The 219,011-nt window shown below is 40.6% G+C and overlaps 9 protein-coding genes across 18 annotated transcripts in view; 3 read left to right on the top strand and 6 right to left on the bottom strand.

The window, feature by feature from the left end:
* Nucleotides 1-41,409: 41,409 nt before the first annotated feature.
* znf217 (zinc finger protein 217) lies at nucleotides 41,410-49,441 on the bottom strand. 5 transcript variants are annotated; one of them, XM_084365634.1, is made up of 6 exons: nucleotides 49,221-49,441; nucleotides 44,912-46,273; nucleotides 44,617-44,724; nucleotides 43,142-44,530; nucleotides 42,900-43,024; nucleotides 41,410-42,767 (listed from the first exon to the last, which is right to left on the bottom strand). In XM_084365634.1, exons 2-5 carry the CDS (start codon nucleotides 46,233-46,235, stop codon nucleotides 42,912-42,914), a joined length of 2,934 nt encoding a protein of 977 aa, XP_084221760.1. In that variant the 5' UTR covers nucleotides 46,236-46,273; nucleotides 49,221-49,441; the 3' UTR covers nucleotides 41,410-42,767; nucleotides 42,900-42,911. The 5 variants fall into 5 exon arrangements, with proteins under 5 accessions (XP_084221760.1, XP_084221758.1, XP_084221759.1 ...); XM_084365632.1 differs by lacking the exon at nucleotides 49,221-49,441 and adding an exon at nucleotides 48,953-49,046; XM_084365633.1 differs by lacking the exon at nucleotides 49,221-49,441 and adding an exon at nucleotides 48,723-48,942.
* A 6,292-nt stretch (nucleotides 49,442-55,733) lies between these two features.
* On the bottom strand, nucleotides 55,734-74,329 carry bcas1 (brain enriched myelin associated protein 1). Of its 2 annotated transcripts, XM_084365636.1 has the most exons (17): nucleotides 74,227-74,329; nucleotides 72,212-72,630; nucleotides 72,014-72,099; nucleotides 71,463-71,547; nucleotides 70,457-70,761; nucleotides 62,941-63,120; nucleotides 61,912-61,971; nucleotides 61,488-61,523; nucleotides 61,021-61,236; nucleotides 60,026-60,070; nucleotides 59,828-59,869; nucleotides 59,621-59,677; nucleotides 59,295-59,333; nucleotides 58,416-58,538; nucleotides 58,227-58,307; nucleotides 57,675-57,893; nucleotides 55,734-57,326 (listed from the first exon to the last, which is right to left on the bottom strand). In XM_084365636.1, the coding sequence occupies exons 3-17, from the start codon at nucleotides 72,050-72,052 to the stop codon at nucleotides 57,246-57,248; spliced, it is 1,608 nt and encodes a 535-aa protein (XP_084221762.1). In that variant the 5' UTR covers nucleotides 72,053-72,099; nucleotides 72,212-72,630; nucleotides 74,227-74,329; the 3' UTR covers nucleotides 55,734-57,245. The 2 variants fall into 2 exon arrangements, with proteins under 2 accessions (XP_084221762.1, XP_084221763.1); XM_084365637.1 differs by lacking the exon at nucleotides 58,227-58,307.
* A 10-nt stretch (nucleotides 74,330-74,339) lies between these two features.
* Nucleotides 74,340-77,935, top strand: pfdn4 (prefoldin subunit 4). Its single transcript, XM_084365638.1, has 4 exons — nucleotides 74,340-74,445; nucleotides 74,880-74,987; nucleotides 76,225-76,365; nucleotides 77,546-77,935. Exons 1-4 carry the CDS (start codon nucleotides 74,419-74,421, stop codon nucleotides 77,675-77,677), a joined length of 408 nt encoding a protein of 135 aa, XP_084221764.1. The 5' UTR covers nucleotides 74,340-74,418; the 3' UTR covers nucleotides 77,678-77,935.
* A 2,751-nt stretch (nucleotides 77,936-80,686) lies between these two features.
* On the top strand, nucleotides 80,687-139,332 carry LOC311265823 (putative N-acetyltransferase camello). Of its 5 annotated transcripts, XR_014623629.1 has the most exons (4): nucleotides 81,028-81,118; nucleotides 127,434-127,498; nucleotides 128,549-128,683; nucleotides 139,242-139,332. XR_014623629.1 is itself a non-coding variant. In XM_084367845.1 (3 exons), the coding sequence occupies exons 1-3, from the start codon at nucleotides 81,053-81,055 to the stop codon at nucleotides 106,565-106,567; spliced, it is 894 nt and encodes a 297-aa protein (XP_084223971.1). In that variant the 5' UTR covers nucleotides 80,687-81,052; the 3' UTR covers nucleotides 106,568-106,753. The 5 variants fall into 5 exon arrangements, 4 of the variants coding, with proteins under 4 accessions (XP_084223971.1, XP_084223972.1, XP_084223974.1 ...); XM_084367845.1 differs by lacking the exons at nucleotides 127,434-127,498; nucleotides 128,549-128,683; nucleotides 139,242-139,332 and adding exons at nucleotides 105,212-105,294; nucleotides 105,816-106,753 and having other exon boundaries at nucleotides 80,687-81,111; XM_084367846.1 differs by lacking the exons at nucleotides 127,434-127,498; nucleotides 128,549-128,683; nucleotides 139,242-139,332 and adding exons at nucleotides 105,212-105,294; nucleotides 105,816-106,753 and having other exon boundaries at nucleotides 80,687-81,118.
* On the bottom strand, nucleotides 139,236-142,954 carry cbln4 (cerebellin 4 precursor; the record flags this gene model as incomplete). Its single annotated transcript, XM_084367849.1, has 3 exons — nucleotides 142,253-142,954; nucleotides 140,900-141,016; nucleotides 139,236-139,433 (listed from the first exon to the last, which is right to left on the bottom strand). Exons 1-3 carry the CDS (start codon nucleotides 142,517-142,519, stop codon nucleotides 139,236-139,238), a joined length of 582 nt encoding a protein of 193 aa, XP_084223975.1. The 5' UTR covers nucleotides 142,520-142,954.
* An 8,688-nt stretch (nucleotides 142,955-151,642) lies between these two features.
* LOC311264718 (uncharacterized protein) lies at nucleotides 151,643-191,295 on the bottom strand. The gene is made up of 17 exons (XM_084365809.1): nucleotides 191,025-191,295; nucleotides 189,723-189,851; nucleotides 188,147-188,221; nucleotides 187,199-187,372; nucleotides 186,817-186,974; nucleotides 186,224-186,412; nucleotides 185,459-186,062; nucleotides 185,006-185,171; nucleotides 177,814-177,925; nucleotides 174,518-174,608; nucleotides 171,787-171,873; nucleotides 167,040-167,192; nucleotides 163,534-163,663; nucleotides 163,389-163,421; nucleotides 162,922-163,019; nucleotides 160,943-161,026; nucleotides 151,643-152,354 (listed from the first exon to the last, which is right to left on the bottom strand). Exons 1-17 carry the CDS (start codon nucleotides 191,097-191,099, stop codon nucleotides 152,253-152,255), a joined length of 2,460 nt encoding a protein of 819 aa, XP_084221935.1. The 5' UTR covers nucleotides 191,100-191,295; the 3' UTR covers nucleotides 151,643-152,252.
* cd40 (CD40 molecule, TNF receptor superfamily member 5) lies at nucleotides 166,896-201,809 on the top strand. The gene is made up of 10 exons (XM_084367844.1): nucleotides 166,896-166,972; nucleotides 195,102-195,287; nucleotides 195,846-195,924; nucleotides 197,991-198,113; nucleotides 198,212-198,358; nucleotides 198,481-198,577; nucleotides 199,614-199,672; nucleotides 200,171-200,263; nucleotides 200,360-200,379; nucleotides 201,151-201,809. Exons 2-10 carry the CDS (start codon nucleotides 195,207-195,209, stop codon nucleotides 201,445-201,447), a joined length of 996 nt encoding a protein of 331 aa, XP_084223970.1. The 5' UTR covers nucleotides 166,896-166,972; nucleotides 195,102-195,206; the 3' UTR covers nucleotides 201,448-201,809.
* A 2,116-nt stretch (nucleotides 201,810-203,925) lies between these two features.
* irx7 (iroquois homeobox 7) lies at nucleotides 203,926-205,469 on the bottom strand. The gene is made up of 2 exons (XM_084365906.1): nucleotides 205,244-205,469; nucleotides 203,926-204,919 (listed from the first exon to the last, which is right to left on the bottom strand). Exons 1-2 carry the CDS (start codon nucleotides 205,466-205,468, stop codon nucleotides 204,170-204,172), a joined length of 975 nt encoding a protein of 324 aa, XP_084222032.1. The 5' UTR covers nucleotide 205,469; the 3' UTR covers nucleotides 203,926-204,169.
* Nucleotides 205,470-215,949: 10,480 nt separating this feature from the next.
* The window catches only part of LOC311264717 (uncharacterized protein), a 21,470-nt gene continuing 18,408 nt past the window's right edge, over nucleotides 215,950-219,011 (bottom strand). The window contains exons 6-9 of the mRNA XM_084365808.1: nucleotides 218,810-218,896; nucleotides 217,036-217,108; nucleotides 216,702-216,797; nucleotides 215,950-216,433 (exon numbers count right to left, since the gene is read on the bottom strand). Coding sequence (XP_084221934.1) covers nucleotides 216,261-216,433; nucleotides 216,702-216,797; nucleotides 217,036-217,108; nucleotides 218,810-218,896 — 429 coding nt within the window. The 3' untranslated portion in view covers nucleotides 215,950-216,260. The remainder of the gene's footprint in view (nucleotides 216,434-216,701; nucleotides 216,798-217,035; nucleotides 217,109-218,809; nucleotides 218,897-219,011) is intronic.

Raw genomic sequence — 219,011 nt, 5'->3', positions numbered from 1 at the left:
TTAAAAACTAAATATTGATATTGTGTTGATAAAACACGTACGATAATACTGTGTGAAAAATCGAGCGAAGATGTTCGGCCTTGTGCATCTTTGTTTATGAGTATCTGGTTGCCTTTTCACCAGTAACTGAGTTTATTTGTTCTTTCTGTACCCTATTAAAGTTATAGTTAACGAGTCTCTCTCCACCTCCCGACACCTGTATTGTGAGGGTTATTTACTCGCCAAAAAAAGAGACAAAACACACAGTAAACAAAGTAAAAGGTAGATTTGATTGCTCACTTGTTTGTTTTCACATTTCTATAGATATTGTTCATTTGTTTGGCCACGATAATCGTGGATAATCTTGTGACAGCCCTAATTCATAGTTAATTAAACATCAGTTAATAGTTACTTGACTGGAAACAAACAGTGAAATTGTTAATAAACCATTTATTAAGCCATTGTAAAGGTTTACAAACATCAGTTGCAACTTTATAAAATCCATCCAAATACTGTTTATAGAGGAACGACACAGTATTTATGAACCATTTTCAAAATCTTATAAACATTAGTTTCCACCTTACAATAAACAGTTGCTTAATAAATGGTTTACGAAGCATATAATTGTTTGAAATAATTCTTAGCTCACGTTTAATTAACTATAAATTAAGTGTTACCATGTTTTCCCTATAATTAAAACCAAATTATGTTGTTGTTTCCAGGAAATTATTGACCCATAAAGAAAAGTGTTACCCTGAAGTATCTCATTTAAATTCCTCCCTCATCTATTTTAAGTTTTTTCTTTTTAATCTTTAAAGATCTCCAGCGTGACAAAGGACAACATCCTCATCCTGAACAGTACACTGCATTCTCTTTTGTACCTTATGACTTTTAGATACACCTCACAGATACGCCTGCGTGTCAGACTTTATTGCTTTCCTGTGAACGCCGCTGCTATTGCTGCAAGATGGTATCATAACAATTAAACATATTTCCTCCAGCTCTATTATTTCAAGGCTATTAAAAATAATTGCCTTCTAAATTCATAAACATTTTATGCAATTCATCTCTTTTCAAGCAATCAAGTCCTCAATTACCTCCACCCATCAAATCTCTATTTTATAACGGCCAACTGACATTTGATGGTAAATGGGAAAAAGCACATGGGCACTGTGGTGATTTGAATGCTGTGACACCGACTTGCCCCCTATTGTTGGAAATGAGCAGGCAATCACGTTGTTCATCAGATGACTCCTAATGCAGTTAAAGTATTCAGCTATAATTTCTGCCTGCATTTATAATTACTGTCAAAGACCACACACCTCAGTGAGCAGATTAAAGCTATAAATTATTTAGTGCCTTTTCTTCGCCGATGGATCTCTGATTTGTCTGTAGGGCCATTATGTTTTAGAGGAGCAACTTATTCTAAATTGAAGCAAGCATTGTCCTTAAGATGCAGCAGGGGAAGAGGAATATTTCTGGTTGTGTTTATTAAATGAAAGTGGGACTCTTTGTGTTGTGCGAACAAAAGGGCAACGCATAATTCTTTTAATTTTTATTGAAAATGGATTTTGTTTTGACTTCATGTTCCCTACAAGTGGATACACAATCATTATTCAGTGCATTTATAGGCTACAAGTACATTTTGAGGATTCAGCACAACCTAGTCGAGATTCACCCCGAAGGCTAATCAAGGAAAATCAGTGCAATCGCAGAAGGAAATTAGTCGTCTTTGACCATAATTTGTTCCAATAAGTCAAAGTCAACCTGGGATTTATTGTTACTACAAAAAATTTGCTATACATTAAGGCTGTAAACTCAATTTAAACTTCACCAGGGTTAACATGCAATCATTCGAAGGTGCACGAACTGTAATGGGAGGAAAATCAAACGACGCATCAGCTGCTTCTGTTTCTCAAATAAACACAACGCTCTCTAACGGGAACACCTGACTTATTAAATACTGATATACTTCAGGTGGCACATCACAGGTAATTAAGTGAAATAAACCCATAATTCTTTTGATGCTTTATATTAATTCATTTTGGATGTTTGCATATTAACACAGTTAATCACACTGTATATCTAACATGTCGTGGTTAATTACAGAACACAGTCAGCTTTCTGCAATTACACACACACACACACACACACACACACACACACGGTCTTGGTTTTTAAACTGATTGATTATGATAGATATTAAGCACAGTAACGTTTTCATACATGGACACACACAGTTTATACCGAGAAAGTAAACACATATTTATTTTTTTGTTGCATTAGCCAGAGCAGTGGGCAGATGACAGTGATAAAGCTGGGCTGTATTATCCCTTTGTTATGGTTCCTCTCATTAAAAAATAAAATAATTATAAGAGAAAATGTAGTTTATAGGAGAAGTAACCTTATTCTTGTGAAAGATCTTGAAAGTTAAAACGGTCAGTACCAGCAGAAGCTGCTCTCTCCCACAGAAAACACTGCTCCTGAAACGCCTCGTCAGTAGTCCCGCCTTTAATTCAGTGACTTTGTGACATCACACTACGTCACTGAGTCACAGATGTGCATAATTAGTGCCCCCCGGCAAGAATTGATTTAGCTCAGCTGCTCTGCTGTTGTTCGCTGTGCTGGCTAGGGCGTATGTGAGCTGACCAATCAGAGGAGACCAGGTATTCAGGAGGAAGGACCTTAAAGAGACAGGAGCTAAAAAAAAAAATACTGTTTTGTAGTAACCCAAAATAAAATTATGAGCCTGGAAATGAGCATGATATGTCTCATTTATAATGAATCTATTCAGATTCAGACAACTTTATTCATCCCATCAGAGGCAATTAGCCTTTAGCACACATACTTAAACATAAAGTAACATGTAGACACAAAAATAGATGAGTTATAAGTAAAATAAGAATATGCCAAGAAGTTCAGTGGAATAAAGGAATCCATAATAAATCCAGACACATCTCAGACCTTTTCTCTCAAAGAAATCACTCTGAATACAGAGAAGCCAGTCAAAACCTTCAGCTAACACATGACCAATTTAAAATTTTCTCTATTAGTATCCTTGATTTTACCAAATGTTAATGTCTTCAAGCTTTTGGAGACGTCTCTCTGCCGGACTCAAAACATCACAAGCGCTCACATTTCTCCCAGCTTGGAGTTACTTTCTGAAACACTTCTAATAGCCTAGATGAAAAATCAAATTATGCACATAAGTACACTTGCATTGCAGACGCAGTGAAACCCGACCTTAGCGAAATTGACGCCAGTCCGCATTTGCAAATCCTTTGTCAATCTGTCATTAAACATGCTATCAAATAATGATAAGTGTACGCTCCTTGCTTGCACTAGCGTGCGTCTCCCTGATGCTGATGTGCTGTAATAGGGCAAATGTGCATCAGAATTTGCCTGCTTGGGTACACACAAAACATTTACACTGTGCCTGACTTTGCTTTGCCCTGTGTGCCAGACAAGCATGGATTCTCTGCATCATCTGGCCTGTAAACCAGAGGAGGAGGAGGGGGGAAGTAGGGTTCAAAATGTTCATCACACAGCAGCAGGGTAATGACTAGCTCATGTGTTTAATGAAGGGCTTTAGAACTTATAGCTATAATGACCCACATCCTAACTCCCTTTTCTCCCATTTATTCTCCCCAAAGTCCTCAGGTTATTACGTCCCTCTGAGAAATATCCTAGAAAGAGCATTACGTCCCTCCATTCCTTTTCACAGAGATATCAGAACATTTGTCCTTTTACCTGCTTTGTGCTACTGCGGATATACTGACACGGTATTATATTTAAAAAATGTGGAGGAGCAAATACTCGGAACATAAAGGCAGTGAGAAATGATCTACCTAAATGCTGCACCTCTTCTTCTTCTTCTTCTTCTTCTTTTTTTTTCTGGTAAATAATAATCTGTAAAATATGCTTCATAATGAATTCTGTCTCCTGAGAACATGAGCGCTACAAGACAAAGAAGAATGCATGTATGTCTGCTCTCCAACATACATCATATCTTCCAAATAGCCCATAGTCCTCCGCTGTTAATGGTGTTGCTTCAAATATGCTAATTAAGCAAAAAATAAGTGATGAATGGAATACATTTGATCAATCAAGTAGGCCTAAGCCCCTGGTGCTGCATATTCATTGTACATCATGAATATGAAACCAAAGTCATTTATCAAATATCAGTTGCACATTTGTATCTTATTAATCATACATGCTGAAACTTCTGTCTTGTCAAAAAAGCTGAAGGTTGATGAAGCACTTGCAAAAAGGATTAAACTCAGAGAACTCGGGGTAGTGCTTCAGTTATAATGCATGAGGTATTTTCAAACTTCCAGAATCTTAAACAGTCAGTCAATCCGAACCCGCTCCCTATAACATCCACATGATCTCGACCCGCTCCACGTTTTGGATTTTTAATAGTTTCTCCTCCTTCTCTCCGTCTTTTAGATTATTCACTTGTAATGACTGCTTATAATTACAAATATTCACGACTGCCTCAATTTGAAAAAGGTAATTATTGATTAATTTTACAACTTTTGAGTTGTATACACTATAAATAACTGAAATCTGATCAATATAGCAGCGATTAAATAATGGGTTAGATTGAACAACACATCGTCATACCTAGACGACTGAAAAGGTCGACTGCAAGTCACTCCCAAAACAACTTTTATCACCTTGTACTGAAACAACTGGACCGATGCAACGGTAAGGTTTAGGAAAACATTGTGGTTTAAGTAAAAATAGCTGTATGTAACTAAAAGAAGTCACCGTGTACGTCACCGTGGACACAAACAGCGTTCAACCGGGGTGAAAGTCCAGTGCTTGTTTGACCCAACCATCCAACCTCGACCTCAAACCCTATGTGGACTTGCTCTTTATACTCCCTCCCCTGGCTTACTTACTCCTTTTATTTACTGCTGTATTAATGACGGCCACTAGAGGTCGCCTCCTCTCATACGGTCGTTTTTCTTTAAGAACCGTTTACTAAACATTAGTTGCAACTTTACAATAAACAGTTGCTCAATAAACGGTTTGCTTGAAATAATATGAACTTATGTTTAATTAACTATAAATGTGATATTTATTAATGATGGTCGTTATAAAGTGTTTTCCCTATAATTAAAACCAAATTACAAAGTTATTTCCAGTAACCCTCTGAGGAAATTATCAGGGAAATAGTCAGAAATTATTGACCCATAAAGAAAAGCATCACCCTAATGTATCTCGTATTTACATTTCTTCCTCTGTAGCCTGGCCTGGCTCGCTGGAAAAACCTCAAAAGCTGTCAAATTAATCAATAATAACCTTTTGCAAATAGTTTGGTTAGGTTTAGACAAGAAAACAAATCGTTAAGGTTTAGGAAAACATGTGTGACTTACTTCTTAACTGCTGTATTAATAACGGCCACTAGAAGTCGCCTGACAAAAAACCCCTGAAAATATGGGTCGTAATAAACCGCTTTTAAAGTCGACCTATGTGGTCGTTTTTCTGGTGAGGATGAGCTGGAATAAATGTTGGCGATATTTTGTCACAATGCTGTGATTAAACGCTGGTTGGGTTCAGGAAAAGATCAAGTTTCACCACAGACTTGAAGGAGATGCCCTGACTTCCTGTCAAAAATATTTTTTTGATCACCACAAACTCAGATGGAAATTTTCCCGAGGTCTTCTTAAAAAATATCCAGAGGTGTGACGCCTACAAATATTGAAACGCACTGGCTTTTGACTTAAAAATGTTGAAACACAGTCTTGAACTGCGGTCACTGGCTTGGCAGGCTTCTCCCTGTAACATCCCCCACCATCTCAAGACATTAAAATCAGGTAATAAAATGTAATGTGAGCGTGATATGATAATAAAATATAGTATATTGCAAACTCTTATAATCTGCTGAGCTTGTTGCATGAGCACTGGGTTCATAACAACCACATTAAGTTTTGGCAAATGACCAAACAGTAATATAAAATAAATAACAATCACACTAAATTTGGGCCAAAACAACCAATTTGAAGGGTTAAATGAATCCAGTAGTGCGTCTGCGCCATATTAACCCAAACTACAATTTCCACCCAGTGATTTTTAGTGTGTAATATGGGATTTTGATGGCTGCTTTCCCAAGCAACATGTGAATAATTTAATTTTTATTTACTTTTCATTCATACAAATCAATGGCTCCTGAAAAGACATTTATGGTGCCAGTTAAAATTAAATTAAAAACCAGAAGAGCCCTTTTTGCGTGGTGCATTTTTGGGGGGAAGCATCATATTTTTTCAGTATCAGTAGAAAAATTGAGCTGAAACATGAATGAATAATTGATGCCTAACAAGTGAACAAAAGATGCTTAAATAAATCAGATTGCCTTCTTTTTAAAACTGATTTATGATATATAAAAATGGATACCATTAGCTGTGGCCAAACCCCTGTAAAACAATGTGTGGAGGTTTTCATTGCCATCATATAGTGGATGAGAGAACTAACACTTGATTGCCAGCAGTTCATCAGTGCATCCTTCATATTTGTCACACAGCCTGCCTCAAGGCAGCGTGCTAGCTCAAATTGAAGCTGACATCTTCCAAATATGAAAGCAACAAATCACACATTTTTATTGGGCTTAATCTCCAGCCTAGCCCCTTGCAGACGTCAGCACAATCACGGACGCTGCTCTAATTCTTGCCGACTGGCTGCTTGTGCCTCCCGAGCATCTCTGGACTCACGGGGGCAGACGCAAAACGGCTAGACACAAGAGACAGGGGTGACACCTACGCTTATTAGGAGGCTTTAATACGGTGGTACGAACATATGCAACTCATGTAACAAGACTGTTGCTTTGAGTAATCCATGAATGAGCTGAGAATAGAGATTATATCTGGGAACAGGCGGAAACACAATGGGCCTCTGAGAGATAAAAAGCAGATGTTTATTTGACTCGCAGGCTTATTCAGATGTTTGAGTTGTTCATTCACATTTGATATCTTTAATATTTTGCATTTGACCTTGTAGCAGGAAGTTGCATGTATTGTGTCTGGAATCTTATAAAAGCACGGCAAGGACAGAACTGGAGAAGAAAGGTAAAATATTCTGGCAAAAAACGAATTTGAGTTTAATATTTCTAAAACAGTTTTATTCTATTCTTCGTCCAAGTAAAGGTCCAATTAAAAGTAATAGTAAAATGTATTTTTTTTTAAAATGTATTGATGCCTTAAATGAATCCGTATTCCTTCATGGAAGAACCTTGGCCAGCAGGGGGCAACTCCACTGGTTGCATTACTAAGTCAGATTGTATGTAAGCTTATGAGAAAATGACCCTACTTCACACTTGATTTATAAATATTTGCCTCAGTTTCCTGATGAGTTCATGCTCTCAGTTGCTAGTTTCAAGTCTTCCTCAATACAGCTCATTTAGTGAATCATGGTCCCATGAAACAGACGATTAAGCAGCCAGTGCCAAAAAACAGCCAGTGCCAAAAAACCAAGATGGCGACGGCCATAATGCCAAACTCTGGGCTTCAGAACAGAAGTCCACAAACCAGTGGGTGACGTCGCATTGGGTTTACACTTGCTACCACTGCACATGTGATAAAAGTTGTTTAAAGTATTTTTGGGCTTCAAAGGGAGCTGTGATAGATATGATAATTCATCTGAAGTGATGTCACCTGAGTCAGTGATGCAGTGATCTGGAGACTAAAAGTTTGAAATTGAAAAAAATCTGAGGGGGTGGAGTAAGAAAGAGGCGAGCTCTCTAGACCGCTGCAGATTGAGGCTACGTTCGCAGCTACTGGCATAATACACCTCAATCTCTGACCGAGCTGTCAGTAGTCAAGTTGCACTGTGGGTACGGACATCTTTGAAGGGAAGTTGGAATCTTTAATGTACCCTAACCGAGTGGTTTTTGTGCCTAAACCTAACCATAACATAAGGACAGCATTGTTGCAACAATAAAATTGGAAATTGAACCTAAAAAGATGAAAAATGCAATGTGAAGAAATGCGATTTGCAACATTTGTTCTGGTGCCTGGGTTGGTGGTTAATGTAGGCTTCAGGTTTTGACAAGAAGAAGAAGAATAATCTGTGAAACACAATCTCTGGTTCTGTTGAATCGAATTCAATCCTTTTTCTTTTAACTGTCCATCATTCAAGTCCAACAATCTTATCAGAGTGCGATGCTAGACTGGTGGTGGAGAACTTCTTTGAAATCATTCAGATGCCATAAGTGATTATGTAGATAAGACTATGATTCAGATGGTCCAGAAATGTCTACTTCCTCTTCGGTAGGATGTCTGGACAACAGAGACGCAAAGCTCTCAAGGACAAAACGTATCCTAGCAGGAACCAGAAAGAGTTACTGCTGGGAGCAAACAGAAACCCAGTCACTTTTTGTCAGATTCTAGCCAACAGAAACCCATTTTTCATGTGGCTCTGATACCAGCGAGTGCCAGTGTGTGTGACAAGGGGGCTTTAAATGTTCTTCAAAGATAAACTGAACTCAACAGCCAGTGCCAAAAGAAACAAGATAGCAATTGACTGCAGCTTACTGTAGGATCAGGTGCCCAATGGATGTATTGTTGGTGTAATTTCCAGCTTGACATTAGTCTGACTCACCAGATGTAGTCTGAGGGTATAAGCCTGATATTGGCCGAATACTTCAGTTGGCATTCTGCTCCTCGTCTGATATCCGAGCCTCCAAGCAACCTACGGGTTCAAAATGGTACGGTACGCTAACCCTAACTTGTTCGCCAGTGGTGCAAAAGTTAACAAGCTAGCAGCTTTTAGCTTTTATTTGCAGGGATTTAGACATTTCAATGCCAGGGCTCGCCTCCCCATGTGTTCCATCAAAACAAGTCCTCCCATTACATTTTTTTCTCCTATAGCAGAGAGAAAATGGGTGCAGCCAGACCTTACTCCAGCACTGGATGTAAGAGACTAGCTTGACATTGGCCACAGTGGAAATGAGGTTGTTATTTTACACATTTGTAGACCCCGGCCCAGTGGCGAGAATACAATTTGGTAGTTTACGTTTCTGCAAACCACTAAAACGTTCACATTTGTACGTGTCACATGTGCCATATTCACATTTTCTGCAATATTTTACATATCTGGTTCACATTACATGTTTATGACCTGATTTTTATATAAGAAGATAGAGGGGAGTCTGCCAAGCCAGCGACCTCAGTTCAAGATTGTGTTTCAACATGGATTAGGAGAACTTGCCTCTCCTAAAAAGCTAATATTTTTGACAGGAAGTTGGTACATTTCCAGCCATCTGGTGACCAAAACAGATATTTTTTTGCCAAATCATGATCTTCTCCTAACCCTGACCAACTTGTTTGTGTGCCTTAACCTAACCATCATCATCATAAGCACAATGTTCTCACAACATAAAAATTTAAATTGAACCTAAAGAAAAGTAAGAAATGTAAAGTTTTCACATATTCATTTGCATATATAGATACATACATACATAGATATATTATTCTGTTGATTAGGTTGCAGACCCAGACAAACATGAGGATTACTTTTAAGACGTGTTTCTGGACACCTAATGAGTTTAAGTCCAATATTCACTTTCCTTTTCACTCTGTTTTGGTCTCCACCAACAATAATGCTTGGTTATGTCTAACTTCTGTTTGTCTGCAGGTTGTAGGTAGAGTGCAGTTTGTCTATCAGAGCTTTTTTCACTGAAAACAACTTTTCCGTTGTTGGCTCATTTGCAGGCCATGAAACCAAATCAATGAGCTTAAAGACAGTGAAAAACTCTCAGTGATCCTGTCAACATTATGCACAGTCACTTTGTCCATTGCTCATAAAGAAATATTGATTACAGCAGCTTTAATAAATAGTGGTTTTATTCGAGATTAATGGAATAGTCATTAAAAAAAAAAGTTGTGGAGCATTTGTTCAACCAAATAATGCAATGACTTTGAAATATTGAGTTTCTGGTCTATTAAAGGAGTGACAGTATTTACTGACTTGTTGAATATTCTGGTGAAACTCACAGCTGTGTTTTTAGATTTTACAGACTTACACAGATGAGCCCCGAAGAGGAGCTGTGCAACATCTGTTTGCTCATTTATGTGTCAAACACAAAACATCAGACATGACTGATCTCACTTTGACGAAACTTGGAAAATGATGCATCTCACCACTGCTGTCTGGCATTTAGAACTGCACTGATTGGTCCGAGGGGAAATTACATTTCAAAATTAAGTGACACATTTGTTGCTGATTGGCCCAGATGGGGACATTTTGGGGACAACTTTGTCTGACAGTGTGAATTTCAGACATTAGAGATTATAGAATATTGAAATTTTAAATCATTTGGTTTCACGGACATTCAGCTGCAAGTGTTTATATACTCTTTGTTAACTTCCCAGCACAGTGAGATATACGAAATATAAAAAAAAACCCACGGAAAGAGCTCTGGAAAGAATTTGACTGTCAGCTCTGTGCAAGGTCGTCCTCGCTGTAAACTAACAACCGGAATTGGATTGGATTGGACTTGGACCCCTCAGATACTGTCAGGAGAATTCAGGGTTTGTTGGCTCTGGTGTAGCCAGCAGTCAACAAGGGCACATGAATGCTTTCTTTTTTGCCACTATAAATTTGTAGGCTAGCTGAAGCATTTCCCTGCCCTCTCTATACTGTTCACACCTTCCTATTATTAGATCACTTCCTGACTTGCAGCCGCGTCGACCCTAATGCCAGAAACACTTATCCCTCACTTTTATAGGGCCAGAAAGTAATTACAGCTGATACAGCCACGTAACAAAAGAATGACCTTTTTGATTGGCAAGTTTTTTGCAATCTACTACTTTGCACACAAAACAGATACAGCCTGTTCTAACTCCCGATGCATCAAATACAGCAGCTAAGTTTGACACCGTCGTGACCCCTATAGCATCGCTACTGGAAGCTCCCCTGTAGCGCAGCAGGATAAGGAGCAGGAGAAGTGTCCCAGTGTCAACAATGACTTGTTGTAAGTTATGTTGCGTGAGTAAGTCAACTTAAGAAAGCTGCATGATGTAAGTGACCTGACGGAAGAAGGCAGGATGTTTTCCTAAACCTTACCAAGTGAAGTTAACCCTTCACATGCAAAACTGACGCTGGAGGGGAAGGTAGAGCGTCATAGTTTGCAGAGCCTGTCCTCCTCAGGAAAACGGCCATATAGGTCAAAAATAGAAGAAGGTCACAGAGTGCAGAAGTCATGCCACTTCCAGTTTCCCTCATGGGACCTTATTTTGGAAAAACTTTGCATGGTAGTGAATGAAGAGAGACAAATAATCGCACATATGATGTTTGTCAATTTAGAAGATAATTTCCCAAGTCAATAAAGTCGCAGTTTGTCATAAATCAAGTTAAATACCATCTAGTTTTGTGTTAAACGCTCTGTGAACTACATTGTCTCGCTCAACACAGTCATCATCATCAACATGGCTGCCGCCTTGGCACAGAAACGATATTAAAAATGATGAAAATAACAATATATCCGTCCATATTGACAGTTGCGTTCTCACAGTTATGTGAAAGGGTAGTTCTTCAGTTCTGCGAGCTACAAAAATCCAGGACCGGCTCTACAAGGTTTAAGTTACAGGTTTCGGTGACTGTTCAACAAGACAACGTCACTAATGCGACTGTTGGCTGTGCAGTCAATGTTATTACGTATTTTCACAGTCTCATATTTCATTAGTTTTAAGACAAACTGCAACTTTCTCGACTTGGAAAATTATCTTTTAAATTGATAAACATCATATGTGTAGTTCGTGGCACAATTCAGGCAGGAATTGCCTCTCTCCATTCACTACCACACATATTTTTTCCAAAATAAGGTCCCATAGGGCAAACTGGAAGGGGCGTGACTTTGGCTCTTTACTATGACCCATATTTACGTGTGTTGTTTGGCGGCGCCCACAACCGACTGTAGTAGTTATTACAGATTAAACGGTGGACGGATAAATAAACTTTCATTCAGGAGACTGCTGTTCGTATCCAGTGTGAAACGAGAAGTAAACATTTATGTAAGATATGTAACGTACAGAAGTTAGTAATGGAAGTTACAGAAGTACCCAAACAAAGTAGTTATCTTGCCTAAACCTAACCAAATAATGAGCATACGAGGATGGTCTGGTACGTGTTTTGCTTTTACGGTGTGACGGACATGTGGTCATGTTGTTTTGGGAGACGTTGACAATCGACCTATTCAGTCGTTCAGGTATGAGGATAGGTTGAGTTTGAAGCTTTAGGGCCCACTCGCACAAAATCAGGCATTGTGGCGAAAACACCGGTCCTCCTTTTTCATTTGACTGAGGGCAGCGAACAAGACAGGAACATAAAAAACAGAACAGAAAGAAACAGAAAAAGACGACAAACAGAATCAACTTTTGGAGAAACACAACCAGACGTCTGAGCCGATCGCCACGACGCCTGATTCTGTATGAATGGAGCCTAAAGCGACTGACCGTGCTGCTGTATTTGACGAGCCGGGAGTGAGAAGTGTTGAACAAATATCACTTGACCTTAATTTGTAGCCTAATCCAAACCACATGCCACATAGTTACAGTAGCAGTAAGGCTTAAAAAGAAGTAAAACACTGAGTCTGTAGCATGTGACACTATTCTGACAGAGCTGTATTATTTTAACAACTGAATGTTCTCATTTTCCCCTGTCTATCAGTCAGCCTGAGTGGATGGTGGCCAGGAGGGGGATGGGGTTGATGGATGGATGGAGGGATGGAGGGGGGTTGAGTACAGAGCTCTCCACCTCTTGCCCTCCTCTGCTGTCATCTGTTGCCCCACAGCAGGCCAGAGGTTGTTGGCGTTTTGCTCACTTGTAATCCGTCTCACTGTCTGGCTGCCGGCTCTCGGGTCACCTGTCACTCAGTTTGACATGAATCAGCATTGACGCCAGCAGATTTAAGCTATTTCACTCAGTCTGTAAACACAGCCTGGGTCCACGGGCCTCTAGCAAAACAAAACAACAAAAAAAAAACCCTCCCAAAACTACTGGATGTTGTCTAATGACCCATAAGAGCTGGAATATGCTTAGACATGTTTTGTTTTTTGTGTGATATAACTCCAATTAAATGTGGAATAGTAATCAGGTTGTGTTAATGTGACATGACATTCTGCTGCAACTCACTTTTCCAGCCCCACATGAGGACACAGTTTCAGACTGAGAAAACACAGGGCTCTGGCAGTAAATCTCCAGTCAGTTTGACACACAGTGTTTTGATGATTTAAGGCTGAATTACCAGGAGGTCCATCAGAAAATGAAATTCCTGTTCCTGAAGTATGTATCCTCAAGATACAGTGAGTTCCCACCAGTCTGAGAAGTTCCAAGAAATGGAGGCGAAAACACGAGACCAGAGCGAGAGGAAGTTAGCTCAGAGTCTGTAGTCGGTGGTGCTGCTCCACCAGGACCTGCTGTCATTCTTTATCACTTGATTGGTAATTTAAAGCCAAAAACTGTTTAATTTTATTTTCATTTGCTTGCAGATATCATGAACATGAAATTAAATGTGCCCTGGGAGGTTTCCTTGTAAACAAGCAAAATTAATGTTTACTTTCAGTATTTCTCACCAAAACATCGTGTCAAATCATGTCACGTCAAATGTGTTGAATGTTTTTTCTCTCCTCACAAAAACATTTACAAAGCAGATTTTTAAAATGCATAAAATCCTGCATTGTTAACGCTGCTCTACAGCGCCACTAGTGGACAAAAAAACACAAGTTCTCTTGCGTTCGCTCGTTTTGTAAATATATGGTATAAGAAAAAATACTTCAGGTACTATAATTGAAGGATTAGCATTTAAGAAGGCCTAGAAATAAATGACACTGTGGTGGATTGTAATTAATTATGTTTAATCAAGTGTTTTACCGAAGTACAATTTTGAGGAACGCGTCCTCAAACCTACACAACTGAACAGGTTGAGTGTCAATGATTCCCACACAAATGACTAAGTAAGTTAGTTAGTTAATAAGTTAAGTCTGCAGAAAGTCACTTGAGGCCCCTTGTGGACTTGAATGAATCGTGGACTCCCAAGGAACGCGTCCATAACGTCTTCGAGTCTGCAAGTCCGTTGAAGTCAGGGCCTCTGACGTTGAAGCCTTATGCTACATCACCTGACTTCCTCCTTTTCACTCATCATAATTACTACGACCACTAGAGGTCAGCTCCTAACGATAAATGTAAATACGGGTCGTAATAAGCTGTTTGCACAGATGAACAAAACAGCAGTTTTTCTTTATTTCTTCTGCTAAATTAAAATATATACATTAGTAGTTAATAGTTTTTTCGTTACAGTAATCTCAACAAATTTGAATTGTACATAAAAATCTAGGTTACTTACAAATATCAAAGGATCTGGAGAGATGAATAAGAGGTAGGAATATTCACAATAATGTAATATTTCCCCCCATTTTTTATTATTATTTATCTTTAGCCACAAATAATAATTAATACACCAGTAGTTGTCCAATATGTCAGAGGGATGCAAGTTGTGAGTGTACCTTTTCCCTGTAAAGACCACTTTCAAGTATATGGATTACACATGTAAATGTACATCAAGCAAACCACAAGTCTTACTTTATCTTTTAACTAAACTCAAACAAATGACCCATTTTGAGAACATTATCAATCCTCTGCATGTTTGAAATATGCCTCCTGCCCAGCCTCATGTGTGAACTAATGCCACAAAGTCATAACAGTTCCTGGATTTATGAAAAGGCTACCTCTCCAAGCGTGAATAACAGCTCCGGTGTAAACAAAATTACACTGGTGAAAGTAGATGTACAGTACGTCTTGTGCACAGAGCGTGCCGTGACATATAGAAAACATCTCAGGTGTCTGCAGATAAATAACCCTATAAGAAAAAGGGCATCAGATGTCCCACAGAACACTGCAGTGTTTTCTTTATTTTGTTTATATGCAGGACGTGTATCGCTACGAGAGAAGCTACATTGATTTAATGATGCAAATGTGAGCAACAGCGATGGCGTATGAGCTGCAGAGACAGTTGTCACCGTGGTCAAGATGCAGACATGGACATGTGCAGTCTTAAAAACCCAGCCACTGTGCAGACAGGGAAATCAATACAGCATTTTGTTATCTATCTCTATCTTACAACTTAAAAGAGAAGGATTATATGTCATAGAGTGAGCCCAGGCAGACTTAGGCATAGATCTATCATTGTAGAGAGTCACAGGCCTTTTCCTGTGTAAATCATATGTCACATGGGCAGCAAGTTCATTCTCCGGCCATGGAATACATTTAGGCCTTGGACAGAGACTTCCATTTTTCACTTTTGATCGAGTGCTTCCCTGCAGTGCTGGACCTGTAAGTAGATTATTTTCCAACATGACACCTTCATTGTTCGTTTTGTTATTGCTGTCCATATCAGATCAAACGCAGGAAAAATAGCTTCACGGGCCTAAAACAAGTGATTGATACATTTTAATTACTCCACTTCTCTTAGGAGTGCGACTGTCACGGCTGCTGAGGTATTAATGTGACAAACGCTTGACAGAGAAACAAGAAAGGCAAATGACACACCTGTGGCGAAAGTTGTGAAGGTGTGCTGGATTTCTCCCATCTGAGCAGTCAGTCCTGCACATGTCACGAGGCTTCAGATCCCCAAACCCATAAACCAAAACCCCAAACGGAGCGGAGACAGTGAATGATCCGGCTTCATCGTTTACAGGACCCTCATCCTTGTGGATGTTTCTGAACCATCTCTCATGTGGAACGTAATGCTGACCGTGCGAGGTGGATAAAGTGAAAAGTAGCCACAGAAAATATGAACTGTCACACTCTGTAATACATCCTTTCAGGCCAAGATAAAGGGGCTCTGCAGAGGATGCTGTATGTGTTAAAGTCCTTGATAAAAAAAAAAAAAAAAAGAGGAAATCTTGTTATTAAAAATGTAATATCCAAGCAGTGATTGATTTTACATTAATGACGGTTATACAGCAAACCATAAAGACATAAAGAAATTGATCCCCAGCTTCAGTCTCACCTCCTTAACCCTCTTGTGGCCGGCATAAGAAGGCAATCTGGTGGTGTAGCTCTATTCTACAGGTACTGTATATTCTAAGTTATGGGTACAAAGACACACCAGCAGGTAGTCACTCATTCAAGACATCTATATTACATCTGTGAGATGGGGTCTTCCAGAGACAATCATTCCTACGATTCACTTTCAGCACACAAGAATCATCTTGTGTCATGAAAGTATGTGAGCGCTGAAATTGTCAGACAGCTCCCACTCCTAGCTTTCATCATCTCTTCCCAAAGCATTTCGATTTAATTTAAGTGTGCCGGAGAAGTGCTTTCATTTTGTTTTAATGAAGTTTTAAAAGTTGGCTGATCTGCAATGTAAGCCGCCGCTGCACTCCAACTTTCACTTACCTATCATCTGTTCTCCGTGTGATTGCCACAGAATACAATATGATGACCTGTCAACCGTTACACCGTGTGGGGGATGTTCCCGAGTTCACTCAGAAGTTAATCACTAGTGCAGAGAAATAAGTCCGTCCTGCAGTTTCTCTACTGTGATGAAGAGCCATACACATATGGAACTGTGAGTATCTATCTATCTATCTATCTATCTATCTATCTATCTATCTATCTATCTACTGTATCTATCTATCTATCTATCTCACCAAGGGTCTGTGTTATAATTGTTGTTATAAATGATCTAGATTGCTTTATTTTCTGTGTTAATACATGATTGTATCTAAGTTTAGCTGCCCAGTTTACAAAATAACATCACATTTTACTCATTGACCTACATGTATTGAATAAAACATGACGTGTACTAAAAAACAAGGACAAGGACACTAAAACTGGAGGAAAACAGGAAGTCTAAACTGAGTTAAAATAAAGGCTGTGTTACTGTAGTTTCACATTAAAACAGGAAGTTTCAGCAATAGTGGGTGCTCCTGTAGTTAAGGGGTTAAAATGCCAACCATAAAGCACAATTTCCCCTTTTCTCTACGGTCTACGGTTAAAAATTACATTAATATGACCTACAAATCATTTACAAAAACAAAACTGTAGGCAGGGTATAGAATAAGTGGAGGCCCAAACACGACCCTGTCTCTTATATGTTACATTTATACAGTTTATAACAACAAAGAGCACATTAAAAATATCACCAATATATTGTGGATGTTATTAATTTACATATCTGGCAAGTTGTACAACATTGACGCCACTACTGCTGATTATCTATCTATCTGTCTATCTCACTCTTCTATCAAAATAACAACACTAACAATCTAAAGCTACAACTGAAAATTATAACAGTTTCTGTCAACATGATGTGAAAAAGGCCACCCTGAATATCCCGATGTGAGCGCGCAGTGTGGGAATCTGCCTCCTCAAGTCTCGCATGGCTCAAAGTGACCCGAAGATTATGTGAAACAAAGACACAGTAAATGCCGTCATCTACACAAAGACAATGAGATGTTACGTCCAATGTCGTGGCATTATGTCGGAGAATTTAAACAAAGAATTGAACCATAGACAATATCTGCTTGGAAATGGAGAAGGGGTCTGAGCTGCCACATCAAAACGGAGAAAAAAGGCATAGCATTTGAAAGCCTAAAGGCTTAAACTAATACAAAAAAGTCTAATCAGACTAGCAATCCCTGATGTTAATGAAGGTGTCACACATTGCACAAAGAAAGTTGTGCCTGGCAATCTTCCATTTTTCGGCTGCCTACACCAGTGACATTTCATCTCACATTCAAAGAGCGCTGAGGCCCCTTAATGAAATGCATAATTAACATATTCTAATTGTGCTGAGCACAGTGATGGTTTTGACAGAGCTCACTTTCCATGTCTAATTCAATGCTAATTTAATCTGTTCTTTTCCCGCCGACATGACCTTTCTTGATTGAGTTTCACCGCAAAGAATTTTTTGATGGATTGATTTATCAACCTCTTGGAATGCAACAAAAGTGCCAGTTTTAGACAGACGAGAGGGGAAAATGACGCAGACGGTGGCAGGCGAAAATCAGGTGACTGTGGAGGAAAACAATTTGATATTTTAAAATTAAATGAAGCCAGGCGAGCTATATAGAATTATGTCCGATGATGCATTGTGGTATTAAAACACTCCTGCACAAAAACACAGCATCTCGAATCCTGCGGGTCTAATGGCATCATTTCTCAGTCACAAGCAGAACATTGCTTAAGCCATTCGCCTGGCGCACCTTTAACACGGGGATTAAGAGGAATCTAAAGGCGTCTTTTATGACAGAAAGAGCAAAAGATACCGGCACTATTCATGGATCTTCTTAATCTGAGTATTTACCAAAGGTTGATGCTGAGTAGGCAGCTAAGAGTATCTCTCGGCCCACTCAGCTGTTGAAATTCCCATTCTTTTATAATGGGAAGGAGAAAATGATATTCAACGGGAGGCAAAGACACTGACACAGCCTGTATAGGAGACTTTGTTTTTGCTTTGAGCTCTGGGTCACAAATTGTAAAGAAATTTGTTGTAAGCAATAATTTACCCTCTGAATACACATGACTTTTCCTTTTGCAGTCCTTCAGATGCCAGATAATGTGGGTTTTTTTTTTTTGCACTTGTCTAAATGGAAATGGAAATGACAGAAAATTCCCTCCAATGTCTGATTCTATGTCCCAGTATGAGGCGAAACCAAGGTAGCGAAATTAGGGGGAGAAAGCTGGGGATGAGGAGGAATGTGGAGCTGTCAGTCAGTCAGTCAGTGGGAAGGGGGATTATGCAGAGCTCAGAGCGGTAATTGAACACCGTCGGGCCCGCCCTCATTTACATCTCTCCCTTCTGCTGGCTTTGATTGGCAGCTGTACATGAAATGCCACATCAGTTGAAAGTATGTTGTGAGCTGGCACTAACAATCCTGTGGCTCCGGGGAGACCTGCCATATTGTAATTTGGTTATCAGGCATGAAGGAAATAATTCTAAGTGCCAGGAAATGTGAGGCAGAATAAATGCTTCATTGCTGCAAGTTGCCCAGGGTGACAGTTCTTATTTAATGTACAAGAGCGTCCCGTTGCCTGTAGATTTGGGGGAGCGGGGAGACGGAGGAAGGGAGATGTAAACTAGGAGGTGGAGGATTTCTTGCACAAAGAAGATGGGTAAACGGTGGCCCGCAGAGAGCGCAGAAAGAAAAATACAGATAATCAATAAAAAAATCATTATGCATAATTTTGGGGTCAAGTTTATAAAAGCAACAACAAATGCATAATGGAGCATATTTGTATTCAACCCCCCTATTTTTAGCCTCATAGATGGAGCATCCAGTCAAAAAGGCATAAGCACAGAAGTAATGCAGATTTGTGCGTGCCGTTGCATCATTTGGTTGACATGTAGCGAAAATGGGTCCTGAACGCAGCCACTTCTCTTAAGTGGCTCGGGCCTTATTTGTTTTGATGCACTGTTTTTGCATGGGGAGTCTTTTCTCTTGAGATGGAGCTGTCACATTGTAAAAAAGAAGCCCCTGATGCTGGCAGCAGCCCCCGGGCAAAATGAAAACAAGTAAGTGGCATAGATAAATCATGCCAGCCAACGTCTTGTTGATGAATCAGATAAGACCAGAGCATCTCAGGAACACTGGGCTTAATGGAGGTCCCAGTGGCAGCTGTGGGTGGGTTTATAATGACTGTAGAGAGTTTCTTTTGTTTACTCGCAATTATAACACAGACCCTGTGTGAGATAGATAGATAGATAGATAGATAGATAGATAGATAGATAGATAGATAATATCACTGCTGTATCAATGTGTCCGTCTCATTTTACTGCTGCAGATGTTTAAGTTTATGTTTGGGTAATTTAATCTACAGCAGTACATAATATTCTCTGAGATCATCTTACATTTGTAGCCTCGCTGTCTTCTGAGAAAAAGTCACGTTGCCATGAGCTCAGAAAACTGAAAACTGCCAGCAGCTAATCTCAGAGGATTTTAAATAGTTAATTCAGCTTAAAAAATAATAATAGTAATTCAATCGCCAAATTTGGAGACACATGATTTCAACTGGTCGGATAAAAAATGTGAAAATATAAGTAAAAACAAATGTAGTGTCCCTGAGATGTAGTGGAATAGAAGTACAAGTACCTCAAGTACAGTACTGTAGTAATTTTACTTACAGATTTGTCATCAGTTTTCACCAGATCTGTTCTGCAGTGCGGTATGAAGCGTGACAGATGTTGCACAGCTGTTATTTTTACCTCATGATCTCAGACTGAAGCTGCTACTTTGGTGACTCGACAGTAAAGAATAAAGAGTTGAAGTTAGGGACCGTCTCCAAAACGCAACATGCCCAAAGGGAGTTTTGCTTTTGTCACAGGCTTTTCAGATTAACTATTATACCCTATTGTTTTATTTACTGGCACATTTTTGTTTGTTAAAGGAAAAGAGCAACATTGTTGTTGTGCAGACAGGTGCACACAATGTGAGACCTCTTATGTCTTGTTAGGTTTAGGCACCAACAGCACTTTGGTTAACATAACGGAGAGAAAGTGATTACAGTTAAATGTTAATGACGTAAACATGTCATGTGTTATTCTTAAACAAAACATTTCCACATTATATTGATAACAAAATGTAATATGTGCGTCATTACAGTTCCTGTTTGTTGTTAAACGTAACATGCAGGAGACGGGGTTGCATTTGGGCCTCCACTTATTCTTTACACTAATTCTAGTTTCTTTGTGTTGTAACTCTACGTTTCTTTAGCTTCAGTTTTCCAATGCTGTGCTCATGCTCTGGTCAGGTTTAGGCACAAAAACCACTTGCTTAGAGTTCGGAAAACATTACTGTTTGGCTGAAAATACCTGTTCTGATCGGCACAAACACGGCTGGACATGACCCTGTCTCCTGTCAAAAATAAGAGTTTTTCGTTGCCACAACCACAGCTAGAAATTGTCCCGAGGTGTCCTTAAAACTATCCATTTGTGTCACACTGAGGTTCTCAATTATGAATTGTGAAATGCCGTCTCGAACTGCGGTTGCCGGTTTGGTGGCCTCCACCATCCCATCACCCTTCCAACATGAAAGTCAGGTAATAAACATGTATGTTAGCGTCATATGACACTTTTGTACAAATGGTACATGGTCTATCACACGTATATATGGACATATCTTCGATTTGCAGAAACATTAACTGCTAACATTTCATCCTGGCGACTGCGCTGGCTAAACTCTATGTACAAATGCGTTTTTACACAAACAAATGAAGCAACCTAGGTCATTTCGAGCTTATGTATCTGAATACAGATTCATAGATGGATGGCTGGATGGATGGATGTGGATACGATATGATCCCATTAAGGATTGTGACACTATTTGTTCCTGCAGGGCTAATTATTCATAAACCAATAGGGTTACGAGAAAGTGGCCTCTGCCGTCATCCCTCATGCGAGCAGACTGACTGAGAGACGTGATGGCTGACATTCCCTGGCAGAGTGCGGATCATTTGTCCGCAGGAACAGGGGCAGCTCAGTTCCAAATGCCATGGTGTGGGGTGCCCAGACAATGGGCTCTATGCTGGGCTATTATCCCCTGTGTCAGCAGGGATTGGCCTCCCATTTGAAGAGGTCCACTCGTCTGCATCCATGCCACTTTGAGGAGCATCATTAGGTGGGCCTGTCAATTTCCAAACCTAGTGTTATCTGGATGCTATAAATACTGTGCATCATTCCTGCTTATATTTGCCTTCATGCCATCCATCCAGCTGCCTGCAGTCCTGCGGAAGATGGTCTGTCGCTGCCAAATGATTCCTGGTTTTTTTTTTGCTTTTTTAATCAAAATGCACCAAATAGCCACGAAAACAGCCAAATTATCACACACTTGTATTGTTTTTGAGTCGTCTTCTACGTAAAATTCAGCATTATCACACATGAGCACGCATCTTCGCTTCCAGACACATTCAGCGCTCTTTCTGACCATCTCGTAACGCATATTCCAGCCCGTGACAAGCTGATGCACAATCAGTTTAAATAGCACTTATGTTGATCACCTGCCAAACCCCACGATGGGATTCAAGCAGGTAAATACTGCTGAATGTATAGTGAACTTCATGTCACACTGGATTTCTACTGTACCTGATCAAACAGGCCTGTGAGGGGCCAAGACAGGCTTAGACCATCATTAGTCCATAGTGAGGTTGCAGACTACTAGTAGCTACCTCAGCTCATGGCCAAATTGGCTGGATGTCAGTCTGTCTGTGTCTTGTGAGGTGTTAAGAAGCCTAATGATGTCTGGTCTTGGCTGCTCCCATTGTTTGGATGTTGATCTTCCTCTGCAAGGTGAGGCAAGCGGCTGAATGTTACTGAACTATAATCCAACAAGAATATCAGTGATGAGATTTTTTTCTTTTTTTTTCTTTAATTCATGTTATATGACGTGCCCATGTGCTCCAGCGGATGCGTTTTATAACGCGAGAAAGAAATCACCGGTGAAGCTTTGGAAATTCCCATCAGTGTTTTAAATTGTGCGATTAAGAGAAATGAGGCAGAGCAGGAGGGAGAAGGTGAAAGAGGATTTGGTTTTTGTAATGTTTTGTTTGCACAGATTTATATATGCTGCTGTTTTCAGACACGTCTCTTACTCACGCTTTTGGCTCGTCTTTTAAACCTCCCTTTGGCATTGCCAGACTAAGTTATGTGGATTGCCTGTGAAGACGTGATATCTTGGAAGCACTCAGACTGCCCCCAGAGAATTGGCCTGTAAACCATCATTAGCGAGCGGAGAAGTGTAAGTCTTTAAAATGTTAGATCCAGCTGACGTGCCATATAACCCCTTTTATTCCCAGTGACAAACCAAACCATCTAAAATCATGTATAATTATGGCGAGGCAAATCCAATTTACCCCGTCTGTATGTAAGGTTTTCTAAATAAATGAAATTATAGATTTAGAAACATAAAGCAACGGCAGTATTTCACAAAGAAACATCTCCGGTCGTGGTTCCCAATTTAACTTGTGACAGATTTTAAGTGATAATGTGATTTTGTTTGGATGACTTTAGATGGGAGAGATTCAGCCCAATAGACTTGCGGTGAGAGATTTTTTATTTTTTTTTAACCGTCTCTCAGATCTTATGGACTTGAAAAAAAAAATGAAAAAAAAGAAAAATGCCCCGACTTTTGATGCAGTCAGGGCAAGACAGAATTTCATATTTAGCTTTGACATCTCTGACAATTGGGGGAGAGAGAGAGGCAACCTTCACAACTTTCAAGCGCACATAAAACTTCAGATCAGCTGTATTTTTTAAAGGTGCGAAAAGGGAAGTCACCACACTCAACTGAATCAACATTTCAAAGTCTTCACGGAGCCCTTGACTTTTGTGGCAGATCACAGAGGAGTGGATTGGCAAGACTCATTTACATTGTTCAGAAATGGCTGGCTGGTCTCACTTGAAAAAGAGAGATACCCTTTACAAGGCTTAAATATGACCTTTTGTCTCCTATTCCACTGAGGGAAAAACACTCAGGAACATTAAAAAAAATAGTCATAAATGAATCCTTACATACGTGCATCTAATTAGAAGAATTTGACATAAAGACCTTGATTTTTTTTTTCATATTAATGTTCCTAAAAAAAACTGTGCTTAAAATGAATAAGAAAAGAAAAGAAGTTTGAGTGACTCCTTGAGCAAGCCAGATCTGTGGACCTGTCAGTTGATTAGTCCTCTTGATTACCATTTATAAGAGGCCCCAGCGCTCTATTATTTGCATTCCTATTTAGCCATGATTTTGCAGAGGGCACACCGTGATTAAACTTGTCAAGAGGCCTGATTGACAGGGTCAAATCTTCACATTCCGTTCGGCTGAAATGAGAAAAAAGAGAAAGTAAAATAGACACTGGATGTGTCAGCTTCCCTTCCCTTTTTCCTTTTTCCTCTCCCCAGCAAGCTGGAGCTTCAGCAGACTCCCCCCCGCCCCTCTCTCTCCCTCCTTTCTCTCTCCCTCCTTCCCTCCCTCTCATTCCCTCTTACAATCTCAGTCAGGAATGTTTTAATTTTAGGGATAGATTCTGCCTGTCAAGCGGGGCTGGATGGCCTGTAGTTCAGACGATGAGATGTGATGGGTGTAAAACAATAAAAAAAAAAAGAGCAGGAGATGGGAGAGAACAAAGAGGAAAAGAGCTCACTTTATTGGACAGATTTAATTACACTGAATAGAGATTAAGGCAGGCAATCCAGTGAGGTGTGAAATTAACCCTTGATTACTGATGAAGCTCTGAACAGAGGCTGAAAACAACAGTTAAAAAAAAGAAAGATTGACCACTTGGAAGTGGTAATTATTTCACATATCACTTCTTTTCTTTCCAAATCTGGATAGGTAATGTTAGCACGCATAAATGAACCGGGATAGGTAACTACATTATTAACCAGGCTGAAAACGCTAACACAGAAAGACTTGACATGATTTGAAATCTAGCAGCTTGCTTGCATCAGAGATTACTAACCTTTCTGTTAGACTGGGCTCTTTCCCTGGAGGGGAATGAGGCCATGGAGGAAGAAGAGGAGAGAGAAAAAAACAATTAAAAATGCAGAAATTAGTTGATGCAATCTGCTCGGTCTAAATGATGCTGCGGACTTAATCTCGTGAAATCTCACTGTACGGACTGTATTTAGAAAAAAATGGACAGTTGTGAGATGCAGATACCTGAAAGACATCAAGAAAGGCATCTTATACTTTCAAAATAAAAGATTTGAAGCGGCTCGAAATGCTCGGTTCAGTCACGTATCCAAATATCTTACTTCTTCGTGAATGAATAATAATAAACATGCTTTAAAAGTTAGTAAAAAGTGGTTTACAAAAACAGGAAAAAGAACAAAAAAAAATACAAAATAAAAGGACAAAACGTAAAACCATCATCAGGTTACGTTAGTTATTAGTCATTAGTTAAGACGCGTGATGTTTATTCATCTTACCATTGCGACACGTTATCATCCGGGGGGGAAATCAGACCTGATGTTCACGACTCACAGACAGCCCGAATGCACTGCCCCGACAAGGCTAGCTGTTCGTATAATTAGCAGTAATTAATGAACAGAAAGCGAAGACTCGTTTGTATTTTAAATGATCTTAAATGATCCCATTAGCACTTGTCATAGCCCTGTACACTAAACAGCGTGGGTTCAATTAGATTTTTGTCATATTAAAGTGGTTTCACGATGCCACATTTGAAGTCTTCCAGTTGTGCTTTTTTTTTTTTTTTTTAGAAATTATCTGCAAGATGGCTCCAATAAATCTCCCAATGAGGTTTCGGGGGCCTGTGCGGTGGGATATCTCTATTTTGCGACTGAAACACTTCGCGCCGCCTCTTATAAAAAAAAAAAGTGTCTTATCTTCGGCAGCTAGGCTAAAACCCACCACTGTCTACCTCTTATTCCTAACTGTGCGTGCATGACAGCATGCATACAATAAAATATGTACCCTGTCTTGTACATTTCATTCCCGGTGCTGAACGGACAAGGGAGGAGGACAGAGAGGAGAAATAAAGTGCCATAATGAATCTAAAGGGCATAATTCATTCTGATCAAACGCACTCAGGGATGAGTCATGCTCCGGTGAACCCTTCTGACCACTGATGGGTCTACAGCCGAGAAGAGGATGAGGCGGGATTGACGAGCACACATAAATTCTAATTATTCCCAATGTATGCGATCCTGCAAATGGCGTCCTCACAGTGGTGGCCGTCGACGGTTTCCTCTAACAAACCTCCCCCCCCCACCTTCTGAAAATGTCCCCTCAGACTTTTTTTTATGAAGAGCTCTGGCTGTAAACGTGGGACAGGAGCTATAGAGCAGAAGGAATGAAAGCAGCGGGTCGTGTAGTTGGTACAGAAGGGAGGAAAAACGCACCAGCTCCAGAGCTCTGGTGCTGGGAAAAGAAAAGGTACGATGATCAATTAATCCAGGCAGTAATTGGATGAGTGTGTATGTAAAGCGGTAATGCTGTAATGAAAGTCATCCATTGTGCACATTCTCTCCCTGGCCGGTGAACCATCCCCCTCATCATCCTCTGGATCTCAGGTGCTTAGCCATGCAAATCTGTCTGACAGCCCAGTACATCTCTGTCTGCCTAATTGGACAGTATAGAGTTGTTTATGGATATTGCAGACATTTAGGACTCAGTTGGGGGCTGCTCAAAAATCATTAGCAAACGGCCCCTGTTACCGGACTGTCAGCTCCACTTCACCGACGTCAAAGCACCGCGATAAAAAAATGTTTATCTCTGTCAACAACAGCGAGAGGCTCCTTTTAAATGGAACAGTATACTTGCTGAACATTCAAACATGCTATGAAATGAGAGGATCTGGATCCGAAGCAGCTTGTTATATCACTCCCGCCGCTACTTTTTGATGTGCAAGCGAGGTGGTGTTTTTGTTAATTAGAAAAAACACTCCATCTGTAGAATTTGCAGCGGCGGATATTTACACATACCTCAGATGAAAGGTGTAAGAAACATACTGTAAGACGATCTTCACAATATTGAGCTTTTCAGCCTCGCACTCCCTGAGAATCCATGTGTTGGTGGTCTGAAGATTTAAAGCTGCCGTAATCAATATTTTTTATATTATCAGTGGATCAAATGGCCGAGTTTATATGAGAGAGCTCGCTTGTAGAGACAAACACGAAAACAGTTATCAGCTTTACAGAGTCTCATCTTCATCTCTCAGCTTATTGTTTTGTTTTTCCAGCCCATAGATTTACTCCCATCAGTCTCATCAGCGTCATTTCCAGATGCAAAAAAAAAAGAAAAAGACACAGCAAGCAACTAGCTGGTGAAAATAATCATGCATTTAGGAGCTGCAAAGGCCGATATTTCCCTCAGGAGATGGTGGAGACCAAAAACGGAGCTAAAAGAGAGTGAATACTGAACACAAACATTGACCAGACACCAAGGTTACATCTTGAAAGGAGATGCTAGAAACTGTTTGGAAAAGGGCAGGCACTTTCAAAAAATACTTGAAAGTGATTGGGTGAACCTTGTGTGTATGACCGTCGACCACAGGCTAACTTAACTAATCAGATCAATAGTAAGAGAGCGCTACCACCAGAGGAGCCAGTTGGTAAATCAGCCTCTTGCGGAGGTCAGTCCTGAAAAGAGCAAAAACATCTCTTCCATCTAGAAAAGCAATTTAGTGTTGCCCTTTCAAGAAGTGTGAGTGAAGCTATGCTGGATCATTTCCCATAATGCAACTCAAGTGCTTCTTTTCATTAGAATGTATCGGCCTGTTAAATGACATCATCAGGGTTAATTTCTCAGGCACATAGACGACACTTGGCTGTTTTCATAAGCTCATTAGTATTCTCCATGACAGATAAACAAATAGTTGTGTTAACAATTAAAGTTTCAGTCATTTATGATGCAAAAACAACAAACGTTTACTGGTTCCAGCTTCTAAAATGTGAATGTTTGACGCTTTTTTCCAGTTTTATACGATTGTAAATGAAACATGATTGAATTTTGGATAAAACAAGGAAAATATTGCAGGTTGTGATGGATAATATTTCTATTTTGTGACATTTGATCGACAAATAATCAGTTAATTTTTAAAAAAAGCCAGATTAATTGAACAGAATACAAATTTGTTCCAGCCCTAATTGGTTTTGCTTAACATCCACACAATTAAAACATAAAAAAAATATATTTAAACATAAAATTGCTAACATTTCACATTTGGTTTGGTGCAGTACAACCCTCCACCCACCTGGGCATCACTTTTTGTCCTTTCACCAAAATGTAAAAGTCACCGATTCTTCACCAGGCTGCACTGTGCCCCCTCTGAGCTCCCACCGGCTCCAAACACAAGCTGCAGGTTCGGCTTATGAATGTTCAAAATTGAAGGCACTCTGATTTGCATGGCTGAACATGGTGAGGCAGGGGAACAGGTCAGAGGGACTCCAGACACAAGCTTTTAGAGGGATGAGGCTGTGCCAAGCTGCACCGAGGTGATGTGCTCATTGCACTGATGTGACCTCACACACAGCGTGAACAAAAGAGGAGCTCGAGGGCTCTGCTAAGATCACACGGCGAACAGCTAGCTGGACGTACAGTACTGTAAACATTACAGAACGCACGGTGACGACTAAGATTAATCATTAAAGTTATTTATTAGCGTTCATTAACACCAAGCCATTTCAAAGACAAACCTTCAGCCAACGGTAATGGCCGTGTCATCAAGCGGTCTTCCATTTTTTGCAGAGGATCTGTTTCATCATTGCACTTATCTCTGTCAGGATGCAAATGTAGCGGACGATTGATCGGAGTGACCACAGAAGACGACTTTACGCAATGCACAAAAACTGGTGACAAGACAAGGGTAAATTCAGAAGGTGCTGCTCTTTTTTCTCCCTCTCATTCTGTCTCCCCCTCTTTCCCTCTCCGCCTCTTTAAACCATTCCATCTTTATAGCTGAGCCAATCAATGGCAAACCAGTGTCTATTGTCTGTTCTGTGCTCAGGCCACTGCCCTCCTCCAGCACCCCCCATTACAGAAATGTTTCTTCCCATCAGTGCCTTTACTTATCACTTCCCGGGTGACATTGAACTTCCTATGCCCCGGCCGCCGAGACACATCTCTGAACTCACACAATTACTCTTCATCCCCACTAACAATTTAGTAATGAAGTATTGATTTCCAGATTCCTCTCTTATGGATGATATTAGATTTTGTTTGATAAACTGTGCCTGGGCCTCTAATCTGCACTGTCCCTTTTCCCACTGTCTGTAAAACAAAGTGCCACTGGAGAGATAATGACCAGGGAACATCGATGAACTCATTTCATCAATTTGTAACACTTGACAATGAAAAAGGGCAGGCATTTTTCAAGCAGCAATGTCAAAGTTTATTGCTCTGGGTACGGTCTTATTGGAAGCCAGACATCTTGAGCAGCGTTCAGCTCTAATTTATGGGCCCCAATGTGCCAGTTACTTTTAAAGGAAATGTTTGGATACTGGGAGGATATTAGTGTTGCACCTGGGTTGTCTGATTTCCAGGGCCACCCGGGATTCATGTGTCATGTTAGAAAATACAAAAACAGCAGAGGAGAGGCTGAGACTCTGGCTATTTGCAATGCACGAAAAAGCTGTTTAGGATATAGATCACGCTGAAAATGTTACATGCAAGTCACACATGGAGGGACGCAAGAGCCGCATAAATGCTTGAATTCTAATGTTTTCTGGCTAAACGGCGTTCTCGGAGCATTAAATGCAACATTACTTACATAGAAAAAAGAGGTGCAGCTTAGAATTTAGTCTCTATTTATTGAACCGTGCATTTTTTAGGTGATGTTGTGATTTTTTTTTTACTGGAAATTGGAATAATTGGACTTGTTTCCTTGCCAAGTGTTCAACTGTTGTATTGTGAACATGAGCCAATTTGCAGTACAGGTCTAATATATCACATTCTGACATGGGCTATACTTATCGTGTAGGCTGACGTAAGAATTCTGCATTAAAATGTCTAAAAACGACTAGATATTAGATATTTTGTTGAGTTGTTTGCAACAATGTTAAACTTAAGTTTACTCAAAGTAACAGTGATTTCATTTGGTTGCCTGTTGCTATAACATCAGGACAGAATGAGGAAGGAAGTTCATAAATGCGACTAAACATAACGTGATAAATACACTTTAAAAAATTACCTCAACTGTGTACACTTGTACCTGAATCACGTCTGATGAATCAACTAGATTTCAGACATCAGCAGTGGTGACTGTTTAATGCTGTGTTACACCCAACAATGGAGGTCACCTCTGTTGACAACTGCTGCAGTCAGGTTGATTAACAGGAGTGAAGATGAATTCACATTTTAATTCCAAAATTTAAAAAGCTCTGAGCTCTCTCAATCCATCTGAGTGCAGGTGTTTGTTCCTCCAGAAGGTCTGGCTCCGCACTGACTATCTCCTCCAGAGCTTGTACTAACCCAGTAGCAAAATCCAATTGGAAAGAAACTTAATTTTCCAGAAAGGGATTATTTTTGTTGCTATGAATTAGATTATCTGTTTTTTTTACTTAGAAGTTTTTGGTCACTTGAGGGCAGCACAACTCACACATATTTATTTTGAGTTGTATGGTTAATTTGTTAGCAAATGGCTGCTGATATATGCATCCAGGCACCCAGAGCAACATTAGCATTTATTTGGAGTCATTTTTCTGGTCATGGTCTCTCTTTGAGCTTTGGTCTCTACCAACTCCTTAAGGAAACATCTGTCTCTTTAGACAGTAATTGTTCCCTTATGTTTATCAGCTAGTTGCCAACTCAGTTAGCTAAAGACTAGAGACATTCCCATCAGGTTCACCTGTACTGTCTTTAGCGCTAACTAGCTAATGTATGCATGCTCACACCCTAAACTAAAATGGTGATATTAGACTTGCAAAACATCAGCATGTCAGCATTGTCAGTAGGAGCATGGTGCAATGTGAATGTTAGCATTTAGCTGAAGCTGCAGTGTGTCTAACTACAGCCTCACAGTGCTGCTAATGGGAACTTGAATTCTTGTCATCAGCTCTGGGTTCTTCATGGAACCGATAAACCCTGGTTCTGTTCTGTTTGATTAATTTAAGACAGACTTTTCTCAACCCTTGCTTCCCTGAGTCACCTTTATGAAACTTCATGTTAGTCTTTGTTTTTTAATAAAGGCCCAATCTGCTACAGTTTATTATTTTGTAGTTGATGCTGCTCCCCTTTTGCAAAAAAACCCCAAAAAGTTACAAATCTAACCCGTGTTTGGGTGATGAGAGAAGAAACACTGCAGAATTGTGGCCTCTAGATTAGTTTATCTTCCTAAATATCAGAGCAGCAACTTCACAAGAAACATCCTATTTTATGTTGTATTTTTTTTTTTTTTTAAACTTCTATTTTTGCATTAAATGTATATATGTGGTGCGTCTCTGTACGCACAACAACCCCAGCAGTGTTTTCTTTATGTGTGCTCCCGTGCAGACAATTTATCTGGTGCAAAGTCAAATCATTTATTTCCCCTCATTCATCCTGATAGAATAAGAGACCCGAGGAACAACAGCCAATTTAGCCTGAAAATCCCAGTTCAGCTCAGGGTAATCTGATTTCTCTGCTCCCCAGAAATCTACATGTATAGTGCTTATCAACTGGATTACTGGCAGGTAGGAAGAATAACCCAATTTGAGGTTACTTGTTTCTCTGTGTGTAGTATTCAGTGTCACATTGCATTAGAAGAGGAGGCCTATTGCTTTGTGGAATGGATGCGTAACTTCCTTGTTCCTCCTTTCCCAGCCGCTCATTCATGCGCATGTTGGGGTTTTTTTTGCATTACACCACAACATAGAATAACAAAGTGCTCAAATGTAAATGTACTGCAATCAGATAATGGCTTGAAGGGATGCATTTAAAGGGGAAATACAGGCCTGAGCATTCCCACGTCTTACTTCCTTCATTTTTCTTTATAAAGTGGATGCTCTATGGCTCAATCCGATTCCAATTTGTACCCCTACCCCTCGTTTTCGAGTGCTCCCTTTACCCTCAGAACAGAGTTACGAGGGATAGTGGTTAAAATCTCCCCCAATGAAATGAGACAACCCTTCAACACCCTCATATGTCATCAGTGGTATTTTTGTAAATAGATGCAACTGGACATTTCTAATATGCCGTCTTCAGGTGTGGTGATTTTTCTTGTGTTATTATCACAATGCCATTTGAAAAGAGACAGAAAAGCATAGAGGCTCACGATTTAGGCATTTAGCGTCATAGGCTACTATAGCAACCAATGCTCCAGCTGTGCCTGTCCGCACTGTAAGAAGAAGAAGTGGTACCAAGTGCAGCAACTTCACTGCTGGACTTCGTAACACGTATAAATGCAGGACTGTCATGCACAAATCAGAATCAACAATGTAACATTAGCTAGCTTGCCATGGTACCTTGGGCGAAATCTGTCACTTAAGAACCAGCGTTTTCCATGGCAACTGGACGGTAATCCTTTTTCTAAGAATGACTGATACGGCTGTTAAGGTTTGGCAAACAGAGGTGAAGAAATGCAGACACAACAGATGCAAGCAGGTTGAAAAACAAAAGACGAGCTTTGTTACAGAAGCTGTAATCCAAAGAACAGAACTAACAGACTGCAAAAAATGAAGAAGTATGCAGGGGCAAATCTGAGAACTAATCGAAATCTAAATGAATTACAAACCAATGAAGGACTGAAAATACAAGCAGGAACTCAGAGGGAACAAATGGAGCAAAACAGGACCGGAGAACAGGGAAAGATGCAGGATTGACGTGGGGAAATGGACAAAGACAGGAAGTGGAAAGTCCTGACAAGACACATGAGGATGAATCTACAAAATAAAACAGGAAATGACTAACAAAAAACCCAAAACATGACAACAACGTATCATTCATGAAGATCTAGGTTAGCAACTTTATCAAGTGAATTCTACTAACACTGTCATTATTGCTTAGCCTGCTAACAGTTAGCTAAGTGCCGAGCACCAAAGGCATCAACCATAATCGTTTCCCAGATGACCTCCCCAGGACACACGTGGATTGGGATTGGGCTTTTGTCTTCCTTCTGACCAGGCATGTGCTGGAAGTGACAGATCTGAGATGGCTTCACTGGAGTGGTGACAGTCCAGGAGGGGACCTGCCTGCTGCCCCAGTAGAGGCTATAAGGGGACTCCTCTGAGACTCCTCATCGGGGGATATTATAGGGTCGAGTATGGGTTGTGGTAACGGCTGACCACCGTGAACACACCCTCATCACCGCAGAGGTCAATCTCCTTCGAACAAGAGCAGCACCCCCTCCAAGGTGATTATTGATAAAGGATGACAACGTGGACAAGGGACAAATTATACTCTAGGGCCAATGATGGCTCCTCTCTTGTTTCTAGAGAGGGAGACCTTGCTTAATGTATAAATACTGAGGTGGGACACTATTCCCATACCTATTGAGTGACTATAAAAGAAACGGAGTGGAAACCATCAGGGATGCAGGGAGCCATGTCAGTTTCCTTTAGACACAGACCTCCTAATATCTTTTAAAGGAAACAATCATCTTTCCTGATGAACCAAAATGTCCTACAGCAGCCAAGGTCAAGTACACCGAGCCCACACACATACACACACACACACACACACACACAAGTAGACACACCGACACAGTAAATGCATCATGTGTTCAACTGTGCATTATGTCCTCTCATTTCCCCCCTTTAGTCCACAACTGGGTACGTTTCGATCTCAAGGTGCTGAAAGGCAGATGCTTTCACACAAAAGCGGAGGCTCAAAATAACACATTAACATCACTTAATATAGCCCACAGGCAGTTCTGCTTAAACCTGGAACCAGACTGTTTGTCTTTGTAATCACATCTATGGTCTGGAGAGTAAATTAACTCCCTCTATTTAGAATTTATTGGCTGTATGCGCACAATTAATGGTTTGTAGCACACTGTAATGTAGTTGTAAAACAAATATAAGGACATTTTGTTGTGTGTATGTGTTTATTAATGTATTTGCTCTTTGCTGCAGCTCAATATACATTTATCACTGGTTGATTACAGTTAATTATGTTTGATAACACAGTATACTTGTTATCATATCTAAATGTATGTTTAAGCCACTTTAAAAGTTGCCTTTAAGTGATTTGCACATGAAGCTTTTACAACATAATATACAATAATTATGAATCAATACATACATATCATCAAAATTGGTTATTCATGGATTTCTTTTAGAAATATGGTTTAATTCAAGCCCCATTATCATAGTAATAAATACTTAATGAGTATGTTTACATAATATTAAAAAGTATTGACTGATAATGTTCTTACATGATCAAATAGAAATGTTTCCATCGTAAACCATCAAGTTCTGTGTAAAATCCGACATTCATGCAAGAAGAACAGCTATGCTGTCAAGGTAACAATTTCACACAAGTGCTCAAGTTTAGGGAGTAAATGGTTGACAACCTCTTCAACACAACATTACTTACTGGATTATGTGGATGATTTAATTAAGTCCTGCACAGAACGGGCCCTTTTAGATGAGTCCATGTTGGAGTTTTGTCGAGAGTTTCCAGGTTTCACTGAGCGAAGTTATTCAGAAGTCAATCTGCTTCTTGGTCCAGGCTCAGATTTTAACAGCACACAGATATGATCCATATAAATTAGATGCTGACTTTGTTGTTTAAATAATCAACATCCAACAGCTTCAAATGTAATTCATAGTTACAGTAGGCATTTCTAAATAAAGATGGATAGATGGGTACACGTGTTAATAAGGGTTTTAATTGTTCATAAATATTGATTTTCAAAATAAAGATGTACTTAGAATAGCTTACAACAAGTTCATGGTAATTATTAAAAATGTGTTTAACTATTATGCACACGCACAAAGCCTTTGTAGGTTAGATTATAAACTATTTTAAATGATTACATTTGAAATTGTTTATAATTTCTGACTTTGGTTTAAAGTTTTCATAAATTCATGAATCTGGATTATAATATATGTTATAATTATATCTGCTCATAAACTGTTTATAAATCTACATAAAGATATATGACAATATGTTTTATGACTGTATATGATTACAATAAACACATTTATAAAGACGTCCTCATAGCTATTAACAACTGATTTTGTGTTTTTCATTGTTTATATACTTCTTATAGATGAAACAGAGTGCAGCAAAAACAGTATATATGTTTATATTTCTTAAAGCAAAGGTAACACTTTAGAATAACGACTGTGACTAAATGGTAAATGTATGGTTAGTTTAACTTTACTTAATAGTTATTTAACCGTTAACAAACAATGAAATGCTTTATAAACCGTTTATTAAGCAATTGTTTGTAGTGAAGTTTCAACTGATCTTTGTAAATCTTTACAACAGCTTAATAAATGGTTTATTTGTATTTAATCAAACTAAAGAGAACAAAGAATTATGTTTTATAAACCATTTATTAAGCAATTTGTAAAGGTTTATAAACATCAGTTGCAGCTCTATAATTTCCATCCAGATAATGTTTATAGATGAACTACACATGATTTATTATCCATTTACAAAGTATTGTAATAATCAGCTGCAACTTACTTACTTACGTCATCCGTTTCTATGTACTAACGTTTAATTAACAGTAAATTAACCATTAGTGTAACTAAAGCCAAACTACTGTCTACAAATATGTCCTGAAAAGCATCTTATCATAAGTAATAAATAAACTGTTTTCCACATCTGATCTAAGCAGCAAAAAAAGGAAGTAGATAATTAGGTGACACTGAACGTAACATGTGCTGCACTGTATCTTGTTGATGAGAACTGTAAGACGGGGAAAGTCAGGAAAAAACAGTTGCTTAGGAGGTGCCATGTCCTACCAATCACTCTCCCCTTCTAAAGGGGCTCCAATGGCACCTGAGGGGGAATCTCATGGCTGTCATCCCAGAAAGCCTGCCGCACTGATGCCTGCTTACCATCTGCTCCCCATATGAGCAAAAACAGGCAATTGTCTCGGAGAAGGCACCTCAATCACACTGTCATTGAACTAATATACTTTAACATGTTTTTCTGGTATGTTTGGACCACATCTCGGTAGGATCTGCAATGCTGGAAGTCCCTATTTGGCTCTTGTAGATAAGAGTAAATGATTGTGTGTGCATGCGGTGTACGTCGAGCGCGTTTGAAATGTATATCACAGCCCTGCCCCATCTCAGCGTGGACTTGGCATCTGACAGTGAAAAAAGCAGAACAGTGGGACCCTGTCAGTGTTACACTTCCTGTAAATAACCCCTCCATGCCTTTGGTTTTATCGTTCTCTGCAAATGATTCCAGGCCCCTCCAGAGTCGACAAGAAATAGCATTATTTTATGGCATGGAAAAAAAGAGGAGATAAAAAGAGGAGCCAGGGAGAGAAAAAGGGAGATGGGGCTAAAAAAGGTCCTTCAGGGAACATGGTGTAAATGAAGTTCCAGGAATGACACAGGCGAGCAATGAGGCGTGGATGGAAAATATACGCTGCACATCATCGGATAGAGATGCCAGTGAAAATGGCTTCATTGAAGTGTCAGCCCTCATCCATCAATCAATCATCCGCAAGAAACAATAACGCTGCGGCGATGGGGCAGCTTTTATGGGGCTTACTCATGGGTATCGGAAACAGCACTTAAGTGTAGTTCTGACACTGGGAGAAAAACAGAGGTGAGGTGCTCGGCTTATTCCACATGCAGGTAGAGCAGATAGGAGGGGGGAGGGACTAAGTATACAGTGCCCCCCTGACTGGAGCGCTCCGGACAGATGAGTTTTTATGTCAACAGCAGCAGTGGATTTCACATTCTGTAACATGCACTGAGTCCTGGATACCTGATGTTGATGTTTTGGGTTTATTTATCTTTCTGTATGATTTTTTACATATATTAAAGTCTACAGCCATGCTAATAGTTCGTGAGGCTGTACTCAGGCCTAGCAGCGCTTTCAGCTAAATGCTAATCTAATGGCAATCCATGCAATAGTTGTTATTCGTTATTAGGATCACCAAAGTTGTTAGGATTCATCCTCTGGGGATCATGAATGTATGATGGCCTCACAGTGCTGTCATGCTAACATCAGCATGCTAACATGCTCACAATGACAATGCTATCATATCGTGATGTTTAGCAGATATGTTCGCCATCTTATTTAAACATGTTAGCATGCTAATGTTTGCTAATTGGCACTGAACTCAAATTACAGCTGAGGCTGATGTGGGTGTGAGTTATTAAGATTCATCCTGGAGGGAACATGAATGTTTACCAAATTTAATCCATGCAATAGTTGTTATTTGTTTATTTGATTTAAAAGCACAAAAAAAGTCTGGACCACGTTACGTTACGTTTCTTTATGTTCAATTTTGAATTTTATCTTGCGGCTGTTGCTCTGATTAGGTTTAGGCCCAAAAAACACATGGCTAGGATTACAAAAGGATCATGTTTTGGATTAAAATACTTCATTTGATCGCCACGAACACAGCTGGATGTCTGGATTTCCATTAAAAACACCTGTGTTCGTTGCCACAAACAGAGCTGGAAATTGTCCCGAGGTCTCCTTAAAAATATCCAGTGATGTCACGCTTACAAATGTTGAAACCGAGTCTCGAACAGTGGTCACTGGCTTGGCAGTCTTCTCGCTTAATTCCACCACCCTCCACCTCCCAATATGAAAGTCAGGTCATAAACATGTAATTTGAACGTGATATTACACATATTGTATAAATGTCAATTCAGTACGATGACACGGACAGTGTGAAAGTATCAGTGAATTACAGAAATGTTAAGTGCAAACATTTTATTGCAGCAACTCTGCTGCCTTTGCTCCCGTCATGATTATTAGTGATCGCCGCCTAATCGTCAATATGTGTCTTAATAAGCTCCTTGCATGAAGGATTTTTCTGGTGAAGACTGGCTGAAATGCTTCTTTTCAGAAACACGTTGTTATGCTGTTAAATCTGTCTGCTATGATCTCATGTTTTAGCCTTTAACAGCCGACCAGAATCATCATCTGTTTACTTCCAAATAACCTCCGCAGACCAAAGGCACTGAAAATAGAACAACACATTCTTCAAGGCTATATCGATGTTCAGCACTCACCCGACACAAAAATAAACAAAAAATGCTAAATGGTCCAACAGTCGCTTTTGCTGTATGTGAGCCTTTTGATTTCCCCAAACCAAGTCTCTTGATGGCTTCTCAGCAACATGAAACATGACACGTCATCCATTATTCTGTACATGTGCCTTGCTATCTCAGCCCGCTCCATATGGCCCCTGTTGTCTCCAGACACCCAAATCCCTTTCCTAAGGCCAGGGGCTGTTTTTGTGGGAACCATTACATTGCTCCTCTTCCTCAGAGGAATGGGGTGACGATGATGAGCAATCACAGCCAGAGCAGACTTTCTGCCTCAAATTCTGACAGGATATTCAACAATTGACCGTATCCGCTTTGTTGGCCCAATTGCTAATTCATGCAAGTTGACAATCTGGAGGCAACAATTATGAGTGATGAAAGGACTGAAAATAAGAGGAGAGAGCACTTAAGGGGATGGAGAAAAACATGAAGTTTACTTTACAAGGAGGGAGGGGAGGTAGGAGATTTGATCGTCATACTACTGGAGAGAAAGAGGAAGGGGTGGAATTGCTAAGCACATCTTCAGTCACAGATAAATGTTTCAGCTAAACATAACCTCTTCTAAAGCCAAACACTCTGAGCAGATGAATGGATGGCAATGCAAGCATAAAATGCCATTTGTGTACTGAATTGTGCGCTAAAATGGCTGCTGAGCGAATCCTTATCACACGAAACCTAATGAGATGAAAGAAACTCGATAAGGAGCCGTGACGACCTCAGGTGTTTCATGCCAAAGCATTTTGACAAAAATAAGAAATCCCATGTGAATATGCATGAGACATGAACAATTTCTTGGGTTGTCCTTGTTTAAGTCTCTGTGCATGACTGACGATGAAGCACGGTATGCAAGATGTGGTCAAATAAATGAAGTTCGAATTATAATTAAAAAAGGGAAAATTCTTGAGAGATGCATCTTTTCTTCCACCATGTAACTGTATCAAATCACACATTATTTTAGGCGTCTGTGTGCCCTGCAATGATGCAGTTTAATGAAAGGGAGGCCTGCAGTGCCATTCATCTGCAAGGAATAAAGACATAGGTAAGTGTCAGGACACATTTCTGGCAGAAATGCACAAGATTTAGCACTTCTCGAGGCCTTCAAATTACAGAGGAAAAACATACAGAACGGGGAAATAAACAGAGAAGAAAATTCAAAGTGTATCTTTGCCTATCACGGGGACGTTTGACACGAAAACCCTCGCAGCATTCTGGACACGGGGATTGAGAGTAACGGGATGCATGTCATAAGCTGTTGTCGACTTGGCGCTCTCTGCCACGCGCTTGCACTAAGTTTGCCACAGTGTGGGGGAATATGAGGGTGATGCTAAGTGAAATGCTCATTTTGCGTTTGTGATTACCAAGGCCCATGGGCGATATGCACTAATGTGAGCTAATGCAATAGATTACACAGTGCTGGCCCAGGGGAACAGACAGCAAACAGATGTGGTCTACTCAAAAAGGGAGGAGGAAGGGGGGAGGGGGGGGAGAATCAAAGTTTAAAGTGTTCAATGTGCTGAAGATTGTCCCCTGCAATTTGTTGTTTACAGAATGCACCGTTGTGATGGGTTTTGTCAGTCTGCTCCGTGTGTGTGTGGATATGGAGAAATTCAACAATGGTGCGCTCATGTCTTGCAGATGTAGAAGCTATTACCAAACTTCTCTCAGGAAGCTTTTTCAAGGCGTAAAATGCTCAAGGAATCACAAAGCAGCACGGCTCTGTTTGAAACTTTCAACCGCACCGCTGATGTCATACCAGGTGTGTTGCCTTTGACAGCTGATAGGCAACACCTGTGTGACATGACCAATTAGGGTGTGACCACAGGCACAGCATAATCATTAGTGTGAGTGTTAAAAACAAAGAGAGCAGTACAAGCTTTTTTCAAATACAGTTTCTAATTGGCTCAAGGCTAATAAACACTCCTGTTTTTTGCACTGTAGGTCTGTAATTTCATTCGCGACCTGTCCACCATATATAGATGCATCATAACTAACTGAACTACATAGGTCTGCTATTCAGATTGAACATGCATGGCTTTGAAACCATAATCCGACAAGGCTTTAATTTAGACTTTGTAAATACTGCCATCTAGTGGCCAATCTGAGTCATTGACGAGGAAAGGGACTATACACCACGTTTGTTAGTAGTCCAAATCTAAATCTACTTACATATTTTTACATATGGTACATTTTCATGCCAAAAAACATGTTGTTCAGTATTTCTTTTAGCAAAAAAAAATCATTCTCGTTGTAATGAAGGTGAGTCTCATGTAGCCTCAATCGTTTCTTGTTAGGGACTGAGGATGCTGGTGGGAGCATTAGTCTGAAATTACTACTATTACTATAATCACGGGACTGCGATAGCATACATATGAACAGTCCAGTAATGATATAACTGAAATGGAAAAGGTGAATTATTACCTGCTCCAGGGACGAGAAGGTTACGTTTTCAGCCGTGTCAGTTTGTTGGTAGCTGGTTGGTTTGTCAGCAGGATTACACAAAAACTATAGAACGGATTCAAACAAAACCTCCATCCAGCATAGACGCCATTAAATTTTAAGTGCAGATACTGATTAATGGACGGATCCAGGAATTTCTTCTCACTTGATATTGGATTAGGTCTGATCGAATTAAAGGGGACTGTTGGGCCTTGGCGGAGATATTTACTTAACTGTGTGCCATTCTAGTTTTGTTCCTGTGTTTTCATATTTCTCTCATAATTACTTTTTATAATTGTTAATGTATAGATCGTGCCCCGTGTATATTTGTGTGCTAACAGACACCGTGAAGACTAATAACCACTTCAGCAGAAGCTAATGAGAATCCTCATCAATAATAAACAAAGAGATTTGTAGAATGCAGTCTGTAGTTTTTCAGCTACACGGATGAGATCTATACCTGGCAGATGTTTAAATGATAGACAGGTTTGTCTCACTAGTACCAGTCTCTGCCCGTTTGAATGCATGCGGTAATGGATGTACATTTACTTAAGTACTGTACTGTACAATTTGGAGGTACTTTTACTTTAATCAAGTATTCTACTTTTTACTCCACTCTAGCTACTTTGAAGATTACATGCCGCTCAAGAGCCAAAGTGACGTTTTTAAATCAATTTTCTCAGCAATCAGATAAAAAAAAGAAAAAGGTTCTGATTATCAGAAAAATGCTTATTATTGGATCTGGGGAAGAAATTGTAATCAATTTTTATGCCCAAACTAAATAAACAAACTCTTTATTTTCATGAATGAAGAAACAAACTGACTTTAAAGGATGACACAATTTTATACTGTTTTACTTTGTTTATATGTGGCGGACCCTGCCACCTTTCTAGCTTCAAACTGTGTTCTGGGACCTTGTTTTCCTCTGAGAATAGTCATGGGAAAAAAAAAAAAATTCTGAATTGTATTATTACCTTATTAATATTGTAAATATTACAATTCTGAGTTGTAGTCTGATGGTGGCCTCTTGTTGCCAGAAGATACTTATTAGAACTTTATATCTCTACTTTTAATAAACACTGAATGCATATAAGGGCCTTAAGCAACTAAATGTAACTTCCCGGGGAAAGATAATTGATTGTTGAGCGTCTTCCCTCTGTCATGGTGCTTTTTGTTGGCGTCCTGCCAGAGGTGCCAACCCAAAGCGTCAGTATCGGACAATCGGAGGACGACACTAAACAATCACCTATGTTTCCCCAGGAAGTTACATTTTGTTGCTTTGAACTGCAGCTAAATCTGCATTCTGTGCTCGGTAGACTGTTGGTGGTCAGCTGCCAACACAATGGAGTAACAAAAAATGCCAAAGAGCTTTTTCGCCTCTCACTTTATTATTGAAATGTGTCATACAGATCTCAAACAATATTTTCATTTTTACACAAGTAAACGTTAATGTGAATATCAAACAACAACAACAAAAGAAATAACTTAACCCAAGCCTTTCAATGTGGCAAAAATACTCAATTACACAACAGATGAGTTAACCTGAGACTTCTTGTTCACAGTGTGTAATTAATTAATCGAGCCATTATTAACATAGCTGCTTTTGTACTTTTTTCTAACCACAGTCATACCACATCTAAAATAGTTGCTTGATGACTAGCTGGGACACTTTCAAGACTCTGCATTATAAAAACAAACTCCTGAATAGTGGTCAAAATGCGTACTCCAAATAATCCAGCATAACCTTTTAATACACAAATATAACTCTGAAATTTGGTACATTTTCCAGCTTGTGGAGGCACCACTGAAGCAGATGATAGACTCAAGGACAAAAAAAATAACCACAAAATCTGTTCTGTGTTTAAAACTCGGCTTGTAAATACAAAGTGTATCAAAGAAATCCACAACCCATATTGTGTTACAGTCAATCATGCGCCATAGGGTCGATATGGCCTCAGCAGTTCTGTCACCAGATGAGCTTCAATGTGGTGCCTGACCAACACATGTCCATCTAGTTATACTCTAACTCAACGCATCTGTCTCTCGCTGATAGACGGCTGGGTGTAGAGAGTCAGCTGACATGATAGCTGTAGCAGCTTTAAACAAACGTAACAGTCTAGAGCACAAAATGAGGTAGACCAATTCAAAAATACACAGGACTTGTAACTGTGGCCTGTTTGTAAACCACTGGGCCGAAGCCGTCAAGATATTCACAGACAAAACACCCACACCCTTCAGTGCCTTGGAAAAGGAAAAAAAAACAAGAATAGTGCTTAATTACAGCCTGGACACCAGCAGTTAATTGACCAGAGCAGCAATTTCTCACACAAATTAGATTTCTTACGTTTTTGCTTAATACAATTTTTATGTACTGAAAGCTTACAGATATATATTTTTGTAATCCCCACATACACATTTTACTGTTATGTCATAGACACTTACAGATATCTGAAGGTTAGTGTGGGTCAAATATGGATGAGCAACAGTTTCAAGTGGAAAATATATCAGAGTGCACACCAGTGGAATATCTTCAGAAAGAGGTGATCTGCACTTTTCCATTCAAACAAGAAAACAAATGTACACCAAAGGTCTCTGAATTGTAAATAAATGTTCGTCTAATGAAATGCTATTAAATTAGGGGGATCTTTTGAGCACGAACCATCTGTACAATTAAACAAACTTTTTCAAGACGTTGTCCAAAATAAGGTAGCAGCACAGTTCAAATCTAGAGAGAAGGAAAAGAAATACTTTTTATGTACATGGTACAACTTTTCAAAAGATCCCTGTCGGGGTTTGAAAGTAAAAAAAAAAGGAAGCTCTGTTTTTATGTACTTCAAAATAGTGTGCAGCCTTTTACCTTGGTGCCACATTAGGTACTTTTGTCAGTGGTCCCATAGCGATGGTTAGGGAAAAGGCCTGAGGGGTCTCTCCTCTGCAGGTTGGGCAGACTGGGTAAGTGTTGGTACAGCACAGTTCTGCCCCCTGAGAAAACATCTTTATTGTTAACTTTACAAACTGCTAGATTATGCAGATATATAATAGCCTAGTTTGAATAAAAAACTGTTCTACTATATAAACCTCTCCTAACCTAATACATACCTGCTCTTGGGTTGGCCAGTCCTCCATGACAGGGGTTGGTTGGTGTGCTGTGATACAGAGAAGCCAGGTCACTGGGCGTGTAGGAGCGCAGGAGGTTCATCATGCCCCACTCAGTGTCCAAACTTCCTCCAATAGCTGTAGATGTAGTCTTCAAAGGTCCCAAGTTCTCAGACACTGTGGATGGACCCGACCCTTGTGATGTGGTTTTAACACTTCTACCTGAGATAAGCAGCCTGCTGGATCCATCCCCTGCTGGTCCTCTAAAGCCAGGCTTCTCACCGGTGTCAGTTTCCCTGCCTGGAGGTACCGAATACTTTAATCTCTTGCTGGAAGGTTCACCAAAGTCCATCTGGGGGAGGCTCCCAAATCGGCTCGACAGGCACAACCTGGCAGCGTCCGAGTGCCAAATGACACCACTTCTGGCCGGGTAACTCCTCTCACCAATACCCACTCTGTCTTGGGGGGCTGGTCGGTCCAAGACGTACTTGCTTCCCGTGTTGGATTTCCTCAGGAGCTCTGTATACCTGGAGAATTCCTGACTGGGAAGTGGATCAACATTAGGTCTCTGACGCTGGGTCTCCTGGACAACATCATGTTGGGGTGCATGGATAGGGGACCGTTTAGGAGCAGGAGGTGGGTTAACAGGAGTCTTTTCTTGTGGTTTTGCCTGTTGACGAGGCGGGGACTTGGTCCGGCGAGGGTGGCGACGGTCAAACATCGGAAGTGGGGCGACATCTTTCCCATCAAGCGCAGGGGGACAACCTGTGAAACGTTTCTGTTTCAAAAGGCTTCCAAGTCCATTCTTTTTTGTACTGTCTGACTTGTCTTTATGGGTCAGCTTTTTGTGCATCATCAGAACCTCTGGGTACATGGTTTTATATGCACAAAACGAACAGGCAATTGGAATTAAAGCATGTCTGGGTTCTGCACTGGCAGGGATGGAGATAGACACTTTTAGGGACAGATTTAATGGGGCCTCACAGTTCTCGCTTTTTATCTCCTCCTTTTCAATCTTCAGATTAACAGGTACGGGGCACTTTACGACATCATCAATCGGGGAGTAAGCAGACTTGGCAATTAATTTCTCACACTCAGCATTCACCTGGACGATTGGTTTGCTCAGCTTGCTCCCTATGCCATCAAATCCGTCCTCTGGTGTTCCACTGGTGCAGGATCTTGCTCCAGAAGCCCAAAGTGTGGGTCTATTTGGAGCAGGATTTTCACTGTCATGTCCATGTTTTCCATCACTAAGAGAGGGCATTAAAGGCACGGGTCGGCTGGGAATGTCTACATAAGGTTTGTCCTTGTGACGCCGATCCAGGTGATATTTCAGTGAAGTCTTCTGAGCTGCAGCGTAGTCACAGTAGGCACACTTAAACGGTTTTTCACCTGAAACAGTCAAAAGCAAACAGAAATTAGACCTGCTGCACGAGCTGCATAAGCATTATCATTCAAGCCGATTGTGTTTAATATACCTGTGTGGGTCCTCAGATGAACTGTGAGGTAATAGCTTGATCGGAATGATTTGCCACAGTAACTGCATTCTTTTGATCTGACTTTTGATCGATCAAAACCATCTTCACCTTTGAAAACAGACAAATGCATACATAAATACATAGAAAGGAAAAAGGACCAAATAAAAATCACAAAAACATGGTGTAATTATCCCTCCAATCAGCAGAGGGAGCACTTGGTAACAAAGATTATTGTACAAAACAATTCCTAAATCACAATTATGACTGTATGAGTTTAATTGGCTCTTAAATTTACCTGCACCCAGGTTTTCTGCCAATGCTGCTTCGTCGAAGCCCTCCTCCAACCCTTCTTCTGCATGCTCAAATGAGCCTGCTCTTGACAGCTTCCCATCAACAGAGGTTGGACTCTCTCCTCCACCTCTCTCCCGTTTATGGACCCGGGAGTGGAGAACTAACTGGTGGTAGGTCCTGAAGGTTCTCTGACATTCCTCACAAGTGGTCGGCCTTTCTTTGTCCTTATCTTTCTGCATTAGAGACCTCCGCTGTGGTGCTGGGTTTTCATTAACAGTCTGCTGCTGAGACCGGAGCTCTCTCCCAAGGACCTCTTTTGTAGCTTTGTCTCCTTGTCCTTCAGACCAAATATTACTCAACTCTTCCTTATCAGAGCCACATTCCTCATTGTCTGTACTGGCTTCCTGACCGATATCTTTAGTAGTATTTGGACCGACTGCTATCTTGCCCTTTGTAGCAAGTTGCCAGGCCTGATATGTGTTAAAGGGATCTAGCTGGGGAATCCATTTTGATGATCTCTCACGTTGCAAACTATTTCCTGTAGAGCGAGGCTGAAGTTTTAGACCGTGAAGAAATGTTTCCTGATTGGTAAGGGATTCAGTAGTGCCATCAATGTTCTCCTTGTCTTTATCTTTGCCAGGCTCCACCTCTCGATTATGTACTTTGCTATGTTCTACCAAACTGTCATGGTCTGGAAAGAAAAACCCACAAACCATGCACATTTTGTAAAGTGTGACAACAGGTTCTGGATTAGTGTCTTGGACGATGCCGTTGACTGTGGCTGGGGTCTCCAGGTCTTGCTGGGCCTTGCTTTTTGGTCCTGGTTTAACGTGCATCTTCATGTGATTCTTAAGGAACCAGGGCTCTCTGAACCGCCGTCCACACACGTTGCAGCAGTAAGTAAAGTAGTCCTTGTGTTTCCTCATGTGAGTCTCCAGCTCACTGGCATCTTGTGAAACCTGACCGCACACAATACAGCTGTGAACCTCCTCTTTTTCCACAGGGAGGCTGCTTGATTTGGGCCGGGGTCTCTCTCCCGGGATCCTGAATTCTGCTTCAACTCGAAGCACAGCCGGTTCAAAGAAAGTGGTGGGGTGCTGTGCTAATACGTGGGGTCCCAGCTCATCCTGATGCGTGAAGGTCTGATCACAGAACATACAAGATAATGGTACACTTCCTCCGGGTTGCAACACAGCCTTTTCTGAGTAGGTGGTGTGTGGTGTCATGCTAGAGACAGGCCCGGGGATGCTAGCATTGTTACTAATAAGAATATCTTGGGCAAGTCCATCTGGGCTCTCCACACACGGCAGCAACGAGTGAGTCGGCATTGTCCTCTGCTGCTCACACTGCTCAGATGACTACCAACCTGTAAACAATGGGAAAAGTGTCTTTAGGCATTGCTGAATACAGAACAGAGTCAGGTAGCTACAACCTTACCAGAGATCAAATCAGTTTAAAATAAACCACATAGAGAGAGTTGCTTTCCCTTACACTGAAACAGGAAATGTATCTTTTTAGCAATCAACTGCAGAGACAACTCATTTCCTCTGGCCACTGATAAAACATATTTATACCTTAGTATATATGTTAAGTTCAGTCCGTGAGAAATCAGCTACTACATTTGGCAGACTTCATATATAGTAACTTAATGTATAAGTTCATACTGTCATTCCAGCTCACATTTTTGATAAAAACAACAATAAGTTTGTAAACTACATTGCTTCAAAATGACAAATAATTAAAGGGCTGCACAATTAATTGTACTATCATCAAAATACCAATATGGATAAGTGCAATATCCAAATCACAAGACGCTACAATTATGTGATAAAAAGGTAAAATGTGTAACAAAACAGCATGATAGTGAAACACTGTAGTGTGCGGAGATCCCCTGGACTACAAATCTTGTCCTCCATTTGTGTTTGTCATATAATTAGTTTTTCTTTCAGTGAAAATTTAAATTGCGATGCAAAAATGCATTTCCACTAATTCTGAATCATATCGAAATCCCAATATCTGTCAAAAATAATCGCAATTTGATTTTTTTCCATACCGTGCAGCCCTAAATGATCAGACACTATTAATAATAAAACAAGAAACTGAAGTTGAATATAAATGTATTGAAATATTATTACATTAAACCATTAAAAGTAACATTAAGCATTTTTCTGGTCATCTTTAACTTCTCATGTTACAACTATCTTCGCTTGCTGAACCCAAAAATGAAACTTGAGAAATGTCATATTCACTAAAAACAATAAACAACCTCATGGGTTCCTGACTAACTTCTTACACTGGTTGCACCCATGTTTTTCCATTAAGGTGCACCCAATAATACATTTTAATTTAATTTCTTACCACGTTATTTGAATGACTCTGAACAGGAATAAGGGTGCGAGCACGTTTCCCACGTTTTTCTGTCTAGAAATGGCAATAACCGCAATTGTTGAAAACAACAACAAAAACAGAATACTAAATTTTTGGCGCACCAGTGCGACCAAGGGAAATGTTAAGTTGTAAGTTACAGTAGCCGACAATCCTTCGGCTGCCTCGTTGACTCACACATTGCACCTTTACAGTGGCTGGCTCCAGGTGTGAGTTTTGTTTTGCTTTTGTTTCGTGACCACTGGAATTACCTCCTTCTCCTTTTGTCACAGTTGCTCTTTCAGCATGTATCGTGAACTTCTTGGAAAGACATTCAAATGACACTCAACTTGACAGACAAGAGTGGAGTGACTGGATCTGCAGGTTTTAAAGGCTCTGTGCCAACAGTGAAAACACACAGCAGCCTGATGTAGCATCTCGGTGTTTATACACGTTTTCACTGCTCAAATTCAGTTAGGGGTATTGGGACGTGGCTGCACATATGCAATAAAAGTAAAATGACACGTGTCGCATTATTTTCAGGGGCCAAAAATATTCACAAAACACAAAATGAAAAACTGATATGTCACAGAGGTATCAGTGGAAAAACTCAAGCATCCCAACATCCCTAACTAATTTTGAGTGGTGTAATCTAATCAATCCACATTACATCATCAACATAATGGCACAACTGGTGGATGTGGTTGATAAAAAGGGGAAATCCCAACTGTTTAAGCGAGTCATTTTCCAGTAAATCACCCCAACTCTCCTCATTAATACAACTTTTAAGTTGTCTTCACATACTACCCTATTACCCATGTCCTGTTTAGCTTGTTTTGGGTGTAGGCAAACACACACACACACACGCTTTCAGAGGCACATTTAAAACCCACTAATGTTACAAAAAAAAAAAAAGCAGCTCACGAAAGCTAATTAACTCAAGAGTCGATGGACAGGCTTATTACATTTCTATACGTGCATAACAAGCAGAACACGAGGAGGGCTTCGCTTTCTCTTCTCTGCAGCGACAACAAATCAACAGCCCTTCAATCAGGATAGTTAGCTGACAAGAACCCAGCTAGCTAACATCAAGTCAACAACGGTCACTTCTCGATGGAGGGGTGTGGAGGCTGGGGAGGGTGGTGGGGGGGAGTTAACGTTACTTTTCTCTGCTCGGTGTAAATCTTGTGTACTCACGTTGCTGGCTTATTGATTTTGTTTTGTTTCGTTCGGAGCTTTAACAGCCACGATGAGCAAACTTCACTTCTTCACTTCACGACAGGCTAACGTCGCCGAAGTTCTGCTGCTGCTGCTGCTGCTGAGCCCGTGGACTCCCCGACGACGACGTTAACGTTAGCGAGAAAAACAAACAAACTACAAACCGTCCTGTTGTGTCGACTTTTTTTTTTTCTTTTCTCGGACTGTTAGGAACTCACCCGAACAATACCTACCAACTGAGAGTTTCCGGATTAATAATGACACACGGGGTTGGTGGTGGTGGAGAAGGGGGGGGGGGATACTACAAAAGCGACCTGGACCTCAAGTGTTTCTGTTCTGGGAGTCGCTTCTTCTTTTTTTTTTTTTTTTTTTAAATTCACGACAGCGAACGCGTTGGTGGTGGTACCGGTGCTGGTGGAGCTGCTGGTGCTGGTGCTGCTGCTGCTGGTGGTGGTCAGCTCACCTATTCAATTTGTTTGAATGTTGAACCCATACTCTCGTCCTCACTGTGCAGCTGTTGAGCTCCGAGGCGCGCGCTCTCCCAACGCTTCTCAAAGGGAAGATGGAGCGCGTGCACGGCACCCCTCAAAAACCCCATAGGGCGGTCACGTGGTCGCGAATAACCCGACATGGATTGAGCACATAACTATGAGTATACCTCTAAAAAAAACACATGCTAGTAAGTTAGTTAGTTAGTGTGCATTTTTTTAAAAGGCATCCCGGCTACTCACCTGCGTGGACAGGTATGTTCTGACGCTCTTCGGTCACTGTCATGTTGGCTTTGCTCCTGGTGTGTCTCCCACACAGTGAAATCTAATATTAACTTCTTCTTTTTTCCTTTTTTTCCCCTACTGTTTAGTTCACTTACTTCGACTTTACCTGTCTAAATAACGTATATCTATATGAAATGAAATGGGCTCAGCTCCGGTTCTGATTGGTGCCACATGCCCCACACTCAACATCAGTTTTGATTCACTGCACTGAACCTACTTGAGGTGTAGCCCTTTTATTCCACGTTCTCACGTCACGCATCAGCCACCATGTGGAGATGGGGGAGGGGTGCCTCAAACTTTTTTTTTTTTTTTTTTTTTTTTCACAGTAACATGAGGGTGTTTGCAGAAGCAGGTTGGTTGAGTCATGAGAGATTTCAGCCTTCTTCCTATTTCACGACGTTGAAAGCATGGACACTTTTTTATGTCCCATTATTCGATTAACTGTCATCTTAACTCACATTTGATTAAAACATGTACTTAAAGGTGCACTAGGTAGTTTTGGGGAAGAAGATGAAATGTCTTCACTGACTAAACAAACTGAATAAACAAACTCTCTTTGTTTTCATTTCATTGAATTGTTTTACTTACTGTGTTTATATTTGGCGGACCCTGCCACCTTTTCCAGCTTTCTTCTCTGAGAAAAGCGTGTTTATTCAGTTATGAAAAAAATAAATATTTCTGAGTTCGTACTCATTATCACCTCATTACTATTGTAAATATAAATAAATAAGAGTTTGAATGTCTTCTCCAAAACTACATAATGCCCCTTTAAATAGAAGGGAAGGCTTTCTTCTGCCTATTACAACGTATGTCAGGCTATATAATAATGCTAAATTATGACAATGACAATGTGTTCACTATACACTCAAAAAACCCTGTAACAATATAGAGTACTGCTGATGTTTCCTTTAGATAGAGACCATCACCTACAGTAGCACCCACAGGCTGTGTGAAGTCAATAACAGCCCCTCCTCCACCCTTCTGAAGAGACAACAGGCAGCGGGTTGTAGTATAAAGCTATACATCCGCAATCAATGAAGATATTCAGTAGATTTCAGCGTACACTGCATTGAGTCACACACACACACACACACCCTTTCTCCTGAATGGCAGCAATGCCTCATAGAAAGAAAAAAAACAAACTTTTATCAGAAACCACTCCCAGTGAAAGAACAGTGAACAAAGACTGAAGGAAGACACCCATTGCCAAAACCCAAATCTCTAACATCAGGCTGGGTTGTTGCCTCACCCTGCCTGTTGCACAGGCTATTAGACTGCTGTCATATTAATAGTTGTTTTGAGATTATTACTGCCACCAAACAGGTCAACACAATGCACAAGCAGAAGTGCAGGTTTGGCAGGCAGACTTCACCAGTAAAGAATGTGTTTACAAGCATGATACAAATAACGAGATCACATGCCTGTCATTTTCTATCCTGAAATGTTTATTTCGTCAGTTCACATCTTGTCCAACTGCGCGTTAAACAAAGTGTCCTCTGAGTGCAAATGAAGACATCCCGTGTGTGTTTTGCATTAGCGAGGCTCAATCACTTCGCGTGTGCTGCCAGCGAAATTAAAACATTTTTTATACCCCCTGCAAACACTCTGATTCAGTTTTTGGTATTCTCGCCTCACCCCGAGATCCTGTTACACAAACAAGTCTAGTATGTTAATCAAAGGCACCACATGTGACACATTGAGGCCTCCCGCTCATTTCCTATTGTTCTGTGACCACAAAGGCTCTGTGAAAGGCGATCAATCTGGAGGAGCAGTATGATGCCTCGAGATGATGAAACTGCAGAGAGATCATAAATAGCACACTCTGTGCAGTGGGAGTACTTGTGTCTTTAATCTAAATACTCTGTTACAAGTAAAAGTACAACAAAATGCACATAAAGTATTAATGTATTTGGGCGGGATGGTCTCTTTCTGTGAGTTATATTATTATAGTCTATCATTGAAATATTATTCCTGATGCAGTCTCATATTTTACATGATTATCTGTAAACTACATCCAGCTGTTAGATGGGAAGTACTTCAAAATTATAAGAAGTGTACTTGAGTAAATGTACTTTGTTACTTTCTACCAGCAGCTTATGTTTAACAAGACAAATATTTATCTTTAATCATACATTATATTGCAGTAATTTCATTGGTATTCCTGCTCTGTTGTGGTAATGACAGCAACAAGTGGGCAAACATTGTTTACTTCTGACTGATTTAATTAACTTGGTCCCATTGTTTGACTTCATGCTAATGTGATTTCTCTTCCAAAAATCCTGCAAACTCGTCGTCCCAGATCTTGCGAGAAGAAGAATAAATGTATCCATCCAATAAAATCTAATTAAAGACAAAGTAGCATACTTTGAAAAAAAAAAAAACCAGAATGCGTGAATGAATGATTATGTATTCAGCAGACAGACAAGCCTGATAGGAACTGGATCAGCGAATAGGAGAAGGCTGTGGTGGCTTCTTTTTGTCTTGACGTGTCAGGAGCAGCTGACTGCATTGTTCTCCTCCAGATTCACAGCCCGGCTTCTTTCATAATCCCGGTGTCGCTCCTGAAAGACACTGATAATATATAATCTCCTTTCTCACCCCCAAGCCAGTCATGTTTATTCAGCGCAACCAGCTGTTGTGTTGTTGATCGTCAGAGAAATTTTTATCAGTCGGCAAAAGAATTCCCTTTTCTGAGTTCTGCACATGTTTGACATATTTGTGGTTCCCCGGTGAGGACAAATAGAAAAGATGGGGAGTCTCTTTGTTCTGCTGCTGGTGCAGCAGTGTCTGTATGGCCCCTATTTGAGTTTAATACTTAAAGGGGCGCTTTGTGTTTTGGAGAATAAATTCAAACTCAAAGAATTTTAATATTTACAATATCAATGAGGTAATAATACAAACTCAGGAATATTTATTTTTCCCATAACTGAATAAACAAGCTGCTCTCAGGGGAAAATAAGGTCCCAGAACACTGTTAGAAAGGTGGCAGGGTCCGCCACATATAAACAAAGTCAAACAGTGTGAGATTGTGTTGTTCTTTAAGGTCAGTTTGTTTATTCAGTTTATTCAGCTGTGAAAACAAAGACAGTTTGTTTATTTAGCATTTGCTCAGCAGTTATGGGGAAATAAAATAAAAAATAAAATGATAAATAAGTGAAAAACATGAGAAAATAAAATTGCTATAGTCAAATTCAATTGTTACTTTTTTGAGATTGGTTAACTCTTCTCTGATCATCAAATTAATGAAAAATTAATTTCCCTATAATGACTCTCCTGACCTTAATCCTCTGTCAGACATAAACTACACCGTCTAAGAACATAATCACATAAATATGTAATGTTTGAAAGTGGCAGATTAGGATTACCACACATCAATTTGGACAGATTTGCTCTGTATACGGACACAAAATAAATCTAAATAGTCTTACAGAGGGTGATCATGGACTTCATCATGCCAGTCCTAAAGATAAGTATCAATGAGTCTGAGGTTTGCCTAATATTATATGTTTTCTGGATTCATGACTAACTCATGCTCTACAAGAACATTTTTTAAAAAAAAACATTGTGACTCACATTTTCCATTGTCATTGTGTTTCTGTCGCAGCACAGTGCATGTTATCTTTGTCACGACAGCGAACTCTAACCTCTCTACTGTAACTTGTAAACAAACTTTTCAGGAAGCAACCCAACTACAGAAAAGGAAATGGAAGCATTAAACTGAACAGTTGCCTCAACCAGTTGTACACATTACAGTGTGTTTACAGGGGGAGGACTACTGCTACTACTTGAGGAAGCTGAATGTAATCTGATAAATTGCCTCCAGTAGTGTCACCCAGGGGCTACATTACCCTACATTGCATTGTGGGTAATGTAGGCAGAAAGAAAAAAAAGGTGGCGGCTCTGATTTTGCTGCCAAAAACTGTCCATAATGAGTCCAACAGTGTTTTAGGAGTTTAACGTTAGATCAGTTGACTGCTTTTCAAAACTTGACGCCTACATTAACCACAAAGCAACATAACTGCTAAGTGATGTCACGTGGTGGCAATTTATCAGATTACATGCAGCTTCCTCTGGAGCCACAAAAGGCTTTATGTTACTTTTTTCACATATGCAGTGGTGACTCACGAAACCTGTAAACACACTGTAGTGTGTAAAATATCTGGAGTAACCCTTTAAACATCTTAATTTACTAACAATAATAACTTAATTTAATAGCTTGTTTTCCTGTAACTGAGGTCAAAACGTGATCACATCTTTGATTTGAGTATCAAGCAGATATTTTATCACATAACTTTAATGTTTCAGTGTTTTGAATAGCATCAAACTAGCCCGAGTCATTTGTAGAATGTCTGGTATCCGACTGCTAATGCCTTTTGTCCCTCCAGCAGGATGTAACACTCCCCACACAAACCAACCTTAAATATCACTCGAGAGCATCTGCATCAGAATGCCTCCCTCACACACATGTGGCGCCTGCAGGACCTGCTGATTCACCCTCTGTTAACGTGAATGAGACTGTCCTGCAGAGGCAAGCTTGCCACCAATGCTTTTGCTATCAGATCGGAATCGGTGCTAACCGTCCTCTCACTGGTCCCCGGAGCTGTTTCACCCTGATGTTTCCCCACAGAACGGACCTGTTACTGGCGAGCAGTGCCGTGATGCACATTAGTGCTGACAGCAGGCCTCCTGTCAGGCCTCCCTACCCACTGTTCCCTTGTTCCACCCCCTCTGAGCTCAGAGCATTCACACAGTCACATTCATTGTCCTGGGATGAACTGCTGCAACGTGGTGGTCAAGCAGATCATGTGCAGTGTACAGTCGTTTTGCACTGTTAAATTCTGTTTTTATTTTAATAAGCCACCTCATTTTGGTCTGTTATTCTGCAGGAGGTGTTGACCAGCCCTCATGAAATTTGATTGCTTTCATAATTACGCACAAAAAGCCTTTCTTTAATCGCCTCCAATTCTGTCGCCCTGCATGTAGGGACATGCAGCTGTTATCTCTGCCTGCACCGTCTCTTTTTCGCGCCCAGATGCATAAAAGCCTGAGTGAATTTCTTCATAACGGCATCAGGAACTGGCGGTGGGGAGGTTCAGTGAGGGTAATATAAAGTTTTCATTTTAAAATAATGTTAAGTGTTTCTCATGATTTAATGTTTGGTAATGAACACGAAGCTCTTCGCACATACCAGCAATACACTTGGCAAAAAACCTCACACTGCATCTTAATTTGAAACAACCCTCAGGGGGAAGCGACAGACAATGGACCTCGTGTCTCATACGGTGCAAGAACTACCTCACTTTTTCTCCTTCAGTGCCACGGCAATTACTTTGATGCACAATTTAAAATGATCACACCTATTATGGAGGGTAATGCAAGAGGAGTGTGTCTCATTGATAACAAAGGAGCAGTGTGAGTTATGCCTCTGGGGGCCGCGACTCATCACTTAATGGTGGGTGAATGGTGGGTCTCAGACATTACTATCTAAAACACATCCTTCCAAAGACTTCACAGTCTGCTATCCATCATAGAAATTACATCATAAAAAGGTAAAAGAAGATTTGAGGGCTTCCTCTACCTGAAATATACAATTCCTTAGATCTTGTCTTACATCTTTTATCTCTAAGGTGTCTCGTGGAATCTAAAAAATGTCTAAATTAGTATTCATTGGTGATGTCCAGCAGTCATCTGTGTCTGTCAGCTACGAATGATGGCCTGCACCGCAACCAGGTCTGTCAGATAACTGTCTGTCACTTGTCTGTCAGCCACACAAGTAAATACTGTGAGGAGTGAGAGTCATGAGGCACAGAGGTGTATTTGCTTCTACACCCAACATTGCAAGTTATGACTCATGGGTCACACCTACATTGTGCTAACTAGCTCACAGGGTTGGTGCTTTAACTTGTGTGTATTAACATGATTTGGATGTCAATGGTGGAAATATTTCATGATGACTCTCTGCCTCTGGGTGTTTATTCTGTATATATTGCCAAACTATTGTCATTATTTTTACTTACACCTGCAGTTTGTTAATACTGAACACATCTCCAGGTGTTCATATTGTTTAGTTCAAGTGCCAGAACTGAAGCTTTATGGCGTGCCAAGGGCAATAGCTAGCACCCATCGTTAAAATGCAAAATGGTACCAGGATCCCTTAAAGTATAAGTTCATCCAAAAATGAAAATTCAGTAATTATCTAATGACGCCCATGCTACTTCAGTTGTTTTTGGAGAAGGCTGCAACGCTGTGTTGCTGTCAGGATTTTTTTGTGGACTCGGAAACTCCCCCTAACTTTCCATCAGCACAGGGTTGAGTGGATATTTCTGAATTTTCATTTATATGTGTACTGTTTCTTTAATTGGCTGAGTGTGATTCAGCCTGTCATGCTCAGATCATGAAAAACAATTAATTAGACAGATCTTTTGGATTACTTTAAATCTAAACGTGCAAATAAAGACAGGAGAAAACAAGTATCAGGAACATGACTTTTGTTTATTGTGTATTTGGTTTCACTGAAGACAGAGTGATGTCGTGTGAGACTCGTGAAGTAACAGACTAGTGCGTCATTCTTTATTTTAAAATTATGATCCTGTGAGTAATCCCCTTTTCTACTGAATGTATCTATAATCTAATTACATCTTTCCTGTAACTTTACCAGAATACAGTTACCTTTTGTTTGTATCCTGATTACATAATCTGGTTACATGCCTCATGGTGGGCCAGCGTTGGCCTGTGGGGCCCCAGTTTGTGCAGCCCTGGTTTAGTCTATATACATGCACATCACTCTGCACTTAACTGCTTTTTGCACCTCTGATTAGAGGCTAAATGTATTTTCTTTTCTCAGTACTCTGCACAATAACAACTGAATCTAATCTAATCTAGTCATATTTACTTCTTCTTGCTGAGTCACATATTCTTGCAGTTGCCCTTGATTACATTTCCCAACATCCTTGTAGTCCACGCTGATGAAGAACAAACAAATGTTGAAATATTTATTGTCTTCGAGATAGCCGAAGTTACACGCATACATACATATAGGCGAACAAAAAGCACGGTATTAATTGCACATATGCCAAACGACTAACACCATAAGACGTCCATTAAGTGACAGAACACAAAGTGCTGAAATCAAATTAAAAGCTCATCGACTGTGATTTATGACCACGGCAAAACGTACCTCAAGGACACATTTGCACAACGACACCATTCTGTCACCTCGGATGCGTTTTGTTAACACGAACATTTTTTACAATCAGCTCCCCACAGAACAGTAAAGATTGTGATTTTCCCCTTATGGCCCCAATACATGACTCTTAGTATATGTGCTTTAGTCTACATAGAGCTTACATAAAGTTAAAAAAATCTATAAGTGCCATTAGTTATATGGGCGTGCTCCTTTTATCACCGCTTTGAGGAGCCGTTATTTTGAATGTAAAATAAATTTAAGTATTATCATTTTCATATTAACCTTTGCATTGCTACAACTGCATGATTCCTCTGGTATGAACGGTAAAAAATAGAACCTATATGACGACGTGTTTTAACTGTTTTTGACAAATGAATTGCTAAAAGCGAAGCGTCGTACTGTCTGTAGCAGAAGCCCGGTGTGTTAGGTTGCAAGAAAAGAGAGAAGTCACATTAAATGTCTGTAGAAAAGTTTTCACACTTACATTGCTATACTTGTCAAGACATTTAAATGACCAAAAATATATATATATATATGTCTCAATAACCTCATGTTTAACCATCTCAAGTCACCACTTAGTCAACTTCCTGCCCTCTTTTCATTCTGTCGCACTTGCTGTTATCCTCTGAGTCACTTTTCCTTGGTATTTAAGCCGTAACAAAAACGAGAAATGCAGTTATTCATCGGGAGTTGAAATGGAGATGAGAAAAGAGAGAGACAGATAAAGATTGAGTAAGAGCACGGAAGAGAGAGAGAGGGGGAGTCTGTACAGGGAAATGTGAGTGTTGCTTTTGGTTTCATTTGGCCTTCTCAGCTGCTGGAGTCACAGTGACTGGCTCCGTCTGGACCCCGGCCTCTGAAGAGTTACGTCTCTGACCCTGAAATGAAAAGGGAATAAATAAAAAATCATAAATGTTTGTTCATTACAGCATCTGTTGCATTAGTCTTTTCATTAAAAAAGCCACGTAATCTCATGGAAGCCTCGTTTTTACAATGCTAATTGTGTGGAACAGTTTCTAACCTAAAAGTACCACCTAACTGTAAGTTTAACTGCAAAACCTTTCTCAGGATGTGTAACATGATGTGCACTGCACTGTGAATTAGGCCCCCACACCTTTAGTTACTCGCTGAGTATCTGCTGCCATCTAGTGGAGGTGAAGCTGCAACAATATTTACCAGGCAGGGCTGTTCACAATGAGAAGCAGGGAAAGAGATCCTCTCCTTACCAGACTTTTAAAGAACAAGTGAATGGAGTTCCTCTTCTCCAGTTTCTTGGGCACACTGGCTGCATCATCTCCAGCTTGGGGGGCCGCTGCAGCTGGTTTGTTATCGGCGGCCGCCTCTGACGACTTGGCCGCTGCTTTTGGTTCCTCCTTGGCTTTGGCTGCCTGACCTGCCTCTGCTGCTGCAGCTGGGGCGGGGGTCGCCTTTTTGGGATCAGCAGCCTGAAAGTGTTGTGACGCATAGTGGAAAACTGAATTATTTCAGTCCTACGGCAGCTGCACTGTTTTCTGTAATATCTCATGTGCTCAGATGGACTTTGAGATGACATCAGATGTCAAAGTGACATTAAAGTGACTGGTTGTTAGCATCCAGCGTGTCTTAGTGAAGGCAACATTATGTGAAATGACCACAGAAGCACTGATGTATTTTGTTATGATTCTAACAAATGGACAAAAAAAAATAATACTTAGAGCAGGTTTTAATTCCAGATGTAATTGATGAAATTACTCTGGTTAATGATGTCTCATCTCAAGAGGTCATTTTTCTGTATTTACCACTCCAGCTGTCCTCCTGAGGAGCCGAACTCCACTTGTGGAGGCCGCCTGGACTTTTGTAGTCATGTGGTCTAACAGTTCCTCAAATTCACACGAATCTGTTACTTTCTGTTCGCTACTTTCACCACAATTCACGCTAATGTATGATATTCTAAAGACCCATATAAGCGTAGGTGAAGAGGTCCTTACTTTAGGCTTGAAGAGAGTCAGGAAGGATGATTTTGAGGCTGGTTTCTTTTCTTCCTGAACAGCGGGTGGCGGCTCTGGCTTTGCAGCAGCCTCCAAGGTGCCTGCTTTTGAGGGATCCGCCTTCTTTAATCAAAAAAAAAGAAAGCAGAGCAGAGAATACATATCATGAGCTATTTATGCATTAAATGCATGACCATCATTGAAGCTGACAGGGTGTAGGAAGGAGCTGCTGTGAAGTAAAAGAAGAGGTAAAGGGAAGGGAAATATCCAGCGTCAGAGCAGAAAAGGAGGCAGACAAGTCTGATAAGAAGCGGCCCCTGTAAGAATAAAGAAGCCCACACCGTCATGCACGAAAAGTAAAGAAAGTTTTTGTCTGTAAAAGGAAAAGAAAGAAAGATAATAGGGAAGGAAATGTATCTCCATTGAAGATGAGACTCTTTTCCTGAAGAGGAATAGTTTGACACGTTGGGAAATGTGCTTATCTGAGAAGATCTGAGAAGGTTGATACCTGTTAAATATGATGCAGGAGATGGTTAGCCTATAAAGAATGGAAACGGGGGGTGGAAAACTAGCTTGGCTTTGTCCAAAAGTATTTAAATTCATAATATATTTTGTTATTTCAATCAATACAAAGTCATAATGGAAAGTTAAGGGGAAAAAAGCAGTGGTTTTATGGAATGTAATGTGTTTATTGGTGAGCTTTAGAGGTGCTGGTAGGCGGGTTTTGCTACCCAGGCTAGCTGTTTCCCCTTGATTCCATTCTTTATGCTAAGCTAGGCTAACCGGCTTTATACTTAACAGGCAAGATATGAGGGTGATTTGGATTTTCTAATCTAGTGTAACTCTCGGTAGATTTCCCAACGTGTCCTTTTAATTTACCTCATCTTCTACTACTGGCTGTGGTGCCTCTTCAACCATCTGCAGGAGAGGAAACATACGTGTTTTCCCATCGATTCAAATGTGATAAATCATCGGCTGACTCAAACAAACAGAAATAGCTGATACAATGTAAAATTAATCAAAACATGAAAAAAAAAAATCTTTTGTTTTAAAACAGCAAATGCCAAATTTCATGTGTGTTAATTGAAATGAATGAAAGGTCATATTTGGTGCAGCATAATAATTGGTACATCTGTTCTAACATCATGTCAGAGGCGCCTGCAGAGTGAAGAATTAATATCCTCGAGCGCTTCCTGCTCATTTACCTGCTCTTGCTTCACCACCTCCTCGGCTGTCTCATGAGCTTCAACACTTTTTTCACTCTGAGCAGATGCAAATGAATCAGAACATGTAAAAATAAAACTATGTAGCTGAGAGCGTGGAGATGTGATTCACTGTAATAAAGATCAAATGATTATTCCACTCCCTGAAAAAGAAAAACACCCAAGAGTGAGACCTCTCCTTTGATTTACCTGGACTTCTACAACTGGTTCTGGCACCTCCACTGGTGTCTCCTGCAGAGCAAAACTACTTTTTTTATTCTGAGATGCAAATTAGGATGGACATTTGAAAAAGCTGTAGTGAACTGTCTGTTATGAACATCCTTAAAAGACATTAGAATACATTTGTACAACATTTCCTGAGAGGAATGAGCGTACTCTCTGGTTTACCTGTACTTCTACTTCGACTGCAGGCTTTGGTGTGTCCTTGATTGTCTGCAGGACAGTGAAGGGGTTTTTGTTGTTAGTTGAAGCCAGCAAGACAGAAAGAACAAGCAGAGGAAAAGCTTTAATTATGAAGAGTTTAACATGTTAGCACGGTGAAGAATGCTGACTAATATAAACTGGTTAAAGGAATAGTTAGACATCTTGATGAGGGTTAGACGAGAAGATCAATACCACTCTCGTCTGTATGGAGCCAAAGTCAGGAAGTGATTAGCTTAGCTTAGCTTAGCTTAGCATAAAGACTGAAAGCAGGGGGAAACTATGAGCTTAACTCATGAATAATTGTTGTTAACATTGAGAAGAATTAACTGACAGCATAGATTAAACAAACTGTTAAGTTATAGGGGCTGCCTCTTTTCTAGTCTTTATGCTAAGCTAAGCTAATCGCCTCCGGACTTATGCTCCAAACTTTGCTCACAGTTACAAGAGTGGTATGGATCTTCTCATCATACTCCAGGCAAGTAAGCAAGCAGGCAGTGTTTTTCCCCGAATGTTGAAGTATTTTGATTAAATGAATCACTAATGAAATTTAAATGTTGGTAATATAATGTATCATGGAGAAATGGACAGTGGTAGAAACACTGGCGGTAATATGAGACTTTTTTCCAGTTTAAATACGACTTTACACAATTGCAGTTCCAATTTTTAAATGGCATTTTGTTCAGTTTCTTCCACCTCCAGACAAATCAGCTCTCGTTCGGTTAGTAACAGAATGAGCCGTGGTTAGTTTGAGGATACGATAATCTACTGTACCGCTGCTGCAGTCTTGGCTCCGCTTGCTGAAGCGCCCTTGCCTTTGGATGCCGTGAAGCCTAGCAGTACCTCGAATTCACATACAGTATGTTTCACTCTATAGTAGGTATATCTTAAGCACTGTGGAAGATGCACTCGCTGAGAGTCTACATAAATAACCATCCCACCCATGTTTGCAGTTTATTTACCTTTGGGCGGAAGAATTTGCTCAGAGCATCTTTGGTTGATTTTCCTTTTGAGGACTCGGGATCCTTCGCAGCGGCCTTTGGTTCTTCTTTCGGTGTGGGTTTTACAGGTTTGGCAGCTGCCTCTCCTTTGATTTCCATTTTCGGCGGCTCCGGAGGAGGTGGTGGTGGGATTGACATTCCTTTGGGTGCTGCAGGCGGCTCCGACACTTGTGCAACCTTTTCAAGAGAACATGTGTTAAAATAACGCTTTGCTGTGGAAAACCAACTGTCCACACAGACTCCTCTAACAGCAAATACTCTTTAAGATACACAAAGGAAATTTGAGGTGAGGTATGATCAGATAAATGCAAAGCAGTGATCATGTTTTCGTCTTTATAAATTATTTAAACTGAATTAATATTTAAAATGCAACATTAGCAAACAAATATCGCTACTGTTTCACAAATTTAAACACTTAATGTGCTCACAGTAGTAGTTGCCGCTGGTTGGGCCTCCTTCTGGGACTATGTGGCAGCAGAAAGAGGAAGCAGTTAGAGATGAAGTTAAACTGAAGCAAACAAATATCTACAAAAAGCAATCTTAAAAAATGAAATGGAGCCTCAGTTCAAGCAGAAACAGAAATTAACAGGAATGGATGCCAGCTTGCAACCTGCAAAAACTAAATTTCCCAAAAGAAATGGGAATATATAATTATGACTATATAATAAATATATTATCGGCTAGTTAAAAAATCAACCTGTAACATTACCGAGATCTCTCATAAAGCTTTGTAAACCAAAATAAGCACGATAGTAATCAAACAAGAACATGACAACCATTTGAAATAAACCCACAATGATTAATTAATCATGTTTTATATGTCATGTAATGCTTCATGATCATATGTTCAACCTGGTCTTTTGTGGCATCTGGAGTAGCTGCTTCCTTTTTGGTTGTTTTAGTGGGAGTCACCTGTGCAACAAGGGAAGGAGAAATGACCGTTCTCAATTAACTTTCATTCATGCAGCACAGAAAACAAGATTAAGAACAACCAAGCTTATCCTCCACATGTTAAATCTGTATGTATTATGTTAAGTTATATGACTGCAGTGTAAAACCTTGGGAATCATCAGCATATATAGCTGATGCAACAGGAACAGAAACTAAATTATTTAGATAAAACAGAAGCCTTTCATGAATGCAGACATAGGCCTTTATGATAAGCTAACCGAGGCACAGAGTGCACACTGAGGTCCCTGACAGAGCACATACAGTACATGCGCTGTCATTGTGACAGCCATTGTGCTCCGGAGATGGCGTAGGCCTGCCCTCGCTCTATCTTCACAAATCTCAACTTCCAACTGCACAGGCCTCCCTTGTGAGCTCACACTATGGGTTGAACAATAGGCCACCACATTCCCGCATGTTCAAAGACTTGATTAGCATGGGGCTAGGGCAATGGTAACTCTTTAAAACAGCATGAGTCCAAAAGACAGCACGATGATGAGGGAATACAATAGCTAGCTTGTCGTAGGTTTTCCATCAGGCTCTGTCATAATGGCAGATTTAGTTATGGATGCTTCCATTAAACTCACATTCCTCAACGCAGAATAAGAGGAATCGCACAAAATCAAATTTAGACACAGCGTCGTCACTGAATTTATCATCAGTGATCTCAACTTTATCAGGCAAATTACCGCCTTTCTTCAGTGAAGCTTACAGTAAAAATTAGAACACACATTAACTTAATTTTTGTTGTTTAATCAGCTGTTTTCCTTCAGTTATAGTTGAAGATAACAAGGGTTGATTTGTTTTTGCACTTCTTAATCACAGCAATTCCCCAGTTAATTTCACCCAAGCAATCTGATTTTACAAGAGAAGCAATTAGAAATATCAAGTCCACACGAAGCGCACTTAATTTCTAAAAATCGTGTCACTTACTAGTGTTTTGAAGAAGTTCATAACTGGATTCTCTTCTGGGTTACTGTCCTCTTGGTCGTCCGCAGGATCACTGTTTCCGTCTTCAGTTTCAGGAGCTTTTTCTTCCTCTGGACCCTGGCCTGGAGTCACACTTTCCGGCTCCGGTAATGACTCTGCTTCTTGCTTTAGGTTAGCTGTCTCCTATAACACCATCACAAAGAATCAGCCTTTGAGAATTATGTTAGAGCAGCGGCGCTGATACGCAAGCAGTGAGTGTCTTAATCGCAGCATTGAGATGGGAGCACAATTCCAACCATGCCTCTGCCTACTCGGGGCATTGTCAACAATCACCCTTTTATTAATGTGTGTGTCCCACCCCTCACTCATTGATATTCAACAATGTGTGAGAGTTATGCCCTGAGAAATGTCAGGAAACTCAAATACCTTGCTGTGTCCTGATGGTAAATATCTTTAAACTGAGCAAACCTGACTTTAGGATCATTTTTACTGAATCTGTTTACTGCAGTTTTCAGAAGAACACTTTAGATTGTGGGACACATATTAACCATTTACTACTGGATTACTAGCATGCATAGTAGTAGTATATTGACTCATTATTAGTCATTATAAAGCACTTATTAATGCCTTATTCTACAACTCCTAGGACTTTAAGGAGGACTTTTTCTTAAATAAGGAAGGAAGTTGTTAGACCTTGCATGGGCCTTATAAGGTGGCAGTACCACAAGAATAGCTACTCTCCTTTAAGGGAGCACTATGTAGTTTTTAGGGAATCATTAGAGAAAAGATCTTCATTGACTGATTTTTATGCCCACACAAACTAAACAAGCAAACTCTTTGTTTTCATGACTGAATAAACTGAACAAACAGACTGACCTTAGAGGACAACACAGTTTCATACTTCATACCTGCTTCGGGGACCTTATTTTCCTCTGAGAACAGCTCATGGAAATAACTAATATTTCAGAGTTTGTATTATTACCTCATCAATATTGTAAATATTAAAACTATGCGTTTTAACCTCTTCTCCAAAACGACATAGTTCCCCTTTAATAGCACCTAATAAATATTGTCCATTGTTACGCAATGAAACACAAAACTACCAAGGTTAACAGTGTCTATATAACTCTAAATAACTCAATAATATAACTGGGTTGTGGTTCATGCGCAACAACCTCCCACATTACTATCAGTAAGTGGTAGTCAGGAGGTTATTGAGGGGCAACTCTTAGGTAATGGCCTAGTAGTTAGAGAATATGTTTATGCAGAATAAGGCATGACTAAGCACTTTATAATGCCTAATACAGAGCTTATATGTGATTTCTATGCAGTCTTATAAGCAACTTGTAAATAGTTAAAGGGTAACTCTACAGTGTGTTAACAGGTCTTGTGGAGAACTACTGCATCTGTTAAAAACGTAGTATAAAGCCTTTTGTGGCTCCAGAGGAAGCTGCATGCAATCTGATAAATTGCTTCCAGTGATGTCACTCAGTAGCCAAATTGCATTGTGGGTAATGTAGGCTAGAGGGTTTGAAAAGTAAGAAGAATGTGTTGAATAACAAAGATGATATCACTTGATTTGTTTTTAAACTGTCCAGCAATGTCCAACAGTGTTTCAGAGTGTAATTCTGTCTACATTACCCACAATGCAACTTTTTGACTGACATCACTGGACAGTATTTAACAGATTACATGCAGCTTCCTCTGGAGCCACAAAAAGCTTTATACTGCTTTTTTACATTTTTTTAATTTACTACATATACAATAGTACCCTCTAAGACATGAAAACACACTTTAATTTTAGAATTAAAGTGTGAGCTACCCTTTAATATTGTTCCCTAACATAAATTGTTACCCAGTTTTCAAGTGTGGCCTTACTAAAATGTCATATTCCTTTTTAAAGTCACTACTATTTCCTACTAAAAACTGACACAAAGAATGTGAATAAATCATGTAAAAAAAAAAAATTTCAGTGTTTTCATTTGTCATTTTATTGGAAAATGTTTAAATACTTTAAGGTTTTTCTGTTGATGATATATATATAAAAAGAGGCACTCTGCAGTATTATAAAACAAAAATCATTTCACAATCCATATCAATTAAACACATGATATCCTAAAGAGGTAGACCAATATTTTTCTAAACACAAACTATGTCAGACAATACCTTCAACATTTCACTGCTGTTCTTCCTTTGGGGCTACTTGAATGGTAAAAGTAATACTGCATCCTAGGAAAGACATCTTTAAACCATCAAGCCTATATGGTGATTCTTCAACAATGGACGTACACGCTGACTGCAACCTGACAAGTAAAGTTTCCATGTCTGTACTTGTGATGGGCGTATCGTCAGTCATCTGTACCCTTCGTGTTGAACCTGTCGAGTTCACGCCTGAAATATTGTCCACCTTCTCTTCAGTGTCTCCTTCTGTGATGATCTTTGGTGCTACCTCGCCTGAAATCACAAACTGAGCTGCAACATCTTCTGTAATGATTTCCTCTACGATGGTCTCAAGAACTGCATCAAAACACTCCGCTACAGACTCATTTGAAGTGGCATTTTGAGAATCTTCAGCGTTCTTGTCAACAGCAGCTAAAATGTCACGATAATTAAATGATTCTTGGATTGTCTCCTCTGTTAGTTCTTCATCGGTTGTCTCAATGATTACCACTAGCAGTTGTGGCTCAAGAAGGCTCACACTCTCTTCCACAGGCTCCTCAGAAAATACATGACTGGTAGCAGTTGGTTCTTCTACAGCAACCAAAGATGGGGTGACGTTCTCCTCCAAGACTTCTTGAAGTGAAGCACGAGGCTCAGACTCTCCGATGGCGTCCGCTTGTGGCATATCTGCAGGTTCCTCAACTATGTTCTCTGAAAACACTTCAACAACTGATTCTAGTATGTTTTTGAACACCTCGGTGGTTGCATCTTCTTCACAGGGGCTTGGATTCTCTTCTACAGGTTCCTCTGAGATTGCAGGGATTTGTTTGGGTCTTTCAGCTTGTGTCAAACCATCTGCAGATACTTCAGTTTTTTCATCAACTGGTTCATCAGACCTGACATCCCTGATGACTCCTCCTTCAGTAGATGATTCTTGACCAGTTGTATCTTCCTCAACTCTTTCTGACTCTGTTGTAATTTCATTTGATAAAACTTTGGTTGATTCTTCATCCATCTTCTCAGCAATTGACTCACTTGGCTCCTCTGGAATAGAAAAGTTTGATTCTTGTTCTCCAGAAAGGGGCATGAAGGGTGTTGAAGCAAGGACCTCTTCTTTCAGGCAAATTGCATTATCTAGAGCATACTCCTGAGGAGTGATGGCACCCTCTGTAATGATTTCTTCTACAATGGTCTGAAGAACAGCTTCAAGACACTCTGCTACGGCCTCATCTGAGGTGGCAATATGGGAATCTTCAGTTTTCTCATCAGCGACAGCTAAAAGGTCACCAGAGTTATCTGATTCACAAACTTTACCTCCTTGTTTCTGGATTACAACCAGCACTCGGTGCTCAAGAAGGCTCACATTCTCCAAAATGGGCTCCCCAGAAATGACGGGACTGGAATCAGTTTGTTCTTTGAGAACAACAAGACCTTGGGTAACTTTCTCTTCTACAAGTTCTCCTCGGACTGGAAAGCGAGGTTTAGACTCTCCTGTGGCGTCCATCTGTGACACATCTGTGGGTTTCTCAACCTTGTTTTCAGTGACTACAAGCTTCTCTGAATTCACTTCACTAACTGATTCTACTATGTTCTCCATCACCTCAGTGGTTACATCTTCTCCACAGGGGCTTGGATTCTCTTCCGCAGGTTCCTCTGAGATTACAGGAATTTGTTTGGGTGGTTCAGCTTGTGCCACAACATATTCAGATACTTCAGTTTTTTCTTCAACATGTTCAGTAGAACTAGCAATCTGGGTAACTTCTTCTTCACTGGATGATGTTTGAACAGTTGTGTCCTCCTCAACACTTTCTGGCTCTGTTGCTTCTTCCTTCATCACCTCCTCAGTTGTCTCTCTTGACTCCTCTGGAATGATAGGGTTTGCTTCTCGTTCTCCAGAGAGGGGCACGAAAGGTCTTGCAGCAATGACCTCGTCTTCCAGGGTAATGCCATTATCTACTGCAGGCTTCTGAGGAGCGATGGCATCTTCTGTAATGATTTCCTCTATGATGGTCTCAAGAACAGCCTCAACACACTCTGCTACAGTCTCATCTGAAGTGGCAATTTGAGAATCTTCAGAGTTCTCATCAATGGCTGCTACAACATCACCAGAATCATCTGATTCATGGATTAGCTCCACTGTAACTTCATCTTCAATTGTCTTCAGGATTACCACTCGCACTTGTGGTTCAAGAGGGCTCACACTCTCCTCCAAAGGCTCCTCAGAAATAACATGACTGGAATCAGTTGGTTCTTCAACAGGAGCCAAAGATGGGGCAACATTCTCCTCTACAAGTCCTTCTTGGAGTGAAACGCAAGGCTCAGACTCTCCAGTAGCGTCCGTCTGTGGCACATCTGCAGATGCCTCATTGATGTTTTCAGTGACCACAAGCCTCTCTGAAATCGCTTCAACAACTGATTCTAGTATGTTCACCAACACCTCAGTGGTTGCATCTTCTTCACATGGGCTTGGATTCTCTTTTGCAGGTTCCTCTGAGATTACAGCTTCTTCATTCATCTCCTTAGCCGCTGTCTCAACTGGCTCCTCTGGAATGGAAACATTTGCTTGTCGTTCTCCAGAAAGGGGCACAAAAGTTGATGCAGCGATGACCTCTTCTTCCAACAGGGAGCCATTATCCACTGCAGGCTCCTGATGAGTGATGGCACAAAGGTCGAGATCTTGAGAGAGGGCATCAATTGCTGCTTCTGGTATCATCTCAGCATCTTCTTTGACAATGACAGACCTTGGTTCTGCTTCTTCAACTGTTTCTGGTCCCTCATCAGCTGTCACACCTTTGCAAACCTCAGTTTTCTCATCTGAAATAACAACTTCTGGAGAGGACTCAGGCTCGACCTCATCAACAGGAGTATTTAAAGCATCTTGGGGAAGTTCCTCAGTGGTGATAAGCTCATTGGAAGGAGCCTCCACAATGATTACTCCTTCACACATTCCTGATACATCCTCGACCACAACAGCCTCATCAGTGGTGACTCCTTTATGGGAAGATTTCTCGATAATTATAATTTTAGGCACAAGAGGGACAGAAAGTTCTCTTTCAGGCATCTCTTTGTGTGCAGCTGGAGGATTTGGCTCCTCACAAACAACCTCTGAGGTTATTTCCATCACCGTAGTCACTTCGTCCAGGGAGGGAACACCATTTGCTTTCTCGGCCTCAGGAGTGACAGCATTGGTTTTTGGTTCAGTGGTTTCAATCAGCACTGCATCAGCTGATATGTCTCTGGCTCCTTCACTATTGCCTTCGGTAATTACTTCATCCACACCTGGCTCCAACGTGTTTACAGCAGCAAAGTCAGTGGATTCAGAAAAAGCAGCGAAAACCGCCTCAACACAATCTGCCACCACTTTCGGAAGGCTGGAGATCTCCATTGTCACAGTTTCCTCAAAAATGTCAACAGTTTCACCCTCTTTAATGGATTCTGGCTCTGCAGCAACTTCCGGCTCGGTTTCTTGAACTCTCTCTTCCTCAGGATTGTAGTTATGGATGTGAGTGATTTCAAAATTGTCGGTAACTTCCACCCGCTCCGCTCTGAACACTATATTCTCATATATATTGTTCTCCATGACGACCTCTTCAATGGTGATCCCAGCTGTCCGGGTCTCTCGGGGTTCCTCATCAGCAGTCTCTTCAACCGCTTCTTCAGCAATGACAACAGATTCATTTAGTTGATCTTCTTCAGTTGCTGCGACAACCTCTTCCACTGGGCCCTCGGTATTAGTGGTTGCATCATCATCACCGTCTTCACCAGTTTGCGTTGAAATATTTGCTTCGGCCTTTCTGTCCGTTTGCGTTGACATTTCAGCTTTGTGACACGGACATTCACAGTCCTCCCTGTGCTCAGCAACGATCATGGCGGCAGCTTCGTCTCCACTTGAGCCCGACTCCTTTATCATAAAAATCAACATTCATGTTTAGTTCAAATATAGTTGCACAGCAATTCGGGATTCCTATGACAACCATGTGCTTGATCACACTGTGACTGAGTCAGATAAAAAAACAAACAAACAAACAAACAAACAAACAGACAAACAAAAAAACCTCTACATTGTAATGCCTACAGTGAGTACCTAATTTAAACCAGTTTTTAAGTTGTGTCACAGAGGTTTTAATTATATAACTCTGTAACTGGTTGTGTTGTTGTATTGGATTGCTTTATTTTTTAATGTATTTTCTGCTCCATATATTTACAGTAACACTTTTCAATCATCCTGACCAATACTAAACACAAAAAAGCTGAAACTAATATTAAAATCTGACGCTTCAGAACCACTTTAAGTCACATCTGAAGTCTTTGAGCTAACAATGACTAAATATTTTTAAGTCAGGTGTGTTGCAGTGCATTATGGGATGTGAGGATGTTTCGATGGGGGTTTGTTTCTCAGTTATGTCATCGTTTCATGTTTACAGAAAGTTTTTATTTCTCTTTTTTGCTATATGTTCATGGAAGGGTTTATATACAGCTATGAAAATCGAATCTAAATTCAAGTGACTTCAGAAAAGTGGCAGGAAGATTGTTTTAGAGATTATTATTATTATACTATTAGTAAAAACACAAAGGATAAAACTGGTATTTTTCTATGTCAACAAATCCCATCAAAAGACAAAAACCAACAAGGATTTCTGACTTCCCTTCCCTCCTGTCTTTAGCACTTAGCCTGAAGATATACATTTTTTTAAATGGCTCAAAAATATTGTTTTTTATTTATTTTTTGTTTTTTTAAAAGGCTAAATCTTTTTAAAAAAAAAAAACAGCTGCATGTGTTGGAGACACATTCAAACCTCGGTAACACTTCAGTGTACAGGTCTGGACATTTCCAGACTAACTACCAAGCGACATACTTGAAATTTCTTTGAAATAACCTCAATTTATCACAATAATTACCTAAAATTTTACTGGAAATTATCCTAGTATTGTTTGATTATAACATTCAGATATAATCCAATAAGCACTTAATAAGTATCTGAAATTTCTTCTTAACTTCTGCTGATCATGCCATTTTTGGGGCAAAAGAATTGGTTATTAATAAATAATACTGGGGTAATTTCCATTACAATATGAGTCAATTTAATTTCACAGACATTTCAAATATGTTACTTGGTAATGTCCACCTGCTTACCATGTGAAGGGAGTGTGACCTGAGTGTCTTATCTAATGGATTTTTCTGGCAACAGGACAGAACAAGAACAATGAAGCTCTGAGGCACAGAGGTGATCTCTATCAGGATTTTGCAGGCAGCATCTGTTAGAATCGATTAATTGTTGTTTGCTTGAAAAAAAAATTAGAGCATAGTTCATATTAATGTGTGATTAAAAAATCAGCATACAGTAAAGAGTGCACTCACCGGCTGTGGATCAGCAGCAGGAGGACTTGCATCCATCTGATCTTCACCTGACTTCTCTTTTTCTTGAACACTCTTGACATCAGCTGCTTTCTTTTTGAACATCTTGCCGAAAAGACGACCTTTTTCCTCTTTACTTTTCTTGACCTCCTCCTTCTGGATGGTGGGTTCAGGGATTTCAGAAATGACCACAGCCTCGACATGTTGACACTGTGTTTCGACTACAACATAATCAGGCTCGGTTGATTCAGTGAAATGGTTTAAGGAGGGGGTCCCGCCATTCTGCTGGATTACTGTCTCACCTTTAACTGCAAAAAAGAAGAGCCCCTTTTTGAAATGTGAACAGAATAGTTGCACTTATTCTCAGTATTCTCACGTAGGAGATCTGTTATCACAAAACCTGAATTGCTAGTTTTCATTTATAGGTCAGATTACACTGTGTAAATATTCTTCATATCACCAAATGTAACTGACAAACTGAAGTCCAAAGACGTTCACAGTTGTCACTTTGCATGCGACACTAAACTCGTGCATGGTTGTGCAATGCATCATCCAGTAAATATGGGCCAGTCGACGTGAGAAAGTGACATTATCTTTATCTCCAGCGTCAACATTAGCTGTTAGACAAACTCGAGCGGCAGCGGGAATCCTTGTCACTGCAGAGGCACACCGTGACAGGATAAACAGTTGCTTCTATCAATGTCTTAGACTACGCCTATAGTTTACATTGGAAGACTCCAGACATTGTCCAGCTGGGAGTCACTGTGTTTACAGAGCATTACAGGAGTCCAAAGGACTGAGCCAACATGGACATAGAAAGATCTGACATGCGATATTTTCCCATCAGACAGGACACGACAAAATAAAAGAACAGTTAAAATAAGTCAGATCTGCACTTATCGTTAGGTTCAGGCTCAGAATGAAAGAATTTGACAGTGACGCTGTTTGGATTTATATGTCACACATTAACACCAAATGATTTTACAGTTAACATGATCGTGTGACTCACCATCGATCTCTAATCCGTTGGATGTGACGTTTGCAGAGAGGACGTTCACGGATCCGTTTTCATGCTTCTCAGGAATCGTCCCATTCTATAAAACATAGTTTAACAACTAGTGTTGTCAAAAGTACTGAAATATCAATACATATCAATACTTTTTTTTTTTTTTTACTTTTTTGGAGTATCAATACTTTAGTTTACGCTCTCCTTAGTCTCACCTTGTCAGAAAGTAAATTAACTAAGATGCTGTTGCTCTTAACACACTTTAAACAAGACTTAATATGTTTTCCCCCCAAAGTCGTGTCAATCTTCTCCTGTGGTGTCAAAAATGATATTGAACATTTATATATTCAAGGTATAGTGTAAAGGTTAGAAACGTCAGTATCATGACAATGCTAATGATAATAATGCTCCATGTTGGCTACATTTGAATAGAGATAGCCCTGAACAATCCAAACCTTTAGTCCAAGACAGACTTTGCGACGTGCGTCTCGCTCCTGCTTCAGAAGCAACGTGTATGGCATTACAGGTGTGTTGTGTAACTCCTATCATGTTACCTGAGTAGCCTCTTTGTTCTTGGAGTTCTCATTTCCCATTTTTCCCAGTTGAGCCCTACAGACACAGGCGTTCAGCTCCGGTTCAACTGAAAGAAATTAAACAGAAAAAAAACCAAAACAGAAACATACTTTTGTTTAGCTGTAGTTTAAAAGCAGAGATACTCTGTCTTAACTTCACGTATCATTCAAATATCTTACCTTGTCACACTTCTCTGCAGGTTAAGAGAGTGATATCCTCCTTAAGAAAAAAAATATGTCTGTCACTCTGTCAGTGAGATGGATTTGCTGCTCCTGCCCAACTGTGTATATAGCCTATTGTTAACAGGCTACTTTATGTGTGCTTTAAAAATGGGTGGGACTGTTTTCAGGTAATCATTGGATTTCCTCCAGTGCACAGCCCGCCGTCCGCCCAACACAGTGTCAGTGCCCTTTAGCAAAGGCACATGATTAGCTCATGGTAATCTCTCTTGTCTGAAAATGCCCCGACGACATCAGAATGAAGTTACACTCCACTCAGTCACACTATGATAAGGCGGTGCAGCGCAGTGTTTGTTGACAGATGTAGCTGGGATGTAGCAGGATGTGCATTAAGGATATTGGCCTGGCACGCCTTCACACTGTCAAAACAAAAATAATTATGTTAGCACTTAGTAACCTGGTTATTTTGGTTTTTGAAGGGAAAACTTTCAAAGCATATCAAAGCATGTTGATCAAGGATTTTTTTAAAGGAGCACTATGTAGTTTTTTTTATGCCTAAACAAACTATATAAACAAACTCTCTGTGTTTTCATGACTGAATAAACTGAATAAACAAACTGACTTTAAAGAACAACACAATTTCATGCTGTTCTACTTTGTTTATATGTGGCGAACCCTGCCACTGTTCTAGCTTCAAACAGTGTTCTGGGACCTTATTTCCTTGTTTATTCAGCTATGGAAAAAATAAATATTTCTTATTTGTATTATTACCTCCTTGATATTATAAATATTAAAATTCTCAGATTGAATTTCACCATAACTACATAGTGTCCCTTTAAAGATTCAGATTCAGAGTTTATTGATAATAATGACTTATAATATCAGCTGTTTTGCTTTGATATTATCTCATTTAAGAAGCGTTTTTTGTGTTGCAAAGAATGAGTATCTGCTTCATTATCACAGTTAATCAGGACAAACAAAGAGCTCTGTAATTGAATCATCTGTCTTTAAAGGCTCCCACTGAGTCGTGTCAATTCGGCTGTCTTTAAACACTTCCACACTGTCTTTGAGGGGGCGCGTCAATGCATCAGTACAAATGGGCGCCATTTAAGAGACGTTCAGGGATCAAAGGCAAGCTAACTTTAGTTCATCAGCTGATCTCTTCCTTCTTTTGTTTCTCACATCTTTACTGATAATTTGTTCCTTTTGTAAGCTGACAAAAAGCTCCTTAACACTCATTTAGTTTTATTCTTCAGAGCCTCTAAGAATTTAAGCTTATTCGTGCAAATCGAAGCACAAACTGATCCGATTGCGTTTCACCGTAAACAACAGCAGATAAAAGATTGTGTTTATAAATGTGCAGCGCTTATCGGATGCATTATGACAGGGCTTGGAATCCACAAGCACAATGTCCCGATTGTAGCCTATAGCCTGCACATTGAGGTGGGAGTTGGATTCCCCCTGGTTGGGACTGTGCACTTCTGACTTCATGCAAAAGGGCCTGCAGCTGAGAGACCTCAAGCAAACTCTTTATGATGTACCAACGCGTGGCAGCCCACTAGCTTTAATAGTGACAAAAACACAAAAAGGCCACGAGTTGGAGGGAATAACAGATCAGACAGTTAAACTGAGGTCAGAATGATCTCTCAAGGTTATATCCAGCTGCACAACATCACATACCCCTTTCTGTGTTGTGGCATTAGACCCATTTATAGCTTCTGCAGCCGCTCTGAATCAGATTAAACTTGCTCCAGCTTTGCAGATGAATTTATGCAAATATTTGATCTTGGGTGCAGTACTGTTTGCTGGAGAAATATTTACAGAGCAGCAGTTCCGGTTTAATATAATAACTAGTTTGACATATTGTGAGCAGTGCTGCACATTTTGTCTTGAGATGAATAATTACACAGGATGAATTCTCACTTATGGAGAAAAAGGATAAAAACATGTTGGCTGAGTGTGTGAAGCAGACTCATGTTCAGGGTCATACTGTATTTGAGGCCATGATACATTACCTGATTTGTTTTTAAAGCATGTGTTGGATCGATCGACGCCCAAAGTGTGCTATTAAATGGAGAAAAACTGACTAAATTAAGTTTAATACTTGTATTTAAGGTGAAACTCGAGGCTTTCCTGCCCGCTAGGTGGCAGTGTGGTCCTATCGTCGTGTTGCGTCCCTCTGTCTTTGTGCAGTCGAGGAAGCCAAGATGGCCGCCACCATGAAGGGACCTGTAGTAAGTTAAAAATCACAAGAAATTATATTTTGTCTTCGAGCCACCTCGTTGCTGTTTCGTGTGGGGGTGCAGTTGAAACCAGTTGAGATATATGTGTGGGGAGAAAAACACTCACAGTTGCTTCTTGTACTAGTGAGATTTAACGGTTAAAGTCGTGGTCACACCCTCGTGCAGCTCATGTTAGTGATAGCAGCAAGCTACCGCTACATGCTAGCTAGCTAACGCGCTAGCTAGCCAGATTTATCCGGACACCAGATGACAGAGAGACCCGAGACTGCAGCAGATGATGGGGATCTTAACTAGTAATACGAGGGGCTGTGATGTTTGACAGACACTACTCTAGCTTCCTAGCTCATGTTAGCTAGTCAGAAGGCTTGTTCGGTTCAACTGACGTTAGCTACATGCCATTTTAATCTATTTCCTCCTGTTTGCAGGCAGTTGAAGATGTGAATGTGACGTTTGAGGACCAGCAGAAGATCAATAAATTCGCCAGGAACACGAATCGGGTGACAGAGCTGAAGAATGAAATAGAGTCAAAGAAAGTAAGCAGTCACATCACACACACACACACACACACACACACACACACACACTCTCAGGGTTCACTGTGTGGTCAGCTGTAGTCAAGAACTGTCATGGTCAATCATGGTGGATGGGAGCAATAACTGTGTTCACATCTGACACTCCAGCTGTGATACTGTGTTTACTAACTGACTGACGTGAGATAATATTGCTAGCAGTCTGTCACAACAGTCTGACTGTCATGAGGATTCAAATGATCTTCTATTGAATGGTTTCAAAGAAGTGTTTGAGGTTTTGGAGGATCCACAGTGGATCTCAACAGGGTCGAACATATGGCAAGAGTTCAGCTGGCAAAATAATGTGAGATTTGTTTTTGTCACACCCATCCAGAAGCGACATCAGGGTGGTGGTGATGCTTGTTTGAGACTTTGTGGGACTAATGGAGTCAGTCACATTTTCTGGAGTTGCCAGGTTATTAGAGCTTACTGGGAAGAGATCCATAAACATACAAATAACATATTAAGAGTAAACATTCCTTTCAAATGTGAAACTACGTACATGGGCAATAAATTGTTCGAAAATTCAAATGACAAAAAATGACTTGGTATACTACTGGCAGCTTGTAAAAAAAAAACATGAGAAAATGGTTAAAAGTAGATCCACCCACCACTGAGGAATGGTTTGATATTGTACATGAGATCTACATTATGGAAAAGTTATCATTTTCCCTCAGAGTGCAAAAAGAAAAGTATTATCAGATCTGGACTAAATGGACTGAGAATGTAAAACCACTGAGATCGGATTTTATTTGATCCTGTTTGTAATATGTGACCGCCTGCCCTCCATCTATCTACATCTGGATGATCATAAGAAGTAGGCTCCCCAGTGCTGTTGTTCATGTGTTGTTGTAAATGAATGACTTAAAAGATGAAAATTGAAAGACATTGAGTCTTTCTGCAACCACCTTTCCTAATTCCTAGTGAAAAGGGAGTTAAACAATGGACAAATTACTTAAAGTGGATCAAGGAAAGTCTGTTATGTTGTAAAGATTATATGCAGTGGAAATGGTGATAAATCATCAGAGCCACAATTCACTACCTTTGAAAATTGTGCGGTAAAGTTGAATCGACACTGAAACCTAATTTGTTCAGACGAGTCGTAGTTAAATGTTGTGTAAAGGCCACCGCAGCTGCCAAATTATCAAAACTATTTACCCTGGTTGCGACTTTTTAATGGTCTGCCTATGTCTCCATACAGAAATCGCTGCAGAACTTACAGGATGCCAGCGACGACCTAATGATGTTAGACGACGACGCTCTATTGATCCCCTATCAAATCGGCAACGTCTTTGTCAGCCACTCGCAGGAAGAAACACAAGAGATGCTGGAGGCTGCAAAGGTAGGTTTTCTGAAATACCATCATATACTCTTCAGACTTGTAATCGTCAGTGAGAGAACCCCACTTGGTTTAAAAAGCACTGTTGAGGAGAATTTAACATATAATGATCAACGCAAAGCTCAAGTTTGTTCCAATCATGGTCCAACATTTTGGGAAATATGCTTATTTGCTTTCTTGCTAAGAGTTAGATGAGAAGGTTGATACCCCTCTTATGTCTGTACAGTACTTATAAAGCTACAGCCTGTTAGCCTAGCTACAGCTAGCTTGGCTTTGTCTAAAGGTAACTAAATCAGCCTACCAGTGCGCTTAAAGCTCCTTAACATGTTTTATCTTGTTTAATTTGTATAAAAAGTGTAAAAATGACAAGTGGTTTTACACAGTGTTAGATGTTGGACTATCTCGATCAGACGCAGTGACTTCATGGAGTCTCCACTGGTTGCCTGCCAACCTCAGTGTGACAACAACACGACTCTGAGCGTGCTATCGATCTTCTCCTCAAACTCTCAGCAAATGTAGAACTATGACTTTAAGTTAACGTGCAGTGATAGTTGTTCCAGAGCTCTGTAAAAGGGAGAAACTTTCCAAAGCAGTGCATCGGGATTGTACAGAAAGGCAACAGCACCACTCCCCCCCCCAGGCTGGTTCAAGCTCAGGCCTCTGAGTCTGATGGCATTGTTTGGCCAGATGGCAGGTGACACAAAAAGGGCGGGTGAGATCCTCCTTGGTGCACCTTTGGGAAACGAGCCAGGTAGAATCAGGGCTTTATTTATTTTTCTAAAACATAGCGAGGGCAGACACTGACCACGAGGGACTTCAGATTAGATCTTGTCCCTCCCGTCTGTCACTTCAGGATCTTCCTATTTGTCCTTGTGTTTGCTGCTGTTTCATCACCCAACAAAGCACCCTGCGCAGGCTGGTACTGATTGATGTGGCGCAGTCTGCTACACACACTGAATGACAAATATGTGGAGAACGGCTCACTTTCCAACCCATAAATAACTGCTGATTATAATTAAGTACAGACAGATATGCATACTGATTTAACTTGCCATTAAAGTGTGAGTTTCTGAGTCTTCTAGTAGGAGCAGTGTATTAAAACCTGTTTAAGGAAATGTCCTGCTACATGTGTAGATATTGTAGTGGTTGATATGTAATCTGAGTTTCCATGTTCTGTGATCAGGAAGCACTGGAGCAGGAGGTCAAAGGCCTTGAGGACCGAGTGACAGCAATACAGCAAGTGCTGGGTGATCTGAAGGTCCAGCTCTACGCCAAGTTTGGTAACAACATAAACCTGGAGGCAGACGAAAGCTGAGCAGTGAAAAGGACATTGACAGCTGCTCCGACGTGGACTTTTTTTCTTTCTGCTCTCGTGTCGGATCCACAGAGCGTTTGCCAAACAAAACATCAAGTAGGACGAACGGCATGAACGGCTTAGATTTGCAGCTTTTGGCTTCTGTTTACACTCACGTGATGTATCTGTCTTCAGTTTAGACTCGGCAAACAAACAAATTCACAAGGACGACAAAGGTAAAGATGTGGAGATTAAATAAATGCACATAATCCTAACATATTTCAATTGGTCTGTTATTTAATGTTTTTCTCCCTCTGTTGATCAAACTGAAGTAAAAACAATGAGGAACAAAACGACTGTAGTATTTTACAAGAAGTTGTCTCATCTCTGAAATCTCTCTGTTTGACTACCGTTCAGGTAGGATGAAATGTAGTAAATGTCTCTCTTTGGCACATCAGTGTACTGTGCTGTCTTTGCATGAAGTCTTTCCAAGTATTCAATGACCTTAATTCAGACTTTTGTGGTTACCCTTTCAAGGACTGTGACAATATTTTTATCATTTTAAGATCATTTTCTGCCACTGATATAATAATATAATGGCATAGTACCTTAAAGAGCAGTGGACTTTTAATTATTCAGTGTATTCAGACATGAAAGACAAGAAACAAACATAATGTGCTAACAAAATATAACATGACAACCACACAACATAAACAATGGATAAAATGCGAGGTCGAGGTCATGTCCATATATATCAATAAGTCAGTAACGTATGCATAGTACATCCATATCTTCATTATTGCTGCAGACTTAACCACATCAAACCATGTTGGTTAAATAAGTACCATCTGTTCCTGATCAATATGTTTACAAACTGCAAAAAAACAAACATAATGAAAAAGAGAAAGAAAATGAATCCTTGATTAGAGATGGAGCGACTGAGCTACATGTGTAAGATTTTCAGAGTGTTTACGTGTCGTCTTCTTAATCTGTGGAAATATTGTTTCAGCCATGCCTCAGCGTAAAGGTATTATAATTAGGAAAGCTGAAAAGAAACAAAAACTGTGACAGACTGAGACAAACAAGTCTGGGCTTTTGTTTGGAGCGAAGATTTTAATTCAAACTGAAAGTTCAGCATGTTGTTTTTATTCCTTTTAGAACACAGACAGGACACTTTCAATTGAGATTTCAACCACTACACTGATTTTACCAGCGGTGGAAGAAGTATTGAAATCCTTTCTACCAATAATAAAAATGAAAGTGCTGTATTTAAAAGGCTACACTACAAAAGTGCAAGTCATAACAAAAGGTATTTGTTCTATAGAACAATGAGCATTGACTGACATATTAGATAAATGAATAAGTTGTCAATACTTATTTATCAAGTTACTTAACACACCATCAGGTGGTTTAGCTCAGTGGATCTCAACCTTGGGGTCAGGCCCCTCCAAAGGGTCACAAAATAAATCGGATGGGCTGTGAAATTGTGAGCATTTGTTTATTTATTTTCACCCAAAAAGCACCACAAATATGTGGAAAAATAGTGTTATAATTTTACCTCTTTGGGTCTAGGACAGCTGAAATAATCTGTGTAGCTGTATCTTTGCTGGAACTACTAACATCATCATTTTAAACCTGACATGGGGCCTCAACTAGACACAACCTGTTGTATTTTATAACCCCATTATGTGTGTTTAAACTATGAAACTCAAACGTAGATTGTAACTGTAGCTGTCAAAAACATGTCAATAATAACCTCTGAACTATAGTGAAGAACCTCACAATTATACTTAAGTCAAGTTAAAATCATTCTGACATGTATTTGATTGTACTGTTTCTAACAAATGCCATTTAAGCCCTCCCAAATGTTTTGTTTTTTTTAACTAAACAAATTAGTTCACTTCCCACACAGTTATTTTTGTAACTGATTATTCAGCAAGCTAACAAAACCTCACATGGCTCAGATAAACTGATGAGTAGAGGAGTTGGCAGATCAAAAGCTTGTGAGCAAAGGGAGGAAAACGACTTCCTGTGCACAAATTAGACTCAGGACTTGTGATTCTTTACAAAATGTTAAAACGTGTAGTACATGATTAATTGTGAATTTGTCTTAGCACAGGTATAACAGAACACAAAGCAACAGATTAATGGAGAAAAAGAGTGTGCTGCTGAGATTTTAAATATTATGGAGAATAATAGACCAATAAGTACTCAAAAAAAGTAAATATATGGAGTGTTTTTCACATTTATGTGCGAATTACTGCTTACAGGAATACAATGTATACGCTAGAATAGACACAAGCAGAGAAAAGGTAATCGTGTACAGATTTCAAGTAGTTGTAGGCCTAAACTTAAAGGGTAACGCCACTAATTTCACACATTAAAGTGTGTTTACAGTTCTTGAGGAGTACTACTGCACATGTGAAAATGTAGTGTAAAGCCTTTTGTGGCTCCGGAGGAAGCTGCAGGTAATCTGACAAATTCCCGCCAGTGATGTCACTCAGTGGCTGTGTTTGGGTAATGTAGGCGTCCGCTGGTCCAACATACAGTCATACTTACTGTGACGTGTTCACGCTCATCACCTCAAGTCTGCAAGTGTGTGCGGCAAACATAGGCCGCTGATTGACGGTCTGTAAGACTACAAAAATTAAATCAGTTTGCTGACCTTCACTTCTACATATTTCTGTATCATGATGTGTCTGCAGAAAGTCCTCTTAAGGGCCTTTGTGGACTGGATGAAATGTGAATTTGGACTTCCCCTGAAGTTTTATTTCACTCATTATTCTTCCTTTTCAAATCCGGTGCCTACATTACCCACAATGCAACTTAGCTCTGCAGGTCCTTGAATGTCCACTTGAGGCAGGCTCCAAAAGTGAGTCAATGTTAACATGACCATCTTTACAACAGACAGTTTTGGCCTCTATAATTAATCCCCCCCTTCATGACAGCTGTACAGGGTTTAATTTTAATATAAGGCACTGTTTTATATATTAAGGTTTAACGTTATGCATAATTAGGGGCGTGGCTGCGTTGAGTGACAGGTGTCTGCTCGCTTCTCATTACAGCCACTGAACTTGATCCCTCGGACTTATTTGTGGTGTTGATGCCGTTTGGGGAATTGTTAATGCAAATATCGGACAAATAATGTGGCTGAGTGTGTGATTAACTGGACTAACACACCGGAGGTGAGACAGACAGGTGTTATGGGTCAACGAGCGACTCTGTTAACGAGCTTTAACCGGCAGACAGTCGCGGGCAGAGCGCGGAGCTCCTGGAGGAAAACACCAGGAGGCGAAGAGCAAACAGAGAGTTTGTTTTTTAAACTTTTACGATTAAAAAGTGGATTTATAATTGCTGAAAGTGACTACTGAATGGAGGGGAAATGTACTTTACGTAATGACTGTACAGAGGAGAGATGGAGAAGAAGACACTGCAGGACAGCAGAGAGAAACAGAGTATGTGGTGAGTGCTAACTTTGCTCGCTAGCTTGCGGCTAATGTTCAGTTAAGGTTGAGTATTGTGGCTGTTTGGGGCAAATTGACCCGCAGTCAAACTCATGAGGTGAAATTTGCTTCTCTTTATGTGTGAACACTCAGTAAACTTGTGAAAGTTGCTTCAGCTCCACCTCCTCACCTGGTTTCGATTAGCCTGGAGTTAGCATCAAGCCCCCGGGAGGAGCGGCAGGCTTTGAAGCCAGTTTTTGTAGTGGCCAAACTGTGTAATTACACCACCAGGTGACACACTGGGCCCAAAAACACTTTTTCCCATAAGCTTACATTGTGAAAGAAGCGTCTATAAAATGGTGGATAATTTTTTTTGAGCTAGAAGTCTAGAAGAGCCGCATGATTAAATTATTTTAACCCCATTCAAATTAGCTGTTAGAGCTAAACCGGAAGCTAGTGGTGCGCATTGCTCTTTGGGACGTGTTATTTTTTTACAGCCTGGAATCAAACTTTTTCGGCTTCAAAAGTCCACTGAGCAGCTTTCGTAGGAGTGAATGGGGCTGCAACACTGTTTCCAGATTTAACCTAACGTCCTTGCTTAGCATAGATAGCCAAGATGGCGCTGGCTGGTACCCCACTTTGAGCTTTTGATGCCTTCCAAGTCAGAAGTCGGGAGCTGGTATTCCTGACATCCAATCTAAAAGCGTCCCAGTGCATCTGCTCAGAAAAAAACAAATAAATAGGTGTTTGAATGGCAAGTCTGTGAACTTCACAAAGCAAATACAACAGCTGATTTAACAGTTGAGGGCACTTAAAACAAGACAGGAGGAGTTGGCTCCTAACACACACTGGCAAGGATTTCTAGTGAGCCAAGATCAACTGAATTAAAGTGAAAATGACAACTACAGAGTCGTAATAAAGTCTTTTCACAGCGGACATTTTGACTTTTGATGATGGCTTTATTCCATTTAGTTGAGCTTGTTTCTGTTGTATTCAGTATCATGCATGCTCACTTACTGGGACACTTAAAGGAATGGAGCCATCGTTAACATTATTGATCACACCTGTGCTTTTCCTGCTTTGACATTGAAAACATCTGCTCTGATAAAGGTCTATCACTGCACGTTTTGCAAAACAAACATTGGATTTTGGATTATTGCCAAAAATAAGATCCATGGTAAACAGAAGCTTGTGATACCTAAATGTTGTATTCAGCAAGATAAACTTCACAGATGCGTAAATTAAATCGCTAGAAGTAAAATCTTTTAAATTGATGAACATCGTATGTGTAGTTCATGGCACAATTCAAACAGGATCGGAAAATGATTTGTCTCCTCATTCACTACCCTACGTATTATTTCCCATGCTGGTCCATTGGAAGGGGCGTGGCTTTGGCTCTTTATTCTGGCTCTCCAGAAACCTACTGGTGGTGTCATGGTGGCTCTGTCCACTATTTTATACAGTCAATGGTGATATCACTGGAGGAAATGTATCAGATTACATGCAGCTTCCTCTGGAGCCACAAATGCGGTAAACTACTTTTTTCACATATGCAGTAGTACTCCGCAAGACCTGCAAACACTCTTGAATGTGTAAAGTTGGCGGAGTTACCCTTTAAAGTTTGAGCTAGTGGCAGGCTGTTGCACTATGATGTTGCCTATATCATTAACAGGATCTTTGTATCTGATACAAATGACACAGTCAAAATCTTGAAAGCTGCAAATCATTTCCACCTCTGATGTTACATGCTTTGAATACTGAGTGTGTAGATAAACAATGTCGGTGCCAGATAGATTAAAATATGTGTATTTTATTAGCATACATACTGTTGCAGCAGTTCGGCAAATGAATCCATGAATCTAAAACTGTGCCCTTAAAGCACACGATTAATGAATTCAGGTAAAAAGATCTAGATTTTGTTCTGTGAATATCTTTGCTTCCCATTTTCCTGATAATTCTCTATATATGCTGGCTGGTTGGTGGCTCTCACAAATATCAACAATGCACAAACCTCATTAAACTGTGCCCTCGAGTGTGGCCTGCATGAGCTAATAAAATATCGGGGAAAAAAAGAAAAAGAAATGGAGAGCTTGAAGTTATAGCAGACACCTCTGGAGGATCAAGATCTCAATTAACAAGTTCCTCCTCCCGGTTGGTTTCCTGCTGAACATTCATAGCTATGATTAAGAGGGACTCCACCCACACAGGCTTGTCTTTATGCACAGCTTGTTAAACCTCAGCTCAGAGGAGCGCACATGGAAATGACTGGCCTTATTTCCCAGATGGCCTTGTTTACTCTCTGCCCCCTCTCTCTCTTTCTCTGTCTCTTTATCTGTTCGTTCCTATCTGTCCTCTCACTCCCCTGCTTCTTCTCTGATGACACAGATGTTGATATTTATCAACGGTGCAGTTGTATTGAACATTATTAACTCTTTTGAAATTGGCACGATTTACACTGAAGCAGCCAGTGTTGCCAAATTGTAACAGCGGGATGCAGTCTGCCAGAGTCTGATGATTTATTGATTAGTGTTTGACTTCAATACCTGCTGATAAACTGTCCAAATTAGGCTAAAAAAATGACAGGAACACAATCTGAATTTGTCAGAAAATAATGTACATTTGTATGTGATGTTCTTGATTGTTGTAAGCCAGTAGCAGCAGAAACGCACCAGAGGGTGTCTCTGTCTCCCCAGCAATTTCACAGTGAAATCAAACAGCTTTAACCAGCATCAAGATGAGCTCTTATAGTTGATTGGATATAGCTGCACATTGTAAATATACGAGAAATACGTCAAACATGTTGGAATCAAGGCTCCGGAAGAATAATTATGAATGAGATATAGGGGAAATTACAGAAATATGCAGATGCATGACTGGAGGATGCTGTGAAACAAAGTGTCACACTTAACTTAGAGATAATGATTTGGGCTCTGGGTTTAAAGTGCGATATGCCAAGACCAACTTCTGATCACGTCCGCCTTCACTTTCTCAATAAAGTACAAGTGTAGTAGACAGGATCCGCTGGTATCCGACGTCTCCACCAAAGAGTTTGTGCACACTTCATCATTTTTCTGCACTGGGGCTACAGTGAAAAATTGTGTTTGCTCACTGTCTCTGCACGTTAGCTTAAATGTCAGGAGAGTCAACCCAGACGGTTTGAAAAATCCATAGTAGCTACAGCCATTCTTCATCACTTACAGCTGTTCTGTCTGCGGCCAGCTTTCAGACGTTACAAGTGAGGAGGGATCTCACTGCTCGACAAAAGCACAATGCAACACGTCACCTGTCACAGGCCACGCAGTCAAATTGTGGCTGTTCATTTTTGTATTTGCAAAACAAAAAAACCTTGCAGACAGCATATTGTTCTTCTGTCTTCAGCATGAAGGTTTTTTCCCCCCCACACTTTCATCTTTTAGGAAGCTAGAATACTTTTTTTTTTTTAGGTTTATGTGTAACACTTAATAATAACCATCATTAAAGGGGAGCTCCACCAATTTTACACATTAAAGAGTGTTTACAGGTCTTGTGGAGTATTACTAAATATGTGAAAAAGCAGTATAAAGCTATGTGAAAACTATTTCTATGTTAAAAACAATAAACTACTTTGCAAACCATTTATTAAGCAATTTAAAGATTTATAAACATCTGTTGCAACTTAATGATCGCCAATCAGAATCATTTTTATGCATTTACACAAGCATTATAAACATTAATTGCTTAATAAATAACTTCTAAAGCATTTCATTGTTTGTTAGCAGTGAAATAACTATTAAGTTAAGTTTAATTCCCTACAAATTTACCATTCATTAATGATGGATATTAAACAGTGTTCCCATATTTCTATCTTCATTGAACAGCTCGGAGTAAAGACTTGTCAGATTTGAACAGCGATTTATGTGGTGTGTGTCTTTCGATAGTGATTAAACTATTTAGCAACTAATTAATCAGCAGAGACTTATAAACAGCACCTATTCTGATAATAAATTGCAGATTATCTCTCTTGAAATTGAAAAAATTAATATCTTTTGGTTTTGCACTGTTGGCAAGACTAAACATTTGTTGACATGAAGTTGTCGTGGTATTTATGAGTATTTAAAAAAACAAACAAATGGATTATTGAACAGTTTATCAGCAGATAGATCAATGGTGATATTAGTTGTTTGTGTAGTCTGAGACCAGAGGACTGCCTGTAAGCCCTTGTCAACTGCACTTGAAAATCCTCCTGACTATCTGAGTGATGCGACAGGATATGAGGATCTTTAGCCCTGACAGATGTAGTGAAACACATTATAGGAGAATGTCAAGTAGCTGTATCATGGGGGCTAAGAAGAGACGCCTAAAAAGCACAAAGCAAGATTGAGTGCAGTGAAAAGAGCATGTGTCAGGGGCTGTGAGTGGCACAGCGCAGCAGTGCACCTGTGCAAATGTGGATCATTTAGAGAAGCGACGAAAGGGCTCAAAAACTGCAGACGTACCAAAAACTGATCTCTCAAGACTAATGAATTTGTTGGTAATGAATTTCACTCCCTCACTTCTTGCGGACAGGGACTCTGAATCTGTGGAGGCTGAGCAGTATGAAGGGATATCGTCTGTCATTCATTTCATTACTGTCTGTCAAGTTGATCAGCCAAGACAATAAAGGCAGTATTCCACTGCGGCAGCGTATGAATCATCTGAATGATGAAGACACATCTTTGTGTGGACCAATCCCTCAGCGAGCATCTGTGTGCGTGTGTATGTATATGTGTGTGTGTGTGTGTGTGTGTGTGTGCAGCATCACTGCAGCAATCAGGACTTCTAAGTGCTTTCAAAACAAATTGGTGTCCCAGAGCCAACATCCGCTGGTTTATTTAAAGATTTGTTTATCTTTCATTTATGATTTGCTGAATTGGAAATTAAAACCTTCACTCATGTATCATCAAGACTGCGTCTTAAATTCCCCAAAAATGCGGGGGAGTCTCGGCTTGTAAGTTTCCATCACTTATCTGCTTTAATCAGTGGTCTCTAATATGCAGAGAATATTACTTCAGAAATGCATTTCCATATCCACCTTGGAACAATAGACCACATAACTTACCATATGAAAGATGGCAGAATGCGTCCAAATATTTCAATGAATATCATTACCAAAGCCTAAATTTATGTGGGTTACATCGCAAAGACCTTGAAGAAACTGACACATCCACGCTGCTGGGAGACAGTTTGAATCAATTGCTCTTGAGAAGTGATGGACAGCTAAAGCTCACCAAATATTTGTCTCTGATTAGTGCTCATATATGGATCTTATGTGACCTTTACACTTCAAACTTTCGTTTTTTCTGAACCATATTAGCCACAATAGATGTGCAGTCAAAAGGTCTTGTGTCTAGGATTTTTTAGAGGGATCTAATGGAAACTAATATTCATAATTACATTTTCATTTGTGTATAATCGCATGAAACTAATAATCGTTGTGTTTTTGTTACCTTAGAATCAGCCTTTTATAGCTACATAAAGAGTGGGTCCATGTTGCTGCTATGTTGCCCCGCCATGTTTCTACAGTAGCCCAGAACAGACAAACCAAACAGTGGCTCTTGGGAGGGCATTTTTAGCAGCCACCCTAGGTTCTGCTTCACCAGAGCTGCCCAAAGTAGGAAATGCGGGCCAAAGTTGACCTGTCATAGAGTTCGATTTGGCTCAACAGATGTTTTTAGTTTTTTTCTAATCTGAGCATGGTGGGCAGAGTGACACTTTGAGCCTAGGACCATTTTGTATCTTAACAATAAAATACAATGGGTGTTTTCTTTTGGCCTGTGTCCCACCACGTTTTAAGTTTTAGTTTTGGTCTTCTAGGGAAAAAGTTTGGGCACCCCCAGTCTTGCTTACCAGATGTGGACTGTTGGTATGAAGCCCATCATTGGGCACGTGTTTCCCCTTTCCTTCCACTTCCTGTGATTACTGTTCCAAAATAATCATCGCTAGCAAGACAAGTTACTCTAAAGTAAAGTCAATGCCAGGACTTGTTTCCCCACATCGAAAACAAGTTTAGTGCTGCCCAAGACGGTTGTGATTAGTTTAAAGACATCCGAACAAGCCTGAGCATTTCCCCCTATACCAGTAAGAGAATTGGTGCAGCCAGAGCTGTGCAAGGCAAGGGCGCCCTTATTCTGCACACTTGGAAGGGGAGGGTGAGTAAAGGGGCGTTCATGTGGTTGCATTCTGCAATCTAAACGCTTGACAGGACCGCCAACAGAGGAGAAACAGCAGGTCAATTGTCCCGGGCCCTGGGTAATGACGGCCCAAAAGAGCTAAAGAATGAGTTGTCATGTGATTTTGTACAAACATTCATGTTCCCAGGAGGATTAAGCCCAATGATGTTAGTGATCCTCTGACTTTTCCTCTCATGACATTTTTAGTTTTTACTGAAATGTCTCAACAACTCTTGGATGGATTACCAAGACATTAGGTGCAGACATTCACGATCCCAACAGTGAATCGCAGTCACTTTGGTGATCCCTTGACTTTTCCTCAATGAAGGGGACATTTTTTGTCCTTGAATTAAATGTCTGGACAACTGTTCGATCAAGTGCCATGACGTTTTGTCCAGACATTCATGCCCCCCTCAGGATAACTGTAATTACTTTGGTTATCCAGTGATTTCAGTCAGCAGTTTAGGTTATTACATTTATTCGTCAGAGACCATGTACAAAAATGTTTTTTAATCTCGAGGAATGGATATGCTTTGTCCTTGATTTATCTAGTAGCTAATTTCCATCTGCAGTCCCTGGGCAGGTGGACACAAAAGTAAATGTCACAATTTTACAACTAGAAGGACACTTAGAAGGACCCAGACCTCCACCAAGGCCAGTATCCACTCTACAATGAAAATTCCCGAGCACAACCACTTTAAATGTCTGAATATATTTCCAAAGCTATTGGAATTATTTCAAAATATGGCTGTGCTTAGCTGCAGTCAACATGGATTTGATGGATAGATGAATCTTCACAGACACTTCAAATTGTATAGTTACATCTTAGGTTAGCTAATGTTAGCAAAACGCTACTTAACTCGCGAGCTAACGTTACATCAAGAGGACTTCATCATTTGGAAAAAGACAGATCTATCCTTTGATAGGTTGTTGCTGACATACTTTTAAGATGACATGACAGCGGTAATTATAACATTTAAATTTGTCAGAACCTTCCAAATTAATGACACTACCATCAGCCGTACATGTTGCTAAATAACAAACATCGGCACGCAAACCTGCACTAACATATGGACACTGGCAAACATTATACCTGCTAAAAAGCATTCTGAAGAATAAAACCTAACATCACCTTTGTGCCTCAGTACAGCCTCACAGAGCTGCTAGTAGACTCTTCGTCTTGTTGCTAATAAGGTGTTAGAGTCAAATTTCAATTTACCTCAGTAAGGGAGTCTTGTTTGTAAGCACACACACCACAGGGCACCGCAGCCTCTGTGGTCCAGTCCCACTACATGCGCTGAGCTTCAGCAGACCAATCTAAAGTTTTGTGTATTGCACAACGAAGTTACTCTGATGGCATTTACTGAAGAAGGATGAATGCTTCACATTAACTGCGGCAGGATTTTCCCCAAGTAGATGTTTAAACCAATGATCCTTCAGCCATATTAGTGTTGCACCGACTCAGCGCCACTGTCACCCAATTAGCTTCAATTTATGGTCTAACAACAGCAAATAACAGCACGAAAGATGGTTTCCTAGAGTCGTCATTTAAGGTGACATTGTTCTGTGTTTCAGTGCAATACCAGGCTGTTCAGCGATTTCTTGAATCACCTTGGCATTCATGTTCTCCCCCCCTTCTTTAAAACATACTCTTAGCTTAATTAATGGTGGGAAATAGGAAGGAGGAAAACAAGAATGAATTATGACTTGTCTGTTTTCCACCTAATTAAATCTATCTGGTCAACAGCCGTCCAAATCTGAGCACAAACACAATGAGCATCTGCACTGTGGATGAGCAGTGAAAGGTTCATCAAATCATAGCGAATACATTCATCTGTGATACTGAATCCGTTTAAATCCTCATTCATGTGGTTTATGAATTCCTTTATAAAACCTGACACTGTGATGTCTGTGGGTGTTGTTCACCTTGATCCTGCTGCTCAATCTCTTCTATTAACACCTCAGTGAGTGCCGAGCTGTTTTCACTTTGGTTTTGGTTTCAACGCATCGCGCGGCTCCAACTGGCAAATGTAACTTTGACGTGAGCCAGTAGGCAGGTGTCATCCTGCCAACAAATTGTCTATTGAATACTTTCAATTAGGCCACTCGACCAGCTCAGAGGAGAATAGCATCAAAAAGCGATGGGGAGGAAAACACAATATTGCAGCACAATTAAGTCTAGCCGGATTGTAAGTGGTTTGATTAGATGAAGCTCAGGAAAACAAAAGCAAACCCTGATTGTCATTTAACCACACAAAAGTGTCCTGCATGTATCTGCCACTTGTGGCTGAAGATGGCTGTAGGAGAGTTGTGAAATCTTGTGTAATCAACAGAGTCAGCAAAACAAAACAAATCAATTTTATTTATATAGCCCAAAATCTCAATCACATTGCCTCAGCAACATCATGTATAAACAAATCTCTTTACTTAAAGGATAAGTTCGCCCAAAAATGAAGTCCCAAGATCCCAAATTGATTTGAAAAGATGCTATTTACACACTTTTTAAAGCTGAAGTATTCACTGTAGCTGCTAAGCTGAAAGTGTTTGCGTGCAGCCCGTCCAAAGTGGTTGCACAAGCTTGACAGTGCATCGAGGGTGTAAATAACATCTTATATAATTTATATTTTTGATTTATTTGCCATCTGCAACATTAAAGTCAAGTACACTCTAATGCATCAATAATTATAAACCATGGGTGTTTCTTGAATCTTGAATAATCTAATTGCATAATTCTGAAATGGGCGATTCTGCATAATTTTTATGGTAATACTTTATTAGCAGTGCTCCTTAAATAAAAGATCTGAGTACTTCTTTTGCCATTGATTGGTGCATGGAGGTTCATGACATCACCTTCTTCCAAATAATCCCCGCCAACCTGGTTACACTTGTGAGAACGTGAAAAACCATGGCAGAAATTTGTTTGGTCATGTTCGACCCTTAAATAAATAAACATAACGATCTGGCAGGCTTTTATACGATACATGCACATTCTATTAGCAGATACTTTAGTTGTAAAATGCATAACATTTGGCCTAAAGGGCTATTTCTGTGACACTTCTGTGAACTGTCTGGCAGGTGAATCTTTTTATAAATAGAAAAGCAAATCCTGGCTTGAATGACCAACACAAGAGGACTTTCTGGGTTGAGACTGGGAAAGTTAAGCTAAAGCTCTTTTGTGGGCTTAAAGAATGAGCCAGTGCAAGATTTAAATATGATCCTAACTTCATTAAATGAAACAAGAGTACTGCGAGAGCTGATTTGACTGCCAGAAAAGTGGTGCAAAGTGAAACTTCCTGAGAATTTTGGAAAGAGGTCAGAATTATGAATTAACAGCACTGATGGTGTTGAATTTCACTGATGGCGTGATAGTGACACTAATGAAGTATCTAAAGCTGTAACTGTCATGTAGCTTTAAGCTTCATGGAAATTATATTATAAAGGAATGTGGAACTGATCACTTCATCTAATCCAAATTATGCTTTTTTTAAATGTCATCTTGTTTTACTCTCTCGGTCCACCCGCCTCTCTCCTGCTGTGCCCTTTTATTTCTGTCATGGTATTAGACATGATTGTATCTACCTTCTAGTGTAACTACACAAATGTTCTTCTAGGTCAGTTCAAAATTAATTATTGCATGTATGCAGCTTTGTTTAAATTTTCAGTGCTGGTCTTCAGCAGCTGTTTACACTCCCAAACGGTTCAGATCTGATGCCCAGAATAGTAAAGTAATGATTATTGACTCTTCGCCAAGCGTTGCCTTCGTTAGTAACAGATGGTGGTTGCCAATTTATTACTAGAAGTTTGTTAGTAATTAGGTTAGTGTCAAGGTTTTTGGTACGCAAGAAGACACAAAAGTAAATAAAAGCAGACTTCAAATTCAAGCTAACAAATGGCTAAATTGAGGACTGTTGCTAGCAGACTTAATCAAATGTAGCTGGCTAGCCTTAGCTAATTAGCTAATGGTAACTCTTTATAATGTGAGACTTGATTTAATGTGAGATCCCAGTCTTCAACAAAATCAACAAATTTTTGGTCTAATTAGCACTTTCTTAATTTCAGTGATGCTGCCAAAGCGGAGTGTTTCTGGGTACTGGGCCTCACAGATTATTGGCCATGAACATAACCTTATATCCTCTCTGAAAAACAAAAAACTTTTTGACTTTATTCACTTATTTGTCTGAAGTTGGATCATATTTTATTGAGAAAATACTTTCTAGTTAACCCTCAACTTTGGATGGATATGTTAAGCCCACTTGTGGCTTGAAGTAGCTGCTAACTACCGCTGACCAGCAGCCTACCAATGAACTCCTCCGACCACAGAAGACAGGAACGAAGGAGACAATGATTTATGGACTTTTCTGATGGACAGATATTGGTAGCTTTATTGCCAAAGTAATCTCTGCCTGCTGCCAAATGTAGCTGCCATTAGGTGGTTCGCTTGGCTAGCAGTACGGTTAAGCTAGGTGCCAAGAGCCAAACCTGATAAGAAGGGGGCTGTGTTGTGCCGTCCCAGTTCGACCAAGTTCACTGGAAGCTGCCAGTCCGGGCAGTGCCTGTAGACTGCTAACTGCATGGTGGGCAGCGCAACGCACATTCAGCGCTATTGGCTATAACGCCAATCAATATCCTGAACAAGTTCATTCCCTAGCTGCCTGTTTTCACAGGAAACTGTGCCAAAGCAAATAGCACTCCACTAGCTGTTTCATGGGTCACACAGTATTTAACTTCACGCTACAAGACTGAGGCTAAAGTTGCATGTTCAGGCAGAAAGTCAGCATCGTCTGATGATCCATGCAGACGACACAGGAATAAGCAGCAGATTTGTTCACATATAGCAGGGTAGAGTCTGTTAGGTCTTGTGATGCAAATTGAAATGTTATTCACTGTAAAACAACCCTGTTTGGATGTGTCCTATAGGGAAACATACTTGGATTTAGCACATATATCGCTCTTATGAGAACCCATACAGAACTCACTTTAGCTTGTAGAGAAAATGGCTCGACAGACTCTGGTGTGCCTGGTTATGGATGCTGAGCTCTCAGCCTTCTGAATAATCACTTGATTGAAGTATGGCTGTTCTGGTGAGAGGTTTAGTGAATGGGCAATTAGATGTCAAAATTGTAGAAATTTTGTATTTCCTGGAAAAGTGGTGCAGTGAGGTCAATCAATGTCGGTCACCATTTATAGACGATTCATGGAAATTCAAAAATCATGCACTCAACAACACACTTATTTTTTTACACGTAAATTCAAAATGTGCTCAATGGTTCAGACATTTCTGTAGCCCCTCATCTTTGGTATAAAATGAGCAGTGTGCAGAGATGTTTACAGTTGCTTACAATGACGCTGTGAGGATGTTATTCTGTATGACAAGATGTATAATGAAAGTCATTTATCAACAAAAATGCACCCACAGGTAAGACACTGATAAGGAACCTTATGTATAAATGTATGTGTAGATTGGATAAGGTGGAGAACAGCATAATTGATGCGCTGGTTAATCTGACCAAAAGTTGCAACTGTTGCAGTAAACTTTTGCATTACAGCTCCGGCGCAGGACTCTGTTTGATGTGTGTTTTTAGGTTTACTCGATGGCTGCTTTCGTATGTTTTAAACTGTACTTTAGACATGACACTGATCACCCACAGCATTAAAACAACCTACGTTTCATTGTGCAGATTCCCCTTGTGCAGCCAAAACAGCTCTGACCTGTTAAGGTATTGTCGTGAGACCTCTGGGGGTGTCCTGTGGTGTCTGGCACCGGGATCCTCAGGTCCTGTATGTTGGGGGGTGCGGCCTCCATGGATTGGATTTGTTCTAGCATGTCCAACATGCTTGATCGGATTGGGATCCGGGGAAATTTGGAGGCCAGGGCTTGGGCTCTTTTTTGTGTTCCTCAAGCTGTTCCTGAGCAGTTTTTATAGTGTGTCAGGGCGCATTGTCCTGCTGGGGGGCCAGTGCCATCGGAGAGTGCTGTTGCCATGAGGGGGTGTACTTGGTCCACAGCTGTGTTTGGATGGGTGATGTGTGTCAAGTGGCACCCACATGAAGACCAGGGCCCAAGGTTTCCCAGCAGAACATTGAATTGTAACAAGATCAATGTTATTCACATCACCTGTCAGTGGTTTCAACGTTGTGGCTGATCGGTGTATGAAGTAAATACATTGAATTCAGGTAATTGAAGAAAGACCTAAGTAAGCGTCATCAGAAACTGCATTATGATTTGCAACAATAAATATTATTTCAACTGATTACTCACAGATCTAAATATGTTCTTCATGCAATATCACACTGTCAGCTCCTTTATTTAAAGCTCCTCAGACAGTTCTCATTACCAACAGGAAGCTCAGCACAACAGTGATCCTCACATCCAAAATGCTGTTATGCAACCAAAACACTTCCGAAACATCTCAGAAGCAACTCTTGTAGCACACTGACAACACTTGTCTCCCAACAGTAAAACTTTGTCACTCATTACACGATGACCTAAAAACACTAACAACAGGAAGCATGCGTTGTACCAGCGTTGTCTTTGAAGTAGCTAAAATAATTTAATGTTTTTGCAACAGAAATTCTGTTTCAACAAAGAATCTCACCTGTCTATTAGGCAAGTATTTGTCACAGATATGAATCAGAAATGCTGCAATATACGGCAGTCGGCTTTTATTTTCTGAAGCTAAGGTAATTCCAGTATTGCCAAACAAAGCTCATTATACGCACACTGATGTATAGATTCCCTGTCTATAGGGCAGCTACAGATATAGATATATAGTATAGCAATCCTATTGTCTGCATTTGGCCACACATCATGTCTCATCTCACTTTCTCGACTGCAATAAACCAAGGCAAGAATCTTTTAGCATGCGTGATCATTCACAATCTTCTGCACCCATCCAGCATTCATTACATCCAAGATAGATATCTGATCGTGTGGACAGTGGGTCGTAAACTTTCCACCTCCATAAGGAAAACAATTCCTCTGTGGGATTGAGTGCACTCTGTGGAGTCAGCTTTTTCCATGTTTGCTGAGAATAACTCATTCCATAGATTTGTACTTTTTTACAGTATTAAATGGGGTGAAATTGAAAAGCATACTTGCATCAACTAGACTAGGTGCTCCACTGAAATAAAAGTCAGCCGTGGTTGGTCTACTCAACTTTTATATTTTTTTAGATGAAATTAGAGCAACATGCAGTAGTTGAAGGAGTAGTCAGATCCTTTGATTCAGAGTCAAAGTTTTACAAGTCAGTGTTTTAATAACATTTGTAGGTGAATGTTACATTGACGTGCTTGTGGTATTTTATGGCTGTAGAGGTTTAAGTTTGAGCAACCAAAACAGGAAGAGGCCTTGTTTTCCCTGGTCGTCATTCCCAGGTTACGATGGAACAACCAAAATAACTATGGAAGAGGGACAGTGATAGAAACCAAGGTAAAACAAAATGAGAAGACGGGCATTTCATTTTAGGACGGTCGTTGGAGACCACTTAGGTGTTGCTTCAACATCCGGTCCTTCGCCTTTTTTCAACTAGATCAGTAAGAACCTGGCTACTTGTTAATATATTGGGTTCTGAACATTTAACAGTTTTTTCAATAGTGTAATAATTTGCAAAGTGGTCATTCAATTCATTTTGTGTCAAAGCAATGAAAAATGATCTACAGTTTAGTCCACATTACCTTCTGCTGTGCCAATTGTGTGAAAAGTTTTAAAAAAGTGAACGCTGGGTTTAGAAATGGGCGTTGCCAATGGTGGAGAAAATTGAACAGACTGGCCTCATTTGAGGATATGGGTTAGAGCGTTTCCTGCCTACAGAGGCCAGTACAAAAGGATGAGAAACCATTGCATCCTGGGAATTCCAACCTCCTTCATCATGACACATATCTTCATCTTTCAGTCATTGCGTTTGTAAACCGCACTGTGTGATCTAACTTTGAATCTCTTTGAACTGGCAGTACGACTAGATCCCTGTGGGGCAGATTGGATGTTGGATGAAAAGAATTGTTGTCAATTCATATTTTAATAAGTGTTTACATGCTTGGAGAAAAATGAAACAAATATTCTTGGATTTAGGATCATGGATCGGGAGAAACTGCATGAGATCAGTGTTAAGTCACGAGTGTTTGTTCACAGTGTATGAATCAAACACGTTCCATCACAAGACAGCTGTGACTTACCTAAAAAAACATTAATGTGCATCTGATACTGTCACATACATGTTTGTCAAAACAATGCATTTCCTAATTAGTTCTCACTGTTGAGGTGGGGAGTGGCGGTTAACCTCATTTGCTTTCACTGCGCCTGCCTCTGTCTGTGTATTAGTAAGTGTGATGCTTTCAAAGTCTTTGAAGAACAACCTAGATTTTTTTTTTTACTCGCACTTTCTGAAAAGGCAGATTTATACGTTGCCAACATTACAGAGAAAGCTACCCTGATTTAAGCAGTCCAGTCACTTCAATCTGTGTGAAAATGGCACGATTTTAGACTTTGAAATTGCATGCAGTACATATGCCAAAATCTAATTTTGCATGCAGGTGACGCACCAATCCTTTTCATTAACGTCTGTGGAGAGCAGATGTGTGCAAATACCACACATGAACAGTTTCAAGTGACTGAGTAAAGAGCAAGAAATAGGGTTGAGGTTGGGGTTGATGGATGGCCAAACAGAACTTTCAACCAGGAGACCGGTGCTGGTGTGCCATGTGAAACCAAAAGACACCATTGACTTGTTTTAACTTAAGTCATCAAGTTAACAGATGGAGCGTGTACACTTAAAACTGACATACGTAGTGTCATCTTTTCCTGAGCCTGAACAAGAAGTTTAGTTGCTCTCCTCAGAAGTTCATTTGAAAGATTGCCATATCACCTATCAATGTTGGACTTCAAGCTATGACACTTGACAGGAGGACCGTGTTCTGAGCCGACAGAGAGCAGAACTACAGCAGGACGAGAAGAAGTTGATGGACTGTTTACCAGATGTCGGACTTTTAATATGAAGATGTAGATATAATCACCATCTTGTTGCTGCTGTTTACATTAACCCCCAATGCATATTCAGCATATAACTTTATATAACCATATATGTGTTCTGTGTTGGCATTGCATGAGAAAGTTTACAAACTTTCATTTCGTTACACAAGCCTGCATTGTTGAATGAGAAATAAATCACCTTGAACCTTTACTGAACTTGAACTTGGGTAATATGATTAGAGGTTTAGAGCTCACGAAGTGCTTTGGAGAGAGCCACGTTAGCCATTTCCCCCTGATTACATTCATGCTGTGTCCAAATATAACGTCAGATTGAACTTACAGTATATACTGTATTAAAATCATCTCCTTACTGACTAACTACAACATCAAAATGCTGCATAGACACAGTAAAAGAAGTTAATTAATAGGTATTATTATCCTCGTACCTCAATGACTGAATAGGTCAATTGCCAGTGACTCACAAAGCGACATGACTATTGCAGCATACCTGCGTCAGGTGAACCATATGCTCACACTTTGGCTGGGTTTTGGCAAGAAGACTACTTGGGTAGGTTGAGGAAAACAAAGTGGTTTGATTTAAAATAACGACTTAATTGAATTTCTCAGTATAACCACGCGGGGTGGGGCAGAGGTCACTTGGAGAATCTTTACCGTACAGCCGTGATGAGTAGCAGGATGCTTTAGTTTTGTTTACTGTTTAGAATATCTGCCTTTTACCGGAGCCTCACCCAAACATCTATGGTTAATAATATTCTCAAATATGCAGCAAATTGATGGAGTAAATAGCCTTTTTTTTTTTATTCATCCTTTCAATCGCAGAGTTTAATTTGCATTCTCAAACAGTGCTCTCACCTTGTCAAAAGACAAAAGAGCCGTGCTTTTATGCACAGTGCATTATGGGATCTGCATTTGTAATATGTTATATCAAAGCAAATGTTTTGATGCATAGAAACATTTTATGCTTCAATCCTAACTTCATCTAATCCAATTTTGGGATACAGTTTGGCAGATCCCATTAAAAAATCCTCTCAGTCGAATAGGAGGCTGTTTACTTTTAAATGAACTCGGAGCACTACCAGGTCATGGAAAAATAAATAGCTGAAAGTGCCAATAATAGGCTCCACTTCTCTGCTGGCACGGCTGTGTAAAATTAAGACCTACATTAAACAGGACATTCCATCAGATTGTCGTGCATTAACATCAGAAATAAAAATGACAATAGTTAACTTTATGGGTAGAAAGAACACATGAATAATAATGAGATTAAATGGGTGAATGGTTGAAACTCTCACAAACAGAGTTTCAGAGGAGAGGCATGCGATGAGTAGAGAGCTGAGAGCAGAGCTGAAGTCAGTAAGTCTGAAGGGACAGTTCACCCCAAAATTAAAAAAAACATGTTTTTCCTCTCACCTGCAGTGCCATTTATCCATTTAGAATGATTTAGTGTGAGTAACTGAGTTTTGGAGATAACAGCCGTAGAGGTGTCTGCCTTTTCCTGAACACAATGGTGCTAGATTGCACTCAGCTTGTGGTGTTCAAAGATCCAAAAAAGTGTGTCTGTTTCCTGACCTGGTAACTCAAGATAATCCACATACTTTGTTGTGAGCTGTTTCATGTCAGATGTATTTTCTTTCCACCGAACGCAGAAGAAAGTGTGCCTTTACTCATGGACTCGTGCTCCCGACAGTGGGATGCAAACATTAATGGCGTCCTGCTAAAATGAGTGGCATCGTCCCTACTTTAAAGCAATTTGCACGGTCATAGAAAAGAGTTCCTGCATTAATGTGGGCCTTTTCTTATCCCACAAATTCTTCTTCCTTTTCAGAACCTGGAGCATACATTACCCACAATGCAACTTAGCCACGGAGTGATATCATTGGAGGCAATATATCAGATTACATGCAGCTCCCTCTGGAGCCCCAAAGGGCTTTATACTACTTTTTCACATAAGCAGTAGTATTCCCCAAGACCTGTGAACGTTCTTTAATGTGTAAAGTGGTTTTCTTTTTACATAGCATTTTTACCTCACAAAAATTATTTGTGATTGTATTGTCATTATTTTTTTTTGTTTTTTTTTAATTGCTAGAAACACAAACTGCCGGGCCAGAACAAATCTTATCGTGAGGCCCTGATCTAGATGAATAAATAGCACGGGAAGAGGAAAAATATGTGGTGAACTGTCCCTTTTGAAATGGTTGTCAAAGTAATCCACTACAGTCAAAATATGTCAAAAATACCTGTATTGCGTATCTTATTTTTATTCAGAATGTGTCCCCCTATTATAATTTATTCACGCAGAAGCGTATCTGTGTTGATTTCTTAGAAGCTGTTACCAAAAGAGAAAAGATGAAAAGATGTTGCGAAGCGTTTAATTCCTCTCGCTTCTACCTTTGCCAGTTTTTCAGTCTTGTCAAGCAATTAATGTATTAATTAACTTAGCATTATCAAGGTCATATCGTAAAAGTGTAGTAGTAGTTGTGCCCATCTCTGTGCTCATTCTACCACATCACAGTGACTGCAATTCAGTGAATAAAATAGAGTATTTATCTTAATTACCTCCTTATTGTCATGTTTTGTCTACTAGACTGCATATTTTGTTTAATCAGGGTTTCCTTAAGATGCTGCTCCTCCAGATGTGCCTTGTCTGAAACAAATCAGTTGTTTAATAAAGCCCACAGGCATGCAGGGACTTAAATTCTTCCAAGCCATGTCCCCAAGTCAATAATTAACCTTAAACAGAACCAGCTTCCCCTAATGAAAAACAAGCCAATGTTTATTTACAGCTTTATCTTCCTGCAAAATCCTTCTATAATCCAGCAACATCTCCTGGCATATTGGTGGCGAGGTGCAGGTGGGCAGCTTTTTAAGTGTGATAGATGAAGTTTAGTTTCAGGCTGCTGCTGCTGCTGCAGCTTCCTTGTCTGACCCAGCTCTCCCCAGAGAGCCTGGGATGAGCCTGAGCCACAATATAGTTCTGCTGAAAAGCCTTTTGTTGTCGTTCACTCTGTATTCAGGAGGAGAGAGCAAACGGACCACCTTTACTGGTGGGTCTTTTTTAATTTGTTGGCTTTGTGAAGTTTATTTAGACTTAATTAACAAGAATTTTACAACGGGGCAGATATCCAAGATCAATAGTTCATCTCAGAAAGATGCCTTTAAATATAAACCCTTTCTGTGTTGCTCATGCAATTTCAAATGATACTGAAGCAAAGTAATTTCAAGGATAAAGGTATTTTGATGCTGGCTCCCACTGAACACTCCCGAGATCAGACCAATAAACCATCATGTGGCTTGTATTGTAAATCTTTCAGACCAGGTAAAAAAATACAAGTTTGAAAATGCACCCAGAACTACAACTAGAAACCAGACAGTCTAGACCAGAAAATACTTTAGTGCTGTCACATACAGGACCTCAAAATTACAGCCCAGTCATCAGGATAAAATGTTGGCAGTAAACACTTATGCAAACCACTGATACCTTCACATTTGTAAATGTTTATCCCGTATAGATATTTGTAAGAAATGTGTCATGTCACGTTCACATTACATGTTTATGACCTTTCATATCAGGAGATGGAGGGGATGGTGGTGGAGGTAGTGACCACAGTTTGAGACAGTGTTTCAACATTTGTGTGACACCACAGGATATTTTTAAGGAGACATTAGGACAATTTCCAAACCGTGTTTGTGGTGACCATAAAACAAAATTTCTAACAATACGTTGTAACGTCTCCAGCTGTGTTTGTTGCTTATTTTAAGTCAAAACATGGTATTTTCCTAACCAAGTAGTTTTTGTGCCTAAACTTAAAAACTATTATGAACTCTATTTTGCTGGATTTGAAATCTCATTGGCTACACGATGCATCAATCATCCAGAGGCTGGCGTGTAAGTGACTCAGGAGAAAGAGGAGAGAGTTGGTCGCTTGTCTACACGATCACTCTTTGGCTGTGTTAAGCTCTAGGGCGGGCATAGAAGCTCTTATCTAATCAAATGAGCTGCCAATCAAACAGCTGCCATCTCAGGATGTCTGGTGAAGATGGATCATGGCATCTGCTTTGAAATGAGAGCAATCTCTTTTATAATATTTTGTCACCATTTAATCATGGATTAATGTATTTTGGACTAAATATGTTACTTAAATGTATCTAGTGTACATCTGGAAATAAGAGACGACCGTTTTTGTCAGAGTTTGATGTACCGCTGAAACACTCAGACACTTAATTGGTGATTTGGCGAAACGGTGTACATGCTAATTTGTTAGCTTGTTTGTTTTTTGATAGTACCTTGCTCAAGTTTTATCTTGAAATTGTTTGCATGAATAGAATCACAAGAATCCAAGCTTTCTAATTATGTATTGCATGACTACACACGTAAACTGAGACGTTAGCCTATTTGCTTAGTTTTGTTTGTATTGTTTGGCGAACTCGCCGGATGCTGAGCTCAGCTGTCAAGTGCTGTCACAAGAAATAAATGAAGCTAGAGAAATGTAGTTTCAACGTGTTGGTGGTTTGCAGAAATGTGCACTGCCAACAGTTGCTTATTATTTATTTATTAGACTAAAACATTTAAGAGAGCTTGTGAAACGCAGTGAACTCACCACCCCATGATATCAGAAAAAAACATAGAAAAACCAAGAGTGATCACTGATCTGCCACAATAACCTTTCTTGTCAAAACACCCTAGATGCCATTAGAATCTCTTCTAAACACTTTCATATTCACCAGAGGATAAATCGTTTTTATCAAGGTAACAGCACAGACTTTTCTCTGGCACCACTCCAAGGCCAAACTTTAATATGTTTTCCTCAGAGATGGCTAAGAAAGATTTACCACTTGTTTATTCATCCAACTGTCTTGTGTATGTATATAAAGACAGTCTCACTGGGCTATTGTGATTATTATAAAGCTTTTGTTATAGTTGAAAATCCTCATATGTTGCATATAAAGCCTTGAAATGTCTTGAGCTTTAGAATGAAGCTCAGTAACGTCGAGTACTTAGCATCCCTCATTCGCACATTGTTTGCAGCTGACCCGATTATCTCTCTCCCATACAATATGTGTCAAGACCGTTGGTTTTGTTATTCTGTCGAAATCAAAATACAGTGAACCGCAGCATCTTACGGGAGTGTTGCCTCTCTGAAATCCGGTTATTTCCAATATGAAAACTACCTTGGATTCTCACTTTCAGGTGAGACAATCACTTTTTTATGCTTACAGTGGGTGAAGTGTCTGAGCGGTTCCAGAGAAGGAGGCGTGACTTGGGTTGGGATAAAGTAAGATTATCATAAAATAAGCTTTGAAAGAAGACAACCTGGCACTGCTCCTGGGTTTGTTGTGAATTCATACTTTCATTATGATTTCTTATCTCTCGTAATCTAAAACAGTGTAACAAGATAACCAAAGCATGCTGTGCTCCTTGGATTCTCAGTGCAATTACTTTACAATCTGTGACTAAAAGGGCAAAACACAAACTGTGAGAATTTGCAATTGAGGCAGGTGTAAACTTCTCAGTGCCATCTTCTTATTTTGTTGTACAGATTTTCTCTGATTGTTCTGCAAAAACAAAGTCAGCTTCTTAAATTTGCATTAAGACTGAAAACAAGGAATTCAAACAACAGCACCTGTAAAGCTTCGTGTTTGTTTAATCCAAATAAAAATAACCAGTGTTAAGTTTTACATGGGATTTGTGCTGCTGCTGGTATCATTGGGAGCAATGCTAGCCTTTTTCAATCGAGGGTCGAAGGACAGGATGTCGTTCACTGAACAGATTGTAAAGCCCACTGAGGCAGTGTGATTATGATTTTAGGCTTTATAAAAATAATAAATGTGATTTTAATTCCTAAGAAAGGATGTTAAGATAGACATAATAATCTACACAGACATCTTCCTCCCATAGATCAGACTATGTAATTCTTACTGAGATTATTCATGTTTTGTACATTCAGTTTTATGTAGTTTTCACCTTTTTACTGGAGACACATTAATCTGGAAAGCTCTCATCTGATGTTTTTGTACAGTCAGAGTGAGACATTAATCATGTAAAAGTGAATGCGGTCTCTCCAAACACAGAACCTAAGTGAATCTCCATCAAGAGTCGTGTTTCTTTTGTGTTTGCCAGATATACTGTATGCCCATGCACAGGGAGAAAGTGCCATTACTGATGCACAGGACTGGATAAGCTTCCGCTTTCATGTACTGCATTGGAGAAAATCACAGGTCCAACTCAATAACCATGTTTTACTTTGGCAGGGGCACTTTCCGACATTACCACGTCATAAAAACTGAAGCATTTCCGAACATATAGTCTATAGAAGAGCAAATGCATTACTATAAAAATGAAAGATGACTGGAACTAAATGGAAATCTCCGAGGAGTGTTTTTAGCTCTCTATAAAGGCACTTTTACAACACAAGAAGCCACAAGGAAAGTCAGATTTAATTCAGAGTTTCTGGAGAAGCAGTGGGTTTGAAATAAAGTTGTATGAGGTGTGTTCGAATGATGACTAGCCACTGGATTTGAGGGGGAAAACTCAATGATGTTATGGTTTAATCCCTTAATGTGGTGGCTCTTTGACAAGCATACCAAAGAGGCTTGTTCTCTTACAATCCTTGCCCAAGTCCATGTCCATGAATAAAAATGCAACTCATCGGGCATTCATGTTCCCTTAAGAAGTGGAGCATGTAGTTTGTGTTTAGTTTCCAGGGAAACGTTTAACTTTTCTTCCGGTAACTTTTGTGCAATCAACTCTGAAGTACTCTTGGCTAATTTTAATCATGTGAAATTGTTGTTATTGCCTGTGGTGATGAAGTGCCTGAACTGGACTGTACTGAAGAGATTTATACCGTGAAACATACATTAATGATGTTTTCAAAAATGACTCTTTAATTAATGTAATTGTAATTGTACTCTTTAAGTAATGGTCATGACTTTTAGTTAGGGTTGGTTCCCGTTCACATTTGAACCAATACTGGTACCTTGAATTCAGTACCGGGACCCAACAGCACCTTTGTTCGGTACTTTACTCTCTCCGTAATAACAATGATGTAATTCAGTTCTAACCATGGGAAAACTGCATTATTGTTATACTGCATATAAAAGTGGCAAATAAAACACAAGTAATCTGCTAGCTGTTCCTGCTCATCAAGGTATGCTGTGACACTAAATACAGTAGAAAAGATAGACTGTATATGTGTTACCCTGTCCTGGCACGCAACGTCTCGCTCTCTCTCTTTCTCTGGTTACTCTAAAGATGCACTCTCAGGTACCAAAGTTTGATTTTACAACAGATGGTTTTAACAGTAGTACCATCGTAACCCTTAAAAGTACAGAGTTCGGTACCCAACCTTACTTTTGGTCATCGTGACAGATGGTTAAAGTTTAACTATTGTACCAGACGATATCAAATACAGCAGCCTGGTTAGTGGCCCTACACTTTCAAGTTTGATGCTTCACAGTAGGTACCCCTCTAGCGTCACTTCTTGAAGCGCCCCTGCGGTAGTATATATGTATGTATGCATACGTAGCTTACGTAACTTACATTACAAGACTGAATATAGTTACTTTTACCCAAAGTACGACCTGTGCCTAAACCTGAAACCTTGTTCATAGTCGGGTGTTTCCCTCTTTCAGTTGTCAGTCCTGTGTTTTCTCCTTGTGTCTCAGTGTTCTGGCTTTTATTCCCTGTGCCTTTCTTTGTTTGTTCTCGGTCAAGATTTTGTATTTCTCTTTAGTTTTTTGGATTTGCCCCAGCCTGCTTGTTCTGTTTTTATTGACTGTCAGTTTTGGTTGCCTGTCTAAACCGTATTTATAAACTGACGTGATATGACAAAAGGCCTTTGACCCGACTGTATTACCTCAGTGTTTCCAGACATTTATTGTTTGTTGCACTGATTAATAATGAGATGACTTGCATGAGAAATGTATTTTATTGATTTTAATCAGTCCAATATTTTATATTTCACTGTGTATTTAACCTCGTTCTGCGAAAGCTTTTATGTTAATCTGACGCCATTCGACGACTTACAGGTGCAGGTTTGAAAGAGGACTTAAGATTCCTTATCATACAGCCCGTCTTATTATAAACAGGAGAAAGAACCAAATGTGAATACAGTGGTTTTAAAAGGGATTTCGCATGCAGGCTGCACAATTTCAGAATTCACATGCTGGTTGTGAAATGGTTTGAGAAAGTTCCAGAGTTGCTTGACCTTCTGGCACTCACAGATTCATGAGGCAGCGCTATTGATTTAAACAGGTGTAAAGGCCCTTCTCCTGCTGAGGAAATTTAATCATGTCAGAGGGCCACCAGGTTATTGCTCAAGACACTGTCACTGACACCATAGGACACTCGAGTGTCAAGGGGCGAGACAATATTAATTTTACTTTCACCTTATATTCTGTGGAAGAAGCGGTGTGGAGATCCACGGCAGCTTCCAGAGAGAACACCACCAACAAACTGAAGCACCCTAAACGAGGTTAATAAGAACATTTTATTCTTGGAAAAATATCTATGAGGCGCTCGAACAAGCGCTGAATTCTCATTCTGCTGTTTTCTGACTTAATATATTCAGGGTCTGTGCTCATCCTCCTTGAGAAATCCAATGATGGAGTTCTTTACTCTGTTGACTAAGCTAATTAAGTTTTTTTTTTTTTTTTAAATCCTCCACTTTTCAAAATCAAAGCAAAACTGTGATTAGTTTCAATTAAACTTAAGGCGATCTTCCTCAAAATCACCATCATCTCAGTCCAACTGTAAAACTTCTTGTATAATCAATATTTTATATAATCGGTAGCAGTTGTGCGTCAAAGTCATTTAAGGTCCACAAGTTTTTCAGTGTGTATGTGAGTGTGTGGGTGGGTGGTGTGTGCTCATAGGTGAGCATGCTCAGACTAATTTCAATCCCTTTTGTGAATGGCTGATTATCACAATCTGTCGCTTTAGTTCAGTGGGAGCAGCAGCGCTAAGTCCTTCAGAGTGGAGCGAAAGACGAGGGGAAGGAGTCGGCATGGCCCAGAAAAATAACTGTAAGTTGATGTTCTGATTATGTTTAATCTTTTATACCTTTTTTTTCAAGTGATTATGAACAAGAGCACTAATGAGACAGCTCAGTTGGAAATGAATGGCAGTACTAACATACCTAAATGACACGTAACACATTTCACCAAAACTAAGTACCTTTTTTATTTGTTGCCTCTGGAAGCCTCACCTTGCTTTTATTTTCATCATTACCACTATTGAGACCTAATTGTATTGCATCTCAGAATGACACTCTCAAGTCTTACAGAAAAACAAGGCTATAATCATATTAATTGTGGTTTTCACCTCAGGTTGTCGTACTCAAATGCATGGTTTTATTTTCATGCGGAATAAAGTTAAATTAGAAATGAAAAGGGTGAGATTCTGAGAGAAGTGCATCGATTGTAACAACAAGTTACGTGAGCTTGTTGAGCCCATTGTGAAATCCTGCAGGAATTTCTTATTGCAACAACAGGCAGATTAGCCTCACTGAGCTCTCATTCTCTCCCCCCCTCTCTCTTTCATGCAGTTCAGTTCTCCATCAGGGAATACAGCCCCTCAGATGAACACGTGGTCAAATCACTCTTTCGTGATGGGATACTCGAACACGTATACCCGGCTTTCTTCAAGGCCATGAGCCATCCGGACCACGTTGGCATTGCTCTGAGCATTTCCATGGCTGGTTATGTGCTGGGAGGCAGCTCATACTTCCAAGCTTTACTCTTTGGCAGTGCATGGGCTGGCCTCATTTATTACTGCTGTCACGAGATCTACGAAGGCTACATGACGAGGAGGCTGAGCACAGACATGGCTGACATTCAAGCCAACTACCTGGAAAACCCAGATAACGGTTTGTGGGTTGCGGAGGCGGACGTCAACGGCCAGTCCAAGGTGGTGGGGATGGTGGCAGTGACGGGGAGAAGGGGAGGGGAGGAAGGTGAAAGGTTTGATGACTGCAACGGAGGCGTGATGGCAGGAGGCTCAGAGTTTGCACAGGAAGCCGGAGACGGGAGTTACGGCGAGATATCCCACATGGCTGTGGTGTTTCAGTGGCGCCGCAAAACCCTGGGTTCACAGCTGACGAGGAAGGCCCTCGATTTCTGCAAAGAGCGAGGCTACGCCCACCTCGCTCTGGACGTCAGCTCGCCGCAGACGGCAGCCGTCTCCCTGTGCCAGAAATTTGGTTTTGTTCAAACTGCGTCCCACAGTAGCACACATGCTAATCGCTGGTTCTCCAAACTGGCCAGAATAAATGTGACGCGAATGGAGAAGTTTGTTTAGTTTAGACGCCTGCAGCCCGATACAACCTCAACTGTACAGCATATTGAAAAATATTTCAGTTATTTTATGCTTCTCGTCTCACTTAATGCAATAAAATCTCTCCTGTTGTGTGATATTCCAGTGCACTATCATTGTAGTTTGAAAAAGAAAACACATTAAATTTCATGTTTTTTCCACAAAGCAGCATTAATGATCTCAGTTTCCTTGTATTTTCGTCTTGCCTTGATGTATTATGTATACACCTGCACCCCTGACAGCCCACAACCATGGAAAACAATGCAGCAATTGGTCAACTTCTCTGGTTAACCAAATTGATTTGTAATTAACATACAGACAAATGGTAAATCTCAGTAAGATCTTTTATTGTATTCAAATTTGGGGGATTAAACAAAGTAAACTACATTTGCATTCAATTATCTGTTGTTCCCCTGTCCACCAAGGAATATGAAATAAATGTGAGAAAGGAGAAATTTAGTCATTTGGAAGCAGGAGAACTTTCTTTTAAGCCTCTTTCCAGGGAGAAGTTGAATCCCTCTGCCTCAGAGGAATTAATGCCAGCTGACTTCTAAGACCTCACAACTCTTTGCTTAAAATACCAATGAAAAATGCAATAGTATCAGGACATTGGGAGGTTTAAAATTCTTTGGAGCTAAAAGAGCCCTGTGTGTGTGTATGCCTGTGGCATAAAAAGAGGATAAAGAGTTCAGTATACTGCAATACATTCAGGTGATCGTACACAAAGCAAAGAGGAAGATTATCGACGCCAAACAATAGAGGAAAAGCTCAAGTGTTTCCATATTTGTGGTCTTATGATATGTGTGAGGAGGGTCTGGACAGAATGGAGGTTAAAGGGCCATGGGAATTTAATCTTTCACAGCAAAGAAAATAAATATATAGTGGCCACTTTTTCTGAACCAAGGTGAACGAGAAGCTTCCTATAATTAAACTGCTGGATGTCAGCAGAATGCTTTCTTAATAAACCCTTTGTTAGCCGCAAGCTTTGTGTAGCATCAGCTAAACAATGCAGATCTACACATTTCTCTACATTGCTTCAGAAGTACCCCGAAGGTGATTACAATTTACAAACTATTATCAGCACCGCACAGTTCCTGCTTATCTCCGGAGACTGTGTCCACGGTAAGCCTATGAGGGGACTTCAGTGTGTGCAATGACAGGTGTAGCCTGAATTAGTTAATTCAAGAGGAAGCACTGTATGGATAGAGCAGCTTGGCACAGAGACACGCTCACCATCAGAGGCCTTCGGGCATCAATCATTCCTGCCGAGGCTGTCAGAAAAAAATTAGGCTGGTGGCCAGCAGGCAGGTGCTGAACTAGCCAAAGGGAGATGAGCCTTAATGCTGGCCAACCTGTTGTCATCCTCGCACAATTACCAGTACAATTGGCCACAAGGTAATGACGGCTTGATTGTAATTCCTGTCATACACATGCTCCACAGATGAGTCAGTTGCCATTTTGGGGGCATGTTGGATGAGGAAGCTTTACAATTACTTCCATAAAAGTCAGCATTGCTGTAGCTACAGATGCTTAAAAAGTACTCACCCTTGTCGTAAGTTTTCATGCTTTACTGTCTCGTAATAGTGTTAATGGCGTCTCTGTCTCAGCCACTCTGTCCCACGTCACTTGTTTCTGCGCTATATAACCTCAGCAAGAGGGTAGGATCACAGCGTTGCATACATGTTTACAACACATAACATTTTTATGTGTAATGAGTTTTGTTTGTAGTTGGCACCTACATTACGTCAGACAGATTGTTACAGACTGTGGACAGTGGTGTTGCACTCAAGCTGCGCGGGGCGCCAAATCTCACAAAATGCCCATTTATTTGTAAGATCTGGACAGAATTCATTTTAAAACATTCAAAACATGAACATTATCAACATGTGTGAAGAAACAACAGTGTTTACGTTATGTCAAAGACGTCTACTGTTGCACAGATGTCTACTGACGTTAGCATGCTAGCAAGCTAAACCCAGCCCGTCCTGTCTCCTAGTATCACCGTGTACTTGTTCCCTTACAATCTTTGTCAAAGTACAGTGCAGTTCCATAAATGGGCACTTATGTTCCCTTTACAAGCATGTAGTTGGCCTACAGCGGTCTGTTTCCAAGGTAACTTCCAAGGTAATCTTCTGGTGACTTTTTGTGCAATTTACTGTGAAGCACTCTTGGTTAATTTTGACAATGTGAAATACGTATTGCCTGTAGGAATGACGTACTTTATTTATTTATGAAGCAATTTATACCATGAGAAATGCAGTGACTCAATTTAAGGAGCACTCTGCAAGACATGCTATTGCTATGTCCTATCAAGGTTAGCCCGTTCTGTCTTCTAATTTGACTTTGTCCCTGCAAGAGGCGATGGACGATTACCCCATGGTGTCAGCTGGGAGATAAATGCTAGCTTTTAGTGTAACTACTGAACTGAATAAACTCACATAATGTCAAGAAATGAAATACTCTTACTTTTTTTCTTTACTAAACAGAAAAATACAACCGTACAACTTCTGAATATAAGTTTCTCTCACACAGTCTTTGTCTGTTGTTCCACAATCACCTCAGGTTTGGTCGTAATATATCCTTAATTCAAAGAGTAAGATGTGAAAATATTCCGGCTCTACACTCTGTTTTGCTGATGACCAACCCTCTCATCTCTAATGCTTCTTCTGTCCCCGTCTGCTGTGTCTTCTCGTCCCCGAAGTCATAGTCCTGGTCAGATCCACAGTAAATCACCTCCATACTGTATCCCCTGTCCTCAAACTGACATCTGACAGTCTTGGAGACTGTGTTCACAATTTCAGAAATCAATTTCAGTGTCCAGACGTGTTCACTATCAGGCTGCCAGATCCAGTTGAGCTCGGTCCCGTCACCCGTGGTGATCCGAGGTATTGATCCAGGCAAACTGCCGGGCCACTGGCGCTGGATCTAACCGAGCCATGAGCTAAATAGCCAACAGTAGTTAGCTAAAGCCAAGGAAAGAGCAGCAGTTGTCAGTTACTCTGATGATGCTGAGCCCTGACACTCCCCAACAGAATAAGCCCCTTTCCATCAAAGGAATTACAAATTTGAAATATAAAGTACATGTTTGCCTAAGTATTCAGCCCCTCCAAGTCAGTTCAGTGTACCTTGGCAGCAAATACAGCACACTGGATTGAGATGTGACTCAGGTGTGACTCAGTCCCTCCAGAACATTAACATAGTTGCTTATAAACCATTGCTGTTACTGCAACGCTTTGGCTTTAAAGATTGGACTTTCCAGATTTATTTATACCACAATCGATTGAAACCCCTCCATTACTCACAGCTGATCTCCATTTATTTCATTATGCGAGTTCTGAAAAACCAAACGGCTGCATCAGTGATGATTCAGGTGTGTCTAATGAAGGGGAAAAACCTGTCTTTTGCATTTGTAATTTATTTGGATCTTTTTTCACTTTGCCATTAAAGTGTTTTTTAATGATCAGTATTTTTTTATTACAATGTTGTAAAACTTTAAAACCTGAGTGTGAAATTCTGTTTTCATGGTCGCATTCATGCAACAGCTGACAGATAATTGGATTTATTAGCATAATGACGGACTTAATGAGTGTCAGCACTGACTCCAGAGGAACAAAAAATGTTTTCTTTCTTTCTTTCTTTCTTTCTTTCTTTCTTTCTTTCTACTTTGTTTATTTGTGTTTCCTTCTTTCTATTTTTTTGCATGCTTGTTTTTTGTCTTTCTTTCTTCCTTCCTTTCTTGTTTGTTTGTTGGCGTTTCTTTGTTGAGGAGGGAATCTAAAGGTAGGACCCTTCAACCGTCCGTCATTATTGGAAGAGAGGTCTTCCTAATTTGAGATAACATATAAACGAAATAGGCAAGACTGTCGTTGAAGGATGAGCTCATGAAATTGGAAAACACCTCACAGGGATTATTTTGAGCATGGCTGCCTTCGTGCACTCTCACAATAAGGTATTTCTTGTGGTGTGTTAATAACCTGACTCATGATCGAAGTCATCTGGCTTACTGTGGGAAAAGAGTTAATTTATCTTAAAGCAAACTTTGATGACACTTTCAAAGTAATAACAAAAAAAGGTAATTAACATTACAAACTGCACCTGTGTGTAAACAGGTCTGTCTCTTTTTCTATACCAGCGCTCTTATTGAACTGGCAAAGATTATGGAGATTAATTGCATCAGGATACCAGTCGCCTATGTGCTGTTGTCTGAGAGCCAGAGGAAAGATTTGTTTGGATCATACATCATCATACGCTATTCACCACTGCCTCGCATAATCACTTTTTTTATCTTCTTTGCTGCACCGCAGGAATTAACTTTTTGGCCGTGCCGCTGAACTTAACTGCAGAAAACAACACCTGGGCAATTACTTTAGATGTTAAATCACAAGTAACGAAGGCATGTCACGCACTTACACAAAATAGATAGTTTACCCTGCACCGTCAGTTCGCTGCATTTTAGGAAGCTGACATTATGCAGAATCTGCACTTCCTTTTACTGAATAATTGGTCTATTATTTGCTGCATGGTTTTGGATGATAAATATGTTTTTGTATAAGAGCAGAGTATTAGACCACAGTGTACCACTCAGAGGTAAAGTATGAGAAACAGGGGAGGCGTGTTGACTGGATTCTTTCTATTCTAACATACATGAAAGCACAATTAGTGTCTCCTTTTCATCCAAGATCGGAGGCCAAATTATGGGAATAAATGTGAGATTAGATGTTGCTAATGAGTTGGTGTCAAGTCTATTTACACCACAGTGAACCTCTATGTTGAAGACAAATGTCCCGGACAATATTGGGCAGCATCTCGTTTGCTGAGCTCAAGCTCGCAGTGCAAGGGGACTGTGGGGATTTGGTCAAGGAAGTAATTGGACACAACAACAACCCAAAAATTGATCACAGCTGTTGTAATTAGGAGAAATATGGGGGCAATCAATTTTTTTCATGTTTCAGGCTCGATGCTTTGTCACCCACAGTAACCGCGTACCAATGTAAAGGATGGTAAAGGGCGCTAATTACAGTGTGATCCTCTAATGGTACACTGTGTTTAAAATGATTAGGCAATATCTCTGGATAATGAACCAAAAGATTGTGATCTCAATTATAGTAAGAGTTTTTTAAAAGACTAATGACTATAGCCGGTTTAAATAGAATATACTTTTATATAAGGGACTGTATAAAAGTTGTTGGAGAAGGGAGGAGGACTGAATCTTCAGTTTTATTAAAAGCTAAACTAATATCTTTCTTGGACTCTTCCCTGGAAATCTGTAATACCTATCGCCATTATCTCCAAGCAAGAGCACATATTTATGGCAAACATAACAAGAGTTGGTGAAAATACAGCGACTCTAATGTTAAATAAACAGTTGTTACGCTCAAAGAGTGAACCGAACAGGGGCGCCAGCTCTGTGGCTGCTGATTGGCACAAGCGTTGCAATATTTTTCCAATTAGTTCAAATAAATATCAATGAAATTAGTGGATGTTATAGTCTGAAATGTTTGAGTCATAATCAAAACAATCACATGATGCAGAGTCACATGGTTGGAGACATTTTCTAGAGACAGCCGAGCCAAAAAGTGCAGCTTTAAATATTAAAACACATGAATTATGAGCTTAACAACTGTAAAAGAAGAACACCACTACATGTGAACATCCTGCATTCAGAACCTTAGTTAAACTGGCACTCTACACCATTTTACTTAAGTAAATACTGAGTGCACAGTTGTAATTGGCTGTAGAGAAATGACACCGTACGTGTTTGTTTCCCTGGAAAAATTAAGGATGAACTACAGTACAGGAGGCTCCCCAGGTGGCTGGTAATGAAGTCAAAGAAGAAGAAGAGCTATAGAAACCAAGGTGAGACAAGAGCAAACAGACAAACCAGCCCTCAGTGGAGAGCACTCTGGTGTCAAAGTCTGTTCCCTGGTTGGTATGTGTTTCTCCTTCCCACTGAGACTCGCCACAGTTCATTCTTTCGAGTAGATCAGTAAGTTACCAGGTATTTTACTCCTTCTTTTCAGAGCTCTGAGATCAGGTTTCTTGGTCAAACTGGGATTCTTACGGTTGTTTTTTGCTTTGGACCATAGCCAGGCTGCTAGCGGCAGACATGTTGATAACTTTACACCAACAGTATACAACAGGAGGGAAATTTGAAAAGTTTTTCACAAACATTCAAAATCATCTGGTGATGCATGGTTTTAATGTACAGTGCTTGAGTAAATGTGCTTTGTTACAATCCACCGCTGTCCGTCCTCTCTCTGTTATGATGCACATAATAGCGGTGGAAGCCGCTGTCGGCAATCGTGAAATGTTATGTGTTCCACCAGTAAAGTTCATTTATTGTGACCATAAACTGACGTAGTGGCTCTAAGGGTTGATTTTGATGTGAAAATAAAGCGCTGATACAGAGACCGGACACAGTGAAACACACGTTTATCACCCATAGCACTGCACACAAAAGACTTATTGTTTTTACAGTTAACCTCGCAAGGCAAATGTGAAATAAAATAAAGATCCCCACCCCCACATCAACCCCTAATAACTCTCACACACTCCCTAACTAACAAGATTTGACAAGCATAAGTCATGATCCAATATATTTTGGAATTCATTAATTTCTAATGACATACAGCCTAATTTCATCATATCTCTGAGTTTCCAGAGGTATTGTAGGAAGTGAAGGAAATAATCCCTATCTCAAATGGCAGGCAGAAAACCATTAAAATCCAGCTTTGATTGATCCATTTATTAACTTAAGTCATACTGAAGTTTTTTTGACGAGGAAGCTGGGAGACGGCGCTTTATCACGCGCATTCAATGAGTCATGGATTAACTGGCACGTGTCACAGTATCGAGGTGAGGAAAGGATAAAGCATCAGGCCGGGGTGACGACAGAAATAGACCTGGTATGGACTTCGATTTCTCCGACTGTGGTGATACACGACCGTCTCACAGTTATAGAGCGCTTGTCTCCATCTGTTGTGTAACTCCAGACAAGCCAGATGTCACATCAAGATGGATTATGTATTCTTTAGCCGCTGCTGTTTGTTATTAGGCACTATAACACCAGATCGCTCCAACTTTTTTATGTCTGCGAGGGCGCAACTGAACCTCTTGTTCTCATTTTAGTCAATTTACATGTGTGAACAGTTTTCGCACCTGCTGCATATTTCAAAAAGACTATTAAAGTGTCAAATTAAAGTTATTATTGTCTGGGATGTTGACATTTTGTAAATTATGGGCTAGACGAGAGCACGGCGGGATGTTTATAAATCTTCAAAGCTGTCTGTTGTCTTCACCGAGCAACGAGACCAAATGCACCGTGACTGAAGAAATGTGCAAGGTGAGATTTGATCCCAGAAGTGAGTCAAATGGTTCAGATTCTGGGTATTGACTGCTTGTTGGAAGCTTAATATGAGATTTAATAGGCCCAGGCAGAGAGAACAACTTACATTTTTCATGTGGATTGTTTCTCAGGGGTATTTATTCATGTTTGGACAAGCTGACAAACCTGCATGAATTTTTATAAACAATGTGTTGTGGTCGCTACAACTCGAGTGTCTCGGCGGGTCATTTTGGGTTGGATTGTTGCTTCTGCAGCGGTGGGCCGAAATGGATTTCTCTCAAGATGAAACACAGACCTACCTGCTCTGCTTGGAGGAAATAGGCTCTACAGTAACTGCTCCTTAACAGTGCAACTCATATGGATCAATTCTCCCTGAACATCATTACCAGTTTATCATAAGGAGCACTCAAAGGCAGATCGCAGGGTCGGTATAATTCAGACAGGATGCAATTAATACACCAGGAGAATAAATTAGCTTTGACTATATTAGATTCAACTTTGTCCAAGTACTGACACAAGAAAATGCATCCAACTACAAGTGCAAAACGCAATGAACCGCAGAGTAATGCACATATGTGAAGGAGTAAGAGTAGAGGAGTTGCACTTGGCAGGTACAAATTCAAATCAAATATATAGGGCAGGGGTGAGTACAAGAAATCCTAATAATATGTCAGATGAATAAGCTGGAGGTCTGATGTGAATACGCTGTATATACTATAGATATATACAGTATAGGCAGTGGTATCTCTGTGGTGCAGAGTTCAGCAAAGTGACAGCCGAGGGCAAGAAGCTGTTCCTGAGCCTGCTGGTCCTGGAACAAAGATTATTCCCAGGGAGGAGGAGGGCGCACAGTCTGGAGCCAGGGTGAGAGGTGTCCCTGACGAGGCTGCGCGCCCTCCGCTGACACTGCTTGTGCTCGACAGCCTCGATTAGTGGGAAGTGAAGTACCGCTGATGCTTTGGTTTTCAGTGCAACAGGGACGGGTTTGTTTGCTGTCTCGCTGAGAATTTGATGGAGGGTTTATATCAGTTTGGTCTCCCTGCATTGAGTGGATAGACTGGTCGAGTGGCAAGACTCTCACCTAGAAATGACATTTATTCAGCGCTAATTTGCAACAGCAAGTGTTCTGCCACCCTGACTTGCATATAGGCATAAATAGAAAACATTGATTTGAAGTGTTTGCCATGTTGCAAAATGTTGCTACTGCATTTAATAGAAAAGTGCTCAACGTATTTTACAGCTTTGTACACATCTGAACAAAATGAGTTAGTGGTACGTAAACTTTATTTCTAAGATAACTGTTGGTGGTCAGGCATATAGTCCAAACCTTGTCAAAACACGTCGTCACATTCTGTTTTTTTTTTTTTTATTTTATCTGTGGCCAATAGAAAATGGGAATGCAAGCTTTAAAAAACATAATATAAAGCAATAAATCCTCACATTAGAGAAGCGCGAACCTTGAAATGTTTTTTTTCAGCTGTACATTTTCATATGTTTTGTGTTCAAAAATCCTTTTTACCTTCACCAAGGAGGTTATGTTTTCACCTGCGTCAGTTTTTTGTTTGTTGGTTGGTTTGTCAGCATTACGCAAAAAATACCGCAGTGTGTATTTTTTGTGTAATGCCCCCATCCAATGAAACTTGGATGGGAGATAGGTCTCAATTCAGATTACACCCCAATAACTTTTGGTGTAGATCCGGTTAAAAGGACGAATAATAATAATAATTATAGTCACGTAAAATGTACAATAATAGCCTCTGAAATGTAGTTAAGTAGAAGTATGAAGTAGCGTACACGTATGCCACTGGTCCACTTTGTTATATTTCGGTGGATCTATTCGCAGGAATTGATTATAATATTCATAATTACGTTTTCATTAGTGTATAATCACCTGAAAATAATAATTGTTGTGTTTTAGCTTCATTTGAATGAGCCTTTTACATGTATAGCGGTAGCGGGTCCTCTTCCACAAAGTAGGTTTGTACAGTAGCCCAGAAAGGACAAACAAACACTGGCTCCAGAGAGGGGGAGTGAGACGAGGGGTATTTATTTGGTTTGCAGCCTGTAACCACACTGCTAGATGCGATTAAATCCTACACACTGCATCTTTAAGTACAGTACTTGAGTAATATTCTTTGTTGCATTTCACCACAGATTGAAATCTCTACATGCACATGATCTCTATTCAATTATTACGTGATTCCTATAGAGAAAATAGAGAGAGATAGAGATAGAAAGATAGTGTGGTCTGAGACCTTGCCAGAGACAGACGGGGATCAACCAAGCTTTTACAAGGTTACCGTCACAGAAAATGAAATGCATCCCGCCTGCAGACTCGCATCTCTCTGCTGGCTCGGCTGGCAGCGGTCTCAGCCATCCGATGCTCTCTCTCCTGTGGGAATGGATTTAGTTTGGATTTTTAATTATTCGACTCTGATTTCTAAATTAGTTTTTGATGCCAAAACTAATAATAACAATAGACAGTGATGGATCTTGGGAGATTTGAATAAGCTTATGAGGAGACAGATTGTTCTCTATTCGCCCCGTCAGAGATTACCGCCCCCACTTAGAGGGCTATGAGCAAATAAAAACACTTGTAAGACAATTAAATGACACAATCACACCGAGGTAATTATTATCCTTGATAGCATAAGAATCGCATTCATTCACATCTCATTGATAACCCTCTATAGTTCAAATATTTTTGCGTTTTGAAGCGCTCAGCTCGATGTTTCCTACTGTACTCTGTTGAATGAAAATCAGAAAAATAAATATTTATGCGGTAACTTGGCTGTTTACACACACAACACACCAATATGCTGACATGATACAGTAAAATAAATACAATGAGTGTTAGAAATGTAACACTGGAGTCTGCAAGTGAAGCAATCCTGGATGCTGGAGACATTGTCTTCAAATCACAGCAATAAGTCTTCCTCACCAACTGGGTGAAGGCCCACCCATCCGTCCACCCACACACAGACTCACTGTCACCACTGTCTCTCTCACACACACACATACACAGACTTCTAGACAAACCTTCATCCTTCATTTGCTGCCACTGTGCCCGTCTGCGTCTCAATGTACAGCTGAGCCACCACACCAATATCACTAAATTTGACGGAGCTGCACTTCAAGGCTGCTTCAGCCGGCGCTTTGAGGCGAAAACACATGATTATTACCCAAAGGCAAACACGCTGTAACCCAGCAGCTTGGATACTAGCTACATAGGATAGACAGATGGATATTTACTAATTCTGTGTGCTGCATACTGACTGAGCAGTCTGCTTTGGATCTCATGGCATTCACCATCTCCGGGTTTGGCAGCACAGTCCTAGCAGAGACCCTCTGAATAAGCACATCCTCCTGCTCCCTTCTCCGGAGGCTTAATTGTTGTTGGACATTGTTTGTGATTCCTGCCAAGTTGCCAGAAAGTTTCTCTCTCCGGCATTTTTGTAACCACCCCACACAGCAGGGTCCCTGTGCTGTTATTCTCATGTCATCATCAGATTCATGACTATGGAAAAGGCTGATGAGACCAAATTAGCGACTATCTGAGGGGCATCATCAGTCACATTTCCTCCTCTGGGTCAAACACACAGACCATAATGTCCTAACTACGCTTGCATCTTATTTTCTCGCTCTGATTTTCTGCATTTTTCCATCTCACTGATGTTTTATACAGTTTGTACACTGGCAAAACTTTGCTGATCTGTCTAATGAAATGTTTCATTTTTCATAAGCTGCTGTTCTTCGGGGTATTATTGAAGATTTGAAAATAATCAGACTGTTTTTCTAGGTTGAAAAATACCCACAGTATTAATTTTAGATGAAAGAAGTTGAAAATTAAAGCCTTTAATGACTTAGCCAGAACAACATCAGACAAAAATATTTCAAATATAATCTCAAAGGTTCATGGTGTCACTAAAGCATTCCTGTGAAAAAGATTCGAATAAGTAGGCACTGCGGGGCTTTAAGCTAAAATGCTAATGCCAGAATGCTAACATTTTTGTTCACCATCTCAGTTTAGCATGTTAGCATGCTAACATTTTAAAAATTAGCACTGAAGTGTAAATCCAACGACGTAACAAGGCACAAGAAGATGGAAACAGACAGAGAGGCAGACTGGAATGGGTAGAAAAGATGTGTTTAATAGGTTAGGTAGGTAGGTAGTACTAATAGGTTTAATAGTCTCTGAATTATATTAATATGACGTGAGCTTCAGTTATAGGATCATAATTTACAAAATTAACATCATGCTGTGTCAGGAGACCATAAACTCATTAGGAAACTGTGTATAAGCTAATAAATTGAGTGTAGAAGTAGGGTCATTTTCTCCGAAGCTAACAAATAATCTGACTTTTTGAGTGAGTCTCCCCCTGCTGGCTGTTAAAGAGAATGCAGGTTTAAGGCACATTGGCTTCACTTTTCCATGTTTTACACAGCCAATGCACTGAACGTAATGTACAGCTGAGGATGATGGAGATCTCATTAATTTCCAGGCATTTGGTCGTGAGCAAAAGTATTCAGCTAATTAAAGTTTTGACTTGAGGATGGCACTAGATTGAAAACCCAGGGGATAGTCCATGTAATTACATTTTATCCTGTTGGGAACATGAATGTCTGCACCAATCAGGGGATCACAAGTAATAGCATACGCCACCCAGGGACCACGAATGTCTGTCTTAAATTTTGTGCCAATTTATGAAGTAGGAGTACAGATGTTTGCTTTTCTGCTGTAGCTCTTCGTGGGAAAAATCATCGGGATGCAAAATCGAGATATTATGGACACGTTGTATTAAATGGTGACAAAATGGCAAAAGAAAAACTGCGATCACGGAAGCCTTTTCATGCATTTCACATCAGACGCCATTATCCCTCTTCACTAAATCATGAGATGATGACAAATGGCAGGTCACTGCAGTAGATAGGAGCTGCTACGCTCGACCTACAGCCTAAAACAGCCAATGAGTGATCGTGTAGACAAGTGACCCACTCTTTCTTGTTTCTCCTCTCTCCTGAGTCACAGCCTCTTAATGACTCTGTGAAAAATTAAACCTTTACATGAAAAGTCAGGTGATCAACAAAGTGAATTGGATTCATCCTCTGGGGACCATTTACAAAATGTCATATATCTAAAAAAATAAAGCCTTAAAATATCTTGTAAGACGTATATTATATATACTATATCTCAAGGTTCATGGTGCCATTAAACCATTGTGTCGCAAACACTGAAAAAGCCTCAAATATCCATGTGAGAGTAAAAACTGTAAGAGACACACCATTACAAACCCATTCATGGATGAAAGAACTGACTCAAAGCCTTTCAGCTGTTTTGAATTGATCTTGATCAGCGTGTCGGGTTATAGAACGAGAATGGAAATACACGAAGAATCATTGTGGCACAGAGTGAAACCGACACACACTTTTATCTGGGGCCATAAAATATCTCTGTGGAGAGACACAGGGAAATGAACTCTCAACAGCACAGTAAATAACAGTGTTAAGTATGAAAGCAGACCTGCATGCACACTGCTTGCCAAGACCTTGAGGAGCATCTATTGTCAATTTCCAGCCGTTATATTCTTAGATTGTTCTTTTATTGTGCAAGTTACGATGATGAGTGCAAACACACACATACAGACCGAAAAGCTTCTCTTATAAACTATTCAGCACTGTTGCCACAACATTATACTGCAGCTCTATCTGTGAAGCCACTAACCTTTACAATCCAAGTCTTACTGACATTAGATCATATGGGTTGTCGATTATAATAATAATGACCTGATGATTTGTTACTGGTCCCAGTGGGGAGGTTCCCTCACTGAACGCCTATTCTACAGGGAAGTGGTATTTGGAGGCAGCGTGTTGCTTTAGGACACTTCAGCAGGGCAGATGATTGCATGTACTGTAATGGAGTCTGAACGCAGATCCTCAAGTTTGATAGAGCGCCATGCTGGCTATGCTAACCTGCTGATTCTGATGTGGTACACAGAAAGAGGATGGTGGACAATGTTTTCATAACCTTTTCTGCACTGTGAGAGATAAAAAACTGAATTTGTTTACTCACATTTGTGCGTGCTGCAGCAACAGAAACGCTCTCCCCCCCTGAGCATGTGAGGGAAAGACACGGCAAACCTCTTCACCAAATTACAAATGGATATTAGCCTATTTTAAGAGTCACCCCGGCGATGCCTTTAGATAGTAATCCCAAAGGTGTTTTAGATCGAGATGCCGTCATGAATGGAGGGAGGTATTTTTGTGGGACTGCTGTAGGCGTGATGAATAAACCCTCCCAGTCAAGGGAATTAATCGTTGTGACGTGCCCGCCGAACATCTCTGTAAAGGTTTGCAGAGACAGCTAAGAAAAGATTATGTTGGTCCAGATAATTATTCATATCCTCAGCAACATTTTCTCAAACAAACATAATTTGGTAACACTGAATAATGGGAAATGGGAAATTTATAGTTAATTAGACTTTAGATTAGAATTACACAAAATGCCAGTTTCTACATAATGTTGCTTTAGTATTTATGACACTGTTACCGAACATAAAACATTATTTTATAAAACATGCATTGAGCAATTGTAATGGTTTATAAACATCAGCTGCAACATTCAAATAATGCTTATAGATGAACTACACAGTATTTATTAACCATTAACACAGTATTATAAACAATCAACTTTACAATAAACAATTGCAAATTGTTTCTAAAGCATTTCATTGTTTATTAACACTTTATTAACTACAGTGTAATTAACTCTAAATTTACCATTTATTAAAGATGTTTATTTTCAAACTTGGGATAATTGTTTTGTTTTTTATTTGTTTAATGTTCAGATACATTTTCATCAACCATATAACCACAATTTCAACCACAAGTTTAACAGTACATATGTCAGAAATCACACTTTTTGTTGGGGACCCACTCAGATGACCAGCTGTGGGTCCCAGGGACTCATTATATTGAAAACCTGTCAACGCCACTGACTAAGTTTCGATATAAAAATGGGTATGTGTGCTGAGGTCAGAGAATAGACACTGATAAGGCAAGAGAATATCTGTGAGAGCATGAACACTGCACTGATTAAACAAAGCCTTGTGAGGCAGAGCACAATATCTCATTAATGAGTCATTTGGATCGACAAACTGACAAATAAGTCAAAATCAAACAGGTATGAATTCCCATGAAGAGGTTTGACAACAAAAGCACATTTATTTTTCTTGACTAAACTCTGGAAAAAATGATTAATTGCTGGATTTGAAAAAAATATCGTAACAAACCATGTATGACTGCTTTTGAACTTTTTTCCATTGATTTTAAGAGGGATTAAGAGCCACTGTGAGCTCTTAAACTCAAGTGTGGGTAATTGCAAAAGCACGACACAATCTGTTATTCAAATCCAAAGAGTATTTCCTGTAGACCTGTAGTGATGGTTGAAGATGCTTTGTTGTTTGAGGCAGAAAAATATGGCAAACCCATTTTGCAGCAGGTACATGTACAGCAGAGGTACACTCAAAGGACTCAGTTTTAAGTAATCCCTTTTCATCAAGGCAAAGACGTTTATTATCTCTGCCAGGCATAACCCTGAAAGGAGAGCGTTTGTGTGGTTGTGTGTGTGTGTGTGGTTGTGTGCATGTGTGTGTGTGTGTGTGTGTGTGTGTGGTTGTGGACTTGTACTGCTCACATTGTGGGGACATAAGTCTGTTTACACATTATGGGGACCCACCTTTCTGTTTTGGGGACAAAAACAAGTCCCCATAATGAAAATTATTACGTTTTAGGGTAAATACTTGGTTTTGGGGTAGGGTTGGATTTAGGTTAGGGTTAGGCAAGTAATGGTTATGGGTATGGTTAGGATGAGGCTCCAGGAAATGAATGTAAGTCTATGTAGTGTACCCAAAATTGAAAAACATGACTATTGTGTTCATTTCTGACTGGGAAACTTTGAGGACACATTTCAGACTTTAGACCAGTCAACTGGGGACGGCTTGTCAAACTGGGGACCAAAGCTGTGTAACCAATTGGTAAATAGCTGACTTTATGGTCAGTGGTCAAGGTGAGGGTAAAAATTTAGGCAAATTGTTGGTGGTTGATGGTTAGGATTAGGAAGAGTCTCCAGGAAATTAAGTCTATCGCTGCATTTGAAACCCCAAGGTACACCTGATACTTTCAAGGTTTCTGACCATACTTGCCAAACTGATTTTCCCAGGAGACTCCTGTTTTTCATTCCCCTCTCTCGGTATCCTCCTGGGGTCACAGTTCTCTTGTATTTCTCCCAATTTCTGTCAATTTTTCACACTTTTTTCCCTTCTTAGTTATCATACAGCATGAAGTCTGCTGTACTGTCGCACCTCGTCCTCCTCAGTGGGTGAGAGACAGACAGAGAAATGGAGAGGAGACAGAATATTTAAACAAACAGATGCCCAGGGGAGAAGAAATCCTGTTTCTTACGTTTAGTTTCAAAGGAAAGAGGTTGCAAAAACTGCCACATCATTTTTTTTCTGTCAATCACAGACGTCACACAGAGTTAATCCCCATTGAGAGGCTGACAAACGGGGCACAGACTCTCTTAGGGACAGGGGCAGAAATGAATGGATGAATGAACTGATAAATGTTATATTATGCCACAGATTTACACTAGAGGGCAAATTATTCTCTGGTGTTCTCTGAGAATTAAAAGCAAAATTAAAGATATTTGGCATACAAAGTTCATATACCATTTGACTTGTTATTTTGTTATTTTCATTTTCGAATGTAACCAGAATGCAGGAAACGCCTTTTTGGATCAATTTTAGGACTCCCAGAAACCCCACTGTGGCTTTGAAATCTTCCCTTTGAAAATCATCCCCACATTTGTATTTAAAAAAGAAAGTGCAATTATACCAAACAAACAAATATATCATCATAATAGCTGCTACACTTCATCTGTAGATCCAGCAGGTGAGATTTCACTCACAAGTTTTCTTTACACGGCCAAAACTGCAGTGAATATGGTTTCACTTTGAGAAACACACACTACCACTCAACAACTATGTTTTGCCTATTATATATTTACAGGAAAGTGCTCCATTATTCTACCAGATAGAAGTTGGAGGTGAGACTTTAACACTAGAGTTCACATCCCGAGTCCACTGTTGGATACAAAAGCACTTTGCCTAAGGCTCAGGATGTCTTGTGACTTCAGTTATGTGTTATCTATGTGAACTTGTCTCATGTTTCAAGTCACTGTTGATTTTTCCAGTATTTAACAAAGACCTATACTTTATTTAAAGAGCTCATATTGTAGGGCAAACATTACACTGTTAGTGTGATATCATATCTTATATGATATGAGACGGGGTACGCAGTGTTTTCAGTCAGAGAGGACAACATGTAACATATCTTGTTGTTCTTTGTGATCGTGATGATGATATAAAACAAAACAAACGGCTGATACTGTCCACGCACGAAGAACGCAACATTAGGCTTTTAGCAAGTGGCAAAATTACATGTTTACTTTTAGCAACGCGCCTTCTAGCTGCTGAAATTGTCATGGGGGCAAAGGAGGATGTCAAGTGATGTTGCTACAGGTGCACTGGCCATCCTCAATTACTAGGAGAACATGTATTTTTTGAACTAGTATTTATATTATTTTATTATTATTAACATTTAAATACAAAATCAAGACCAGAAAACAGATTATTTTTTAATATGTAGTTTTTCCTTTGTCAATGTCTCATTTTCTACATTATTTGAACATGGCAGCATCAGTTTTTGAAAGCAACTAATGTCCCCACTGATTTAGGAATCAGATCAGAGGATGCGTCTACATTTATTCTCGCAGGTAGGACTTGCTGAAAAGGTCACAATGAAACTGTTTTGACACGTGTTATGTTGCGTTAACCATATAACATTTTCTTATTCGATGAATAAGCTTGACATCTTGATCACATGAAACGCTGCCTCATGACCATGAGGAAACAACATTTCAGAGATCATCTTTGTCCCCTGTGGACTCCTGTGGTTGCATCGATAGTCAAGAAGGTTAATATTGGATGATTCTGTAAAACCCCAGACTATTGTTGATTAAAAAAAAAAATACAATTATTATACAATATTTGCAACAGTTTCTCACTCCCAGTTCACCAAATAAGGCAATAATACACAATCTACAACATCTGGTCAGACTTTCAAAAATTAAGCACTCTGACAAACATTTCACATATTATGAGTTTTTATGACTCTTTGGAAACACGATCAGCTCCCGTCTCACGGCTGTACGCGATGAAGATGGGCCTGATGGAATCTGGGGGTTTGGTTTAGGAAAATCATAACATGGGTTAAAGTGACTGCACTCAGTCTTGTAACTTTCTTTATGCAAGAGACAAAACTCAAAAACTCAAAAACAAATAACTCAGCACTTTACAAATGGGATACACACCTCTGTCTCCTGACAGAATGTCCAGTGTACGACTCATCCAGCAACTCTGCTCACCCCCAAGAAGTGATGCTAGAGGGTTACCTACAATGCCAAACGTAGAAGCATAGGGCCACAGACCAGGTGGAGGTATTTGACCAGTTGGGAGTGAGAACAGGCTGCACTTGCACATGGCAACTACATTCCAGTTGATATAAGGGAACAATTATGGTTATGGTTAATAAAAAACACAACCTGTATTCATGCAGGCCTGTATTCAGAGACATGTTATGATTTCTCGCATGGACTCACTATTTTCTGCATTGGCACTGAACATGTGTTGGACAAAAATGTAATTCATTGGATACTAGGCTGGTTACACAAAAGTTAATAATGTAAGACTCTAATAAGATCAAACGTTTTTTTTCCTTATAATTCTTGAGGCCATTTCAGTTGAACATAATGACACACTCTGAAATCCATCGGAGCAGAAGAATGAATCATGTGATATGTATGAAATTACACAGTTGCTTAAGATTTGATCACTGCAATCAGCTGAAGTCGTACAAGTATTTGTCGACAAGCTGAATGTGTCTGTACACTCTCAGCTCGTCATGTCAAGGACCTCCTGCAGACACAATTCAACACACTGCAATTAGGTCTGTGACACCATGTTGAAAACACACTTGCGGGCCAAGAAATCGCACTTTAGAATAAAAACGCAGATTTAGTTTTCAAAGGGTGAATATGTCTCATTTGTGTAAGTCATCTTTGGTACTTATGGATGATGAACTGCACCTCACTTGGAGGAAGAACAGCAGGAATCAGTATTTAGACCCTCACCTGCGTATGTGGGCTTAGAGCGCTATAATGAGCTATTTAAGAACACAAATGAAACTCTACTCAGCCGCATCCTGTTTAGCTTCAGGGAAGTCTTAAAGGTCATTGCTTGATTTGTTGATGCTATTTCTGATTGCTAACATATCCATTGTCAGGCTGTCTATACATCTGTATGTCTTTTCAAACTGGGAGATGCTTTATATATATATGTTCACCCTCCCTCCCCCTCACAACTTACATACTGATTGTCTATCAAGGCCACTAATGCACTTTTGATATGAGTCATTCTTGAGCTGCCATAACAGTAAGTAGTCTCTCTTCCTCCTGCCTTCCTTGCTTCTGGGTTTCAAAGGAGACGGATGACGAGACAATGGTAATTCATCTTCATCATGCTGTCCACATTACCATTAACATGCAGCTCTTTTCCTTACATAATGCAGCTCGACTCACTCAAGAGTGCATTCAAAGGAGCAGTACAATATCCTGAGAGCACGGCACGTCATTTGTGGTTAATATCATCAAGACATCAAGGAGGAAGAGTCGAGTGGAAGATGGCAGAGCTGGTTTTCCACGTGTGCGTTTAATATCAAATTAACAGCTATAGCTACTAAATCATGTAACGGAAAAAAAGATTTAGAAATATAATTTCGAAATAAGCTGTATGCGGGGGTGAAGTGTATATACACTGCTTATTTCTCAGGTGTAAAATGTAATAATACAACATAGAATATTGATTTTATTTTTTGCGGAAAGCCTTCTGTGGCTGCTTCACTTTCACTCTATTTCAGATGCCTTACAGTGCACCAGCAAAATGAGAAACCTGGAATTTATATTTACCAGTGCAGTACCCGTCCAAGACACGCTGCTCAGGTGCACTGTGCAGTTTTTGGGAAGACATTTTAATCAGATGAGAAAGATCTTCATTGACTTTTTTTTTTTATGACTTAACAAACTGAAAAAACTTTTTGTTTTCATGACTGAATAACAAACAAAGTGATGTTAAAGGACACAATTTCATACTGTTTTACTTTGTTTATATTTGGCGGACTCTGCTACATTTCTAGCTTCAGACTGTGTTCTGGGGGACCTTTATTATATATTATTTTGTATTATTACCTCATTAATAGTGTAAATATTAAAATTCTTAGTTTGAATTTCTTGTCAAAGAAAGATCTTTAAAGATATTTTTCATATTTTTTTCTAAATGTACAGTTCAGTTTAAAGTTTGACCATGAATAAACTATTCAGCGCCTCAGTACCAAAGACGACCTCATGCTTGAGTGACAGCTATTGTTTATCCATGCGACAGTCTGGTTGCCATGGTAATGCATTACGTATGACTATTAACCAATTCTCTGATTGAGAAGGAATGTTATCCATTAGACGGGAAGAAATACTGACTGGAGGGGGGCTTTAAGCTTGTTGTCGAACATGTAATATTTAAGATTACAAATCTGCATGACTACATTGATACTTTCCGAGTCGGACCACAATAATCAGAGAGAAGCGTCCCAGAGGAGATGACGGTGCTAGCAAGCAACAGCAAACATTTTAGCCCCCGCGGCTAACATAAGCTAGCATACAACTATTAGCAGAAATTTTAAACCTCACTTCCAGTTCCTGCTCTCCATTTTGTTTAAGTCTGCTTCCCCATTAGATCACGTGAGAGGGATCATGTAAAGCCAGAGTGTTGAAGCCATGCCCCCGCCGCTGCACAGAGCAGGGTCAGCAGTTTATTATTCAAAATGTATTTATATTGAATGTCTTGCACCAAATTCAAGACTACACTTCCTTCGGTCCTCAGCACCTGCCAAGTTCGAAGTAGATCCAATGAACCATTCTCAAGATAAGCGAATAATGTACAGATGGACAGGAAGAGACTCCTTGCTTTGTAGTGAGAGTTAAAAGATTGTGTTTTTTGGAGGTGTTAAACATTTAGTTGTCACTGTTTTAGTGGGCATGTTTGATAAAGTGAATATAACTAAGACAAATGCAGCACACGTCAGAAATGTATTAGTACTGTACCTTTGTAAAACAGGGTAAAACTGAAATATAGAAAACGCTGGAGAATAAAACAGCATACGATACAATATTACAATATGCTGCGCTCACTGACCAGGTAAAATTACACTATTATCATACAGGCTCCACTCCTACAGACATAAAGATCTGCTGTTTTATAAATTCCACCTGGAAATGATGGACATATTGTGATTTAGCTCCTCTATTCTTGTTTTTCTCTTCCTGCCAAAAATACCCAGCTTCCTCTCCCCAGCACCAGGTCCCTCCAGACACCGACAGCTGCCTGAATTACAAAGGTAGCAATGTGAGTAATGAACCAACTGAAATCTCATCATATGGAGCGACTTTGAGTTACCCTGAGCAGCCCCTCTGACCCTAGCCTCTGCCTCTGAGCCTCGCCAAATGAGCTTTTCATTTACTATTCAGAAATGAGAATGAGGCATGTTGCAGGCACAGAGGTGCTCTGAAGAACCGCACTGCATGCAAAACGCTTTCTTTTTTTTTTTTGTTGCACTCCTTAAGCCCAACAAATCAGCAGTTCTGTTCCAAGCTTATTTGCATACAGTGCTTACGTATTCTGCCTATGTGCACGGCATGAAAGTATAAATTTCACGGCAGCACTGTTTGATGCTCATTAAATTGTTTGGAACTGGCTTTAGCTGAATACATGCTGTCATGCGTATTTTTTTCCCCAGATTTTTGTGAAGCAAAACATGTTATTATTTAATGGCCAACGCTTTGATCTGGCTGATGTATAATGCACAGGCATTGAAGACCAAGTTTAGCAGAGATGATTAAAGCTGTCTGAAAGATGATATACCATTAACTTCTGGCTTTGATCGAAAATGCCACATTTTAAGGTAATAGGAGCCCTGAAGAAATGCCAGAGAGAGCGGCCATGAGCAAATATATAATATTGTTTGCAATTTGTGCGAGAGAAATGTGCTTGAAAAGCGATCAGACATGAGTGAGGATATACACAGAATGTTTTAATCTACTTGGAGGATCCATTGTAGCTCCAACAATAACCAGCAAATAGGCCCCTTCTTATATAAAGTGGAGGCTCATTTGAATAACACCGCACCCCAATCAGAGTAATTCCGCCCAGGGCTTGAGAACTACCTTTGTGGAGACCCACCGGTAGCACTAGCATTGTGCTGATCGCAAGATTTAAGCACAGCTGCTCTGTCGCTAGCTGCAGCGACCAGCACAATAGTCTATTTAACAAAATAAGGACCAGCTAGGAGTTAAACACAAGAGTTTCTCTGTCGTTGGCTGCAAGAATCAACACATAAGTCTTACTGTCCTCACCCTAACTGTTAACTGTTTGATTGTGTGTTTTACTCCTTGACAGCTCCAGCACCTTCACAAGCTCAAGGATGAGTGGATTTTTACCTCGGACTACATTATCAACGAGGGCCAGTAACTGTTCATGCTCAAGAATAAAGTGATTCTGGCCATCCGTGATCTCACTTCAAATTTGAAGACTGTAAGTTTTGCCATGATATATGTTGCTTTTTGTGTTTGTACTGCAGGGCTAGCTCAGGTACTGAGGTACAAACAACAAACTATGGTGATATTCATGGTAGGAGTCCTGCTAAGTACAAGCTAAAAGTGTTGCCGGCTCAGGCCTGTGTGAGAGCAGACTGGGCTTTTCATCTAAAATTGCGTTGCATTGAACTATATCTCCTTTGTCACAAGAGCTAATAATTTACAGTCTTATAGCGTTAAAGGTCAGCAGGTAGTGAGGTTAAAACAGTGATTATCCTCTATCATCCCATCCTCTTATGTTATGTTTGTCTCATGTGTAATGAAGCATCTTCACTCCAGTCAGGTATCCTACAAATTGACGCCATAACAGCAGCTGCGCGGCGGCACGTCCTTACTCCACTAAGGAGGAAATCAAAGGCTTCAAATCTCACAGGTGTCCCTGGCAACCTCTCTAACAATGAATGCCGCAAGGCTGGCTGAATGTTTATCACAGAGAAAAACTCTGCACTTATTTATTTGAAAACACGTCAATTTTCTGACTGTTGTGCTCGAAAAGCTTCGAGTTTTTCTTTTAAGACGGGCAGTGAAATAGACAGATAGGTGAGTGAATCCTGAGTACACCGGGCTGTATAGAGGGTCGACACAATGACAGGAACACCTACAAAATATAATGCAATCCATTACAAACTGCTTCAAACGCATCACTATAGAACTGAATCAACACTTCCCACACAGTTTCAACAAAAACTGGGCGATCTAAGCATCACAAAAGCAGTTGTTTATTCCAGAGCTGTCATATTTCTATGCCTTGAACCAAACAGGTATTGTCACTTTTTTCCTATATCATAGAAAATGTTGCTATTGTGTCCATCTCCCTACGAAAATGGGTGGATGGAAAGACTCGGATCCAGTTCATGACTCATGCAACCCTCATCTTCATCTTTTGCTACCTGAAGCACGTAGCTGTCTTATCTGCAAAAGTTGTTTACTTATTCAAGCACTGACTGATGCCTCCAGTCATACAAGAGAGGAGAAGATTATGAGGAATTAAGACTTTTTTAAAAAAAACACCGCCGGCATTGTCCTTGTTGTATTCGGTCGTTGTTCTTAGCTGTGTTGTTACCTAGACAGAAAAGAAACTGCCACTATGCCAACGTGTGATCAGTGAACACATCTCAAGGCCGACGTCTCACCCTGTATAAAGATTAAAACGTGCTTTATCGTAACAAAGTAGAAGGACAGAGAGAGGGTCACTACATGTGGACCATGAAAATGCTAACTGATGATTTCCTCAGACTTGTCCTGCTCGTTTGCTGTTGCTACGGCTGTCAGCTTTCCTTTCCAGCACAATGACAATGCTGGCACATTTTCCACTCGAACACTTGAAACAATGGGTTTTAAGTTTCACAAATAAGTGAACAAAAGCCGGCTACTCATTTCTGGCCTACACCTGCAGACTGTGTTGCCAGATGTAATCAGCTCTGGCTAATGCAAGCTAATGCAAAGACTAAAACCTTAAGTTTAGGAGCAGCATTGTTCTTGTATTGCAGGGTAGCTAATTAGCCCTAGCAATGTATTGTAAACAGAGTTGAGTAGTGTTACCAGAGGATGCAAGTTTACCGTTGAAACTTATTGAATCACCTTCACAGCTCTTTGATAGTCTTATATTTTTGATTACAGACCATAAGATCGAGTGGGTACAGGAGTGCATATAGCCTAATAAGTTCATACATCATGCGTTTGCTTGACCTGCAACAAAAAGGTTGAATTGTTTGAATTACATGAAAGCATGTCTATAAAACGGTGCGTAGAGCTGGAACATTTTCACATCTTACTCAGTGAGTGGAGGATTTATTTTCGACCAAGTCAGAGGTGATTATGGAAACACAAACCAAGTGTGTTTTGGTGAGTTTTATTTCGTTTATGTCGTGTTTAAATGAAGTGTGTTTTACAACGATTCAACAAAGCATTTAAGCTTGACCTTTTATGAGTTGATTTATAACACTTAAAGCTAAAGAGCTTGTAAAACGTAGCAAACTTGCCGCTCGCATACATCTACCAGATGAAACTACAGCGGCTATCAGACTCTCGCCTCTTGCCTCTTGTGGCACAAAACGGTATTTCGGGCTAGCTGGTTAGCATGCTAACTTCAGTACAGACATCTCTGCAACACAGTATATAAACATCTTTGACATAATGTCAACATTGTCGCTTCTTCACATGCTGTTGAAAATGCTGGCTTATTTTTGAATGTTTTAAACTAAAATTCTGACCATGTTTTACATACTGGCCATTTAAATAACGTGTGTAGCTCTTGTTAGAGCCCGGTGCATACCATTTCTGTATGTGACAGCTCTGTCGTGCCTAGTTACAGCTGCTGAGCCGCGATTGGACAAATGCTTTTAGGGACCGAGTTAAGCAAATTGTCCCTCTTTATTTATTTAGATATAAAGACAAACATCTGTGCCAGTGTAAAGCACAGAAACGGCTTTACAATGTCTCTACTTTAACTTTTCTTTAAAGAAATAAGGTTTTCTTGCTGCTTGCATGAATGTTTTTAGATGTACACGACATTTTCAATGTTTTGTAAAGCAATGAGAGCAGAAATGCACAGTACCAACACAGCATGTAGTATCATTTCAACAGATTTTAAAAAAAAAAACTGTGAAAATCCACAATGTAATCCGACACATGCTTGTGCTTGTGTTTGTTGAAAGTGGGTATTGTTGACACCTTTTACCACACCTGGGATGAATGTTGTTTTTCTCTGTTTAGAGAAGGCTCATGTTTTGTTTTACTTGGATTAATGCTGAGTTATAATTCAGTTCAGGGGTTATATGTCCCAGCGGATGCAATCAAAGTGAACGGCGCTCTGCATATCTCAAACCGAGTGCTGGAATCAGTCCGTGTAAAGTGCTACACTGTTTAGAGGAAAATATATTCAATCACACCTCAATATTCTCCTCTGAAATGCCAGTAGAAAGGTCAGAATTAAGTTTGAAATTCACTGCAGCACACCTGCCACCATATAGCTTTTATGCAGCAGAGTTTGTTCCCAAAGCTACACGACCATAAAACCACAGAGTATAAAAGTTCTCCGAATGACCTTCTGTTCGCTGTCTAATGAAATTCATGTAAAGTAGAGAGATATGCAGTTTACTTAAAATGACTTTCTCGCTGGATCTTTTCTTATCTCGTAAACAGTCAATCTGACAGCATGAACACACCCGGGGAACAGATCAAGCTGCACTGGCAGATAATCTCCCAGCAAATGATTTTAGGATCAGATTCATTAACAGAGGGTATTACTGCTTTTTTTCGAGATGTAACACAAACATCAGAAAACAGGCTTCAACACAGTTACCGCCACTTTTAATTCAAAATGAATACAACATGTTAGATAAAAGGCCATTGGAAACCTCTGTTCGTCCACTAATGATACCATGTAACAGTTACTAATGAGACGTATTGCATGTGTTTTTTAATTCAAAATGTTCGACATGTTTGTTATTCATGGAAATGTAGCACCACAGTATATCCTGCACCAATCCACATGACTGGTTATTGAGTTAAGACCGTGTTATGATATAATTATAGATAGATTTGTCTATACAGTTATCATTTCTGAACCATTTTACAAACCAAAAGCGGAATATTTAAAGTGGTGATACAATTTCACGCATAACCAGCAGTCAGCTGTGTTAAACACCATCAGTTCAGCCTGTTTGCTCTGAACTTGCCATCTGGCTTTTAATGGTTTTAAGCTTTTTTGTGCGTGTGTATTTGCTTACAATTCCCCAAATATGTTTTAGATGATTTTCATTGAAAATAGATGATTGTACTTTCAATAAGTTGATGTCCACATCATTTGGGAATCACAACATACAACTGTAAACATTTCATGTTTACTTTATATTTACATCATATTGTGCATTTCAAATATGACATGAAATGTATCTCCCGAGACAATGAGGAAAACTGCATAAAAGAAAAAGTCATAAACAACTTTAGGCTCCTGTTTTAAGGCCTTTCGTACGATGATGAAATCAGATAAGTGCACTGTCTACAAAGGCTGAGTTATCACACAGTAAAATCTGATTTAATTTTAGGAAATTTTTCGCAGAGCCCCACCCTTACTCATCCTCGGTTGATGTGGAAGGAGACAGAAATCAAAGAGGCAAAAAAGAAAATAAATGAAATTTGATTTCTTGTGTTAGAGTGCTGATATCCAAACTGAAAACGCAAAAACAAGATAATGTAATAGTTTGGTATGAATCCAAAAAGGCTGAAAAATTAACATGCAAACGTAAACCAACTTGTTTAAATGAAAGTTTTTAGCATCAGACATCTTGTTTCATGACAGTGATACTTTGGAGATAATCCGGTAACTCTTTATAACAAGGTACACAATATTGTGAGGCATGAATCAGGAACGAATCGTTCACGAGTGATGACTGAATAACTGTATATCGAGGACTATAAAGTAGATAATGATGAGTTAGTACAGAACAGAGTGGGGGACACTATATTAATGAATCATTAGGTAATAATCAGTTCATAAATATCTGTGAATCGACAAACTGACCTTTTCTCCATGACCTGTTCCTGATTAACTATGAGTGACATCAGCTACTGACTTCTCAATTAATTAGTAATTATTTAATCATTAGTTACTGTTTATGTAGCGAGTTGCCATAATCATGAAGTAATGAGGGGCTCTTTATTAACTACTCGGTATTATGTCTCACTTTACTTGAAGCATCACTAAAAGAGTAACTAATGATTCATTAATAAGTAATTAAAGGGTGTATGTGGTAACTACTCAGTATTATGTATCACTTATATATATATATATATATATAAAGAGTAACGTGTAAGTAATTAATATATAATGAGTCATCAGTAGTTTGTGCTACTTAGCAGCTGGTTCATAGTTAATCAGGAACATAAAGAACCACAAAAAAACTCATAAAGAATGACGTCAGTATGTCGAATCCCAGATATTTATGAACTAATCATTACCTAATGATTAATTACTGTAGTAGCTCCCAGTCTGTTCTAACTCATTAATCATTATCTACTGTATAGTCCTTGAATCACAGTTAGTAATTACTCATTATTAATTAATTATCAAGTCATTCATAATTCATTCTTCACCTTCTCCTTAGTAACTACTCAATTTTTGTGTATCTCACAGCAAAGTGTTGCCAATAATCTTGTTATAAATTAACCTGTACCAGGCGGATGGTTATTCAGTCAATACTCAACTATTCTGATTAGTTATTACTGCTTCTCAGTTATCTTCCACAACATCCCAAAGTACATAAAATCATCTTTTACTTTTTTGTCTTGATTTGTTTCTGCAAACATTGTAAAAAAATGTTGGGTTGATTCTTTAGATAGTTCCAGTAAAAGAATCCTGTCACTCAACTGGCACATATTTCCTATAACCTACTGAAAGAGGTGGAAAGCAAAGATACCGCACTCTTTAAGGTAAACAACAATGTAGAATATACATGATAAACCATAACGTTGTGTCCACTTATGGTCTGTAGCAGCCTTTAAAAAACAAGGACAAACATACAACATATTCCAAACATGAAATATTAAACACACAAGGAAGAAGAGGTAGAAAGGAAGAAAAAACAACAACAAAAAAAAGCCTCATTTGCAGCAAGTACAGACTGACGATACTGGCTCTGTTTCAACTCTTTGATGATGCTGGAAAATATCTGGAGTTCTACCATCACAGACACTAATTCAAACTGCAGAAGTCCCTTTCTGTTATGGACTAAATAAATTATGCATATACAAACACCATACTGAAGAGCATTGAAAATGAGGATGTAAAATAAGTGACCCAGAATTAGACGACTGCGACTTGTAGATCATGTTGACATGTTAAATAAATACTGGCATCTATGTGGAGGCTGGAGTGTGCTATAAAGATTACACATCTTATTAATTTACACATTCAAATAAGCATTTATGAAGTTATTAATTCAATTTGCAATTAAACTACATAATTAAATAACTATCTGGGGCATTGTTAAGCAAAGATTAATCACATTTGAAGTTAATGAATGATGTATGGATTAATTTTTCTTTAGCTGCACATATTTGTTTTGTATCTCCTAAAGAAATTTGCCCAAGCTTGTGATGACATATATAAAAAAACCTACTTTGGGAATACATTTTAAAATATCACGATTTTATTCATCATTTATAGCCTGACTTCAATACATTAATTTATTAGAATATTTAATGATCACATTAAACAGCCCACTTGCCAGGATAAAACGTTTCTGCAGACCACTGATACGTACACATTTGTTTGTGTCAAAGGCTCCAAACCATATTGACATTCATACTAAACGTGTCATATCAAAGGTGGAGGGGATGGAGGTGGAGTTACAGGATAGCCGAGAAGGCTGGGAAGCCAGTGACCACAGTCTGAGACTGTGTTTCAACATTTGAAAAGACAAACAAATGTGTTGCCATGTTTGTGGCGACAAAACCAGGTATTTTAAGCCAAAACATGGTCTTTTTCCAGACCTAACCAGGTGGGGTATTGTGCCTAAACCCCACAAAACCATAAGCACAGTGCTGTCAGAGGATAAAATTGAAAATTGAATCTAAATAATAAAAAAGACATTTTTAGACAAGTTTTAACATATTACTGGTTTGAATAAACAGACATTGCCAACATTTATTCTGGCTATCTCGTTGCATTAAAACATCTTAACCCTCTGATTTACAATTGCATCATTTAAATACAAAAAATAAGTAATAATGTAATTAACCAGTGGGGCTTTAATCATTTCAGTGACACAGTCCAGCCTCCTCAATCATTGTGTCAAACCTAGCAAAACCAAATGTAAAATAAAGTCAACCCGAAAGATGTCGATTGTTTCAGTTTAGCAAAAAAATATATGCATAGTGTCATAAAAAAATAGCAGGATGATTCAGTAAATGCCACCATTTTCTGTACCGCTTTCTGTCCATGAAAATGTTTTCAGTATTAAATGTTCAGCTCTGTTTCAATTGAAACACAGCTGTAGCTGGAAACCTTCAGGAGGCTTTTAAAGCTGCACAGTGCTTTCATTCCCACATTAGCCTCTTTTCAACTACCAGAAAAACTAAAGAATCACTTCCATCAAGCAATTTCCCATTTACAAAAAATTATACCAACGGTGCCAAGGGCAACATATCAATCACTGACAAAAATATGTCAACAAACAGCAACACAGCACCAAAAATTTGATCAGTGGAAGTGAAACACCCACAACACTTCAGAGAGGTTCAACCTGACGAGTGTGCAGATTTATTATTTCAGGCTGAAATAATGATTAAAATAAGCTCTGCAGAAAAGCCTCTGTAAGCTTTTAGGTTGATTTTTAACAATGCAGCTGCAGACTGCACCAGCAGCACACACTGCAGTAAGGCGGACAGTAACTCTGCTGAAGACATGAAGGGGGAGAGCCATCACATACTGTAAGCGTGCACTGAGCTCGAGAGCAACAATTAAGGAGTTTATTAATTCATCAGTTATCCCAGCTGCCCAGTGGAAGCTGTTTGTGCTCACCAACTGTGACAGGAATCTGTCTATTATCAGCATGTTAACCAATTATTGTTCTCAGATGTCCATTAAACTTAATCAAGGTCCATAAACCACAAGTCGGCTCGTGCAAGTCAATAAACAGACGGGGAGAAATTACATTTATACACTCCTAATTTTCAACAGCGAATGCATTTTGGGAGAAACACTGTCTGGATTTTGTTTTTGTTTTTGTTTTTCGTGACACAAAGGGTTTAATGAACATATCTGACAAGTCACAAAATGTGATGAATTTACCCAAATACCAACTGTAGCAGACTTTTGTGGTGATGATTAAGCCAGAAAGCATTTAGTGAAGGTCCAGGAAAAATCAAGGTTTTGGTTAGAAACTGAAAAAGGCAACACAAATAACCAAACCTATAACATTTCCCTAACTTTAAAGCTTCAAACCAGATTGTTTTGGCCACTTGGTGTTAGCAGAAACAAGCTATAAACTCTGACATATTATTGTGATTTAATTCAATATGGCTAATTTAGAAAGAAACAGTTGCCTCGTTACACATCCAGCAGATAGAAGCAACATTAGCATTTATTTGGAGGCATCTTTGTGCCAAGCCGATGAACGTACCTCAATATTTTGTTTACTATGAGCCTGTTTATTCCTCAGGCAGATATCTGGCTCTTTAGCTGCTAACTGCTCCATTATGCTCACCTGCCACTTCCTAAAATTGCCTGTCTGTCGCTTGGTAGCTGGGAAGGTAGCGGTACTATAGGTTTATCCAAGCTCATTTGCTGAAAACAGCTGCTGCTACAGCTAAAAACAACGTGATAAGAGCTGTGAGAGTGAAGCGAAACACAGCTGTTGTGGGCTGTAACACTACAACACACTTCATAGATCTGACGGGGAACTGCAGAGACAGGAGATAAATCTGTATGCGTCTATCACTGCAAGCAACACTGGTCACATACAAATAGTCAAATGATTCATTATTAATATAGAAATTTTGATTCTAGCCACTTCTATTGCTTAAACTCAACCAGACACTGGACTTAGGATGCTAACTTCAGTCTCCAGAGGCACAGGAGTCACAGTTTTGTACCAGAGTGCAAAATAACAATCCAGGCAAGCTTCCCTCAAAACATACTTGGCAAAACAAATGGATGCGATATGAATGTAATTTCTGGGAGACAGGGTTGACAGGTAAAATAAACCAGACCGCAATAAAACAACAAAAGCCAAAATATCAGCATGAAGAAGATTAAATACAACCTCTGATCATGGATGGGTTTTGACACAACAGGCCCCTGGGCACAGACAGGTGAGATCCCTCCTACATGTGAGCAAGACTTTAAAGATCAGATCACACCGATCAATCGCTTTGAGTCCCTTTGTGGTCAATTCTTTGTTTCTTCATGTTCAATTTGCGTCTCTTGATGTCAATTTTCATCTGTTTGTGGTGGATTTGTCGTCACTACCAAGGAAAAGCAACCAGCTGGTCGAGTATGAAAGGAGGATATTACGATCTGAATTTATGTTTCTTGTTATGCAGCGACCTCTAGTGGCTGTTTTAAGTGTTACAGCTGCAAAGGAGGAAGCGAGGAGAAGTACTATAAAGTCCGTACGGGGGAGGAGGTCAGGGACAGATGGTCGAGTTAAACGGGCACAAGACTTTCATCCGGCAGCTGTTTATGTCCAGTTTGAAACCAGAAGTTAAGTAAGTTATTTTAACTCGTTAATATATTGAAGTAACATCGAGAAACATAACAAAATGCTACTTACATAACGTAGGTATGTTTGTAACTGATGTTTTCCTGAACCAAATTATGTAGTTTATGTGCCGAAACCTAACCAAAGTTCGACCGTGTGACGAAGGTCCAGTACAGCTGTTGCTGGTACACTGCAGCGGTCGTGTTATTTCGGGAACAATATCTCACTCTGGAAGTCTGAGGCAATCTACCTTTTGAGTCTTTTTGATATGAGTGGAGAATGGAGAAAGCGGTGCGTCTCCAGGCCTTGAGCTGAAGAGTTGAGAATATTTCAACTTCTATAAAGTGCAACCTTGGTGCAAGAGAGGGATGCACACCAGGCGTGCCTGATGGGAAAACAATGTTTTTGCTGGCGACGCATTTCTAGCGACGCATCTTGGAGCAACTGCCCACGTATGACAGCTCTTGGTGCTCGCTTAGCAACTTTGAGGCTATTTTGAATCTCTTTGTAGTCCTTCAATCTCTTTATAATGGTTTTGGTGTCACTTTGCATCTTTTTGGGGTTAGTTTTGCACCTCTTTCCGTGGATATGCCCAGGGGCCCAAGGGATCAGGGGGCCCCTATATACCCAGAGGACCTATTCAGTAATACACTCATGCCTCTGATCACTTAACACACTTTGCAAATTGCAGTAATTGCCCTTTTAAATCAGGTTGAAAGTAATTTGCTCCATCAAGTAACTTCCACAGATATTTCACCGCTATCATCCCTCTCATCCGACCAACACTCGGCCTGGAACAGTTAGCTCATTACCTCCCCAACACTTCACAATGGGAATACTTTGGTGATGACAAGTCACACAAGTAACACAAGCATATACAGTTTACACGCAGAAGGCAGATGTACTTGAATGCAACAGTTGCCATGAAAAAAATCAGTATGCTAAATATGTTCCGACAAGTCAAAGTTTGAAAAGTACTTCTGGGATGTTTTAGTGTTCCTCTCTGAGGCTGCTTGAGTGACAGGAACATACAGTAGCGATAGGGAACATTTTCAAGTCTCTCTCATCCGGACGGGGGACTCGGCACTTCCAGAGAATGAGAATGATTTGCGAAGTCTTTATGTCCTCTCTCCGTTCTGATCCATTTCCATCTATCATTTTTCAACCACTTGGCAAGATCCAACGGACGCAGCAGCAATGTTTTGATTATACAGTGACAACACATTATGAAGAAGTCAGTGAGCCTTACAATCTTCTTTTTTTCTCTTTTCTTTTTTTTTTTTTTTACAGAGGGAACACAAGAAAGCCAGAGAATGTTGAATATTGCCATCCGCCAACTAGGTTTCCCTTCTCCAGCTTCAGGTAGACTTTGTCCTCTTTTTCTAGATAGAGCAGAACTCCGTTGGTGGCCGCCTCACGAGTTACATCTTTGTCGCCCGCAAAGGCAGAGATGACGGGTTTCCCATTCAACATCAAGTTCACCTGGACAACAGAAATAACAATTAGCAACGTGGAAAGGAAAAATGATACGTTTTGAGGATATAGAAGCAAAGGTTACTCTTATTTGTAACTTGACCTTGTTAAAATAACTACGAATGAGTAAGAAAAAACATCAAGTAAATCTGTCAGTCAGTGAGTTCATATTAAGGGACTGTACGTTAATTATCAGGGAGGGGGAGCTTGTGTATTTCTTTTTTTGTTCTGAAGTGAGGCTTGGCTGACTTTTTGGAAAAGCAGGGGGAGGGGATTTAGATTTTTTCCTCATCCCAGACTTATATTTTATATTAATATTAATACAAATAAACTTTATTTATGCAGCACTTTTCTAAACAGCGTTACATTAAGCTTTTACAAACTTTCAATTTAGTGAGCCAAGTAGTCAAATGTTCTTTGTGTGCCGGTCTTTCCCCAGTCTATCATTATTAACAACTGACATTTATGTATCTTGTGCTTATCTTATTTTTTAAACATAATTATAGTTTTGTTTATTTTTTTCTGTTTTAGCTCTTTGGTTTATTTTTCTTTTCGCTGAGATTTATCTTTATATGCCCTTTTGTTTTTTGTTTTTTTAAATCTAGTCCTTTAATGCATTATAGGGTTTTTTGTGTGTCTTGTTATTAGTGCAAATAGATATACTGATGTAAAACAAAATCAGTTTATTACTATTATTAAATACAAGTTGGTAAGTAAAAGTACAAACAAATGAAATGTATTTTTAAACACTGTCTCTAATTAATCAAGAACGTCTGTGTGACATCTTACTAAAAAACTCAATGAGGGGCGGCTGTGGCTCAGGGGTAGAGCCGGCGTCTTGTTATCGAAAGGTCGCAAGGTGGGCAAGATACTGAACCCCAAACTACTGCCTCTTGCATGGCAGCCACCACAATCAGCGTATGAATTACTGTAAGTCACTTTGGACAAAAGCGTCTGCTAAATGTCCTAAATGTAAAAATGTAAGTCACCGGGGCCACCAGCACCAGGTCGGTTGTCTCAGGCAAGTCATCTTTCAGTAGATTCACTGTGGTCTCTCTTCAGAACGACTGTTGTAACGAACGGTGAAGCTCAGGGCAAGAAATGCCTCATCGTATTTCCTTGTCTTTGTTTTTCCCTCCCCTAGGGGGCGCTCCCCCTCACTTTGGGAACCTCTGTGGTTCAACATCTTAAATTGTTTATCCTTAGCCTCTTTTAGTAAATTGGGTTGTACCAATGCTTTAATATTACTTTGCTGGGGGGAGGAGTTTGCAAATTGTTTTCTAATGGGAGTGTCTAAATAAAATATAATTAATGCTGTGTAGCTTTTTTTAGTTTTTTTACCCTCACCCCTCCCCACACCAATAATTTCCACACGGTCCCTAAGTGAGACATTTTTTTCCAATCTGCCACTAAAACAGGTTCACAACTCAATCAACTGCACAGCTGTGAAACAAACAAACAAACAAACTGATTACCTGTATGGTTTGGCTCTGGTACACTTTAATGACATGGAAGTTAAAACTGTAGACTCCTTTTCTCGGGGACAAAAAAACTGATTCAAACGTGAAGTAGTTTCCTATATTCACAAGAATCTACGAGAGAGGAAGAAGAAGAAGAAGAGAAAAACACTGTGAAAAGGTGTTTATATAGCCGGCACCTCAACAAAGGCTTCCATTTCAATGGGGATTAAATATATAAATATTAAAATCAGCCACACAGGAGTCAGTATTGTGTCGACCAGACTCGTCCCTGCTCACACACAAACTGGGTGCGACACCAGACCTGAACCCGGCAGTAAACCTTCCTCCATCACAGGAGACTAAAATGATGCTGTAATCCACAGTAGCTTCACTTTTTCTCCACACGTGAGACCTCCACTGATAAAAGAAGCAGGAGCCTCCTTTAACAGAGTCACCTGATGAATATTAAAGTGTCAAAATAATAAATGAAATACATTTTTCTTACTTTTCCAGCCAGCCTGAATATGTGAGCCCAGCACAGCACTTACCGCTGTCTCCTGAGTGTCACTAAAAGGTTTTAAGCACCCTCCTGTGCTGTCAGACATACTGTATTTACATTAGCGCACATCATGAACTTCTTCTTCTTCTTCTTCTTCGGGGGTCCTGATTGATTGATGGAGGCAGCAGAGGCTCCTGTCACCACCAGCAGAGCCTCCAACACCTCAGTCCCAACCTGTTAAAGACGAAGGCTGAGCCAGGACCTTTGACAAAATTTGGCTTTCATATAGCAACAGCGTGCACGCGACCCACACCAATCAGATCAGTTGCAGTTGTGTTGTGACTGCGAAAGATCACGTTATGTAATTCAAACGAGAGGGCAGCGGATCAGCTGAGTGGTGCTGTTGTGAACACCTTGCGCTGCCCACCTCTGTATGACTAATCACCTTCTCCTTCTTGTTGTTTTCTGATTTGTTTGTGTGTGGAAGGTGAGGGTGGTGCGCGCGTGTCCGTGCTCGCGCGTGCAGGGGGTGGCTCGAGGCGAAAACAGAGGAGTGCGTGTGCAGGCACCGCAGGATCCAGTCACTTTCCCCCCCCCCCAAACGTGCCAGATTGCGCGCTTGTGCCGACTTCCACATGCCAACTGCAAACTACAGGGCTCAGACTAAAACTCTGCTGCACTTTAATGTTCTGCACCACAACAAGTCACAACTGAGCGTCAGGGATGAAGGTTGAACACAAACAGAGAAGGATTGACTCAAAGACTGACAGGTTTTGGGGGGGAAAGAGGAGATTAACCAGAAAAGTGCAATTAAGAGCGAATTTACCCACTTTTTGACCTCATTAGTTCAGAAAAAAAAGCGTCTTAACCTGATCGAAGTAGATTATTCTCGTTTTGTTGCTCATCTCCGACGGCTCGTGGTTGTTGCTCCGGACTGCAGAGAAAGCCACCTTGGAGTTGGCGGCGCGCACCGAGATGCCGAGCGGAGACGACGAAGCCTTCCAGTCCGTGGTCGGGTTCGAGTCGCACACCACCAGGCATTTCCCCTCCAGGACGATGGGCTCCGTGTCATTCTGAGCTCTCGCCACCTCAGAGATCACAGTCCAGCTGAGCATCAGTATGAGGGAGTTCACCATGGTGTTTTCCCCCTCTCTCTCTCCTTCTCTCCCCTCTCTGTCCCTCTGTGTGACAGCTGTGGCAGCGCCGATTCGCAAAAAAAAAAGAAAGAGAGACCGTCTCCTGCACCACACCAAGTTTCCGAGTCCCTCCACTGGTCTCCCCCGCCGCAGACGCCCTCTGACGCGCTGATATTCTCTTACTGGGTCCAGAAATGTGCCATATCCGAGCGAGACATACACCCAAAAAAACAAGAAAAAAGAAAAAGAGAATCAAAACCTTCTAAACAAAATGTAACGCGGAGATAGCCGAGTGTAATCTATGCGCCTCATGTTCAGGTAGACCTCATTCAAAGCGCTAAAATCAGACACAAGTAGAACATGTGGAATATGTGAGAGGAAGCGGTTCCAGTCCTCCAGTCGATAAATCGTCCATAGCCCTCACTCCCACTCCGAATAACGCGTCTGACAGCAGATGTTCCCGCAGTGATGTGCTGCGTGTGTGCGCGCCCCGACATCCACTTTACGCACGCACAGAAGTTATAATTAACTTTCCTCTGCGTAATTTGCCAAAAGCTTATGTTTCTCTAATTCTCTATAAAATATCCCCCAACTTAAACACACATTCATTATTGGACCGTGTTAATGACACGGAGAGGATTCACTGAATCTACAGTTCCAGCTGTCATTTTCTCGGATCTGGGAACAAATACGTAAAAGAATTATCCCCAGACACATTTTTCTGATGATTTTTTTTTCCTCTCCAGTTTTTAAGGACTGTAATGTAGAAGTATAGAGCTGGAAATGCCCTCCAGCAAGAGTTTTTCTTGCACTGCCAGAGCTCCCCTGACCGCCTGGCTGTAGGTTTCACAGTAATGCAGTGACTCATCATAATCTCATTGCACAGGTGGGCTGAACATCTTTCAGGCTTAACTTGGAAAGAAAGTCAGAGATGGGACCTTTAGTCTCTAAACGGTGTCATGTCTGAAATCAGTGCTTCTCTCTCCGAGTCTAACTTCAAATTCATTACAGTAATCACACCTATTACCTCCCTGATAATCTGGAAATTAAAAAAAAGGGTGGGGGGGATCTTGGGTTTAATGCATTTATATCACTCAGGCTGTGAGTTGCACTTGTTTGTCACCTCCTGCTGCATTAAATCAACAAGTCATTCCAAAGTGTCCTGTGAGAGTATTGACAAGAGATTAGAGATGAGAGCACATCACTCTGTCCTTGTGTCACCACGGGCTCCCCACAAAGCAGCAGATCAATTTTAACGTCCTTCCTCTGACTTACAAAGTGCTACATGAGCTGGCACCGACACAGTTTAACCCGCAGGACCCCGCTGCAGCTTCAAAGAGCAGATGGATGGATGGATGGAAAGATTTCAGAATATACAGACATGTAAAAATAAATCTTCAGGTGATGATTATCACAATGTCAACAACTTTAACTCCTCCCATTAAACTGCTGTTTAAAAGGTTCATGAATGACTGATAGAAGAGTGATAACCGCTGTAATCATATTTAATGATGTATGATTACAAAACTGTAAAAAGTCACATGGAGTCAACTAATCTTTTCCGTTAACTTAACATAAATATGCACGTTTTATTCATTCAGACCACTTCAGAACTAATTAACAGGAGGTTTTCTCACTTTCACTTGAAATAGTGAGATGAACGTACAAGTACAGAGCTCAACACACCCTCAGAAATAAAATCATGTCGTGTGGTTTATCTTGCATTTTCAGATAAAATGATATCTTGAATTTTTATCCTTTACTCTCACTTTCCACATTAGTCTCTTAGCTCATCCACATCACAACACGCTGCTTGTTCATGTGACAAATAAACCTTTGAATACTTTAAAAGCTTTAATGAATAATGTACAACACACTTGACGTGGTTAAGCAGATTTAAGGACACAAAGTGGTTTTTCTTGTAGATATTTGTCAACTATTATAACTCCTCAGGTATTAACTTACCTAGAAATACGTTAAGCGACAGCTGAGCAAACTCCGCCTGCTGATGAGGCCACGAGAAGATGCTCTGAGAAGAAATCTGGGGAGTTTGTTGGGACACATACGTATGACACTCTCAAGATATAACCAGTTTATATATTTTACATAATTTTGAATGACTTATGAAAGCTGTGAAGCCGATGTTTTTATTTAAAGGTTATGTAAGTTCATGTTTACTCTTCTGCCTTGTTGCCTTTTTCCTTTTGCGGATGGTATAATGTGACGGATTGAACACTCATGTCACAGATAATTATTGAGAGACACAGGAGGACTGACCCGAGCACGATGAATGAGCGGCGCGTCGTCCATTTAAGATCATTGTTGTAAGAATTGTTTGAAATATCTTGAGGAAGGTCCAGAGGGACGGGAATTTAATGAATAAATTGTGATGCGGAGTAATAGCAGTGAGCGGACTCATCTTTTTTCAAGACTGAATAGACTCTCAAGTTAAAATATTCAAGGCAGTGCAAAGGTTTTAACATAGCGCTGGATGCTGAATGGGGTTGAGTAAAATAGTGACAGACAGACCCTCAGAAACCTGTTTTTAATTATTGGATTTGTAAAGTGTTCCATGTGAAATTACATTAAAATAAACCTGGATCCTGAAAATCCACATACAGTGACGGGGAGTCGCTTCCTTTCCCATTAAATTCATGCTTATGAATTCAGCCTTTTTGATCTTTGTGGCTGAACAACAACAAATCATTAGGTTACACTGCTGAGAGCGATGAAAACGGCAGAATTTTAAACAGCCCAACAAGTAACTGGGCCTGAACCCTGACACGAATCAGTCTGTGCCAACACACGATGCGGTGAGAAGTGTTTCACAGATAAATGTTTAGAAGCAGAACGTACCGAGCAGTCAAGTAGAGCTTGTCATCAGCAGATTACAGGTGGTGGTCTGCACGAAAAAGAAACTGATATCAGTGAAATCAGAGCCGTGTTTATGTAATCAGAGTGACTGCCAGCTCTGTTTAACAGGAATTTAAAACACAAAATAAATGTGTCACACTATTTCTCTATCTATTGGACATCTGATACATTCTTTTAACTTCCCTGAATGATACAAATGAATGAATATTTGCTACCTGGAAATGGATGTCTTCGGATCCTGGGAATGCAAATGCACCAAACTGACTCCAATTATCAGAGACTGTGTTGTTTTGGGCACCGATCCATCTGTAAATGGAAGACAATCTGAGAATATCACAACCGCAACCTGAATAGCTGCCACTTTGTGAGATTTGTGTCATCACCCAGCTCTGACAAATGGTTTCGTGCCTAATGTGCATGTCAATATGTTTCCATGGCAATGGAGTTTTCAGGGATGAGAGGCGATGGCTTGTAATGTGCCAAGAAACTCTTTTGGAAATGTTACAGGGAAAAAAAATGTTGTTTTTTTTACTTTTATTTGAAGGGCTGCCTTTCTGACCCAACGTTCCTTTACTGAGAAAACTTCAGCTGCTGAGACGTGAGGTCGTTTGATTATCAAAATAATCCTGCACTGATAGCAAACAGCAGGTTTTCACAGTAAGCTCTCACAGTAAAGTACTGTAATCTTGTTTTTGCAATGCATGGTGGGTAATTATTTGGAATATTACAATACAATGCTGTGAATCTCCGTACGACAAGGTAAACATGCTAACAAGCTAAATGTGGTTGGGTTAAAGTGAAAACATAGTATTGCTGTAATATTACTGTAAATGTAGTGTAAATCTGTACATTTATAAAAACTACAGATGCTTATTGCAGTATCATAATGTAGTTTTTAACAGTAATATGGTGTCTGGGTTACTGTAGAAACACAACATATTACTGTGATTTTAATCTTTATTACTGTAAAATAATTACAAATTAATTTACAACAGAGCTTTACTGTCAATTTACAATATTAATTTTTACAGTGTAGGAGTGTCAGGTAATGTAGGTAATGTCATGTGAACGTGATATGGCACGTTTCGTAGGTATTTCATTACGGTACGTGACACATACACACGTTCTGCTAACATAATATCCTGGCGACTGGGTTGACATTTCAATACAAGACACTTTTCTTTAAAAACATTTATTGTTGTTGTCACAGATCGGGTCAATAGCTTCAACACAAAGTTAGAGGTAGACAATAAGTAAATATATTTCTCTCAAGTAGCCTACTGCTCTGTATTTCCATTATAAACTACTTTATTCTTCTACTCCGCTGCATTTCAGAAGAAACATGTACCTGACAGCCAGTTACTGTTTCCTTTTAGCTTTAGAAGCTAAGTTGGGTAAGGGCTGCGTTTGTTATTCCCATCTGACTCTATGAGATTGTGACTGATCAAAGTACTGGAGTGTTCTCTTTCAGTAGAACTAAAAAATTATAGTGTCATGAATGAAGCTCCTGATTAATATCAAAATTGGGTGAATTCTCCAAATTGCCTATAAATGCTTGCTCATTTTTGCTCGAGGCAAACTGAAGAAACTGTCAAGGGCCGACGACTGCAGCTGCGCAACCAGAACCTCAAGGGTCAAGAGACTCGCAGCCTTCGTCTTATTCACAGTACCTTGTTATTTTTCATTGAATAATTATTCCAGGATTTTAAATGCGGTGGAAAAACTTTAATTTTCGGATGTATCGTCGCAATCGTTGTCTTCTTGAAGGACCTTAGAAACCTTGTTGAAAACTACTTCACCGTGAAACATACAAACATTATCTCGAGCACTCGTGTCATCGTGTCAGGCTGAGTTGAAGTTCAATAATTAAATAACTAGAAAACCAGTTAAAGCAAAAAAAAAATATCCTTTCATCAGTTTGTGTGTGTGTACCGCAATCTATGTTGCTGCCGAACCCAGCATCACGGTGAGACGACATCAGATAGCGAACGAATCACATTAATATTTTACCTGCTCCCTCCAGCAATTACTTCCTTTTAGACAAATGAATTCTATAGGGGGCTCGTTTTATCATCTGAAAAGGGACAAATAAAAAAGGAAGAAAATAACTTCACACCCATCGCTGGGTCTGGATAAAAAGAACAAGTCTCTAAGGAATTTAATTAGTAGTCAAAAGGAGAGTATGTACTCTGCATATAACACACTGATCATGGCGGACAGGCCTGTCGCACATAATGAGCTGCTCTGGTAATCTTCAAAAAGGCGCAGGCTTTTTTTTACAAAGTCATTGTATATACTTTTACACTAATTAAACATATATCCAAAGTGGTGCTTTTTCAATGCAATAAAATAGGCAATAGGCCAGAGGCAACTGGAGATACGAGCTGCCAGTCACTGGCAGAAGCAGCTGCTATCCTTCACAGTGATATTTCAATATTTTGCCTGAGAAGAGATATTCTGAGCTGGAGTCAGCAATAAAGTATATTTGTCTAGATTTCTTGGCCTGCAGCGCAAACAAGCTGTAAACACAATATTGTAACATTAACACCGCTTACATGCACAATACCTCATTTTATGGGTTTCTAAATCAAAAGAAAACAAACAATGTTCACTGAGTGTTGTGTGGGGAGGGCTGGGAGCCACCGCTCAGCTGATCAGAGCCGACCAGCTGTGGAGGAGAGAGTGGGATGCAGAGCCGGACCATCTGGAGGAATAAACACCCGAGTCGCATCAGATTCTGCTCTGATCCGGAGCTGTTGACCAATGGAAGGAGAGCCGTTAAACCTTTGATTTATCTTCATTCATTCCAGTTATAGCAACAGGCGACTAAATGTAACGCACCGTTAACCTCGAGTAAAGCAAAAGAGTTAGCTTACTTCTTTGAATAAGCAGCAGATATGTATCAGGATTAGCGTTCATTTGGAGTCGAGTTTCTGCTGATCTGATTAATCAAAGTCCAATATTCCCTCTCATTTATTGAGTCAGTCCCCTCAAAATATCTTAATTTTTAAAGCTGTGAAATGCTCCGCTGTGTTCATCAGTTAGTTGTTGAGCAGGTACCATACGGGGGATTTAACAGAGCTTATTTACTATGTGCCGCTGGAAACGGGGTTGACAAGACCGCTGAGAGTGAACCAAAACATTTTTAAAAAAGCTGCTGACTGTAAAACAAAAGCGATAAACAAGCTGTAGAGCCAAGGTGAACCGCAGTGTCTGTAAATGATTCCCTGTGGATTCATCACTACGAGCAACGCGTTTCATATCACAGTAGTCATTGTATCCTTTGTTACCAGATTTGATCTGAGCAGCTTTAAATTAATAGGCAGGAACATCGATGCTGTTGAGATGCTTGCACTCTGATTAAATGTGAATTTGTTTAATTCCCTCAGCTGTCAATTAAGCAGGCGGCATTCTCGGAAACGAGCTTGCACATATACATTTGCACATTTGCATTTTAGTATGTGTCTCTTTTAAATTAATTTATAAAAATTTGCTCGGCAGTCACTCGGAGTCAGGAGGGAGCTGTAACCCTGTCAGCCGAACAATACCAACAATACATCTTTTCACTGACGACAACTTGATGTTTCACAGTCAGAAAAGCAGCGGTGTGGACAATAAAATGGCTGCTTCAGTTTTAGTTTGCTGCTTTTGTTCATGCAGGCTTGTTGTCACACAGTCACGGCCGCCTGGGAAACTTGAATAAAACATTGTTAGTAACACCTGTGCATTTTCTAAAATAAGACAAGATAAGCCCTTTGTAATCCCCCAGAGGGATGAAGACTATGATGTCAACAGTAGTGGAAGAAGTACTCAGATCCTTTTCTGAAGTAAAAGTACAAACGGACTGCTCTCCCTCCACACCCGCCCTGCATCAGCCTCGTTAGCCCTGTTCCCGTAGTTTCCCCTCACCTGTGTTCCTCCACCACCTGCACCTCATCCCCTCATTTAAGTCCAGTCATTACTTCAGTGTTCGTCGAGTCGTCTGTTGTGTTTTTCCCTTCCTGCTGTTCTGCTGTGTTTGCCTGATCCCGCTGTTCAAACATCCCCTTCCCGTGGTTTATTTCGAATAAGCATTCTGCAATTTACACCGGCCCGCCGCCTCCTGCGCTTGGGTCCACCTTCTCTGCAATCGGCGTGACAAAAGAATCGTTGTGAATCCAACTTTGTGAATCCCAAGAGGGATTTTTTAAAGCAGTTAAGTAAGTAGTCGGAGAATTTCTCAACACATAAAGGAACACTGGATCCTTCAGTTAATCTCAAACATCACAGATCGGCACATTTGAAGAACATGGCGTGCAAAATTAGGACAGAAACTCACACTGCACACTGTTCACCTCACTCGCAATCAAGGATTGATTTTAATAACTGTTTGGTACAGAGACTTTCATCGGGTTATGACCTGAGTACAATCTGATGAAGGTCTTTGTACCAAAACATTGTTATGAAGATTCAGTCTTGATTGCAAATGAGGTGAACGGCATACAGTGTGAGTTTTTGCCCTGATTTGTCGGCCCTCCAAAAGTTTTTTTCAAAGAACACGGCTTGAAATTTTGTTGGCTGAAATAATCTAGCTAACTAAAGCAGTAAAACAAATGTAGTCAAGTAAAAAGGACAAGTATAGAGTATATACTTTACTGTGCTTGGAGTAAATGTACTTAGTTGCATTCTGCCATTGGACATCAATCATGATTATTTTGGTTCATTACGTGAGACAATGAGGCAGCTTGGAGAAGTTGGCGTGCAATAATAAAAAAAGAGGAGCTTCCACACACAGAAAACACAAGGCGAGCCGCATTTAAGACCACTAAGAGCTGGTATATAAGCACTCCCACCTGTCCATACTGCAGATACTGGAAATATGAAGCTTTGTTTCCAAAATGTTGTTCTCACAGTCGGAGCTTCCTGCTGCTGCTGTTCGTTAATGATCTTTCTCACTGGGGCACTGAAAGTAAACCTCGCTCAAAAGACCTGAAATCCATCCCACTGGTGTTTGCAAATACTTGTAAGCCAAGCAGTTTTGAGGGTGTCAGTGTCAGTGGGTTAGAAAAGTTGTCATAGCGTTGAAAATTCACCCCAAAATGAATGGAAATATCCTGACATGTGGAGAAGAAGTGCACAACAGAGCCCAGAAAAATTGAGGTTTAATCCTAAAAATGTCGCACTTCAGATTGTGTCATGTAACGAGGGGGAAAATAAATGCACAACCCTTAGATTTATCTGTGTGTCTTTAAAAAGTGAATCACAAAGGAAGAGAGAAACTGAAACCTCTTCTTAATTTCAAAAGCGGTACAAAGACTCTACATCGAACCTTTAATGAACCATCCAGCCACAATTTTGACAAATTGGAAATTTAAAAAAATAAAAATAAGATAAAGCTCGGTGAGGGGAAAAGATAATGAATGGGTTTTGCACTTTTCCTGCTAATGAATCAAGTTTTTTGCAGATGCAAAGTTTTAATTAAAATGAGTGTTTTTCTTCTTTTTTACAAGGATGGTGCAAATCTTTCCTGCTCGGTGTGAGATCTCGTTCATTATACTACTTCAGTTCACAGTTACAGCTACGGATAGCGTTGTTGCTGTCAACTGATTAAAATGTCAGACACACAGTGCTAAGAATACCTTTCAACCTTTTGAAGGGGAATTCTCCGCTTTTCATCATGTCATTGCCACGGTGCAGATGTGGTCCTTAATCAGAGGCGACCTTGGAGCTCGTCGTGGAGAGCGGGGGATAGGAAACGTCCCCGACCACAGCAGGATTGCATGTTCGAAATAATCAGACACTCCAGCCTCAGCTGGCCTCTGAAGTGATGTCTACTCTGTTCCTCTGCCAGCGCGGAGCCGTGGGTATTAGCGGCACACTTCAGCATCCGAGTGTTTCTTACAACCGAGAGCTTTCAAATCCTTCATTACCGATTCATCTTGAAACAAGCATCCAGGAGTCATGGAGTCAACACAAATCACAACAACCTCTGACATGAAAAAGATGCCACAAGGATCAGTTTTTTATTCACAAAATTGATTTTCTGCTGCCATTGTCGTCCCGTGCTCCAGGATCGTCAGCATCACTTTACACATCATAATGTATGTCTGTACAATGACTCACATCCAATACCTGTTATGATATAAAATATCTGTACAACAAAACAGGAGAAAAATACAAACAGTCACTGAAAATATGAATCCACACAACATTTTACTCTCTTCAACATAAAATGCTGCCTTGTATCTTAAAGGATAAGTACACCCAGAATTGAACATTCTGTCATTATCCACTCATCCTCATGCCGATGGAAAGTCGGGTGAAGTTTCATGGTCCAAAAAACATTTCTGAAGCTTTACCTGAAGCAGATTAGAACTGATAAAAAACATAAAACGGCTCTTTACATCAGGCGTAATACAAGTCTCCAGAAGCCCAGAGATCCCAAATTGATTGAAAAGTCGTTGTTTACGCCCTTTTCTAAACCGAAGTCTTCACTGTAGCTGCTGAGAGCCTGTCCTCATCAGAAAAACAGCATATAGGTGAAAGAGGAAAGCAGCTTATTAAAGCCAGCTGACAAACAGTTGGCATCGTATGACATATTATGACTTTTTGACTGTTATCAATTTGGGATCTTGGCAATTCTGGAGTTATTGGGGAGAAGGCTTCACCCTGTTCGGCTGTGAAGCTCCAGAAAAGTTCTGAGGACTAAAAACACCTCACTGTCCATCAGCATGAGGGTAAGTAGATAATGCGTGAGTTTCATTTTTGTGTGAACTTTCCCTTTTATCTTCCTGAACTTGGACAAAGAAAGTAGGATCAGTTTGGTTTGTTTGATCGGCTGAGCTGCAGTATCACCGGTTTCCAGTATGTGCCCTGTAACTCATATAATTTCAGTGTGGGCCCTCTTGAAGTCGTGGATGAACTGATAGATCAGCCCAAAGAGCTCCTGAGAGTCCTGATCCGCCGGCTCTCCGAATTTAACCTTGACAAGAGGAAAAACAGGATGAGCTGCTTGTGAATCAAAAAAAACTTCAGCCTCATAGCAATCACACTTCCTGGCACCTCAAACACATTTCACAATTAACAACTGCATTCAGTTTCATTAGCGAGCTGCTGCCGAGGTCATTCACATTCTTCTTAACGATGGACTTTAGATATAATTACCTCATATACTTTCTCAGCATGCATTTCATTCCTCCAGTCTACTTATACAATCAGGTAGACATGCGCTGCTGAATTAATACTTGGTGGCGCGGTGGTGGTGAAGGGTCACCGAGCATATAAATGTTTGTAATTCTCAAGTCAAGCTTTTATCAGAAAGGGGTCATGATGGTTAAGCGTTCTAATTGGCTGATTGCATGCCGCTGACTGTGCAGGTTGAAGTTCAGGCTCAAACTGTGCTACTGTCGCTCGATCTTCATTTTCTTTACTTTTCACTATTTCTCTGAAAGACTGCTATAGAAATTAGAGCAGTCAGAGCAAGCTGCTTCCTTGAACACTTGAGGACGTGTTCACTAATAATGTGAAGAGACGCAACAGGTGAGAACATCGGCATTTGTTGGGATTTAGGCTCATTTTGCCTCAGTAACATGTCTTCTTTCAGGCTAGAAGTGGAAGGAAAATGTCAGTTGTTAATGTGATTGTGCATATTTAAACATAAAATTACCAGAACTCGCTTAAGCAACATTATTATCTGATTTATGGAGTGATAAACGTTGAAATGAAAAAGCAATTTCGAACTTGGCTTTATCCGTTGTTCAGATTTCTATTCTGAAAATTGAATGTAAATTAGTTCATTTTTAATTAAATAATGCTTAATTTGAAAATTTAAACAGAAAATTATAATTGTCTTAATGTAAGTCAATCAACTGGAGATGTTTCATGGTGATATCTCTTAATTAGAAAATGTTACACTATAAAATCGAGTAGACAATTAAATGTAAGTTGTTAAAACTTTTTAGCTCGTTCAACTTAAATTTAATTGTCTACTTCATTTACTTATAATATTTCTGAGGTAATTGGTTCACTCTTAAACAGCCTTTAGCACAACTGGACTTCATTTAACATCAGATTAGATTCGATTTATTAATTAAAACCTTTTTAAAGGAATAGTTTGACATTTTGTGATAAATGCTTATTTGCGTCCAAAACAGAGGAAGTAAGACTTTTGCATTTACAAGTGATGTGCCCTCCTGAAAGTAGGCAACACATAGACGTTAGCTTTACAGGCATTTGTTGGCCATAGACTGAATTAAATGTGGGTGGCCATCTTCTTTTGCTTTCTTATTTTTACCTTTACTTATTAACTATGTAGCTGGAGCTATCAAACTGTTAGCTTAGCCAGCAGAAAGCCCAGGAAGTCACTACTCCCGACCAGGAAATAGTTTGGCACTTAAAATGTATGAATTGTTATTGAAATGAGATATATAGGGTTAATTAGTGAGCTGTAGAGGGCCTGGAAGTAAGGTTTGTTACCTTTGGACACAACCAGGCTAGCTGTTTTTGCCAGTTTCTGGTCTTTATGCTAAGCTAAGCTATCTGGATGTGGGTTGTAGCTTCACATTTACCATGTAGGTGTGAGATTGATAGAAATCTTCTCATCTGACTCTCAACAAGAAAGTGAATAAGCTTAGTCTCTAATTGCGGTTGGTTTTTGGGCAGATTGAGGTTTTCAGGAGGTGTAAAAATTGTCAGTGGTCAACGGCAGAGTTAAACAACTACAGCTTCAAGGTTCTGAGTTTCAATGGACCCAATCAAATCAGCCAAATATCTCTTTCATGATGAAATTTCAACTCGGCTCAATAGAAAGATAGAGAGCCTCACAAATTACGAATTCAACATCACCCAGTTTGCCACTGTTAGCATGGTAACAGCAAGGGCATGGTTTATATCACCGGGACTGAAGTGTAGCATTATATTAGGCAGAGCACTGAGGTCGAGCGCGTTTGAGTCGATTCATCCATGCTCCCAAATCACTGGCTCATTCTCAGCTCTAAGGCTGTCAGCTGACCCAATCACAGTGATGCAGGTCCATCTCAACACTTCTTACTCTTCGAATACCAAACCTATTTTCTGGTGCAGCTTCTTCTACCACCCAAACTTCCTCCATATTTATTCAATGTGTTTTCAAAGATTTAATGTACATAAATGGAGTCCTTGTTCCTGTTTGGATTTGAGAGCTTTCTCAGGAAGCAGAACCTTTTCCACCAATATAAACGGTCTATTTCTTAACATATGCAGCAAAGAATCTGCTTTGTTTATAAGATGAACAATTGGAAGACAACACAAACAAATTCCTAATGAAGAAAAAACACACCTTGATTGAACACTGCAACAGAAATGATCCACCGGTGCCTACATTGATAGTTTTTAATTTGTTTTATCACTCTACAACATATTTGATTTATGTACATATTTTAGTTCTTGAGTACAAAGGCGTTTTGATAGTTTCATCTGCAATAGAAATCCAGTATTCCCCCAGTGCCTTCATTGGTATTTTTTGCTTTTTGTGTTGTTATTTCAAGGAGTATCTTCATATGATAAACATGCTCACAATTACCAAATACACTGTGCTCAAAGCTACTATTTCTCTCAGTCTCTCTCTGACAGCCATCAACCTGCTTCTCTGCTCCCCTCCCAACACTCACTAGCACCACCACACGTAGTCACCACGTTTTACAATGCACGTCATGTAGTGCAATGACGTCATCACGTGCGTACGACGTGATATGGCTAGAGACGAAAGTCTGCTGCAAAAAGAATGAAAGCTTTTGTTATTGTGATTTTTTTATTTCAGGTCGATTTAAACTGGATCATGTGAACAACAATCTCCCGTGGCGACTGCAGTGCTGTTTTGACAGGGGTAAAGGTCCAGTGTGTGAGGTTGCGGTTTGCAACCAACTAAACACCCCTCGTTTAATCCTTCCCTTCGATGTAAGCTTAAAATACGAAATTCCCTCTCTGTAGGCTACATTGGTGGTGCAATATGGCAGACTCGACTCCCTCTGCAGATAAAGAAGACTCATTCTGAGTTAATGAAAACAAAACTATTCTTATTTTCAGGTTATTATGCTAATGAAAACATAATTCTGATAAATCCTACACAAATGACCTTTAAAACAGACCCAGGAGAAGATTAACAGTTTAAGGCGTAATTAACTGAAAAGGCTTGTGGTTATTATTCAAAAGTGACTCACATTAATCAATCTAATATGTACAAAGGGAGTTAGCGATAAGAAGTAATCACTTGACGGGTCTATAAAAGATTACACTGGCAGGGTGACACCTGGTGTATTGTAAGTAAAAAGTCTGTTAGTGCTTTCAAAGCCTCAGTATGTCACTGCTGCTGCTTGTATTAGTGTGTCCTTCTGAAAGGTTTACCCAGCTGTAAGAGGTCTGTTCTCAAAAAGTCCCTGAAAGCAAGAGGGGTGTGTCATCCCATTATTAACACCTGTTCTCTCTATAACAGATTACACTCTCACATCAGATGTGCTAATTAGGCTATTTGCATTCTTTTCCGCCAAATATCTGCCAGGAAAGCCCGATATTACCAGTCCGTCGAGGCACTAGAGTTCTCATTTCACCCAGTTTGAGTGACGGGAGCCTCTGCAAAGCCTCTCAGTTGATCAGCCGGGTTGTTTTTCTGTGCATGATAAATATTTGCATACATTTTTGCAAACACATGCAGCAAAGTCAACAAATCCACAACCAAGCTTCAAAATGGCTGAAGGAGAATAAAGGGAGTGCCTGGTTCTGTCAGTCAGTGTTTCAGATGCTCCTTCATCTCCACGCTGCCGTCAAAATGTATAATTGGTGAACAGAATCCACCGATGCCAATAGTGTCAAGTATTTAAAATATATGGTAATAATATAACCACTGCAATGCACCATACGTGCCAAAAGCAAAGGAAACACTACCCTTTAGCATTTATAAGCAGGAGGCGGCATTTCACCAGAGTAAAAGCTCACTACTGCTAACTGTAACTACCATGAGCTAGTTAGCTCAGTTAGCAGTGCAGCAAGTGGTTCATATTGGGAGCTCGGGGGCTAGAGAAGTGTTAGCGTTGACACCGCTAGCGCAAGAGCTTTGGACCAAGGCCATCTGGGTAGCTCGCTAACTTTAGTTGATATCTCTGGAACACAACACAGAGGCGTCATAAAATCAAACTGCTATTTATTCACATTCTGTCGATAATTTCGGACGACCAAAAAATCTTACATGTAGTATAATTTGTTAGAAATGGCCAGAATTCAAGTCTGCTGGACTTGCTACTCTTTGGCGGTAGCATCTGGCTGCCGTTAGCAAGTGCCTCAGCTAGCCTTGGAGCTACCAGGCCCTATTAGCTGACTGGAGTCTGCCTGCAACTCAACCTCGGATGACGGGGAGGAGTCACCGCAGGCAACAGGTTCAGCTCATTTTAAGCCAAATTCAAGCCAAAGATTTGTGCCGCAACGAATCGTCTCAGTAGTGTGAACTGACATGCTGCAGCTCGACTCGGGCCCGCTAACGGTGTTGCCTGCAACTCAGCTTGTCATGTCGCCGGTGGCTGGTGTAATTAGCGCCTACTACTTAATTGGCAACTACATATCTTCTCCTCTGCTCCGCTCACATTCACAGCCCCTCGCTCAACCACACCTCTCCACTGCTCTTTCTCTTTCCCTCCCACACACTCGCTTCAAGACACACATGCCTCGTTTCCGCCGTTTCACCATTACTAGGAAATGCAACTGTAGCTATCACTGAGCTCATTCATATTTTAAGGCGCTACAAATTATATCCAGCTGTAAAAAAAAAAAAAAAAAAAGCCAGCGGCGAAAGTACAAAGAGACACTGCGATTGAGACGATGCATCGTCTGCTGTAGTCGCGTTGGTGTGAACTGGCAGGTTTTCAGAACATTGCAGAACGTTTATTTCAAACAAACCAGAGGTGGTTATGGACTGTTTTTGTGAGTTTTATTACGTTTATGTCGTCTTTAAATTAAGTGTGTTTCACGATGAGTTAACAAGGCAATTAAGCTCATCTCGGTTCAGTCAAAGAGAGAGAAACATGAACTCGCTGCCTTTAATCTCCCAGCTGAAACCACATCTCTCAGCTCTATGGCAAAACGGTAAATGGACTTGCATTTCTATAGCACTTTTCCAGTCTACAGGCCGCTCAAAGCGCTCTACAGCACTTATCAGATTCACCCATTGATACACTGATGGCAGAGGCTGCCATGCAAGGTGCCAACTGCTCATCAGGAGCAATTTGGGGTTCAGTATCTTGCTCAAGGATACTTCGACATGCAGCTTGGGTAGCCAGGGATCCGAACCAGCAACCTTCCAATTACTAGACGACACGCTCTACCTTCTGAGCTACTGCCGAACTATCACCTCTTGCAGTACAAAGTGGTATTCGGAGACAAGACGGGCATGCTAACTCCAGTAGATATCTCTGGAACATAAACCCCTTTAATGTATTTATCAATGTTTATACCTCCTTATATGGGAGGGGAGGCTGGTGCATAAACACACCACATGAACCATTCATTAGTTTACAAAAAAAACACCTGTTAACATTATAGATACAAATAAGGTTACAAGACGATGCTGAAATGTTCAGAGCAGCCAGCAGAAGCATCCGTATCTTCTCTAATCTGCAGGTTTGAGCTCTTTGCTTGAAATGCGAGATTAAAAGCAGTTTATCTTCAGACGCAGAGGTAGAATCAATTCTGCTATATTGTGTCTTCCTAACTATTAAAGACGTGTGTTGAAGAGAAACTTGTGTCGGTGTGGCTTAGCTGTCAGCTGTCAGTGTTCTGACAAGGTGTTAGACTTTTTTCAGGACATGTTACAGCGAAGCACGTTACATAAAACGTCTCCTTCTATTTAACACTTTTTTGAAATCATGCCTCCAGAGTAACAAAATAAAAAAATAAAAAAATTTAATGAGCTCCTTCTATGTATAATAAATTAGCATGTTGGCTATTTAAGAACATCGTTATGAATTCTCCTCCCCCGTGACACGATGGGACTAAATATCACGCCTGGTCTCCAACCTGCTGCTTCCATGCACAACGCCACAGCACAGGAAAGAAAGGGTTTGTTGTATGTGCAGGAGGTTTCATGCATGGGGTCACCCATGCAGTGGAATCAGGGGAGCAGGTGGAGCCGGAGACTCAGGACTGGGCTGCGTTCATCTGCAAAATCCCACTGAGTTGCTTCTGACTAAATTTGTGATGCTTGAAAATACTGAAGAGGACACAGATAAGGACGCTACCATTAAAAAAAACACTTCAAACTTAATTATTAAATATGTCTTGATTCCACTGGTCCAACTTTGATCAAAACACGCAGGGATGATTCCTCGTGATTAAAAATAATCCCTGACCTGAAGGCGACACTACAGTTAAAGGTCACATTGTTAAACTTTAAAAGGTCGCAGCTGCTGGGCTAAACAGACTAGTTTTAATAACATTAGGAGTGATTTATCTTAACAGTCTCAACGGAAATGATACGGGAATCTTAGGATGTTTCACTTTAAAGGGAACAGATTGACATCTGGGGAAATATGCTTGAATGTGAGTATTTACAAGGTGTTTAAATGTGCTGTCAGTGTGTACAGTATGAGAATGTGTAATGAGTAATGATGCAGTTGTTTTACCAAAAATAAGCTTTGCTAAAAGAAAAAAAAACTCAGAAAAGATGCTCCCTGAAGTAATTTAGCTTTTTCCATATCTACAAATGATATAATTTACATAACAGATACTGTCTCATCTGGAGCGTTTGTTTGATATTGATTTCTCAGTTACTCTGAGTAAAAAGAAGCTTTTTAAAAGGTTGATTTGAACAGTCTTCTTTAATGAGTTTTAAACCTTCAAACAAAATGAACAATGCTGCAGTTCTGTCAACAGTTTGTCCTACTTGAGTATAACTTTGTTTCCTGTCCAACAAGGAAGAACGAGATCAGGTTTCCTGATCTCGTTCTTCCTTGTTGGACAGGAAACAAAGTTATACTCTTGACTTTAAGAAGAAGATGAAGAAGGAGAATGTGCTTTGTTGCCTAGATGTCCCCGAGGCTAGCCGCTTCCCCCTGTTTCCAGTCTTTATGCTAAGCTAAGCTAACCAGCTACTGGCTTCATTTTGACCATACAGTCGTGTGATCTTACTTTGTGCGAGAAATCAGCATTTTTTAACCAAAATGTTGACTTATTCCTATTATTCCTTTACTTATTACCTCTTGTAGATTAAATCTACGGTCACAAAAGAAGAGATGTAAATAAAGACAGTTGGAGAGCGGACGCCAACGGTGCTTTCGGCTGTGAAAACGGCGCTCGAGCATCAGAACGATATCCTTATTATTTCCGTGCGCTCACTTTACAGCACATTATCCCCCAGCCTCCCTTTTTCACTCACTTGTGTGCAAGTTGTGGAAAAAGTTTGCAGTGCACGAGAATCTAATTGTGGGTCTAATATAACACAATTCCCTACCAGGCCTAAAGCTCATAGCTCACACTATAATATCTCAGCGCCGAAACACAGAGGGAAGGGTGAGTGGACTCTCTCCGATGATGGATTGTCCATAGAGATGTGGGAAGGGTGAGAAAATAAGCACTACTTTTGTATTGATTGTTTTCAGTCGGGACTCTATAAGAAAAAAGATGTAGCACCTGTTAAGATGTCAAAAGCAGGCTTGAGTTCTATAAACCTAATCTAACCAGGTTAGCGAGCAAAGAAAACGTCCCCCTTTATAGACGATGTGATAAAAGAATACACAGGGACCAGTAGCTCCAATAAATCTGATGATATGTGAGGCAGAGGAATTTTCTATATGAGAGATCTGACGCTGAAGGCGAGTATAGTTCTCTGTACTCATTAAACAATATTATCATTTTGGTCCCAGAGTCCAGTCAACATCAGTGAGAACTTAAATCATAAATAGCTCAAGTATAAATGAGGAGCAATATATTTAAAATGAGACGTCAAGAAAGAAGAAGTAGAACAAAAAAGCTTCCTTCAACTACTTTTCTATTAAAGCAATCGACCACAACTTTCCTGTATGTGTCCTTGTAGGCTAATACGTTGCTGTTTTACAAAAAAAATAAAAAATAAATAACGACATCAGAAACCCCACCGGGGTGCTCTTCAAGCTTCTCATTTTTAATCATGTCTAGACCGTTCATTCTCTGATGTGAGATCGCACATCAAGGGTCAGGATGAACTTGTCTCTCACACTCTCTGGCTACAGGAGACGGCGGCAATTGCTCACCAATCCTGAAAAAAAATTATCCGCAGGAGTAAGTACAGCATCTTTCAGAGCTGCAAATCAGCGGTGCTCGCCGTTAAATGATGCGGAAGCCGCGGCCACACGCACACTATATATATAAGATGCACTATGTCCTTGTGTAAAAAAAAAAGGAAGTAACCTTGGGGACTTCTCCCTTTTGAATTATACGTTTTCTCCCAGCGTAGGGTGGGGAGATACGATGACAAATAATTGAAGAGGGCCATCTATACGCTACTGAGGGCTGAGGACGATCCATCTCTGAGGCTGTACAAAAGAGATATTGAAATAATAACTCAAGGATTACCAGCGTGACAGAGTAGAGTTTCTTCATCTCCTCACACGTCTTCGTCAATGCCGAGAGATCCGTGTTGTATTTCTCAATTGTCATCTGGGGGATAGAAGGAGAAGAAAGAAAAAAAGCACAAGGAAATCCTGTTGAGTCTGTTCATTCATTAGGTCGAACACTGCTCAAACTACACTGCTGTCGCTGAGGGGTTAAACTCTGCAGAGCCTCCTGCAGGACCAGTATACACTTTATATATTAGTTAAAAACATGTTGAAAGTTTAGAATAAAAGGGAAGTTCTGAAATGTAGTTTAGGGCCACCTGCAATAAAAAACACCTACACGCTCATTTGTATGATACAGCTGCTTTTTAATAATTTGTGAAGTCGACTGTAGGAGTGATTTAAAGGAATAGTTTGATATTTTGGGAATTTTCATGAAACTGGAGGCTGTGTTTACAATAGAAGAAAGCCCAGGGTAAAACTTACAATAACATCATTAATAAAGCAACTGTTAAACAGTTATATACTATTAACCATTAATTAAGCAACCGTAAAGGTTTATAAACATCAGCTGGAACTTTATAATGGCCATCCAAGTAATGTTTACAGATACTGCACAGTGTTTATTGACCATTTACAAAGTAGTATACACATCAGTTGCAACTTTATATCAAATAATTGCGTAATAATCAGATTTTAAAGTGGCAGTTACAGGTGTATTTTTGGACCTCACTGCTTCCCAGAGATCCATCACATCTCCATAACAGCACCACATGAAAGCGATGTGCACCTTTTTTCAGTTTAATTTTTAGTTTCACGTTCATCGAAAATCTTGAAAATCATGAAAATCTTTGAGATTATTACTTTAAAGCTTTTGATTGTTTGTTAATAGTCAAATAAACATTAACTTATATTTAATTAACTCTTGATTTGCAGTTTGTTAATATTAAACTAACTTCAGCTCCTCAGTTTTCCAAGCACCAGTCTTCACGTCAGAGATCATGAGGGTAAAATAACAGCTGTGTTAACGAAGCTCACAGAAAGTCTGAACATCAAACCGTCTGTGTTTTAAGCCCACAGCCTGTTCGTTACATTCTGGCAGACCTCCATTGCTTTGGTAAGTTGCATCTCCTGTTCGCACCATAAGGACAACAATCACTTGGATTACTTTTGTCTGATGCACAGGAGCCGAGGTCTGGAAGTCATAAGAGACTGGCTTTTTCTATAATTTCCTCCGCCAAGGAAGTTGTGTTTTTACCCGTGTCTGTTTGCTGGTTTGTTGGTTGGTTGGTTTGTCAACAGGAAAACACAAAAACTACCAAACAGATTTCCACGAAACGCGGATGGAGGAAGGATCTCGGCCCAGAATGGACCCCATTAACTTTTGGTGCAGATCCAGATAAAGGGACGGAGGCAGGAACTTTTTCTCAATTTCTTTTACCTAGCAGGATAAGGTTTTTTTCAACATTTTCGTTAATTTCTCAGGGAATAAGACATGGATCTTGATGAAAAGAAATATCGGGAGAATTTAGGTGGCTGGTATCTATGAGTGAGGACAATTTGATGCAAACTGTTTGGCAGAGGTATACACTCTACTGAGTGCCATTCTAGTTTTAAATGGCTGCGTTATCAGCGTATATGTGGCCTGTGTGAATAGAGGCGGTGAGATGATTGTGTCAATCCCAGACAGGTCGCTGGGGAGGAGGGTGTGAAAAATATCACTGCAAAAATGTGGATGCTGCTCGGAGGACATTACCTGTGCATATCCAAATAATGTATTTGTATTTGTTTACATAATGCTTCATAAAGGGCAGCAGTGTGCCAATAACAGGAGAGAAAAGACCAGCGGCTGATGAAAACGAAGCAGCTAGTAACCAGATCCATTTGTGCAGGAAACAATGAGCGCAGTCAATACTGTGTTTGTTTACAAGAAGACACATTGCCCCTTTAAATGAACGCATAAATAAATAATAAAACAACAAAGATTCACCAGCTCACCTTCAGGTCTTTGGAGAAGTTCAGCCGTTGAACTCCGGCATTTCTCTTCTTGGATGTTTTTTTGTACTGAATGACTTTCTGCAGTTCGTTCTTCAGGACTGAAACACACACACACACACACACACACACACACACACACACACTTTTGATTACCATCCATCATATTTGACCACTGAAGCAAATAGCTGCTTTAAATCAGATGCTGTCTCCTGGGTGACGCGGTGATGTGCGGTATTTGTGCTTGTGGCAACTGCTTGTAAGTCATCATACAGACAATATATTGGATTGAGCCCATATGTTCCCTAGACAATGAGATCATGGTGTTTTCAACAGAGTACGCTGAAACTACGATCATGGAAAGATCCAGTAAATGTTACAATCACGCTTCCTCTCAAATAACTTGCGTTGGCACAAAACAGTGGAGTATTACAGCGATCTCAGCAAAACGTAAAATGTGATCTACTCACCGTCCACTTCTGCGGTCAGGCCTTTGATGGACGCTATCCAAGACGGAGAAGAAGAAAAATGCACGTTTCACTTAACAGACCACAACTGAAAAGTACCACACAGGTTTTTTTTTACAGCTTTGATGAAATCCTGATTAGCAAATACCTCCAGGGACAGTTTCAAATTCTGCCAACTCCTCGGTAAAAGTGGCCAGGCACGGTTCATGCAACGTGATCTGCTCCACAAGGGCATGGAGCAAGGTGAACTTCCTGTCACTCCCACGTAACTGGGAGAGCTGTGGATGGAGAAAAGATGGATAAAGCGGAGGGTGACTACTACCCTGTAGTCTCCTGCTACACAGCTCGAGGACGTATAGTAAGACAATAAAGGAAACAAGACAAGTGTGTGTTGTGATAGCTGAAGGCCATAGAGAGATAGGATGACAATGCATAGATTCTGTTTCTGCATCCCCCTCGGGTCGTCTGTTTATATCGTCAACCTTGGGATTTCTATTTGAAATACCTTCCCGTGAGCGTGAACACAAATGTAAACTCCTGCATCAGAAGCTACGTGTAAAACGGCTTGTAAACTGTGTGTATATGTTGTGTGTTGAGTGTTGAGTACATGTACACTTACCTAAGTACTGTACTTTGAGGTACTTACATAATCATTTCCATTTTCCACTACTTGAAGTGCTTGCAGGTGAAATTTCTTATGAAATATATACCTAACCTTGTCTGAAAATGGTCTTTTCAAACATGAAATCAGGATTTTATGTTAAACAAGATCGAAGTACACAAATTTCAGTTTCTTTTAAGGGAGTCTGAGTCCTTTACTCTCCTTTACTCAGCTCAGTGTGCGGCAGTAGGTGGTAGTGAGTCTGAACACCTGTAATTTAGTCTTTTTCTGTGATTTTTCATCATATATCACCAGTTTACATCATGTTGAATTATTGAGATTTTGCCGATTGGTTTGGTGCCTGCTGTGTTGCCGGTGAGAAGACAGACTTCACAGCTGCATCTGCAATGAGTTTGTTTGGTCAGCAATGAGATTTTAGTTTAAAAACTGATTCTGGTAGTCCGAAGAAAGTTGAATATCTGATCCAATAATCGGTTGACCCATAGACAGTACATACATGCGCATACCTACATGTAAATATATGTATAATTTTACTTTTACTTTTGATACTTAAGCACATTTAATATCAGATACAAGTAATATCGGCATTGGTGACTGTCACCTTTACCAAAGTAACATTTTAACTTGATAACTTGACTTATACTGCTGTATTATTGTACCGTACTTGAGTATTTTCATTTTCTGCTACTTTATACCTCTACTCTGATACAATTCAGGGGCTATTATTACACTTTTGTTGTACCGCTACTCTTTTTTTGCCCTCTGGTGTGACGTTTATCAGCTTTTCGAGCTGCACAGCCTTTTAGCTTCTGTTGCCAACTTTACAGTAAACGTCTGTAATTATCTCAGCACTTTTTCATACGTAAATTAGTTAAAATACTTCTCTGTTCACAGTTTGCTTTGTTCATATTGTTAATAGTTTACCATTTGATTTGTATATAGTAAAATTCAGTCAAAAAACAGATTCATCTGATTGACAGCTGATAGCTTTTTTATTATGACTCATAACTAGTTACAGCAGCAGTATCTGTGCTTTAATATATTTGTATTAAAGGGTTATTATGACTTTACAATTCAAGCCATGTTGCACTATATAATTGAAATGCGAGAAGGACCTCTCTCTCATCCAGTGATAAACACTCATGGTCTTTTTCTAGGTTATGTTGTTTACCAATTTAAGGCTCCTGCCGTCTCTCTGGATCACATATACCCAAGACATGCACCAAGTATTGATGCGCGCAAGAAAAAAGCAAAACTGAGATGAATTCGATACATTTTTCTTGAAAGCAGCCGGCCATTAATTTGATGAGAGTCTGTCTGAAGCAGCAACAGTTTACTTCTCTCAATTAGACCTGGAAACACCTCTGAGGGAACACGAGGCCTCGGCTTCATTAACGGAGCAGAGGACGTTTTACTTCTGTGCCAAGAGCGCACTGCCCCTTAAAACCTTCCCAGCAGACGGAGGAGTGGTTCAAACTAAATTCAGGGAAAGGCAGAAAATACTCGCACGAACCCCAGACAACACTTAAAACTAAACATCCGACGGCTGCTGAACGTTTAAAGGAATAGTTTAGGATTTTAGGGATCATGCTTATTCGCTTCGTTCCCGAGAGTTAGATGAAAAGATTGAGAACACGCTTGTTTGTACGGTAAATAAGAAGCTACATCCAGCAGCTTCGGTTAGAACAAAGACAAGAAACAGGGTGAAACAGCTGGCCTGGCTCCGTCAGAAGGAAACAAAACCACCTCTAAAGTGTGCTCATTAACATGCTGTGTCTTGTTTGTTTACTCTGTATAAAAAACACAAGGTGTGAAAACACCACGCTGTGGTTCGACAGAGATTATGTGCCGGACCAATTCACTGCTCCTCCGTTTGTCTTGTTACTCTTCTTCTGTGACCGTTGGCAAAAGCAATTTAGAGGTGCGTTACCAATCATTTTTTGATTCTATGTATATGACATACGAAGTCTGTCAATTTAAAAGACAATTTCACTTTGCACGTCTATTTCATTAGCCAATTTACAGCAGAGACACTGGAGGCCTTTGCACACTCTTTAAAAATAAATACGACCTGATCTCGCTGATCTTGTCTTGTTTTCAGGATTTCATGGACCTAGTAGGCGATTGTCTTTTCCTTTTCTCCCCTTCACTGTTTGATGACTCTGTCTTGTCTCGTTTTTTATCCAAAGACGGGCTTAAGAAAGCATACAGAAAAAAGCAGACTTGGTGTGCCAAGGCCTTAAGGAGTAGCTCCCGCTGTGCGTTGCCAATATCCTCGACAGGTATATACCATCATATCGCCCAACCCAAGTTTGGACGGAGCCAGGCGAGCTGTTTCCCCCCATATCCTGCGTTATAAGCTAAACCTTGCTGATTCCAGTTGCGTGACGACTTGACTCGACCTATAGGAGTCGAGGGAATACTTTTCACGGACAGAGGGATGTGAAATAAGTGGATACATACGGGATGTGCAGTATGCGGCTCATTTTCATGACACTGTTTTATGATAGTTGTTGACATGCACTTTAAATGTCTGCCTGGACTGTGGTGACATTGATGATGGCTGCTACAGATTATTTTTAGCTACTGTTGTTTTATTGTGTTTTTAATGCGTCTGTCCCACAAGTTGCCTCTCTTGGGACATTAACATTTTTTTTAAATCTAAGACAAATATGGGAAGGTTTCAATCCTCTCATCCAACTCTTGGCAAGAAGTGTATTTCCTAAAAGGTCAAACCGTTCCTTTAAATAAACCAGAAAACAGGCGCAGACGTTTTGCTCCGACTGACTGCACTTAATGATGTTCATTTCTGAGAGATTCACCCACGAGTGGCCGCGCTTTGCGCAAAGTTTAATTCCTCCAGGTAGCGACGCCATCACACCTGTCAGGAGGACTGTGTTCGAGGATCTGAGCGACCGACACAGGAAGCAGCTGAAAGACAAGGAGCCCCCCGCTGTGTATCTCAGTGAGTAGTCTTATTAGCCTCGGGCCGCAACTCAATCAAAGGTCAGGCAGCAGTGGTGGAATCATACTTTAGCTAAGGAGGAGAGGCGGAATCCCTTGGCCTTTTCCTTCTTGGCGTTCTCGTTGAGGTAATTGCCAATGGCGAGGAGGTACTCCAGCACGGATACAAATGACCTGCAGTTGTTCAGCTGTGTGCACATTCTGATCTTCTGGTTAATCAGCTGGAAGACAAACACAGAAGGCACAGAGCAAAGTCATTTTTGATCTGTAATCCAGCTGCACGGAGGCTGTGGCATTCATTTCTTCAGACAACGGCTGTGAAATTTAAGTGGAATAAGGCTGAAGCTCGTTCTGGGGCTCTGTGTGCCGACAGAGTGTGGACCAAAAATAACTCAAGGCTTTGGTATTTTACATTTTAAAGATAAAACAGCCATCTCACAACACAGCACCTTGTTTGACCTCATAAAATGAATAATCAGGGCTTCGTTGTTCGGCAGGATTATTATTTAGTATGTAATTGTGTCAAGAACAAATATCCCTCTAGAATATTGCACAATTTCCCTGTTTAACCAGTTCTGAACCGGCACTGTTGGATATGGAAATCATACTGAAAAAAGAAAGTGGGATTTTAGGTTTTGCCAAATGGTGTGCTGGAGGATAAAGGAGTTGAAGCTGTGGGAATCGTAAAGAGTTAGCTTTTCAAAATAAGGTCCATGCCAACCTGCAACATCACTCCCACCATATGCTCCCGTTTTAAGAATAGCTTTGCACAGGACCATCTGCACAATAATGGAAAACCACTGTAGTTTGTATGGGACATAATTGAAACAGCTCAGCTCGTGGCATCTGGTTTTAGTATGGAAGTTTAAAGCAACAAAATGTGAAAGTCCTGGAGTTGAGTTGATTGTTGAGTCCACAGCTCATTAAATACTGATGCTTTGGGTCGCCGTGCGATCAGAGCTGCCAATCCAAAGCTTCAGTATTTGACTATCCAGGGATGAGACTCTACAATCGACTATGTCTCTCTGGGACGCCACATATCGTTGCTTTAAAAAAGTAAATCATTATCTACATCTATATACAATTATTATCAAACAGATTTAAAGTCTGATGTTGTTTTCCTTCTTCCACCATTTCCCGATTTAACAATGTGGGTGGGGGCAAGACGTACGCCATCAGAGACGGTCCTGGATGGTGTCCTTGCTGTGCACGGCGGTGAGGAAGTTAACCAGACTTAACAAAGCATGCCCGTCCAAATCATACGCATAATTCCCGACTTTACATCTCTTTGTGTTGCAACTTTGCGTTTCTTTCGGTTCCATTTTCTATTTCATGTTGTGACATCGCTGTGCTGATGATCTGGTTAGGTTTAGGCACAAGAACCACTTGGTTAGGGTTTGAAAAAGATCATGTTTTGGCTCAAAATACTTCACAAACATGGCTAGAAATTGTCTCACAGTCTCCTCAGAAACACCTGGAGGTGTCACGCTAATGTTTAAACCCAATCTCGAACTATTGCCATTGTCCTGGCAGCCCTTTCTCTGCTAACTACACCACCATCCTCTCCACCTCCAGATTAAGACAGTCAGGTCATAGACGTGTAATTGGTAGCCTATGACACGGACAGTGTTTGTCAGTGGTTTGCGTTATCGTTAACTGGCGACAATTTATCACTGATGACTCGGTTGTGTTAGCTCTCCCGCTAGCTACCAACAGCTAGGAGACTCATCTAATTTCTGTGCAGGAATTTCTTGATTTTGCTGCTTCATAATAAAACCCTTGAAATAACGGAGGAGTTTTATTGTGAAGAATTTTAGGAAACGAAACGTGCCACCAAATCAATGGAGCGGCTTTTTCTGATGGTGCTGCAGGGAGGAAGAGTGTTTACAGTCGCTCCTCTGAAGCACGCCAAGCCGAGCACGTCATCAGTTGCAAACACACCTTCAAGCGGTTAGCCTTGTTCAGATGGAAATGCAAATCTCTGCGGCGCCGGGCTGACGTGCTGAGGGCCGACAATGAGCCCATTCCACACTCGAGAACACACTCCGACGCTCGACACAAAGGTGAGGCTTTATGCTTTCTCAGACATTTTTTCAAACAGTATTTTTTTAGTTTTACAAATAAAAAACTTGGCTGAAGACAGGCCGGTTCAACAAATGCATGTCTGTTTAACTTCTGTCACAGAGAAGAAGCTTTCTTAAGGGACCTAACCAGGGCGAGATGAAGGCCAACAAATCTACAGCCCAGTATCTCACTACATATCGCTCCGTATTTGCATCCACACTCATTTTTGTGCAATCAAATCTGAGGGACTTGACTTTGAAATCCCTCTTGTGTACCAGCAGCTACATTTTCTGTTTCACCTCCGTCAAGCTGCAAAAGCTAAAGATTTTCTAACTCTAGTTTCATTGTGACTTAATTGGAAAAAGGAGGTGCGATCGACAAAACTGCTGAAAAAGCAACATTTAGTTTTTTCCACACAGTACATCACAGTACACCTCCCAGTCCTGAGCACTTCTTCCTGTCTACCGCATCACTGACTTTGCCTCTGTGTGTTTGCCTCATATTTATATTTGGAAACGGCTTCACACAGAGCACGGTAAACAGTCGATAATGCATCGTAAAACCTGTCAGTGTCACCGGCAGTGCACATCTTAGGTGAGAAACATCTCCCAGTTGGTGACTTCTCCATTTTCTCTCCTTGAGCCCCGTCTTGTCAGTCGGCGAGGTAAATCCTCCTTAATGTTCAGGCTTTAAGGAGTCTGCGGTGTCAGAGAATCAAAGGATTTAGAGTATTGTCCAACAGGGAGGACCCCGACCTCTCCATGTTTGAACATGTTTTATTGTGAGACGGGGCCACACTCCGCTGTCGAGAGTAGATTAGAAAGCAAAATGCTTCTTGTACCTGAACGTAAATACCAAAGTTTGATCTAAAAGTGGCCTTTTTTCTTTTTTTTTTTAATAAATCTCAAGTCACAAGTAGGAAGAGAAACAACATCGGGGAGAGAAAGCCAAGAGTAAATTGAAACTTAATGAAATTGCTAATCTTTCTTGTCTTGTCATCTCGCTGGCACACGATATGTTTCTCTCCGCGTTTTAGACAAAGAAAAATTGCTGTCACAGTCAATGGATTACAGTGCCATCATTCTTATCCATTGTTTCTCCTCATTCTCAGACAGTCAGCAGACAGGAGATTAGGGCTGAAGCACTGATGCTGAAAGGAACAGAAGCTTGAGAGAATCACATGAAAAAAAGAACAGAAGAGCTGGGAGGTATTCTCGACTGACTGCAATATCTTCACACCCTGCAGTCCTCCATGCCAATAAACTGCAGACATCTATAAGAGTGCTAACGATTAGTCTGACTAATGATGAACCTGTGATATCCGCTGCACTGCCAGGCCTTAAACATTAGGCGACATGTGGAAAGGTTAAGAAAAAAATAAGCTAATAGATAACTGACATTTATATTGTAATTTTGTGCATTTTTTTCTTATTTTGCTTTTTAAAGTGGGTGTTATTGGTGACATTTTTCAGAGGTGTTGATGGTGAGCAACTGGCTATTTTTAATGAGATGTGAGGGCATTTTCAAGCCATCTTTGTTGAATCAAACAGTATATTTTTAACAAGATGTCCCAACATTTTCTAGCCATGTTTGAGGTGACAAAACTGGGTATTTTTAATGAGATGTGAGGACATTTTAAAGCAACCTTTGTGGCAACAAACTGCATAATTTTACAGAACCGTGGGACATTTTCCAGACGTGTTGGTAACAACACCACCAAGTATTTTTAACAGGATGTTGGTAGCTGTGTTTATGGCGAAAAAAACAGTTATTTTTGATGAGATGTTTTGTTTTCAAGCCGTCTTCGTGGCAATAAAACAGGATATATTAGACGAAATGTCGGGACATTTGTCAGGCATGCAACACCAACTATTTTTAACGAGACATCAGGACAATTTCAAGCCGTTTTCTCGGCTACAAAGCCTTTTTCAGCCATTTTTGAGGCGACCAAAGTTGGAATTTTAGCCAAAACATGAATTCCTAACCATAACCAAGTGGTTTCTGTGCCAAAACCTAACCAGACTTGAAGCGCAGCGCTGTCACAACACAACATAACATTTTTAAAGAGTCGCCTCAGGTAGATCTTCATCTGTAGTTGTGGTTGTTTAACAGTGAAGACAACAACTCCCACGATCCCACGATACGTCATGACATCATCAGACCCCATCTTTTGCTTTCAATGTTTTGTTTGAGAGAGTGGGAGAAGTGACATACTGAGCATTTAAGAGTGTTTGTCTTTTACCAAAAGTTTTTCTGAAGTTGAATTGATGAATCCTTCCTCTCCAAAGTGAAAACCAAAGTGGGTTTCTGATGAATGTAAAAACTTTGCACAGAAAAATGGAACCTGATTTGATTAAGATCCATATTTTTTCTTCCCTCATCAAACGGAGCGAGGTGTCTTAAAGTGCCTCTCATGCCTCTCTGTTTTCAAGACTCTTAACCATCAGGCAAATAGAAAAGAAACTACTTCACCTACCACTTCAAACACAAAGCTCCAACTGAAGGGAAAAAAGCTTTTATGTATTAATGTCAGTTTGTTTCCAGATGGTCTTTTCATTTATGTCTCAAGCCGGGATGTAACTGAACATTAGCATTTGCATTATGGAATAAATTTGCATGTTTCGTGCCCCGCCATGTGCTGCGGAGGCTGCGGTTTTACCCTTTTTCAGCTTAGTAGGAATGGAACAAACTTTAAAAACCTCTGATTCGACCTTTGGTTGGACTCCGTAGGTGAATCGAGTAAAAACTCACCGGCTGCAGGTCGCTCATGCCGGTCGGTAGCTCTCTCAGAGTCAGCAGCAGGTCGAGCTGTGTGCTCAGGTAGGGGACGTTGCACATCTGTAGCGGAGAGAGAGGATGTGAGCGTAATGGGCTGTGTGTATACAGAAGAGAGCGCAATTATCACATCATTACACAACCTATTTCCATGTGATTATTCAGAATTATTTAAAAAAGCGGCGCTGCAGGGAGATGCCGCAATAAGATACAGTCATCGGATGGCTGCAGTTTGTTCTCGCATGGCTCAAGTTCTTTGGCGAGATAACCTCAGGCAAAAGTGAAGCGCTGCGGGCCTGTCGACGGGCTGATTTAATAGAGAAACTGAAGGCTTGACACCTCGAAACGATTGGCTGAGCTGCCTAGTCGACCTTTGAGTCGGGGTAACCTCTAATAAATCACTCCACATTGTCAGACCATCTCGCTCGTGCTCAGGTGCCATCTCCCAAAAGCCAAAGGGCACTCGGTCTGACGGATGGTTAAGAAGAGATATTAGGATTAGTGATAGAAATCAAGGCCGTGTAATCATTTGGCTATTTATAAAAATAAATGTGCCAGTATGTGTCATCCTCCACACTCAGAAGATCCATTTTCTCTCCTTATCACATTTTCTGACACATTTATGTTTTGTAATGGGGGGGAGGAGGTTAACAGATCACACTGATTCCACGCCAAGGTAACACTGTTATAATTTTACTCCTCCTTGGCTAAAACTGTATTCACACGTTAGTCGCTGCATTTAAAGTAAGCACATTTCCTAACATTTCACTTCTCAGATCTTTAACTGGAAACTTGTCTTGTTCGTCAAATTTAAGATATAAAAAGGAATTCTTCATGCTTTGGTACCGAGCAGGAGAAAAGCAGGACAGGCGTGATTTAGGAACATACACAGAGCTCATGTACAGTGTAGCGTAACAGGATGAAGCCTCCCAAAGCGTGATTATGATTTGTTTTATCTGGAGGAAAAGGTCAGCACTTCAACGCTAATATATTGACAGATCTCTCAAATGACAGAGAATCCGTCCTCAGATGCCTCCACAGACAGCCTGAGAGGAAAGTGATTATTCAGAGCTGTTATACAGATACAGGGTCTGAAGGAAACAAGACCTTAGAGTCTACAGTCGTGCTAGAAGCTCTTTGAGGCTGTACGCTGGCACAGGGGTGCTAATGCAAGAGTGCTAGCACACTTGTGTTCACAACGTGAACACATGTTAGCAGGTATAATATTCACAACCCACCCACACAGCCATATAGGTCGATAGTGAAAGCAGGTTATTACGACCCATATTTTACATTTCTTGTAAGGTGGCGCCCTCCAGTGGCTGCAATAATTAATACAGCTGCAAAGGAGGAAGTCAGGTGCAGTTGTACAAAGAGGGAAAAGTGGTGAGAAACCAGAAAGTTACGTCAAGTTAACGTAATAGATCTCGACAATGATTGATCTCATTTCCAAGCTGAACAGCAACAGCTACTGTCGCAACATGGGAGATGAGGAGTATGTGCCAAAACACAACTATCTTCAAGATCCAATATGTAAGAATGTTAGTGTAAAATATTACAAAAAATACGTCAAATTAACAACAGAATTTGAAGAATTAATTATTTGACGTCGTGACCTTGAAATCTTTCTCCACCCAGGCATCCAAAGCTCACTCCCCCAGTTCTCCAAGCCCCCAGTCTGGGTTGAGTATATACAGTATCTACGATGGGTCCGCTAGCTGCACGGCTAACTGAGCTAACTAGCCAACTGCAGCTACAGTTAGCAGCAGCTAGTGGTTACTCTGGTGATATGCTGAAATACAGAAATTCATAGGCTTTTTCTGGTCTGGCTATAGTTTACAGTGTATTTCAAAATTGTGAAAAAACTATAGCAGTTTTAATCGCGGATCATGATCGCGATTCATTCGAATCTATTTTTGGCCATAACGGCCACTCATATGTCACAGAAATCCATTTAGCAATTTCTGGACCAAAGTGGTGGATCAGCCACATCGACAGTGTGGTACAGACAGCAGCAGAGACTGACAATCCCATACGGCTCATGGAGGAAACGCTCCAACTCTGAGTCATAACGATGCCAAAGATTGTTAAACTGTGACGCTTCGAAAACGAATGTGTCGGCCCTTTCATTTGCTTTAATAATTTAATGTTTTTCTGGGGGGAAATGTGTGAAATGACTGAAAATTGCAGAACATTATTCTTTGAAAGAAACCCTCAAAGAGAGAGCAATCACCTTTAATCTTAAGAGTTTCAGTTTCAGCTCGTATTAAGTGCAGTATTTGAATATTTGCTTTAAGTGGCAGCATTAAAGAGGATTGATTGTGTTGTGTGTTCAGCAGCATTCAGGGCGACTGCAGTCAAACACAGAAGGCATGCTTCTCCAGAAGGTTGTAGGAGATGCCGCCCTGTATCAGACATATGAAATCTCTTATCTGGTGTTAAATATTCCTGAATGGCACTGTAGGGTGATCTTCCTGCAGCCCTTTAGCCAACCACACACTGGTCATACGACCGCAGGCGTGCTTGTGAGAGTGAAAACCACATGAATGCTAAGAGCTCGTCATGACAACCACAGTGTGTGTGAAGGAGGAGGAGGAGGAGGAGGAGGAGGAGGAGGCAGGTGAGTGAAGATTCAACAAACATGAGGAGCTTCATTAAATTGTGCCGAGGTCACGGTCAAACCTAAAAGAATCTGTAAAAACTGTACCTCCATCATGTAGCGGTCCACAATGTGCAGTTCTTCCACAGGTCCTTTGTGGGATTTGTACATTTCCACGTCATCCATGGTGGGGACGTACCTTGAACATAAAAACAAGCATAATAATATCACTTTTAGAAGCTAGGCCTGTTTTTAAAATGCTTTAAGGTCTTGAAAATGTATTTTCTCAATCAGATTGTTCACATTTAAGATTCCTGTGGTTTATTTTCCTGTCGTCACCCTGATTTGAAGAGGGTAGGGCTCCGTTGCCAAGAATGATTTAACATATTTCTGAGCACAAATTCAGCAACATTTGACTCAGAACTGATCAAACAACACCCACACAGTTTTTGGCAATTACCATTTCTGCCCACCACTGATAGGTTCACATTAATATGTGTCATAAGCCGAAGTATCATATTGACTTTCATATCAGGGGATGGAGAAGGCTGCCAAGCCAGTGACCACTATTCAAGACTGTGAGACATTTGTAAGTGTGAAACCAGTGCATATTTTTAAGAAGACCTCAGGACATCTCACGTCGTGTTTGTAGCAACTAACATATGTTTTTAAAGCAGCAATATGTAACTTTTTTACCTTAAAATGACTTCAAAATCATCCTGATGATGAAGTTTCCCGATGGATGGATAGCGTTACTCGTCGCTAATATAACTACTGCTAACTAAGCTAGTTATCTTATCTGACATTACAGCCGATAATATTGTTACAGAAACACTGGATTTGTATTTACAGCAGTCGTGTTACACTTAGAAACTGAGGGGTGTCAAATCACACAGCATATTGCTGCTTTAAATTAAAACATGATCTTTTCCTAACCCTAACCAAGTTTCAGGCTTTAATGGTCTCGTTCCTTCCATTGTCTCTGCATTTCAATGAAACTACGAGAAGGTAGATCTGTCAATAGACGAGTGCATCATATCACAACGGGGAAATCTCATCTAACCAGCGAGCCGTTTCTCTCCAGGCATCTCATCCGTGGAGCACATCTCACATCTGCTAAATCTGGCATATAGATTTGAGTTAATTTGTATGGTGTGTAATCACTAAAACAGTGCCAGAGGTGTTCAACTAAACACTACTTGAAAATCTTTTCTTCGCTGCTCTCCAATGGTTTAACTTCTCACCTTGCTGCACTGATGTACAGGTGTGACCCAGAGTCCTGTGACTTTGCATGTGGGTTTGGTTACAGGCTCATCAAAACAAATTTCTGTCTCAGAGGTGACGGCGAGGTGAAACAGACCGCTGTTTGGCAAAACTGGGTCATTAAAGCGACTGTCGGAACATTTTCCTGTCATCTTTGTGGCAACAAAAGTGGGTATTTTAAGCCGAAAACACAATCTTTCCCCAACTCTAACCGAGTGTTTTTATGCCCCAAAATAACCAGACCTCAAATCCAACATATCTGCGGTTAAGGTGGTTAAATAGTGCCACCTTAGATGTTGATATGGCTAAGTTGTTAGCAGTTACAGAGCAATAGACGCATCAATATGAGGTCGCGTTTGTGTCCAGTGTTCACGCTCCGAGTGAGAAAACCAAAAAAAAACCTTTTAAGCTTGTAGAGCTCGGAGACTTCACCCTTGTGCGTGACCCCTTTCACATTACACAGAGTCATTGATACATTGTCATTATGAAATATTGATTATATTTTTGCTCTGAGGCTCCGCATCAGACTGGAAAGAAGCGGTCATGTGGTTAAGAATAAACACAGAGCAAGAAACCTGGACACGGAGAATACAGGAAAGCTTGACAACAATCTCAGAAAGCAGAAACTTTCCCTTCCAGAGCCGAAGTCTGTAGGTGCCACACTGAATATTTTATCGATGAGGGGGAAGAGTGCATGTTGGAGGTGTATAGTGTCTGTACAGTCGACTGTATATACAGTGATGGGTTGGATTTCTGCTGCTGACTCACATCTTATAGGCATTCTGATGTGTAAATTACTCTTGAACTTTATATTCAGAATCGATTGATTTCACTGATGTTGGTATTATTGATAGTACTGCAACCCGTGTGCAAGAATTGCATTCATCCATATTGTATAGTTCATTGATTTTTATGTGGTGTGATGTTGAAAGGTGAGGAGCAGCACAGATAAAAAGCCACTGACAGTTCACGGCTGCTGCGTCTGGCATCTCTGTTGGGCCGACTATGAATTAAGGCAAGTTAATACATTTAAACTATGCGGTTGTTTTCCTCGTCTGCACTATTGAACCACCTGATTTCCCTCTAAAAAATCCAATAACATTAATGAGCCTAAATGTAAATGCCCTTATTAATCAACCACACTTAACTCTAGATCTATAGATCTGTTTAAAAATGTATGTCACGACTGTGGATGTTTTCCTTTCTCTATCAGAAAACACTTTCTCATTTTGACCTTCGCCTCTTCATATCATCGCATGTTTTTTTTTTTACCTCCCTCCCTCGGGTCTGATGCCATCGCACGGATTCCCCGTGCCCTGGAGAAAGGCGAGTGATTAAAAGCCAAATAGCGCTGATGGTCCTCGTCAGCTTCTATAAAGCAGCGAGACGCTGATGGGAGCGGCTATTTACCCGCTCGCACTGAATTTGACCCCCGCCTGTCTTAAATTGGGCTTCCTGCCTCCGTCATTTCTGACCTCAAACCCCGAGGCGTTCACTTTTTCATGAGCCGGGCCACGTGCCGCTGGAGTAGCACCGGTCATTAATATTGCAGCACCTGTTGGGAGTGGTTCTTTCAGAGATTGTATTCCTCAGGCCTACACCACGGCGCATTAAAATATATATTATGTTTTCATGGAATAAATAAAATCCTCCACACAGCACATTAGATCACTCTCGCCTTCCAGGAGGTCAGCCTCCGAGGCCGCTGAGTAAATTGCAGGTAAAGAATCAGGAAGCATTTTACCCACTTTCAGTCTCATATTCCTGAGGGCATGTCGATAGTTTCCATCTCCGTAAATAACCCCAGATAAAACTTTTATTAGTAAGCTGCTCTGGTAAAAGGTTCTGGCATCTGCTCTTTAGTGTTAGAACACCGTGAATGACTGCTGTGCGAGCCGTGCGTCCTCCTCACATGAACTAGCTGCGGTTTCCCCTGTTCCTCCTCGTCCTGCATTCACATCTGTTGTTGACGATTTGCTAAGCTGCTGGTTTCCAAAAAAGGGGTTCGTTGCCTCTGCCAATTCAAAACACACATGAACCGCCCACAGACTCCGGCTACAGAAAGTCATTCACCTCTCAGCTCCACTTGTCACGCCATCGGGAGTGAATGCAAATCAGCGCTTTTTGGCACAAATTCCTACCTCCTCAGAGAGGTGATGTGCTCATCAGACAGGCCTCCGTCTTCCTCGTTAATGATGAACAGGTTGTCCTTCAGCTCTCCTGGTTGCACCGGAAAACTTTTGAGGAAAATGTCTGGAAGAACAAAAGATTAGGAGAAAGTTAACACACTGAAAAGGACGTGAAAGCTTTTCCTTTTGACGGATTGTCTTCTTATCCCGCGATGAAATGACTTAAAAAAGCATTGTGAAGACAAAGGGTCCTTTGCTTAATTACTTTCCCCCCAAATGCCTAAGGGAAATGCACAAATTTGCATTCTATCAAGTCAAAGCTGATGGGACTTCTTTTTTCTGTTTTACAGAAAATTCCTCTGCATAATGCAGGAGCTTTGCAAAGCATTCATTAGGAGCCAGCTTCAGGAGCTGTCGACATGTATGTAAAACACATGGAGAGCGGGACAAAAACACAGCCGAGATGCTTCAGCCAGTCAGACGCTCGGCCGTTGATTTGGAATCGTCACATCTTACTTCCTTTCATGAAAGTTGTGCGCTTGTCAGCCGGCTTGTGGTCAAAAACTTTTTCCTGACGTGAAACTCTCTGTTCTTCACCGCAAGTAGCGAACGCTTCCCTCCCCGTAATTTGAGATGCTGAAAGCTCTTTGTCAGACATGTAGAAGGAATTCTTTGACATGTTGTAAAATAAACTGTCTGGAGGAGATCGATACTGCTGTCCATTAAATATTAAGCTACAGCCAGGAGATGTTAGGCTCTGTTTCAGGGCCTTGCCTTTTTCTCAATATGGCAAGTTTTTTCCTCACTCGAATTGAGGGTCTAAGGACAGAGGATGTCCGTCACTGTACTGATTGTAAAGCCCCCTGAGGCAATGTGATTGTGATTTTAGGCTGTATGAATAAAATTGGTTTGATTTATTAAAGGTTTCAGGATGTGTTGGGAGGTCAGTGTTGTTTTGCCTCTGAGTGGAGGAACAGAGCTGAATCAGCATCTGGTTGGAAAGATTGAACTGGCAGGATGAGACCAAAGACCATGAAGCTACTCTTTAGACCTGGATGCGATGACGCCGCTCAGCCTTGCTTCCAATTTTTCCCAGTGGTGACTCGTGGTACTGCAGCGAAAAATTCCCCTTTGGCCCAAACAGCATTTAACCCATACAGCACCATCATAAGTCTGTAAAACTGTTGACAGGACACCTCAATCTGCAAACAAGGTCAGTTATCACTCTTTCTATTATGATTTGTTGATTCATGGAGGTGTTATATTTGTAGAACTTGAAAAAAAAAAAGTGACACACAAAAGTAAAGTTTACAGGCTGAGCTGCAAGACAGAGACACTCCTGATGAAGTATATTCAGTGGGCTACATAACCAGGAAGTAAACCCGGAGGCTAGAAAACTGTGCCAGGCGAGCAATTCTCATTGGACTGAATAGACGCCACATTTGCCTTCATCATCTAGTTGTAGTATTACATTTGTGGTGTGTGACATTTTGAATATGCATTATTTGTGCGCCCCACCGTTGGGAGACTTAAAACGAGCTAGCAGCAGTTAGCAGCTTATCACGCTCTCAACGTGGTCCGAGAGCTCACTTTCGAGCAGAGGACGAGATTGACTGGAATCGTTATTTCCATGGTATGCCATAGTTCAGGAAGCACTGCCCACTGCACATTTTATATGTCATATTAGAGCTACATGCTACATGTTACGGTCGCCACACCTCTTTTGTTTCCTCAGTGCTGGCATGCTATCTAAAATCACACACCAGGGAGGCGTTATGCTGCATTTGTGTGGCTCCGATCAAAGCCAACATAGCTTAGCTGGACATTGGAAACAGAAAGCCGAGCCGAGTCCCAAAATCTTCCCATTAGCACCTTTTTGTTGAATCCATTCAAAAAAACAAAATGTGAATACAACAGTCGCTGGCCCTGCCAAGAAAAGAAAACTCAGAATTGCAAATTGTCGTTTTAACACGTCGTTTTTTGTGCAGTTAAATAAGTTAAGTTAAATTAACTGGCGAGCATTCAAGGTGCTTGTTACCTTCCGGCTGATCAAGGCTAGCTTTTGCCCCTCTCTATGCTAAGCTAAGATAACTGGCTGCTGACTGAAGCTTCAAACTGAACTGACTGATATGAGAGTGGTATCGATCTTCTCATCTAACTCTCAGCAACAAAGCTGATAAGTATATTTCTCCTTTAGCCGTCCCTAAAGGCTGACTTCCAAAATAAGGATTAAAATGTTCTGATCCAAATCATCAAACTAATTGAAAATCTACTCATGACAAAGTGAATAAAATAATCAGGTGAAAGGAAAAGGAGAAGCATAGCCGTAATCAACACGTCTCTAAATCCTTGACATTAAAGACCTGAGACAGTAATCCCCCGTCAGGACCAACAGAGGCTGTCGTGTCACATTTTCAAAATGAGGAATCACAACATCAAACATCCGAATAATGCCGAAGCGCTACTAGCGTCCTCGGGAGAGAGAGGGGTTACGGCTCCTGGTCGGAAAAAAAAAAACCACACAAGTGCAAGTCAAGCCCTTTGTTGATTTGCACTCAGACAAACTGTGCATTGCCCAGGCAAATTAGAGTATAGAGGTGGAGAGTGCATCCCACTGGGTGCAGGAAGCCGCAGGTGTACTTTTAATTAGCAGTGCGACATTTCCAGACATTAAATAGGCAGCGTGCACACAGGCTCTCAATAAAGCACGGTATTAGTCGGACACACAGTCTCAACAGAAATGCACCATGATCGTACAAAACCACAGCGGCTCTCACCGAGTGGGGGAAAGATTTACTCAAGTACTGTGCTTCAGTGCACTTTTAAGGTGCTTGAATGTTTATGCTGCACAGTACTTCAGAGCCACAACATTTTAGAGGGAACATAATGGGTTTTTTTTTAATCTACTACAATTATAGGACATTTTATGAAACAAATCCAACTTCAGACCCAACACAAAAAAGCTTGTCTGGTTCCTTGTCATGTTTCAGAGGTCCACCAACTTTACAAATAGGCCGCATTCCCACCCGAACTACCCAGAACCTTTAGTCCCAGTGCAATTTTTTTCAACAAACTAGTTGTGTGTGTTTCCAACAGACACAAAAAAAAAAGACACATAGCCCACAGATGTATGAAAAAGCATTTTTGCACTTTACTATACAACAGCGATTAAATGGTTCAGCGCTTCAAGCCCCCACCCCCAAAGTTCCTGTACTTTTGAAAAGTTCTTCCTTTTTGGGGGGTAAAAAATTTTCCCCCCTGAACTTAATTTGACACCGAGTTCCTCCGAAGGTTCCTGCTCTCTGGGGGAAGTTCCTACAGTGCAAACGTGGCTACAGTTACTGTAAATAGTTGTTTATCCAACATTTCACAAAAACAGCAAACATTCCCAAAAATGAACAAATCTGGCAGCTGAACTGAGCTGTTATTTCTTCTTCCCTGCATCAGTAATCATTTCTTGGGGGGGCCTCGGGGGCCCAGACACACCAAACCAACATCAAAGAGCAAGTTGCATCACCTCACGCTGCCTGTTTTTCTGGCAAAAAAAGCTGCACTTGAACACACCGCAAAGACTACAGCCAACGGCCAACTAGCTCATATTTTCTGCACCTCTGTCGGAGGAGATAACTCTCCATACCAGCAGGTGGCGGTAGTCTCGATAACATTCAACACTGTGGATATATACAAACTGTTGTAATGACTGCTGTACACCATGCACACCACGTCTAATCAAGAATATGTCTGTCTACAAATGACACACAGGCGAACGTGGAGCTCGTTTCTAAACTGATGTAAGCGAGTCTTTCACAAAGAAATGCACAGTCCAGCAGCATTAAACGACTTAAACCTATCGTCCTCAGGCAATAGAGAGAGACGGGGAAGGCCTCAGTTTTAATTTCCCGTTCTAATCTACTCACATATGGTCAATAAAAAAGTGATTAATGCATTTAAACTTAGAGCCCTTCAGCTGTAGCAGTACTTAGCTCCACCTTGACCAGCTGCAACAGTTAAATGCTGCAAATGCACCGATGAATCAGTGTTGACCATCTCATTACTTTAAATATATCAGTCACAGGGAGCATTTATCTACAGAAAAAATACTTGAAGTTATACTCATGAAGTTTTAAGTATCTTCTCTACTTTTACTCAAGTCGGCTTTTGTATGCAGGATTTCTTTCTTGCAGCGGAGTTTTCTACACTTAATTAAAGGATCTGAATACTTGTGTCACCACTGATCTCATCAAAGACTCAGACATATTGCGGGAGCACGTCTGTGTGAAGACATTTCATTTGATCAGACTCTATTAAAACTTTAACCGATTTAAATGCGTGGTGGCGTGCAGAGAGGAGCCAGTTATGGCTATTACAGAGTCCCAGCACACACACACACACACACAGGTTTTTCTATCTGTCTTTCATCTGCTCTGTTGGTATTTCTTTTTAAAGGATGCAATCAGAAAAATCAATATGAGCTACAATCCTGTTGCCAAAGGTCTCTCGGATTCTTGTAGAGCACTTACGTGTAACGCTATAAATAAGTGCACGGATCATTACCGCATTGTCCCGTGCACTTGTTGACGCAGCTGATGTTCCTGCGTGCCCACAATGATCATGTTGATCACCAGAGGAAACCACTGAAAACCGCAGCACAGCAGAAACACAACCACCTGCTCAAGTTGTCTAACTCCATCTGCCTCAGCGTGTAACAGCTAAACAACATAATGTCTTTAAAAGCCGCGGCGGATACAGTCAGAGTCTCCTAATCAACAGTTCTTAGCTTATGTGTTAATTATTGATTACACACATGCATCACATGTTATCTGATGGAGGTGTAGTCTCACTGTCTGCTGAGTCGTCGTCAAAACAATGCTAGGTTTCTCGTGCACACTGGCTCCCGGTGTAATGGGATCAGATGACTAAATAGTGTGGCAACGAGTGAGAGATGAGCTGAATAAACAGCACAAATTTAGGCAGGTTTGTGGTGATAAACATGCAAACAAGCGCAGGGAGGGTGTGTGTGTGTGTGTGTGTGTGTGTGTGTGTGTGTGTGTGTGTGTGTATGTGTGTGTGTGAGGGAGTGTGATGGCATGGGGGGGGGGTGCCAAGAGGGAGAGAAGACCTATTAACAGCATTTAACAACATTTAACAGCATTTATTCATACATGGCTTCAGAGAGAGGCTGACTCCTGGAGGACTTCTTGTGTTTTCTAACCAAAGGAAACACCTCAAATAATGATCGTGTTTTGTTTATAGTGTGGGTCACATTACTGGGTCAATATCGGCAATACAAATGCAGTGATTTAATATAACTAGTCCATTTACTAAAGTCCAAAATGTAGGTACTTTTCTTGGGTATTAGCATTTAACGTTGCTTATGTCGGCTATGCTACACTTAGAGGAAAACGTTTTTACTCTCCTAATGTCCTCTGACAGTTGAGGTAAAACAAGACGGGCGTTCACTCGATGGAGAGCACCGGTGTTGTGTCAAAGTCTGTTCCCTCGTCGATATGTGTTTCCCCTGACCACCCGGATTTGAGACAGTGTAACACTGACAATCCTCCTCCTGGATCAGTACCAAAACCTGCCTACTTATTAATACAACCAGGTGTTTTACTCTGCCTTTTCATAGCGCTGATATCAGAGTTTCTACTTCAAACTTTTTTTTTTTTGCTCTGGACCATAGCCAGGCTGCTAACACTGTCTTTGTGACAGCAGTGCCAACACTACGGGGAAACACTCGGAGGGAAGGAAGTTGAAATGTTGCCTGGTCTGTATCCACTTTAGGTGACATTTTCTATTTTCGTAATGGAGTTTTTTTTTACATGAGAGTATCGTACAGCCCTCATCTAATCCTTGCACGTGTCACCTTGACAAATCTAACTGGAACTAACATTGTACATTAGCTTCCACCTCCACTGTTGTTGGATTGAATCATCGGTTGCACATGTCATCCAGGTTTCTCGTCACGTCCATTCAGATCCCATCTCAAACTTGTAATGCATGATATCATTTTATTCTGTATTTCAATGGTTTTATTCTTAAATGTCTATGTTGAGGCAAATGCCAGGACACATTATCTTTATGTTTGCATACTTGGCAAATAAAAAAGTCTGATCCTGCAACTTCATCAAGTTACGGATCTGAATCGTTCCTCCACCACTGCTCTCTATGTCAGTGTTAATATGGCCAGAGTAAGAGACACAGCATGACAGAGAGTTCCCCTTGTTCTTCAAATGTCTACATTTTTCTAAAGCTTGCAGCAGAGAGATGCCTGGCCTCGGGTTGCCTGCAGGCTGTCATCACTCAGCTGCTGCTCCTGACACAACCAAAGTTTCCAGGTCAGGGGAGGAGCAGAGACTCCGGCTGCTGAGGTATTCTGTATCGAGACGGGAAATCGCTGTCGCTGTCCCTCAGATCTCATATCCATATTTCATGACCATGTGAACTCTAATTATGTTGCCAGTCTGCACGCCTACACTGATTCCATTTAGCAGGCCGCCACCACCACCACCGCCGCCACATCTGTATGGCCTCACGGTGGAGGAGCTTGCGAGGGAGGAAGGAAGCTTCTTGAAATGTTCTCCCCTGGCTCGGGGTCTTGAAATATACAAACCACGTACGCTCAGTTAATCAAAAGTGAAAAGCCATTAGATGAGATGTAGAATATGTTCCACTTCACAATAGCTCTGTGGATTGTTTGGGCAGTTATGGGCTCTGCAGGACCGGTGACACACTGCCCCCTGCAGACACAGAGCGGGAACATCCGTCTGTCTGCTTTACAGCTGCTTCACAGCCTCTGCCATCGTCTAAAAAGAGCAAAGTGGCAGCATTTACAGGCCCTCCCTAACAGAGTCTTCAGGTCAGCCTTCCTTTAATTGGCCATTTAAAGTCTAATGTATGAAAATTAAAGAGCCTGACATTAACACTGCCCCTGCAGAGATCTTCCTGTGTGGTGCTTCCCTCTGCTGGAGGGGGTTTTACTTCACACTGCAGCTTCCCAATTCACAGGAGGAATGAGCTCCTGTTATTCGAGTTCATCCAGAAGACTGCTTTTTCATTACCACACGGAAATTAGACTTATTATTTTGCCGAGAAAATCCAATTTCCGTTATAAAAACGCTGAAAATGATCTGCTGCGGGGGACAATATTTATAAGCAACCTCACCTCGGCGCTCAGGAACGCATCTATTGTCGAGCTACTCACTGAAGTTGTGTGCAATCTTCTGGTTGAGCATAATATGCTGGGTATTACTCGGCTCAGGCGCGCCCTGCGTCCCCAGATCTTTAACGGCAAATTGCTCATATAAGCGGGACGTGTCGATTTCAATCCTCCTGGCGCTTCCTTGTTGTATCCAAAATGATTTTGCAATCTGCCAAGACACAAATTAATTCAGCAGTGAGACAACTCCGTTTCATGAGGAAATCAATGTTAACATTAACAAAGAGCAACACCGGGGAAGCAATAACTGACAGACACAACAAAGAATAATTCTCAGCAATGATGCAATGAGGAATAATGAAGTGAAACCGGGCTGAAACTAACTTTTCTGTGTTGGCTCATTTAAATATGACTAATTCACACTGATGAGACCCTTCTCTTAGCTTTATACTGTAATCAAATGTTCATTCAGCGTCTTCTGATGAATGAAAGTTTCACCTTCTCGGAGCCGACTACATCCCAGTGGAAAGCCTTGGTGCGTGCTTTCTTTGAGAGTGTCTTCATTCTGAAGGGTAAAGGTGGGGCGGGCGGAGGGGCCGGGGGTGGAGGTGGAGGCACTCTGATAGAGGATGGGCTCTGATACAGAGGCTCTGGGACTGTGGGGGAGGGTGTGAGGGCGGTGTGAGGAGGTGAGGGTTGAGGGGAAGTGGGTGAAGGAGAGGGTGATGGTGGGACGAGAGGCAGGATATCAGAAGTCCTCCCAGAGGTGCGAGGTTTAGGGACGGGCTTCGAGGGAGTTTGACCCGCGTCACCAGCTGATAATTTATCTCCAGCACTTGAAGCAGGGTCGGCGTTTTCATAATCAGCCGGAGGATAACTTTGACTCGTATCTCCACCGCTCGGCTCTGGATCCGAGTCCGTGTCCTCTGACTCTTCGGCTATGCTTATGTTCTGTAGACCCATCGTTTCCACAAACATGTGTTCACCCATGGACTTCCTCTTCCAGTCCGAACACAGTCTGTCGATGGCCTGGACCCAGGCGTCTCGCTCCTTCTGGACAGACTCGGGGGCGGTTGTTTGCTCGGGGAGAGGCACCCGGAACCTGCAATAAATCAGCTAAACTTAATTTCCCCTCATCAGCAGAGACAAGTGACTGAAATTAAACACTTAGATTCATCTGAGAAGAAACACAGCTGCTGTGACAGACAGAATTAATTAACCGCTTGTTGTGATTATTGCCACATCTTAATCATCCTCACTCACTGGTACTCATTTTTGTGGGTGATCAGAGTGAACATGTCGAGGTTGGGAGGTTTCTGCACTCTGGTGTCACCGTCTGAGAGGTGAATCACGGTGGACACGGGCACCATGGATGGCGCCTCACCGTCAGCGGGGCCTCGTTGCCTGAAGGGGACCAGTGTTAGCTGGCCTGGGTGGAGCCGGACCTCATATCTGGGACGAAATAGAGAAGGAGCGTTGTGAGCCACAACAACAGGACCTGAGCTACAGGTAATAATCTACAGAAGGACCTGAAATTATTGTGGTGACTCAAACAGGAGATTTTTGACAAGAAGTCGGGACATCTCCAGCCAAGTTTGTGGCGACGGATCAGGTATTTTAAGCCAAAACATGATGTTTTCCTGACCCTTACCAAGTGGTTTTTGTGCCTAAACCTAACCAGAGCATCAGCACGCCGTTGTCACAAAAAGAAACATAAAGAAATGTAAAGTTTCAACATGTCCGTTGGCTGCAGAAATGTACACTGCTAGCATCTATTCTGGCGATTGAGTTGCCACAAATAATTTCTCATCACTAACAGCTTTAGCAGCTTTACAATAACAAGGACACATCCGTACTTCACCCATCTGAACGATGCCAGGCCGCCTCGGTGGAGCAACAAGACGCCCTCCCGAAGGCTCTGTGATGCCTGAGGCTGCTGAAGTGTTTCTGCATTACCCTCTCCAGGATCGCTGTATATGTTCCCGTAAATGATCTGATTCACGAGCTGAATGATCTGCACGAAACAGAAAGAGTCGTCGGCGTGAAAAACGTCCCCGTACAAGCATCAAGAACAAGTGGCCACAAAGGAAAACAAGAATCACATCTTTCATCGTCTCAGCATAAATTATTTGAATGTAAACGACCGACCCGACAGAGTCTCAGCGAGCATGAATATATTTAATGTGTTTTCCATCTGCTGCAGTGTAGATGCACTCACGCTCAGGAAAATAAATTCACCTTGTGTTTGTCCTCCAGTGAAGTGGCCTCCAGCTCATAGTCATGATGTCCTTTGAAGGAAATGGTGAACCTTGAACCGGTTCCATCGTCACAACTCTTGACTTTGGAGAAGGGAAACTGTTGCTTGATGATGCCTTTCTCGATGTTGCACAGCATTTTGGTCTTGAAATCAATCTGGGTCGTCACAGTGAGAAGGTATTTAATTAATATTAGCACACATCTACTGTTTATACAACACAGTCTTCTGATATATGATATAGTTTATATAGATATAGTTTTTTAGCCACATCTCAAAAACTATTGGATGGATTGACGGACACATTTCATGGCAGAGGATGAATCCCGTGATGTTGTCGGTCCTGACTTTTGCTCTTGAAATATTATCTGCATTACATAAGAATTAGCCACCTTTGAAGTTCATATTACTAAAAAGAAATAGGGGATATGCATATCACACCGCTAACTGCTGCTAACTATAGCTGCAGTCAGCTAGTTAGCTCGGTTAGCCGTGCAGCTAGCGGTTTGGACTTGGAGCTCTGAGCACCGGGGAAGTCTTGTTGTTTATACCGCTGGCACAGGAGCTTTGGACCAGAACGGGCTAGGGCTAGCTGGTTAGCATGCTAACTTCGGTAGATATCTCTGGAAAACAGTGCACAGATGTTTTATTTGTTCACATTCTGTTGATAATTTGTGTTAATCATCATTCATGTCCTCCTCAGGATGACTTCGTAATCTCTTTGGTTTTAAATTATTGTTTCATATGTATAGCACCTTATCAGGTACAAATTTACATTTGTGCAACACCCTAACATGTAGTGTGTTAAACATGGTAACCATCAAACCTGCTCGACATCGTGTTATCACTACTGTATTCGCATGAAAATCACAGAGCTGCTGTCTCCGCAAGCTGTTAGTAAATGTAAATGTTTCTTGTTTTTCTCAACTCACCTGAAGAACCCGCTTCTGCCACCTGTAGTGGCTGTGCTTGTGAACACTGAAGTTGTACTGCGAGCGCTGCTGTTCCTGCAACAACACCCAAAACAAGACAATCGTCAGACGTTGTGGGAAAGCACCTTTTAGTAATGCGAGGGATAGTTTCTTTTGTCCTCTCACTGTTTCCTGCTAAGGTGACGAATAATGTATTATTAAGGAATAAGGCGCAGTCTTCGGATACTTTTCTTTAGTAAAACTACTTATAACACTGTAAAAATACTCATGTACAAGTTAAAGTCCTGCATTGAAAGTGACGCTGATGTAAAAGTAAGTAAGAAAATGTACTTTTGTGCAGCAATTTTTCACATTTGAGAGGTTAGAATGATTAATTGCTTCACATCAGTCAATCAATGAATCAACTAATGGTTTCAGCCGTACTTGTTTGTATTATTAGGTCGTTTAATTTAGAACAAAACATCATATCTTATAAATTATAATTTGTAAAGTCACTTGTTACTTAAAGCTGTCAGAGGAGTACAATAGAGGTAGAAGAAGAGAGTATCAGGAAGTTGAACTACATGAAACTACTCGAGTAAATGTTCTTAGATACATTCCACCACTTATCAAAGGTAAGTGGTCAGTGGCAGATTTATTTTAAAACCGATCCAGCAGGCTCAGCAACTTGTTAACAAAACAACTACTGAGGAGCAGCGCACACACACACACACACACACACACACACACGAGGAAGAAGTTTTAAGTTTACAAGACAAGTTTCATGCAGCTTTTTTTTCAAGCAGCTCATTTACACAGGATACCTCTCTTATGTCCGTTTGTTTTGGATTCAAGTCAGCGCTAAGACTAGAGGCGGGAGGAAACAGCTCGCCCCACTCTCTTTAAAGTAAAACTCACTAAATGACATGTTGTATTTTGTTTGTTTATTCAGCAAACAAGAACAGTGAGTCTTGTCACCGTGAGGTCACCAGGCAGTAGTGAACTCTGACAGAGGAGCAGAGATGGAAACCAATAAGGCACATTTTCTTGCACGTTAATCCCATTTTTCAACCAATTATCTAGAAAAAAGTTGATATTGTATGTTTCTGGAAACCAGTTTCATGTTTTCATATCATGCAGATATGTTGACACTGAACAATTTTATGTTGTGACAAGGCAATGGTTGAGTTCTGGTTAGGAAAAGATCATGGTTTGGCTTAAATCACCTGCTTTTGTTGACCTAAAGACGGCTGCATAATCTCCTGACCCGCTGCTAAATTTACTCAGTTGAAGTGAAACAGTGGTCTCTCAATTGACAGCCCCTCATATATATGTCATGTAGATATGATAGGTATTGTAGAAATGTTGATATGATAAAGATGAAACATACAAATGTAACTAATCCATCAGTGGTGGACACAGAAAGGACACTTTATCATGTTTTATCTACCACAGAGGACATGGTGAGATCACCCAGCTGCAAACACTTCACCTTTCTCCTCAAAATGAAATATAAAACTATGCTGTGTTCAAACTCAGGTCAGCATGAGAGTTATGTGATCAAATATTGAGAAAGCTCAGTTCATGATGGTAGTACCTCTTCAGCCGGACTCTTCTGTTTGAGCAGCTTCTTCTCGTCCTTCCTGGCCAGGTTGAGAGCGTCCTCGATGGACAGCTCTCCGTTCTTCACCATGTTCATGATGCTCAGCTGCATCTCGTTGCTCAACTGAAAGCACAAAAACAACAGGAAATAATTATAAACTGTACTAAGTTTACTAATACATGTATTTGTGTGTCTTCTGACACTTGCAAGCCGTCCCTAGTAAATAAGAAACTGTTCTCAAAGTCTAATCTGGATAATAAAGATTAAATAAATGAATAGAAATAATGGCAATTGTTAGGTTTTATCAACTGTGAACTAAACATATTGTATGTGAACAATTATGGTTCATATTTCCCAAAGTATTCATGGTAAAGAGACTAAATTTAGCCCTTTAAAGGGGCACTATGTTGTGTCAAACTCAAGAGTTTTAATATTTACAATATCAATGAGGTAATAACACAAACACAGAATTTTTTTTTTTTTTCCGTAACTGATAAAACAAGCTGTTCTCTGAGGAAAACACTGAAAGGTGGCAGGGTCCGCCAAATCTAAACAAAGTAAAACAGTATGAAATTGTGTTGTCGTTTAAGGTCAGTTTGTTTATTCAGTTTATTCAAGCATGAAAACAACAAGAGTTTGTTTATTCAGTTTGTTTAGGCAAAGTTTCTATTTCTTCTGAAAATCCACACAGTGCAGCTTTAAAGCGCTCTTTCATTTAAACTAATGAATAACTCGTAACTGCAAAACCACTTTTATAACTTCCTTTCATGCTTTCGTGCTCTTCCTTTTAACTTCACAGGAACACTCCCTCAGCGCTCTTTAAGAAATGTGTGATGGTTTGATAAAAAGGGCAAAGATTAGTCAGTATCAGCTCGCTGGAATTATAAAGAGGAACCACTATGTTGTAAAGTACAATCAGGCTCGAACACATGCTGTTACAGGAACACGCTGCCTTCCGTAAATCAGTCACTATCTGTCTGGTTTCTGTGTAAAATAAAGGTCCCTGTGTGGGAAACTTCTAACAGCAGGGAAGTCAGGTTGAATTGAGGAAGTAAGAATGCCTGAGAGCGTCCCTCATGCTGAACCAAACCTCTGTATCCTCTTGAGGCTCGGGAGTGACGTTAATGAAAGCGAGAGGACTGTTTTCCCAGGAGCTGAGTACAGTAAAGGCAGTGCCGCTGACAGCTGCAGAAAACATTCATTTCCAGCTTTCGTACACATGGTGAGATAGAAAATTGGCACCTGGTATTTAAAGATCTTGCTGCTTGATCTAAGAAATATCAACTTAAATCTTACCTGTGGCAAGTCCTCAGGTCGTCTGTCCACTCTGGGCAGAGCCTCTTTCTTTTTTGCTCCTAAACTTGGCATCATAAGTTTTTAGGTTTCACACAATAATCCATGCAGACGCTCAGTCACAACTGATCCGCTTTTACAGCAACGACATGAAAGTTGTCTTGTTATTTGTGTGTGTTTTTGTTCCCCCTCATGCAAGACCTAAACAAGGATCTTCCTCTCTCTGAGGGTTAAACCGCTGTGATTTCCGTCACGCAGCTCAGGTTACACTGCAGCCAGGTAAGGCAGGTAAGAGTTGTTCAGCCACACCCACAACAACACACAAGCTTTTATCTGCATTTCCAGTCAGTTTGCATGTGTCGACTTGCAAGACAATGTGCCTTATCTGCTGCACAGCCGGGTTTATCCAGTAGAGAGCGCTAAGAAACCTGAAGCTCTTTCCCCAACACCCATAATAATACAATTCAATACAGTACACAAAGAAAAGTTGAGACTCTTAAGATTTGAAATAAACTTTTTTTAAGTGTTGCTATTAAAGGATAAATTCGCCCAAAAATGAAAATTAAATCATTATCAACTCCTCCTGAAGCTGATGGAAAGTCAGGTGAAGTTTCCACAAAACATTTCTGGGGCAGTTTCACAGTAAAAACAGTATTTCAGCTTCTCCTAAACAGCTGAAGTAGATGGGAACTTTTTAAAAAAACAACTGTAAAAAAAAAAAAATGCATTTTAAGCATTAATTTGGGATCTTCCAGAGACTTGGATTATGCCGGATGAGCTGTAAGGAGCCTTTTTTAAAACAAGTCCTCGTCTACTTCAGTTGTTTAGGAGAACGCTGCAACACTGTCTTGCTGTGAAGCTCCAGAAATGTTTTGTGAAAAAAACTGTATTTTAAATATTATATGGAAAACTCATTAATTCAAACATCCGAATTATGTCAAATCAGGTTCACAGCTCACTGTGAAGACATTTTGGAAACAATACAGAATTTTTTGTTTCTAAAACTCAAAGATTCAAGTTTTTCTAGAAAAAATAAATTATGGTTTTAGTTCATTTCCAAACTTAAAAGATTGAATTTGACTTAAACTGTATGATTCTTATTGTAAATACAGGTAAAGTCACCTGCATCACTTTCTCATGATTATTTACATATTCATAGCTGCCCGGCAAACTGTGCAGTATACAGAGGTTATAATGGATTTTATGCCTTTTTAGACTGATTATTTAACCCTAGAACATTATTGCCTGCTTGCCTAAAAAATGCTCATTCTCTAATCAGTGTGCACTGATTTTCTGGTGTTTGGTGCACAAGAGTGACGTTGGAGATTAAGGTGAAGGATTGGAGGTCACAATAAATGTAAGAATCGAGACAAATGCACATCAGAAAACTCAATAATTTGCCAGTTAAAGTTAAAGTTGTGGTTTATATTATATTAGTAATTAGTCTAATAGTTTTGGACGGTTGATTTCCTGTTTGTTTTGATTGTGTGTCATCTACTAACTGCATGAAATAGAGCTGCTAATTATCAGTGACAGCAGATGACTGCATGTGGTTTGGTGTGCACCACAATTACTTAAGTATCGTCATATCTAATCAGTAAGTGAAAATATCACCTCATTCAACACAGAGATACGGAGGGACTTTACCTATGAGAGGTGGATTATCACCACCAACAGTGTAGTTTAATACTTTTATTAATCAGTCAGTACTTTTATGAGAAGTCTACTCACTGATATTGGATTTTAATCTCATATTTTATCCTGAAAAATGGTCAAATTAGGTCAAATAAGAACAAAAACACAGAGGCGTGAGTAGGAAAACATTAGCTCAGGTTATTTTTTTATGTTCAAGTGAAAAAGGGATGGAAAGTTTCCATTTTAACTTCCCCACCCCTTCACCCAGCACACCATCATCCCTCAGTCCTCAATCCTGGCACAGAGTTCAGAGTTTTCATTTCCAGATGCCATGAGCAGAGCTAACACAAGAAAAGACACAAATGTCAGTGCAAAGGATGAAAAATACACTAAATTTACAGGTTAATACTTAAGAACAGTCTACTTCCTCTAGGAAAAGAAGTTATACAGGTCCAGTGCCATCTGTCCACTTTCTACTTCTCTCTTACATTTAGATCCACTGTGACTTGAAGTTGTTTTACCGTATTGTGGCTGTAGACATCCTGAATATGAGCAAAAGTTCAGATATGTCATCATATAAATATTCCAATAAAAATGTAAACTGGAATGACTTTAGTTTGAATTCAATCATTCATGAGGAACTGGGAATTTCCAGCGAGGAAAAAAAAAGCTTTCGAGAAATCGACTTCCTCGTACTTTTTATGCGCAGCCGGCACCTGTGCCGTAATTGCAGGAATACGCGGGCAACACAATCTGAACGGCCGCTGGCGTGACTCGGACCAAACAAACAAACAAACAAACAAACAAAATATGCAGATGTTTCACTTCATCGCGTCATGTTGACTGCTGATGTCCTACACATGCGCAGTGAGGTCAAGCCTCAGCAGCAGTTACACGGTGACCATGCGGGAAACCCCCCGCACGAAAAGTTCTTGGGGAATCCCTTTAATTGGTGGGACTTCAGGCTCTACCAGAGAACAGGGCTGGTCAGAATAATAAAAACAATCAGTCCTTTCAGAAGCTTTACAGGAAGTCACAAGGTTTACAATAATACTATTATAAATATTGTTTATTTATCTTATCTAACAAAGCACAACACCCACATGTTGTGTTTATCCTTTTAAAATGTTACTACTGCTGAATGTAATAAAGTACATGTACTCATAGCCTGCTGTACTTAAATACATTTTTGAGGTACTTCTGCTTGAGTATTTCCATTTTGTGTGACTTTACACGACTCCACAGCATTTCCGAGGGAAATATTGTACTTTTTACTGCATTACCTTTATTTAATATTTTTATTCTTTCATATTTTACATACATAATTTAATTTATTAAGTACAATGCATTTGAGTACATTAAATTAACCAATTTCATAACCATCTGAAGTAGATGGGGACTTGATGAGGGAAAAAAATACTAAGAAAAAACAACAAAAATGGCTCCGTACAGCTCGTCCAGCGTAATCCAAGTCTCCAGAAGCCTCATTTGAGAAGACGTAATTTAAACCTTTAAGGCGCGGTCAAGTTGGTGCATCCACTTCAGACAGGGAGCAAGCTAAAGCTGTTAACTCAGCAGCTACAGTGAAGATTTTGGCTTGAAAATGGGTGTAAATAACATCTTTTCAAATCAATCTGAGATCTCGTGGCTCCTGGAGACTTGGATTATGCCGAACAAGCTTGTGAAGCCTTTATTTGAGGTAGTTTTTTTAGGTTTTAAAGGTGCAATTTGTAAAAATTGGGCACCTGTTGAATTCATTCTCTAAACAAATAAGGGGCAGCATATTGAAGTAACTGCTAACTGGTGTTAACTGTAGCTGCTGTTAGCCTGGGTATCTCAGTTAGCCGTGCAGCTAGCTGTCTGGACTCGGAGCACCAGCGGAGTATTTGTGTTATTTTAGATCACACTACCTTGCATGACCCACCTTACCCTGCCTCTGATTGGCTACATCCTGCCCGTTAAGTAATGCCCATGTGTAGTTTTCACCAAAGATCGAACAGAGGCGAGATGTCTGACTCTGTCGCTAAAACAGAGCATTCAAGACAGTGTGTAAAGGGATGCTGCAGCAGTGCAGCGTATGAGGAAAAATTGTGTTTTTTGAAAATTAAGGTATGTAAACCTAGTTTCTAGGACCCCCAGATTAACATTTCTACATAGTGCACCTTTAAGTAAGATGATAATGTGTTCACTTGTTTTGGAGTATTCTCACACTGTCATATTGCTGCTGAACTTCAACTTTCACCACAGTTTGAGCTGTGAAGAAGTAATAACCTCTGACTTCTAGTCTAAAAAATCCAGCTGTGGCTGCTGTGGTAGTGACACATGAGGTGGTTCACATTATATCAAAATCCTGGTGTGGTTAAGGGAGGAACCAAACTGTGAGCTACAATTGGCTACTGTTGCAGGAAATGGTCAAATGAGAACGTGTGAAACTCCCCTCAACAGCTCCTTCTACAGGAGGAAATACCCTGTGAGGAGCTGAGGCTTAAAGCTGAGTTCAACTGAGAGCGGAGACAGACTGCAGACGGTGTGTGGAGGAGAACAGACGATATGCTGCGATTAACACGACTCACGAACATGGATCCATCTCTGCTGATGATGATGAAGATGATGGTGATGATGTCTCTGGTGGTGAGTGAGCTGATTATTGTGTTTTATTCTGGAAAGGTTCGGTTTTTACTGTGAATAAGTGGCACAGCTCAGGCTCGTTTGCACTGTCTGATCCAGATGTGTCATTGTAGGCTTCAATTCAGACTTATTTCAGTTTACAATCGTTATATATTTTACTCAGAAGTGTCGTTTAATCACACATCTGGTCGAGTTTGTGCGCATTTTTGTTTTTGGAGAGGTCACACCCAGTGGCGCACGTCTGTTAGAAAGATTACTTTCACTTTCGTTTTCCTCAGAAACAAGGAGGCGTTGGTGAACACACGACTTTAACTGAACCCCTCATACGCAAATAACGATATTAACAGCGTAAAATGTAAAAAGAAAGAGCCAAGTGCACCTGTCTGTGAGTTTCACTGTCAACTGGGTGTTGAATGTTTGGGACTTTCCGTCACGCCCCTTACAGTCTGCTGTGAGGAAGTGAACCAACAGTCATACTGAGAGAGAGCAGCACTGCACATTAGACAAAGGCTTAAATGCATTTGTATTCATGCTTATGTGCAAAACTCTTTGTTTCCACAGGTGATGACCACTCAGTCAATTTGTGACCCGTACACTCAGTATAAGATCGGAGACCAGTGCTGCAAAATGTGTGGACCAGGTATGTGAACTGAAGAAATGATTATTATGAAAGTGACAAAGTGATCTGTCTGTCTTGGATCATGTTATTTCTGTTACCAACCCTGAGATGTTGTAGTCACACAGACAGTTGTAATAAACCCCTTTCCACCAAGGCGGTTCAGGTGCTGGTTCGGAGACGGTGCCTACTCTGGAACCGGCTCTTTGGGTTTCAACGGGAAAACTGGCACCAGCACTCTTTTGGTCTATAACAAAAGAAAAAACGCTTACGTCAACGCCAACTTAAACGGCTTATGACATCATTTTTAGAAACCAGAGCCAGTGTAACGTCGTCTGACTTATCTATCGGAGAATAAACAAAAGATTTCCAATATGGACGCCAAATTAAAAAGGCAGTGGTCCGAGGACCGGTCGTGTTTGGGTGTGTTCATGCAAAGCCAGGAGCGACACTTGGAGACGTATACTGAATGATGTGACTCTGTGATGGGTGTCATGCCTGTGGAAAAGCGGACCGGTTCTTAAAAGGTTGGCAGGTTGAACCAACTCTGGACCAGCACCGGGTCAAAAAGGGACTTCAGCCTGTTCACTGACTGTAGAAAATGAGCTACAATGCAGATCCTCTTGTATCCAGGTGTAAATGTAGGCGTTTGAATCCCGTCAGTAGCCGTGTGAGTTAAATAATCATGAAATATAAATAGAAGACAAAGAAGGCAAAAGGGAAAACATCTCAAGGTCACAGTCTCTTCTCAAACAGCATCAATACTGATGTTAAAATATTACTTTTGCTTTCACTTACCATCCCTCCTAACCTTCACTCGATTCTCTTTCACTTTCTCCATCCTGACATCCACAGGAAGGAAAAGATCACTTATTTGTTTTCCTGCCAGGATGACATTCACTAACACACATTAGCATAGCATTATTTATAGCATATAAGTAATTTATTTTAAAAAATGGCTGTAAGGTTTGAAGTAGGTAGGATGAGGGTCGTGTTGGATGGATGATTGGGGTCGAAGAGAGGGATGAAGTGGGGATCGATCGGAGTCGAGGTGTGGCCGGAGCATCTTGGACCCGGGGAGGACGAGACTCGGGGTGACTCACCGTCCCCTGTGGTTCCTATAATAGAGAAGAGGGAAGGTTACTGAGGTGGAAGTATTAGGCCTAACACACGTCTTTGTTGGTGGGAAGGAACCGGAGCACCGGGTAAAACCCACACGAGCATGAAAGGGAGAGAAGAGAAGAACCGGTTTTGGGGGGGAGGGTTTTGAGAACTTGAGACAGACGGGAGAGAAAGGCGTGAGACTCACCTATCTGCACAGGTGGTTTGATCCTGCTCCCGAACTTTAGTCATATAAACTTCATTAGAGGACAAATCGACACCACTCTGTCTGTTGAATATGAAGCTTTCAGGCCTTTTTTCAAGCAAAACTAGTGAAACATCCTGAACCTTCTCTTCTCGAATGACGGGGGGTTTGCTCCATTTTACTGTGTTACTGTGAAAGTGAATATCTTTGGGTCGTGGACGTGGAACAAACAAGACATTTCAAGATGTCACCTTGGACTCTAGGGAGTTGGGATGGGCTTTTTTTTTGTTACTGAACTATTAATTGAAATTGAAAGTATGTCAGCTGCAGTTGTGGGTTAGTCATTCCTCCCAGCCAAGAAATAAAACGTCAGGAAATTACAACTTCTTGTGTTTTTACACTTAAGGCTCATTTATGCTCAACCTCAACAGACAGTGACTACTGAACAGCTGGGAGGAGATTGGACGGGATGCATGTTAGCAAAGAGACAAAAAAGGAAAAGTCGGCGCGAGACCGAGCTCTAGAGGTGCTGCTGGATGGATTTTGTTGCTTTTGGGAGAAGCCAGGCTAGCTGTTCACCCCTCTTTGCAGTCTTTGTGCTAAACTAAGCTAAGCTAAGCTAAGTGTCCTGGCTGGAGCTTTGTACTGAACAGACAAACATGAGAGTGGCATCCGTCAAACTATTGGTTTTAAACCTCAGGCTCACGTACACTTGAGATAAATGCTGTAATGTCGCCCTGTACTGCGTTTTCTTTTGACTGTAAAGCGACACTATGTTTTTCAGGGACCAGCATGACGTCCATCGGCACTTGTGAGGAACCTCAATGCAAACCATGCGGGAAAAATGAATATCAGGAAAAATACACAAGGGAACTGAAGTGTTTACGTCAGCCATACTGCGACCAAAGTAAGACTTTGTGACAAATTTAACAAAAACTCTTCCTGTATTGATGGACACCTGTTTGACGTAGCACAATGTGCAACTTGTGTCCGCTCTTGGTTCAGATCAAAACTTTGATATTCCTGTCCACGAACCCACGAAACGAAGCATCTGCAAGTGCACAGAGGGATACCACTGCTCCGATCAGGAAGCATGTATGACCTGTGTGCCACACAGCAAATGCAAACTAGGTGATGGAGTTCAGTACTCAGGTACGACACATCTTTTTGATCCATCCAAGCCTTTTTTTTTTTGTTGCACTGAATATAAAGGATGATCTGCTCTGTGTACACACTGTGCTGAATCCATTGTGGCCATCACATTTGTCTTTCAGGCAATCACTCACATGACACAGTGTGTGAGAAATGCCTCGAGGGCTCCACGTTTTCTGATGAGGAGTCGTCGGTCGGTGTCTGTAAGAAGCTGACAGAGTAAGTATTGAAACTACGATACATTAAATTAAAAGACTCAGCAACACCCCATAAACATGAGATCGGTATCAATCTTCTTAGCCAAGTCTTGGCAAGAAGGTCATAATGCGGAAAAAGTTGGTTTGGGGTTAGGTTGTTGTTCAGGTTGTCAGCTTATGTATGAACCTAAAACCGCTGTGTGAAACAGGGTCGCAACTAATCTTTTCACTGTCGATTAATTTGTTGATTATTTTCGGTGTTAAACGACAAATTTTAGGAAAAACAGGAATAATCGTGGAGAGAGAGACTCAACAAATGCTTCTGAGGCCCTGTTCACACGGGACAAGTATGACCTGGGTGTAAAAATCCACCACATATTAGCTACTAAACACAGAGAATGTGTTTACTGTGATAATATTAGTCCCATGCGAATTGGCATGTCTGTGATTTGGGGTTGTAATACTTTGTAAACAACAGAGAAATTATGAAATACGATCGCGGCTCATAACCGGTTTAACAGCAAGCAACAACTCTGCAGTGTGGTCGTCTGCATCGACGTTTAAAAGATGACAGCGAGGGTCAGGAGCAACCGAAGATCGTTAACATGTGCAGGGACCGTCTACAAAGTGCAACACCGAAAGGCGAACATATTCGATGACTTCATTCTTGTGCGGCGTACTCAATCCATCGATCAATAAATCAAACTTTTATTATATACCGAAGTTGACAACATATCCAGGAGATAATGTCAGTAAACACGAGCAGAATACAGACTTATCCGGTGCCGATGCGTCAACGAAACACAGATGTGAGGTGATGATTTCTGAATCACCTGAGGTCCCCTGATAATATTAGACTCGTGGGAAAGGGGCTTCTAGCAGTAAGAGAGGTGGGGAGGGGAGTATGAGAATGATTGGACTCGTGTCATAGCCGTCACAGTCACAGATCTCAAAGTTGTTTGATCTTTTTGGACCTTTCAGGACAAACAGTCAGCTGAATGTGAATCTACTGAGCACAATAAAAAAAAGAGACATTAACGCTGTGACTTTCTTTGCAGATGTGGGTTCGGACAATACGTTAAAGAAAAGGGAACGAGCACATCCGACACCGTCTGTGGTAAGTTCTGCGTGTAGGCTGATGAATTGAAAAAAAACCTTCTCACTTTTCACTCTCCCGCTATCTGCAGCTGTGTGGTTAGTGGCGCCTCGCTCAAAACGAAACTCTGTAGGCGATGAGGTGTTACAGCTAGTAAATCTATGTTGGTCTGTGGTTTTCAGTGTGGGATTCAAAGCCTTCACCTACACAGTGTTTACACTACATGTGTGTGCCAACTCCGCTATGTTTAAAAAGCTCAAGTCACTTTATTAAGAATTCAAATTGAAGCATTTCTCTCTGAAAATCATCTTCTTTATTTGCGCTTCCTCTGCCGAAGTGTAAGCGGATGTGAAAGTATTTTTCAGTGACGAGCTATAAACTGATTTCCTGTGGTGGAGGACATATTTTACTCACATTGTCTAGTTATCCTGTATTACAGGAGCCAGTAGATTGTGAAGATGTTGACTTGTTCTGAGGTATTCAGTTTGTGGTTTATGGCTTTTCTCTGTTGTCTTGCAGGAGGAGCCTCACGGACACATGTTGTGATCGCCGTTGTGATTTCTTTGGTCGTGGCCGTAGTTCTAGCTGCAGTCCTGTGTCTTCTGTGCAAACGTAAATACTCTCCGCCACAGTGTGTTTAATGAGTTCAAGTTTTGGAAATCAACTCAACGCACTCACGTTCTCCATCTTTCTTTCCTTTCGTGTTAGGTCAACGCTGCCAAGAAAAGGTAAAGGTAAATGTGATTTTTCTCTTTCTTGGATTAGTCTCTCATGTGGCATATTCACTTGAGTAACAGGAATCACTCTGTAAACAACACAGATAATTAATAATGTTCACGTTGTCTCAAGAGGCAGATTGATCCCACTTTTATATCTGCACGCTCAGTACTCCACTTTAGTACGATTCTGAGGTACTAGCACTAAAGCACTAGCACTCGAGTATTTAGATTTTTCAGCATCCTCCTAAACAACTTAAGCAGGATGGGGGAAAAAACATAGAACATAAAATGGCTCCATTTAGCTCCAACAGCAGTTGGTGATCAGCTTAGCTTAGCATAAAGACTGGAAATGGGGGGAAACTGCTAGCCTGGCTCCGTCCAGAGGGAACAAAATCTGCCTCTAAAGCTCATTAATTTACATGTTATTTAATCTGTGCAAAGATTAAAGTATAAAAAAAACTTTTGGATATGGAAACTGGATATGTTTTATTCACTTTTCATTAGCCAGGCTAGCTGTTTCAAGACGTCATGCTAAGATAAGCCAACTGTCTTACTCTCAACAGAAAGCGATCAAGCGTATTTCCCCCCAAAATGTTTTAAATGACGTTTAACTTAGCGTCTGCAGGGTCTCCAGCACAGATTAAGCTGTTTACAGGGTTGTTGGGTTTTGTGTTTATTTGGATGTTTCCCAAGTGGAGTGATCTGATTTTAGAAACTAAAAATCATGACTGAAAACACAATATTCTATATTTCTAACATTTCTACATTTTCCTCTTGCAGGGCTGTTTCGAATCGTGTCGGGAACCACAGAGGGAGAAGCTGAACGAGGAGAAAATTTTCATACCCGAACAACCTGATCCTCTCGACGAGGAGTCCATGTCGCCTGAGATGCAGTCCACGCAGGAGGAGGGGTTCACGAGGACGCCGGAGGAAGACGATGAGCAGAGCGTGCCGATGTCACCGACGGCGTTGACCGATCGAGGAAACCTGGTGACGCAGGAGAACGGGAAGACGGAGCAGCTCTCCCGACAGGAGTCACAAACGCAGTGCACAGACAGTTTTGATACTAGTTTGTAATTATGAATGTAGACCGGTGTGTGTTGTTGTATATAATTCTCCACCTAAAGATGTAAATAATCGTCTGAAGTGTTAACAATAAATTCAAGTCATGTGCTGTAGCGAAGACGTTGTAGTCTGACAATACTAGGAAATAGACGGACTACAGAATATGACTGGACTGCATTAGTCGTATTAGTTAGGCGTCTGTTTCACTGTGTGTTCATATTGTATTTACATGTGGTCGTCAACTTTTATGTGAATTGTTTGCATAATACTTCTGTATATTTGCATGAGGTGCACGGGTGATAGGGCAATAACTGTGCATGACAGCAGCGTGTAATTTAAAAGCTTTGAATTTGCATTAAAATGCATGCCACCGATGAAGTGTGTACTTTTCCTGCTGTTGGTCAGTGTGTGTGGTTTAATTCAGGTCTTTAAAAGTCAGAAAAAAAACTTTCCCATGAAGCTTTGGGGGATGTAAACAGGAAGCATAACATGGCAGTGGACTCAGTAGCGATCCATGCTGTTGGCTACACCTTGAGCCCAGTTATTTTAGCCTATTTGTCTCCATTTTTGAATATTGGCAGCATTAAAAGTATGCCGAATTAACATCAAGCACGTCCTGTTTGCATTGTGCCCACGATTGTGCAGACAATTAACACGGCATTGCTTTTATACCGAAGGAAACTTAAAAACGTGAAGATTCTCAAGGGAGTCTGGAATTACGCGAGTCGTCTGTGATTCTAAGCGGATTTATGGACGTTTATTCGCAATTCATCGGAAATAATGACATCCTCGGGAGGCGTAAGACACAATGAATCTAAAAATATTTGTTTTATAAATGTCTGTCATGATTTGATTGAGTTATTGCTCCGGGAAGAGTCTGGTATTTGACGCAAACGGCGCCCATCGGACGCAGAGCTTTTTTAACGTATCTCAATTGCCTCCATGACGTTTGTGTTTTGATGAGTGAGCCAAATTCGGCTAAAATAACTGACCTATTTATTTTTTATAACTCGGGAATACACCTGTCCCTTTCACCTGTAGTGCCACAGTTTAAACATTAAACACTGTAAATCGTGCTGTTACTCCTGTTTTCCTCAGAGGGGTGCTAGAGGTTCATGGACCATCACAGTATAGTGACTCTCCAGTGTGCCAAGACTGAAACTGTAAGAATAAGCAACATAAAGGAGTCATTAAGCAGCACTGTACAAGTCCAAATCAAAAGGAGACCCAGTTTGAAGTTGAATGCCTTTATATTCTGTTGTATTCATGTGTTTGCTGTGAGAAGAAGGGGCTCAGATAAGAGCTAATCTCCCCTCTGTGTGTTCCTGTTTGTAGGGATTTACATGGAGAGGTGAGGCAACTGCATCCCAGGCCGGTTGCTCCAGGGGCTTTCTCATTATCCCGGGATTAATGGAGGTACAGCCCTTTGAATTTACATGGGAACCTGTGTGATTGATGGTGAAGACTCCCTCAGCCAACCACGAATCATTACTGACACCTCAAACGACCTCTGGGCCTGCCGTCTAATCTGAAGGGAATTTTTGCACTGTATACATGAAGGGGTACACCTTAAAGGAAAAAGTCACCTAAAAATGAAAATCCAGTTATTATTTACTCCCCTCCACGTGGATTTGAAAGTAAGGTGAAGTTTCGTGGTGCACAAAACATTTCTGGAGCTTCACGGTAAAACAGCGTCCTCCTAAACAACTGAAGTCGATGGGGACTTGTTTCAAAATGTAAACAACAAACAAAAAGAAACATACAATGAGTTCATACGGCTTGCATGACGTAATCTAAGCCCCAAATTGATTTTAAAAGACATTATTTACACCCTCGACTCGAGCTCTTGCACCCACTTGAGACAGGTTGCTCGCTAATGCTTTAAGTTTAGTAGCCACAGTGGAAATTTTCAGTTTGAAAAAGCGGCTAAATAACGTCTTTTCAAATCAACTCGGGATCTCAGGGCTTCCAGACTCTTGGATTACCGCGACCTGAACATTTTATGTTTATTTTGGTTGTGTTTTCTTTACATTTTAAAACAAGTCCCCATCTACTTCAGTTGTTCAGGAGAACGCTGTGCAGCTCCAGGAATGTTTTTCCGGACTACAAAACTTCACCCGACCTTCAATGAGCATGAGGCTGAGTAGGTAAAGACTGAATCTTCATTTTGGGGTGAACTGTTCCTTTAAGGACTCTTGAGGTCTCATGGCTGAGGATTAAAAAAGCAACAAAACTGACCAGAAACCAGTTTGGGAAGACTGAAAAGACTTTGGTTTGATATGCAAAGTAAGGCCAATACTGTCTTTGTGCTCATCATTTACATGAACAACAGGAAACACAAGAAGTTTAGTTAATATGTTAAAGGAAAGACTTCCTTCTGTGCAAGGCCTTTAAAACACAAACGTTTTAGTTTTTTGTTGCTTAATTTTCCATTTTTTACGCACAGCATGCCGCCCAAACACAGACAAGCAGAACACGTCAGGATTTCGCTAGAAGCTGAAGTTTATTTAAGCAAAAATATTTCTTCATGATTAGACAAAGGAGACATAATTTACAGGTCGTTGATGGAAAAATACAGCTACATTTATTTACAATAACACGGTAAGTCTTTGGTCTCAGAACAGAATTTCATTTCACTGCAAACTTCAGGAGGAAATCCCTGAGGTCTGAAGGTTTTAAAGTGCAAAAAGATGTGGACAGTGTCTTTTTTTTAATGTGTCTCCAAACGGACGCATCAGACGATTTCACGCTGCGTGGTGTAACATGAGGGAACAAACAGTCCGTTTCTTGAAGCCCACTCGGCCCACAGTTTCCCGGCCGGGTGGTAAATACTGTCCAGAGGTTTCTTCACAGTCTCTGAGGTGGCGGTCTCAGCCAAAGACCAGATTTTGGGTTTCTGGCTGCTAATGTTTTCTTTACTTTCCAAAGCGGACGGCGCGTCGTCAGAGTCACTCTTTTCAACTTTCTTGACAAGTGCAAGTTCTCTGTCTTCACGCTCGCTGCTCGGCTGCATCTCCAAACGCGCGTCCACAGGTGCCGCGCCATCCAACGCGCTCTCCACCTGCTCGTCTGCGCGCTCAGTTTGAGCCTCGTCCAAGTGACATTTCTGCAGAGAGACGTCTTCGTCGTCGCTCTCTCCCTCCTGCTCCTCGTCCTCCTCGTCTGATTTTCCCTTGCACGCCCAGCTCACCCTGTTCTCCTTCTTCAGGCGTCGCCTCGCGTTGGCGAACCAGGTGGAGACCTGCGTGAGGCTCATTTTAGTGATGATGGCGAGCATGATTTTCTCGCCCTTGGTCGGATACGGGTTCTTCAGGTGCTCGTTCAGCCAGGCCTTCAGCGCCCCGGTGCTCTCGCGGGTGGCCACCTTGGCGACCCTGCCGGGGTCCTCGGCTGCTCCCGGACGGTAGGGCGGGTAGAAAGCTCCTCCACGAGCCAGGAGCGCGTGATGGTAGGGGGAGGCGGCCTTCAAGTCGAAACCGCTGCTCTGGAAAAGAGAAAGAAGGAACGTTAGGAGCGAGAAATTACGCACGGAGTTGGCGACCCCTTGACCCAGGGCGCACAGGACAATGAGTGTTTGGTTTACTGAAAGAAATACAATGAAGGAGAAATCCTCTTGAATTATTTAGAAAAAAAATGTTCTTTTAGACTTTGCAAGCTGACATAACATAACATATCTGAGACGATGATGCTTTTTCTGCACATTCAGCTTTTCAACATCAGATTTTACGCACATTTTTGTAAAAGATTGCAGTAAAAAGTTGCAGTTTGAAGCTTCTAGTGTGAAACAATTCGTGAATGATCAACTCACCATGTGTGTGATGGGCCTGTGGTGCGTATATGGGATAAAGTTGTATCCTTGTAGTCCTGAGTATGTGATGGGAACCCCAGCCGCCATCGCTGCCAGCTGCTGAGCCTGCTGCTGCTGCTGCTGCACAGCCGGCGAGCATCCCAGCACCGGGATCTGATATCCAGTCGGCATGCTGATGTTCCTCTCCAAGAAGTAGCTGCCAAATCCAGTTTGCGATGCGGGCATCTTTCCTGCGTCCCAGCGAGTCGAGGTTTGAGTGGCAATCCAACCTCCCGGATCTATTTATACACACCCAGCTGCCAGCGTGTGTGTGCCGGGGGGGAGGGCGGGGGAGGTCCCTCTGGTATTGACTGACAGCTACGCTCAAAAGACCCACAGCTTTCACTGGCAATAAATCCCATCAAAGAAGCCCTCCGCTGTTCCTTTTAGCGTTTTGGTGGAGAGGCTAAATATGTGCTACTTATCGCAACGCAGCGAGTTCTGGAGAGGACTGAAGTTTCAATTCTAATGCAGCCTTTTCTTTGGAGAGGTGGGGAAAGACTCAGAGAATTAACTCCGTGCAACAACCAAACGTCTTGTATTTGTGTCATAAAATAAAGTCTTGTATCATTTTTTAGATTAAAAACAAAATATCATTTAATTTCTACAAACGCACAAACACAGTTTTTAGATTTTAAATACTTTCATGGCGTCCTGATCTTTATGTTTCAAACCTTTTAATTTTTTTTTTTTTTTTTTGCCTCTTATTTAATTTCCACGACAAGGAAGCTCTCACCAGTTCGGTGTAACTTTTTTTTATTTTTTATTTTTCCGACGATTTCAACACTTCTCATGTCTGGCACTAATCGGCGGAGATCTTTTAAATAAAACGACCTGAATTCAGTTAACAACATCGTGCCAGTCTCTACTGTCGCTCCTCACACTTCATCACCTACAGATCTGTAGTTTTCTGAATTGAATTAACCCTCTCAATGACATTAAACCGCGCTAATAAACAAACAAAGTGCATTTTACGCACGCGTAAAAGTGTCGCTGGGAAAGTTCTCCGAAATAAACGTCTTGCATTTTTTTATTTTTTTTATTTAATCGACTAAAAATGAAACAGTTGTCATTCAGCTTCTCTCTTTTTATTTGTTAATTTATTGACTGCAGCACAACAAACTGCCTTTTACATGTCGGATGGCTTTGTTTTGGCTGAAGCGCAACGTTTCAATGGCCCTAATTAAACGAGGTTAAGTGAAACAGGTGTTGACTAATGTATATGATAATTGTGAGATAACAGATGCTAATGTGTGTGTGTGTGTGTGTGTGTGTGTGTGTGTGTGTGTGGATGGGGGGTTGTTAGAGATAAGAGGAGAAGATTACACTTCTTATTCCACCCTCACCCCCCACTCATGCCCTTCAAAAGAGCCACAGTTAAGCTCAGTGTTTGGGTTCAAAGGAGCAGCACACCTCCTTATCTCTGATCATTTTGATTATTATATTAACAGTGTGAAGAGGTCTAGTGCTGCTGCTGGCGATGGTGGTGCTACTTTTATGAATGAAAGGTGGGAAAATCATTAAAGGAGTGTTGATTCAGAAAGTTCAGGGATGATACTTAAAGATACTCCATTTTAAAATCAGCTTGTTTTGATTTCACGATCCAAACTTTTGTTCCAGTTGCGTTTATTTTTCTTTCTTTGGTTGCATTTAAGTCAAATCCTCCGACGTGTAGCCTCCACATGTCCAGTGCACTGACTCATGACAGCCTAACTATTTTTATCTATTTATTTGCTCTCACTCTCGGCTTCAATGAGACACTTTTCAGTAAAATTGCTTTTAATGACACTCATTTAAAATTAAAGCAGACACAGCGGCATAAAACACATTTGAACTTCAACAACATCTCTTCTATTTTTGCTGAAAATGAAAAATTGAAATGATGAATGAATCCAAGAGAGCCTAATGAACACAAAATTGATTTGTAGCATTTGAGCCTTTCAAAGTCTTTTAAAAGTTATGAATGTCTGAGCTTGTGCATAAATCTGACTTTTTACACTTTATACAAGAAACCTCTGTGTCTGTTTGTCAGAGTGGAACAGCTGAGAAATAATTAATCTTCCAAATATAACCGGGATAAAAGTTCAACTATGCGATGTAATACATTTGTTCCCTTGTCGTAGCAAATTGGGTTACAGTCGCTTATTAAGAATTTACACACAGAGTTGTGAGTTTATCAGGAACAACTAAAACTAATCCAGCCTAATGCAACAGAGCTGCAATAACTCCGACCGTCATGAATGTTGTAATGTTCAGATTGTGCTGGAACTGTGTTAGAGAGGCGTTTATTCAACTTTCTGATCATTTTTCAGGCTGCTGTTTTTTTTCCTTTTACATACAAAGACACAAGTTGCATTAATGTACTCTGATCTGTCTCTATGTGAGCTGTGGACCAGTGAGCGAGGCACAGAAAAACATAGAGAGATAGATCTGTGGATGTGATGTATCCAAGTAGCAATTTAATTAAAAATATGACAATATATAAGGAGTTTGGTTTGTAGAGAAATCCTTCATCTTTGATGTTTTTAACAAGTTGGGCAGATTAATTTCTAAAATTCAGCATCTGTTAATTTTTCACCAATATTAAGAAATTAATGAACAGTGGTGGATTGTACTTAAGTAGCCTGCATTTACTCGAGTACTGCACTGACCTTTTTAATTTCCTGTCACTGTTTTCCTTTACTCAGCTACATTTATATGACAGCTATGGTTACTAGTTACCTTATTGTATAAAGTATTATAGATTAAAATACTGTAGTCAAAATTTGTTCCACCTCAACCTGCGACAACGTCAAGATTATACACGCAGCGTACACATTTCTGCATTAGCAACAAAAAACATTTTTCTGCTGCAAAATAAGTCCTTTTAATTTTCTTCTGAACTTTTAACTCAGGTCAGATTTTTTAATGCAGAATGCAATTACTTGTCTTTAACTTAAATAAAGGACCTGAATACTTTCTTCCATCACTGTTGATAAAAAGTATTTTCTCTTCTACAAACACAAAAGCACCGACACTGATCACACAAAATGCAACAGGGAACTTGAACTCCTCGAGGTGTTTTGGACGACCATCATTAGAGTATCTGCTAAATGAAAGTAACGCACCTTGTGAGTGATTCTGGAGGAAACGCTGCCGACTGGTCGATGGTCAGTAGAAACAATCTTCAACAATAATTAGAGCCATGCACACAGTGGAAAACTAGTTGGAAATGATTTATGTTTTACTGGATAAACAGCTCCATAGTTTCATGTCAACATTCCTAATCATAACCGATAAAGACTGCGGTCAGCCCGGCTTGTGATTGGCTCAGAGGAACAACACGCAGTCCTGTGTTTGTTCGATAACTTAGTCGAAGCTCTGGAGCCTCGAGGGCACGCTCGTCTGTGACTGTGCTTAATATGCTTAGCAGAGCACTCTTACTGTGTTCATCGAGCTTCTGTAGTGTGTTTAAAGTATTTTGTTTTCATTTTCAACCTTTTATTTGAAGAGGAAAGTTTTCAGGAGGATCTTTATCCGGTTACAGCTGCAGGTTGCAGACTTGCCGCTTCGGTTTGGCACATACAATAAACTGTCTTCAACTTTGGGTTTGCAGCATTTTTCCATAATAGTCTGGCATTTTGTTGACCCACCAGGTCATTAATTAATCACACGAACAATCAGCAGAGTCATTGATCATTTCCCTGCAAGTGTTGCGTTACCCCCAAGAGGTGTCTCTGATATAACTGAATGTAAACTTGTGTACGACCATGGGAGAGAGATACTGTGGCCAGCCTCGAATGAAAAGCGGCAGAGCTGGGGGGGAAAAGAAGGAATTTATTTGGGTGGGGTCCACAGAACCTAAAGCAAATTTGAACAAGAGCAACAATGGGGGCCGAGCAGAGTGCAAAGAGAAGGAGGCTTAAAGCATCAGTAGTCGACATCTCACAACACAAACAGCTCAGGGCAGCGGCCTTTGTCCTCCCTCGCAGAACCTCTTTTCATTCCCTTCCTCTTTTGGCAGCTCGGTCACAATGCAGGTGTTGGTCTTGCTCTGACAGGTCGAGTTTGCGCTGTTTGCCGTTAGGATGTCGGTCGTTTACAGGAGAGAAAAGTGGCCAAATGGAAAGGCGATTGTCCCTCAGTGCCCGGAGAGATACTGAGCGAAGATAGCAAACAGGATGAAATTATCTTTATCTCTTGAGTCATTCCTCTGTATGGAAACATGTCTGCTATCTCCCTTTATCTACAGATCCTCCTGCACATTCCACATCACAACTCGAACCCTCAGACGCGTCAGTTAAATACGGTCCTGGTTTGAGGGTAAAAAAAAAAAAGCAGAACGACAGCGTGACGGGCTAATGAGCAGGTCAGGACAAAAGGTTTTCGGTGTGACCTCAATTACAGGCAATCCCCTACCTGCGGGCTGACAAAGGGACCGAACATGCAATTAGAACGGCTCATAGGTAGGTGTGAACAAGACAACAAAAGCCTGGAGAGAATCCACACAGTCCTCAACACCTATCGCTTGTTAGTTTATTTTTACTGCAGCAGAGACCGAGAGGGGAGAAAGCCGACTCTTAGAAAGTGAGGACGAGGAGGAGAAGGAATTAGATTTATTTTGGGTTCATCGTGTGAATAATCTGACGATGATGTCAGGTCCCGTGCGTCTTTTATGTAGGATTTCAACTTTTTTTTTTACTTTTATGATTACAGAATCTCTCTCCAGCTCCTACACTCGTATTTATTTGTCAAAAAAAGGAGACAAAACTCAGCGTAAACAAAGTTACAGATGGTTTTGATTGAATTTGTTTGGCCACGATAATCGTGTAGGGAAAATCTTGAAAACCGTGACAGCTGAGACGTTAAAAAAGAGGAAAATTGTGAATTTAAAGATGTTTTCATGATATACACTGGGTTATAAATCAGCATGGTAACAGAAAATGTATATTATTACGTACTATTCCTATAATGAATATATAGCAGACAGACAGAGCTGATAATATGGAGTCAAACTGCTTTCAGTGACATAAAATTGGATTTGACAAAACATTTAATTAGAATTTTTGTGATGTTTTTTGCACCTTTGAGGTCAGAATCGTTCTTGATTTTGTTGCAGTAGTGATGTCAGTTAGATTTGGTTTGTACCCTCTTGATGCATAAACTACAGGTCATGAACATCTCACTTTGTAAGAAAGTAAATTTTTGTGTCTCAGTCCCAACTGACGCTTTGGGATGACGACTGACCCGAACTACAATCCCCAAAGCGGCAGTATTTGAAGTCGGGAACGAGACTTAAAAATCAACTTATCTTCTTACAAAGGGGACCAGAAATGTTAAATAATAGTTAAACCATTAACTATTTAAAGTATTTGGACAGAATATTAAAATATACCCACAGATCAAACTCCCAACAAAGAAACATTTCAAACTACATTTTAAAAAAAGGAGAATTTACATAGTTAAAGCCGCAGAGAGTCAATCGACAACAAATACATAATGGTCTCCAACCAGAACTGCAATTTTCCTCCCTAATGAGATTTTCCTGGGGCACCAACACAAATGGAGAGATGTAAGCAAAGTGTGAATGTTATCAAGCGCTCCCACCTCTTTACTATCTGACCCCCTCTTCCCAGACCCCCTTCCACTCTTTGTCCTTTGTCATTACTCTTATCAGGACCACTCTATCATTCTTTCAAAATAGTAGTGGCGCTGAAACCGATTGCAAATGTAAGTATGTCTTTGTTTAGGGCCGGCCGGTGGCCCGCCTCCCAGCTCCCTCCTGGGTGCAGCCTGATTGACGGCCCTCCGCTGGGTGAGTGACAGGCGGCGTTGGTTGGGCCCTGATGGCCGGTGTGACAGCTGGTGCTGCTGCTGGAGTCTCCCTGTGTCGGGGGCCCGGTAGGTGGGTGCTCAGCTAGAGCCCTGGCCCAGTTTGCATGAGCCCGGTCAGAGCGGCCTCCCCAGTGTGCTCGTTGTTGCAGATCAGCTTGTTGTTAGCTCGCTGCGCCCTGTTTGTACACATTAGCTGCAGGTTTCCCTGCACATATGTCAGGAGGACTTTTCTCCTGCCAACAGTGTTTCCATCTGGGTTATTTATGAGCGTGAGAGTATAAATAAAATAATCTTTGCATTTATCATCGTAAACACACAGTATGTAACTTCTGCTGTTAGGGGTCTTCAACCAAAACTATGAAAACAAGTTGTTTAGAGAGAAACAACCACCATTTCTGATGAAAATCAATCTGATCAGGGCAGAAATGATCAAGGACGAGATAATCTGTAAAATTTTTATTCATGTTGCTTCCTGACTTTTTATCTCGTGTTTCCCCTGAAGTAATAGCGATAGGCAGTCCGAGTGAAACGCAACGTTACCTTGAACAGAACTATGGATTTCTCCCTGTGTTTGAACCAGAGACGGGATGATATAAGTAACGCTGATTGCGATAAGTTGATCGTGGTGAATTGGGATAATCGTTAATATCCTCACGAGCGACTCCAGTCCAGTCCTGGATTGATTTCTTGGTGAATTTTGAAATGCCACAGGATGCTTCCTATCTGTGATACAGTAAAAATATGTTTCTTAACTAAACGTCAGGTGAAGTGATTCCAGCATGCTTTAATGCCATTTTAAGAGTTTTAAGCGTATTGTGATGATTATCGGGATAATATCGTAAATCACAATAGTTTTTGGTGGATTATTGTGACAGAAGCAGAAGAAGCATGTAAACAAGTAATAACTAGTTTATAACACACTATAAAGTGGTGGTATGCAGCTACAGGACTGTGTTTTCATGGATTGTCATTAATTCTCATTTACACACCAGCCTCAGTTTATGAGATACGATGATATATTTGAGCTCACAGCTGCGTTACAGAATGTTATAAACAATTTATTATACATGTTAAATGCTAAATAGGGAGACTTAAAAGAAAACTGTTGCTTTTTTTATGCTATAAACTTTATTATCGTGTTACAGTGTTTTCTTTACCTCAGCTGCATGTTTACAGCATAAAAAAGGCAGATATGTTGGTTTTCTTTGACTAAGACGGCGTTTTTTGTTTTTGTTCCTCTTCTCCATCAAGATACAAGTTAGACGAAAAAATCCTCGGATGTGTATCTAAGATCCTTCACCTCATTTTCCAGAGAAATAAAAAGTTTTAAGAGCGGCGTTAACTACATTTAATGCAGAAGCTCCACAGCGAACAAACTGGAGCTGATGCATTTATCATTTTCTGTCTTTGGCCTCACAGTGAGCAGCTAATGAGGTTATTGGGCATCTGTGACGTGACATCTACATTTTGGCCTATTTGTGAAACAATGGTAACAAGGAAGCCGGGGACATTGGGCTCTGTGTTTTCCAACTCAAAATAACAAAGCCACGCAGCCGCTGGTGGGAGGCTGTGCTCTCATGGAAATGAGCAACTGAACCAACAATGTAGCGCCTAATCTCTACAGAGAGAGGAATCAGTTACACAGCAGTATGCACCCCTCAATGCTTTTCATTAGAGTCAGCGTGCTATTGAAACAGTCACTCCACCCCCCTGACTCACACACACACATATACATGCACACACACACACACACACACACACACACACACACACACAACCCTCGTGTGTAGCCACAGGCACTACTCATACATGCACCAGATACAAGGTAGCCCCCCAACAACAGAGGGGCTGAAATAAGTGGGGCAGAGGGAGGTATGGGGGTGCGAGGCCTCAAAGCATCGGATTAGAGTTAATGTGCCCTCCCTGGGTTATAATCTCTTCAGAGGGGGACTTTGTTTGAGGGGCTTGAGGGCAGTAAGATAAGTATCTATTACAGAAACTCCCTCTTATCCCCCCCCAACATCCTCGCTTCAAAAATGAAGCACAAAAACACTTGCCTCTGTTCCCCTCTGTGTCGTCTGATATCCAGGACCCAAAAGCAAGTGCTGCCCTTTTCAGCTAATCAGGAATTAAGGTCTAAAGCCGTATGGAGAGTTAGAAGGGCCCATATTTACTCCATCTGTAGCCCGCAAAGTCAGGTAGTTAAAGCGAGATCAAAGGCAGCTTAAAAAACTTGGGGGTTATTGTACTGAATGAATAAAAGAAAGAAGGAAAAAAACGCATTATCACAAGTTGTTCTTCTCTGCTTTGTAAGGAGAAACTGTGCAGCGAAGCCACTCAGCGCACACAATGACTTACTACTGTTGTTATCAAAGCGAACAATGCAGGAGGAAAAAACAAGAGCGCGTGACATTAAACACAAGTACACAGGTTTGATATAAAATACAGATTTAATACCAAAATATCTTCATTATATAAATATTGTGCAAAAGATGTAATGGAGGCAGTTTTAAAGCTTAGATTACACAATACCTTGAATTTAACATAACTAGCTTTTTTAAAACGGCGGCAAATTATAAACAAACAGTTACAATGAGCATCGTTCACACGACAAAGCATGAAGAAGCAACACAAAAAGCCCTTTAAACCAAACACACTTCATTCATTATGTAATAGTGCAAGTTTCTTTTGCAGAAGTTAACACTTGGACACGTGAGAGGGCGGACGAGTTAAAGTACAATCAACACTTTGACACAAGAGTTTTTCAAAGGAGGTTAAATGAAGTAACAGAGCTGATACCTGCAGCCAACAAGGAACACACTGATGTAACATTAACTTCTTTTAACTCGTGTGTTTCCTTTCAAAAAGCGTCCGTCTTCAGCACAGTTTGAAATGTAACTTGCAGGAAACTGAATCTTCAACAAACATTTAACATTTATATTGATTTTCTACTATTTGTTGGATTTATCCCGACCATCTATCGAAGGTATTGTCTCTTAATAACCTCGTTCCTAGCTGGGGATTGTTGCTGGTGCATTCATGGACAATATATAATGTAGGAGAACTCGGGGTAGACCGATTATCGGCCAGTTGTCGAGTCGATATTCAGCTTTTTGCAATTATCAGATTGACGATAAAATAAACTAATTTAAGAAATGTGCTACTTTGGCTCTGATGCAGCATCCTCTCACACAATGTCCCGCCCACAACGCTATCTTGTTCGGTAACACGTCACAGTTTCTAGCCTATAAACACTGAATAACTTGTAACTAGTAACTAAATCAAATAAATGTAGTGCTGAGGAAGTATAAAGTAGCAAAAACTGGAAATACCTGAAAGTAAAGTACCTGAAAACTGTACTTAATAACAGAACTTTAATGAACTGCAAATAAATATTGGTCCCACGTATCAGTTTTCAGTCTCATTGATTTCTAAAAATCGGTATCAGCAAGCAGGGCTGCATTCACAAGCTAACCACAAAAAACAATTGCAAACTTGGTTAAAACGGTTTTGTTGCATGAAGAACTCGAGCTGAAGGATCAAGATTTTCATCGGCACTAGGGACTGTAGGAAAATGATGAGGGAGAGGGTTGTGTATTGTTTTCTTAAAGCTGGAGGGAGGAGAGCCGGGCAGAGTCGTTTCATTGATCCCATCACAGATCTGCAGTAGATTTAATTCAATTTTCCCTTGAAGGGAAAAAAAGGATCAGATTCAATCATTATTAATTAAATGTAGAGTTTAGATTTCTTCATTAAACTGTTACATTATTTATTGTTTTTTTTTTTTCAGGGCTCCAAAGAAAATAGTGCCGACACTGTGGCACGTAAGGTTCATTCCCTTCCCGACACAAATCATTTTCACATAGTCTCGTAGCTGAAAGTGTAATTACCACCGCCAAGGACGTTATGTTTTGACCTGTGTCCGTTTGTGTGTTTGTCAGCAGGATTACACAAAAAACTACTTAACGGATTTCCACAAAACTTAAATGGAGGATTTGGTCTCGGCTCAGAATAGATGGTAACATTTGGTGCAGATTCAGATAAAGGGACGGATCCAGGTGCTTCTTCTCGTTATCTTAACCATTGCAAGACCTTTTCGATAATTTCTCAGGAAACAGTGCATCGCTCCTGATGAAATCAGGCGGATTTAGGTGGCCCGAAAGGGTTACTTATAGTGTCTCTGCATATTGATTACAGTGCCATGCTGTCATGGATCTAAATCATTGGCTCTGTAAAAAGGGAAATCAGCCTAACAGCTTGTGATTTATTCAGCAGTGTTGAGTACAAATGATTGTGAATACACAAATCATCTTCGTTTCACCAGATCCCCTAAAAAGCCCAAAATCACCAAACCGAACCAAAGAGCTCCACTGTTTCTTACAACTATTTTAAAACTCAATGAGCTGCACTGTTGAACCGGGCGGCACGATGAACACAGGCATCGTTGATTATTTGCTGCCGAAAAATACAAACTAGAACACCGCATCTACAGCCGAGCGCAGTCCTGAATGAATGCACCATTTAGTCCTGTTTGAGTTACGTCTGCTGGAAACTACAGTGCCCGGCTGTTTTAATGAAGTATCTGCGACATGTCTTTGAAAGATATATGTCGCTACGAGGACCTAATGAGGGCTGAGAGCCACAGACGAGGGGGAAGGGAATTCAGAAAGTATTTACAAACACACTGAAACACTGTCGCCTTCGGTGTTTTCATTGGGTTTGTTGACGGTAACAAAGGTCTTAATTATCTCCAGCCTCATGGTGAGTTAATCTAGATCATCTGGACACTTTGACAGTGCAGAGTTGTTCAAAGGCGATGTGGCCTGAGCTCATTTGAAACTGTAAGGCATAAGTAACATTTAGCAACATTCATTGAAGTTTAAAGGCTTCAGGAAATACTCTGTGGTAAGCATGAATATTGACAGCACGCGTATCAACAACACGTCCGTCAGTGTTAAAGCATCGAGCGGTTCAGGTGCATCAACATATGTGATTGTGTCAGTAAAAGTAGGTATCAACAGCACGGGTTTCAATATGTGCAAAATATATACACATGTTAACACTTCCTTTGTATATACATGTACTGTAGGTTAACATTATGTGTGTAAATATATGTGAGTGTAAGGTGGATGTGTGAGTGTAGGAGAGCGGCGTCTGTTTCTCCTCAGCGGGAGAATTTTCTGGGTCTGAACGCAGGAAGGGCGAGCTGATGCGACGCCGCCCTCTCCTCCTCTATCGGAGCCAGCTCCTCCGCTGAGCCCCACTTCTTCTTGGACTGAAACAACGACGCCAACTTCCTGTTCCTGTTCCGCTCTCTGGCCTGAGTGACTTGAAAGGCTGGGATGGATCACATGAAAGCAAAAGTTCATTGATACTGGAAAGTCACGATAAACAAAGCTACCTTGTGGGCTGCAGTGTTCGATCTGGGATCAGTGGAGTTTTCATGAAAACTAATGGCTGGGAGGGACTTGTCATTGATTTGATTGATGTTTTCAGTAGCCGGTAGCGCTGAATGTGCGTTATGCCGCCTGCAGTATATTCAATCTGCGTCATTAAAAATAACAGTATAGTATATGCGTATATTGAGTAAGTGTGAGCAACTCACGCAGCTCGCAGTCCTCCTCTTGACCCTCTGGTTCCTTGATGTTCAGATAATGGAGGGCAAGACGGCCGCTGTAGTCCCTCAAGTTTTCTTTGGCCCCTGATAAGAGAAAAATTACATCTGTGAAGACTTGAGACTTGTCATGAGGGGAGCAGTATTTAAGCTTCTTCACTGACACCTAAAGCTTTGAGAAACAAGTCATGATCCAAAGGTAAACTAAACCTCCCACGTTCAGATTGAAACCTGCTGTCACTCTTGCACTGATTGACTGCACTTCAGATCCTGTATTTTACATTAAATCAAGGCACCAACAGGTTAAATAAAAGCAGTTTTTTACCATATGTTCCTACGAGCAGGTCTAGAATATGCCGATGACCGTGTAACGCAGCGATGTGTAAAGGTGTGTATCCCTGCAGAACAAAAACAAGAGGAAAACATGTAGAAAGAAAGTCCAAAACTTTTATTCTGAAGTTCTGGGTTTTTCTATCTTTAATGGACACAGTGATGCACCCTCAACACTCACTCCTCTGACACATCAAGCAGTTTAAAACTGACATTTTTTACTTTGTGGCAAAGAGCTGGAAGGGTTTAGTACCTACCCCCTAGAGTTTTCCCAGGCCCGAACGCAGCCAACGACAACAGCATGAAAAAAACATACAAATTAGCAAAAGGTTATGGAAACACAAGATAATGGTAAAAACATAATTGCCTGGTAATTCTCCCGAAATTGCATAGTTCTCAAGTGGTGCATGCTTGCACATAGACGCACTGTTTTGGGAAACAATTAACATGACATGACATGATTTATTAGCTCCTGCAGCCCGACAACACGTGCTGCTGTAATTCATTTGCACAGCTGGATTTTTCATACAGATCATTTCGGGAACATTACGTCACTGAGGGGCACAGAAGAAGAAACCAGCAGCCATGTTGTAGTTGTCCGCTCACATCAAACAAGTCACTGTACGTACCCGTCACTTCTGGATTAAAACCTCGATACTCACATGCTGCAAGGAAGAAGAAAAGCATTAATACAGCAGTGATTGTGCTCAACACAGAAAACTGCACTGAACTGTAGAAATAAAGGGGCACTCCACTGAAGTAAAGTTCAGTCATCATGACGAGCACTAAAGTAACCCAGGTGCTGCCATCAGGGTTAGCTTGAGTTAGGATGAGACACCAGATCTTTGAAATTAATTTTTCCTTTTCACAAACTAACATCTGGTTTTTGTCTTCACGAGTAAAGGACACAATTATATCTAGTATTTAGTGTCAAATGACCTCTGCAGTAGTCACAGGTGTTTACTGGCTCCAGCTTCGATTGGCAGCGATGGAAACATGACGCCCGGTGATAATTTATGCCCTATTCCTGCACGATGCTACGTCACGCATTGAAGTTAGGTAAGTTGTGATATTGTCCTGTTTGTCTCCGTTTAAGCAGCGCTCAAACATCGTCCACTTGGCGCTGAGTATTGAAGAAAGACTCAAGTAAAAAGTAACCACCGTAACATTGTCACTAGCCTCCAAGTCAGTACCTAGTCAGTTCTGAGCATGTGTAACCCTTAATTATTTTTGTCAGCTTTTTCCAGCTTTTATTGTGACAGGGACAGCTGGAGATTATGACAGGAAAGGGCAAGAGAGAGAAGGGATGACGGTAAAAGGCCGCGGGTTGGAATCCAATCCTGGCTGCTGCTTAAGACTCAGCCTTTTTGTACATTGGGTGTACGCTTTAGCAGGTGAGCTAACTTCCATAGCAGCTGCTGTAGTGCAGCCGATTGTCTTGAAGGAATCAAACAACAGGAACATGCTTTGTTTTCCTGCTTTTTTTTCAGAAAGACGGATGAATGAAATCCTCACTGAGTTACAGAAGCTACTGAAAAAAGAGTCTAGCTCAGACATCAGGGCTCTATATGAAAGATGCTGTTGAGTTGCATTATGGGAAATGTAGGATCCAGCATTTTAAGGAAACTGAGGATATCTTGGCATTTTGCTGCTTGAATTTTGATCATTTCCCTGTCTTGTGTAAATCCCTGTAACTTATTGATGTGCAGCACTAAACAGCTGGAGTGCCCCTTTTGAAACCCCTGTATACAAATGAAAACATCACTCACTGATTTGGTGTTGACGTCAGCACCGGCCTTCACCACCAGAGCGGCCATGTCCTCGCTGCCGTGTTTAGCAGCCCAGTGCAGAGCCGTCTGTGTGCAGCAGGGAAACCGAGAGTTATTCATAACGTTCTCGTGGACTATTGTCAGGCGTGATAATTACTGCAGCATCATTACAAGTCGTCTGAGCAGAGCGGGGCGGCCTCTC

This window comes from Pagrus pagrus (assembly GCF_965226575.1).
Source record: "Pagrus pagrus genome assembly, chromosome: 11".
Lineage (NCBI taxonomy): Eukaryota > Metazoa > Chordata > Actinopteri > Spariformes > Sparidae > Pagrus > Pagrus pagrus.
This window is presented reverse-complemented; position numbering and strand designations above follow the sequence as displayed.

Bases quoted from the DNA above. Each gene is read 5' to 3' on its own strand.
- bcas1 (XM_084365636.1), bottom strand. From the start codon at position 72,052: ATGGGAAATGAGAACTCCAAGAACAAAGAGGCTACTCAG. The intron at 70,762-71,462 runs GTGAGTCACACG...TCTTTTTTGCAG, and splicing joins CAACGGATTAGAGATCGATG to TTAAAGGTGAGACAGTAATC. The intron at 58,308-58,415 runs GTAAGGACCTCT...TGTGAATTTGAG, and splicing joins TGACTCTCTTCAAGCCTAAA to GAACTGTTAGACCACATGAC.
- irx7 (XM_084365906.1), bottom strand. From the start codon at position 205,468: ATGCCCGCATCGCAAACTGGATTTGGCAGCTACTTCTTGGAGAGGAAC. The intron at 204,920-205,243 runs GTGAGTTGATCA...TCTCTTTTCCAG, and splicing joins ACAGGCCCATCACACACATG to AGCAGCGGTTTCGACTTGAA.
- LOC311265823 (XM_084367845.1), top strand. From the start codon at position 81,053: ATGACTGTACAGAGGAGAGATGGAGAAGAAGACACTGCAGGACAGCAG. The intron at 81,112-105,211 runs GTATGTGGTGAG...CTGTCGCTTTAG, and splicing joins GGACAGCAGAGAGAAACAGA to TTCAGTGGGAGCAGCAGCGC. The intron at 105,295-105,815 runs GTAAGTTGATGT...TCTTTCATGCAG, and splicing joins CATGGCCCAGAAAAATAACT to TTCAGTTCTCCATCAGGGAA.
- cd40 (XM_084367844.1), top strand. From the start codon at position 195,207: ATGCTGCGATTAACACGACTCACGAACATGGATCCATCTCTGCTGATG. The intron at 195,288-195,845 runs GTGAGTGAGCTG...TTGTTTCCACAG, and splicing joins TGGTGATGATGTCTCTGGTG to GTGATGACCACTCAGTCAAT. The intron at 200,380-201,150 runs GTAAAGGTAAAT...TTCCTCTTGCAG, and splicing joins GTCAACGCTGCCAAGAAAAG to GGCTGTTTCGAATCGTGTCG.
- pfdn4 (XM_084365638.1), top strand. From the start codon at position 74,419: ATGGCCGCCACCATGAAGGGACCTGTA. The intron at 74,988-76,224 runs GTAAGCAGTCAC...GTCTCCATACAG, and splicing joins ATGAAATAGAGTCAAAGAAA to AAATCGCTGCAGAACTTACA. The intron at 76,366-77,545 runs GTAGGTTTTCTG...TTCTGTGATCAG, and splicing joins AGATGCTGGAGGCTGCAAAG to GAAGCACTGGAGCAGGAGGT.
- LOC311264718 (XM_084365809.1), bottom strand. From the start codon at position 191,099: ATGATGCCAAGTTTAGGAGCAAAAAAGAAAGAGGCTCTGCCCAGAGTG. The intron at 163,020-163,388 runs GTGAGTAGATCA...TGTGTGTTTCAG, and splicing joins CCTGACCGCAGAAGTGGACG to TCCTGAAGAACGAACTGCAG. The intron at 152,355-160,942 runs GTAATCCTTGAG...CCTCTTGTCAAG, and splicing joins AACTCTACTCTGTCACGCTG to GTTAAATTCGGAGAGCCGGC.
- znf217 (XM_084365634.1), bottom strand. From the start codon at position 46,235: ATGCCGACTCACTCGTTGCTGCCGTGTGTGGAGAGCCCAGATGGACTT. The intron at 44,531-44,616 runs GTATATTAAACA...TGACTGTTTCAG, and splicing joins TCATCTGAGGACCCACACAG to GTGAAAAACCGTTTAAGTGT. The intron at 43,025-43,141 runs GTATGTATTAGG...ATGTTTTCTCAG, and splicing joins ACTGGCCAACCCAAGAGCAG to GGGGCAGAACTGTGCTGTAC.